This window comes from Opisthocomus hoazin, chromosome 5, assembly GCF_030867145.1.
Source record: "Opisthocomus hoazin isolate bOpiHoa1 chromosome 5, bOpiHoa1.hap1, whole genome shotgun sequence".
NCBI lineage: Eukaryota > Metazoa > Chordata > Aves > Opisthocomiformes > Opisthocomidae > Opisthocomus > Opisthocomus hoazin.
Window position 1 is genome coordinate 68,450,812 of NC_134418.1, and position 288,358 is coordinate 68,739,169.

Genomic DNA, 288,358 nt, shown 5'->3' on the forward strand with positions numbered 1-288,358 from the left:
CTCTTTTAAGAAGGGTATGCTTGGAGGGATACACAGTGTGCTATGCAGACACACCGCAGCACAATGTAAGAGTACCTTAACTATTGAAAAATCTTTGTTTAGGAAAAAAACATTGTAGTATTTTTTCATACCGTCCTAAAAAATCAAAACCCTAGCCTATTTTGGGCTTCTCAAACTACTATGCAAGAAACATAGCAATGTTAAATATACCCTTATCATCACGTGTGAATTTGCATGTATCTGTATATATAAGAAAAATGTGATATATGTCACATCTACATATATAAATATAAACTAAATTGGTTTTGGGAATCAAGCTGTAGGACTTTTTTTTATAACCTTATGCAAATGCAAATTCAGCTGTAACTAGATGTGTAATGCAGGGGTTCAAAATGAGGACCTAGAACAAGTGGAAAGAGGAACAAATTCGGGAGTCTGAAGATCGTTATCTACATCCGCACCCCACACCCTGTTCGAGACTGAGTAACAGGTAGGGCTGCAGGGTTACCAGGGGCCTTTAAGTGCCTGCGAGCACACAAACCCTGTGGGATTCTGGTCTCACAGAGCCTGCAGACCTGCTGCTGTGGGTCTCTTGGCAGATCAGGGAGTTGGCCAGGCGGGATCACTCGATGGCTCGTGTCGTGCTAGACCTCGGTCCCTCAAACAGCTCCTCCTGCATCTCTGTCTACTCTCATCATGTGGGGAAAACCCAGCCCGCAGCTGCTCAGCCCTTAAATGCAGCTGTTGTATTATGTTTAGTAGGATGCTTTAGTCAGGTTATTTTTCAGGCAGCTTCATCCACGTGGGAACTCGACTTTGGGCAAACTGTTACAAACATATTTCTTGAAGCTTCTGTAAGCCTGGGCTGATGTTTTGCTTAGCACGGTTTTTGATTGAACAGCTGTGTTCTCTCTTGTTCCTTGCTTAGCCCATGATTACGCTCAGCCCTAACGATAATTCAGAATGCAACTGCAAAGCAGAGCACAGCTTTCTTCTGCCTCCTGCAACTCAGGTGTTTTCATATACGAAGTCTTCCTCACCTTAATCTGCGCTCCGCTCTGGAGGTGTTCTGCGGTGAAGTGGCTGAGCTCCCACACGCCCCAGCTGATCTCGCCCGGGTGGTGAGGTCTGCGAGGCGGCACGTGCGAAGGACGGGGGGCCGGGCGCCACGAGCAGTTAGCATCGCTGGTACCCTCTGTTGCTGGAGACGCCGCTCCGATGCAGAGGGTATGTTCAGGCTTCCTTGTTCTATAATCACGTATAGCATCCGGGCCTTATGGGCAGAAAAGAGAGAGAAACTCGTTGTTTAAATTATTTTTCCTACTAGCCTATTTCAGTACGCTTTACTTTCTTTTATCTTACAATGCAGCAATTTCAGACAGATGTTCCACTTTGCAAGAACATGGTACTTGTTATACCTTTTCTTAGATTGTCTCTCCTGGAGTTGGGGTCACGTATGGGTTTTTTCACCGAAACGTTCCTTTTTCCTGCTCTGAAAATCTGGCTATTGAAAAAGGGGCATGACATGAAACAAAATTAGCCTACTTCTGGTGAAAAGCAACATTTTGTTATTTTTAATTGGGTGCCTACTTGTTAAAATGGTGCTTTCAGTTTTATTTATAAAAACATGATCAGGAAATGAATACATATTAGCCAAAGACATGAATTTGAAGTGGTTTTCATTTACTAAATTAAGTCAATATAGGTATTCTAATCCAGAATTAAAGTGGCTTTAATTCATTTTAATTGATTTCAGTGTCACATTGAAATACCATTAAATGCAAAGTCACTTTAAATAACAAAGCCCAGTGATTTTAAGAGAATTCCTTCAGGTCATTCAGAGATGTGCCTGCAAGGAATTTACAAAAGGGTCTGAATTCATGGCATGAGATGATGTTCCAGCTGATCAGGTGCACAACCAGAAGGCACAGCACAAGAACAGTGAAGCGAAGCCACGCTCCCCGCTGCCGCCCCACTGAGCCTCCAGGTGGGACATCTGCTTGGGAAGCATCACAGCTCCCACCCACCCTGAGCACCCGAGCTTTCCTTTGTTGAAACTCAAGGCACAGGAGGGTGGAGACTAAGGCACAGAGGTGACCTCAGAGTTTCACTCGCGCTGAGGTTCACCGGTAGCCTCCACATTGCACTTTCGCAGTCCGTAAAACAGAGGCAACGGTGTTCTTTGCAAGGAGCGCTGTGAACTTCATAAGCTGCTGTTACAATCTGTATGGACTAAATATAACTAAGTAAATCTACTATTTAGAAAACCGCTTTAGCAACACGTAGCTAGAAACTTAACCTGAGGGCTCGTGATTGCAAACTGTGTCTCTCACCTGTGCAGACCGGGCAAGAGTGTTACGGGAACTCATAAACCACTAACGCCTCTGCAGCGTCAATATGCAGCCTGAGATTAGTGTTGATACTTGTTCTGCCAAAACTGAGGGTTGGTAGAGTTTGACAGCATATGAAGGCAGATTCTGCCTTAACAGTTATTACAAAGCACTTGGGTAATAGCTTCAAAAAAAGATACCCCAAATTTAGTATGACTAAGTTGTTAAGATCGGGATTGCCTGAGAGGCACAGTCTTGTTACTGTTTCCATCACCACCTCGATAACTGGGACTTTAGAAGGATTCAGCCATCGAACATCATTCAGCCAGACAAACCCTACACAGGTTTTCAGCTGAGAGGCAAATATCTGTCATACATGTTTGTCAAAAAAAAGGTAAACCTCTAGAAATGTTTCATTATTAAAGTGGAAGACACGCCTTTGAGCGCCAACCACGTCCTTTTGCGCCAGGCTTAGCCCTAAGACTCTGTCACACAGGGAGATGATAAAGCGTAGTGTGGGTTCAGGCCTCTGGAAAAGCCACAAGCCATGTTTTTAGTTAAAAGGACAAACCATTAGAAGCGCACTGACAAAGTCTCCTACTGGAGGAGCAGCTGATGATGCGGGACGACTTCATTGCTGGTATAGATTTAAATCAATTCCCTGCTGGTCTACTGATATTTATGCTATTGCTTTATCTAGTAGACCTGTATTGATCCAGGCTGAGGATGGAAGAAAAATCATCCTCCAAACTACCATAGTTATTAGAAAATAAAAACAAAGGTGCAGAACAGGAGGGTGAATTTTCGCACAAAGCAGCTGTTGAAAATGGATGAACCAGAACAGGAACAGAAAGCAGCTCTTTTTGTGAAACACTTGGAGAGTTATTCCAGAATAGTTTCTGCAATTATATGTTAGTCCAACTGAACTTTCAAGTGTAGGTAATACTTGACTCCTGTTCCTAGGCAAGGGATTCATTTCCAAGCCATATGTCTGCTCAGGATCCGTAATAACTGAAAACAGATCGCTGTGTGTAGAGACAGTTGAAACAAAGATCACTCCAGTGGAGTTCAAAGTCAGGTTAGCCTTTCAGTAAAGGCTGATGTTCTTTGCTTTGACTGTATTGCATTAACAGGGATGGGCACCTTTGAAAACCAGATCCAGCATGGGGCTAAATTTTCAGCATGGGCAGTCCGTGCAATGCTTCCTTTAACACCGTATCCTGTAACCAGCAGCTGAGCTCTGAGGAGCAGGTACTGAGCCTGCTTCGCAGAGTTAATCACTGATGCACAGTGTGGTTCCAAGGCCTCTGCGTGATGGGGTCCTGCTAATTGATAGCATTTTTCACTGTTAATTAAAGGTGATGTGGAAATTTTCCCAAGATTGTTTCACTAATGCAGTTTAGAGCACAGCCCCCAAACAGACACATCAGCACAAGTACAGAGGCAGTGGACTGTGTCATAGGTGCAAAAATAAAAAGCAGGAACCTCTTAAATTAGCTTTGCTGCCAGAGAAAATACAGCTTGGAACTATGTCCTGATTTTTCCATCAGGTTTATTATTTTTCAACTCCATAGTCTGGACTCTCATGTAACTGTACATTCCCCTTTCTGGAGAAGAATCTTCATTAATTATGTGTGTTATTGTTCTGTCTGGGCTTCAGAACAAACAATGGGTTTGAATAATCGGTAGAAATTGAAGTGTTATCTAATAGAAAACCGAGCAGTCTCCCAGTGCTTCCCACTGTGTGATTAATACTCTGTAAGGAAGGACTTCTTGTTTGTCATACAGAAAGCAAAGTTTAGGCTTTCATTCCTCCTTGTAGAATAGGGGAAAGGGTAAACAAAGAAAATCAATTATAAAAGTTCCATTAATAAGGGTGAAGATGGAATATATCTGTCACTGGGAAAAACCCTGGCTTGATTCCCGAGGGATTGCTTCTCAACAGTTTTGGCTTAGCAAAGGCGTTTGAGCAGGCTATTCTTGGTCAGATAAAGAGATGCGCTGCTGGCAGCACACGCTCTGTGGAGACTTGAAATCTCTGCAGTATGCTCCCGAGCTTGGTCCAGATGCACTGATTCTCTAGGCACAGTGAAAGACATATTTATTTGATCAAGGTTTGGAGGAAAGATGTGGTATATTCCCAGAAAGGTGACTGGGAAAGAGATGTTGGTAGGAATGACAATTATTTAAATAACACTGAGACTAGTTTTCCTTTTTTTTCACTGTTACTGCTGGAATATTAATTATAAGTTAGCACATTAAGTTTTATTTATACTAATGTAAATAAATGATCATATAAATCGTACCAGTCTTATTCCCTAGCAAGCACATATGCTAGTATGGGATGTTTAAATCACAGAGAACCAAATCATTGCTAAATATGGAACCATTGCTCAAATTTACAACACCCTTTAGGGAATTACTGTCCTCCCACTCCCTGAACAACAACCGCAACAGTTCATCGGGCCAGCCAAACAGTAACTTCCAGATGACAATAGTTTGACCAGCTGAGGCTGGTGGTTGGGATTACTACTCGTGATGGATACGGTGAAGTGTATTTTGTGTAAGGTTTCAGGGAATCAAGGCCAAAATTGGACTTGTCACCCTGCGATGAACATCTTTAACCTGATCGAAACCATATAAACATATAGCAAGTACCATGAGCTGTGCTTGGTATTGCTCTGATTAACTCTTTTCAAATTAATTCCATGTGTGAACTTTCTTTTTCTGGAGTTCCTGGTTCCAGTTTAACTGGAACATCCCAATTACTTTCCAGTGTAAAATGTCCCCAGCTGGTGTTATCTAGGAACAGCTATTTCATGAAGGCTTAATGAAAAGCATAAGCAGGCCCAAGATGTGCATTTCCAACAGAACCTATGAATTTCCAGAGGAGCTGAGGGTACTCCGTGATTTGCAGGAGGATTAAGCTGCTCAGAAACCAGAGCCCCAGGGCCAGTGACTCTAAATCAGTGATAAGAAGGTTTTCTATTCTGTTTTAAAACTGATAAGTCAAGCCAGACCGAGTGCTAAATAGTAATTTGTGAATGAGAAATGAAGAAAGCATTAAAAGCTTAAGCTCTGTTACAGATTATATTTTCAAAAATTACTCCAAATGCAAATATCTCTCTCCAGCTTATTTTGCTTCCATTTTTTTCTTCAAAAGATGGATGCAGAGTTTCAGCATCACAAGGTGCTTTCCACGTTTCATCCATTAAATTATATCTCCTCTTGGAAAGTGTCAAATGGCAGTCAGTAAACAGAGGTAACCACTCGTCAGGGACAGCATAGGCATCTACAGTTCCTGCATCTCACTGCTCGTTTTTTGCCTATCCTAGAGGAAAAAAGCTCTCCGATATCTCAGCCTCATGGGTATACCCATGCAAATGGCAATCACGACATTCACCTGCTCCCTGTAGGAATCCACCCTCTGAGAACTACCCTGAGATCACCACCTAACGCGAGCCACCGGTGCTGGGTGGGATGCCACATGCCATTTCATTGCAGTGTCAGCAGCTCCAGCCCCTCTGCCTGCCCACCTGGCGCTGCCCATGGCACTGGAACAACTGCTTCTCAACCACAGGGTAAAATGCTTGGGTTTTTTTCCTGGTTATTTTTAACACAGATCAGTTCACTGATCTTGTTTTCCATGTAGCCTCAGGGGACGGCTTGGGGAGAAACATTTGTTCCAAAACGAGTGTGAGGTGGCAAGAAGTGGCTGAAAGTCAGAACAACTGAGCCGGCATTGTCCCGAGGAGGACGGCGCCCGGAGGGAGCGGTGCTCCCACCCCAGCACACGCACAGGTGTAAATGCCTTTGGTCCTTGGGGGGACTGTGGGCAAACCAGTGACTGCAGCAACCAGCACCTGAAGGCTGATGCAGAAGGAAGGTTTAAGTCTTTCAGTCTAACCCTCCTGGTACATATGGAAGTACAGACTCTTGTGTAGTCATGGTTCTTCTTTGGCACTTTCTTTCTTCACATGTGTGTTATGAAGACAGAGATAATGAGGCCCTTAGACATGAGAAGTGTCATTTAATACCCCATTTAGGTATTTTCAAAAGGTATCATGTAATGCATGCACTATACTTCCAGTGCTATTTAACTGCTTTTATTTGCTTAGCTTTTTCTCCTAAATTTGACAAATAGCCTGAGGCTGGAAGAGACCAGAAGAAATAAAAGCAAGCTCTGCCCTCCTGTCACCTGCTAAGAGTCATTCAAGCAGTCAGTCAGGATCCTCTATGAGAACAACTGAAATGATAAAATGAAGAAGTTCTGCTTGGTCAGGTTTATCATTCATTTTATCATCTTTACTTCCTTGAGAAGACGGTTTATGAGGCTATATGAGGAGGTCAAACCCCTTTTGACCTGAGGGTTGCCAGTTGGATCAGGAGATCGGTAGAAATTCTAGGACACAGCTGTGGAGGTGAGTGCACTATTTTTTTTAAAATTGGATGACAATTGCACAAAATAAGAGTCATATATCTTGTTGAAACTGGAACCAAGAAGCTTACAGATATGATTACATAAATAAATCTCATTGTATTTTTAAGGAATTATTTAAAGGATTTTTAAAAAAATTAATCTTCTAATCTTTAAACCACTCGAAATGGAACAGTAATCGTAGGCCTATCTGGAATATTAGGAACTTGAAACATAAATGCTTGGCTCTTAATCTGAAGAGTCCTAGAAAGCATATGAATAATATGCTAATTGGGAACCAATCTGCTAACTTGTAAATCTGCAATAACATACTTGCTCCATTACGTGCAACAGAACTCTATAAATAATCAGGTGAAATTTACTTTTCCCTTCACAAGCTATCAGTGTCACTAATAGCAAGCTGTGCATTCTCGATTAGTGATTATGTTGCTGCGATTAAGTTACTTCTGGTGCTTTAAAAATAACCTTGACTATCCCTCTTGTCTCAGAACGGGCTGGCAGAAATAATTCGCAGGAGCAGCGCCTGTGTCACGCCATACCGTTGCAACGTTATTGGATTAAGGACAGTCAGCAAGAACAGTCCAAAGCACTTTCCACGATTAGTTCCTCAGGAAAAGTGCTTTCCCCAGAAAACCTATGCTCCTGAGAGAGTGTAATCCACCATCTACTGAGAGTAATAGCAATCTTACCATGATATTGGATGAAAAGCAGGGTCAAAAAGCTCTTTGGTAGAAAAACCTCTTAGGACAGCATGTAGCCCAATAGTTGAACTGAAATAGGTTTATCCAACTTGACAGTTTTCTGAAACTTGCTCTGTTTTTTAATGGTATTAACGACGCTGCAGAAGAGTCGAGTAGGTAAACTGACAGACTGGTTTTTGTGACTGGCTGCTGCTTGTACAACTTGGACCATGCAGTTCTACCGCTGTGTGCTCCTTCTGACAGGGAGTGGGGATGGTACCGTGTTGGCTTATAGCGAACAGGCCACTCAACACCACCGCCAGGTACTATGCCACTGAATACATCGGTGCTGCAGCTATATCCTGAATACTGTGTGCTGTTCTAGTTCCCCATTCTTACCAATGTCATGAAATGATCTGTTAAAATGAGAAAAGGTACTGAAAATGGTTGATATGGGCGTGCTTATCTACCTGTGCCATTCTGTTAATCTTAACATCTGAAATTAGCAGTAGTCTGGAATTAAAGACAGTGCATTTGACTCCCATTTTTTTGGGAGGCTGAAGTAAATGTTATGTTCTCTCTCTCGGAAATGACTGAAGCGGCTGTAGTAGAGAGCTATTAAATAATGACCTTTCTGAAGAAGATGAATAAGGAGAAACTGCAACATTTCATAGCCAAAACCTAGAATTAAATTGCTGGGAATAGATTTAAAACATCAAAGGAAATTCTTTTTCATGCAGTTCATAGCTAAATTGAGTCACCTTTTGTGGCAAAGAAGTTGCAAGGCAAAAACTGTGAGTGAGATTTAAGAGCAGTTCTGGCAAGGATATTAGACTATATGAATTTTTAGTCTGACCCCAAACTGCAATTTTTATGTTCCTGTGGCTTGTACCCCAATAAGCAGGAGCTACTGCTGTGTGTAACTTGAAGAGCACATACTCATATATTCGGTGCTACTGGAATACATATACTGTACTGTAACACAATTTATACCACCCGGATACTCTCTAGTGCCTTGGCATTTAAGGAAGAAAGAGATCATCAAAGCACAAATTGTACAATTATTGTTTAATTATTACCAGATACAAGTGCACCGAAATGTATCGGTCTCTAAATTTGTACTGTTCAAATATCATTAGTAGTGTGAATCTGTATAGAGACCATCGCCATAATTTAAAAGCAGGCTCCAAGACAAGATTCCTTTCAAAAAGTCACATATCTCTTTGTCCATCAGTTTTATTCTTCGGTCTGCTCTTTTAAACTGGTGCATTTGAAATTCAAATGGAGCTCTAGCAGGAAAGCATCTCTGTGACTGCTATTAACTAGAAACACGGAGAAATCCTCGCTGGCACCCAGCAGGAGGCTTTCATTCAGCCCCTCGGACCAGAACCTCGTTCTCCCCTCCAGTATCACCAGGGCTTTTTCTTCAACGTGCCGGTGCAAGGCACAGTTCGTAGGTCATGAATGAGAACTGCTGAGCAGGGCACAAAAGCTTCCAGACCGAAAAAGTATCCGGTTGGTGCTCCTGTCTCTGGGCGTGCATGCATGTGTGCACCTAGCACACCATAAATAATCCCCTGTGGCCGAAAAATACCCAGATATCTACTTGATGTGAAAAATGCAAACAGCAAAAGTAGGGTGTTTTTTTTTCTATTTAGGCATCAAACTGTCCAACGAAACAAAAACTGGGGCACCATTTAATGTGTATTTTGGCCACTACTTAATCTTTATCTATGCTGCTTCTGCTGTAATTGCCAATCTATCGTCGTGAACAAACGCAGGGCAAACACCAGCACTGCATGTGCGTCGCCCTTCCCTCTCCCCATGGGACCCACAATCCTGCTCCCGGCTGAAGCAGCATCCCTGCCAGCGAGGGGACCTGAGACGCCGGCGCCATCATCTACCTAAGAATACTCCCATCACCTTTGCGAGCCCCTTCCCCGCCGCGGCTCTGCCAGGGGAGGAGGGCATGACGCAGGCTCTCCTTGCCTGGGAAGGGTCTGGACACTGCTGCGCTGGGGCTCCTCTGCCCACCACCATGGTGGCTGCGGGTGATGGGGCTGGCGCATTGTGACACAGCGTCCCCTTGGCTCCCTGAGCGTCCCAGGCACTGGCCTGGCCATTCCCCCCCCCCGCCCTCCGCAGAGCGGCAGCCCCGGGGAAGCGGCTCCCGCGGGTGTCCTTGGAGGGCCAAAGGCAAGGAAGGCCCATGTCTGGTTCCAAGACTGCAATAGGTCTGCTGGAGACTGCCCACTGAGAAGTAAAATGATTTGTCTTTAGGAAATCAGAGTCATAGAAATGCTGACTTTTGGGGTTTCAGCTTAATTTGGTGTCTTTATCCAAAAAGGTGTCTCCTGGGCAACGCTTGTGGCTCTTCAGGACCCTCCATTCCATGAAAGTGATCTAACTGAGAGCATGCAGGGCTTCTTCTAGAGTTATTTCTCTCTCTGGTTCACCCAGTAATTTTGTTCATAATTTTTTTGTTCATATTTTTTTTGTTCTAGCTAAAGACATGGAATAAGAGAGCCTCAGACAGAAGTCTGGCTGGTGTGCCTGTCAGAGCTGCCTTGATTTCTACCGATCCTGCAGCTGCTGGTTCCATCTGTTGTCTCACATTTCTTCTTTCACTTGTAAACACCTTAGGGCACAAGCCATTTCTACCTGTGCAACTCCAAAGGGACCGGCATGGTGCAGTGCAAATCCTCCGTGCTTCAGCAATACACACAATATTGAAAATGCTCAGCAAGAAATTTCCAGTATATTTCCAACCACAACTGAAATAAGACTTCTAATTAAAGAATAAGCAAGCATGGTGCAGTGTTTGGTAACACTCTAGTGAAACACAGGTGGCAGCTCTGATTTCTGTACTGAGGCTTTTTTTATTGCTGCTTTAATAGTTTTTCTGTTTCCCAGATGTCCCTAAAGGGCAGTATCTGCGATTTGCTCAGCGATGCTTGTCTGTGCGTGCTTGCTGGCACATCCTGATCTTCTGAGTAAGAGCTGAGCTGGTGGACACTGGCTCTGAATCACTAAGGGTTACTTGTTCAACAACATTTTGCTCCTGGGGCTCCTCCTGTTGACCCTCCAGCTGCTCCTCCCAGTGTGACTTGGTCTCTCCTCCTCTTCCCAGTCTGCTGTCTCTCATTTCTCACTCCTCCTCCCTCTACTTTCCCAACAGCCTCTTCCCCAAGCCTTTCAGCCAGGCGGTTTTGCGCTCTGTCGTGGTTCCAAGGCCTGGGTGCAGCCTCCTGCCAGCAGCAATGGTCGGTTGCAACCAGGAGGCAGGGCGCAGGCAGGCTCAGAGGCTGGCATCGTCCTCGAGCTCTTGTCTTCACGAGAAAGTGTAGCCGTTCAAATACCAGCGTAGCTGAAGCGGTGTTATACTGACGCACGTGATGCTACTCTAGTTAGGTGTGCTTATGTTGGTATTGAATTTCATGCAGGAAGGAAGATAACCTTCAGTTTTCTTGTCTGTCTTTATGCTATGCAAGCTTCTTCCACAATCAATGGTACATGTCTAATTATGAAAGCGAAAGACCACCCTTCTAATTGCCATGGTTATAGTTTGTATAGAAAAATCCTAAAAAGTCACAGCAAGAGAAAAGATGAGAAAACGTGACTGCTGTGATGCTGGACTGCAGATCAAATCATATGGCTTCAAAATTTTCGGCAGCATCAAGAGCAGTGATGTCGCTAAGAGGGTTTGCAGAAGGACATCCAGTTTAGAAGCAGCTGCGTGGTGGACATCAGGGCTTCCGTGGGCCTGACCAACAAGCTTCCTTGCTGGAGGGTTCTGTTTCTGAGGTGGAGGGAGGTATGAGCCAACACTGCAGCTGCGGTACACATTCTGTTTCTTCTACCTGCTTAGACTTGGCAGTTTGTTTTATTTTAGAACACAGCTTCTAAGTGAACAACTGTGATAGCTGGGTGCAACAATCTATGATTACAAGAATATATGAACTTGCTGCCAAGGTTTTTGCTGAAAGTCTGGGGGAGAAAAAGCCCTTATGTTTTGCTTACTGGGATTTATTGGTAGCAGATATTAATGACGCTATTTATTTGGTAGCTATGCCGTTGAAGGTGGTGTGAAGATGGTAAGGCACGCTGAAGACTTTATCCTTAATATGCGATTTTCATGCTTCCCAAGGTTTGACTCTGAGGATTGTGCTTTGTCTGTCACTACATAGAGTGGTTTTGTTTTGGGGTTTTTTACTCTGAGTATGAATATGTTTGTCAGAACTTACGGCAGGTCGGAATTTGATTAAAAAACCCCCTGGAGATCTCAGGCATGTTATTGTTTTATTGGAATATTTATTAACTTTGACTACATTTGAATCACTGCTCTCAAGCTCTAGTTAGGGCGGCTACACTGCAAAATGCATCCGAAATAACATCCACATGAATGCTAATGCTACGTTCACTTTTCCACGCCGCAGGTCTGCAACACCGCTGTTTCCAGTTGCTGGTCTGTGCCGCAGGCTGCCGTCCCTGTGGTGGCTGAGGGGATGCCATATGCCCGTGTTTGCTGCAGTCCACGGTGCGGCATCTCGGCTTCAGCTGCAGAGATTTGGGGTTAAGACGCCAGGGTCTGGACTGGAACAGCTGAGGCGTGCACACGTGCTCTCCTGCCAGCCCTGCTGCAGAGAGGGGGAGGTCAGGAAATCGAATGCTGGGATTAGTAACACGAGATACCGCAGCAGAAAAAGTCACCAGGGCTCATCTGTTGGATCTTCATAACTTCTGAGAGCATATTCAAAGTTTTTTGCTTTGGTGTGGCGTTGGGGGGAGGGGTGGGAAGTAGTGGGGTGGTTAGGGTTTGGGGGCTTTTTTGGGTTTGGGTTGGGTTTGTTTGTTTTTGTTTTTTCATTTCAGTGGACTGAGCTCCTCTATGAATTGTGCCCCAGTGAGCCAGCCATGGTGGAGCTGGCCTGTTCTTCCTGGGCTCATGGGGCAAACTGCAGGAAGACTTTGAGAGGACTAACGGAACTCTGACGTAGATGACCTGCAGCCGCATTAATTTTTGATCATGTTAGCAGTTGATGACTTGTGCTAAACTGATCTGTGGCAAGATAAGGTGAATTAAAAGCCGCTTAAATATTTAATTCCAGGCTCTTTCTATATGGCAGGTATTTGAATGAAAGGCTGCACATGAATCATGACTGGAATCAACTTTGCCGAAAAGAAGGGTTATCAGAATAAAAGATACTATCTAAATGTAAATTATGATTTATTAGAGGAGAAATCTCTTGCATGTAAGCATTTTAGTGGAGGATCGGAAAGATTTCCAGATGAAATTCTCTAAGTATGTGATCATAGATGGAGATTTTCTCATTATTGGTTCAGTTCCTGGGTATTTTACTTTAATTAAACCTTGCTGCATCTGAGATAGTGCATGAGGCACTGTAGGGAGAGAGAGAGGCTGAAAGCCTGTAGGCAGTGAAGGAGAACTATTGGCTGAAACTCCATATATTTGCTGCAGCATTGCAACACTGTACAGCTGGAGCACAGCTTGAGTGGAATGAATCCATAGATGACTGGTGAGAGGAAGTAAGCGGGCTAGTTCTGACACTGGAGTTATATATACATATTTTTATATATATATATATATGTATATGTCAGGCAAAAGAATTTGCTGATGATTCTTCATGGAGGCCTGTAATAGTAGGGGAGGACTCGGAGCCAATGCCCGGCATGTCAGCAGCACCAGTTAAAGTGCCTTTGACAGTGAAATAAATCCAGTTGAATAAAAAGCTCAGCATCACTCCACCTGAAGAAGAGCTGCTCAGACCTCCTCAGCATGCGCTGACGTTACTGCATTGCCCCACAAACTTTTCTGAAGGACTTTGTGGTATCGTTAATACTGTTTTGAAGGTCAGCAAGCCTTCTTGGTTGGCTTAGGTGTCACAGTTCCAAATAAATTCCTCCCTGGCTTCTCACAGCCTCTCCACAGAGAAACATCCTTAACGTAAAGCAGGCCTGGTCCTGAAGCAGGAATGTGTTTTATTTCAGCATTATAGTGCATACAGGCTAGAGTTATCTTCAGTGAGAAGAGGACACTCCTGCCTACTGCAGTCCCTTCCTTCCCTTTCGTCTCACTTCACTCCTCCATGTACTAGAGAGCACTTTGGCAGTTGAGGGTATTTGTCTTGTTTTTTCTCACCCTTCACAAAGACTGTCCTCTGCTTAACATGCACATTTTTTCCTTCGGAGCCATTTTCCTCCGTCGGCTCTCCGAGCTGGCCAGCCGCCAAACAGTAGGGTGAGCTGCATGAAAAAGCCTTGATCATTGACAGGCTGTCTTACAATTTCTTTCTTGTATTCAAGATGCAGATGGATGTTATTAGAAAGGTTTTTACTTCGAGTGTGCGCGGCTTGTCCACATGCCTGGGATTAGTGCTCAGTACTCATCTAATGCTTTTCATCCGCAAAAGGGCTTTAGAAGTGCCAGCCCTCAGAACACCCCTGAGAGGTGGGTACACAGGTTTTGTTATGTGCTTTATAACAAGGAGGGACACGTGTTGGTGACTTGTTCAAAGAGGTATCACACAGCAAGCATTATAAAGGAAGGAAGTCTTCACGTTTCCCTAATGTTCTGCTGTGATGTTTTCGTGTCTAAAAAGGTCAGAAGATTTCACCATGGCAGCGTGTTTTTTCCATACGAAAGAAGGGATTACTGGCATCAAAAATTAAAATGTATCTCAGGTTGTAGTGCTTCTAGATAAATATGCAATGTTTCTAAAATTTATGAGGACAAATTTCCTACTGCACTAAGTTTCAATTAATACAGCAGAACGGGAGCCTAAAGGGATCATCAAAGGGACCCAAGTTTGACAGAAGATTTGAAGCACTTGCCTCAAACCATGCTTCAGAACAGACAGAAATGATTTTTAGGAGGAGTGATGAAAAATGCCTGTCTTCTCAGTTGAAAGGACAGTGCAGGAATTATTTTTTTTCTGCTTTAGCTGCATGATTGTAATTAAAACAGCTACAATAACAGCAATAGTCCCAATATGAACTCCCTTCTCCTGAAAGTTCTTGTAATATTATGTCTCATCTTAGTGAGGGGCTGAAATAAGCTGTAGCTGTAGCTGTGAAAGGCATCCTTATAATTATGTATTCTCCCTGAGCTTTTACTGGCATGACTACGTTGGCACGCTTCACCTTGCACAGACAAGCCAATAAAAGTTTCAAGTGTCGACCAGCATACACAATCTAGGGCCAAGATCACTCTATGAGATGTGGTTTCTAAACTAGGTCGGTAAGCCCTTGAAGGTTGTCTAATAATCAGCCTTAAGGGTCTTTGTAGCCTCAGTGAACCTCAGGGCCTTCACAGGTAGCTGGAGGAAATTGGCTTGGAAAACAGCGGTCACTTTAGCCCTGTAAGGAAGAGTTAATAAGGCTGTGAGATGGTGAAGCACTTGTCGTGAATAAACTAGCAGGGACTGACTGGTAGGAGACTGTAAGCACAAGGATTTGCTTTATAGACGTACACCTTCTTTATGCTTTATGGGTCATTATGTTGAGAATAGTCTGTCTAGCTCAAGTCATGAGAAGGGTAAAGCTAGATAGCCTAAAGCTAGTATTTATTTTAATTCTGCTCCATCTTCCATATTTTGACTAAGCTTTGTTTTCTTTAAGTTTGGGTTTTTTTCACCAAGTAGATAATCACATAGTTGAGTGAAAAAAGGATTCTGCAGCATTTCGGAAAAGATGTTGAGAATTAGTTACTCAACTCCCTGGTGCAGCAGAGAGGACTGTCTTCTCACGCTGCATACAGTAGGGTGAAGGAGCGGAAGAGAATAAACCCATCATACTTTTTTAACCCCCAAAAGGGATCCTTACTTATTTTCCGGAATTTTTCTATGTTCAGATCTTGTCTCCCTCTTGCTGCTCTGGGAAGCGTATCTGGCTCCAGTGACTACTCTGGAGAAAGGGTAAATGTGGGTTCTTTGTGGTTTTCTGACCATTACACGATGTTTCAGATGATTTCAGGGAAACAATAGGCAGATAAATTCACAAAAATGATTTTATGGGAAATTACAGCTGGAACAAGTTATCACATTTTTATGGATTCCACATCCACAGCCTTTAATGCCAGCTACCCTATTTTACTTTATAATCATGGAAGTGAGTACATCTGGGCCAATTAAGCATTTTCAGTTGCCTTCAAAAGAGTTGCAAAAGCCTGCTAGAGGTTGAAGACACCATATGATTTAAACTTAAACATCTGGGACAAAGAGATGCTCCGTGAGGGCTATGATGTACCTGCTTGGTTTTGAGGACAAAACATACGCAATGCTCATTGCAAAACCATGAGATGTTTAAGTTTGTATCTCAAAGCTATGTAATGCTTTGGTATGCTCTGTACTTTTATTTCACTTTAAAATTCACAAAAACAAAGATTTGGAAGCACTGCAGAATGGGTTCAGGCCACTTGTGGACCAGTTTTTTTCATATGCCATCACATCTCCATCCACCTACAAATCCCTTTCTTATTTTCTGCGAGACTGCTCTTGGAAGCGTCAGGTTTGAAGCTCCCACAAAGTGAAGTGCAACTTGACTCCCACACGCACAGATCTTTTAAGATCTAACCACAATAGGAAAACACTTCCCCTAGCTTCAGTTAGTCTCCAAATCAACTGAATATCTGTGCCGTTATTGCTTGTTTCAAAAAAAGAGTAATATTTTTGCTTAAAAGGCCCCCCCTTTGCTCTTTGAAGATGTGCTGATGTGTGTTTTTGTTCCATCGTATTTACATTGCCCAGGAGTATCAACTCGCTATCTGGCTCAGAGATCAACACAAGGTGAGCGGGACCTGTCCTAAAAATGTACTAGGAATAAGCGTGGGTTAAGAATTACAGGTAATTCAAATAAAACTTCAGAAAGTCTATTTGAATATAACAAAATATCCATGCAAATGCTTAACTCCTGGAGCACTGGTATTATCTTTAGAACACAAGGAACCAAGACAAATTAATTTAAAGATGAAATTTTCTCTTGTACTTCAGCTCAGTTTCTTCACGGCAAGAGGAATCTCACTTCATACCCGAACGCAATAGTAATGCAAAGGCTTGAGGGGAAGTTGTTGGCTGTTCACATCAATGGAATGAAGTTATGCAGCTCACTTCCACCTGAGAGAAGAACCACTGCAAAGGTTTGTGCGTTGCTAACAAGACACAGATCTCACCACTGGGCAAACGGGGGCAAGGTTGTTTCGTTGTTTGTCGTGCACCCCTTCCCAGGGGCACGACTGAGCGTACGTTACAGAGTTCTCTCTTTTGGGGGGTGGGGAGTAAAATAGTGCACTGTTTTCTCAGCTAGAGACCAGAAGGGGCATATCCGTCCACTGCCGCAACACTGCAAGAACTGCCTGCAGCCTGGCCAGGGATCTGAGCCAACGAGCAGGTCCTTAGCTGTTTTAAACTAGAGGGATTTCACTGATCTCATTGAAAGGCAAGGATCTGAATCAGATGAGGACCTGGGCTATGATACGAAGATACACCAAAGCAGGAGAAATTATTCATCCTAGCCAGCTCTTCTCCCACTGAAGATCGGCATCCTCACGTGGATGCTAACCGCACACGAGCAAGAGCACGTGGATGCCAATCCCCACCCTCCAGTTTATTTGCAGGAGCATGCTTCTAAAGTATTTCAAGACTTCCTTATCCCAAGGACTAAATACACTGAGCTGTCTCCATTCCAGCTAGCTTGAGCTGAAGGAAGAGAGATAAAAGTTAAGTATGGATAACAGGAGTGCATTTGTCGTGGCAGTGTACAGGGCTCTTGTCGTGCCAGCCAGATGCTAGCTTATGTCAGCAGTCTTTTAAGTTTCTAATAGCACAAAAAAGGGAAAATTCCTAGCAAAGGGCTTTCCCCTGACAAAATCTTTAAGAGTTCACATGTTTCTCAAAAACGTACATCTTCCGAAGAGTCACTTGATTTCCCACAAACCACTAATCTCAGCTACCGCTTTCTGTACAATTGCTTCCCACATTTCAGTTTCTCTTCCTGACTTAGAAAACACATTTACAAGATAGACTTGGTCGGCTGCAGATCTTTATTGGCAACTTCCCCCTGATAGTTGTTCTGCTAAGCACAGCAACAATGAGAGGCCATTTTTAAATTTTTTTTTTTTTTAATTTATTCTGGAAATGAAAAGTGAGCCAGACAGCAGGTTCCATGTTTTTCCAGCAGTGGTGCAACAAGGCAATGGTGGATGTTCTCAGCACAGATCAGCTGTTACAGGAGTAGGAAGATAGTGTTTATCACAGCTAGCTGCTGAATGTTTAAAGTGTATTAGAACTCTCTGCTTCATAAAGGAAACAAATATCAAAATTAACAAAAAAGAATGGAGGGAAAGTGATAATTTATTGGTCTGTCTTAAATACGGATCCAGGTAACACAAAGAACATGTTGTGTAAACTTCTACCCCACAGTTAGTGACTGCCTGCCTGAGCAGTGCTGCTTATTTCTGCTGTTCCTTCGTGTCCTTATTTTTGAATTAGTCAAGGATTTCTTGCTCCAACCTAATTTAATGCTTGAGTTTATCACTGAGTATTTGTACAGAAGCTGAAGGTCCCTGTGGAAATAGGGATCTTTATGTATTAAGTCCTTTACAAAAATGAAGGAACAGAAAGTCTTAATTTTCACTACTGACATTACTGGTGATTGTACAGTCTGTGTGAAACAAACTTGGTCATAATAATGTTTTTAACATAAACTATTTTTTTCTATAATTTGTCTAATAAGAGTATTCTTGGACTATGGGTGCAGCGAGGAGCTCTGCACACTCATGGTTAGGCATATTGTCATTAAATCGTCCAGAAGGAGCAGAACGATTCCACAATAAGCTTGGATCACCTTGGTAGCTTACCTCGGTGTTGACCTATCTGGAATATGCTTTCTCAGGATAAGGTAAAATTAGATTTTAATGCTGTTTTATTCCAGGTACCAGATGATTTCTTCCTGGAAAAATAAATGAAAAATAAACTGGCGGAGTGTGGTATCGCTGATTTGTAAGTAACAAAAATATTAACTTTTCTAGAATTTACTGAACTTAAAGCTGATTCTATCTGTTTAAATTGGTACCTAGTACTTGTCACATTATGATATAGGTGTGAATATGCTTTGCCAGGATATGTATGCACAGCACAGAAACATTCACTTCAGTTCACACCCACACATCCCCATATGCTTTGAACAGATCTAAGCAGTGACTGAAGGAGGAAGAAGGCTGAACCGCATAAACATCATACACAATGACTCTTAATTTGAAAGCAAGGGAATAATTTATAAAGGTTGTTAGGAAGCCATGTAAATGCAAATACTCTTCTAATAAGTGCCAGTAGTATCATGTTGGACCATATTTGTGATGCAGTATAGTGTGTTAAAGCGAGCGGGGAAGAGCGCGGATGATTTCTGTGGAAGATGGTGACAAGAGTAAAGAGGTGAAAGCTGACAGAAATGCGGCGTCTGGGGACTCGGTCCAAGGAGCAGCTCTAGCACGGGCTGACTTAGCAGTGCTTGGTGGCTGAGCGAGGGCAGGCAATATCTGGAATAATTAATCAATAATTCATTATGGAAAAATGCTACCAGCTGTAAACTTAAGTTGTAGAATTATGCCCTGCAGGAATGCCAAAAGGTATAAAAATATTCATATTTTTTGAAACAGCTAGTACGGACTGAAGCAAAACACTTCAATCATATATAACAAAGCTGACTTTTTAAAAGGTTTCTGATGGTAGACAGTGAAAGTGAGGCAATCAGTGTAGAATACTATATACTGAAAACAGTGCATTTGGAGTGAAAGGTCTTAATCACAATGCTAATAACAAAATTTTCCCTTGTAAATATTTCGTATCTTTGTGCAGGATAAAATTCCTACCTCCTATGTGTTTCATTTTTCCTTGCAAGAGCTTTATGTGTTTTATTTATCATTCTGTGTGACCTATTAGATAACTTTATCATCTTCTAGTGTTTTATGAGAAGCAGTATTGTTGGATATTAATGATCATCTGGCTATCTGTCATTAATATATATGAGTTACGTTCTTTTAAAGTCTTGGCCAGCTTTTAATAAATAGTAATCCTATCTTGATTGACTTCTAGACAATTTTCCCTTTTCACAGTTTGGCACGATTACGTGATCATTGGGTCATAGAAACTTCAAAAGATTATTTTAAACAACTCAATTACAGTTATTTTAGAAAGAGTAAGTTTGTATTTTCTTTTAGGAAATATATCCATTTAAAAACAAAATGTAAAGTGGCTTTAATTTTTTCAGTAATTAAAACTTCAAAGGCAGTGCAAAAGAATGAATGTTTTTTTCCTTATTCGGGATCCTATTTACTGAAATATAATATTAGAAATATATGTGGCAGCAAATATGTAATTCACCAAACTGTGTTGTAACATAATTTCAACAGTTGAAATCGCTCCTGTGTATATCCTGCCTGTATTAGATTGTGGATGACCATTTGTGGAAAGGAGTGGACTGCACTTTTTAACCTATATATCATTCAGAAAGGGTCATCTATGTAAAAGGACCCTGATTTTAGTCTGTCTGATACCTTTGCCACTGTGTAGCAGGTGCAATTCAAGAACCACCACCGGGTACATGTCCTTGCTGGCAGCCTGTCCCGGCGCACACCAGCACGGCAGCACCGACCTCCTGCCGTGTGCTTTGCGCCATCCCACCAAAACAGCCTCTTGTGCTACGCATCCTGATAATGACAGAAGATGCTGTTTGACTGTTTCTGTGTCCGTGGTTAATTTTCTGTTTAAAAAATATCAAAATGACGTTGATGTTGTTAGTAACAGCACTTTGCAGTGCTTTCCTTGTGTCTCAGTATACTTTACCTAAGAAGCTGAGCCAACACTTTTGTGCCTCTCTTCACAGAAGGAGAAGCTGGAGCAGATGATGTTGAAGCGAGGTCCTGAGCACCTCTTTCCCAGTGCAGGTACTGGGACAGGAGACTCACAATCATCTCCCATCGTCACTCCCACCCCTGAGAGATAAGGGGCACACCTGTGTCATGGTTACAAGCTTGAATGAAGCTTGTGGAGATGTACCTGAGCTTACTTCAGAAATACACGCTTGACTTTCAAGAGTTCCTGCTAATTTGTTCAGTGTTCATACAGTACGTAGCATGTGGGGGCCCCCATCCATTACTATGCCTCCTAGGTGCTGCTGCAATACAGATTTGAACCTCCTTTCCTTTTGTCTGGGCACCTTTATCAGTGCAGCTGAAGGGAGCGCTGCGTGGGCTGCGAATTCCTCTCACACTACCATGTAAATACTTGGACAGTTAGTTCATGTTGGTCCCTGAGCTGCCACTGCTGGTATTAAACCTACTAGTTAAAGCCAGCTTGAATGCATCTGCAGCTACAGCAGAAGTTGAATGATAAATAGTCCCAAATGCGGCTGTGCAATTAGTGGCCAATTCTGAATAAATGTATGAAATTCATTATAGTAATCACAAATTCTTCTCTTTTTCTTTTAAGAAAAAACAAGACAAATTTTGCTTTATGCCACTGGCCAAACTCTTTTTTATACCCTGTTGAATTTTGTGCTGCCTTACAAGTACAAAAGGACCATAAACCAATGGTAAAGATTCAAGAATTATTTTAGCACGGACAGTGTTTAACTCACTGCTACCTTTCTATCCTGCCCTCGGGTTCAGGGGCGCAGGGGGGTGGTTACCATGCCTGTACACTAGTGATTGCTAGTTGACAAATAGCCATGCAACTAGAGGACATTACATCAAAAAAAATAACACCCCAGCCCCCCAAACAAACTAAAACTCACATGCCCTGCATTGTGTGGCAAAAGATATTTAAAACTGGAGTTGCAGATGGTAATATTCCCAGCCATGTATAAATCCCAAAAGGTGAGAGACAGCGCTCTTAGAAACGTTGCCACCCCAAAAGACAGGGTGTAGAGCCTAACCTTATTCAAAGGAGGTAGTGTCCTCTCAGTAGCGGCCTTACTTGTACCTGAAATCATTCATCTTTGACTTAAAATCCAATAAAATTGGCTTCTGCCCAGCCCAGTGGGGATGGCTACTGTTCCCAAGGTCAGCTCCAGATTGGTTCGCCAGGCCGATGCCTCCATTCCCCTTCACTGTCCACCTCCACAAATGCTTCCAAAAGTAACTTTTTATGGTTGCTAAGACGGTGCCAGGAGAGAGCTGGGAAGGAGATGGGCAGTCCTGAGGGCTGAGGGCTGGAGGTTGGCCACGCAAACCTGCTTCAGCTGCCATGCCATCTCCAGAGGAGAGATAAAAATGAGTGTTTCTCCAAAGAAAGGGGATAAAAGGACGGGTTTATAGCCATCCCGGCCGTATGGGATCACAGAATCAAACAGAATGTTCAGGGTTGGAAGGGACCTCTGTGGGTCATCCAGTCCAACCCCCCTGCCGAAGCAGGGTCGCCTACAGCAGGCTGCACAGGACCTTGTCCAGGCGGGTCTTGAATATCTCCAGAGAAGGAGACTCCACAGCCTCCCTGGGCAGCCTGTTCCAGTGCCCCGTCACCCTCAGAGTGAAGAAGTTCTTCCTCATGTTCAGCTGGAACTTCCTCTGCTTCAGTTTGTGCCCATTGCCCCTTGTCCTGTCGCTGGGCACCACTGAAAAGAGTCTGGCCCCATCCTCCTGACACCCACCCTTGAGATATTTATAAGCATTTAAGAGGTCCCTTCTCAGCCTTCTCTTCCTCAGGCTGAACAAGCCCAGCTCCCTCAGCCTCTCCTCATAGGAGAGATGTTCCATTCCCCTCACCATCCTCGTAGCCCTCCACTGGACTCTCTCCAGTAGCTCCTCATCTTTACTGAAGTGGGGAGCCCACAACTGGACACAGTACTCCAGATGAGGCCTCACTAGGGTGGAGAACTGCTACTAGAGGGATCGACTGAACTCCCCAAAGACGCAATGTTCTTTTTCCCTACCAGAGCAGGCCAGCCTCTCCTGGGCAAACCAAGTGCTGAACCGTGGGTGACCGATAACTGCTGTCACGAATTAAAAGCCGTGTGGCTGAGTCCAGTGCAAGCCTTTCAAACTGTGAGTATGTTCTCAAAAACGAGGGTTAAAAAATTAACAAAGAGCTCACAGAAATGCTGAGTTTGTTTCCTTGGTATTTAGTAACTGTTTGACTTAACCATTTCAACTCATCCCTTAAAAGAAATGGAGGTATTCGGGAAGGCAGAATCTCTGTATTTCTAAGGCAAAATACTTCTTTGAAACACTTCAAAGCAGTACTTAGTTACAACTGTCTAAAAGGATATTATGCTGAGCTGTCATATTTTGAGTTGCAGCCTTTTCATGTTGCTGAAATATCAATACTGTATGTACCGTATGTAAAATGCGCATGGTTAACTCTTGGTTTCCTAGTGCAACACAGGGTGGGAAACCTTTGTAATGTGCGAATGTGACCAGCGCAGACGCTGCTCCCCCCCAGTCCATTGCAAATCAGGCTGGACGATGTAGGCTGAGGAACAACCGAAAGGCAAACGCAACGTGAATGGTAGATTCTGGTGTATTCTAAAATATACTGATCTACTGTTGAAATTGGACAGCAGGAGAGACAGTGAGACTAAGAGAATGTGGGAGCTGCAAAAACGTTCGACAATGTAAATTGTATTTTGTTGAACATTTGCATGAAAAATAGGGGTTTCCAGTGATGTGTTCTCTAATAATTGTCCTTACTCTGTATCTTGATGGTTATTTGCTGTTTTTCTTTTTATTCAGATGTAAGAACTGCTCTAAATTGAGCTAGAAAAAATAACAGCATTAAGGACAGACTTGTGTATCCACCATGGAGAAAACAAACGACCAGAAGCATCTGCGTTATACGAATACGTTGCTTACAGACACTAAAAAACAAAAAGCGCAACATATCCTTAAATATTATTTAGAAGTTGTTGAGTGTATTTTAGTGTACTTCTCCAGCTTTCATTCATTGCCATCTCTGACGATTCATGTGGCGTGTGATGGGCCTTCGACACGCGTCTACAGCCACGGAGATTGGTTACCCTGAGCAGGGTGCAGTCGGAGCCCCCAGAATCCTGTCGGCTGAAGTTAAATACCGCTGGGGATCATAGGTGTGGTGTTACCTGAGAACACAACAAAAATTAATCGGAGCAAAACCCTCCACTTGATGCTGTTACAGCTAACAGGTCTGAGATGAAAGATAATTGCGTATTAAAATAGAGTGGGTAGCTCAGTTGTGATGCAGAGATAGGGAGATGTCAGGCGAGCCCGTCTGCAGCAGGAGGGAATGGGTGCCCTGCAGTGATGGAGGAGCGGAGCCCGGGAGAGCATTCCTCGCATTCCTGCGGCTCGCCCCGCGCTTGTGCCCTGCGAAAACAGGGAATCTCAGCGCTCCGGGTTGGCAAGCCGAGCTGCCTAGGAGCTGGCGCTTTCCTATAGCTGCAGGCTTGATTCGTTTGAAGAACTGCTGCTCTCCGGATGATGAACGAGAGGCATATTTAACACTGTTATTTTCGGTGGCAAAGGACATTACGTTTTCAATGTTAGTTAAAAAAAAAAAATAATAATCCCCCACTGGAACTACTAATAAGCACCGACAAGAAAGAGGTAGCTGGGGTGTGGAGCCCTCCCTAGCCTTTTCCCGTGGTTTGCCCAGAATTATCGCTATTAGCTGCAAAAACATTTTGCTGACACACAGGAGCGGGATTAGCCCGAAGAGTTATCTTTGTTAATGAGCCATACGAAGAAACTCAGTGGGTTTAGTAGATTACCGTCTGAGGACGCGGCCGGTTTGAGAGCCGTGTGTGTCCACAAGCGCAAGATTTTTGTCTCCCGAGAGAGTGTGTGCTGTGTGAGAAAAAAAATAAAATGGTTATCCCGGTGGAATTTTTGCAAATAAAAACTACGAGTGAAAATTGGTCGTGATTAAAACGTGTAAAAACCCTGCTAGGGACTGGAAATCAAAGCCACGTTCCGAGACCTTCACTCTTTAAAAAACTTAACTCCACGTGGGAAGAGCCCGCTGCTAGACAACAGGTGGCCTCCCCAGACCGGATCCAGCAGAATTATGATGATGATGATGATGAATTATTATGAATTATTATTAATGGCCAGCTCGCTCCCCACCCAGACCATTAGGATGGCGTCACCGAAGCCGTGATGACGCGGGTTAACGCCACGGAAGGCTTCTCAGGGAGGTTTTGGGGGAGAAACACCGGGGGGGGGCGATGCGCCTCCCCCCCCCCCCCCCCGCAAACCCCGCCCCGCCGCTCCACCTCCCGCAGCCAGCAACTTCCCCGTCGGCGAGGCGGGCGCGGAGCCCCCTCACCAGCCCGGATGGGAGGAGGAGGAGGAGGAGGAGGAGGAAGACCAGACGGCGCCCGGGGGGATGCGGCGGAGCGGGCCGGCGGGAGGCGTCGGGCCGGTTAGCGAGGGAGCGCTGGGTCGTTGCCGCCGCCGGGGCCGCCGGCGGGGCTGGGCCGGCGCCGGGCGGCGGCGCTGTTGAGCGCGCGGTGCCCCCGCTCCGCGCCGCCTCCCGCCTCGTCGCTCCGGCCGCGCAGCGCCAGGCCGCGGCCGGCCCTCCCTCTCATCCCCCTCGCCGGGCGGCGGGAGGCAGGAGGGCCGCGATGGCGTCCTACGTGGATAACAGCTTCCGCCAGGCCGTGATGAAGAACCCGGCGGAGAGGAGCCCCCAGGTAGGCGGCACTTCCCCCCCCCTCCCCCCTCCCGGACCCCGCGACGCCCTCACACGCCGGGGGTTGGCGGGGGAGTCCGCCCCGCTGCCCTCCGCGGCTGAGGGGGAGCCCCACGGCCCCGCTCCCGGGGGAGCGGAGCGGCCCCGGCGCGGGTTCCACCCCCGGCCGCCCCTCCTCAGCGCTGCGCTCCCGGCGGGCGGCGAGCTGAGGGGACGGGGACGGGGACGGGGAGAGGCGCGTTCGGACGCGCAACTTTCCTCCCGCTCCCGCATGTTGGGGGCGGGTGGGAGCGGGGCCCGCCGGGTTTATCCCGAAGGTTGCTTCCGGTAGAAGGAAAAACGCGCTCGGAGTAGAATTTTGGGGTGGCGGTGGGGTTTTTTGTTTCGTTTCGCGTTGTTGCTACCCGGCGGTGCGCTGTGGCTCCGGGTTCGGATTCAGCCCCTGGTCCTGCATCACGGTTCGGTAGGGCGGGGGCTGAGGTCAGCGGGGGTCTGCCCGGCCGGGCCCTGGCTCCCCGGAGCGGGGTGGAGCAGCCGGGCACCGGGCAGGGAGTTTCGAGATGCCCGCGCCGGGCTCCTGCGGCCCGCTCTGCCGGAGGAGCGCTGGAGCCGAAGCTGTTTGCCAGCCTGGTTGCGCTTGGAGAGGCTGGGAAAGGTTAAAGCGGGGACTGGAGCGCGTACGGAAACATTTTGACTTAACATGACCTGAAAAACAACCAAACTGAATGAGTTCCTTCTGCTCCCGGGCGGCTGCTGCAGTGGCTGTTGCTGCCAACTGCCTGGAGACTAATAAGCTTTGCGCTGATCCCTGTGTCAAGCCGCGGTTCGGTGGCTAATGATACAAGGAGTTACTTTGCTGGGAGTTGTGATGCCATCTGTCCTGTTTCCTAAAGGCTCACCCTGCTCTCCAAGCAGCCCCTGTGTTCTGGTTCTGGGGAAGAGGTGGTATTACTGGTTGTTTTGGCTGGCGGCTGGTTGCCTGGTGGTGTTTTAAAATTGGGGGCAAAGAGGAAACCTTGGCTTTCGGTCGGCACCCATAAGTCATTCCTCCTACTATACATACGTCATTGTGGTAATGTTATTTTTATCCTCATGCTCATGGAATACGTGTGAGAAAATAAAAACTCCCATGGAAAAAAAATATACTGACTGCATAGGCATTGCACTTAGCATGTCTCTTTTGCAAATCTTCCTCTTTTTTCCTCCCCCTTCTCTTTTTTTTAACAAAAAAAGCTGCTTCTGGAATGTGTTTTCCTGGTGCTAAAGTTGCTTCTCTGTCCTTGTTTGACCTTTTCCAAATGTCTGTTTGCCTTCAGTGCTGGACCCAGCCCTTCAGCGTGTTGTGAAAGCTGAAGGAGGCCGGGTGCTCTCTCCTGGGGAGGACACTCTCCGCAGCCTCTCTGGCGAGATCCCTCGCATTTGTTGTTGGTAGAGGTGTACATTCCAGCCAGGGGAGCCTGCCGGTGGTGTCCGGCCTCCGGAGATGGTTATCGAAGGGTGGTTGGGTGTTTCGGGGGAGTGACCACAGCAGATGCTCAGAAACCAGTTGGTCAGGCCGTGGGGCCACCGGGCTGGGCCCAGGGGATGATGCTTCCCCTGTGACATGATCTGTGGAGGTGACCTGTTAAACTTTCTCCTGTCCTTGCTGCTCAGCCCTGCTCCCTAGAAGGGATAACAAAAAAAAAAAAAAAAAACAAACAAAAAAAAAAAAAAAAAAGGGCAGAAAGTAAGCCATGACGCAGTGAAGAATTCAGCCCGAATGCAGGCATAAAGCTGGTGTGAAGGGCACGGAGCAGAGAGCTAAGTCGGGAACACCAGGGCTGCGTTAATGCTGTAAAACCTCCCGAATCAGCAGACTCGAAACCTGCTGTGGCAACTGCCACAGGAAAAGAAACCCACTCTTAAATCCACAAAGCTGACACTGGCCAAAATAATCCACAAATAAGACCAAATTCGTGGGAAGCATGATGTGTTGTTAGCACTGGAAATACTTGAAACCAGTGGTCAGACATGCCATCCTGTTGCTGCTGGGGAGAGCAGGGCTTGCAGCAGAAAAGTTCCCTTGGTGTTTTTGGGAGCAGCTCGTGCTGAATTGAAGGTGTCGAGGAGTTTTCTAATGTTTATTGTCCATTCTGGAAATTCAGTTTTATTTTATGACAGTACTGAAATTTGAAAGGTATACGCTTATGCATATCATCTTTTAGTCATTAAGTAAAATTAAAAAAATAAGTTTCTATAGAAAGACACAAAAGCCTTGTTTTTTTCTTCCTCAGAGTAACTTCTTATTGTCTCTTTACTTGCTTTTTCATTTCCTTGCTACACTATCTCATAAAGATAGTGACTTATTTTTGGCTTTTGAGAAGTCATGAGATGTCTTTAAATTGAGAGAGGCTTGGAAAGAGTATTTGTCATACTAATGCCAGTATAAGAAATAATAGAAGTATGTTAGCAGAATATTTGCTGCCTACTTGCGTTAACAAACTCATTGGGACTCAGCTTCTCCCGAATCGCAAGGGGGTAAATATGTGTTTGACATTACTGTTCACCCTGGATTGTCGTGGTGCAGATTTGGCAACATGACTTCACTGCAGGCTCAGAGGAGAGGAGGGGAGAGGTGTGACAGCAGGATAGCCAGATCCAACTCGCGTTTGTGTGTACAGCTTCAAGAACTGCGAGATCTGATGCACAGTGTCGGAGAAAGCAAACTTAACTTTGCCTGAACTTCTCTAGTGCAAAAGTCTGTCGGTAATTTTGGACTGGATTTTTTTTTTTTGAGGTAAATTGTGTGTTCTACAATTGCTTTGGAAAATTCTTAGATCTGTATCTCTTTGGTGTATCCTCGTTTTCAGAGTTTTTTCTGAATTTTGTGAATTACAACTCAATACTCCATTGACTAAAGAGACACAAAAATAAAAAGAAGTGTGTACGTGGCCTGTACTTGAACATGCCTGTTGTGTAACAGAGCTCTGCTCTTTAATTGCTTTATTAAACTATTCATTTTCTCTTTGAAGATGTGAACTAGGAAGTTAATTTAACTACTTTGGGGAATCTGACTTCTAAATGTTCATAAATTACAAATGGTTTTATGCCCTTAAGCTGTGAGTAATAGCGATCTATTTTTTTTTTCCCCTCCGAATGTCATCTTATATGAGCTGTTATAGCTTTAAGTCTTTTCAGAACAAATTCTTATTGGCGTCACAGGCCATTTTAGAAAGCGTGCAGTTTTATACTGTGTAGCTTAATGTGGAAAGAAAAAAATAGGGCTGCTTTTGTTTTCAAACGAGAAATAGAGCCCTAATCTCTCTCTTTATCCTGACAACTCATTTGCATGGCATAGTATGCGAATAACTAGTTACCTCAGAAACTCTGCATACTAGTTCACTGTTTTCATGCTATGTAGTGATGTCTGCAGGAAGAAATATTTTTAATGTATGCCTTGTATATGTTAGGTGCCTAAGGTTTTCTTCTGGAAACTGCCAGTTTGGTACGTTGAGGCAATTCAGTACAGCAGTAACGAACAACAGAGAGGTAGCAGCGTTGGACCACATCGTAAAGGGAGGGGAGAACTGTACAGTAGACCTTAGTTTAATCCTAGTGCGTCATTTCATGTCAGAAGACGTCTAAACAGGATGCTACTGTTGAGCAGATATTCCCTCCTCGAGCACTTGAGAGGAACAATGGCTTAATTATAGGATGTACCTATGCTTTTTCCAAATAAACTTTCAGCTTATTCCCCAGTGGTGTTGTTTTTATACTTGTGGCCACCGATAACACGATTGTGTGCAATCTTCAGATAAGCCAGAAATGAACACTTCCTTCTTGCTATAGTGATCTCTTAGCAAATAAATACGAGGCAGTCTCGTTCTCATAGATCATAGAAAATAAGCATTTTGTGTGTAAGTCTAGCATGGAGGATTATAGTTAGTCTTTAAATTTGGGCTTATTGTGTGTATGTGTGTTGAATACACCGGAAGACTAAAATAGTCTGTTTTGGAAGAGCGTATCTGGGATTTCTTTCATTTGGAAAACAAAAATATTTTGCAGCTTGGGTTTTACTTTCAGGTTTTCTTCACTGTCAGTGTGCTGCCCTGTTACCATCTTTTTGATGCCAGTACTTAAAGAGGAAGATGACGCCTGTTACTGTGCTGCCAGCAGCGGTATCGTGCTGAGAACTGGTTCTCTTGCTAAATTCTCCTGCTGGTTCTCAGCAGCCCTAAATAAAGCGTAGGACTGTGACAGCTGATGCCTGATATTTGGCTGTATTACATCATGAGAATGGTCTTTCCATCACGCATCTCAGGGCTTTGTAATGTGGTTATTCAGGAGTAGCTTTACTTTGCAAGGTTTAACGTTCTGTTTTTTTGGGGGGAGCCCATTTGGCCAACAAAATGAGCTTCCTGACTGTGCTTCCCATGGTAGCGTTCAGGCTTTCTGCACCAACCAATTCTGAGGTGGGGGCACAAGCCCGTTATGTTTTGCATTAACATTGTGAGCGTCGTTAGTAATGCAGCTTAATGAGGAAAGGCTGTTGCAAGTTCTTGGTCCAGGCACTTTTCTCCTGCTTGACATTTGGTTTGAAGTAAAGTTGCCATCATAAAGTCAGCTGTCAGGGTAGCTGGTCTGAGTGACAAAAAGCCCTCCAGACACTACAGGGTTTTGGAAACTTGTTCAAAGTAGTTAACATCCCTAGTATGTGTCTGATGAACTGTAAGTTAAGTGGTGTCTTGTGGTGTCTCTTGGGCTGTGAGTGGGGGAGACAGATACAGATAAAACAGAAGAAGTTATAATAGACATGTGTATGTATAGATTTGGCCACAGAGGTTTTTCTTGCTGTGTTTTAGCACTTAACTGGGAGGATAAAAAACCAAAGTAACTATTTGGAAAAAGTGAGACTTTTACCTGACAAAGCAAGTAATGTATTTGTTTAATACAGAAATAATATTAGAGAATGTATTTTTGAGGTAAATATACATATTTTTCTCTTAATGTTTTCTTTCGAGCTAGTATTACTGTGCAGCATAATTTCATGCCCAACAAGCTCACTTGTATGAATGCATCTTTTGGTGGCTGATAACTAAACCCGAAAACCCGTGTGTAGCCCAAGTTTTCTTGTGACCCCTCTAATCTCAGTCTGCTGAAACAGCCCTGGAATGTCTGATTCTGAACTTCCACTGTATATTTTCATCTGCTTCCTAAAACTAAGGGCATGTACTGCAACAGGCTGCTCAGTATCCTGTTTGTTTTGAAAGAAAATATGTTTGTTTCCCAGTCTTTCTGATGGAGGGTGCATTTTCCCATAGCTGTTCGTATGTTTGTTACTAAGAGCTTTGAGAGCGGTGAGAACATTGAATTTTTGATTTCTTTTGCAGTAGTTCTTCCCTGTCGTAGGACTGGTACTTTCTGCATTTTTGTGTCCTGTGGTAACATGAGTTTCACCAACGCTTGCAAGGACCTTGGTGTGATCAGGGAGCCTTTACCTGTCAGTGGAAATAGCTGATTTGAAGCCGTGTCCAAAACACTCGTCCACTTTCTCATTACATCAGATGATTGCAGCTCGGTTAGCTGTACATATCCCAGCCAATTTGAAACTAGGTAGCTTGGAAAGTGAGGGTTGAACTGCAGCACCGATAAGCTCTGTGTAATTTCCTGCTTGATTAATTACCTGTTTGGTAGAGTTTGCTTTTGATTTCTGCCCTGCTGTGGCCGCGGAGATATTTGCACTGGGTTCGGGCCGGCTATGTTCCTGCGAGCGGTGAGCGTGCGTGGCAGCCCTGTGGACATACTCTCCTGCACTTAAAAACTGGGAGCAGAATGCTGCTGCCTTGCCTTGCCCTGGCCATCTTGCCTGGGAAGGTTACCGAAGTGAGCTGTGCTGGGTCTGAAGCCCAGGGGTCTTCTCCTCAGCCCGAGCCTTTTTTTTTTTTTTCACCTGCTTGCCCCCTGACGTGCTGTTCAGAGGTGGGAGCTGTGGTGCTGAGGGGACAACCCCATCCCGCCCGTCCTTGCTCGCCCCTCGGGGAGCCGGGTGGCTGGCCCTGCTGCCAGGGAGGCCGCGATGGAGGACAGCGTCGTGAAGCCAGGCCGGCTGCCGCGCCGGGCTTCTGAGTGCTTCCTCTCGGCCTCGTCGTAAGCAGAATAGTTTGTTGAGCTTCTGAGACAAAAAGGACTGAGAGTTCGTTCCTGTCTTGGGTGTACAAGTGTCCATCAGCAAAAGCAAATGACACACAAACGCTTTCCCAGAATCGTGTTTTTCCGTAGTAGGAGTGTACAGTGTTCCGTGGGTTATCAGGTTGTTCACGGAAAACGCTTTGTACCTGGAAAAGAGGAAGGTTTAAGCGTAATCTCTGAAGATGCTTCATTTATTTTGTGCTAATCGCAATAGGGGTTATCTAAGGTTTTGTGAAAACAGTTATTGTTGCTTGAATTGCATTATTTTTAACAACCTGTATGCTTAAAAGTCTTTAAAAGTCTGTATGCTTATGTGGATTACCAAGTGGTAGCTACCAATTCATTCTGACGAATTACTGATCTGATTTTGATAACTTTTTTTTACCCTCAAATCAGAATGCCGCTACTGAAATCTGTTAGCATGTTCCGAGACTGACCGTATGTACACTGAACAGTCATTGTAAGAACTTTGACTTCCTCATTGAGGGGTTCTTTTTTGTATCCTCATGAGAAAATATATTTTGGCTTGTGTTTTGGGAACTTTCCCACAGTAGGAGATCTAATTTTTGCGAGGTATTGTTTGGGAATTCAAAAGGAGCGCTGGCAGCAAGATAGCTCTACAAAGATGCTTTGTGAAGGGCAGCTGAGCCTGCGCCCCTGGTTTGCTGCAGCCAGCGTTGCAGATTTAATTTGCTGGATATATTTTGCATGAAGGGAGATGTTTGAATAAGTCTCGAAATGGAAGTGGTGCTCCACTTCCCTTTTTCTGAAGTTGGTGAAGTTGACCACGTTTCTTGAAAAGGGGGAGAGAGGAGCCCCACTGCAGTGCTTTTCTCGCAGCTTTGTTTTGGAGTTAAAATTAGCTGTTTGTTCTCTCTGGGTGTCTCCGTGTTCTGCCCATATATCTGTAGATGTATTTCTTTGTGTGTCTCTGTCTTGTCTGACCTGAATAAAAGTGATTTGATAGTTCATTTTCAGCAGCTCTAAAGAAATGTGGCCAACAATACTGAGCAGCATGTCTGTCATTAACTGATTAAAACACTGAAGGAATAGGATAAGGTTAAAATATTTAAATTTTCTTAGAAAAGAAGAGAATGACTTTATCTTTCAGTGCTGGTAAAAATTGAAGGAATTTGCTTGTGTTAATATTTGTACGCATAGCGAGATTTCCTCATTTTTCTCTTGTTTGTGTGTATTCTGATAAACACAAGCAATGCAAGGAAAATGCACCTGGCATCAGTGTAAATTACCTGGGAAATGGTATTATGTTTCGTGGAAGACATGCTGGTCAAGCGTGCCTATTGTTGACTGTCTTTACCAGGCTGTTTGGTTTTGTTTTTGCTTGCTTTTTGTGTGTCTTAAAGTAAACTAGGCTTAGTAAATGAAAACATTTATTTCATAGTTATTTCAGGTTCCCAAAGGGGAAGATGGATGCTGTTCCTGGTGGGATGACCCTGTTCTTTGTGGGATGACACTTGAAAATTTTTGAGGGTGGGTTTTTTTTTTTTTTTTCCAGTTTGTATTTGCAGCTCTGTATTTTTAAGGATACTCTTGTCTCCCATCTTTATTTTACTTTTTTTGTAGGTGAGGGAAAACATATTGGTACAGTCTTTTCCATTTGGAATTAGTCATTCAGACTTCTTGTCCTGTTAAGCAAAAAATAACCCAAAATTTAGAGGGGTGAGATAGGATGTTATACAAATGTGGTCTGTAAGCAGTTGATGGGAAAACAAGCCTGTACCACCAATACAGTTGGAAGATTCTTCCGTCTGAGACTTGACTTGCTGAAACCAAAGGGGAAATCTTTTGCGGTACATTGTATTTTTCTAGCAGCAAAGCTTGTTTAAGAGCTTTGTTTCCCATGCTGATGTTGGCTGCTGCCTCATTTGTGCTGATCCAACTGTTTGTGCGGCTACAATATAAACAGGATAAGTGATACAATCTTGTTAACTGAACAAAAGTGACTTATTTTCGAGAGGTAGTGTGTGTGGGGGGAGTTTTTCTTACTAAAATCTAAGTGACTCAGTCTGGTTTAGATTATGGCTCCAAATGTCAGTGTTGGTGCAGCTGACGGTGTGAAGACTTGCGCTACAAGATTGAGAATAAATGCTTATGGCTGTGCGTAGGAACCTCTGAAACAGCTTAACCTCCTCCAGAGAGTACACGGTGCTCTGTTTTCAAACACTGTCTCGAAGCATAAAAAAAATTAAACTGGATGGAATATTATGAGATTATTTATTCTTGATGCATTTCCTAAAATGAGGATTTTTTTGTTTTGTTTTTTACTTCCAAGGCATATGTGCAAGAGAGAGAAGTCTTTCGATATTGTTTGCTGTTCCGAAGATTAATCTTAAAGGAAACTTTTGTAATAAGTCTCTAGCTCTGAGGTTTTTCCTGGTTAAAATATAGCGACAGTAAGAAACCTGGGTAGTAATACTGCCTTTGCGTGCGCTGAATTGAGTGGATAAAGATGCTAAGGCCTGGTATGTCCTTATACTGCTGATACTGAATCTTGTGTGTATTTATGTTGTTTTGTTACACGGTGGCTGAAAAATGGATGCTGGTGGGCTCTGTTCCTGGGCGCAAACAAAGCTGTGAAGTGAAACTTCTGTTTGTTCGTATGCAAGTTAAGTGACTTGCATGCTTTTCCATTTGGTATCTGAAATCTACTGGGACATACCTGAAATGGGTACCTCATAATGTTTTTGTTTTCACTTTGAGATGAGTGCTTCATCTTGTCAGGAATCTGTTCCCTCAACCAAACAGAACAGTTTCACAAAGTACGTGGTCTTGCTGAAATCGGCAGCACCTTGTGATTGTGTGAGTGGTGGAACAGTTGAATGGATTTCGACTGCTTTTCAAAAGACGCGGCAGAACACACAACTTAGTGATAAATACGTAGAGACATTTTGAACTGAGAGAGGGACTTAGCCCTGCGGTATCGCAGATGTCTTGGTACCTGCTGTCGGTGTTGCTGTGGGGCGGGTGGCCGCTGCCAAAGCAGACGTGGTGCTCCAGCACTCGCTTTTGCCCCTCTGCTGCAGCTCCTTCCGTTTTTGAAGGTGGCATAGCTATAGTCGTAAAAAAGACGCCATTTAAATAGCTACATCAATATTTTGAATTCATGGCATTTTATTACGTTTACATATGTGGTACTTAGTGTTGAAATAGCTTTGAACTTTATGAGTTAGCAACTGCAAAATTAAAATGTGGTTAAAGTGTGTTAAGTTGTATCATCAAGGAAGAGCAGGCCTCACAGCAGATACAATGATATTGTTAAAGTATCTCTGGATTCTGTGACAGCTGATCAGAAATTGTTGCTATTAAAAAGTGACTCCTGCTGGGGAGCTCTGCCACTGGAATCGTTCCCTGACTCTGGAGGAGCCACAGCCTCCAGAAAGATTCAGAAACTGGAGGAAAAATGCAGGTGCCAGGTGCTGCTGAAGCAGAATGTGTGGCAAAGATGTTTGGTGTGGTTGGGCTTTTTATCTGGTTATGAAAGCCGTAACAAGATGCTGAAGGCTGCAGTGAGGTAGTTGATCTTGGCACACGTTGTGGTGATTTCCCGTTGAGGGTAGTTAACGACTGGCAGCTTCTCCAGTGAAAGCAGTGAATGGCCCATCGATTGAAATTACATTAGTACTGTTCTTTTATAAAATATTAATTCAGCTCGTGGATGAAATACCTGTTGAGAACTTGGAGAAATACAGTCTGGTTGCGTAGGTTCTTTTTTGGCTGTAGTCTCAAAGGACCAAGTAGCAAATGTATCTTAAGAAAACAATATATGTTCATGGAGAATGCTCTATCTGAGTATGAAACAAGAAAAAAGATTTTGCACTGGTTGATGAAGAGTGCAGGTCAGATGGTCTCTCTCTAAACTCTTTTTTCTGAGTGCAGTAGCTAAGTAGCTTGTTGAATATATTCCCTGCTAAGGAGGCAGCGAGCAGATGGTAAACACTCTCAGCGAGGCAGTTTTCACTCTGAATTGTGGAAGGGTGATTGTGTGAGGGTCTCAGGCTGAGCTGCATTTCGTGATCTCCGCCAATCTATGGTATGCATTTCTAAATGGTGCATCAAATTTGTTGGGGGTGTATAATGTGTTTGTTAAAGCAGAAAAACATCAGACCGCTCCGTGAACAGCACGCAGCGATCTGAAGTATTTCACATGTGCCATAGGTAAGGAAACACAAGTGGCTCGCCAGCTACATGCTGACCAGGAACAGGCGCTTGCTGGAATGAGGGTAATTGAGTTTCCGTCCTTGTCACAGCTTCCCTGGTACTGCTGAAAGCTGCTAATTGGTGCCGATGCCTTGCTTTAATTTGTGATGATTTAGTTTGAAAATGCCACCTCCTAGGTTGTAGGCCACTGAACGGCTATCAGGTGGCAGTGCAATTCAATCCTAGCTATTAAGAATGATTTGAGGTAACAACGCCGAGGGAAGGATGGTAATTGTTGTTGTAGATGTTTGACGAGGTGGAAGAGGGGAGTGTATTCCAACTCTGCTGTGTTTTAGGTAGCTGTATGCTTTAGTGCTACTAGCTCTTATTTTACCAGACTGAGTATTGATGGATAGCTGGTCTTCACTACTCCTAAATCCTCCTTAAGAAGCTTGTAAGACTCTCCTATTTAAGAGAACTCTTAGAGGGATATCTCTTTAGTAGTTGAAAAATTTCTGTGCTACTGGATATTGATGGAATATGATTGTGTATGTGACATGGCGGTGTATAAAGGCCTTGCTAGCTTTGTAAAGCAATTCTAAGGACCTGGAGCAAAGAAATTTGAGATTTGTGGTAGATTACTTCTTTTTGATCCATGTGAGAAGATGGTATGTCTCTGAATGCACAGGTGAATTATTACTACTTTTTAAATTTGTCTCTTCTCTTACTTGCTCTTTGTACCTAGGCCTGTACAGTGGTTTAACCTCTGTCTTATGAATTTCATGTCTTATAGTTTCTCACTGTCTAAACTTCTCTTGGTGATGTTTGTTTTTTTTTTTCACTTCAGATACTTTTACTAGGAGAGCAGTTGGAAAGAAACAGCAGGGTGCTTTTGACTAATGCTTTCATTCACTTGTATTAATTTCTGAGTGGGAAGTAAACTCCTCTTTATTTACAAATTGCGATACAGTGTACATTGTAAAAGTTATTGTCCACTTTTAAAACAAAATGTACAAATAACCTCAGTAGGTCCTCATTGGAATTGGTGTACATCAAATTTTTAACTCCAAGTCGATAAACTACCATTTGTGTTTGGGGTCTGATGTTCTCATGTGGATGAATACTCTACGTGAATTTAAAACTAAAGAGAAAATACTGGCACTTTCTAACAGTCTGTCTTAGCTCGGTAGTAAATGAACATTTAGCCATGACGAAAGTAGCGCAGTTTATAGTGACACAACCTGCATAAATCCAGTTGGATTTGCTGTTGACATTGGCCCACGTTCCAGCATACGAGTTACCTTGAGTTTCTTTTGAACAAAGGAGGCTTGTTTCAAACAGGTGCTCTAATGGTTACCCCGGCCTTTGTAAATAGTTTTTAGGTGAAGTATTACTTCTGTTAGCTGTGGGTAACTTCACAAGGCATCTTGGTTTATTGCATGAGGTTTGAATTTAAAAAAAAGTTTTAAAAAATCTGTGCTATAGCTTTGTAATGTTTACTGCCTCATACCTTGCTGTTTATTTTTAGAGTGTGTGTGTCACAATTTGTCAGCCAAATATTGGCCTGTCACCTCTGCTGTTAGATAGCTGCTGAAATACCATTCCCAAGATCACTTTTTTAAGCTACACATAATGAATTAATACCTACACTGGTTGTTCCAGAGCAGTCTTGGTTTCAGTAGGAGGTAAGGCAGCTAGAACTTGCCAACTCTCAAAAATGTGTAAAGCGGTCGGAAAAAACTAGACACTCTTATTAACTATTGCAACCATACTATAATGTGTTCAACTCATTTAACGTGCTAAACTGGTTGTGAGTTTGTGGTAAGTTGCCTGAGGGTGTTGAAAGGCTTGAATGTTGTTTATGGACAGTAGTGAAGAATACTTCCAAATCAGTTGTAAAATGAGCCGGGAGATGAGGAAGAAAGAGCAGGGCCAGTATCTAGGCTGGTAAGACATGGCTACTTACGCACTGTGCATTGCTTTAGGAAAGCTATTTTGGAGTTTCTCTTAAGGAAGAAGGAAAGTTCTGCTTTATACAAATGAAATCTGGTATCTTACTTGATTTCTTTTCCTGTTTCTTTTATTTATCGATGCCTTGAGTTTGGGATTTATCTGAAAGCTAAGGTCAGGAAGTGCCTTCTTCCAAAAATGCTGCTTGTTGTGGTTTTCTGGCATATCCTCTCCTCTCTCCTTCCCAAAGGGAACTGCACAGAAAGTATTTTTCCACAATGAAACACAGAACCTCAGCTCCGCAGATTTCATGCTTTTGACTGTGGCATATACTGCTTCACCTCAACATATGAGACTTTTAAAATCACGTCTTGGTGTCCACATCAGTTGTATGACTGTTTGATTGAAATGAAAAGACAGTAACCACTTTATTTGAATTATTACTGCTTTGAATAGAGCCTACATTTGAGTTGGGATGTGGAGGCAGAGGAAACATAGACTGTATCCTATTTGGTAGGACTTATTTCCTATGTGGATTTTCAGATGGCGGTAACAACTTTATTTTAGGCAGGAGTATGTATATACATGCTGGGGCCATGGCCATGTGTTCCCTATGCTTCCACCAAACATTCAAGGTTATGGTCTTAGTGCCAACATGCCTTCATCTCTCCCGCTTCAGAGGCGGTGAGAGTAAAAAGCGCAAGGTCATGAAACATATGAAATTTTTTGCAAGTTGTGGTGCATGTAAGAGTTTTTCCCAAACTTGCAAACAAAAGGCAATTACTGAAACCAGTCCTCTGAGAGAATACGGCAATGCTGAGGGCAGCAAAGATGTTGGAGTGCAGTGAATGCTTTTGACTAAATAACTCGTTTTGTCATAGTCAGGGTTCAGTGCAAGGCCTGAAATTCAGGACTGATTTCTCACAAACAGCCCTGTTTAGTCATTATTGTTTATGCAGCAGAGCAACTGAACTTATATGCTTGTGGTATGACCACTTCCAGCAAGCATGTGCCTTAAAGTACGTCTGAGGAATAGCAATCGCTATAAGGAATTTAAAACAAATTTATATTTGAAGACATGGTTGAAATCTTTAACTAAACAAAGGCCCTACCCCCAAGTCTTCTTGTGATGTTCCCCCTTTTTATAAATTTGTTTAAACCTATGTACTTGTTGAAACTGATGACCGGTAACAACTCCTTTTTGGAATACAGGTTTGACGGTATGTTGTACAGTCTATAATGACTATTATGTCATTTGACTTTGTTTTATATTGTTTCATTCTTCCATATGCAATAAACTAAATTGTATTTAGAATTAGGACGGTCAACAGTAGTTTAACATTTTATTTAACTTCAGATTAATGTATCTGGCTGTTGTATAACTTTTTATAATGGACCTGATTTGCGGTTAGTACTCTGCATTTACTTTTGAAGAGACTTTGCAATCTGTTGTCTTGAATACGTTTCAAGAAAACAACATGTGAGTTTAACTGTCACTCTTTAACTATCTCATCCTCAGTTGCAGTGACAGATGACAGAAGCTTATGAAACCAGCTCTGTGTATCTTAAAGCCTTCTTACCTGTTGAAATTCAAAGTACTGACCAGACTCTTTTAAGTTTATTCCAAGAATTTTTGGGATTTGTTACAAAACAATAACGAACAAATTATTTCTCTGTCTTCTTCCTATTCCTAACCTTCTTGGTGCCCTGATGATTGGTACATCAGTTTTTAATTTGGTATTTAACTAAGAGGTCTAAAAAACCCCCAAAAGTGTCATTTTGATGCGAGTTGCTCAGAAGGCTTATGAACTGGAGCTGCTCCTTCTTGCTCAGCCAAAATCCTCCACAGACTCTGCAGCGGGAGAGTAACTTGTGTGTTTTCACAACTTCACTTTCCTTTGGTTTTCAAATAGTCACCAGAACAATTAGGCTACTTTTATGTTTTTCTTGTATTCCTAATTGCTAACCTTGTAAAATAACAGGGACCTGCAATTAAGACAAAAAAATCCTTGCCGTCTAACCTCTGCGTCTTCTCTTCCAGCTGTAAGATGTAGGGGGGTGGTAAACATCTTTTTGGTGCTTTGCTGTCTGTCGAAAGTTGTCCTTGAAACAGCTGGAACCACATTGCATGTCGAAATCAGTAATTTTGTATTCAATTTAATGAGTAGAATTGGCAGCTGTAAACTCAGGTGAGAGGGCATGTGTTGAGTGCTGAAGATGATCCTTTCTGTGTCCAGTGCTCTTAGTTTAGTGTCTGAATGCTCTCTAGAATTTCAAAATGGACATTTATCTTTTGGGATGGACATGTGGGGTTTTTTTTTCAGAAGAAAATGGCTAAGATGTGACTAAGTAGTTGCAGAAGCAAGATCTAGTTGTTCTGTAGATGAGCTATGACTGCATCCAGTGGCAGACCATCACATGTGGTGGTCTGTCGGCAGCGCAAGGGTGCTCAGCAGCGCGTTGTTGTTGTGGAGGCATTTGAGCAAACTCCAGCTCTAAGGATTGTGTGGCCCCTGCGATACCTGCATTGCAGCGGCTCTGGGAGGATAACCTGCTCAGAGTACACTTGGAAAACCTGAAGATGCTGCAATCGTGAGTCTTTTAGAAGATTTTAGTCAGGAGCTTGCTGTTCAGGAACATACATATTTATGTACAGTAGCTTTTCAAATAAATTCCAACTTATTTCACTTACAAATTCTTTACTGTGAGAGTATTAAAAGGAAATTATTCCTAGGGAATTAATTCACCATTTTAGTTAATCTTCTCAGGAGATCTGTGAAGAACTTGGTAAAGGTTTTTCCTGTGATTTTAAAAAAAAAAAAAAAAGGGAGGGGGGGAGTGGAAGTAAATAAATGATGTGTGAGACCACCTGCTAACCAGAAGATTGTATGTTGATCCAAGATACAGAAAATGGTGTGAGAAGCTTCCAGGTAGTGACCTGATAAAAAGCCAGATGCAGAAAAAATGTTGGACTACTTAATACAGCATCACCCACGTAGTGGATCATTTTGCATATTATACTACCATTATCTAATTCTGTTTCTTGGATGAGCAGAAGACTTTTTTCTTTCTCTAATTGAGAATCTCCCAGTTAGTATCAACTGTGATTTTTTTTTTTTTTTTTTTTTTTTTTCCTTTATGTCTTCTCATTCTACTGTTCATGCTCCTTTCTCTTCTCAGTGTCTTCAAAGTTGCAGGCTTTTCTGTGTGGGGATCTTTATTTCTGATTGGTTTGTGCTGCTAGGATTCAACTACTAAAATTCACAAGTTTTTCATTCTGGTAATGAACAATGCATGAAAAAATGCTTTAGGGGTAAATGGGAATTCAGTGTGTCATAAGCACTGAAGGGTACTTGCTGCATGTGGGACAGATTCCTTTCCCAACCACAAAAAATGCTGCACTTATAAATCCCATACAGTGTCAAAATCTGAAGGATGAGATAGTCATTGCACTGACATCTCTGTATGCAGAATTTAAAAAAAAACCCCACTCTAGGATTATTTTTTGGGGGTTGTTACTTATGAAATTTCTATTTAATCAATAGTCTGTGGTTTACATTGCTTTTTATTAAACAATAAAGTTCCCAGTAATAACAACATGATACTGAAATGACACATATTAGAAATGGTTTCTGACTGTGCTTATATTAAAAAAATTCTATTCAAACATCTGTTTACATTTGGATAAAATCAAGAAAATGCCCTTGCTGTCCTGTGGGTTTCTTTGGTTTTGTTTTATTTTGTATTAAGAATAAAGGAGTTACGGCAACTGTAACTAACTTAGCTATACTGAATTGGTACTGATTGATAGCATGAAGTGTTTGAAATAACAGGGGTATGCGCTACGTGTTCAGCTGTGGAGCGTGTTTTGTTAGTTTGTTCTCACGATGTCTTTCTCTGGTTAGTGTGAGTTACAGAGGTAACATTTCATAATTATCCTCAGTTTCAACAAATAAAATGTGTTCTTTAAAAAAGGAAATAAAATTTATCCGCTTTGTGTAGTAGGACTGTAAAATAGCATAAATGAGTGTAAGAACAAGGACGTACTTTCCAACTTGGTATTTTGTATTTCGGGTTATGGGTAGCAGTTTGTCAGGCTTTCCCCTGGTCTGTTAAGGTTGTAATCTGGAAAATCGACCAGCAGTAAATTATTCAAACACTATGCCAGCTTTAAAAATATAGATGGCATCCAGAATTAAGTACTAATTAATAACTTTTAGTGAAACCCTGAAGGTGTTTAGTTAGATTTCGATGTAGTTTTGAGAAGTGAGGTTTATCTCATGCACTTTCTGTTAGCTGCTGCTTGTTTGGCACTTGACGAAGGAGCAGTGGGAAAAACTGTGGATCTGGACACTAAGAAATGCTTTTATAGTCAATGTAAACTTAGGGTGAGATTAGAAGGTATATTTTTGTGTGTCAGCAAATATTTTAATGCCGGACTGTTTTGCACTCATTAGAGCGAGGAGAGCAAGCAGAGGACTTGAGTATTCTTTTTTTCCAGCCAATTTGGCTTCTAGTAAACCCTCTGCTGTGTAGATTTGTGTCCAGCTCCTTTGAGCATCACTGGACGTTGCAGTGCTCCCACTGACAGCAATGTAGAGAAAAAACCTTGGTGGTGTTTCTGCCTAACGAGTGTACTGCCCTTCTGTAATCGCTACCCTGCGGACAGCTGGCAGACGGTGCCTGCTTCACAGGGCTGCTCTTAAGGCTTTGCTGTTGGTGGGGCTGGCGGTAGGCTGCTGTTTGGAGGGACATTAGAGCCATTTAAATTATCTGAGTCATTAAAACGTTAGTTTTAAAATACCAGAATCGATTCATCTGACCCCCATGTGCACTTTTAACGCTCCCAGGAGAAAATGATTTTTGTGCATCTTTGAGTTCTTTAAGGATGACAAAAGGTGTTTCTGACGCCCTGCAGTTTGACTGACTAGGTGAATGTGTAAGGGTCATGCAGTCCTCAGTAGCTAACGCAGTTACACCACATCCGTGCGTGGGTTCTTGGCTCTCCGTGATTAGCCTAGACAAACACTGAGAATTGTGAGGATGAGAGAAAAGCTTTCGCCAGTCAAACTTAGTAGCGACAAAAATGATTATCGGTGAAGCTATCCTGGCAATCTGGAAGACTGAAGTAGGCTGTTGTTAGGGAGCCTGCTACAGTTTCAGATCACTTTGACCCTCTTTCTGAGCTAGGGGAGGGGAGAGCGTTTTATCACTGTTAGGCTGGTTGAGTCAAGGTGTGCATGTGGGCTTGGGCCTTGCTGATGGAAGGGGATGGGTCTTCTCTCTTTCTTCTCTGTGGGGCTTGCCTAGGTGAGATACTCTGCGTCAACCTGAGCACCACCATGCTGCTGTCTGTGTAATGCTTTTATTCAGATAAACATCTGTAATTCTTTTTTATTTCCTTCAGAAGGAAGACAGCATCCTGTAACTCCGTAGAATGCATTTTGTATACAATTAGTATTTTTCCATGTTAATATAAGCTTTTCTTCCTAATGGAATATCCTATGTTGTTTAAACCCAAGAAAGATAATTTAGTATCAATATTTTGTCCTGTTGTGTTTTTGAGGAAAAAAGTGTTCATATGCGAACGAAATTTAATGGCCAGCTTGAAAGTGTATGTTGGATCATCTCGTATGAAGAGGTGCTAATATTTAAGAATAATACAGGCAATAATTACTCTCTTGAACAACTTGGAAATATTAGCTGCAAGCATTTAAAAATGTTAATAACCTTCAGCCCACTAGTCCAGACAGTTTCTGGAGGCTGAGGAAGCTGTTAAATAATGAAGTGCAGTCATGTTCGCCAGAAAGAGTTGAACAGCCAGCGGAGTAGGTACTACTTTGTGCGACGTTTTAACATGTAGTGGATGAATATTAACCACTTTACCAGAATGTTATCTTTCTAAGAGCTTTGTGGTTTTTTGAAGGCAAAGTCCCAGATGGTTAATATAGGAAAGGGAATGAAACAGGAGAGGACAGGAGGTCAGAGTACGTGGTGCGTGTTTCCAGGTAGCTCCGTTCCCCTCCTCCGCTCCCCCGTTATCTGTCCCCTCCAGCCACTTGGCACTTGATTTGTGGCTCTTTATAAAGACATATTGTTTCATTTACCATAGTGGTGGAAGAAACTTTCGGAGGAAGGTTATATAAGGAGAAAGTGACTCAGCCCATTTTTTTTCCTTTAAGACAACTGAGCTAAGTTTTAAGATAACCTCGTTAGTTTTAATTTACAGAAGAAAGTATGTGAATATCTTTTATTGCAAAATAGTGTGAAGGGCTTTTTCAGTATGAGCACCTTTTAAACATATTTCTGAATTGTTTTTTCCACCCACTATTTATAGCTTTCATTCAGATCCAGGTAGAAGTGTGCTTTAACTGGAACTGGATTTTAGCTGCTCCTTGATTTAAATGACATTTTTAATGACTTAGGAGACTATAGTGTCATACATAAATTGCATACAGTACTGTAGCTGTGGGAGTTTCTTATATCTGGACCGGGATGCTCGGAAGGAAGAGAAATGTCAGTGATGCTCTCCTGTACAGTGGTACCAGCCTAACTTATGCTCTTATCAGTTTTACACCAGCAAAAATGCTTTTGATCATGTCATGTCACCAAATACTCATTTTGTTTGGAGTAGTGACATAAACTGTGCTAGCAGAGCAGCTTTTGTAGATGTCTCCGCTCATGTCAGCTAGGTTTGACTGCCTGTGCGGGCTGTTCTTTTTATAGACCTGTCTGGAGAGAGAGGGAGTGTAGGAGTGATAATAACAGCTTTCATTTTCATGAAATTTAGTGAAGTGTTTGCAGTCTCCTTGGTATATTCCCGTACAAGTATTATTTCACCAATGAATTAAACAGCTGTTAAGCAAACTGATCTACAGGTGTTCCTAAATTTTTGGATGTCTGTGACGTTGATAGGTGTGTCCCCTCTCACTATGCTGCTATTAGTAAGAAAAACTGAAACAGCCCCCTAACTATTTCCAATAGTTTACAAAAATGTGGTGCAACTCATTGCACCCATTGGTAAGGAGATAAATATTGCTGTATGAAACCATGAGGCAAGACTGACTTAAAAGTAAGAGTTGGAGTACTGCTTGTATTTCCTAGTTCTGGAAGGTGTGCAGGGCCATGGGCTAGCTGGATCTTTTGTAGCATTATTTCTGATCTTACCAGTCTGGCATGGCTTTTGAAAGGAAAGTGCTGCTGTCGTAAATGGGGTGAGGGAGGCAGCTGTCCACAGATTCATGATTGTGTGGTTTGGAGGGGAGGATAAAACTTTCCTGTGGGGAGACCAGGTATACTTTTAGTCAACTAATTAAATAAACAGCCTTTGTGTACGTTTATGCTTGGCTACAAAACAGTGCTTATAGTGGGAAAGTCGGTATCTGGCTAACCTTTTTGTCCCGTTTTCATTGACAATACAGTATCTGTAAATGCAGGACTGATTTACAGATGCAGGAAGTTTTTGTTGCTTCAAAACTTGGTCGTGACAATTCGAGTAAGAGTCTCTCTTCTTTCCGTACAGAACCATAATCTAAAACCTGAGAAAGGCTCAACCATTTGTTGCCATTAGAAATGAAACGCATTCGTTCCTTGGCATCTAAGACAGCCAAGCATTTCTGTGACTTTAAATGATCTTGAAGTGTTAAGAGTAGGATCCGTATTTGTGTTTGGGATGCTATTGTTCTTGCTAAGACTGTATTATATGCAAGGAGTTGAAGTAAAATTCATAGCATAAAGTTCATAAATACCTTAAATAAAGTTTTCTTTCTTAATTCTTGGTTCCAGACTGTACTGCAGAAAGAGGCTATGTTTTGGTAATCTGAGAACAGATCTGTTTCCATCATAGCTAAACAGTAATTTTGGAGACAATGCTGCTTGTGTAAACTATAGAGGCAAAAAATAGACTTCGAATAGCCTAAGACGTGCTTGTTTTTCATAGCTGCATTGTTGGTCACTGGAAGATTTGCATTTTGTTTAATTAAAACTTGTTCTGTAAACAGTGGAAAAACTTACCCTTTTTTCTACCTGATGGTTCTTTTTATATCCTTTGAAAACTGGCATGCCAAATTTGACAGGAAAACTGACAGGGTGTTTTATATGTTTGCTTGTTTTCCACACCTGAAGTTAAGAAGGAACTTACTTTAGCTATAATCTAGATTTACCAGATCTAAAAGTGAATCATTTTAGCGCTTTTGACAGCATGCATTTGACAGCACGTGTCGTGCGTAGCAAAGAGGGAGCAGCAAGGAGATGGAGTAGTCCATCAGCAGCTGCCAAAACTGCACGCTGGATTTAAGCCATAGCTATTAATCAGTTCTGCTATGAACAAGAAAAAAATGCATCAAAAGCCTTTAGGGCGTTGGGAGGGGAAATTCCTTCACCCTGCTAAACAGAGAAATATACTTTATTTAGTCATACAGCAGCTTCTTAAGTTGTCTGAACTAGTGGAGTTGCCTTTAAACCGTGTTTCACTTCGGTGAATTTAATTTGTTGCAAACATGCTAATAAGTTTTTTTTCCTGAAAACACAACTGAGGCTATCAGGATTAATTTATTATCTTTTAAACTAAGCTGCAAAGATTTTATCTATTAAATATTCTTTCTGTGTTTCCTCAGAACAAAGAAAGAAGGGCATGAATCAGAATTTGTTCTGCTGTTTCTTTCAGGTCTTGCAAGTTCACTTTCCCTATATTCTCATCTGAAATATCCTTTCTGAATCCCAAGATAACGCTGTAGAAATTCTAAGTTACAAATTGTGCAACACTGAAAATTACTGGGAGGTCCTTTACTTGTGTGCTGTCGCTCAGAAAGTGTAAGTTGTGCTGAACTGAAAGTAGAACTCTAGAAACTGGTACGTTGGTGGAACCGGAGGAAAATGTTTTCTTTCAGATTTATGTAAGCTACCCATACTGCCTGACTTGCTCAGATTTAAAGGGATGTATCTGGCAAAACCCCCACAGTGAGTCACAAACATTTTTTTTCCTCAGGAAACTTTGAATTTCCATTTCAGGAAGTGGAATATAAATAACCTTCTATAAGAAGGCTGAAAATTCTTTAGTTAATATAAAATTTTAATAGTAGATATTAGATCGCTGATGTTTTCAAGGCCCAGAATTAATCAAGCAGACACCATAGTAGTTATGCTGCTTTTGAAAAAATTTTTTTTAATGTTTTTATAGATCACTAATGATAAAGTATTTGCAAAGATTAGAGATAGATATAGCTATAGCAAGTCTCTGATTTGCTTTTTTAAAATTTTGAATTATGGGTTTGGAACAGGGGATGGGGCTATTAAAAAATTAATAAATAGCCCATATTTCTCATTTCTGCTTGGATCGGTAGAAGCTGGATTTTTGTTATTACACTATTCTCTATAGACTGAAAATCAAAGCTACTCTTGGCTCGTGGAAGATGTGGCTGCCTGTCAGTAGGCAAAATGTCACTTCTGTTGCATCATGATTTAAAAAAAACACCTCTCATACAGACCACAACTCCAGAAAAATACAAATTTTGCAGTGGTGTATAGCTGTTGAATTGCTTATGTGAACTTGTATATTTGCTTGAGCACTACAAGGGGTGGTATTATTTCACAAGAGACAGACATCTTAAATTTTTTCAAATAGATTTTGCAGATAGAATGCTGATGCTTCTGGTTTTCTACCTAAACTTATTCGAAGATGTGCCCTCAATGTGAAAATAAACCTGGTCACAGCTATTTACGTATTTCTGTTAATTTGGAAGGAGACAAGTCATAGTTTCCCAGTTACTTCTATAGATTTTTTAAAAGATGTCTGCAAATAGGAAATTTCTGGTTTATGTTTGCTAAGATAACTAGGGGTGTTTGACAAGTTAAAGGTGGTTTTTGTTCATTCTGTGTTGTCACAGCCTCCACATTTCTTCTACTGCTGCATATAATTTTCATGCAGCGTAAGAGAAAAATGACTTGGCAGTACTGAAATGATGCCATTCCTCCTATGAGATGTAATTGCATTAGGCATCTACAGAGGAAAACTTGGGAGGGGGGCGAGGACCAGGTAAGAAATTAGAAAATGGGATCTTTATTGCTAGTGGAAAAAACAGACCTGCTCCTGAAAAGAGGCCACTATTAGTGAATGATGCTACTGCTTGCTTTTGAAATGAATAAGAGTGGTACAAAACTAACTTATTTGACAATACTGGCTTGCAAGGCCTGCTCAACTTTCTTCTACAGATTTCTTGTTTTGCTGCAACAGTGACTGGAGGGGAATCTTAACAAAGGAGATCCTAAATTAGTACCGAAGAGTGCGAAGAGGAATGTTGCCGGTATCTCTTTTAGTCCTGACCCCCCTCATGTTTTTCGTGTTCTGTTCAGCAATTATGCTGTCAGGGAAGCTAACTGATTGACAGTTATGCTTTGCATATTGGACAAGTGAATGATGGAAAAAAACGGTCTTTGTGGCTTTGAAAGAGACCTGATTTGCGTTGGGTGGAATATATGCAATTTTATGTCATTATTTAAAATGCAGGATTTAATTGAAAGAAGTAATGCCAGCTCACTTGTGTAGCGAATAGGAAGGAAGCAAACATTGTAAAATAAATATGCAGATATATTCTTGTTTTCTAGGCTTATTAACTTGCTATAATGTCTTTACAGTACTGCCTAGTAATAGCAAAGTTAACAATCCTAGCGATCTCTTTGAGAAAGATTTTTTTTTTTTTTTGTGATTCTTGCATTGTCTCAACTCATAAAGAAGCTAGAGAGCAATGATATTGTGGGAGAAAAATTAGTAAAAGCTTCATTTTATACTCTAATTAAATATCAAGTTAATACATGTCTCAATGGAAGACAAAGTACTATTTGCCTGCCAAGTTCAAATACTCAGTGCTGCCCTTGCTGATAACCGACATGATGGTTGAAGGCCTTTCTTATGACAGCTGCTATATATTGGATAGTTTCAGGAGGCTTAGCTGAAATTTGTGTAATATTGAAATGTTTTGTTGTATCTGTTTCTTGCTTCCATCATTCTCCCAGGTGCAGGACTTTCTAAGGTTAGCCACCTGGTAAACAGAGCTCTTGAAACAGCCATGTCTGTCTCCACTGGAAAGACTGTGCTACATTCTACGAGTGCAGTTGTGATGTGCACAATCTTGATACTTCTTATGCATATGTTCAGAAATATTTTAAACACATTGAAGTACATAGAGCAGACTCCCTTGCAATTTCTCTGTATACAAGCTTCAGGTTGACTAAAAACCTTTAGTGGCCAAATCATTTGAAAGGATACACAAGGATTTCTTGTAAGTACTGGTAAGAAGAATTCTTGAGCTGTGTGGTGTGATTATGCCAATCTATTAAACACAATGTTGTTAAGGAAAAGGACGTGTGTACAGTTTTTGTGGGGTAGTTAAATGAGTCCTGAAAAGATAGCCCTCGTCAGTCCTGACCCTGTGAATTGATTTAGCTTTCAGTCTCATTATTTTATTTAAGAGACTTTAGTAATGCTTGAACTTGGTGGTATGAACTACATGCCTTGCTCAGATGCTTTCCAACAGTAAAACAGTTGCTCTGAGTATGTAACTTGTGTATGTATTGATAGATGGTAAATGCCAACCACCTTAACTTCTGAGCTCCTCTTTTCCCAAAAACTGTCTTTTAAGAAGTGTGTTTCCCTCTGCTTCCGTAGTCCATAGTGTGTATTGTGGGCCGTGACCTGCAAGGGTTTGGAATCACAGAATCATAGAATAGTTTGAGTTAGGAGGGACCTTTAAAAGTCATCTAGTCCATCCCCCTTACAATGAGCAGGGACACCTTCAACTAGACCAGGCTGCTCAGAGCCCTGTCCAACCTGACCTTGAATGTTTCCAGGGATGGGAAGGTGCCTAAAGCCTGTAGCTTGATGTCATGGCCTTGCTTTATACAAAATGTTGTAAAAAAAGATTTGATTTGTACTAAAAGAGAAATTTTACCCCAAACAAAATATGTAAGTGATTCATGCTGTCCAGGGGATCTTAGAGTTCGTTAAAGGTCATCAGTGAAATGTCTGACTTCTTGGCTTTCTTTGTCATGAAAATATCTTCATGTCACTGTGATGTATCTAAAAATAGTGACCATATTCTCTCATTTTTCTGCAGTTCCAAACAAAAATGCATCCTGTTGACCATGTAAAAAAATACCCCATTAATAACTACTTTTTTTTAAAAAAAAGCTGTTTTGTTTTGTTGAAGATTAAGGGTGCGGTCACTGAACAGGAAGAGAGATGTTTGCAGATGGGAATGCTGAACCTTTTTAGAAACAAAGACCTATCTTTTAAGAAGGATGAATTCTTTTATTCTGTTCTTTAAGTTTATATGAGCCTCAGAATGCCATACAATCCAAACTGAGAATAATACAATGGAAGACATTTTCTCATAGTTCTTTCTATCTGAAAACAAATGGAAATGATGCGTGTTGGTCCTTTCTGGGAGAGAAACCCAACAGTCCAGGAGTCTAACGTCCTTAGACAGAATGCAGCTGATTAAAGGAGTGTTGATATTCTAAAAACTGTAGCTTGTTTTAGTGTAGGTTTATGCTCAATCTTACACTTAGGGCTTCATCTTTGCTCAAATCATGTTATTTTTTCCAAAAACATAAACAAAACTCCAAGTTTATTACAGTAGGTGTATTTGATCTTTTTTTCCATTTTAGAAAGGCCGGATTCTTCTTCTTCATCAACGACCTGGATGAAGAGTTAAAATGTACCCTCAGCAAGTTTGCTGATGACACCAAACTGGGAGGTGTGGTAGACACACCGGAAGGCTGTGCTGCCATTCAGCGTGACCTGGATAGGTTGGAAAGCTGGGCAGAGAGGAACCTGATGAGGTTCAACAAAGGCAAATGCAGGGTCCTGCACCTGGAGAGGAACAACCACATGCATCAGTACAGGCTTGGGGTGGACCTGCTGGAGAGCAGCTCTGCGGAGAGGGACCTGGGTGTCCTGGTGGACGACAGGTTAACCATGAGCCAGCAGTGTGCCCTGGCTGCCAAGAAAGCCAACGGGATCCTGGGGTGCATCAAGAAGAGTGTGGCCAGCAGGATGAGGGAGGTTCTCCTTCCCCTCTACACTGCCCTAGTGAGGCCTCATCTAGAGTACTGTGTCCAATTCTGGGCTCCCCAGTTCAAGAAAGATGAAGAGCTACTGGAGAGAGTCCAGCGGAGGGCTACGAGGATGATGAGGGGACTGGAACATCTCCCCTACGAGGAGAGGCTGAGGGAGCTGGGCTTGTTCAGCCTGAAGAAGAGAAGGCTGCAAGGCGACCTAATAAATGCTTACAAATATCTGAAGGGTGGGTGTCAGGAGGATGGGGCCAAGCTCTTTTCAGTGGTGCCCAGCGACAGGACAAGGGGCAATGGGCACAAACTGAGGCACAGGAAGTTCCATCTGAACATGAGGAAGAACTTCTTCCCTCTGAGGGTGACGGAGCACTGGAACAGGCTGCCCAGGGAGGTTGTGGAGTCTCCTTCTCTGGAGATATTCAAGACCCGCCTGGACAAGGTCCTGTGCAGCCTGCTGTAGGTGACCCTGCTTCGGCGGGAGGGTTGGACTAGATGACCCACAGAGGTCCCTTCCAACCCCTACCATTCTGTGATTCTGTGATTTATTGTATGACTTCATTTTATAAGAATAAAGAGAGTGAACTTGTATTTGCTAATAGTGCGTCCTACAGAACACATGGAAGGGTGGATTGATTTTTCCCGAGGAATGCATAATCCAAATAATGGCATTGTCAAGAAACAACTATCAAATATGCATCGTGATTGAGGGAGACTGGGGTGGCATGAGTGTTGGCAAAAGATGTAAACCTGAAACATCTTGGAAAAGCTAACTAGCTAACTAGCATCTGGACGGGCACAGGCTTGTGGTGAGACATTAGAGTTGCACTGGAATCTCAATGTGCTGGAAGACTGTTGGCATGTGCTGCAGAGTAGTGAGGAAAGCAAAGCAAACATTTCTAACAATACATTTGAGTATATCAAGCTATCTGTTACAGTATTTGAGTTTCTGATGCCCCTGTTGGAACAGCATAGATGAAGAGAAATTAATTTCTATGGAGTAAACCAAAAATGACCACTGATTCTTGTCTCGCTTGAAGAAGTTGCTATCAAAGATTGTTCTGCTGATCTGTAACTCTTCCTGAAGGTAGCCTTCAAGGGTTTGTCTGGCACCTAGCTTCTCTTGTAAATATTTCGCTTCTCACCTTCTCATCATGACGCTTTACCTGCTTTGACTCCATAATTAACATTTACTATCATCTAGCTGATAGTCCTTGTAAGGTGTCCCGCAACTCCTCCTTTGGAGTCTGAAACTAAAGGAGGTAGATATGGCAAGGATTAACTGTTGGATGCTTAGCTGTTACATTTGCTTAACTTAGTGGGGGGGGGGAAAGAAGAGAAAAGATGGTTGTGATGACTTGCAAGTTTTCTGGTTTGGAATTCAGAAAGCCCTGGAGAAGGGGAGTGGTGGAAAGAAAAGGTGTTTATAGAGTTAATGAAAAAGGGGAAGGAAGACAAAATGGTATCAGAATATTCAGAGAACATGTTTCTAATGAGATACTGCACACAGAAAGTTTCCTGCGGGAGGACATCAGAAACCAGACTGACGTGCTTGCTGCTTGGTTGCCCAAGGTGGCCGAGGAGGTGTGCCTGTGCTTGCGGAGGATGTGCCGGCTGGTGCGGTGGCAAGCTTTTTGGCTCTTCGTTTCTCTGATTCAGTTTTACAGCACAGCTGCTGTGTGGGATCAGCTCCTGTGTGCGACTGTTGCAGTATTTATGAAGTGCAAATGAACAGGATTTGTCTTTGTTTGTGGCAAGACAGGTTAGAGATAATAAATGGTAATTGTTCGTTAATGAGAGAGGTGTCACTTCCCAAATAAGCTTAAGCTACACTTTTCTTTTAAGCAATTGTAGTCTTTTGTTTGCTGCAGCAGATGACAACTTTTACATAAGAGAAAAAGATGGTATACAGAAATTATCCTAACAGCGAATAAATCTGTTCGAGTATGATCTCATTCAGTTCCCTAAATGGGTTTTGTCCTTACCTAAAGCAGCAGCTGGGAAGTTGGGAAGTGGGATACCAGAGAATACTGGCCTCCCAGAAAGTGCAATGGTGCAAGCTTCTCCCTGCCTGCACCTCTTGAAGCTCTTGCTTGTAGTAGGAGATGTTATTTTTAAATGAACCGACCAAAAACATGTGGGATTATTCAGATCATAGTGAAACTTGGGGAAAAAATGGGATAATATGTTTCTTTTAGAATTGCTAATTCTGGGTAGTGGGACTCGCCACTCAATAGCTATGCAAAGGATAAACATTATGCTCTTAATACTTTAAAAGCTGGATTCATTGTGCACACTGCTTAATGCTGAAAAATGAGTTTAATACAGGAAATCCTGTTTTAGTGGCACTGGGAGGATGACAAAGGAACGCATTTCAGAAATAAACTTGTTTGGCAGAACCTACAGCTGTTTTTGAGCCCCGTTGGCAGACATTGATAGCTCTGACTGTCTGGGGTTTTTTTCTTGTTAATGTTGTGGCTGCTGTTTTCCTGTTACCTTTCTCTTATTAGCTTTCTTCTGTTTGCATACGGCTTTTAACTGATACTCCACAGCACAATTATGGAATTGCCCTTTTACATTCCAGATCATAGACTCTTATGAAATCAGAATAATGTAATGGGTCAGTTTTGAGCTGGGATTTTCCTTTCTGTGCTCATGCATTGATCGGGGCATAGGAACTAAGCAATGGAGAAGGCTAAAGTTCTATTGAAATGATGCTAGAGGATACTGCACACCCAATATATAGGTCTAAAAAGGACTACCCAGAAGACATTCAAGGGAACCACCTGAATTATTTGAACTCTTAGAGATTTGAGTTTTGCTGCTTTTTCTGCAAGCCTTTACTTTTGGGGGCAGACCCCTGATTAGCAGAAGCCTGTGGTCTAGTCGCACTGAGTACAGGGAGACCACAAGTTAAACCAAAGAAATTAATAATCTGATGATAATTAATAATGTGTAGGCACAGAACTATGAATTTGCACCTCCATCTCTCCTTCTTCCTTCTTTCAAAGGAATCTGTTTATAATTCAGCAAAGCAAACAACTTCCCAATGTTGATTTTTTTCAAGCTGTAAGACTGCTATGAAGCATGAGAACTGAAGAGCTGAGCAACTACTTAAAATTGCTATTCTCACTTTCATTGGTTTTGCTCTTCTCAGTCACTTCTTATGAATGGGAGGACTAAACTGAAATCTTCGTTTACAGTAAATATATTCAATAGGAAAAAATTGAAGGATAAATTGGGGAAGTAATTTTTCGTCTTTAAAGTAAATATTGAGGACTTTCCTGCCTTGATTGTGGTGGGTGTACTGAATGCTGGGCTGTGCTGGATTTACTCCTGAGGCAACCCTGCTTCCCGTTACCTCACGTGCTGATCAAAAAGGATGCAACTAAGGATATAAGTTGGGTTTTGTTTTAGTTTTTGTTGAAGAAATTTGCTAAGTAATGTTTAAACTCAAGTTTATAAGCAAATTGAAAAGAAGTATTATTCTTGTGTGTCTGTGCTCAGAAAGCTAATTGTTATGTGGGCAGCTTAATTTTTTTTCTCAGTAGTGGAGGCCTGACCAGATACTTAGTTTTCTCCTGGTCCATTCTTCTACCTTTTATTTTTCCTTAATGTAGCTGAGTGTCTTGAGTGTGCATTAAGCCAGGAAACAGGAGTTTAATACAACTGTGACCAGTTCTAAATTCTCCTGAGTCACCTTGAATAAGCCCAGTGCTGGTGGGAGGAGGAGGGAAAGCAGGAGCAGCAATGGTTTGTACCACCCAAATTGAGCAACAAGTTATCGCTGCACGCAGTTACTGAGAAATCTGAATTGTGTTGGTCTCCAGAAGACGGAGCTTTAATGATACCCTCTGAAATGTTGCTTGCCCCTATTTATGTTTTCAAAACTCTGGTCAAGCTTTTCTGTCCGGCATTGTTCCAGCTTTTGAACTAAAAGAACATGCTCTCCTTTCACAAATGCGAGTGAACTTTTATATTAAATGTCGTGCAGCATTAGTGTCAGTGCAGAGTTGCAGGAAAAGGAGAAGAAAATTCTTGGCACTCAGACAGAGTGAGTCTTGACAGTGGCAGTTGGTGAGTAGTAAAAAAAAAAAGGCATTTAAAGCTTAAAATTAGGCTCATTAGAAGAATTTAATACTCATTGTGAAGTGGAAAAAATTACTTAAAAGCTTTAGGTTCAGTGTTGATAGGTCTACTTCATGCAGTGAAGTTTTTGCTTCTCTTTCAACTGTCCTAATTCGGTGATCAGTGTGGTCTATGCAACTCTCTTTCTGCTGACAGCATCGGGTAGGGACAGTTTATTTAAAATGGGGCATTTTGAAAGCTTTAATGGCGAGAAGAGATCATTCACCTATTTGTAATTTGTGGGTCTCAGTGCATAGGTGAAGGCTGGAGAAGGACTCTGTCTCGGAGGTGTGCAAGAACTACGGTTTGTCTGATTCAGCTTGTGGAGGAGAATAGTCCACGGTTAATCTTGTCACCTGCCTCCTCCTAATTCAGGTGCCAAAAGGTAGGAAGAGTCATAGGGAAGGATGTGTGCCAGAGCTGAGATGAGTATCAAAGATAGATTGAAAGGAACTCAATTTACTGGTTTGGGAGTCCTGGAACCAATTACTGTGCCTGGGCTGATAACTGGGGATACCACTCCTTAGTAATATGAACTTCAGAAGTGTAAAACTGACACCTGAATGTAATCCCAAGTGTCTGTCACTCATTTGTCTGCATGCCCTATTTCTTAAGCTGAAAACGAGTAGATGAGCTTGGAACAGTCGGAGGGCAGGGACTTGTGAAGAGCAAGTGGTCGCGCTCACCAGTAGGCAGTGTTACCCTTGGCGAGTTATACAAACTTCCTAGCTAATCTGTGAAATTATGGTTACTGTTCCAAACAGTAAAGTATGCAGCTATAAACCCTTACCTGTTAAACTTCCTTGTGCAAAGTGGGGCAATAGGCTGCCTACTAATTGTAGGAAATGCATGAATTGATTTTTTTTTTTTTTTTTTTTGTCAGCACAAATTGCAGTTCTAAAGTGGGCTGGGACATTCAGCTTGATAGAAAAAAATCCCTTACTAGTATTTTAGTCGAGGTGGGTTGTTTTTGTTTTGTTTTTTTAAGATTTTAAATAATTCTCCCCATTCAACTACGAATAGTTGAATAACATTTCTTGGTAACCACAGGAGTTGAATTTACTGTGCTTACTACTCTTTGATTTGCTAAAATGCACACATGCTCTATTCCTTTTTATTATGGCAAGAATAGCCATCATCTTAAAAGCTAAACATCCTAATTATTGAGGTAATAAATAGTTGAAGTAGCTGTAGCCCAATGATGCAGTGTCTTTGTACCATCTCCCACAGGTGTTTTCTAATAAAGGGCAGATGGCTGTTACTGACTCCTCCGGGACAGCAAATTAGGAGAAGGCAGGTATAGTTTACTGCTTCTAGAAAACAAATTTAACTCCATGCAATTTCATTGTTTTAAAGGTTTCTCCTTGTTTCTGTCCTTGCTAGAAACTTTAAAATGTTTACGTAGCTTTTACTAAAAGTGAAATTAAGAAAGAACACAGAATTTTGATCTTGCTGTTCGATTTAAGTTACAAGCCTTTAGGAATTGTTTGCATGGGTGAGCATGTGTAAATTTTAATACTTTGTATATATAATTTGTAGTATAAATATTACCAAACATAAGCAATCAAAAAATCACATGATGGGCCTCAACTATGAAACTGGCTTATTAATGAAATGAGAAGAGTATTTGTTTTGGTTTTGTAGCATGATACACTTGAGCCTTGTTTTAGGACTGAAACAGAAGAGCCCCGCAGGTGACTGAATCCATCTTTTGCAGTTGGACTGTTACGCAGCACGGCATTTCCTGAACTGTTTGTATTCCTTCCCAAATTCCTGTTGCAGTGGCGCTTGTGTTACTAGGTCAGATTTGTCTTGTAATTGTCTTCTGTGTATTCTAGTTAACTTTCTTTCTAGAGACCTGCAAATGTCTGTGACCTCTTGCATTGCCTTAACATAGCCAGCTTTTTGGGAATTCACTCTTGCAGAGCAGACTCTTTTCTGCAGCTCTTCTGGTTTTGAATTAATGTGAAGGAAATGACTAGATGGGGTCACAAGAGCAGTATGCAGAAGGGCTTAAATAGTTCTGCTCTTATAGGATTTACTTCTTTCATGGCTATGTTAATGGGCCCTCAAAACAGTCGTGTTATCAAGTAGTATGCAAGTATTTTTTATTAGTTCATGTATGTTTTTGCATCGTGTATGACTGAGCTCTTTTGTGATTAAAATCCATCTATTTATGTGTACTTTGTTTGTCCCCTGACTGTACTCTCCCAATTTGATACCTTTAGCAGATTATTGTTTTTGTCATAGGCATAAATTTTGGAAAAAGTTGAAAAGACTGGCTTTAAAATTAGCCCACAAGGTATTCCAGTAATCCCTTTCTATAATACTTAGCTGTATCCATTTTTAAGTAAATCCTTGCTTTTTGTACTTCTCAGTCAATATTTATGTTCTCCAGCTGTGAAAGTTATCTACATGGCACTGTATTCAATGTGTTGTTTGTTAAAAACATCTAATCTTTCTGGATCCTGTCTAAGAAAGCAAAAAAACCCAAAACCAACAACCAACCAACCAACCAAAAAAAACCAACAACCCCAAAATATAACTACTGTGGATTTGGTTATATTGTTGCCTGTGTGTTGTAATGACTTAAATTTTTTGATCTGTGACCTGTAAATTTGTTCAAAAACCTTCTGTGTTGTCGAGCCCGGCTTCTTACATGCCCTGTTTAAATGAGGCTACTGCAGGTGCTCCGTTGCTCTGTGTGTACGTGCCCATCACTTGGCAGATACACTGGAAATCCTAGCACGGGTGAGCTGTTGTGTTTGAGTATTATGGGATGAAAATCATCCAACCCTCTGATTTAGTGCATTAACCTTTGTGCCTTTCACTTGCATTTTGTGCATGGTAGTTTACACTTACATATCCTTTTTTTTTTTTTCCCCCTTTAATGATTGTTGTTTTGCCTCTTACATCCAGTGTTATGTTTTGTTCTTGGCTATTTGTAAAGGTGCAGTTAATTTTGAAGAAGGCGATACCTGATATGCAATTACATGTTTCGGAACAGCCCTTTCTTCTTTCTTTGCTCTCTGCTAAGGTGCTTGAAGGAGCTTTGGATGTTTAATTTGCCTTGCAAGCTTCAGCTCTGATTTATGATGATTCTGCTTTCTGTCGCTGCATGTCCTGGTGTCAAAGTGTGGCTGCTGTTCTGGAGTGAGTAACACAGTGCTGGGAATACATGCAGGCTGCTGCTTAGCAAAGAAAGAGAGGAGATGAGTGCTTGGGAGGGTGGCGAGATAGGGAAGATGTATAGTTTACAAAAATACCTCTCCAGATTCATTGTCACTGTTTGAAGACAGAAGACATTGCTATGGCAGAATGAGTTTTTAAACTGCATTGGTAGCATCTGAGCAGCAAAACATCTGCAGTTAGATATGAACATGTGCAGCCTGAAAGGAAAGCAATTTTGCCAAAAGGGAGGAGCGAAAGCAATGTTTCTCATTTTGTTCTTGGTATCCAACAAACTCTTTCCTTTCATCTGAGGGATAAATAAATGATCAGACTGCATCTGTATAGGCCTGGGGTGATTGCAGATCAAATCTTTGAACAGGCTTCATTGATTGTATCAGTGATTTTTTTTTTCAAAACTATTGTTATCTAGAACATATAGACAAATTGATGCCAGTGTCACATAACAAATGGTGTAGGCCAAGCATTGGTTGTGCCAGCGAAGGGCGAAAGACTTGTTCACACAAATACTCGATGTTGTGTAAAATAATTTCTGATCTGCCTTTTCTGGTCCATCTGGTAATTGTCCAGCTTCTGGCTAGGTAGGTAAAAAGAGTAACAGTATGAGAGCTGCCTGTTAAAATGATGGTTACCCATCATTAACCTTATTTCAGTTAACAAGGTGAATGTGACGGATTTGTAATTCTTAAGGTTCCAGGCTCACTGCAAAACCTTGGATTAGTTGAGCAGGCAGATTTCCTTTCTGTGGAGCATGTTGATCTCCTTTGTCCAACCACGTCTCCTCAGCATGTGCTCCTGCAAAATAATAGCAAATATTAAATCCTAGCATTCTGTACTTGCAAATCTGTGTTCCAAAAGATGAATGGGAAGAGTAAAATTTGAAGATCTGTGAAAGTCTGTTTAGGACATAGCCTCTTCTGCTCAAAAAGAAAGAAAATGTTCTTTTCATAGACAAGTAATGAAAGAAGCAATTTTTGTTCTCGTTCTGGAATAACAAGTTTTCTTTTTCATTTTAAGAGCCCATAATTATTCAGTGTGCAGCTATTGTTAAATGATAACTACACAAAAAACACAAAAATTGCAAACGCTTATTCATTCACCACAAACCCAGTATGGCTAGTAATCATCTGTGTATTTTGTGCACTGTTTCGACATTCATATCTCAGATGCAAGTACAAAATAAGTTTGACCTTAAATGTCTATGCTTTTTGAAAGAATATGAAGTGGTATGTGGCTTTTTTTTTTTTTTTAAAGCAGAATCAATAAGAATGCTCATTGTACATAAACATTTGTACAGCAGGTGCCTGGGGGGTTGGGAATTGTGCAGAGGAGAGAAGGAAGGAAAGCTGTGGCTGCTTTAATTTGCTGGTATTGTGGTACCTTTGGGAAATCAAAAGTAAGGAGAACAGTATAGGTCGTGATCTTTCCTGTTCATATCTCTGCTGTGGCGGAAATGCTCAGATGGGTTGTTCTGCTATAGCTGTTCTTCCAAAGGGGCAGAAGGGGATATTTCCTTATGCAGGGAGGAAGGTGCTTCCTTTTACCCTCAGGTCTTTGTGTTTATGCTGCAGCTGACTTGTACAAATTCTTCTATTTTGAGTGGCTCTTTTTTTGTTAATATGGGGATGCTTTCTGTGGTCAGTAGCTCATACTTCACAATGCAATGTCGATGCATATGGTTTATAGTTTTATCTATTTTACACACATATGGGTTGGAGTAGGAAAAAAAAAAAAGAAAACTGGAGGAGGAGTAGTTGCTTTGTACTGGGACACGAGAAATACCTACATTAAAATCTGTCCAGAAGTCACCTGGCAGCTTTGGATGTGGACAGCTGGAAATATTTCTTTCTAATGAGAATGTTGTACATGGCCTTGTTATGCGGAACAGTCATATAAAAAGACTTCTAGATATTCAGCTCTGTCGTGTTATTTATGGTACCTAATACAGATAATAAATTGAGTGCTGCTGTAGCTTATCTGGTGTTCAGTTTAAGTAGACCTAGTATGCTATTGCTCTACTTTGAGCATATGCTAAAGAAATAATATTTTTTTTCCTTTGGTCTAATACAACTTCTGTCAGCTTGATCTGAAGCTAGAAAAATACCTCTTCGTTGTTGTATGGTGTATGATGCTTCATAAATTTTGTAGTGTTCTTTTTTTACGATATCTTTTTTTTTAATTGGTGAAATGTGCGCAATGGGCAGTTGAAAAAATACCATTATTAGACTTAAAGAATGCAGTTTTGAAACTTTGTCCAGTTTTTTTCAAAAATAAGAATACATTTTTGTAAGTGGTAAATAACTGTTACGTTAAGATAACTTTGTAATGTTAAGACTCTTGACACATTTCTGTAAAAGTTAATGTGCTTGACTACACAGTTGTCGAGCTTGTATAGCTACTGTATGCTATTTTTTAATATGTCTGGAAGCTATTTCAAGTCACTGAAATCCTTTATTTGATTGATAATCCAATGTTACTTTTTTTAAGAAGAATTGGGAAAATACAGTCCTTTCTGAGCAATGGTTTGAGAACTTAAATAATTCCATATTGCATCTTGTAAGTGTGTGTAGCTTGTCCTCTTACAAGCTAGTAAGTGACTTAGCCTGTTTTCAAATGGGATTTTTTATTATAGTTCCAGATACGATTCGAGACAAAAATGATTTTCCAATGCTTCTGACCATGACTAAAAGGGAACTAGATCATCAGTAGTCTGGGGCCATGTGAACTGATACAGAGTTTATTTGATTTTGAACCTAGGCTTGTTCCTCAGTTTGGACATTTGTCAGAGGGGGAAATGTGTGTGGAGGCAGCACAGTTTGCTGTCAACAGTCTCTGATGTTTTTCTTTAGCTAATCAACTTACATGGTTTTGCTAAAGAATAGTGTTAAGGCACTTGGTGAATACTGGGTTTCAGTTTGGTACTCTTGATGGAAGTCACATTCATCACTAATTGATGCTGGAAGCTTGTGGCAGTACTGAGTGTAGAAATAGGGTTTTCCTGCTTGCAAGCACAAAGGAGAAAGTTTCCTGCAACATAGAACTTTTGAGATTAAAAAGCATGAGAGTCATGTTCTTAGCTGTTGTTCCTTTATTTATAAGCACATTCTAGTTTCTGTTGGGTTGTGCTTTTAGGCTGTCAGGAATGCTAATAGTTTTCATTCTGTCTGCTACTTGTTTCCTTCTTAAGTGCTTCTGACAGTTCTTCTCCCTATCCCCATTTTTAGTTTGTGTTTTTTTGTTTTTTCTTTTTCTGAGGGCATGCTTACCCTTCAAGTCAATGTAGACAACCCAAAACTTAACTCTAAATTTGCCACAGTGGTATTAAGCTCAGTACAGACAAACCACCAGAGATTGTATATAGCTTGTTAGGAATATCTTATCTATCTACCTACCTGCCATCCTTACATACAGATATTAAAATATAGAATATAGATATTCATTTTATACTGTGTGGGACAGGTACAGTCTTGGATAGCTCAGCTGTTTCTGAACTTGGAGCATGCTGGGATGTCTTTGCCAGCCTGGCAGACTGTGTTGTAGATGCACCTTTGAAGATGGAAACACTTTTTTCTGCAGGCTGCAGATCCTTTGTGGGTACCAGTGGTGGGGCTCAAGGCTCACCACCATCCTAGTGCCTGGCTGGCAGCATCTATTGGGAAAAGTGAGCTAGAAGACACCTTGGCACAGGGTCTATGAGTCTTTGGAGGAGGAAAGAGTTGTTCATCTCCCAAAGCCGAACAGCCAAGCAAAGCGTCTCTGCCAGCCGCGGCTCCCAAGCATCCCGCGGAGCAGACAGATCCAGTGGTGGGCTTACTCTATAGCCACTGCAGTACTGTTGTCTTAATATACTTCATCAAGAAACCCCTAAATTATACTTTTATGAACTAAGGATGTTGATGAAATACCTAAGTATTTCTAATGTAATTTAACTGATAATAGTGCCAATTTGGATTAGTGGTTGGTATAACTTAATGTAATTGGTGTAATCAGGAAAGAATAGCACATCAGAGAGGAAATCTTTGACATGGATTGGTGAAGTTTTAGTGTCTGGTGAGGGTAAGTAGCAGCTTTCTCCTTCTGCCCCTCTTTATTTGTGGATCCCCTCCTGCTTGTGGCACTGGGATCCATCCTTGTGTCCTTGAGATGTGGTTTCACAAACCGGTGCTGAAGGCATTTGGATTTCCTCATCCTCCTCTCCTCGTGTCTCCCTCGTTCTTTTGGTCACTCGGGGGTGAGCTCAAAGGGCTGGGAGCCTGCAGGCTGTTTTGGAGTGTGATGTATGTTAAACACTTCCTAAACTCATGCACCTAGTAAAATGTACTCCTGTCTTTGTTGGCTGGTGATACAGGCTTTTATACAATATTCTTCGATGTCCTTCTTGAAAATTTGAGGTATGATTAAAAAACAAGTAAATACGTACTGACAAACCTTCCAGCTACAAAAATCTTAATGAAAGCTCAGATTTGCTCTTTCCCACAGGTCTTTTAAAGTATTGCTGGGTGTACAGAATATGACAGCTTCATAATCTGATAAATGAGTGTTAAAATACAAAATCGGTTTCACTGTTTAGTGGTTTCCGTCATTACTGTTCAGGTTTGTCTCATGTCAAGAAGCTAGAGTGGATGGGAGGTGACTTGCATAAACTGTTGTATTTCTCTTCTGTTCACGTTTTTGGTCCTGTATTTTTTTCTTCTAGAATAGTGGTCCTCTCAATTCAAAGAAAGGAGAAAAAAAAAATACACCTTGACCCTTGCTTCTAATCTTCTCATGTAACTGATGTACTGCTGAAACAATAGCAGTCACATCTGATACAACATCATCTTATTTATAGATGGAAGCAGCTGCATCCTCTGTCTTTGCATGCAAGAAGCCGTATTGTTTTTCCAGTCACCGGGTTAATGAGACTGTGGGAAAATGAAGGCTTACTATAAAAGCATTATTAAAGGTAATTATTTAACACAAGAAGGAAGGGAGGATGCGGCTGGTACAACTTGCACCTAAGACTGGGTTAGGTATAGTGTAGATGTAGAAGTTACCAGCACTGACAATTTAAGCTGTAGTATAGCCCTGAGTTTACTTGTGGATTCTTATGTCACACTTACATGTGGCTACATCAGAGATGTCTAGTTCCACAGTGCTGCAGTTTCTGATGACTGAGGGCTGAGCACTAAACAAGTTCAGTACGCAGGGAAAAGTCCCGTTATGCTCCTTTTCCACCTTCTACTCGTGTGCCCCCCTCGGGTGGGTTACCAGCCTGGGCAGCATGGTTTACCGGCAGGTACTCCGGTACCGTCCTCGACGGGTCACTGGGGCAGGGCTTTGCGGGGGATGCAGCGGGGAGCGGGCCGCACTGTCTGCTGGTGTGGCTTTCTGCAGAGAGGAGATGCTCCTCCGGGGTCTGTGACCATCTGGCTGGCCTCGCAAACCAGAGCATGGAACTGGGGAGCTGTAAGGTGTTCTTAATCCCTCTGCTGTCATCGTCGTTTTTCCCCTCTGTTGGATGCCCTAGATGGAAGGAAGGATTTCTGTCTTCATGCAAGTGCTCTCCCAGGCTTATGGAGAGCATCTTGAGCTTGGGGGCTGGGAGAGTCTGTGGATGAGCAGCTGGCACCTCAATCCACATCCCGTTTCGGTCAGGCGTCAGTTTAAAGATTGCAGCCTGTGAAGTGGGGGATACGGCTTAGCCCAGCGTGTGCTCCCCTTGTGTTGCACCTGCTCTTGGGAGCTGTAAGGTGTTTCCCATTTAGTTCATGCTGATGCGAATGAAAAAAAAAATAATTAAAAATTGCTAAATGGAAAATATTGGTTGATAGGAGCATTGAGAGTGAACTTTTTTTCAGTGCAAACTCAAGTGACAACACGGCTAAGTTGGTTTAAAGTTTTTCATGTGAAATACTGTTTTTATGAAGAACATACCTTTAAAATTCATGTAGGTGGAACTCTCTGGAGTAAATAATCAAGAATGTGTTAAGATCAATGTAAATTTCTCTACTACATATGGGAACTCCTCTGGCATCTGCTGTAGCATACCTGTAATTTGTAATGAACGCATCGTTTGAAAGCTGTCTGGTTCTGGTGTAAAGTGATAGGATTTGCTGAACCCTTTGATGAGTGGACTGAACGCTCTTTTTTCACAGCCTACAAGAAAAATAACAAAGATTCCAATAGCCCCTGAAATTTCTGGTTTGTATGGTCATGTTCCAGGATCTGGGCTATTGAATGTCACTCTGCCATCTTCTGTTGAACTGGGATTTGGAAGTCTGACCCGTGATGCTTGCTTGCAGGTGGTCATCAAGTCTGGGTACCTCAGAGCCTTCTTTCGGTTCAGCGAGGATGAGCTGATCAGCTGTTTGGTTTTTTTTTTTTGTTGAACTTAGTAAAAAGTTTGTGTTCTAGATCTGGCTTTGGCTGTTTTTGCTTCCCTTTAAAGTGGTTATTATAGTTTCTGGGAGAGAATCCCATATCTGAATTGTGGAATGTACCGAATAGATAATGTTTTTACAATTACAGTTTTAGACTTTTCTCTAATTTCAGTTAAAATTTGGCTTTAGTTTGCTGATTTGAAACATTATGCTTTTCCAAGATACAGGATTTTTCAGGGGGGATGGGAGTTGGGTAAGGCGTGCTTTTTTTTTTTTTATTTTGGCATCCGTTCTTGATCTTTAAATGTAATTAAAAACAAAGGACTTATTTTACTGGCCAGCTTATTACTTGGCTTATGTTGTAGTGTGTTTATAGTAATTTTGTCTCTTGATTTAACCTGTCTAGAGAGTTTGTTTTTTTTAAATGAGACATTTTTATGAAAGGTCAGCAAGGTAATATCTTTTTCCTCTGGAACGTATTTTTATTTTTAGAAGAAGTCATTATTAGGGAGATGTTTTGCACTGTTTAGGTCTCTTGACCCTTCTTATCTTGTTGCAAATCTAGCTTCAGTAATCTTTTAGTATTAGACTGCTTTGTTGAACGGATTCTTTGGTAAATAGATTAATCTCTGGGTCTTGTGACTGTATTAATCTTGCTCTGCTGCTTAGGTTTGTTGAGGGATTTCTAATAATTAGGACGTCTTTGTGCTTGGTCTTAAAACAGTTACTGTGTTTTCCCGAGATTCTAATGATGAAGCAGGGACCAGTGGAGACAACCAGATGTATTAGCAGCGTGAGGTTATAGGGTTACTTTTGCTTTCCATGTTGTGTAAAAAGCTTATAAATATTTAAGTCATTTTTGTAAGATACTGACCTGAAACAGAACCATCTAAAACATATTGACTGTGGGATCCAGTGTTGCTATGTTCATGTAAGAGATGTTAAAAAGGAAAAAACAAACTACTTCAAAAAAGTGCAGGCATTTTATTGCGTCTTCTGATACTTCAGCATGGGTGCTTGTAGTAATATCAAAATGTGTTTCTGCAGTAATACAGTTTTTTAACGACGTCCAGGACTTCAGACAATCACATGGTATCACTTCTTGCTGAAAAATTTGTACTTACCAAAAGAGCTTGTTTGACTTACCTCCTCATACCTTTCAGTAATACAACATTCTTAATAAAAATGTTGATGCCGGAGCCAGGTACCAAGAGGCAGTGGAATATTTTGTGTGAAGAAATGAGCACTCTTAATTGTTATGTTTGTTGCAAGTCTGTTTCAGTATATTTCTTCCAATTACTTATTTTTCAAAATTTTACTGTTGCTTCAAACTATTTTAGGATACTTTTTAGTGTCCAGTGAATAGTGAATACAAGAAGCCTTTGTTTGTTTTACACAGTGCTGCTTGGTCAGAATTTTTTTGTTCTTTGGATAAATTGTCAACCCCTAAACCTTTTTCTGTATGTGATGTATGTTGTGTTTAATAAAGCATGCGCTCCCCAACAAAACACGCTCCAGGAGTTGATCTGGACACGTGTGAGCCAGCTCAGTGTTGTGAGTGCATTCCAGGCCCCTGAGACTTTCCTCGGCTGGCTTGAGGTCAGAAATAAAACTTATTCTTGGTAATAGTCATGTTAAGCACTCAAACAGCAGGCTGTTCAAGTGAATGAAATGCCACTAACAGAAGGGCCGTGAGAGCATTTTTTGGTTTGTTTTAATTTGCTTAAGAGAATGAGATTAGAGCCAGAAAATTGTCTTGTCAGACAGCCAGATATTGACTTCTTGGTCTTCCATTGCCAAAGGCTCAAGCTTCTCCAGCTCCCCCTGCGCCGAGCCCTCTGCCAGCTTGCCATGAGAGCCAAGACTGAAGGCTTGTGCGAGTCCTTTCCTTGTTTATTGGGCAAAGTGATCTAAGCATCATTTTTTACAAGATCTGAGAATCTGAGTAAGGCGTGTTTACTTAAAGACTAACAAAGCTGTGTTATTCTTGAAGTCACCTTTTATTTGGAGACAATCTAAAAGTATATTTGTAACTTGAAAGTAGGTAGGGTGAGGGTACTCTGGTTTACTAACTTATAACTCACTTTTAGTAACTGTACTAAGGGGAATTTAATATTAAATATTAACTTTAATTTAGAAAGCCTGGAAAAGCTGAACTTCTGTTTCAGGTCACTTGCATTGGTATGAAGTACTTGACAGGTTTTTTAATATTTAAAAAGAAGTTATTCTGTGACCATAAAGAATGTGTGTAAATACTTGTGTTTTCAAGTGCGTGGTGTTCCCAACTTGTGCTTTCTGTGTGCTTCCCAGCCCTGTAGCTTGTTGCTTCCTGTTTCTTTGCATTTCTTGATTTATTCCCTTCCTGTTGTAGATCTTCTGTACTGACAAACAGGCTTAAAACTAGCTAGCGGGCTTGTGAGTGATGAAAATTGAGACATACAGAGGTTGTGTAAAAAAACCCCTTCTTTCTTCAATCAAAAGAATAAACATCTTGAAAGAAAAGATGGAGCCCTTGATTCACTTATTTGATATGTACCTTTGAAAAACTAGACCTTTGTGTCAACTTTTTCTGTTACTCTTTTCTCTGAATTATCTTTCAACTTATTTTGATCAGGTTTGCAAATTTAATCATTCCTGTAAAACTGTTAGCATAGTACTGAGGTTTTTTTCTGCCAGGGCAAAAATTAAGCTTAAACCCGTGTTTTCTTTGCTAATAAACCTTTAGAATTCCACTCAAATTACTTCTGTAATTTTTTTTTTCAAGACTTCCTAGGTTTAATGGAATGAAAAAGAGAGTCATAAGTAAGTTTTGAAAAGTCTCTGTGATATCAGGCCTGCTGCAACTCAGTTTATTACTGGGACTTGTGTTTTCTTCTTTGTGTATATCTCTGGATCAGTGTTGAATACAGTATTTGCTCCCCTTCTCCCATCCCTCAGGAATTCTAAGTCACTTGAAGCAAAAATATGACCGGTTCGCCTTACATAAACTCCCATAGTTATCAAGTGAGATCCATACCAATGCCACAAGATGCTCAGCTGTTGCTAAAGCCTAAAAAGGAGAAATACCTAAGGATCTATTATACAACATTGTTGCTCAAGAAAATCCCTTATTCAACTGTTTAAAATATAAAAATGGTGTAATGAATTACCAAAGCACTTAATATTTTTGAAGTGACTCCAGAAAGCTCTATTATATAGCACGGTACGAAGCTGACCTGAAGACTTTCTTAGAGTAGCCTGTGCATAGTGTTGTCCTGTCATCTCCCGGCACCCTCGCTGTGCTGACCATTCCCCCGAACGCCAAAGGAGCCCCTTGCCCAGCACCTCCGCCAGCCCAGCATAATATTAAGGATACGTTGTTGACCCTAAGCTACCTGGAGTTATGGGCTGGTTCCATGAAGGGTAGATAGTCTTTGTGTGTACTTCCGTGGCCAACTGCTCCCTACGCGCACTGTGTGTGACTGTAATCTTAACCTAGTAAACAGTAAATAGCTAACCTCTAATAGCCAGCCTCTTACTTCTTACTCAGCTTGTATGTTCTGTAAGTTCACAGGGCAAGTTAATAATTTCAGAGACTAGGTGTTCTTGCATTTAGTCTTGAGTTAGACTTTTTTGATGTTGGAAAGAAAATCAAGATATCCTTGGAAGGAAACTGCTTTGTAATTTCTGAAATCCATGATTTTTTTGATATACTAAAATGAAAATGTATTATTTCAGTGCTTTAAAAAACCAAACAAAACCACTAAAAACATGAAACAAGGAATTTGCTGTTCTTGACTTTTAAATTAATTCAGAAGTTTTCCAAAAAAAAAAAAAAAAAAAACCAAAGGGAAGAAAAGGACAAAGGAGTGCAAGTCAATGGCAAAAAAAAAAAAAAAAAGAGCAGAGCTGACGTCTCGGTGAGACAACTGTTACAGAGCCAGCTAAATCATGACTGTAACATTGGAGAATCTACCCTGGGAAAACCTGCTGTGGAAACTTGAGGAGCGATCGTCCCTGTCTGTCAGCGTGGTCTTTCATCCGTGCAGTACCCACACCAGCAGAGCTGGCAGAAGAGAGCACACAGAACATGCGCTCTGCCCGTACATAGCTTGTGATCCTAAAGCAATCTCTGCAAAAAGGCCTTCCTGATTCTCCGGGGCAGAATTTCAGCTGAGCAGAGGGAGCCAGGACACTAGGGAGTGCAAGTTTCCCCAAACTCTCTGCTTTTTCAAGGCAGGTTTTGGACCACGGTACATACTAAATAGAAATGAGCAATGAGGATTTGGCCGAAGTGAGCGAAGGTGTGACGTGAACTGCAGGTAGCTGAAATATGTCGCTTGTGACAGCGATCCGCAGCCAAATGTTGCTTTGTTTCTAGTCAGTTCAGTTGTGGAAGAATAAATATCAGGGACAAGCAGTATCGTCTTGGTGTCCTGCACTCAAAGGAAGGAAGCGAATGAAGCCGTGGGATCCCCTATTTGAGAACAGCCATGGAATCTATACAAAATTTTCAAGAAAACTATTGCATTGCTGGTTGTTTTCATAGACATATCCAGCTGATGTACTTGAGCTCCTGGCTGCTTCCCATACCTTCACAAGTGCCAAAAAGCTTTAGTTAAAAGTACAGCTGGAACCTACGTAGAACTTTTACTGTGTTTTGCAGGATTTGGCTGGCCATAAAATGTGTGGCGCCTTGGGGCCACTGCTGCATTCATTCAGTCTTTTTCTAGTATCTGAGACTGCTGAAAGAGATGACAATTTCTTTCCTCCTGTGGTAATTTTTTTAGGGCTGTTTGCCCTGTAGCAGCTGCTTTGAGCTCTCCAATTCAGTTTTATGCTGGTCATCAACCATATGTCTGCCTGTTGTGGCTAAATGCTAGTATCAGTGAAAATATAGAAGGGAATGTAGCAGAAATGAAATGAACTAATTTATTTGAATTAAGGATGAGGAAAAAACAAATGGGTAGACATGTTTGCAAGTCTACAGCAATTGCTAGGTTCATGAAGGAGCAAAAAACCTCAGATCTTTATGCAGAAGCGGAGCTGGTGAAATGGGTTAAAAAGGCTGGTGAGGGCAGCAAGGCAGAGCAACTAATGTGACTAGTCAGGAACTTCACTTGGCAGAAGCGCATGGGTCCTGTACGTAGAGGCAATGGCTTTGTAACCCGAAACCACTGTAGTTGTGTCACCCACTGCAGATGACAGTTTGAAGTCTGACTACTGTTTCTTGAACTAGACGGTTTGCCTCAGGCTACTAACCATTTGCAGATTAAATAGATAAAATCCGACAGACGAGCCACCCTTTGATATGTTGGACACTAGAAATAATAATCATGATCTGTGTGAAATGTAACTGAGGATGTTGTTTTAAAATGAGAAAGTCTCAGCCCTCGCAGGCTTCCCTGTCGGTAGTTATCTGGATTACACGTGCTGCGGTGATCCTTCCCAGCAAGGTCAGGTCCCGCCGGACGCTCTAGTTGAGACGCAGCACTGCGTGGAGGCAGCAGGCATGCTCTGACAAAAGCTTGTGACGATGCAGGGCTGGCGTGAGTAACTCCTGAGCGATGTTTCTAGGCCTGGGGGCAGTGAGCCGGATGCAGAGACACCTTGGGTTTCCACAGAGCTAGTTTCGATCCAGCTCTGTTGCTCCTGAGTTGATTCCCTGTGGATCTACCTTCTGCACATCACTCTCCAGGGTTTCTGTGGCTTATTTCACCAGCAGAGAAGTGCTGTCTAAATGTGTGGAGACTGTTGTGGGTAATGCCAGGCTCCTGACTTAATGAGCCCTTCCCAGTGGGGCTGGAGAGCAGAGAGCAGAAGCAGTAATTAGCTCTCCTGGTACCAGCAGAGGCCGAAGGTAATAACAAGGCTGCCTACATCTCGGTTTCTTGAGCCGGACGCCACAGGCGTGGTGTCCTCGTGCCTCGCCCTCCCGGCCCTCTGCAACCTGAGAGCCGATTTGCCTCTGTCACCGTGCCCAGCTTTTGTAGGAGTCCTCTGCTTTTAGTCACACTGTCACTAATCATCCCTCTTCCTCTGTGCCCAAAGCTCAGGAGCACTGGTGAGCACTAGGCAACCACGAGTCCCACCAGATGCTCCTAGAATAAGCCTCCGGGCTTCCACCTGGCTCCTGGAGGAGCTGGCAGTGCCTCTGCACGGGTCTCCTGTTTTGTGTCGTCCAGCACTGTCTTAGGCCACGGTATCGTCAGGAAATGTTCGCTGCTGTTTGAAGTCACGTTTGTCAGTCCTATGTTCTTGTGTCAGACTCAGGAAAAGGAATGGAAAAGTGTTTGTCTCTTTTTCATGTTTTAGGACATCTTAGGTCTGTGCAAGCAGGTAATTAATGTTGGTCATATTTCTTAGTATGCTCTTAGGAATGCTTAGATACTGACGTGGTGCTCAAACCTGTTTAGAGTTTGGTTTCTAATAGCATTGCCAGGGCTTCTGCGGGGCACCCATGGGAGAGATCACACCTATTGTCTGTTGGAGTGCTTTGGGGAGGGCCCTGCTGTAGCTGAGCTCTGCTTGGAGCTGCTCCTAGTGTTAAAAGAAAAAAGTGAGTCGTCAGACTCCATGGTGATTTACTAACTTGGGAGATAAGCAGTAATCTCTAACAAGGAATGTGCATACTTTTAATGTCCGATTTTGGAGTTCAAACACAGGATTTTAAGCTGCTGTGAAGATATGCTTTCAGTGTTTAAGAGTAAATGTCACTTGCTCATCAGTTGATAAGTAGTACCTTGTTAAGATTTGGTAAACTGATGGCTGTCATATGCTCAGTCTAAATTAGTCTGCAAAACAACTGGTAAGCTTTTCCATATCGAGGCTTGGTTTAAATGTTTGTAAATAGCGATGGTTGAGATCTGGGCCAAAATACTCTGTTATGAAACCAAGGGTAGGTGTTTTATTATACATGAGGAATTCAGTGTTGTAACTCTAATTCTTTTTTAACTTAGACCAAGCAAAGCATGTGACATATGGTGCTGCTGAGGAGAGACTATGGAGGCTGAAAAACCTGTTTCCCTTTAATGTGGGTTGGATTAAGATTCTGAGAGGCTGCCTGCTGCTGTCCTGTGGACAGGGGTTTTGTGTGTTGATGTGTTTGGTTTCTCCATCCCACAACACCTGCTGTTGGTCCTTGGGCAGCTGCATCACCTTGTAAATGACTTGGAAATGTCTGTGTGTGTTGGGCCAGTGGGGGGGAAGCAACTAGTGTAACAAATGGAGAGACATTCTTGAACTTAAATTTAAAAAATAGGTTGTGCCTGACAGCTAGATATCTCATTAGCAGTTATTAGAAATGAAGCTCTAGTTGAGTAGGCAGTTTGTAGATCAGCTGTAAGCAGTCACTGCTGTTGAGTTGCCGTGTGGTGCTAACCACGAATCCCCTAGCCACAAAGAAATAGCTGGTAGTATTTCTGTCTCTTTACAGTTGTTGGTAAAGTCACTGAATGAAGAAGCATACAGAGCCAGCCAGGTCAGGTAGTGGAGTAAGCAGTGGATCAGTTTTATTTCCAGCTCCTAGCCTTTTCAGGATCTCGTGTGTGTGTGTAATAGTGGGTGAAAATCCTGTCCGTATGAACATTTTGGTAACCTGGGGTACAAATGCAGTGTTCTAAGGCATAGAATTGGAGATTCAACAAAGAATATAGGTGTTAGGTCTCATTTTTGAGCTTGTCTGACACCGTGAAGCGGATTTAGATCTGATGGATGCCTTCAGCAGGTGTGATGAGATGAGAGGGACTGCAAAGTGCTGAGAAAGAGCCATACAGAGCTGCTAATGGGGGATGTTAGAGAGAAGGATGTTTCCAGATTCTCTCAGTGTAGTTGGGCTTGGACCGTGAGAGGGTGAGAGCACCAGCCCAGGTTAGAGAGGAGGTGGCTTTGGCAAGGGATTTGGCTCATGGAGGCATCAGATGGTCTTCCAGTGCCCAGGAGAAAGTCCAGCCTGTTTGGCAAGGGAACGCTGTCAGTTTGGTTTTTCTGTCTTGTTTTGTGGTGGTACTCAATGCTGCATTTGGGTGGCAGGGTGGTGACCTGAGAGGGGCCCTGCTGCACCACCACTGTAACCCTGCAGATGCTTGACCTTTATAGGTGTTTCCCCATTTGACTTCAAAATTTCTTAAGTGATTGGTGTTCTGCTCCTAAGAGTGCAAAAATCTGCTGAAGTCAGATCAGAGCAGTGTCTCCAGTAAGCTCATCTGAGATACGGTAATTGATTCATCCCCAAGCAGCATTTAAAAAAAAAAAAAAAAAAAAAATCTTCAGGTCCCTTTCAGAATCCTACCATTGCTTATAGGAAGGGAAAAAAAAACCCCAAACAAAACAGAAGATAAAAATTTGGCATTATTAAATGCACCCTCTGTTTCAGGAAATACCTGAGCTAACAAATAACTTTAGGCTTGGAGATTATTTTGAGAAAAGTACTGCAGCATTTTTCTGGTGTTCGCCTCATTTGCACAGTACTATCAGCTCTGGGAGGACGTGACCACTAGAAGCTTTTGAGCTGAATTTTTGGGTGAGGGTTGATTTGACATGCAAATACGTACTTCAGTATGATCATTTGCCTGATAGTCTGGCAATAATTTTCATGTGACCTACCATTGCTGCTTCGAGTAAGATTCATTGCAGTTGGAAGAAATGTCCTGAAATATGTTGCTGTAAATTCAGCTGCTCAGAAGAAATAAATGACCGTGATTCTTTGCTATCTCCTTTTAAAATATGAAATCGAATTACAAAGCTTTTGTTTAAAGTATAAGCTGAACTATGTATGTTTGAATGTTTGAATGTGGGGAAAAATTGTATCTAAGTGAATCTTAATGCTTTGTTTAAACAAATGAATATAAAAGATGTATTTTGGGGTGTAAAGCTTTGAAATCAGTTGTGGTATAACATCCCCCCCTTTTATTTTACCTGCTTTTTTTGATTCATAAGTGTAAAGCAGCTGAGTAACGTGATTTTTCTTCAATGAAGACAAAAGAAAAAAGGAGTGGTGCAGTTTTTCTTCAGTTAATACCCGCTGTTGCCTCCATGGCTGGACATATGAACTTTATTTTGTTTTGTTTGTTTTGTGTTTTTGCTTTGGTTGGTTGTAAGCCAACAAAATAAAATGGTTGTAGGCCGGCTGTAGAAAATAACTCACTGTATTTTCTGTTGATTATAGTACTACTGAGGTATTTCTGCTGCAGGCTCTGGCAGAGCGCGGTTTCCAGCGCGTGCTGGTTTCTTTTGTTTCTGGATGTGAGTTGTCATGGTAATAAGCCAGCGAGCTTCGGCGCAGAGCTCCTTGCCGTGGATCTCCTTGCCGTAGATCTCCTCGCCAGCTGAACCCCGGGTCGGTGGTGGCCGTTTGCAACAAGTTGCCTCTGGAGAGGGTGATCGGGGTCTCCCCTGGCATCGGGGGCCACTAGAAGATCCCAGTTTACAAAGCGGAGAAGGCCCTGATGCTCTGGGTGATTCTGGAAATAACCGTGTTGCTGGCTGGGTTGGGACTGAATTGTTCTTGGGAACCAGTTTTTCTCAACCGGACCGTGCTGTTTGTGTTTCTGGGTTGGTTTTGGGGTTTTTTGCTTGGCAGTGAGAAATGCACCAAACAGAGGGTTGAGTGCGATGGCATCCGGCTCTCAGGACAGTGCTGAAAGCCCCTCCAGTGATTGATTGCCCGGCTTCTTGGCACAAGGAGGCTAATTCCAAGGTCTGGTTTTAGCAAGGTAAAATGCCAGCAGTGCCAAGAAGTTAGATGAAATGTGAGCAGCTGGAACTGTTACAGCTTCAGATGCGGGCAGATGACCAGCGGTGACTGTACAGAGGTGGCTTACTGGATTGTCCCTTCATCAGCCAAACTACATTGCCACCTTAGCCTGTAACTAAATTCGCAAAGCTTGTTAGCAGTGGAAAGCTTTAAAATGTTCACATGAGCAGTTATTGCAGATCAGTTGACAAAAGACAGCCCGTTAATGTCACTGAGACTTATTTTCTTGTGGTTTGGAATACCAGCCCCGTTTAACAAATCTGGTACGTGTTGCGGTTCAACCCGCAGCCAGCAACTAAGGACTAGAAACTAGGCCAAGACCAGGACAGCACTCTACAAAGAACAGTATACTACAAAGTGTATGTCGTTGGGATTTTTGTAGTGATCACAGTCGTTTAAATGATGATTTGAAGAATGAATACTGCGTAGCTGTGGTTACCACTTGGCTGTGATGTTGGAGTACAATCGCCTAGGCTTTACAGAAGTGAAGTTTTCCCAGAAAATAGATTGCACTTGCCCACTATGAGGAAAATTTGTATGAAGATTTAATCTAAGCCAAGTGTGGAGTGATGTGCTTCCTTTAAAGCAATTTGTTTGACTGGTTTAGTTATGCCTAGATTATCTGGACTACAGACCTCGTGCTTGAACTGGTATCACGATTATTAACCCTTGCTGCTTTGAAACCTGTAGACTAATCAAGAACTATAAAAAAAAAAAAACAAAAACAACAAAAAAAAAAAACAACCCACCACCAGCAAAAGTACCTGAGAATTGTCAGATGTTAATCTTGCTCTGACAGCTCTTGGGGAATCCTCTAAGCCCAGCTAACTGCTAACCCTATTTTTAGTAGGCAACTCTACCTGATGTACTGTGGTCTCCTTTTCCTGGCCACCCTGGTTGCTCTACCTGATGTTGTTCTCTAGGCTGAGGTCCTTGAAAATGCTTCTGTCATCACAACTTGGTGCCAACTGGGAGTTACTTTGTGGCTGTTTACTCCAGGACGTTTGTTTATCACTTCATTTTCCCCGTTTGGTTCTTTGTTCCTGATTTCTTTTTTAAAACAAATTTTGTTGTTTAAAAGCTGCCAATCATCTACAAGTAGTTGTTTAAAAATAAGTCCACTGTATTTAGTAGCTGATACATTTGTTAGTGCAAGATTGATTTTAATTTAGTAGGATATCGAGTCTTATTCCATATAGCTAATGGGAAACCTGGGACAAATAACAGACTGTCTCAGAACAACTGGAGACTCTTCTTAGCATTACCAAAAAAAAAGGAAAGAACCCCCCCTAGGAATTGGGGAACTCTGCAACAAAAGATGTGAATGTTTGTGCAATGAGTGTGAAAATAGATAGAACAGATTTAACACAAGCTTCCAACTGTTGGCTATAAATATTGAAAAGGTGCGAAAAGGCAATTATATATATTTTTAATGGTGAATAACTTTAGTGCCTTTCGTAATTATGGACTGTGCAGTCACTAGGAGAGGTCTTTTGTAGTGAAACCATTTTGTTTGCATTTGGACATGCAACCAATGTGTGGATTTTTGACTACAGAACTTAGGCTTTTGTGTTAAGCATTTAATTGTCTGACTTCTGAGAGTCTGGAAAGCAGAAAAGAAATGCATGGCACTACCCTGTAATTTCCTATGCTCATTACTTTGTTCACTGACTTCTACGAGATGGCAGGCTTTAATTTCCCATCTACACTTTCCACGTTTATCCCCATTTTATGGGATGATTATAATCATGAATGTCTTAATTTCTTTACTTTATTCTGCTAAAAGCTTTATGACCAGCAGGGTATGTTGAATCAATTGTACTAAACTTGAACCAGTGTTAGAAGTCTGTTAGTGTGGGTGGGTCACTGAACCTTCCAACTCATTTTTATACATTTGAGCAGGTTCTGCTGGCAAGATTGAAAACCAAAACCTGTTTATGTTATTATATGTAAATCTGTGAAGCATTACATGGAAGCAGGGGTTTTTAACCCACGTCCCATTGGGAAAAAAAATGTAAAATGCAAAGATAAATGTGTGATGAAATTGTCTTTTGAAAGAAGCTCATTTAAAAAGAAAATAATTCACAAAATAAAATGTATTAGAAAGACAGGAAGGCTGATTGAAGTATCCCATTGAAACATCTTGCTTATCTACGACTATTTTACTGTGATCCTATGGTGTTTCTGCAGCCTGTGACTTTTAGAGGCTTTGGAGAAGCGTATTTTTGTTCTCTACTGGGACAACTCCCAGTTAAGACATACCAGGAAAATGGGATTTCTCCTTTTTCTTTATGAGGTTTTGGAGTTGTTCTTGATTAGCTTCATGTGCGGGTACTTCAGCTCCAGATTAAAATTGCCTGTTCCTCCTGTTTCTAATCCAGTTTAAAAATTTCCAGCCGTAACCCAGAACAAATGTCCCCACCCTCCCCACAGTGGAGCTAAAAATACCAATTTTTTGTGTGTCAACAAGTCTTAACAAGATCAATACAATTTCTGTATTCCTTTCCCACTGCTGAGCTGAAGCAGAGGAAGTGAAGACTTGGGCTGGCTCGATGGCCTGTAAACTGCCGGTCTGATAAGGCCCATGCCCAAGCTTAGTCATGCCTGGTTGCTGTGGAGTAATGTTCTGTCATAAATTTCCTGAGACAAATTCATGTGGGTTTCAGATGGCAACATTTTTCAGATCTTTAGTGGCTACCAACACATTTGGCTGAAGTTCAGATAACTAATTTGACATTTGATGGCTCTAACAGACCTTTAAGTTCAAAAGTTGCCTTTTAATCCCAGTCACCTCTGGAGTATGGGTAAAAAGGTATTTGTTTTCAGAAACTCCTCAGTTTCAAATTCTCGTCGTCATTTTGGAGAGCTGTGGTTTGGAGGTAAGCCAAGCTATTGCCTGGAACAGGCAGGTTTTGAAAAGGTAGACGAGGCTGCTGGGTGACAAACTGGGCACAGGAAAGCTACTCTTCTATTGTCAGTTTTCTTCCTGCCCCGTCTACCTGGCTTTGCTCCCCAACCATCTCCAGCACCACTCGTTCTAGTTTTCCACCCTTCCACATTTTACATTTTTCCTGTGCCCAGCAAAAGAAAAGGAAGAAATGATAATGGCAGTGTGGTGTGACAGATGGTGCTTATCGGAGCAGCTCTGCTGAGTTGAGTTCCCTTGAATATCTGTGTCATGAGTTTTGAGTTTCCAGGCTTGCAGCTTCTCTGGGAGCTGATTGTGCTGCTCTTTGGGACGGGGAGGGCTGTGTTGGGCTGGATGGTGACTGGGTAGGTCTAACTTGCTCTTGGTGGAAACACAGGAGTCCCACAGGAGTAGAGAATAGCAAGTGGGATCTGAAACTGTGCTGAATGTGGCTGATGAACAGGATAGGAACTTCTTCAGCCCTGCTGGGAGATCATTGAAAAGGGTAGTGTCACCTGGTTCTGTAGGTTTTCTGTTTGAAGAATCAGACTTCAGTATTAAAAATGTCAAGTTTGGCTAAAGAAAATGCTAATTGATCATTATGCAAAACTGAGAGACCAAGCTTTGCACCCTAGGCTATGCTTAGAAACTGAATGTATTAAGAATTAGCCATATTATTCTGTGTTCAGGAATGAACTTACAGTAGTCTTTGATACCTTACAATTTTTTATATACTTCAGAATAGGTTGTTATAAAGGAAATAGTTGTTTCAGGTAATTTTACAAAAGTAAATTACATAATCTATATTCATCCTTAAAATATGCCCCGTGGCATTTCATTCACAGAAGTACCAATTTGGGCCATTTGACATATGTAATTTCACTTAAATATTTCATTTATATCTGTGCAGCTGCCAATTCGGCATCGAGTCAATAAATTGTTTTCATACAACTTTGGCTTTATTTTTTTTAAGCCATGGATCTCTGTGTACACTAGTAAGAAAGGCTTGCAGAAAAATGCTGTGGTAGCTTACAATGAAGTTAAAAAGAATAATTTCTCTTCAATTGTAGTGTAATAGATTGGATTATGGCAGGCTTTCCATGTGGCGGCCTCCCCCACCTGAATATGATGGTCCTGATGTAAGAAAAAGAATGTCAAAAATTTGTAGTACATGACAAATACTTAATTTTAATCTCTTCAACAAATTAGTCTTGGTATGGCTCACCCAGAAGTCTGTGCATACCTGGGCATGCTCTGCACAGTAGCTGTGAGTGTGCTGAGGTTTTTTCTGCTGCTGGGGAGCTGGAGGTGAAGATGAATACTTCATGTGTGCGTGGCAGGGGTTTTGGTATCATCAGTAATACCGGACTTTTTTGTCACGGTGTAAATTGGTTTCTGTGGTTTTACGCCTGTCTTCTGGCAGCATAATATTTGCAAGACGTGAGCTCACCCGTAGGTTAAGGCCTTGCCTTTGGGGATAGGTTTGGCTGGGATAACTGAGGTGGCTTCCCCCGCCGCCTGCCCTGCCTGGCCTTTGCTTCCGAGGGTGCTGTCTCTGCGGTAACTTGTGTTGTCTCCGGAGCCGCTGTCGGTGAGAGCCTGGCACATTAGTGTGAACCCGATGTGAGCGAGCGTACGCGGGAGCAGACACTTATCTTCTGTGGACATGGAAATTTCTGTTCAAGCCAGATGGGATTCATGTTGCTGTAGTCCAGTCTGATTCTTTTGCCGATGCTGGCACTGCTTTGGGCTCGGTGAGCCAGTACAGGCAGGTGCTAAATCAATGCTAGAGGAAAAAAGAAAATATAAATGCTTGGTTATAGCTACCTGAGTGGCTGAGGATCAGATTATTTCAGGTGCTGCATGCAAGAAAAAGAGGGTAAAAGGCAGTATCCTGCAGCTACAAGACTTAAGCAACCTGAGATTGAACTGGGGCTTCATTGCTTGACTAGAAAGAAAAATTTGGTATTGCTGTTCTTGTTAGTATAGCACGATTTGGGGAAAAGAGCATTAAAATGCTTGCAGAGAAAAAGGAGTTTCCACTTTGAGCTAAAATAACTGTTTAGTCAGCCGTACAGAAACGACAAGTGCCTCCCTTCCTGCCAGCAGTTTTGTGGTCTGTTTAGACCCATGGAAGGCTTTGAGGTCCCACCTTCTCCCTGCCCCACCAGCCGCTGCCTCTGTCACCCCAGCGCTGGACCTCGTGCTCGGGTGCTGCTGGCAGCGAGGCCTGAAGCTCCATCCCTGTGAGCAGGTGCTCCTCCGGGCCCGGGTGGTGGCAGGAGCAGGAGAGGGAACCCGGTTGGACCTCCCATGTTCACAGCAGCAAAACCTGGGCTTGGGCTGGGGGCTGGAGCTGCCAAGTGTTCCTCCCCCACCCCGTGTGCTACTTTGAGAAGATGCTTTTTTTTTTTTTTTTTTTTTTGCTTTGTCCAAGATGGTGAATTAAGGAATTAACAAAATTTCTTCATTTAGCTGGTATGAATTTGGGGCCAACATTCTGGTTTGGGTTTGTCTGGTTTGTGTAACTGGCATTGCCAAATATGTTTGAAACCCAAATGAAATGGATGGAAATGTCTGGGCATACACAGACGCAGGTTTGTGTGAGAATGGAGAGCAGGGATAAGGCTGCAGAGCGATGTGTTTCTGCAGATCTAATTGAAGTTGAGCTGTGTTAAAACTTGAGTCTCTCCATTTTGTTTCAAAGTACAGTCAAAACTTTAAACTGAGACATCTGACGCTGTGGAAACAAACAAATTAAGAAGTAACACTGAATTAAACAAATTTTGGGCTGTTCCACCCACAGCAACCCAAGCATACGACTTTGGCTGCAGTACAAATTTAAGCGTAGCTTAGATTTCAGTCTTTTAGCCTTCATTTAAAAAAAAGACCGTGCTTTAAAAACTGTGCTGATTTGTGCTTTGCATTTAATTTTTGGTTTTGGAGTTTCTGTTGAGATGTTTTGTCAAGCTGTTGCCACAAGCTTTGTGTAGAACTTGATTCTTGTAGCAAGATCAGCTGCGCCTTTGCATTGCTTTTTCAGCCATCTTTATTCAATTCTGCCGGGTGGGTAAAACTAGAAAGCAGACAGTTGGTGGTTCCTCCGTGCTTCTGTGCAAGTAGTCCTTGCTGTAGCAGACTGTTTAACCAGTTGTGTCGGTGATGATTATCTTTGCTCCTCCTGATTTTGATTAACTGTTGTAAAGTTATATTTTTTGAAAATAATAATAATAGTTATATTTTATTTAAAAATATTATTATTCATGATAATAAAATATTTTCAATAATTTTGAATAATAATACACATTCTTTGTGTAAAGAATTACTTTCTCTGAAGTTTTGGTGGCTCGGTGTGCCACCTTGTGGTAATTTGAGTGTGGGGGTTATGAAAGCAGCTACTGATGCAGCATCAGCCTGTGCTGTCACCTGCGTGCTCTTATAGATTCTGTGGGTTAGTTGCAGGCAGCTGTCAGGGACCCTGCAAGCTAGCAGAAATGTTTGTGTAAGTCACAGTGCAGTTGAACTTAGAACCATAGAAGAGAATCACAGAATCGGTCAGGTTGGAGGAGACCTTGAAGATCATCGAGTCCAACCATTAACCTAGCACTGTCAGTTCCACCAGTGAGCTGTGTCCCTAAGCTCCGCAGTTACATGGCTTTTAAACCCCTCCAGGGATGGTGCCTCAGCCGCTTCCCTGGGCAGCCTGTTCCAATGCTTGACAGCCCTTTCAGTGTAGAAATTTTTACAAATATCCAATCTAAACCTGCCCTGGCACAACTTGAGGCCATTTTCCCTTGTCCTGTTAGCTGCTGCTTTAAGGTTTTGCTTAACTAGCTGGCGTAAATCACATAGGCAGGCTATGTCCTTCTCAAAACACAAGTTCCTTTCCTGAGAATTTTAAAATTGTAGATTTTTGGCAAGTATCTAGAATGTCAAAATAAAAAACTTTCATAGCTTATGCGCCTCAGCCTATGTACGTGCATTGTTTTTTTGGAGTGGTTTTGATTAAACCGTCATTTCAAGCATTCAGAATCTGTTACAGGATTCTACAACACTTGGCACAAGTATTTCTGAAGGACTCTTGCATTCCATTAATTCACTTTTAATTAAGACATTGAAACAGTTATTTACGTTTGATAATGAATACGTTTTTCAGGTAAGCAAAGCATAGTTTTTTCCTGAGATAAATGGAAAAGTGAGGTGACCTAATGACAATAACTTGATACTCTGATTATTTTTTTCAAATTGCCCTTGTACTCTGTAATGCTGCAGACTGACTGGAAGTGTGCAGTGCCTACTGACAGTATATGAAAATATATTCAGCTCTTTGGACTCTCCTGTAATTTTCTGTACCTTCTGCTGTTATGAAGAATTTAACTGGAAGGAACGATGCTGGCTATGTGTTAGTTAAATGTCACTGCCCAACTTTTGGTGCTAGAGGGAGCTCGTTCCTGCCAGCCACCCTCTGGAGAGGCACAGCTGGCAGGGAGGGCTGCAGCACGCTTTTTGGGCACAGTTGTATGATTTAATGCAGTGCAGATCAGCCGCAGTGTTCTGATGGCTGCTGGCTTTGATCGGAGCCGCTGCCTGGAGCACCGGTCTGTTTTCTTGCTGCTTTTTTTGCAAATCCAAAGAAACAGTTCTCTCTGTGATGAGATGTCTTCAACTTTTATCTTCCCTCTGTTGCTGCAGCTAGCAGCCATGATGGAAGCACAAGTAAAGATTTGTTTAGGGTGGTTTTTTTATTCTTTCCCACTCCCCTTTTTCTAGATCTCCAGGTGCAGATTTGACAGGCAAGGAGCTCCGCCAGCTGCAATCCCTGGTGTGGGGATGTCTGGGATGTTGTATTTGCAAATATTTGACAAGTATGTATATTTTTGAAGAAGGATTATTTATTTTTTAAAAAGGGTTCACTAAACTTATCTTGTCTGTTGCTAGTGCAACTGGTCAGAATGACACCCTTCAGTGGTTGAATGCATTCCCCCTGCCTCTGAGCCGCTGCAGCTGCATGTCTCCAGGAGCGCAGCCTGTCTTCTTTACTGCTTTGTACATCTGCAGGGCTTGTCGCTAAGTCTGTGTCATCCAGCAGTTTTGGAAACCAAATGTCCATGGATCCCTTTTACCGTGCACTTCCACTTTTAGATCTGTGGATCCCTGTAAACCGGAATCTGTAATGTTCTTTATTCATCTGTGAATCCCTTACTGCACGTAAGACCTGTGCCACTCGAGAGGAACCTCAGTGCAAGCTGGCAGCGGAGGGTTATTCTCCTTCTGTTCTGTGCCTGTCTGTTGTTAGACGGGCTTGCTGGAAAGAAATTACATTACCACCTTCTGGCCGGGCTCTTTTCCACGTAATCCGCTGCTACAGGCACCTCAACCCCAGCGCTCCGCTCCCAGCTCCCCAGGGCAGCTGGCAGCTGGTGCGGCAGAGTCCGGCGCATCGGGATGAGCGGCAGCGGTGCCAACGGCACTGTCGGGCTTCTGTCTTGCCCTGCCACCGGCACAGGGGTCCCGGGAGCCTCGGCTCCCCCCCAGCCTGGCTGCAAGCAAGCAGGTCACTGGCTGCGGCAGACGTGTGATTTCACACAGTTTTATTGGTATTAAAAAAAAGGCAAAAAAGCAAGTGCCCACTGTATTTTCTCTCCAAAGCCTTCTGTGTGGAAGGTCCCTCCATCCCAAACCATGCATAATTACTGTTGTCCTTCATGTGTCCTCTGTTCCTCGCAGGAGGACCAAAGCCTCTAGAGGGCAAAGGGAGCACAAGGACCGGAACAGAAGCGAAATCACAGCATTTTGGCTTGTGCATTTCTTTCACTTTTCCAGACTGAATATTTGCTTTTTTCATTGTGAGAAAAAGATGTTCTTGTCAATACTAAATGAAAGACATCTACTTAGTCTTAACCACCGAGTGTAACTGCTGGTATCTTTTCTAATCTGCAGCATGGTTTAAAAAGTGCAGTAACATTTCTACTTTTAATATATTTAACTAGATTTTATTTTTCTTAAATTCAGGTTCTCTGTGTGATTGCAGTTCTAAAGTCTTTGCCCAGATACCACGTCTAGCATTCTTTCATTGAGTCTGAAAACAACTGTTTCTGTACTTCACAGTCAATTTTAAATAAACGAAGTTTTCCCAGTGACCAAATCTTTCATTAATTTATAGTTTTAATATATTTCATTACTTGAAAACATGTCCTTACATCAAGTTATGAGAGTGTTTGGTATTGGTGTCAAGTTATTCTCAACTTTGTCAGCCTCAGCTAGTGGTTGTGAGCCACTGCTCGTATTTTCCAATGAATTACGGATAATAGGTTGTCTTTTAACTAGCGCATTTAAAAAAAGGGATGATGAAACCTCAAATCCATCAGCCAAAGTTAAATCACCCTAGAAGTTATGGGCTGCATGGAAGTTTTCTCATAAGTGCTGTAGTGATTGTAACTGTAACGTTAGCAAAGCCTCTAGGTTGGCGTTAGCGTTCCCATGCTTGCATCTTAGGAAGTTTTAGTCTTGGATGTTGTTTTCATATCTTTATTAATGTGGTTTTGTGAGCTGGTTATTGGAGGTCTGTAATGGTTGAATGTAAAACTGCCATGTAACTAGGATTGTATTTATGAGGATTTTTTTTAATTATCTCATGCCAATAATCTTCTGTTCGTGCAGTGCTTGTGGCTTAGCTTCCATCTGAAGAGGCTACAATTTTAGAAAAACTTATGTACAGTAGGGAATTTTGTTAGATTGTTTAGGACTTTTTCTTTCCCCTGAACATGAGGCTAATTTCCATGAGCTTGCGTTGCAGAATAAGTGAAGGTTTTTGGGTACGTTGGCATTGGGAAGCAGGACAGTGGTAGTTGCAAAGTAGCTCCCTGGAATTCTGGACCAGGCTTGTTTCCTGGACATGAGTGATGACAGCAAAAGCAGAAAGGTTTCTGTGTTTGTATTTTCCAATGTGGACGTAACATCATTCTTCCCGCTGTCAAGTTCCAACATGTAATCAGAGGTATTCCTGCAACGTGCTTTTAGCCTCTTGTAAATGTGTTATTTCAGATATCCCTGCTGCCGCTATTAGGACAGCTCTGAATGCTTTGTAAAAACAGTGTTGTAACAGCTTGTACCGAATTGAGAATCCTAATGTGTTTTCCTTATGTTTGTAGGATTTGGAGATTGTCTATTCCTATTTACATGGAATGGAAGCCTTGTCTAATCTGAGAGAGCATCAGCTAAGGTATGATACTTTATCATTAAAAACTTATACATTAATGCACTAACAAAGCAAAGGAACCCTAGGTTTGGTAACTACGTGCTCCTCTTGTGTACCCGACCTCTAACTGTGAAGCTGGCTGTCACTGCATCCGTTTCTTCCTTTCTTTATTGTCCTAACACATTCTCCTTGTATGTGTGCATGTGTATAGCCATGTTTGTTCTTCCTAATTTCTATTACAGATGTGTTTGTTTTCAGACTTTCAGACTAGAAGTAAATGGTTTACATACAGAGTACAAGTTCCATTCCTGAATGAAAGTCCATACATAATCCCAATCATTTATGTAGTGTGATAGTCATGATAGCACAGTCTGTTATTCAGCTTCTGTTTCAGTTTGTGCTGGCTTTCATGCAGAAGTTTTTGGACAAATTATGTACTACACATGCAAATAATACTTAGTAAAAAGTTACCAATAAATGTCATCCACAGATTTTTTCATTAAAATGCTTCATGAGTCAAATCCAGTAAAAGCTTCCAGATGAACTTTCTATTTTTTGTAGACGTGCGTTTATTTGATTTTAAGTCATTGTTTTGATTGTCCTTACTTAAACTTCTTACAGTTGAGGTTTCTAAGGGTATTTAGACATCAGTGTGAGGCTGGCAGATACAGGAGGAGGCCAGCACATCTCCTGTATACGGGGAGGGAAGGTGAATTACTATTATTTTGCATCCTGGGGTTTGTCAACATTTGCCACATCTGAAGATTCTGAAGCAACTTTGACTTGATTAATACTGGTTTAGGTTCCAGTTTCTGGCCTTTTGCTTCGTCACTCGGTCAGAGTCCACATTCTGAAGCGAATATTCTGTAATTTGGAAAAATAAAGGGCGGGGTTTTCTTTCTTCCAGAGTGCTCAAGACACATTTTGCAGTGTGAATGCTGACTTCAAAGTAGTCTGTGTAATTACTCCTGCTTAGGAAGGAGGCCATGATCACATTCAGTTAAAGTATTTCGTCTTATGTTATTGTATGCCAGACTTTTAACGCATTACATTTTGCATAGCTGGAGTGGAACTGATGTTAACTTGTTTATAAAGATCAAAGTGTGCACATATGGCTGCGTGGTATGTTGATGTGCGCTGCTTGGCTTCCTGTGCAGAATGAGGTTCTTGCTGAGGAATGTGTGGAACTCGGGCTCGCTCTCCCGGCACAGTGAATTCCTAGAAGAGAGCTTCTGTTTACAGTACCATACATGGAAAAGACTGGGCTCCCGGCAGATGCAGGACAGAAAGCTTTTATGGTATCCTTTAGGATACAACATTGCTTGTGGTGGTGGGATGCCACAAAAACCTCTGAGATGCATTAAAAACTGGTACATTAAATATAGCCTCTAGTAGTGAATAACTTACTTTATGGCTTGCTGATGATCTCATTTTGAATTTATTACATTTGTTTAGGAAGCAGACAAAGATCACAGTCGAACAAAAATTAGACACCAATACTGACCAGAACTAATTCATTTATTTAAATATTTGAGGAAGGAATCTAGTTTGTACTACTTGGTCACTGTAATTTCTAACTGTTCCTCTTTAACACAAGAATTAAAACACTTGGCTGCCTTCTGTAAGAGGCATTTGCTCCCTATTACTGTCCTAATGATGGGCCCAAAACACTGTAAAACTCGGACACTGCCAGTGGTGAACTTGCGTGACTTTATCAAGAATGTCCTTCCTTCACTCCCAATTCAGAGGGGAACAAAACTGGCTTGTTAAAGTGATTCTGTTTGCTATAACTCCTGCTCTTAGATGGCCCATTGCCCAGCATCGTTTCAGGCCAGAAGGGCACAGACTGTCCTCGAGCAGTATTTTAGTTTTTAAATCTGACTGCTAACAATTACTTTTCTTCTGGTATCTTCTTACCAGTAACCTCATGTCCACTCTCCCCTTCCCTCTCAAAACAGAAGGCCAGAGCAAGAAGGTGAGGACCCCGGAGGTAGAAGCAGACAGTAGCATTTCGGTGCCTGTAAAGGATTTTAGTGGGGAGCAGTTTCTGAAAAAGAGAAAGTTCTGTTGTTCAAAACTTTTTTTTTGCTGTGCCAGGGTGCAACAAGATTTTTCATTAGCTGAACTTGATATTCAATACATAATACTTAATTATATACAATACAGAAATTGTCTATGAGAAAAGTTCTCAAAACCAGTCCAAAGACTAGATCTGAAATACTGGTGTGGTAGAAAGGCTGTGGTAGTAAAACTTGACTTTTTTTTTTTTTTTCTTTAGCAAACAGAATGAAGTTCTCAATTTTCTATTAACAATTTATGAATTATCAAGATACTACTGTAAGCCTGCCACATCTGGACAGAAAAAGCATTATTTCTTAGTGGGCTGAATTAATAAGTCCTGAGAGAGATGAGTGCTGCGGTAGCCGTTTGTAGCAGCCTGTTGGCTATTAAAATGAACTATTTAGGAAACAATGGGAAATGGCGATAAGAAGCCTTTTAAATGTCACATCAAACCTAGATCAACTCTTCCAGACCTCAGATCAACTTTTTTGAGACTTATTGCCTGAGCAGGAATTCTTCAGTGCTTCTGTCCGCTTAGGATACCATTGCGGGCAGCTGGTCCTTGCTGCACCAAGGTTCTGATGTTTCATCCTGTGAGGAATGAGCATTTCTTTCCCAAATTTGAATGTAGTTCCCAATTCGAATGTTCACATGAGCCTCTTAGGCAAATCTCTGCCTGACCGTCAAATAGCCTTGGTGTTTGCTGTCTGCTTCTGAGCCGTGGAAAGTCCAAGGGAGGCAGTGGGGTTTGTTTCCTTCCCCCCCTCCCAGTAATTCACAGGGTCCATTTTCTTAAGACAATAGACAGAAATGGCATGTTCATTTTTTACAGCAAGTTAACATTGCATTTCCTAATACGTGCTAAGTTCTATTATAGTTGCTCTCTATTATGTCACGTTTGTCAGGCAGACAGTGAATACGAAAGTGCCTTAATCCTCCCTTCTAGACACAGGATTTTCCTGCGGGAAATTCTCTCCACTTTGAGCCCTCTGGGATTTCAGCATTAAAATCTCATGATATTTTTTAAGTTGCTGAATTTTAGCAAAATAAGAAACATTGCTTTACCATGCAACATAATTTCTTGTTTTATCTACTGGGCCTGACTTGAAAAAGGGAGCAGTTTTTATATTGTGGTATCTCTGACCAGTATTACATATCATAAATTTCCATCCATTTCCGAAATTCAGAATTGTTTCCTTCTAAAGCAACTTACTTTTAGCAGATCACTTTATAAAATGATCAGAATAATTTTACCCATTTTATAGGATTTTTTTTTTTATGGGAGCAATTACATCTAGTGCCCTAAATCAAATCTGATCTTGGATGAACTAATAACTTTAACGCTTAGATTTAAGAATTTGTTCTCTTAAATTAAAAATCAGCTTAGCTTTAAATTGATGGTTAGTTTCTGCAAGTGCTGGTAATGCTGACTAACTTTAGATGTGAAGTCTTTGTGACACTGATAAGGATTGTAATTAAAAATGACTTCTTTCCTTCTCTCTTAGACTGATGTGCGAAACCGTTAGATATGAAAGGCATGAAGCAAATGAAGTTCTATACTAGTAAGTATTTCTGCTTCCTTTCTTATGATTTTCAGAGTTAATTCATTTTAAAGTGTGTTAGGGACACTGTTTAATGCCAACTCCCTCACCCAGTGCACAGTCTGTAAACATAAATGAGCCACTTCATTTTCGTCATCAAGCAGTGGAGAAATTTGCTAGTGCCAGGGAGAGAGCTGACAGTGACTCTTGCCTGGTGATGTGTGTTGTGTTAATTTTGGTAACCAGTGAGATTATATAGAATTAGGGGATGTGGGATGTCTTTGCATTAGAAGAAGTTGTCATTTAATCTCACATCAATTTTGTCAAAGTAGTAGCAACTAGCTTTTCGTGCCAGAGGTGCCAAATTGACGTATCTAACATGGCTTATAATTAGCAGGGTTGTGATCTAATGTCAGCTCGGATTTGCAGTAGAAATCTGAGGATTGCAATTGCTTCATTTATGCAAATAATTTATTGAAACAAAAGGTTTATCAGACTTTCACTCACTGCCCCGAAACGAGACGTTAAATGCAGATTTTTCTGGATTGTCTGATATTATTTGAACATTTAAGCATGCAAAGAATGCATTTTTATACATGTGTATTTTTTCCTATATTGACCATCAGGAGGAAGATGGGATTGAACAAACTTTAAGGCTAAGCTTTGACCATTCAGCAAAGTTAAATTAACATCTAGTGAAGCCCAGTAATCAGTGACGTATGGGAAATGCGCAAGGTCAAGATCTATAGGTGGATAGATAATTTTAATTAGACCAGTATAATCTTTATTAATTTTATGGACTAATTTGCTAGTGACCATTGTGCTGGTGATTTGTCCTTTTCTAGGCAGTTGGTTTGTGTGTCCATTATGTGTACTAGAGCTTTTGTTTAGACCCAGTATCTTGGCTCATTCTAACTGTTGGTTTAAATTTGAATTATATGCTGAATGGATCAAGGCTACTAGCTATGCATATACACAGGGCAGCCAAAAGTTACCAGGATATATGTACCTGAGAAAATACAATGCACAAACAGAAAATTGTGAAATCTGGGTTAACTTGAAGTGTTTTTTGCAATTCTTTTGCACTGATTTCCTTTGTCACTCCTTTCATGTGACTTCATCTTCATTTTGCTTGTTCGCCTGTCAGTCCTGTTTACTCGCTTCTTGACGTTTTTTTTCCCCCATGATTTATTCAGTAGATTTAATGGGCAGTTTGGCAGTTTCTGGATATAGATGCTATGCAATATGTGTTTGCTCTAGCATTTCACATCTCTGATTTACTGTTTAATTGGCTAAACCTGAAATTTAAAACTTAAAAAAAAATAATTTAGTATTAAAAATTCAATATTTTGAAGCCAGAAATATGTGTTCTGTTACTGTGTTGTAATGTAATGTTTTATTTTAATGAAGAATTTGAGATTTACTTGGTAAAAAAATCCCATGGAGCCTGCAGTATTCTGTTTTTAGGATAATGAACTTGGAGGAGTCCTTTTTTTATTTCACAAATTCAGCATATGTATTGAAGATGTATTCTTCTAAAAAATAGAATTCCAATTTTACAATGTACACGATTGGAAAAATTCTTTTAGTACTACAGCAATGTGATAGCCAGGTTCGAATCAATCCACTCAGTTATGAGTTGTAGGAAACGAGCTTGAAGCATGCAATCTGGTCATTTTTTATTGAATGTGCCAGAATTTATCACTTGGAGCTCTTATTTTGGTCATGAGGGCTAAGGTTTTAAAAAAGCATTAAATTTGAACTGTAAGTTACTTTTTTCCCCAGTGATGGTATGACTTGCATTGAAATCTGAAATTGGGTGCTAATCTTCTGTGTTCATTAGAAAAATCTATTAAAATAGCTGCAATGGTTGGAGCTGTTAATTGACCTGTGTGTGTGACCTCCCTGAGGCACAACTTCATGTCTCAATGCAGATAAGCTAAATTTTTATCCCTAAATGTTAACATGAAAATTAATACAGTCGCTCTGTTTATTTGAAAAACTTTTTCGTTGTGAAAATTTTATTTATATCTGCATTGTCAGTTGTACTGACAAAAAAGTAAATTTCTATTGCATATATGCAATGTTGAAAATTATACGCGTTCAGTACAAACAGTAATTTTTTTTATCTTCCATGTTTTAAAAAAGTTGTTAATTTTCATAGTATCTCGATAGATATTTCTTTTTTACGGCCAAAGGGATAAAATGGAGCATGTTGTTTCAAATTGGCTCGTCTCATCTGCATTTGCTTTACTATCAGCGGGTGTACATGGTAGTGACAAATTCTCAAACCCTACGGCCATCTCCCTGTTAAAGTGGAAACTGGGTTATTAAAAGTGGCAGTTCAGCTCGAGTTATTCTTCATTTGCCAGTCATCCTACTACTTTCATTTGATGGGAAGTTAATGATAAAAGACCTTAAAACCTGCAAGGCAAAATTTCAGAATTGCGGTTTACTTGACGCACATACCTGACTTTTTTTTTTTTTCTTAACCTGCAACCTTTATTCAAATCTACTTAAAGATGCCATTTAAAAAAAATACTTAGTTTGGTCACTTGCTATACATATATATTTATCAGTGGTTCAAAGAAAAAAAATAGTTCTTTTTTCACGTCTGCATGATAGTTATTCTTGACAGTTCCAACAATAAGTTTCTAATTAGCATTTTCTTTGGAAACCAAAGTTTTAGCACATTTGCAGAGGATGTGTATACCTCTTGACAGTTGAACAAAATTTTTCAGATCAAAATTTCAATGTTTACTGTGATGGCAGAGAGGAATCTTTGGCAGTAAATGTTTAGCTTGTAAACGAATGACTACATCTCTAATAAAAGCAGCCCCTCGTTTGTCCCCTCATTAGTTGTATTAGGAGGTATGTGGTTTTCAGCCATGCTGTTTGATATTTCTGTATGCTTCAGTAGAGTTTGGCTTACTCGTTCTGTAAGGAAGTCTTGTAGGTCTTTAAGCTTCCCTTGTTTTCTTCTCTAAAGATACTGGATTGCAGAAATTATTTTAAGTTTTGGTGACCTGCTGTCCAAAGTCACTTGATAATAAAACCTTGTGTGTTTCTGAATTGCCATGCTGTAGCACAACATGTTTTTTTTTTTTTTTATCACATTCTCCTTAGTTTCTGTGCAGTTGAACCTGGACCTAACTTAGCTGTGCTTATAATGTTTTTAAAAAAAGGAAAAAGAAAAACCCAACCCATGTTATTGTAAAGCATGTTTTTCAGAGAACTTTCCACCCAAAGCCTGGTAGGATCTATGCTCCTACCTCCCACATGTGCCTGCTGAGAAGACTGCAAGCCATATATTTTGGATTTAAGCTCTAATCAGTAACAAATTTGTCAGTCTGTAGCAACTGAGTAGTAGGCTAGTGGTTTTGGTGTCGTTGATTCTTAGGAAAGGACAAGTGTTTAAAGAAGAGTAGTTATCTCTCGGACATCTTGAGCTGAATTTTAGTGTTCATGTCTATGGTTGGAAAAAGCTCTTTTCTAATGTCAACGTGTTTCTGTGCTTTCGTGTCATTCAGTTGTGCAGCCTTCTGTGCTGTAATGAGATTCAGTGTTTTCAGAGGACTGTATTGTGCAAGAGTAGGAGGCATACATAAACTAGAGATGGGAGAGAAAAAATGTTATGTGTAAAATTGAGTTATTACTACAGATATGTCCACAGCTGAAATGAGAAATAGCAATCTCTTCGTTTCTAAATTACTGACTGTGGTAGGCAGGGCATGTGGTAAGTAGCTGTACTTGTACAATTATGTTTTGTCTTGCTTTTTTCCTAATTCTCCACTTGTCAAACAATCTGAGATGGAAAACATCCACTTGTGTTAAGACTTAAGCACTTGCACTGGGGGCGAGGGCAGGGGAAGGGAAAAGGGGATGAGAAGCGGATAAGGCTATGGAAAGGGTAAAGATACTTAATTTCAGCTGGTCTTTTTGGGTATTTCCATATTTGGAACCAAATTCTCAGATCCAGTAGCTGTAACATCACCGTCCAGTCTTAGCCAAGTGTTCTGAGATACATCACTGTGGCACAGCACGAGACCCAAAATCCTTGTTTCGGGCCAGCCACTCAGCCTTCTCCAGGGCAGGCTCAGCCCTGCCCTCGGAGCCTGAAACGAATGAAATCTGGGGAGGGGATAAAGAAGCACAACCTTTCGATTGCTACTCAAATACGTGTGGTTTTCTCACATGAAAATGTTAGTGCCTTTCATGAGGTAGAGCAGAATGTTTGGAATGTGCTGGAGGGCTGTGGCTTTGGGTGGCTTTGGGACCGGCTGTGTTAGAGGGTGGCCTGAAGGCACCGGGGAGACAGGCTCGGTCACCGGGGAGACGGGCTCGGTCACCGGCTGGCGGGGAGCTTGCCGATGCTCTTCCCTGGGAGGAGACGGGCTGTCACCTGGCCGGGTGTCGGGCGTTACACGAAGCCCCAGGCCAGGATTTTGGATGTCGCTGTGAAGCCCCTGGGTGTGTCTCAGCTGGATGGCTAAGCTGCAGTTTTATTTGCAGCTCTAGGTCTGTGCGGTTAATACACTGCAGTTCTGCGCAGGGGCGGGTGCCAGGTCTAGGAGTGGTTTTTAAGAGTGGGAATCTGAGTCAAACTTCAAGTCCTACAATAAAAGTGACATTTAGCAAATTCATGGGTCTTTTGCAGTAGTGCGTTGCCCTGAAGACCCTCAGGAGGATAGAAGCAGTGTGTACTGAACACCCAAAAATGGTGCCAAAGTTGCCATACGTTTCTGCATAGCCTGACTTCATTGTGCGATGAAGTGTGGCAAAAAGGAGCTGAAGCTTCTTTAGCTATTGGTGCATGATTTTTGAACAGAACAGCTCTGCAGAGACCACCTCACAGACATCTGTCTGCTGATGCATACATATCTGTTATGAAGGAGTGGTTTTATGTTCTGTATGTGTTCAAGAAGTTTTATGATGATGGTATCGTAAAAACAATTTATTCTGTATAGGTAGATGTGATCTGTAGATATATATGTTTATATCTTGTAGATATGAACCCTAAAACACTACAGAAAGGAATTGCTAGAGAAGTGTGTGAGGATCAAGCTGATGTTCCCACTAGTGATATTCTGAGTTATCAGTAAAGTTATTCTCTTGTATTCTTTAATACTTTTAATCAGAATTTCTGGGTTTTGGACAGGATATACCTGGAGGCTGGGTCACATTTCTGCATTTACTGTCCTTGTTTACTGAATGTTCTTCACTTCAGAGACTCCGTATAAAAGATTTCTTCCTTGGTCTTATAGAACTATGAGACACTTTGAAAATTATTTAAAATGCCATGAATACACAGTAAACTCAGAATATGTCTGTTTGAAGTGTCTCTCTGCGTCAGTACCTGAATTTTCAGGTAGACCTCTGCGGGCAGTGTATACTCATTCTGCTTGTGCATCCACATGGAAGTCGTGCAGCTGTATATTTAATAATGCAAAGAACTGCTGCAGCAGGGCTGGTCTCTGCCTTTACCCCCCACCTTCTCCTTAGGGTATTCCTCAAGGTGTACGCACCTTCTGATAGTCGGGCAGGTGCCAAAGTAGCTTTGGGATACTGCCAGCTCTGCACTGCAGTAAATCAGGAACCTGCGTTTACACATTGTCTTGTGGGTATGTTTTCTGTGGGGAATTTCTTACGCGATGTGTATCCTGAAAGCGAACGTGTTCAAGGACTTGGCAGTCAGCTCTGTGTAAGCAAACACTGACTCAAGGCTTCTTAATAGTGTCAGTGATCAATGTTACAGTCTGTTGGCTTCGTGCAGCCAGTTCCGAATTTCTGTGTTATTGTTTGACCTGATTTTGAGACTTCTTTGAACGAAGACTAAAGTAAGGTTTTTAAAAGGCATTTTAGTTTGCACCCTCTTTACTGTAAATGTTTCACTAAAATCTATCATGTTTTAGTTGTAATTTTGAGAAGAAAAGCTTTGATTTTGGAGAAATATTAGAAGGGTATAAGATTTAATAGCAGAATTGTCTGTCTTGATTGACCTCAGAGTATTTTGCATGCAAGATTATTTTATTTTACTACTTCTGTCATTGTTTTCCTGATGATTTAGGAGACTAATTTTTTTCATTTTGAATTTCTCTTCTGATATCAAGGGCTAATTCACTGTACAAGTTTTATACCAAGACTTCAATGACAATAGGTTAATTAGCTTGCATGTGTATATTTGCATAATGTATTTATTGATTGCCTGTTTAGTCAGCTGTCTTAGACTGACACTCATTACTGACACTCTGATAATCTCTGTTTTGACTGAATTTTCTGGTTTATTTTACTGATTTTTATTTCGGAAGTGGAAAAGACTACAAATAAATTAAATACTCTAAAGAAATACATACTTATGATTATTTGTTTTCATGAATACTGAGAAATTGTTTCCTGAGGTTCGTTCATTCTATATTTCCCACTCTTGCTACCACGAGACAAGACATCAGCTTTTGTCTCGTGTCCATTAATAAAAGATAATCATGGATATCTGTTGAAGTCTACACTTTAAGATGCCTGTTTAGTGAAAATTAGAAGTTTTAAATTCTGAGCTATTAGTTTTATTACTGGGTATATGTTAACTTTTTCTTATATATAGAGTGAAGATTAGGAGTAAGAATAAATGTAACCTTAATGTGTTCATTAAAAACAAACAAAAAAAGGTATTTGAAGATTGTGTGTGGCTGTTGCATTAAGTACCCAATCTATTTTACTGCTATGTTTGGGATATACCTCTGAATGTCATCAAGAGCATCTGAAATGCTCTGGCAGATGTCAGGTAGCTGCTTAACTAGCTTGTTACGGAGGGTTCTAGACAGTGCTGATGATGTGAGTAAACGTTTTTCTGATTATTCTGAGTGTTACAACAGTACAATGCTAGTGGGCAGGATCTTCAGGCAGTGAGATGTCTACCTGAGAGAATCGTTGAAGACGTGTTTGACATCCCAAGGCACTTCAGGGCTAATGTCTAATTGTGGCAACGGTTATTCAATTAAACGATAAACTACCTGCAGCTTTCAGCACAGAGAGAATAACTAAAATGAGCAAAGAGAAGCAGACAGATTAATCTGCTGAAACAATATCCTATGGCGCATGAGGTTGCAGAGCAATGTTCTTTCTAATTTCGTCTTGTGTAGTACTTAAATGCCCGAAAGAGGTCCCAGTTCTGACATGTTGGATTTTCATTGTTTCTGTTCCTCTCAAGTAGAGATCTGGGAGCATAAACGATGTTTATGTTCTGAAATTTATTCAACTTTCAACAACGCCGAGTATACATTTTCATGAAAATATAATCTGCTAGGTGCATCTTGGTTTGCAATATAAGTTCTTTTATCAAAATAGTTATAAATGTTGTAGCTTGTAGGAATGGTCCTATGACTAATTTAAATGTAAATATTCAATGAATCCTTTAGTGGCTGGAATTTTACCGATTTATGGAGAGAATAATTTTAACTAGCTCTGTCACAACCCAGAAATTGTTCTACTGAAGAAGTACTTTAGAAAATACCTCTGCATTGGAAAGCAATTCTGCATGCTGATGTTTGATGTATGTTAGGTGTGCTTCCAGTCTGGTGTTGCTGGATCATTCAGTCCAGTGTTGGAGGGAGAATGGCACCTCTGTTGTTTAGGTCTCCGGATAGACACATCTCCTATAAAAGGAATACTAAGCAGTAATTATATGGAAGTCCTTTCCATGCTTGTTTCCATTGAGACCTGTATGCTGCTTAACTTTTTTCAAGTGCTGTCTTAAAGGAGTTACCTGAGAAATCCATGGCCAAGAAGCTGGTCAGAGCGGCAAAGCCTTCTATTTAGCATATGCTTTCAAGTCCAGGTACTGAATTTTGCGCTGAAGTGATGTCTTATCTGACAGGGTTAAAGCATGTTTGACAGCAGCCAGCACGAAGACCTGCAAGTGCTTGCCGCTGTACATACTTATAATGTTCATTATCCTAATTGAACCAAATGCACACAAGTAAGCATGTGCTAAGCATGGTTCATTATTCCAGAGGTTTTAGTAGTGCTACATCTCATGTTGATGAGAGTAAGAAGTAAATGGATTGCTGTGGGTAAAATATAGCTATTTCTGAAGAAGTTTTAAAAGAAAGTGACGCATCTGGACTTGTTAGAACAAGGGAAGACTTACTGGAGATGCTGTGGATATTTGAGATTTATTGGGTCTTTCAGCAGGTTGACTTAAAGATTTATTGTAGCTGAATATTTTGGAAGGTTTTTCAGTATCTTGTGTGATCAGGAAATCTGAAAGCTAAAATTTGAATACCTGTGCTACTGTAGGCAGATGCCCTTCCGAATCAGTACATTTGGGGAACGTGTACTGTAACAAGTTATTTTCTGTGCACAATTTCTTTGCTGTGTTGTTAATACTGATTCAGATTTATACTTACAAACCTGGTGTACAAGTGCTACAGATTGCTTTAAATTAAAATAAAATAATTATAATTAGGAAATAAAACTTCAGTTTTAAGTAGTGTATATGTAGCTAGTTGGGGATCTGGGAATAAGGAGCTGCCGCTTTGCAGTGGAGCAAATAGTTCACAGCCTGAAGAGTTCGGTACAAATGCTGGAGGCTCTGAGAGTGCCTGCAAATATTGTGGAACTCGGCAATCTGGAGCTTTATAAACACTTCCTGGTTTTTGAACTTTTGAGTACCTCTGAAGTCTCGAAGAATGGTCAGATGCTAGAAGGCATGAGGATGAAGCCTGAAAATACTAACCTTGTCAACGGTGACAGCCTGCTGATGTCATCATAGGCTATGGCCTAATTATAGAGCTGAAGTTTCCAAACAGAACAGGTGGAGTGACGGCTATGAAGTTACTTTGCAAAAAGTTCTGTCTCCTGTTTTTGTGTCATTTTCAAAGCTGAGAAGGGTGCTGTCTGGCTGCAGTCTGTAGTTGCGTAAAAGGACTGCGTCAAGGAAGCTGGGGAGGGAAGCACGATGGGAAGGTATTGCGGTTCAGACCCTGGATTTCCGTTCCTAGCTCCTGAATTCCCATAAAGCATGAAGTCTTGCGTTTTGGGAAATTAAATATAGATTCCCCAGGAAATCCCCTGCTCTCAAAAGTGCTATAATATTAGAGTCAAGGTTTAAAGTAGCTTTATTTAGATTTCGTACAACTAACTGAAGCAAGTGCAGGTTATGCATAAAGTCTGCTTGTTGGTGACTGTTGTGGTATTGGCTTTAAGTTCTGCACCACTTTAAGGTTGCTGCTGGACACTGAGTATTCTGAAAACTTTATCAATAGGTAGTTTTACCATAGTAGTTAGAAGATAATAACATTAAATCTTGGTACCTGAGTCGTTCTGTGGTTATCTTTACATAATACAAATTCTAATTTCTGGTAATGATCTCTTGTTTTTCTGCTTCTTGCTCTTCAGATTTAGACTCTTTCCTCTGCCCAAGTTACAGGTGCAGTGCAGCCAGTGTCTTCAATCTGGCCAGTGGTCCTGTTGGTTCTGTAAAGGGTGGATGGAAGTTGTGTCACCAAGGTTTCACTGGGGCTTTTGTTGGCTTTAATATAGCTGGGGCAGAATGACTACACGTATTGATTTTGTTCTTCTGACTGCCCCTTAATGTGTGACTGCTGAGTTGACTTAGTTTGATTCTCTGCAGGATAAATAGCCTGTGTCATCTTACTTTCTTAGTAATAAATCTTGTTTTCTGTAACTTGGGGACATGAATAGCTATGCTGCATTTAGTAGGCAATATAACTTGTAACAGTTCTGAGTTTCATCCAGGTGAATACCCAGAACAGTAGATGAGCTGGAAAAAGAAACAAACAAAAACTAAACAACCCCAAGAAAACCCCCATCAGTCTTACATATTTCAAGCAATGTAGTCCATCACTTAAGGCCAACAGGTAAAGTAATTTCTTGCCTGCAAAGAAGATCTGTGAATGCCTGCTTGGAACACATGTCAATAACTTCTGATGTCAAGTATTTCCACACCTGCTGTGCATGCAGTTTCACAAGACTCGGGAGAGGGTGGGGAAAGGAACTCAAAGGTAGAAGGGCTGTTAGCGTGGTTGGGTGGGTTTTGCTTTCAGCCTGGTGTGGATCGGTCACTGCACTTCCCACTCTCCCAGTGTGACAGCTGCTTCTTTAATCGTGGTCATTGGGATAAACAGCGCTGGCACCCTTACAAAACTGGTTATTGAAAAGACTTACCGAAGCAAATGTCTTTCCTTTCTACATCAGCTTGACTGACAGGTGCTACTGACTCTCCCCTTAACCATCCCCAGACTGAAACAACCAGATATCCCCCTAAGGACGCCTGTGTTTGGAAGTCATGGGCATCTATTCTGCTTCAGCTCATTCTGGACAAAGTGCTTACATGCACTTAATGCCCTCCTGCAAACCCAGTCAGGAATGTGTCCTGTCCACAAAAGAACCCTTATTAGCACAACTTGTTGTCATCCCTTTGGCAGAAGAAATATCCTTAGGAAGACAAACACGGTTTGTAGACACTGCTGTGGCTGCCAGTGGTAGGCAGTATTCTAGTAGTGAAAGAAAACTCCGTAATTGGGATAAGATTTATTCTCTAGCATTCAATTTTCATGTTTAAAAACAAAGTGTAAAATGTGATTGCAAAGAAAACCTATCAAACATGAATATTCTACATTGGGTAAGATGGTGTTTGCATGAGTCCTCACGCGGCTTGAAAAAGTGCTTTTGTAGTTCATTGTAGGCTGCTTCTACAGCTCCTCTGTCGTTCGTTACAGGCACAGAAGTCCCAAAGAATGCAAATGCATTGTTGATGAACAAATGTCAAGCGTAGTACAGAAAACATGGAAGCTTGATTGAAAGCCACCTGATGTTTGAATAGGATTGTGGAAAGCCCAGGATCCTTAAAATGAAAGAATTGCACATGGTTTCTGTAACAGCACTGTCTAGCAAAAGCTGGCTGCCAAATGGCTTTGTTGAGGCTTTATTCTAAACCACTGAAAGTGTAGCAAGTGTTGAGAAGTAGCACAGTTAAATATATTTTCATATGAAAGGAATAGATCACTTTCATTTGTCTGTGGTTTTTTGGGAGGGAAGCATGTGTCTTCTGGGGGAAGGAATGTATTTGCTATACATGCGAGGTTTTTTAAGATGTTTTGTTCGAGACTATATTAAGACACTAGTATCTATAAGGATAAAGTAAATGAAAATCCATCAGTATTCTTTGCTCTTGAAGACTGTCTTTGAAATATTTATGATGTTTTGGCTGGCAATGAAAGTTTAGAAGAATGCACAACGTATTTTGGGGAAGATACCTTGAATACAGACATGTTCTGTAGTAACCTTTCACTGCTGTGACACAGCAATATTGAAGATTTTTTTATTATTATTATTATTGTTATTTAGATAAATAAGGAGTTGAGTACAGTAGAATGGGTTTTTGCACTACATGATGCAAATACCTTCGAGCTTAGAAAGTCTCAAACATGATTGTAAAAATAAAAACAATTATTTAAGTGCACATGAAGCTAAAAGGAAAATAAACCCAAGTTTGATTTAATTTTTGTATCAACACTTTCAGCTGTGAAATGAACAGATACTTTTTTTGATTATATATAGAAAGTGGATAAAGTATGATGTTCGTGACAGATAAGTGAGAAGGAGCAACAACTGCTTAAGAGCTAAGTTGCTGGGGAGGTGGATAAAGCCACGAACAGGCAATAAAACCATAAAACTGGGTTGGATGATTAACGGAGTGAAAAGTCATGCTGTGTGTGGACCACACTTGAACCACTGCAGTTAAAGGTATAATCATTATAGTTGTTGGTTAAAAAGATTCAAAGGGGGATTCAAAAGTAGCATTAAGTTGAACTTGAAATTGAACATATTGACTGATGCTTGTGAAAGCTAGTGGCTGCCTTTCCTTTTGGAGATAAAGATCCCCAATGAGAAAAGACAGCTAAAGCGCCTTACAAGTAGGTGGTTTGACGGAAGTATTTAAAATAGTTTATCAGCTCTTAAAGGAAAAAAAAAAAAGTTTGTGTATTAGTAAATTTACAACAGTTAAATCATTTTACTGTTGGTTTAAATATGTTTTTTTTTATTCTTGTTTCTATTAATTTGTCTTTAGAAATGGCTTTCTGTAAAGACATAAACAGATCTTCTAGATTACTTTTTGCTTTAGAGTCATAAAGCTTGTGACCCCAGGTGAGGTTCTCTTCTGTCAGACTACGCTTTTATACATAGTCAAACTGTCAATTTTTAGGAAAAGGGAAAAAAAAACCCCACAAAAATTCTTATGTGGTAATGTAATGCACTGTAATACACATGGAAAAATTATCATTGACGTCCTAATAGAATTACTTCCCAGCAACTTGGGAAATCACTCAGTCTAACAGCCATTGCTGAAAATTACTATTTTAGAAACGTTCAGCCATTGCAATTAGTGCAGATTATTTGTATTTAGAATGGCATCTATTAAAACCCAGAAACAATAAGAAGCCCAGCAGACTTGCAGCTCAGCAGCAGTGCTGGCTATTTGCCTGTCTGCTTAGGTCTCATCTGGGGGGGAAGAGTGTTTGAAGAGGTGTGACTTAGCTCAGGTGCATGTTTATGCTCTTTAGAACATTTTCGTTTACAGTGCTGGTTTTCTTGAGTTTGACTGCTTCAACCTGGTTCTCTGTACTGAAGTACGATGTTGATTTTTCTAGACTAACAAGTTTGAAGACAATACAGGTCAATGTGAGAATCAAGCATGTGAAGCACACTTTAGAAAAGGCAGCTTGGTGCACTTCAGCTATGTAAATTAAATTGGTTTGTTGTTTTAGCTGTGACACCATGTTATTCCTTCATTTTCTATTGTCTGTCAGTATAAAGAAGTCTTTCCTGAATTCTTCATTCTGAAGATGTTAGGTCTTCACTGATCAGTGCGGCTTCAGTGGTCAGGTCATAGGCTGGCAGAAAAGAAATACAGGCTGCAGCATCTTAGATCTTGTGTTCTTGGTCATAGATCGTGTCCTCCGTTTCCTCTGTTAATTTTCCATGTTTGTGATGTTTGTCCTTTCTCTCATGGCTATACTAGAAAGTGCAAAATGGAAATAAAGTATGTTTCTAGATTTGACGGTTTGCTGTTTTGCCCTCAGCTGGTTTAGGTTAACTCCCTCACTCTCTTTCCAACTTCAGCTTTCCTTTTAGAAAGCCTAATACAGTCAGTGCTGAGGACATGGCACTCTTGTTTTGAGAACCCTGCTGTGTAGGAACTTCTTAAATTGAAGTTCTTAAAGTGAAAAACATGCTGCTAACATGCACATAGCTTACTTAGATTTAAGTTTGTGTTTTAATACTATGCTGTCATCGTCATTAAAAGATGTGGGCTGTTCTAGCTTGAAGTTAAAACTAATCATTGCTAAAGACTTGAGACATGTAATTTTAAAAAATGAAGGTACTACAGATTAATTAAGTAATCTGCATTTCTTAGTGTCACTAGGGACATGGTTTTCAGATAAGAATGCTCGTGTAGTTTGTAACGGCGTCCTTGAATCCAATTAGTGAGTTTCTTTGGAAGAAGTAGTAGGGGTGGTAAAACTGAAGTAAAGTACAGATGTTCTCAGTGTTGACAGTCGAAACGGCACAAGATTTTTACTGCAGCTATTTCTGGTAACTTTAAACTCTTTTATTTCCCTGTCTAAACATTATTTGAACTTACCCAAGAAGAGTCTAAGCCCGTGAAAAGGATTTTGTATTACTCAAGGAGCAAGATCTGAATCTGCAGTAGAACGAACTGGCCCTGGATGACAAAGCCCTCCATCCAGTTCCTCTGTAGGATGAACAGAGGGGAAAAGAAACTCTTTGTCCCTTTTCTTGAGAGTTTGTTCTTGTGCCAGGAAGAGGCATGAAAATGGGGCAGTGCGTAGTAGCAGCAGATAAAGTTGACTAACAAATCTGATGTAGTTTTACGTCTGCAAATATATCCAATGTTCCCTTACCTTGGGGGAAGGCAAACTGAGGAGGCAAATTTCACTCTTGAAGAAAGGGAGAAGGAGGAGATGTCTAGAATTGGGAAAGGAACCCTTGTTTATAGGGGGGAAAATGCTGCAGTTCTCTTCAGCAAGAGGAATGTAGTGGATTTGACAATACAATACACTATGTTTACTGTAGCTTGACTGACTTTTAACAATTTTCAATTACATTTCATTGGATTTGTGCTGTTACCAAATGGATAGATATATGCTTTTTAAAAAGTGAAGTAAATGAAACGAGGCATTCTAATAATGTATTTATTTGCAGGTGGAAATTAGAATAGTTTGATGGAATTGTTTTGTTAATGGTTGAACTGTGGATTTCTACCATAATTTTGAGCGTTTTTGCCTCTTTGATGTCCTTCATACTGCAAATTTTGGTACTGCTATGAGTAACTTAAATCAGGTGTCTTAAAATGTCTTTTTTTTTATTCCAGCCCTGATGATATTGGTACCTGTTGGTATATCCTGCTGTCGGGTTCAGTCTTCATTAAAGAATCTATGTTTCTTCCAAGGAGCAGGTATGTCAGCACTGCATTCTGTATTTTAAAAACAAATCATGAGACATAGAGAATTTTTAGAATTAAAAGGCAGTGTCTTATGCTTAACAAAACACAGAAGTACCCAGATAAACACCCTTTTCCTGCCTTTAGTAACTGTGATAATTGTTTTATCCCCATAGCTGGAACTAAAAGCCTATCATTGTGGACAGTGTACAAATATCCAGAGTGTCATGCAAATAGAATCATAGAATAGTTTGGGTTGGAATGTTGTCAATTTAAAAATAAACCTACCAAAAACCTAACAAATACAGTGAAGTACTGAATAGTCTGTTCCTGTGAGTAATCAAACTTTTAAGTCATAAGATGCACTAAAGCTTACGATGCTTTCTTGAGGCTGTACTTACTGTGCACAAGTCTTCGGTGCCTGCTTTACTATATGTTTAGATCATGCAACTGCCAGTTTTGCTAATTCTGTTTAAGGTTGGGCTTCGTGTAAATGAATTTCCAATGAGGAGTGGTGTTTTACATGAAAAAAGATAAGTTTGAGTGTGAGACGTTCAAAATTTATATCGCTACAGTAAAAAATTTAATTATTTCAAGCTATAGAAAAAATGCAAATGACTGCAAGGTTTTTATACCAAGGTGACTGAGCTTGATCATTTTAGTGGAAGCAGAGCAGAATTACTTTGAAATGCTGGTTATATGCATATTCATTCAGGCTGCTATAAAAGGCTCCTTTGAAGTAAGTAGCATGTAATAAAATCTGTGAAAGGTGGAATAAAAGAATGACCCATCACTGTATGGTATGATGAGAATGAAAGCACTAGAAACTTCCTTACAGTTTTAAACAGTGGGAAATCAGTGGAAAGCTAGTGTTGGTTGGCAAGTGAACAATTAGATGGTCAAATCTCTCTTTCACTGGGAGACCAATGCTGGTCTTGGGACTTCCATTTAACGATGGTGGCATGTTCTTGGTGTCTTATGTATGTAAGAGGACAGGCACTGGTGACAAGATGATATGTTTGATGTGCCATCAAACAGTACCATCTGTGATAAAGGTGCAGAACTGGTTATTGTAAAAAGTAGCACAACAACAGATTATAGGATCCCTGCTGCTGGCAGATGGAAGAAAATTGTCCCATATGTCAAACATAAACAGGCAATGCCAGGAAAAAAGCTGGCAGAAAGGGCTACCTTTAAATGCCAGGAGAAGCGATATATGATATCTGAATTGATGTAGGTTGGTTGTATATAGTCTGTGGCAAGAATCTTCTGTTCCTTTGAATTCCATCAATACTTGTACTTCAGATATTTTTTGACACTTGATGAAAGGTGAGATTTAATAAGATCATAGAATGCTTTGGGTTGGAAGGGACCTTTAGAGGTCATCTATCCCAGCCCCCCTGATAAACAGTGAGCTTGTGATTCTTCCTGGAAGAATGAACAGAAAATTGCAGGTCCTGTGACTCTAAGCAGAGCATTGAAGCACTGTTCACCTGGAGAAATTCAGGAATGACATCTGGGACAGTGTCTGAGCTCTCGGTGAATTTTAGCTGCGGAATTTGGCATTAGAAAAAGTTTCATAGTTGTAGGTGGAGTCAAGTAGCTGCTAAAGCTGGTGTCTTGGGAAGCAAATGCAAGAGATACCATTTGTCAGTTAACAAAGATAACATAAGTCCATGAAAGCAAAATTAAGAAACTTTAATTTAGTGGTATAAGATAGAAAGTATTTCTTGAGGGCAAAACCAGAGTAGAGTTGTTCTAGTGAGAGGCTTTGTTCTCAGAAGCTATAGGTATTAAAGGGTAGGTGAGGGCCTTATTTAAATTTAGGGCAAGGCTAATCAGGAGCCCTGGGCCTGGGGTTCATCCATGAATAAGAAACTTGGGAAAAGTGACAGGGCATCCAGGTTGAATTTCTGCTTTGGAATTCTGATTTGGGTAATAAGGAATATTTTTTTTTTTTTTTTTTTTTTTTTTTTTTTTTTTTTTTTTTCAAAGAGCAAACACTTGAGGTGAAAACTAAGTAACTAAGTTGTTCAGCTGTACTTACACTGCCAGTGAGTTGCTCACAAGGAAACAGTAAACTGCTCAGATATACAGACTGGGTAGAAGAGACTAATCAGCAGCAAAACTAAAGTAAAATTTTACAGTGTTCTAGGAAAAAGAGCGAGACCTCCTGAAAAGGCTGCTGTCCAGAAAGAACTAATAGGATGATATTTTAAAGTCTAAAGAGTAGTGTCAAAAGTCGCCAAAAGGCAGTTATTGGATAACTGTGTGCTTAAACTATTTATGCACACAGAGTGTATTAATTTCGAGAGCTTTTTTGAGCATTGCATAATTTGGGAGTCTTGATGTCTTACTGCTGTTAAGATGAATTTGCTATGCTTTAGCAAATGGAGCATGTCCTGATGCGTTGTTTGCGTCAGTTAGTAGGAAGAGACCTAAATGTTGCCAGGTAGAGATCATCTAATTTTGATCTTGTTTGGCCAAAACATTGTTATTTGAATAAACTTATTGTAAATTCATATTATGGCTATTTTTGTGATGTTTTCATCTTTCCATTGCATCCATTTTATTTTTGTCTATCTAGAAAGCCACTAGGAAATAATTTTGCAACATGTGAAGCTCGTGAGTAAGAGCAGGATGGAGCTGAGAAGTCTGTGTAGGAGGAGGAAGCAAGAAGTATGTTGTTCTCCCCAATTCTGAATGATGTGGAAAATTCTCATTTTCCTAACTTTATTTTCCTAGAGCTCAGAGTGATCAGTACATACTATCCCCCAGTCCCCAAAGCCTCATTTTTTCCTACCTGAAAATTATTCTCTCTGCTTTGACAGCTTAACCCAGCCTACCACATGCACGTGCAGTAAATCCCCTTGCACAGGTTCCCTGGCCCGCATCCAGCCCTCCCAGCGGGACTTTGGGAGCTGCTGGTGCTGCTCTGGCTGTGGGCTTCCCCTTGCCCCTCCTGCTGGCTTTGTCCAGCTTGGCTTCCCCTAATGATGGCTGGACAGTCGCTGGCCAAATTTGAAATAAAATATACGGTCCGTCCCCTCCCCCCAGTTTCAAGAGCATTTGCTATTCTTTGTTGGATTTCTAGGGTTGGCAGACAGATAATATACAGTTGGGAAGAAGAATGTCTTCAAAAATAATTTGAAAAGAAAAAATCAAGCTGTCTAAATGCATAAGAAATGACCAACCCTCTGCTTTCCCACTCAAACCACAAATAAATAATAGTATAGCAGTCCAAAAATAAGCATCTTTCTATCATCAAATAGCTGCTAGTTGAAATTGTTTGAAATGAGTGGCACAGCTGCCAATTTTGCCAAAGTTATGTAATTTACTGGATGAGTTGAAAACTACTTGTAACTAGCTACTTGACAAGTCTTTCATTAGAAATAATTTTAAAAAATGCTCAAGATGGAATATTGGAACAGAGCAACATATTTTAGAATGCTAAACCATGTCTGTTTTGTGAAAATCGTAGAATAGTTTGGGTTGGAAGGGATGTTTAGAGGTCATTCAACCCAACCCCCCTGCAATGAGCAGGGACGTACTCAACTACACCAGGTTGCTCAGAGCCCTGTCCAACCTGACCTTGAATGTTTCCAGGGATGGGGCATCTACCACCCCTGTGGGCAGCCTGTTCCACTGATTCACCACCCTCATCATAAAAAAAAAATCTTATGTCCAGTCTAAATCTCCCCTCTTTTAGTTTAAAACCATTACCCCTTGTCCTATCACAACAGGCCCCGCTAAGAAGCCAGTCCCCATCTTTCCTATAGGCCCTCTTTAAGTACTGGAAGGCTGCAGTAAGGTCTCCCCGCAGCCTTCTCTTCCCCAGGCTGAACAGCCCCAAATCCCTCAGCCTTTCCTCACAGGAGAGGTGCTCCAGCCCTCAGATCATCTTTGTGGCCCTCCTCTGGACCCGTGCCAACAGGTCCGTGGTACTATAATAGTACGAGTATCGCTTTATTTGCCTAGTGTAATATAGTTTAGTTTGTATTTCTTTAAATGCCAAGTCATCAACTAGCAAATAGCATTTATAAGCTGGGTTTTAGCCAGTTAATTTATCATTTTGCGAAAACTTACAATTAAGAGTTTTAAAGCATTTTGACCTGAACAATTAAAGCTGCCATATTTTTGGTAAAATAAAGTTTAATCTTGTTCTCCTATTTACTTTCTGTAAACTGCAACAGTGAACACTGAACAGTGAAGCTGCAACCTGCTCTAGGCGATGCTGCTTTGGCAGGGGAGGGGCTAGATGATCCACAGAGGTCCCTTCCAGCCCCTACCATTCTGTGATGCTGTGAAATTTATTCTGACTACTTAATGTGAGGAAGATTTTTTTTTACCCCATGTTCTACTAATAATAATTGTCATACTTACTCCTTTTCTTTAACATCAGGCACATATTACAGTCAACCTAAACATTCCTTACTTGCCCCCCTCCCACCGTGACCACCAAACTAGCACAAATTAAAACTTCTTCCTGTCACCATTTTCCCTGAGCATCCCTACCCTGAAGCAATTGACGTGGTAGAATGAGGTTTATGTATGAAGTCCAGAAAATAAATGAGCAGAAAATACAATTCCCTGAAGGTTGTCCTGGCTCTCCTGTGTTTTCACATGATCACTGACAGCAGTAATGTGACAATCCCTCAAAATATCTTTTGGAATGGCCTCCAGCATCCCTAGGTCTGCTCCATGCTCCATTGCATTTGCTCAGCTGCTTGGACTTCCCGTGTGTTTTTTGTTCCTGGACTTTGCTTCTAGTGTAAATTTTAGAACAGTCTTTCATCGTATTTGACTTGGAGCTGTGCTACAAAACATCTCCTAGATCTCCTACAGCTAACCTTGTGCTTGCCCGTGGCCTCCATGACTGGAGGATGCAACTAACTCTTAACTACCCTAAAATATGGAATTGCTGGGCAGTTTTTCTCAGACCAGTAGTCTCTGGTGCTGAGGTTTTTCTGCCTTTGTCCTTGAGTTCTTTCGAGACTGTCTGGGTGGTGTGTGCTGCGCTGCTCAGGCATGCTGCGTTGCTGTCTTGCCACGTGCAAACTTGGGTTTGCTCTTGTCTTAAACAGCTCGCTTGTCTACGCTCTTTCCTTCCTGTAGCTGCTTCTTTTCCTTCCTTACTGGCACACGCAGCTAGTTGTTACCTCACCACCTCATATGGCAGTGGAGAGCTGCACTCCTTTTGGCAAGTTTGAAAATTTACATATGAGAGCAATTATTGAAGCTTTTTCTTCTAATTAAAAGATGAAGTTTTGAAGTTGAGAGAACATCTGTTTTTTCTCTCTTCAAAATGAAAAGGGATATATTTATTTAAATATTGATGATTTAGCCCTCTGGTCTATCCTGTACTAAAACACCTTGTAAAAATGGAGTAGAATATCAAATTTTACTGGAGAGCCACTGAAGAAATTATGGACTTGTTTTGAAAGAGTTTAAAGCAATAGCAAAACTAAATTTGTGCAGAAATGATTTGTCCTCGTCCAGATGTGTCCTGATCTGAAAATAACCTCTCTCAGAAGAAAATTTGTTAGGGATTTTGGCAGATTTTTTTTATTTTGACAGGTAATGCCTGTGAGTATAATAGTGCTGAAGCAGAGCTCTTGGCTATGTACATGCATTTATACAGCCTTATGGATCCTGAAGCATGCTTCCTAAATTTTGTGCTGCCTGGAATATGCCATTTGGTGTGGTTTGTATGTATCTAACTGATGATACATTTATATTTTGAATATGGAAGTGTCTTTGATCGATCTTTTCAGTGAATAAAATTATATTGGTAGCTTTAATCCTTCTCTTGGTGTATGACCCTAATATGTTTGCAACTTAGTGTTTATTGGTGATGGCTATTGCTGGCTGAAACTTATGAGATAACGAAACTGGTGTTTTAACTAGAAGAGAGTGACCAATATACATAAATATTTAAAGCAAGATAAATTTTGAATTTGAATAAAAAGGTGGGTTTTTTGCCCTGACCAGGAAATAGAGAGGTTTAGAACAACAGATTTGAGGGAGGCTCAGAGTTGTACTTTTGGGAGCTGCTGGTTTAGTTACTTAAGCTGCAGCGGGAGTTGGTGAAGAGCTGTGCTGAGCTTATTGAGCTTTTCCCTGTTTCTGAGTTTTGCTTATGGCTAAGGATTTACGGCATCAGGAGGGAAGCACGAAGACCATACATTGGATCTTTTAAAGAAAAGTAACTCCCCAGGCTATGGTTTCAAGTCTGTTTAAGAAATGACTTGAAAATGTGTGCTTTGGATTTAGTGTGCCCTCAGAATTCTCGATCTTTAGTATAAAACTTTTTTTTTTTTGCTGCTAGTTACTGCTGCTAGATTTTCCCATGATCTATTTGCTGCTTCATTATTTCTGTATCCAGCTAGTGCTGTTCTGAAGCCATGCTCATGGCTGTACCTCAAGGCTGGTGGGAAGGCATAGAGCGTGGTATGGTTGTGGGCTGACCCCCAGTGCCGTCTTGTCTTCTGTCGGGTTTGAATGACGAGGTTCAGCATTGCAGAAACTGAGGCATGGAGGAGAATGACCTTACAGTTTAATCTAGGAAAGATAAACTGTAAGCTGAAGAAAGAAGTTGGAAGCAGAGTGGAGATGTCTGTGCATTTATGACTGAGTGTATGTCTGCCATGAATTATTCACGGTGGATTTTAAATGGACGTCGAGAAAGTAATGCTAATTGCTTTGTACTGTCTGCATCTACCTAAAAGACTGTGTATGTCCTTTTGGATGGAGATGTTTACTGTTTCCTGCATGCACAAAATCAGACTATCACAGTGCACGTGACTGTAATTGCTTTCTGAGGTTCAAACTGCTGGAGAAAACAAAAGCTCGCTTACAAGAGAGGAGGTTTCATTGGGAGTGCCTGGTCTGGCCACTTACCTTGGATCTGTTCATCTCCTGCTGGTATCGTGGCCAGTGTTACCAGTGAAGCCCGGAGCTCGCTGATGTGTGGCATTACCTTCTTTTCTGTGAGGTGCTGGGGAAGCTAGAGCTGCCATGGATTTGCCCCCGAGCCCAGCTGAATGAGGGGCTGGCTGGCAGGGAGGGCTTCAGGCTCTCTGGATCTGGCTTCCTCACTTAGACACAGTCACAGTCAACTCTGGCTATAGCTGAATTTGCTGAGCCATAAATTACCTGGGCCTTGTCGTGTCACCTGCTGTTACAGCTGAGTTGGTGATGCAGAGCACATGCTGCTTATTTCAGTAATGTCATCTGAAAGTGTCCTGGCTGTTTACAGAAATCGGTGTACATTTTTTTAAATATGAATATTTAAAATGTGTTTTACAGCTACAGGAGTTTGGTGTTATGTACCTTTTGCTTTATACCACCCGTCTCCTGTTCTGCTGAATAATTGAAGAGTTCATTGAGGGTTGAAATTGGTCATCTTCCAAGTATGCTGACAGTATCTGAGGTGCTGGGAAACAGAAGAGCTCACGGTTCCTAAATTATGGTATTGGATGGTGTCTGACATTGTTCCTGTCAAAACAATTATTTAAATGCTACTGGAATTTTGCTCTTGCAGAGCTGATAAAATGTTAAGAGACTTAATCTACTACGCTGGCATCTTTTGAAAATAAAAATAGGAATCTAGCATAGTGGGGCTACTGCTACCAGGCTTTCTTCCAAGTTTGTGAGGAGGCAATGAGAAGGTAACAATGAAGCAGGAAGCATCAAATGACCTGAATAACTTTTAAGTGAGCCTGAGTATTTCTGATTCCTCTTAAGGTGGGGAGGTTTTCAGGGATCGAAATGTTCATGGTAGGGGAAAAGCCAACTTCAGAAGCTGTCACAAGCTGACGAATGCAAGCCGTGTACTAGTTTCCAGGTGTGTATGTGGGAGCTACAGTCTTCTGTCTCTTTCTGTATGAAAGACCCCATGATGGACTTGAGATGGTCTGGATCACCTGCTGATGCTCAGGTGCATTGGTGGAATGTGGAGAACAATTTCATCCATTTTCTGTGGGAGGGACACCATTAATTGATGGTGTAGAACTTGTAGGTTCAGTAGTCCTTGTTCTCATCCAGTTTTTCATTGTTTGACACATGGTAATTATAAGCGAAGTCAAGATGGCATTGCCTGCCACTTGCTACATCCAAAAAAAAAAAAAAGTAAGTAGGGTTTTCTTATGTTGTGCTTTATTCAAGTTAATGACGTTTATCTCCCCCACTGAAACAGCACTTGTGTAAAAATACTAAAAAGTTACATGTATCTGTTTTAATGACGAAATTATGCTCAGGAATTTGTGATATGGAGCATAGAAACAAAGTATGTAAAGCATATATCTAAACCACTGCTTTTATAGCGAGTCCTGCTTGTCAACCAATTTAAGTAATTTTTGCATTTGCTGTGTGGAATAAGCAATCAAAATTTTCAGTGTGTTACAAGTGTGGGATATAGCCAATGCTAATAAAACCCAAAATCTGAGGTGATATGGACAGCAGAATTTTTCAGTGTAAGTGTGAATGTATATTAATAGCTCGAAGTAACTGAAAAGAACCTTAATGAAAAATTAAAATGAAGCAGAGAGGTTTAATGGCCTAGATTTGTGGGGGACAATCTTTTAGGAAAAAGCAAGCAGGGGAAGGGAGAGAATCCTTGAAGGTAGCTGACAGAGGAAATATAATCTTTGACGTGTATGAATAATACCATCTCTCACATCCCATTTTTTTAGTTGTTAGAAACTTGGGGTTAGAATTATGGCTGTTCAGTGTTTGAAAAATGTGATGAACTTGTGGGCTGCTCCCCCCCACCCTGGGAATGTTTTAGGATACTCTCTAGGATGGATGGGAAAAACATTCATTCCACCAAAAACTTGTTTTTCCTGGAGATGTTGACGTATTCTCATTGTTGAAAAATTTTGGTGCTTCTTAGTTGATACTTGATTTCTGAAATGTGCTGCAATGAAAACTGGCCATGAAGTGGTATGTTTTTTATTGCTGACTCTTCTATTTAGCTTATTTTGTGTCTCATTGGTTAGAGAGACCTTTCTAATCCCAGCATTAGGGTTCCTAATGGAGCATGTCGTGATTTGAAGTAATTGAGAACAACACCTAATCAGTCTTGGAAACATTGTTTATCTTTGCTTTTGCTTTTATTGTCCTTCCGTACATTATAATTATGTGTTTTTAATTTAATTTCAACAGTTCTCACTTATACTAATATCTTCTTTGTAAAATTTCAGGCTTGATTTTAATGTTAAAAAGCCATTATCTGCAATGATAATAAATTACTTGCGTACCAATGGGGATGTGGAAAAAAATTAAGAGCCCTTTCTGAGAAGTTAAGGAGGAGAAAATTCTCTGTGTATAAAGTATGTGGTTATTTGAAAGTTAAATGTGAGACGTGTTATATCTGGGTATTGGCTACTGCTTACATTACTAATTAAAGATATCTGTCAGAAGAAAACTGTTGCTTTTTCACAATTGATATTGCAGCTGGTGAAACTACCTGTTCTGCAAGCTGTTCCTTCTGATTTAAGGTTCCTTCTGATTCAGTACTCTAGTATTTAAGCTTTTGAGTTTGAGTACAAACCTGCAAAGCATCAAAAAAACCTCAGTTATTTGAGAAAACTGCGTTATGAGATTCCTGCTGAGGGCAAAAGGAAGACTGTGTTTGTTTTACATGCTCTCCGAGTCTCTGGGCGAGTTTTATAAGTGTAATGAACTGAGAAGTTATCTGGTCATTGCTTACCCCAGAATAACAACAAAATGAACTATGTGCAAAAATAGCATGAATAATACCAAAGAGGGAGAAGTATGCCTGTGTGGAGAGAGGGGATGGAGTGCACTGCAGAGCAAGAAGATGACGATGCTGGTCTAGGTAGGATATGCTGGGGAAAAGACCATTTTCAGCAGGGCGGTGAAGTTTTCACAGCCTAGGGAGCAATGTTAACTAGACATAGAGGTCAATTTTCAATCCTGAAATAGGAGATGGCTTATTACTGCTGAACAATTCTATTTAAAAGAAGAATACACAGAGTGGAAGGTCATACTCACCAAAATTTGGGTACTCTGCAGAAAAGCCAGGAGGTACCTTAGAGTCCATCCTGTGCTTACACTTGCAAGACTTACAAGTCTTTTTTGATAAGTGTGTGTGTATATATATATGTATATTTTTACAAAATGTCCAAGAAAACTCTTGAGGGAAGTCCATTATAAATATGTTATGGGATGGTTGTCCCTGCATTTAGGTTTAGGGTGTATGTGAGGAAGAGCCTTCTCTTTGCCTCCTGTGGAGCTGAGTTAGGTGATCTAATGTTCAATACTTATCTTTGGTGAAAGACAATCTTAATAAGCTGAAGTAATGACTTTTACTTACCTGCTTATGCATTTGCAGGACTGTAGAAAGGTGGAAGGAATCAAAAATATTGTGTTACTTATTAGCATGATTCTGCTACTATAATTCTGCAAATAGTGTTTCTAACAAAATGTTATTTCATACTGTAGAAGACTTTGAAATATCTGAGAGTTTACTTTCAGGTGACGCTAAAATTTTCAAATGTTTCTGAAAAATAAATCCAGGGCCACTAGCCGTAGTATAACTTTCTAAGTGAGGGATAATTTATTTTCAAATTATAATCTAAATGGCTAAAACAAAATTGTCACTATTACTTCACTGTTTTGGTTTGTTTATTCACTTACAGTTATAGGGCACTTATTACAAAGATATCTTGAATGCATCTGCTGTGTACCAGTATAGAAACTTGTTACTGAGGTCATGTGTTTAGCCCTTTGTGAATGAATTGGTTGTATTGAATGAGTTAGGCATGTAAGTAAGGATGGAAAATGTCAGTATGTATGGTCTTATTTTACTACTAAAAGCCTAGATGACACCTCAAATTATTAATTTTTTTTTAGTGTTTTAAAAAGATGACAGTTTCTAATACCTTAATTATAGAAGTCTATAAGGGGATTTTAAAAACCTTATTATATATTTTTCAAGGTAAAAACCCCTTCATTTAGGATGGAAGATCTAAAGGCTTTCTATGAGATTGGAAAACACTCCTCTGTTTTAAAGAATTTCATGAATGTTAATAAGCCAAACTGTGTTCAGACAGGGTCTTGCCTCTTAAGTAACGTTTCCCTGCTACTTCTTGTTCTTTGAGACCATTATGTAGATCTTGTGATGTCACAGTAATCTCCATGGCAATACAGACGTCATTAAGATGAAGCATTAGCAAAGCTGTCTTTATTCCAACCATGTATTAAAATGCAGAGTTGTTTTTTTTTTTTTAAAAAAAAGGAATAAAAATAAGTAGGAAAAAAGCTTTCATCTTTGAATGTTTTCCAAGATGAAATGAGAACTTCTAATTTAAAAGTAAAATAAGGATGCTTTTTTCCAAATAAAGACCTTTTCTGACAGCCCTTCTGATGAGGTACCTCCCTTCTAGCATTCCGTACTAGAGATACAACAAAGTTGAACTGCTGCAACAAGCTAAATTTTGTTGCCACCACTACTGTGGTTCCGTTTAGTTTATCTACGTATTTTTGTATATAGCTTGTAAATACAGATCTTGAATTTCACAGGAAATTTTCATAAATACATTTCTCTTGTTTAGTATGTGTGAAAGGGTCATAAAGAACCCTAAGTGGCATTCTAGTCTGAAAAGTATTCAGGATCACCTGCTGCTATAAAGGCCCTGAGCACCTACCCTCATTTGTAGTAAATTTGCAAAACAATCTGTTATTCTTTACAACACTTTTTCAGATTGGGTTTATAACTGTTGTTTCAGCTGAACTTTAGTTGTAAGGTAACATTATAAAAAGCTAAAGTGAAAAGCAACGAAGTTGAAACTTTACTATTTTTTTTTCTTTTTTATATAAACTAGTCAAGCTTGCTGCCATACTCAGTCTTCTAACTAGGTAAAATTTTAAAATCAACCACACTTTTCAAAACAGTAGTCTGTACTAAGAGGAAAAACTACACGAAGATCATAAGGCATATGTTTCCATGTTTGACTGAAGGGACTTTCTTTGGAAGCAAACCTCTGGAATCTAGCTAATTTCAAATTATTTGCTGTGGGTTTTCAGGAACCTTCTTTTGAAGTGCTTTCAGTAGTCGGCTATAAATTACCAGATTAATGCAGCCTCTGATCTGGGTTATACTTGCATAAGAAATAAAGAAATCCCTGTATGTATTAGGTAGGTAAAGTGCCACAGTCTTGTCAACTGTAAGGATGCTAAACTAAATGTGTTCAAAATACTGAGGAAGTTTACTAAAGCTTTCGGCTGGAGTTCAAATTAGCTTTCACCCATTTCTGGCAGGAATTATTTAAAGCATTAATATACTATAAACACCCTTATTCTGTAATTTTAGCGTCCTTCACTTGACCTGGTTAGTCATTGGGCATTCTGTGGCTGGCTGGGTTCTTCCCCGCTGTACACCCTGCTGCTGCAGCCCCGGGGTTATTGCCCTTGGCACTGTGACTTCTTCCCCCACTGGCAGTGGGTACTTTGGGCCTGCATCAAGCAAAGCAGCTCCAGTGATGCTGGTGACTTTTTTCTCTCTTGTGAACTAGCCCCCCCCCCCAAGTATTATTAAGTGGCGTATACTTAGCTGGGATGTTGCAAGTCAAGTGAGTCCCTTTCCTGACACGTGAGCTGTTGTATCGGAGCCTGTAAACATCTAAGCTATCCTATGACACTGGGTAAGTCTAATCATCCTTATCCATGGTATGTAGTGAGCTCGTGTCTCCAGGGTTCGCAAGCAGTGACAGGTCTGCAAATGCCTCTTCAACTCATATTCCAGTTGCTAGCATCTCAGCTTTCCTTTCAACTGAAAAGCGTTTCTATAAAGGAGCTATTTCTCTTGCTTGAAAACGTCCCATAAATATAATAACACCATGAGAATTAAAGAAGTTGAAAAAAAAAAGGTAAATCTATTGATTATTTTGATATGTAGATGACTGCCAAGTTTTAATTAAAAATAACAGAGGTCAAAAAGCAGCTTGGGGATTCACTCGCATACTTGCTTACTTTTTCCTAAAAGATAGGTACTAACTCGAATGAGAATCAGAAAAGTCAGCCTATATTAATACAGAAGATCAAATTCTATGATGACGATCCTCTGTCTTTTAGTTGACAAACCCTTGCTTTCAGTTTCCAGCGTGCGGCTGTAAGCGTGGGGAAACCCACTGCTGCTCTCCCTCCTTGCATCATCCCCAGTGGAGGGCAGTTCGCCTCAGAGCTGCTCTGCATGCATGAGGGGCTCTGTCTCTTTTTCCGAGGGGTCAGAAAATGGCCATGCCAAATTTAGTTTTCATCAGCACTCTTAAGCGTTCCCTTAGAGATGGCTTGTGCGTGTATGTACTCTTCTGAGTTGCAGCTTTCTTCGTTTTCATCTCTGACAAGGGCGAGCTGTGTGCAGGAACAGTCTGGGTTTCCCAGCATATTCATGTGAAACCCAGCTAAACCTAGCTTGGTTACAATAAGCCATTAAGAGGGACTGATGTTTTCAGTTATAATCTGGACGTACCAAAATGAAGCGTGGTGGTTTTTAATAAAAAAGATGCAGGAGGAAGAACTTGACTGGATCCCTTCCTGTCTCCCTGAGCGACAGATAGAAAATAGTACCCTTTTATTTTTTCCTCCTTCCATCTGGACATCTACTAAATACTGCTCTAGAATATTTCATTCAGGAATTCAGTGTGACTGGTTTGCTTTAGAACCAATGCGTTTTGGCATTGTTGTGGGTTAAATGTTGATTATTACATCAAGATTTGACTTTGGGATTTGTCAGAGACCGGACATTCTGCTCATGTGTCCTTCTCTATCATCGGAGAATAACTGACGCGGTGATGGAAAGCAGCTGCTGGTCACGGCTGAGGTCACGGCGCTGGTGTGAGGACGCAGAGCTGTGTTGCACACAGTCCGTCCAGAGAGCGGTGGGTCCTCCGTGCTCCCAGTTTGAGAAGCAGAGGGTAGAGGGATGATAGGAAATGCAGTGGAGAGCGTTTGAATGTCAGTAGCGATGGTAGTAAGAGCATTTGTAGGGTGGGTGCTACCCAAAAGCAAATGCAGACTCTTTGCATCACAAAACTTCAAATTCTAAATAGGCTTAAGGCAATACCTCTGTACTCGGTTTTGGTAGTTTTCTGGGATTCTCCTAAATGTAGATGTCAACCGAAGCAATATAGTTTTCACAAAAAGAGTTTAGAGGTGTTGGTTTTATGTAACTTAAGATCTGTTTTTATCGTACGTTAAAAATACTTGAAAATGTTAATATGTTAAATATGTTAAAAACTTGGGAAACTGAACTCCACTATGCATACCCTTGTGCTTACAGACTTATTCTGGTACAGTCTAGGGGAGAAAAGGTTTAATTTCAGGGACAGTGGGTGAGGGAAAACATTTACTTTAATCTCCGTGTATATTTAGATGTCCTGTATTAGCAAATACTGCACAGCAGTGACCTTAAGCCATAGGCTTTTTTGTACATCCCAGCTGAAAACTTCAGAAGCAAAAAAGGTTTTGAATGTCTGATTGCTGGAGTTTTGGCATTAGATCATTGCAATAGTCATGTATTACATCTCTAGTTTTAGTATCTTTTAGAACCACTTTTTAAAGAAACAAAACTTAGTATGACATTTATTTGCTTGCATAAATGTACCATGGAAAACTCTAAGAATTTGAGAAACAAGAAAATGTGTTACTTGTATTTTTCCCTGCGTTAGAACATGTCTAAATGGGGTGTGCTTTTTGATTTAGAGGACATGCTAATTAAATAGACTTTATTCTAAATCAGCAGCTTCATTCCAAAGGCTGCATTTGCAAATACATAAAATTATAACAATATTTTGCACTTTAGAATATGCTGAAGAATGTGCACGATATAGATGACCATGCTTTGCGGAGCTTTCTTTGTGAGACTTAAAAGTAGTTTCACTAAGACTTGTGATTCATATGTGAATTAATTATTACTTTACAATCATGCAAGGTGGTGAATATCAAAAGAAATAAAGGTGAAGATTACATGATAGGAGGAAAAAATAAAGTTTTGTATGTCCTTTTTGAAAAACAGTTGTCGCAAGTGAAATTGGGTTTTCTGCGAGCGATCTTTGATCTTGAGAGGAAGGATGAAAAGGGCTTCTCGCTGAAAAACCTTTTTTGGGTGTTTGTTGTCAGTGGAGTTTTCTTCGGATTCTGCATCACTTTTGATCAATGCATTCACGTTCCAGTGCTGAGAAATAACTTTCCCTTTGGGAGCTGGGCTGACGTGCAACCAGGAATGTGGAGGCCCTGGGTGAGGGGACAGGGCTGAATGCCGGTAGGGAAAGGGTCTCGCCTCTGGTAGCTGTCGCCTCTCCCGCCAGCTTGGCAAGGAGCGTCTGTGGGCATGTGCCCTGGTATGTCTGGGCACCTGGGGAGATGGGTGGGTCACGTCTGGAGAAAACTGCTCTGTCCTCCAGAGCCATGATGGCAACAGAAAGGAAAGAACGAGTCACCCATAGCACCTGGAAGTTTTTGGCTGTCTCGGTGCGTAAGTCCTTGTAAAAATTAGTCTGTTGCTTCTAGCTTTGGGTGTTTCATTTAATTGAGCTACTTTGGTGTTTTGTTTTATTACTAAATCTAGTAATTTTGAAGAGGACTAAGTACAGACAGTGGTCTTAAATTATTCTCATTTTGCTGTTTGTTAGCCACTGATGTATTTGCACTAATTGTAGTTTTATAATGATTAAGTTTTTTTAATGAAAACTGAAGGTGTAAACTTGGGAAACATGGAAACGCTTAGCTTACCCTTAAAACCTTCCTTCTATTAACTAGTGTATTGTAAACTCAGATACATCTGTTCTTCAGCCAACAATGTATATTTTTACAGGTTACAAGATGAAATATGTGTGTAGTAAGGTGCACTTACAGAGACGGGAACTGTCATCTACAGTCAGTGTAAACTCAATTTTAGAATGCATTAGAATGGAAATGAAGTTGTAAATTCCTTGTATGGATTTGAATACCTGCTTTTAATACACATAGTGAGCGAAAGTGTTTTTTAGTACTAATGAGTTTATTTGGAAATAATGCTTTTGAATAGTCAAGCGCGAAATCAGACTTTCGTCAATTGCTTCAGGGAACAGTATAATTAGGGAGCAGTTGCTTGGGGAGAGTATCTAACCTTCTAAGAGTTAATTTTTTTTTTTGTCATTGTTACTGTAAAGTGGATTCCTGCAAATAAAATTGTTTTGTATGTCTTTAACTTTTTTTTTTTCAGAGTAGATTTATATTCATATCATGCATTCAGTAGGTTTGTGGGGAATAAAAGTAACTGTGATAGAAAAGGACTCCAGAAGTGAAATTTCCTCTAGGATAGGTACTGAGGAGAGCATCTGTGAAGTTTAATATTCAGGGAACCTTAAGTCAGAGCTTATGTGGTAGCAAGAAAAAAAGTGTTGGAAAAACTGCTGCAAAATGAGGTTGTTTGGGGAATTCAGGTGAGGCAGCAATATCCTAACCAGGCAGCCTTCAGGCTATGTGAATTATTGGTAGAACGTCTGCATCGCATATTGACAGCCACTGTCGCAAAGATAACTTTAAACTGCCTGGGCTTCCTTTGGTGCAATTCTCTCATGCACATCACCAATTTAGAGAAAATAGTTGCAAAGCTGGGATTCTCTCAGGTGCATCATTGACTTAATAGTTGCTGTTTTTAGGAGTTAAAATTAATAAGGCTTAGGTAGGACAGAGGATTTTATCTTTATGCAGTAAGACAACTTTGAAATTATTACGGAATAATATGATACAACCAAATGTGAAGTGTATATTATGTAATATTCTCTACTGCATTTTAAACACAAAAATGTGGTTTAACCTTAAGCTTCCTGGTGAACTCATATATCCACAGGCTTGTTTCACACTACAGTAAGGGAAGAAATAAATGTGTCGAATCCCTTGTCCATTGAAATTGGCTAATAAAGGCTTTCTACATTTTACTTCAGCTAGCCAGTGCTCATGTAGGCTGTGTAGTTTATGATAAATCTGGGTAGTCAAACTCACTTTCTATGGCAAGTCTGATCTAGCATCAAAATTTGGAAAGAACGGTGTCTAGCAGAAGTCACTGAAATAGAGCTGGTATTATGAGGATAATCTGTCAACTCTTCCACTGAAACTCAGTTGCTTTTACTGTTTCTTCTCAATACCTAGGATCCCTCAAACCAGCTTGCATGCCAGCTGGTGGTTCCTTGTATGAAGCTCTTCTGGTATTTTGTAAAAGGCTTTGCAGCTTGGGCTTTTTGATCAGCTCAGTAAACAGACTGTATTATGTGTTGGGTATTTACTTCTTTTTGCTGCTTATTAATATTTTAAGTAACTTATATGAAATTAAATCAAGCTTGTTTAGTGGCTTCCTCTGCCTAGTGGCTGGTTACTGCAGCTAGGGATTTTGGGTGGAAAAGAGTGTCCCTGAAGTCCTTTTTTGTAGGTCTTTGCTTTTTGCTCTTGTGTGAAGTTCTGAGAAACTAATTCTGGTAAGACTTTGATATCTGTCTTCTGACTTGTAACAGTGGGACTGGCGATGCCCTGAGTTCCCAGTTATTTCTCAAAGTTGCATGTCAACAGGTATTTGTGTGACCACGTGTAGGTATCAAAGTGTGGTTCTGCAACAGGTAGTATGCAATACTGTGATGGATGTTCTGTCAGAGTTGGATGCTTCTGAATTGTCTAGATGTAATGGACAGTGACAAGAAAGTTTCCTAATTTTCACTGATTTTGTGAATTCCTCACTGATGATGATTTTTCAGCAGTAGATTGGAAGTCAGGAGGTTTAGCTGGCATGGCATATCTGAGCGGAGAACTGCTACGCTTGAAAGGTCATTTAACTTTCTACTGCCTTGGTTTACTTGTCTTCTTACCTACAATACTTCACGAAGATTACAGACTTTGTTTGCAGTCTGAAGTGCCTTGTGATCTTTGGTCAAAGATAATGTAGACGTGTGATGCGCTGTCTGCTCTGATAAATTCCATGCTGTCACAGGAATCGGAGCAGTGAGCAATGACATGGTTATTTGCTGTGGGAACCAGTGTGTTACTGGGAACAGAAATCAAGAATTTTCTCTATAGTCATTGGATGCATACCTTCTGTCTTAATGTGTTGACTACCTATTCCCGTGTTCTGAAGGATAAAAGCCAAAGAAGTTATTCAAGAATAGAAGAGCGCATACAAAACACAGCTTTTTCTGTTTACTGTGTTGGCTAAAGCTTGAAACTTTTGGATGTCAGCAGTGATTAGCGATGGGCAGAACTTTAAAGTTGATACTTACAGACAGCAATAGAAGAAGAAGAAATGGTGGGGTGGAAAAGTGTATATGCATTTTCTGTTGAAATCAGCGTTTGCTGTGAGTCTAGAAAATGGACTGGCAAAAAATGCAGCAATGTTGTACTAGACCAAAACCAATGGTTACAAAGAGGGGACAAGGATCTGCCAGAGTAAAGGGAATATTTCTGTATTTGTTTTCAGTTAGAATATCAGATAAGTTGACTTCTTAATCACCATTTTTGCGTTGTTGTTTTTCAATCACGGAGTTGATTTACTTTCTTCTTTCTCTTTCCCCCTCCTTTCCTTTTTTTAAGGAAAAACTGTGTGTATGGGTCAGGTTAATGACCAAGAAAAGACGTTTGTCCTTTTTGCAACGGTCTAGTGATTCAAGATAATGGCTTCATTTTCTGTTACCTTTGAGAGTAGTTGAAATGGTGTAAAATTCAAGATGGCACTGTAGAGCAAAGCACCCTGTGTTTTGTTGCTGGACTATAGGAGGAAGCATGTGTTTGCCTCTAGGAAAATATGCATTTTGTCGAGAGACTCTTTGTTGAATGTTTTTTTTCAGGAGGCTTAGTATTCTGGAAAATTTTTTCTATTGTAGGAGTCTCATGTACCATTAAATGCGATTATTATTTTGATGAATAAGCACAGCTGGCATTTCTTTTCAATATCTGCCTGCCTTCTTTTTGAGCTATAAACATGCTGTTGTCAAGAGATTAGCCTTCGGGGTAGCAAGGTAAACTGTTCATTTTTGCTAATCGCCAGACGGGGCAGGAGAAGAGAGATAAACTGGCTAGATACACTGTGCTGAATGGTGTTTGAACTTCAGTTTGCTTGTTGTGAAATAAAGCTTTAAAAAGTTACTCTTCACAGACGTCATAATTTAAGCACGTCACGGTGGCTGTGCGTTACAGGATTGGTTAAAATTCGGATTTTACAATTATATTGAATCTAGTTTGTTTTTCATCAAGTTATTTAATAGCTGTTGTCCTGTGAGCTTCGGCTAGGAAGGTTTCCCATGCCTGTTGCACAGTGCCGGGTTGAAGAAAGGGAAAGGCTAAATATTTCCATTGGCTCTTGGCAAATTTTAGGGCAGGTTTGTTACAACAGGCTGCAAGAGGGGTCCTGAAGTTCCAGCTATTTTCTCATCTGTCCTGCTGCCTGCTCTGCAACGGGAAAGGTCTGGCATTGACCTGGCAAGCTTAAATATGAACTGCGCGGAGGCAAAAGCACACACCCCAGAAACAAACTTTAGCTGGTTGTCTTTTCTTCCACTCTGATGGCGTGTGATTAAGGATCTAGCCGTCAAGGTCTTGTTTCACTGAATTATGTACCAGTTCTCTGCACTCCCCCTTTACTGCCACATTTCTTTGCAGTTAAGCCTGCAGACACGCACATTCATTTAATATAGGCAGAGCACTTCAGAAACTGAAACTGAAACAGCTTTCTGTTTTATCCTACAGGAAGTAAAATATCATCCTAAATTATTGCACAAAGAGGGGTATGCGGCATGAAAGGCAGAACAACGTTTTGTCTTCATCTATGCAATTTGGGAATACTCTCATCTATTTTATTAATTTATTTTAAGTGAAAAAGAGCTAATTGAAGTTGAGCAGCCTTTTAATTCTTTCCTTGGTGTGCATAGTTAGCTTTATAGATATGCAGATAGCTTAGGTAACTTAATACTGTAATGTCAGAAGATATGAGATCAAACTCTAGTGTAGTTCAGAATCAACCATGCATCTTCAGTAGGCAGCACTTGATTGATGCTTGTTTTAGTCCTAATAGAATTATTTAGCAAATACTTTTAGTAAACTATGTGAATACAAAATGCACAGCTCTTGGGGTCCTTGGATAGCAGTTACATATCAAAGGATGTATGCATGAAACCTTTGTTGTGCAGAGGTATGTACATTTTTTTCTATGCTTTAGAATATCTGGGGAAGATGTAAATATGCTTATGGGTTGTGTTATAGCTCTGATTTTTGTTCTGATTCAAGTATTTTTGTTCTACAGTTTTGGCAAGCGTTCTGCAGGAAGCTTCAGACGTGGCTGTGAATGCATTGTTTTAGAGCCATCTGAAATGATTGTGGTAAGAATTTTTTCGTTCAGTTGCTTTAAAATTTGACAGATCAGCTTTTGTAACAGTTCAACTTCCAATAAAACTCGAAGAGTTTTCTGTTTTCGGCATGACCTTTTTATGAATCTCGGATGTCATACATAACTTTCTTACCATTCTTTGCATGCATACTTGTGTTGTTTGAGTGATAAAGACATCTTTTATGTTGTTGTTACACTTACTTTTGCAGATTTCTTGCAAAACTGAAGTTTTCTTGTGTTAGCAGAATAGCGGAACAGTTTGTGGTTGTTTTTTTTTAAAGCTGCTTTGTTATTATAGGTAATTATAGATACTTTAAAGAATTAATCTCAAGTTAGCTTACATTATTAATGTTTGATTGAAATAAATTTATTCTCAGCTGTTTGAGGTTTTAAGAAGCTGTTTGAACATTTTAAAACTCTACCGACTTCTCTGGGCGAAGGCTATTTCGATAGCAGTATCTGCTGTAGTCCAGTGGCGGAACAGCATCGTGTCTGAGGGTTCACAGGCTCAGAAGTTTTTAGTTGTCACCTCAGGTTGCATCATCTGAACAAATGCACAATCAGCAGGCTAATTTTTTTTTTTCCCCTCTGTCACTTGAGACGGTGATCAGTTCATAATACAGTCATGACAATTGTCTAAACCAGATATAGATGATAGTTCAGTTATAGGCTGTGACATGAAACATTTTTTTTCCTAGAAATTGACAGTTTCTGTAAAACTTGCAGAAGCTCAGGAAGTTGTGTTATAGCTTTAGGCTTGTAGAAGAGATTAGGTTACTTTTTTAAAGCAAAAAAATTAGCTTTTTAACTTACCTTCATGCAAATGCAGGCATGTTTTTCTGGGTTTTAAGCTCTGTGATTTCATTGTAAACAGATAAAGATGATTGTGTAATGGTTGCTCTTTCTGTCGGGTGTTTGATATCTCTCCCTCTTCCAATTCTAATTAAGAAAATAATCTTACAAAGCTAATACAATATAGTAAGAGACACAGAAGGCATATATGAGAAATGGCAATTGCTTTTTCACTGTCCCTGACTAAAGCTCTCTGTAACTTTACCTTGTAAAGGAGCAGCTCCTTGACAGCAGCCTGTTTTGCCTCCCCGTTTGGCCCTGATTTGGGCCCCTGATTTATCTGACCAGCTTGTGTAACTCATACCTGACCATGAGTTCGAGAAACAGCTTATTGTCCCATATTTGTTCTCTAGGAGCATACAATTTAGTTGGTCGTAGCTGTGTGGTTGTCTGTCTGTCTGTCTCGTGCATTCCTTGATAAGTTACAAGGAAGAGTGATATAAAGATAGGCATAGGGAAAGGAGATGACTAAACAACAGGAGTCCAGAAGAAATCTTCTGGACTGATGGATAATGCTGGGTCAGGGGCAGGTACTCCCACGTTCGTCCTCTTAATCTGCAAAAAGCATCCTCTAGAATTTTGGGAAAGCTGAAATTTTGAACACTTCAATCCAGCCTTTCAAAGGAGTAATTGTACCTTGGGTGGGAAGAATCCCATCCACAGAGTTTTCTGGGCACAGTAACTTTTAGTCTTGGGGCTGGATGGGGTCACTCTGCGGGGACAGAGGCGGGGGAGGCGTAGAGCGTGAGTGCAGCTGGGTCAGATGTGGAGTAGCTACTCAGCGGCGAGGGGGTCAGCATCACCAGCTCTTCCGGGTGAACCAGGAGCTTCACTCAGCCCACTGTATTCATCTGCTGAAAGTTGTATTGAGTGACCTGAGCTGACTAGTGGGTGACACTTTGGACACAGATAAGCTGCAAATTCTTAGGAGTATTTTATCTTTTCCTTCTTGAAAAACATGGAGGAACCCTGCAAGGTGCCTCATAAGCTCTTTTCCACATCTTCAGAACTACTGTTTATCCCTGGGGGGTGGAATTGAATAGAAGGAGGAGTTAACTGAATCCCCATGTATAGCCAGTGCTGAAAAGGTTTGGGTTTTTTCTCGTTTCCCTATTAGTTTCAAGTAAGGTTTCTGTTGGTAGGGTGAATGCAGAAGAGATGTTGATTTTCAGACAAATTACTGCAAAAAGATGGTTCTCTTTCAGGACAAACAGGATTCCTAGTTCAAATATTTTCATTGCAGTATACTGTTGTATAGTAACTTAGGACTATTACTTTGAAGACTTGGAAACTGAAAAGAATAATTTTATATTAGAATATACCTAAAAGGTATTATTTATTCTCCCTGTTGTTGGTTTGAAGTGATTTGTCTTTATGTAAATACAGTCTATTAGAAATCCTTCTTTTATGCCCTCAAAATATTTGAAGGAATAATAAAACCAGCGCTGCCTATTGAAGAGCGAAGCCTTTGCCATAGGTTGGTTAGGGAAGATCCCAAGTGACAAACAGAGGTCAGTAGGAAAACTAGCAAGTGCTCTGTCGTACCAGTTTTCTTTTTGTGATACACTGAGTAGCGAAATGTTTGTAGTTCTGCAAGAGTGAGAAGGAGGGGAGGAAGAGAGAACTTTTCTTCTTTCATTTTTGACAAGTGGTCATATTCAGTGATGCTGTTCATACCAGTGTGATTTTTTTTCTTTTTTTTTAGTAGTGGCTTCGCTCTTAGTGCTGAAAATGCAGGAAATTCGAAGTTAACTGCTGTTTTTTGAAAATAGAATTTGTTGTGATTCTAACAAGAAACACTTTTATTTCTTGTGGGAAGTGACACTCTTGCATCTATTGTAGGTTGATTACATGGATGAAAATGAGGAGTATTTTCAGCGTCAAGCTTCTCATAGGCAATCTCGAAGAAGATTTAGGAAAATCAACCAAAAAGGAGAGCGACAAACAATTATTGATACCGTTGACCCTTATCCTGTGGGGAAGCCACCTCTACCTAGAGGCTACCATACGGTAAGCTGTCTGTGTTTATAGTTCACAAAACCAGAAACAGGAAAATTACTGAAAATAAAACAATCAAAATGGTTAAACTTGCTGGTATCTTGAAAGAAGTGTGCTTCTGTAGGGAGGTTCCCCCTTAAAATACTGTGAAATTGGCTCCATCAGTTCGTGAACACGTGTGCATCTTGAATCATAGTTCAGAGTTGAAGGCACGTTTCCTATGACTGTGAATGTCATGTAGTATTTCTTAATGTTCCAGTCATTACGTGGAATTGTGAAAGAAACCACGTTCTCATTTCCTTTTGATATTGAGTTACGGTGCAAATAGTTTGGTGTGCAACGTTACAAGGTCAGTTAGTGAAGTGCTCATTCACGTGTATGGTAATGGTTGCTGCCTGAGAAGGGCTGTGCTGCATTGCAGTAGGCCGAAGTCTTGGATTCGATCTGTCACCTCGTTTTGGTATCCAGAACTTAAATGTCAAATTAACCTTTACTGGTGTCTACCTTGAGAGCCCTTTATACTTGGCTTTTGGTGAACTATATAGTCTGCCCATCATCAGGGAGAACATTTGGTCATTTTACTTGATTTCCATTTTTTGGGGTAATCTTGCGTGTTGAAAGTTTCCAGGCTTCCTCTTGAGATGAAAAGAATCTAATAATTAAAACTTATTCTACAAAATGTTTTATATGGCTTTTAAATTGAGAAAAGCCCTATTAGATTAATATGTTATAATAAGTTATGTTCGGTATTGATTTCAGCTGTAAGCAAGACACTGGAAAAGCTGTTTGGCTCTCATTTATTTGTTTAAGCCCCCAAATCTGCTAGAACCATAAAGGCATGGGCATAAACCACTTTGTGTATATTTAATCTCATTGAGTTCATTGGGCTGAATTTTGCAGTGTGAGCCACATGCATAAAAATTGGCAGGATTAGAGCTTTAGTGTTTTTAAAATACTGTCTTTGATCCAATGCAGTTGTAGGGTTTTTCAGTTTTTCCTTCTCTATCCTTATTCCTTGACTTGTTTGCCAGTTCCCTGTATATTCAATGTGTGTCTAAGTGTGTAGATGTTTGATTACATCTGTTAATTATACAGGCTTTTCCTCATGAGTTGAATAATTACATTTTATGCCAACAATTTGTTTTTGTTTATACAACAGCTTTTAATGGTTTAATTTTCAGTGTAGTTTTAATTGCCTCTAAATTTAATATGGATTGAGCCAGTTCACTTGGTTTGAAGATGAAACATTTTACTGGTCTGTTTTCGAAAAAATAAGTATGTGGTGTTGTACTTTGTGGGAGTTACAGGAAGAATTACTTTTGTTCATACTATTTAGATGTGTATGTTGTGCTTAGCAAACAGTTCTCGTGTGATTTTTATCCAGCTCTAGAAGGGCAATATTTAGATTACGCACAGTGCTATTTGCATTTCTTGGTCCTTGTCTGTTGTATAAATTTCACTTTAGGTATGCCTAATGAGTTTTTGTAAGCTGAACTGGTACCAAGAGCAAAAGCCCATTGTGTGCCGTTCTGTTGTGCGAGTTCATGATGATTTTGTGTATGTGTTGGGAAATTCATTGCAAGTGAGATTTCGTATCGAGTTGGAAGAGATTGCCAAATAAACTGTAAAATTTGCAACAATTACAGTCAAATGTTGCTTTAAAAAGTGTAATACGATGCATATGACTGACTTTATTTTTATTTTTTTTTTCAAAGCACGTAGAGTCAAATAAGCTCAAATGAGTTTTACAGTATAGTCAAGACTTTCCATGCTGGCCCATTCCCTCCCATTTTTACAGTATTTGGTGATCTTGTATACATTGTTCTCTCATTCACTTCTACAACCAGTATTATTTCTGTCGCTTTAATCATACATGTTAAAGGCTGCATTGTCTTTTCTCCTCTCCTACTTTATGTCCCTTGACCTCATTTTTTTAGTCTCAATTTGTTGAGAAATTGACTGAAGAAAGCAGGGTTTTTGTGAAACACGTACGAATTCAAACCGTATTATAGCACATATCTTGTGGGCTTGTTGCCTATCCATTCTTTGGTCGGCATCTGTCAGGGTCTTATCTTTGGCTCTGCTTCTTAGTTTTGGATAAATAAAGAAAGAAGCATTAAAAAATGCAGATGTTCAGATATTGCAGTAGATGTGTTAAAGTTAAATTGAAAAATGGTTAATATGATGCGTTTGTTTTCAAGTTTGCTCTTCCTTGTGGAGGTGTTCTGGTTTAGGTGTTATGTACATGAGATTCAAAGTAATAAAGCTGATTTAATACCATCCTCAAAATCTTTACAGAATGTGTAATTTTCTTGTATTTTGTTTCACCCCGAATCCGTAGTTGCCACATAGAATGATCTTTGTTGTTGTTTAACAATTATTAGTGCTTTGTTTGCAGTAGTCTCTGAATGCTTTTCTTTGGAAAGTTCAACAGTATTTCTGAAGAAAGTTTTCTAAATCTTTGTGAAAATGTAGAGCAAAACATAGAGCTTAAATGTAGATGCATGGCTGTGCTTTTCAAGAATTGAAAATAAAATGCAGTGCTCTCAGTTGTGGCATGGCTTTCTGCAATAGAGTCAACTTGTAGGGGACGGTGGACCCTCATTAACATAATTTTAACATTATCTTCATAGTGGTGGAATATACTATGGCATGTCTGATAATGTTCATCTTTTCCTTTCCTCCTATATGGCATTCATTTCATTTTGGCTCACAGGAATGCACTAAACCTCAGGTATTGTAACTTACTGTGTGTGGTCCACTAACAGTTTACTTGTGGGTTTGCAGTGTGATGTCATAATTCTGATGCAATGCTATGACTAAAATTGCCTCCTAGCCTTTGCTTTGATACTTGAGCAATCTCACTGTGACACAAAAATATCAATGTAAATGTGGAATTCGGTGACAGCACAATGTTTCTTGCCCAGCTTGATTGACCTTTCTTCCTTGCTTTGATGTCCTGTGATTTAGAGAAAATGGAGAACAATAAGTAAAGGGTATATATAAAATATTTAGTGTTGGACAGACACTTTACTCAAGTATCTCTTCCATGAGATGGAGGACTTAATCTTTGATTTTGATTTGAAAAATAGGCCCCCTGTCGCTGTTTAGTACTTGTATGTCAGTAGAACGGGGCAATGGAGTGTGACAAGATGGGCGCCAAAGAAGAGACAGAAAGGTTTTGTTAGCTGAAAACTTGCAACAGTGCTTCTTGCTTGGCTTGGTTTTGGAGACTCCTATCAACGTGTAAATGGCCATTATTTGCAGATAAAGGAAAAATAACTTTGTCCAAAGAAAGATGCTGTTCTTTAGTGGCATAGAGGTTATGAGTAGTAATTTATACCTCCCTGGTTTGTGATAGCCTGTCTCTCTTGTGCCTTGGACTCGAGAAGTAAACTGAGCTGTGGGCTTTCACTGGTATATACTATAGTCTTTACTTTGCTAAAGGTAAAACACTAAAGCTCACTGGGGAATCTTTAACAAGATGCAGGTAGGCCTGTAAATAAAATGCTGAAGCACCTGTGAATAGCCCTGAACAGAAACTATAGTGTGTGGTGTTTTACTCTCTATGAGAATCTGTCCTGATTTGTGTTAGTTAACAGGCTTATGAAAATTGCTACTAGTGCGTCCTCAAGCTGGGCTTTTTAAATCCAGCTGCTGATGTCACCAAACTGGGAGGAGTGGTAGATACACCAGAAGGCTATGCTGACATTCAGTGTGACCTGGACAGGCTGGAGAGTTGGGCAGAGAGGAACCTGAGGAGGTTCAACAAAGGCAAATGCAGGGACCTGCACCTGGGGAGGAACAATCCCATGCATCAGTACAGGCTTGGGGCGGACCTACTGGAGAGCAGCTCTGCGGAGAGGGACCTGGGTGTCCTGGTGGACGACAGGTTGACCATGAGCCAGCAGTGTGCCCTGGCTGCCAAGAAAGCCAATGGGATCCTGGGGTGCATCAAGAGGAGTGTGACCAGCAGGACGAGGGAGGTTCTCCTTCCCCTCTACACTGCCCTGATGAGGCCTCATCTGGAGTACTCTGTCCAGTTCTGGGCTCCCCAGTTCAAGAAAGATGAGGAGCTACTGGAGACTGTCCAGTGGAGGGCTATGAGGATGGTGAGGGGGACTGGAGCATCTCTCCTACGAGGAGAGGCTGAGGGAGCTGGGCTTGTTCAGCCTGAAGAAGAGAAGGCTGTGAGGGGACCTAATAAATGTTTATAAATGTCTCAAGGGTGGGTGTCAGGAGGATGGGACCAAACTCTTTTCAGTGGTGCCCAGTGACAGGACAAGGGGCAATGGGCACAAACTGAGGCACAGGAAGTCCCGTCTGAACATGAGGAAGAACTTCTTCCCTCTGAGGGTGATGGAGCTCTGGAACAGGCTGCCTATGGAGGTTGTGGAGTCTCCTTCTCTGGAGATATTCAAGACCCGCCTGGACGTGGTCCTGTGCAGCCTGCTGTAGGTGACCCTGCTTCGGCAGGGGGGTTGGACTAGGTGACCCACAGAGGTCCCTTCCAACCCCTACCATTCTGTGATTCTGTGAAAGCCTCGCAAAAGGTCTCTCTTCCTTTAGTAGCCTTTCTTATCCCATTCAGCTTGAGATTCATTGAGGTGACAATCCGTTTATCTGGTGTTGGATGGAAAAGAGCAGTGGGCATGGAGCCATCAATAACCCCGGCTTCTTCCCCAAGTTAGAGGCATGTAACAATTTTATCCTCGCACTCTGTGCTGTGGAGCCAGTCATTGTGCCAATGCATGAAGGGCAGGCAAGTGTTGTCCCTCTGGATTTTAATTGAAGGAGGTGACCGATAATTTGAATGAGAAAAGGGCTAGAAATGAAACCATGTCTAATATCGCTGAGTCAAGTCTCATCTGCAACCATGACTCGCTGAAAAAATAATGGTTTTTTTCTAGTTTTTATGTTATTTTTGTAGAAGTGTTAGAACCTACTCAGTCAGTAGCAAATTGTAGAAACCTTACTTGCTGCCCGTATCTTCTCTAATAACTAATAGCTAGTTGCAAAGCATTGACAATGTAGCCTTTTTTTCCTGATACCATTTGCAGTCATGTTGTCTGCTGAGAGTCTGTAATTCATGGGCTGAAAATTTATGTTCAGATTGTTTTATTTTATGAAACAAATTTGCCTTTTCCTTTGTCTGCAAAATTACATTTCAAAAATCAAAAAAGCTGTTGTGTGTCATATTTCTACATTTAGGAAGGATTTTGAAATATACGAATCTTAAATTTTTCTGCCTGAATTTGATGCAGAAGCCTAGATGTTTTTCTTTATTCAGTGCGTGTGGCTACTGAAGCGATGTGGAAGTTTACAAGATAACAAGCAGTGTTTTCTTGTGGTTAGTGTAGTAGATGAGAATTCAAAAAAGCTGATCCTACTTTATAACTTTGTTACAGGTGTCCAGCATAGTTTGGGATGAGACTTAATGTTAAAAACCAGCATAATACAGTTGCTTCTCTGCATGTCTACCTATGTTTATGTTGTAAAATACATATTTCTGGATGTCTTTCCATGGGCTGCCACTAATGATCGTGAAATACCTCACACGTGCTTGCTTCTCAGCAAGGTGGACTTCACAGTATTGTGATATACCTTGCTATAATGTATTCTTGTTAGTGCGTTGTATTCTATGTAGTAAATTGATACCAGTATAGTAGTGTACTTAGTCGTCTTTATTACATGTAGAATTTCAGTCATTTTAGTTTGAATCAGTAGGAACAGTTGTCAGATACCCAATCCACAAGAAATCAGTTTAAAGAATACTATCGATCTTTCAAGCCTGTAAATAGCTGCAGCATTTAATGTTCCTGATGATCTTTGGGATTATCAGGCACTCTCATTCTAATACAAGTTCATTTAATAAAAAGCAAGCCACAGAATGAATTGTGAGTATTCACATTAAAAAAAAAAACAACAGACCAACAACAACAAAACTTGCTTTTAGGAAGAGAACACTACATCTGAGCTAATTTACCAAGTGTCGGAAAATTATATGATAGGGCAGCAAACAAGGAGGTATGGAGACACCAAAAGTTTGACTTGATACAAAGATACAAAGTACATGGAGAGGTGGTTGGGAAAAAGTTTTTTAAACGTCATTGACCTTGGAAGTGTGAAGTAAGTCAGGCACGCTTGGTCGTCAGAAATGTTGGAGGAAGCAGGATGTTTGAGCGCTTTGGCTTGAGAGACTCCTACGGGTTATGGCAGCTGAACCTATTTAAATAGATATAATTTTTGAACTTGATACTGACTTAGTTTTCCCCATGATAGAGGAAAAATGTGAAGAGCAAGGAGAAAGGAAGCTGAGTAGGTTCTGTTATGTGGCATACGCAAAATGAAAGCACTTCACTTAAAAAAAGAACTTGACTCATTCTGTTCTTGGTTGTGAAACAAATTAATTTAAGTAATGTAAGCAGAGAAATGGTAATTCAAAACATAGCTGTACATACCCCTACATTTACAGTGTATAGCCAATGGGAAGTAGCAAGGTATGCAAGGGAGTTTTAATCATGTTTGCACAAATAATGCGTGTTCGTTTGCTCAAACGAGGTTGTTTCTAGTTATAACAAATTTAGTATAAAATAATTTGTTTCATATTTCTGGTGTTTGTTTGAAATAAAACATACTGTATTGATCGTTTCATTAACTAAAAAAAGGAGCTAGTTCTTAACATTGTCAAGTGCGTGTGTGCTTTTACCAGGAAGGATATTTGTTTAGTTGCTTTTGTTCATTTACAAAATTCAGTGTGCAATTTCAAAAGCAACTGTTTTTATTATTCCGTGATGGTGATAATCTACTTGTGCATACATCATGCTAGAAAGCAATACGAAATACATCTGTATATGTAATATTTGAATGCATGCATGCTAATTCCTGAAGTGTGTGACTGTTAAATATACAGATGTATTTTGAAGTTAGGCGTAATTTTATTTAAAATATGAAATTCCTGATATCATTTGGGCAGTTCCCATTAACCGTTTTTTTGTACAGAAGTGTGATGTTTCTTTATGGGAACATCCACTGGTAATGTTATAATAACAATATGGAATTCTTATCCCTATGCTCTGTGTTTTCTGGTAAAACACAACTTTTTAGCCACGTGGCTGCCTTCCTTCATCCGTCTTGTAAGGGACTATTACTGTTTAAAGTTATGTATTAGGTTATGTATTATTGTTAATGTATGAGCAATGCTATCACTTTATTCTGTGTAGCACCCGAAGCAAAACAAAATTGTTAGTTCATCATCCTTTTAGTAATGTCTACTGGCAAGCTAATGCAAAATTAATGACATGCAATGTGTTATTTACTCAACTTGCAGCTTCTGTCAGAGGATGCCTATTTTTATATATTACATCATCCCTGCTACAGAACTCATATATCCATTGGGATTTACTGTTCTTCCATTGCCTTTTGAAGGGCTCACATTGGTGTTGTAACTGGATTTGTAATTGTGATTAGATTTGGAAATTCAAAGAGAAACGTCGAAGCTATGCAGAATTTTCTTCAACTGAAGTGTCAGTAATATTATGTTCTTTTTTTTAGGTAGATTACTGACACTAGGTCCTGTTTATAACTTGTAGAGTTGCCAGTACTTTATGACCATGCATATGTGAAACTTTGGTTACTAATGGCATAGGTTTTCTAGAGGAGCGTGAGTTTTTTGCTTTTACTGACTTATGATGTGCTCTTTTATATTAGATAAAAGATTGCTTTTCCGAGATATAGGGTATAAAATCAAATGTGAGGTTTGTCATCAAAGCAGAAAGTTGTTTGTGCAGTAGAAAAAGGAATTTTTCATAACTTTTCTAAACTGATCTTTGCATAATGTAACTAAATACAAATATTGATTTTCTACAACTTAAACTTGATTAGAGCTGAGGAAGATTAAAAAACCAAACGCATACACAAGTTCTTCAATATTTTTAAATGGGATATCCTCATTAGCATAAGGTTGTTCATTTAGAAACAATGTTTGCATATAAAGTACATATGGTGAAATGGGATCTGCCTATGCATTGTATTTGTAGAATGCCAATACAGATCCTTTCAACACTGGCATCTCTACACAGATGAGCATCATGAGTGATAGTCCTAATGTGAACATCTGCCCACTAAAGCATGGAAAGAAGCTGTCACTTCATTTTTTCCCAAGCATCTGAGCCGCTGTTATGTGAGCTGTGCTTGACATAGTGACTTAAACATAAAATGATTAGTATTTAGTGTCAATCTTTCCACAAAAGGTTCTGTTTCTGAGTACTTTTAATAGTGCTTTTGTATTTGATTTGAATCATTTAAAACGATCATTTTGCTCAGTGAATTTCAAAGCTCTAAAAAATTAATAGAAGTAGTAGTTTAAATATCCTGAGCAACTAAGGAACTATGCATAGATTTGAAACATGGGTAAGACTGAATGTTCCAAGAAGCCCAGCGGCATCCTGGCTTGCAGCAGGAATAGTGTGGCCAGCAGGAGTAGGGAAGTGATCGTCCCCCTGTACTCCGCACTGGTGGGGGTGCACCTCGAGGATGGTGTTCGGTTTTGGGCCCCTCACTACAAGAAGGACATTGAGGTGCTGGAGCCTGTCCAGAGAAGGGCAATGAGGCTGGTGAGGGGTCTGGAGAACAAGTCTTATGAGGAGCGGCTGAGGGAACTGGGCTGGTTCAAGTCTGGAGAAGAGGAGGCAGAGGGGAGACCATATTGCTCTGTCCAGCTACCTGAAAGAAGGTTGGAGCGAGGTGGCCACTGGTCTCTTCTGCCTAGTAGCAAGTGATAGGATGAGAGGAAATGGCCTCAAGTTGTGTTGGGGGAGGTTTAGATTGGATATTAGAAAAAATTTCTTCATCAAAAGGATTGTTAAGCACTGGAACAGGCTACCCAGGGAAGTGATGGAGTCACCATCCCTGGAGGTATTTGAAAGACGTGTAGACATGGTGCCTGGGGACATGGTTTACTAATGGACTTGGCAGTGTTGGATTTATGGTTGGATTCGATGATTTTAAGGGTCTTTTCCAACCTATATGATTTTAGGTTTCCAAGTCTAGAAGGCAAGTTACTCTTTCACTTTCTATTTTGGATTTGCAAATACTTCTTTTTTTCTTGGACAACTGGTATATGTTAGCTCTTCACTGGTCTTGTAGTTATCAGTTGTGAGGGGGAAGGAAAGAAAAAAGCAAGATTGTGTCTCCGTTTTTTGAAATACTGATATTACAGCCCAAAGGTTCCATGAAAGACTGGAACCTATTCCAACACATTTAAACATGACCCTTCCATGACAACTTTTGGTGCACGAGTATCAAGCGAGTTTGAGACAAAGGAGGAGGAAATTAGAGACAATACAAGAATTCAGTAATAAATCTGAAATGGTAATTTGTGAAAGTAACTTTGAGTTATAATAGTAAATTAGAAGTAAATTATGTATATTTAGATTAAAATAGCTTGGATTTTTGTGTGTTTGAAGCTTTGTGCTGCATTTACTTTTGCTATTTGGAAATAATTCTGTAATTCCTAATTGTGAATTATTTCAAGGGGTTTTTTTTTGGGAAAAAAAATATCAAAAATCCTTAAAACTAAACATTTCAGAGTGATAGATTGAAAACACGCTTACGGGGTGAAGGAGTTGACCAAGGATCTTTGAGGTTGTGTCTGTTATGGTAGTTCATTGGTGGCGGGTTTCTTGGGGTGAAAGAGAAGGAGGTGCTTTAAAACCTCTTTGTTTAAAGTGAAGGAAATACAGTTGTTACAATGGTAACTACACATTCAGCATAATTCTGTTTCTCAGCTTTTAGTTTAGATTCAGTAGCCCAAGCTGCAGATACCAGGCTTCTCTCAAAGTGCTGTCATGGCTGCTAATGAAGATGCAGCAATGTCCGTCATACTTTCCAGGTAGTCTTACTCTTAAAATTTAAGCAAAGATTTGTCTTGGCCAAAGGTGCTGGTTAGAACAAGAGGTGGAATAATTTGCTTTGTTTAAACACTAGGAAGTCTGAAATAAAGTCTTCTAATGTGTGAATCTTTTTAATTTGTTGGGTAGATGTGTATATTACAGTGCCCTGGCTAGTCCTGCAAGTGTAAATGCCGTTGTCCGTGCTTGGGTCTTCCAGAAGGTGACAGTTCAGTTCAGGGAAGCTAACAAATCCTTAGTAAAGCAAGGTAGTTGCCTTGAATTTACCACAAGGTTACTGTGTAAATTCTTTCCCTCTCCTTCACCGCCCTGTTAACATGCTTATGTAGCCATACTCAGGTCACTGTGAAATGGAATTGTTCTTAGATGTGGGGCTGAGTATCCTTTAGCACTTTTTTGAATTCCTGGTGTTTACACATCTCTGATGGAAAGACTTTAAACTCTTTTTGTGTATAATGAAAAAAACTTTTGTGGTTTTATACAAGCTCTAGTCAAAGTGTCAGTATCCTGTTGTACGAGTAACGGGTACAGGGAGCTGGGCTTTAGTTTTGAGCAGTTAATTATCTTTGAATTTTCAGATAGTAAAGTTTTGACATGCACCTGGAGCAGCTGACAGGTGTTATGTGTACTGTTGGTGTGGCTGGCATAAAAACTACACAGATTGTGCTGTTACCCTGTTTTGCATTATTTGTGTGTGTGTGTATGCATGTGCTAAAACGTAAATATTTTACCTTTTCCTCCTTTCACTTCACTAACTTATATTCTGTGTATTACTCTTGAGTGTTGCAATTTGGTGAGTATAAAGGCCTGCAGCTGACTAGTTTTAAAGTCTGCAAATAATCCATGGTGCACAAAAGATCATCTTAAAAGTAAGCATGCTGACAGCTTTTCCGATAGTAATCTTGGAATACAAAACAGTGTAGAATCAAAATATTAGGGAGACTCGATCTGGTAGGTGCATTTCTACCTACTTTTATTTAGCACTTCTATATCTAGGTTACTGATCTTGTAATTGCAAAGGGAAAATGTAGCGTTGAATTTGTAAAATGGGACATCCATCAGTGGATGGTAGTTGGCTCCCTGATTTATTTGACTGGAGAGGAGGAGCAGGAAAGGGCATTTCTTAGAATTTTATATGAAGGTCTCTTTATTTGACGGATGTAATGTTGTGTGTTGACTTTTTTCCTATCTAAAACAATTTGGCTCATTTTACTTGATAATTATTTTTAGAAGTGAAGGACAGCTGAAGTTGCATGGGGTTTGTTACTGATAAAAGTGCAAGGTCTGGATGAATGATTCCTGTAGAGTTGCAGAGCCAGGGCACAAGGCTCTCAAGCTGTGTTAGTGCCCAGCGCATCACACAAGGGAGGATATGCGGGGGCATGAGGAGAGAGTTCTCCAAAAAGAATATGATCTTATGCTCGTAAAAGGTTTTTAGTGTTGATTTTAATTGGGAGCCCCTGGAGTGGGCTCCTTGGAGAGTCTCCCGGGATAAGACTGTGGCTAGAAACAAAAACATAAGTTATTTCCTTTCAGCAGACAATTGAAGTGAATAAAAATCCTCTGTAACAGCAACCGGTCCTTTCAAAGCTAAACTTCCTCAAAATACCAGAGATAAGTAGTTAGTTACCCCAGGAGATGCCCAAATAAACATTCAAGATGATGGACGGAAAGCACTCCACATGACATACAGTAGTAAAAATGACAGACAATTTCCACCGTTATTTGGGGGATCTGGAAACTTAATGGCAGACTGGAGTGGAGGCTTTCTGCCAGTCTCATCTACGTCTGCACCTTGAACATTGTGATGAGAGTTTCAGATTCGCTCTTAAGGCTTCTGTGTAAGTTCAAGGAAAACTGTCAGAAAGCCTATTGTATTTGCTTAAAACAAAAATACTCCCCCTTGATTACCGCCAGGATCTCCCAATGAATAAACAAATGACAAGAACCAACAGAAAACCAGCTAGCATTTAGAGAAGATTGGAAAAACCTGGGTTTTGTTTGGGTTTAATCCATTAATATTTTATACTGAAACATTAAATAATTGTTCCCCTGCCCTGGGTGGTCTCAGATACTTTCAGTTCTGTGCCAAAACAATCATGTTCAAACATGTTGTTGTGTTTCAGATAACAGGGTTCCACGGGGGTGGTAAAGAAGATAACGGTGTAGTATTTGGGCAGTTGATTGACCTAAAAAAAAAAAAAATCCCAGAGTTTTGTTCTTACCTTTTAGCAGTGCAGTAGCAGCATGCACAGGAAAGAGGTATGCAGTTATCTGGCTTCCACGAAGTTTTCCTGCATTATTATACAGTGAAGAACATGAAATTTTGGGGGTGCCTTACATAAGTGAGGAACTGGAACTGTCTCTGGATTCCCCCTGTGAAATTGCTATGGGCAAAGTGATATGTGGGGGTTTTGTGGGTGGGTTTTTTTTCTTTATTTTTCTTCCAAAATAGTAAGGTGATTTGTATCTCAGTAGTGAACCTTGTCCGCAGCAGGTAAGCATGTCAAGGTGGTGTTTAGGTCAGGTAAAGAGGCCTTGCTAGCCCTATATGCCCGATATCATAACTCTTGACCTAAAAAGAGTGTTTGCTTTTTTGCTTTCATGCTTTTTTTTTTCACAGTTTAAAAGCAGAAAGCACATTCTCATGTTCTCTGATTTAATTAACACATTACCTTAAACTCTTGTCCTCACACCAAAGTGAGAAAATTTTGTGAAATTTGGGAAAACCTTCATCTATACTGACAGACTGCATTTTTTTTCCACTCCTCAAGTACTGAAACAGTTAAGGAAATTAAACTAATCTGTGACCATTCTGCCAATTGAAATCATTAATGTGTCAAATTGTAATGTCTAATTTTTAACATTTAATAAGTGTAATGTACACTATATAAGCCATGTTGTAGGAATTAAACTTTGGGCTTGTGTAAGTGATAACCCTTTGCTTTATGTAAAAACCACAGGTAAATCAGTTAAAATGTCACATAAAGTGACTTCACAAACATATATACTAAATACCATTTTGATCTTGCAAGTAAAATTTAATAAGTAAGACCTAAAAGTGTTGCAGAAACACAAAAGATATGTTGATCTTTAAGGGGGGGGGGGAATGTATGTGTTTTGTTTTTTGTTGAAAGTGGTGTTAGATTTAACAAATAAATAAACATGGAGTCTAGAGAAGAGTCTGTGTGCTCTGTTATTGTAGTGAGCCTTTGCTCAAGCTGATTTTGTGAGCTAAATTCGATACTCTGAAAATGGGACATCTTGTGGCATGTGGGATGAGCATCCGTCAGTTACAGGTTTTCTTCATGTCTGTTCTAACACAATTGTCACATGTAAGAGAATTCGACAGCAAGAATTTTAAATGAATACTTGAACTTGCTCCCGTTTTAAGATGGATGGCATGCAAGCAGAACGTTTGCTGTACTGAAAGCAGAGCTGTGCACAGAAGGTGACAAACGAGTCTGCTGTCAAAGGGAAGATTGGCAGTCTGCGGCACATCCACCCAGCTGAGGCACCAGCCCGACTGCTCTGGGCTTGTTGTTAGTTTAAAGATCCGGATTATAGATGTGGCAGCAGCTCACCAGAAGGGCATTTGTTCAAATGGTCTGTAACATTAGTAAATGTGTTAGCAAAACAGCACACATGGCTCCGTTGTAACTGGTGCTTTGGTGTTGCCGGTGGTGTGGTTCTAGTGATGTTCGTGCCACAGCTGTATGAATGAAAAAAGTTATTTTGACAAATACTATTACTTTATCAGTGTGTTTTGGCCAAAGTGGTATTTTAGTCATAGAAACTCACATTTGAGAACAGATTTTCCTTTATTTGACAGAGTTTTATTTCAAGTTCTGAAAGTTCTGGAGGAAATGCAAATAGGACAGGTGTGCCTGGACCACCCCAGGTCTGCGTTACGCTGATAAACAGGAACTCGCTTGTGTGAAATTGGGTCATATGGCCAGAGATTTAAATTTCTGGCAGTAAATTTGCCTAAATACATTAGAATAAGACTTTCATATTGTATGGGACACTTCGATGTATCATAGCATTTGGAGTGAATTATTGTTCCGGGGTTTTAGTGGTTGCAGTTGGTGTTTTTAAATCTGATGGGAGCATCAGATTGTTATTTAGCAGTCTCTCTCATGAGGCTAGTGGGAGCGAGAGAGCATCAGCAGCATAAAATTTAGAAGCACGCTCCTGGGAACTAAAGAATTTTGTGTCCATAGTCCTGAGCTTAAAATTAAGTTTTAAACCTCCATTTTTTTCCAAGTGAGCGGGGTGGGGGGAAGCAAAGACACCTTTACCTTATTTTCCTTGAAATTATGTTCTCCATTTTTGCACTCTTCAATTTAGCTGTCTGTGTTCCACCTACACAGCTGTGTAATATCTGTGTAATAATCCCTTCACTGTGAATGTTTTTGGGACACACATAATGATTGTGGATTTTTTCCTTATTCCTTGGTAATTATGTTAAATTTGACCCCTTCTCCCCTGCCCCCCCATTTTTCTAGCTACTGGAGTCATGAAGTGGCAGTAAACTTGGTGACCTTACAGTGTTCTGCTGTCTTTTGCCCAAGATTTTGAACATGAAGGAAACAATACTTTGCATTGTGTTCAATGGGACGGGGGAAATGGGCTAACTTCTGGTTTTGAGGAGGATGGTTTCTATGTACGTAATCTGTATAAAATTTTAAGTACTCCTATAAATAGTTGCAAGTTAAGGTGACTGCTTGAAATTGAAGATTTGAGGTAATCTGTTGTTGCAGCATTTCTCATTAACCTAAAAAGGTTTAATACTCCAAGCATTGTTGATGCTGTTTAGGAGAATAATATCGATATGAGATTACGTTCTAGAACATAAAATAGCGAAGAGGCATTACAGTCAGATGCTGCTGAGCTCTGTATCAGTTTCTACCTTAAATTCAGAACAACTGTTTCTGAATCCTGAATCCTGTGGGTAGTCCAAGGATGTCCTAACGTTTGTGGTTACTTCTGAAAGGATTTTTTTTACCATTCTTTTCTGCGTCTCATAAAGAGATGCCAGCTTTCTTATAAATGTAATATATTGAAAGCAGCTGGGGGTAGCCCATCATGTCCAATTACTGCACATCAGGTTTATTAACATCTCATTTTAATTGCCTGAAAGCATTAGCAAAAATGTTTTGCTGTTTTCAAACTTTAAGTCTAACCAAGGAGTTCTTATATGGGTTTTGAAATACACATGAACACAAAGTTGCGGTTAGGTTTTATATAAGCTGTTCATACTTGCTTATGATAGAAACTTTCCAGGATATAATGTTCTGATGTCTGACACCGATATATATTCCATTCATTCTTTACTGAAACATATGATGATTCACTAAACTTCTGCATGAATCATTTTTTTATAAAATACAATTTATATGTTATTATTTTCTGATCTGATAATGGGCAGTACATACGATTACACTGCACCACTGTACCTGGAAAGTGGTGGACGTGGTGGCAGTTCAGGCAGGAGTAGGGAATGGAATCAACCGTTTATTTCTTGAAATTGTTTTGACTCACAAATTGCCTGTGAGTGGTGTTTTCTTTACTTAATTTCATAAATATTACTTTTCATATTTTGAACATAAAGAGGATTTTTTCTGTTTTGGAAACCACCAAGTTTTCATCAGTCTGATGCACGTGAACATCAGTCAGACTTAGGTTCCTTGAAATTCTGCATTTGTATATGAAGTGCTGACTTAATTTTCCAACAGGCGAGTAGAGGTGCATAGTAGTAACCAGAATAAGTAGTAAGGAGGCGTTTTATGGCACCATCATCTGGAAGTTTTGGCTTTCACTACTGCTTTAATGTTTTTGTTCATGTTTTCGTGTTACTCTTCAAGGCTTATGCCACAGAAACTTGGGCTAGATTTTAATTGGAAATACCAACGGATGCAGAGTAAGATGTGTGTAAGGGAATTCAGAAAGTGGTGTGCTCTCTTGCTGCGCCGGGAGACGTCTCTGTCTTGGCAGAGCTTCATTTTTTCCTGACATGAGCGTAAAACCCCACAGTCCAGTTCTGCTCATGGTGTTAACCGCAAGGCCACCAAATCGGACTCAGGAGGGTTTTAACAGCTTTGTCAACAAGTAATGTTTTTAAATTTTATGCAAGAGAGGGTTTGTCTAAGCTTCCTAGAATGAATAACTTCCGCTATTTCTGGTCAGCACTTCATCAGGAAATTGATTGCGCTCAGCATTAGACTGTTTTACAGGGCTTAAGCATAATTTAACATTTTAAAATCACCGGTTAGTTGCACTGGCACGTTACAAAGACTTTTAAAAATTCTAAACTAATTTTTGTAATTCAGTTGTTTAAAGAATAACTTATCTTTTAGCATATACTAGAAGACCAAGGGTGCAAGTGTCATTAAACTCTCATAAATGTAAATATATTCAATTTAAAATGCGCTGTGTGTGAAATAGTGTCCATAGAATAATTGTGGAAAAAATGGACCAGATATTTCAGGATCTTTTCTTGCTTTACTAGAAGTAATTTCCGCTATTTTTTATAGCCTCATTTACTAGCAGTCATTGTCAGTACCGAAAGAAATCACTGTGCAACAAACTAAACTAATTATCCATGGAGATGTTGTTCTGGGGGAAGGCAGGTGCCGATTGTATGACATAGTGTTCATTTTTGCCCGTGTGTTTAAGTCTTTTTTTCTATTGTTCTTGTTAAAAAAAAGAAGACTTTGAAGTTACTTTAAGCACAGATGGTCTCTGATTTTAAAGAATGTGTTGTAAATGTGTTCTAGGGGACTGTGTTGAAGTTGCAGCCTGATGGCAGAGTGGCACATTGCTGTTTGTCCTGGCTTGGTCTCCCCTCAGTCCGCTGGAGTGAATTCGTGGCGCTGAAGATGTGCGGTGTGTAGGGCTGGCGGTTAGGTTATTGCTTGAGCACGCTCCCCGCTGCGTTTCAGCTCCGCTGCAGTGTGATGCTGCTAGTGAAACACGAGAAGTGGTACGGTGTAAATGGGAGCGACGGGGGAGATTTCTGAGTTTGAGATATAATTACAGTCAGAGGGGAGAATTATAAAAGCCAGATGTATGTCATTCTCTTCCAGCTCTTGCATCCCCTTTTGTTTTTAGCGGAATCTGTGTTTTCGGTGTGCAAGGAAGAGCCAGAGCTATATTCAGAAAGGCTTTAAATGACGTGTTAAAGGCTTCCGGACGTTAACCTGCCACAGCCCCTGGATATCTGTGGCCTGCGTAGCCGCTGAAAATCCGAGCGCTATGGGCATTCTGTTAAAATCAAGTGCCCTGTTTATAAATACTTGATGTTTACAGCTCTGCAGCAGCGCTCTTTTGGGTGGGGGAAAAAGGGAGGTGATGTCAACCCCCCGGCTTTATCCCCATCTTCGTGAAAAGTCGTGTTCAGTTCAGGATTTGGCGAGGTAAACGTGGGTCCCTATTCCCACCCTGACTTCAGTGACACTCTTGGGAGCCGGCAGCGAGCGGATCCCTCCCCTCTGGGGCTGCCTTGATCTTCAGAGGCTGATACCAGCTACAGGCAAGAGCTTGCTGTTTTATCTGCATTGTCCATCACTGCCGTAATGAGTGAAATGGTTAAGTATCCGAGGGGGCGAGCCTCAAGGAATGTGTCTTCCATTTGACTTGAATATTTCGGTGGATAAAGGGAGAGGGAGGGAGAGGAGAGAGAGAGGGAGAAATCCACTTACATCACCCGAACTGCATTGAGCGTGTGCCTGTGTGCAGGTTAAGAGACAGACTACAGTGTCTTTGCTTTCTGCAGGAAGCAGCAATGCCGTTTGTATCCTAAGAGGAATTTTTTATTTAGAAAAGGAAGCATTCTTTCTACCCAGGAAATGGCTTTCCTTGTGCGTTGCTATGCCAACTGCCTGCAGCCATGGTCTTCCAAAGTAAGCACAATAACGTAATTATATTGGCGTATTGCATTCAGACTCATGATTCTCTGGGTTTTCGTGTGTGTGTGTAACTGTGTTGTATTTTTGTTGCTGACTCTTTGGGCGGTAGACGTGCTTGTCTTGATTGCGAGGGACAGGCATCGTAAAATTAAATGTCCATCAATGTCATGCTGCTAAGATTAATCGTGCAAACTTGGTTAGCTGAGTGGAACCGAGATCACTGGTCACTACTCTGTCAGCATCATTAGCAGCCAGGGGAGGAGGTCCCTCTTCCCGTGCTCTGCCCTGATTTTGGGGGAGTGGAGGGTAGTGGTGGAGAGAGGGGAGGCTGCGTGTGTCAGTGTGTGTGATTGCAAATGAAACAGGAGTATTAACAATGCTTGGCTGAATGCTGGAGGCTGGTTCCTGCACCCTGACTAATATAACACTGTATTAAGCCTTTTTGAGGGAGTCTCTGTGCAGTCAGCCATTTTAGCTTTTTTTTTCCTCCTTTTTCTTTTCTTCCCGTTCCTCAGGCTCAGGGAATGGTTTTGTTCCCTTGGATGAATGCTGGATATGTAGGGTTTCGTCAGGCTCTGTGTGTCCTGACATGCTTAGACTTTCAGTGTTACAAAAATGGAGACGAACGCTGTCATTTGGATTGCTGCTCTGCACTACAAGTGCGAGGGGGGTTTTGAGCTTGCCAGTAGTGACACTTTTCGCTCCAGCTTGGTTTCCCCCCCTCCTCCTCTTTTTACTTCAATGCTGTAGAGGGTGACTTGCCATCCATAAGAAATTGGTACATGATGTGTAAATTCAGTTCAGCTTATGTTTCTTCATTATGAAACCACTTGCAATCCCAGCTAACCATGGAGTTATGGGACAGCAGGAGAAGCACTCAGTAAGTATTGCAAATTCTGTTTGTTCTATCAATAACCTGTCGCGAGCAAAGTGCATGGAGATTGAAACCGCTTGTCGTCCTGCTCACGGGCTTTCCTGCTTGTGGATTTAATAGTGGGTTTTGAGGGAAGGCTGCACCTGAGGTGGCATTAGAGTCTGTGGCTGTATTTAAGATTGTTTTTAGCTTAGAAAAGACAACTCTGTGGGTTCTTTTTGAATGTTAAAAACGTACTGAAAAAAATGCTGACATACTTTGATTGGGCAAGAAGCTATGGGCATTCTGTTAAAATCATTATGCATTTGTTAAAACTTTAAAGAAATACTCAAGCTGTATAACAAGTGATAGAATTGTAGGTGGTGATAAGAATAGATTTAGTCTGTCTAGCGTGTGGTGCTAGTGTGCTGTTGCCTTGTAGCATGGCGTTTAACATCTGTGCTACACTTCTGCTGAAAACGCAGAAACTGTTAGTAAAACATGGAATGAACAAAAGGCACAAGTACTGATGCTTTCTAATTGATCCCATGAGTCAGCTACACCTTTGTCATGCTTTAATCCCATAGGCTGCCTGTGTTTATTGTTTGGGAAAAATGCATTCATAAGCAGAAGAGCAAACATTATTTAACAAGGCCTCAGGTGTCAGGAATTAGACATGTAGGTTTTACATGACAAAAAGATTCTAGAAATGTAGATTCTTATCGCTCAGCTAACACTTTTACATCTTCATGCTAGATTTTACATGATTCAATATAATTTTCAATCTTACAATTTGTTTCTTAAAAAGTTATTTTTATATATATGTTCTGTGCACAGTGTGTGTTAGAATTTGCATGGGAATGTGTACAGTAGGTTCAGCATATACTGCTAAGAATCGTAAATATTGGGAAGATGCGATAGCAGGAACTTTTTAAAGTAGGAACATTTTCTTCAGGAATTCAGTTTTGATTGTGTAGAAATATGGAAACTAATCTAGAAATGTTTCAGAATGTGACTAGTAGATTTTTCTTATGCATGTGGTAGACATACCACAGTTTCTTGTTGTAGACTGTTTGGTTCCATTCCCCCCTTCTTAATTCCATTCTAAGTGTAAAGGGGTTCATGTTACCAAATCCTTCGGTGTTCTTGAAATATTCAGAACTTAGTCTAAAAAAAATTCTCTTTTCCTCCTGAAACTCAGGTACTGAAGAAGCTGAAATAGAATAGGATACCTTGAATTTGCAAATAGGAACAAAATGAGACAGCTGCATTTGTATTGGTTTTTCTTGCTCTTTTTACTCTCTAAACAATGTTGATGAAAAGTTCAAGATTGATTCTGGTAACACAGCAAGTCTAACTAATAAAAAATAATTGCTTATAGATAAAGGAAAAAAATAACCTGGCATTTTAAAGACTCTACGTTACAAGCTCTGTCATATTTAAGTTATATTACTTTGATTGAATTAAATCACAGAGATAAATTTCACTCTCTGGACCAAAATGTAGGAATAATAAAAGGGAAAAGGTCAAGGTATTGCTTTACATCAAAATTAGTTTAACTTAAGAAATGTCCACATATATGTTAGAGAAAGAAATTATACTTTGACATGGGGCTGGCACACAACTGCAGATTTTGTGTGGACAAAAGCCACAGTTTAAAGTTTACACAGAAGTTTAAAATGAAACTGTTCGGACACAATGTAGCTCGGTAAAACCCACCTCTTTGGCAATGAAACTTTCACATGCTTTTTGTGCAGGTAGAGGTTATTTCCATGCTTGCTCTCTGGGTAGAGGTTATTTTGCTTGGCAAATGGGACTGAAAGATGTGCTTGCATGGTAGAGAGGGAAGGCAAGCTTGGAGTTTCAAGGTATGCAGACTTTGTCTGGCTTTGCCTAGAAGGAAAAGTTAATCATTTTTGTTGATGAGTTATTTTCATGTTAGTGTGTTCTCAGAATCCTAAATCTCTTATTGATATCTGACTTGAGCTTATTTCAAGGAGAACGCCTTAATTACTTCTGTGACATCCCTGCCTGGAGTCTCACAGCTTGATTTGCTGGGACAAGCTGGAATTGAATGCAAAAATCTCCTGTGCAAAGTTTCACAGAAGTCTGTGAATTAATTTTGGTTAATGCTGTTAAATCTTAATTTCACACTAGTTTAGTTAGGGAATGAGGGATATGGGTTAAATCTGCTGTTTCGTGAAAATGGCATGCAAACTGACCGTTAAGTTCATCGTGGTGAGAATGGAGGGAGGAAGAGTGAAAAATTACGTTGCGTTTCCTAGATTACTTAATATAAGAAATAAATTCAGCAGCATCAGTCAAGTGTACTGGTCCTACATGCCTCATTTCATAAATTGGAAGAGTTAGGAGCAGTGCTACGAATACCTGTCTAAAGGTCTTGGTTCTTGAGACACAATTTAAGGTAGTGTTCCTTGATACACAACTGTTGTCATCTGCTGAACAGGGAGTAAAACTATGCTCAGGTGAAAGATGACAGAGAAATGGAAGCTGGATTGTTGAAAAAGAGGTTCTGCTTATTTCAAATAACCCCTAACCCTTAGTGTATTTAAAGTACTTAACCAGATTCCATGTAGTTCGGTAGGTTCATCCTATTTATTTGGTTTTATCCTTGCTGGTTTTAAGAGTCCTCTCAACTACCTTTGTGGTGCTTTCATTATAATTTTCCTAATCTGAAATGTTAGGAAGATGACTGAGGTTTCCAGAAATGGTCATTGTGTGGATGTTGAAACAACTCTCTCTTGAAAAGTTTTGCACATTGCATTGCTTTATTATGTGGAAAAATCACCTGAAAGTCTAGCGTATGAACGTTTCCACAATAGACTCAGGCTTGCAAAATGTTGTCTTTATATCTCATTTCTCCTTTTCCCTTGTATGTGTTGTTTGTAGGAACTTTACTCAAGGTTATTAAAAAAAAAAAAAAAAAAGAAAAAATGGACAGGTGTAATGGTTTTTAAAAATGTGACTTGACTTGCATAGTTCTTTCATGACTGTGTAATGATTAACAACTCGTGAATTGTAGGGTATATTGGAGTGACTTATTCTCGACCTTTAAGTAAAGAGAAGTTACATTTTTACTCTAGGTGTTATTGAAAAAAAGTCTGCTAATAAAAGATACGTTTCACTGCCAGCCCAGTGACTGTCCGTTAGTGACCATGTGGCTACTGCAGTCTTTTGATGTGTTTGACCTGTCTTGAAGTACTGAAAAATATTGCAATCAATAGGTCTTTGTCTTGTTCTTACCGTATTTTAGTTCAGAAAGATGTGTGGCCCTGTGTGAGGGGCCCCCTCGCTCACAGGAACAAGAAGGAACTGAGTGGTGTTTTGAGGAAGAGTCTTGAGTGGTAATTGTTCAGATATGGTTATTGTAGTTTGATGTATAGTAGGGGTGTTGGTTGGTGTGCTTTTGTAAGAAATCTAGAACTATACAGAAGAAACATAATTTTCTGGAAGAGATAATCAGTATTTTTTTATAACTGAAACAATAAATGTAACTTGGGATAGTTGTTTGTCCTTTGAGTGAGCATCACACAACACTAATAAGACATAAGAAAGAGGTGTGATGATGTGATCAGGGGGCTACGCTTGGTAAGATGAACAGTATGAAGTGGCATCATACCTGGATTTTTTTTTAATATATATATATAAAAATAAATTTAAAAACCCTCCAACTAGGTAGTAACCTGTTAGCTACTGTAGCTGCTGATGGTTGTGATTTTGTTCATCTTAATGAATCACATTGCACTGGGACTTGATACAGATTTTTTTGTGTTGTTACTAGGCACCTTTATTTTTATTGCTTATTGAAACCACTTCTGATTATTCCTTTCCTTTTAATTTGTATATTCTGAAAAAAAAGTCCTCTCTGAAGACCGATAAAGGAGTTGTGGATTTTTCATGCGATTTGGAACGGTATTTCACCTCTTTATAAATGTATTATGATACAGTCTTTAATTACATGACCATATCTCTTCCACAAGATCCGTCTCAAGATGGATAGCTCTTGTTTAATGAGCAGCTGTTTGATATTTTCCACTAGCTTCATTGCTCAGATGGCCAGGTTGGGTTTATGCCTTACTGTTCAAGTCCTGCTCAGAAAATGAAAGCATTAGGTTTTTTCTTCTGTGGCTTTTTTTAGGTGTTTGTAACTCCAGTGTTCGTGTGATTCATTTAAGTAGTGTGTGGGGGGCATTATCTTCATTTTTCAGGTAGCTCTGCTGCAGCAAATCTTTGGCAAGAAATAAGGACAGAATTTTGAGAACTTAAGATGGTTATTTCTTAGCATAGCTAGGCCTAAGTAAGTGTTCAAAGTATGGATTTTGTTATTTGAATTTTGTGTGTGTTGGCCCAGTTCAGGCACCCATAGTCTAATGATGATCTGAAAGGCTGATTTTAAGTGATTTGCCTGGCACACTACCAGAAATCTGTAGTAGAATCTGGCTAAATTCCTGTTCTCCAGGACAACATTTAACTGCAGATTTTATCAAAAGCTTATAAATAGCGCAATTTGGGTCATTTCACAGGAATGACAGTGAATGCATTAGTGACCTGTAGAGATGGCAATGAAAGCATCCTTGGCACATAGGAGATGTCCTGCCATCTTTCTGTTTTGATTTTGAGGCCTGGCAATTGCACAATATATTGAAAAGGAAAAAAAAGCAAAAAAGAAACCCACACCAAAAAAGCCACCATCTCGACATATATTGTGCATGTGCGCACAAAACTGATTACCTTCTGAAGAAGTAGCTGAAATTTTTTTCAGATCAGCATGGATAGTTGGCATAGAAAATGTCACAGTAGGGCATTTGTTTAGCAAGTTTACAGGCTAGGAAAAGTTCAGGCCTCATGATGAGTGCTGGGAAACACTGTTAGCAGTTCTGGTTTGTGATCCAAAGTGGCCAAATCTAATGGTGGTGTTGGAATGCTTGCAAAGTGGTATTTATGATGGTGCATGCTGAAGTGTCTTCTTTATAGCCAGCATAGAGACGTGAACCGGAAAAGGAAAGTCAGCTTCTTCTGAAACACTATTTTGAGACCAAGAGGTTAATACTGTCTATCATTACTGAGTTGTAGGCATTGCTGCCTGGTCTTCAGGCATCCTGAAAATCCAGCTGAAATTGAGAGCTGCTGACACCCAACAACTGAAAAAAAAAAACCCCAAACCACACAACCAAAAAGCCAAATGTCAAAAGAAACAAAAAATCCTAAAGCCCTTAAGGTACTGTTAATTTGCTCCTGATTCTGCTGGTTAATGAAGACACAGAATAGCAGCTCTAAAAAGCAAGAAGGTAATGTAATGTGTTGTGCTAGGTCGGATAGGTGAAAAATCTCAGGGAATTAGCAATATGCATTCTGGGTAGCATGAAGTCCATCGTAACTAGAAGGAAGCACAGTCAGCTAGAGGAAATCCTGTGCCTCAGTACCTCAAGTCAATTCTTCCACGTGCAAAATATTTGCATTTCCTTGCAGAATATTGTCTGGAGGGTTCTAAACGGTGGTACTTGTGCTTGTACTTAAGCAATTTCCAAGTGCATAAACTTGACAGTTTAGCAAATAGACCTGTAAAAATATTCGCACAAGATGAAATAAATTAGATTTTTGGAAATTACATTTTTAGTTATGTAAGACAGGGAATCTCTGACAGCGATATGGAAAGAAACGAACGTAGCTTATAAAAGGATTAGAAACTGCTGTCAGTTGTATTGCTTGTTTTTGTGGTTGTGATTGCTGCTGCTGCTGGTCCTCCTCCAGTATGCAAAAGCGAGGGGAGGTGTCTCGTGTTCTGTGTCTGCTGCTGAGATGACCTGAAGCTCATCTGCAAAATACTTCTGTAGGAGATAGTTTTACAGGTTCTCTGCAGAATCAATGAGATGTCAAAAGATAACTGCACCTGATTTAACAATATGAGCATTAGGAACCGTGATTTCTAATTTGCAAACTAGAATTGGATAAACGTTTAAACTCTGTTCAGACCATCAGGTTTATGGGATAATGAATCATGTTGATGCTGGGAACTTTTAAGAATGGGGTTTTTTTTAAGCATATTTAGAGTTTGCTTTTTTTCAGCTATCTTAGATATTTTTTATTCCTTGGTGTATTCTAGGCTTTAAATTGCTGCAAGTTTGTCCTTAAGAGCATCCTTGGTGTTTGAAAAGTTGAACTAACTTTTCTAACCCTTTCATGAATACACAGTCTGACTGAAATAAATACAAGGTTTTCAGAATCTCAGGGTTATTTTATTGAATTCTGATTTTAATTTTTTATATCCTAAATATATCCTATTTTATATCCTAGTTGCAACAGTAAATGTAATGATTATTCTTTTCACTTACTATTATGGAGGCATTCTTGTTAGCATTCTCAAAATTTGAAAATTAATAGAAATATAAGAAAATCTTGATAGTAGGGTATATCAGGAGTTCATGCAGGTAAGGGTAATACTGAAGCCGTGTTTCCAGTGTTCTTTATTGCCAATGGATGAGAAGTACTACTGACTGTTGAGACCCGAAGTGATGAGTACAGTTGATGTTAAGGATTTGATAAAAATGAGATAATAATGTCTCAAGATTTGCCCTTGACCAAAGAACCTTGTACGTGCCACACTTCATTTTCAATATTATATTTAAAAGTCTGGTAGCTGTAGTGCAAGAGAAGCATGGGGTGACCCATGCAAGTCTGCAGGCTCTTCAGGATTCTAAGTGCTTAACCTGTCAATCTGTTAATGAAGTGTAACTGGCACTCATACGGTATCCCACTCCCGGATGGTTGGTGGTTCTTCCAATTTTGTCAGCTTGCCAGTGGTCTTTTTTGATGTTTGTTTTGAGATGGTGATGATTCAGCTGAGAACCACAGGAAGAATAAACTCTACTGAAGGGGTCTCTCAGCGCTGCTCAGTGGGCTGCCTGTGAAAGCTGATCCTGTACACAGGAGCTGGGATTTGTGGGAGTGTTTGTCATTCCTTCCCAAACCCGCGTTTGTATGGGGGTACTGGAAGGGCATCTGGAGGACAGCATGTTGCAGGGCTTTGATGTGGGTGATGTGGAAGGTAAATTAGCCTGATGTTAACATAGCACCGGACCCAAATAGTGATGTTACCTAGTCCCTATCACATCTGAGGCATACAGGGGTGGAGATGAGATATGGCCTAATTATTTTTTTTACTATTTTTTATTTTTGCTTGGAAAAGATGAAGGATCACAACCAGTTGCATTTGGTGAAGTAACTGGAAGACAGGATGAAATTTTGTGTAGGTGTTGTTTGTAATTTGCATTTGTGATGCTGGACTTGGTTGTTAGACTAGTGCAGCATGGTAGTATGGGAATGTGGGGCCAGCCTCTGGCCAAAAGGCTTCATCTGTCTGTTTGGTTTGCTCTCACTGCAAATGTGAAGCTTTCTGCAGTGAACCAACTTGACGGTATTTAGCTAACCTGGCATTCTCTACACGGCCTAAACCTTAAGCAGGTCAAAAAGCTAAAATCAGGGCATCAGTCTTTTTGTGATCCATGGTCTCCATTGCAAATGTTGGAGCAGAAAATCCCAGCATGTTTAGTTCCTTTTTCATGAAAAATGAAAGAGAGTTTTCCGAAGTGGGGAGTAGCCTGCTGAATCCCGCAACTTGGACAGGCTAGTTTGCTAGCCTTTCCCGAGTCCTCTGTGATTGGCAGTCAAGCTGATGTCTCCTGTAATATCCCGTTCCTACCAAAGCCTGTCTGGAACGCCTTAAAAAGGCATCAAATAATTTGATCTGCTACAAATTTCAGTAGTACCTGTGCTTTGTGGTCCCTGTGCTGGGTAGTGGATGGGGGTGTGAGTGCCACTCCTTTAATTCAGAGGGGCTTTCCAATTTTTCCTTACACCTCTTCTGAGTTCCAGTTCAGTGACTACAGTAGACGACAACAGAAAACTCTGAACCATTTGACAAAATGTGAAGGTTTTGCCTTGAATCTGAAGATGGGTATGGCTCTGTACACTCAAATATATGCATACCTCCATGGCATTTGCAGCTTGTAATGGAGATGATGCTTCTCCTTTGGACTGGAGTATGCAAACTGATTTAACACCAGCCTTCTCTTTCACTGCCAGCTTCTTGACTGGAATCAAGAGCCAGCTGCTTTTCAAAATAAAGGAAAGACAGGCTTGTGAGTCAGGATGCAAAGAAGTGCGAAGTATTATATTATATCTGCATTTAGTCTCTGCTAATAAACTGTGAAATGCTACAGCAATCAATCATAAAATGTAGCTCCCTGTAGGAATTGTAACTTTCTACCTGCAGATAACTTAATTTCAGCTGTCCCAGGGCTGGCTGGTGACCAAATGCCGATGTTTGGCATCCTCTTGGTAGGTGCAGTTACCTGACCTTCAGAGGTATATGGACAGCCAGGAGCCACACTCTAAACCCAGACAATAACCCAGTGGTCAGAATTCCTCAATCTGTGATTCCTTTCACTCGCTCTGTGAATATTGCCTCATTTTATCTGAGTGCAGCCTGTCAGCTTGCTTGCTGACATGCATAGGCGCTGTGCGCTGGGTCATTTGGACACACTGCCTGGGTAGGATTTATTAGTTTATAGCTTGGCTCCAAACTGTGACTTTGCAAGTAAGAAAAATGAATTAAAGCTCTTTTTTCCTCCTCTGAAGAATGATTTCATAAAAATGGCGTCGTGCTATTTTTTTAGGTCTGCTCCCTTTGTGTATTTAGTCATTTTGGCTTGCTTTATACTTAAAAATAGGCTTTTACTGTTCTGTGCTGCTGTTATTCCTGCAGAGCCAGGAGAATAGGAGCTGGGTTGTGCTCTTAGGACTCCATCCATAGCATTGTTTCCTAAATGCCGATCTGCTGCTGCGCGCCTGCCAACCTCCCGAATGCTGGAGGGGTTACAGGAGCATCAGGGAGGTCTAACGTGGGATGCTTTGAAAGGGTACAGTAATGCCTGAAAAAGAGAATATGGCTGCAGAATTGGACCATAAGTTTAATATTGGTAGTGGGATTGACGACTTGAAAACAGGGTGATGAAGGACATTGTACCTGAAAACTGGATGCATTTGGTTGTGGTTGAAAAAAGTAATAATTCTATATTTTGGGAAAGCTAAACTGAATTATGGGAATTACTTCTTTGTTAGCTATATCCTAGGGTTGCTGAAGCATCAGCCCTGTTCTCATTTTAACCCAACTACATTTTTTGTGCTCTTGATTTGCTGTTGGGTTTTTTTGTTTGTTTTTTTTTTTTAATACGTAAGCAGCTAAAGGTTCTTCAAAAGTCGCATTGTACACTCTGCCTCTGCTGCTTCACTGATCAGGGTACAGCTTGACCTCTGCATCTTAATGTATTCCTGATAACGATCTGGGGGAAAAAAAAGCCTTCCCAATGCTCGGCAGGCAGTAGCTCTTTACTCCTCTAGACTGCTCAGGAAAGAGCCAGCTGTCAGACTTGGATGTGTCTCTCTGGTGCGCTTGCCTTTTCAGTTTTGACCCACATCACCTGTGGATTTTTAGCTAGGTTTTTTGGCCTTTGAAAAAGAAGCTGACTAGAGGGGGCTTTTGTTTGAAATATCCATAAATAATGTAGGAGGATCTTTTTTCCGTTGCCCTCATTTTTAAGGAACCACAAGGAAAAGGCAGATGCATGAATATATGGATTTTGGAGCCCTTGTAAAGTGTCCTACTTCAATAACTCCTCATCTGTAAATGGTGGTCTACTGAATTTTTTAAGGCAACAGAGAAGACCCGTACTAATTCTTTTGAAAGTGAGGCTGTTCACAGCTGTAGGAGCAGAATAAAAAGCAAACTAGGATGAACACAGTTGCTGTTAGTAACTGTGGAGGCCGGTGTGCTGGGTGTCCCTCTCCTCACCTCTCGGCACGTGGTTGCTGCACAGGTTTCCTGCTGGCTGACTCCAGGAGCTCCTGTCCTGTTCAGTCTGGCAGATTCTTCTAACTGGTAATGGTGTGGGGTGGTTTGTTTTTTTTTTAAGTTTTGTGCAAAGATGAGAGATTTCTTGTGCTTCAGAGTAAAGGGTTTCAGATATTTCCATTTAGCGGAGGGTTTCCGAGGTCCCCAAATACAGCTGCTGTTCCTAAATAAATGGATACTAAAGCACAGTTTCACAAACAGTGGCATGCATGTCAGCGCTAGTATACAGAAAATCTAGTTATCTACTTCTTTCCTGTTGAAGGAAGAGGTTGTTTAGACAGCTAAATGTCACTCCTACACCTGCCACTTCCATTAGTATTGTACATTACTATTCTTTCTGTGATGATGGTACCCAGGGAAAACTAAATTTAGGAATTCCTGAGTTAGAGTAATATGATTTTTATTTTTTTTTAAGTGGAGGTTCAGTGTTCCAGCTGGAATTTTATTCAGTTAGGCACGCAGAGATAACAAGTTTAATGTAGTACATGGCTAAAACGTCTGTCACTTCCATGAAAGAAAGTAACCTTCTTAATATCTTGCACCATGAGGTGTTACAGCAAAGTCCATTCTAGCGCTGCCATAAATCAGCAGTCAAGATTTGACTCTTAATTTTTCTGTTTGTAGCAAAGTGACCTAATGCAGTAGGTGAAGTGGATGGGCACATCCAGCATCTCCACAGCTTATCTTCTGGTAGGTGGGAGAAAAAAAGAGGAGCTTCACTAATTCTTTTTGCAGAATGGGCTTCAGTTATTGGTCCTAGTCTTTCCAGCTGATTTCTGTGCAGATTATTCTTCTGCAGCTTGGCAACCTCTGATTCAAAATCTTTTCCGAAATAAATACCATTGAAATATTTCATGGTGTCAGTAGAATAGATCAGTTGCTACGTGGATTGTGTTTTTTAGTGTGCTGTTGACCTAAGGCAGCAGCGTAAGGGATGATTTAAACTCTGTGTGCACACCTGCACAGACACAGATAAATTTCTGGAAGTCACATCTGAATGCCAGCATTTTAAGCAGAATAACACAGTGCTTCAATTCAATTGATGATGTCTGCTTGGTCTAAAGCAGCCTTGGTTTTAGCGGGCTCCAGATGCAGCCTTCTTCTTTTGCTTATTTTGTGAATATGTTCTTGTGAACATTTGTAAAGGTTAGGCGATATGAAGGGGGGGGGCAATAGTTGAACTTAGCATTTGATGTTACAGTTTTGAAAAACTGCCACTTAGACTGCAAAGAAAAGCTCTACAGATTGTTTCAAAATTCAGTGGAGATATTATTAATATGAAAGATCCCTCTGTCTTGATTTGTATAAATAATTTGAAATGGCTTTGCACAGTTGTTGCTGCACCATGCTCCGAAATTTAGGGACAATCTTTGCATTTCCTAAAGCCTCTTTGGTGGAAAGAAGAGAAACTGTCCTTTCCCTTCCTATGATCATAGTGAGCACACACAAACAGGTCTTCTGTCCAAGCTAGTAAATAGTCGTAATAGTTCAAAGAAGTCAGAATCTTGTTCTACGCAACAAAATAGAAATCCCGGGGGTATTAGGAATGCGTGATACCACGTACAGTTTCAAAAGTTTTGTCGGTGTGAAAAATGTTCATTAATTCCCTTTGGCTACCATATGAGGGAAAAATGTAAATAAAATAATGTGCAAGCAAAGCTGGGGATGTTATAGCAACGTTCACTGCTGTTATATTGCTATGGCATGAGTACAGTTGCACTTTCAAAACTCATAAAATAAGTTGTAAAGCTCTTTAACTCGTAGGCATGTTAACATAGCTTTAAAAAATCATAGATTAGGAAAAATCATCCTATTTTAAGATTTTGCAACATAAGTCATGTATAAAGAGAAATGCTTTGTCACTTAAAAATATTTTGAGTTGCCTTGTTGCCTTGCTATTTTTGTTACCCAGAAAAACAGCAAGACATTACGTATATTACTTTATAATGCAAATATGAAACCTTTATGCTCTCTGTACATCAGTCTCAGAAGTATTATCTATAACCTTTCTTTCACAAATCACCATGTTTTAAAAATATCATCCCCATTTTTAAGCAAAGTTAGTTGCCTTTTCTTTTTACCAGCTTTTTTTAAAAAATTTGTATCATTATTTCAAAATGCTCACTGTTATGCAGTTAAGATTTTAAAAACTTTGATTATAGTAATACACATTTTTGTTTTATATCAAAGAATGCTAAAATCAGAGTATTGTTAAAAAAAAGGTTTGAGCAAATGCTTTGATAACCTGTTGTGTGTTGAGAATCTACATCCTGCAGTATTGCGTTTTCTTCAGTTTTTTTTTTGCTTGAGGTGAGCAAAAGTGTGCATCTTGTGTTGTCAGACAAGGAAAATAGAGGAAAATTCCATTGCAGAGCAAGCACATGGAAAATAAGCAGTTGCAGTGCATGATTTCTTATTTGAATCCAGTCATTAGCAGAAGGAATTATCCATGTTCCTCTTCTATTGCTTAAGTTACTGAAAAGCAAAGTTGTCATATTAGGAAAAATACCCCACCACTTTTCTCATGAGCTTTTCCTTGGTACTATAAAGCAAAGATAATCCTTCAGTTAAAACTCCAAGGGTGGCATTGACATGGCTGCAGCCATTAAGCTTCAAAAAAATTTTACGTTTGATTGCTTGTGAATTGTCATGTGTCTATTTAAATTTTCATCAAACTTCTTTCAATTAACTTGGTATTTTACAGAGGTAAGATTCAGTGTACAAGTGGAAATCTCCAGTTCTTGCATCTGTGCACAGCAACTCCCTACTTATCTATCTTTAAAAAATATTTTCCTTGGAAGCATACAGAATACTTGAGTCTTTACTAAGAAGCTACCAGTAAGAAAATCTAAAATGTTACGATGTTGATCATGTTGATTTTTGTCTTTTTTTTTTCTTCCTTTGGTTAGTCTGCTTCTGAATGATAAGCATGATAAAAACTCAGACTGGCTTCAGATTTTTGTGCTTGGAGGAGTGTCATGGATCTGGAAGGGGTTTTCTGGGTCACTGCCGTTGCACACAGTGGCACAGCATGTTCATAACTTTGTCTAGCTTCGGTTTGAAAGCCTTCTCTACCACAGCTCCTGTTGAGTCTGGTTTTGAGAATCTCTGTGGTTCATTAGGTACCGACCTTCTTTCAGCTTCCTGCTCCTTAGGCTTTGCACCTGCATTGCCTTTTACTAGAAATACTTCTTTTTCCTCCTTCCCGTTTCCAGATGGTGATTATTCCCTCTCCTCAGCTTGGGCTGAATAAGCCATGCTCCTCTTGCATTTTCTGAAATACTAGTTTTTCTGCTTCTGTGGCTCTATGTATGTGTATGGCTTCAAGTCCATCTTTATTGAAAACGTATAGCTGGGAACGTGTGCAGCATTTCCAAAAAAGGCCTCTGCTGGGGCCATGGAGAAGAGCCCAGAACTTCTGTATTTCTGGATGAGGCATGCTGTGATCTCGTTGGGTTCTGCTTCTGCATCACCTGAACAGTTCAGTCACCTTCTGGTTAGCTGATACACTGAAACTCTTTCTAAAGTAATTTCTGATAGATAAGCTCCTGGATTCTTGGGTTTTGTCTTAAAGTGCATGATCTTTCATCTTCTTATACTGCATTTTATTTCTTTTACTCCAAGGAGGAGTCCTCCCTTGTACCAAGAGTGTCTGCACCAGCAGGTTTTGCCAGCAGATTTGTTTTTTCCCCCCCCGCTTGGAAAGAGGGGAATTCTAAGATCTTTCCTACAGCTATAATTTTTCATATTACATCTTTAAAAAATAAAAATTACTTGGGTAGCCTTTAAATTTTCTCTATTCTAGAATCAATTCACTTTGATTTCTTTCAGTGTTGTTAGTGCAGTGCAGTAAAATTCAGTGCTGTAGTAAAGTGTAGTAGTTCAGATTATGCAGCTGTGGTTCAAAACGGAGATGTCGCCTCGTGAGTGTTTGAAAAACTTAACCAAGCTTAGTGAAATTGGCTAGACTGCTGTAATGGTGAAATGAAATACTCTGTGATCAGGTGTAAAACAAAAAAAGCAGCACGTGGTGTAAGAATGGAGTCTTCAAGGCTTGAAACTGCGTGCATGCTCTTTGCGTTAACCATTTAAAATGTGCCCAGGATAGATGTTCTCACCTTTGGGCTAGCCTCGTTGCTTGCCTGTAGTGGTTTTTGGTCCTGTGTGGTGCTTTAAAGCTGAAAATAGACTCTGGCTGCAGGTGCCGACAGTTTTGCCTCTGCTGGTGTAGTTGCTCTGCGGCATCCCCACATCCGCTGGTTCGATTGCTGTACGAGAAGTCCAAAGTGAGTCTGTGTACGAGGTACACCTGAGCATGCCCTCAGTGCAGATGTTTTGCAGGATTTAAAATGTCTTGCTCGAAAATGTCTGAATTAACATTTCCTGTAAACACATGTGCCCACATGAAGTGTTCTTTAACTTTTTTTTTTTGCTTTTACATCCTTAGGCATAAATCTTTTGTTTGATTTCCTGTGGAAACGAAGTTTGTGACCAGATTCTCTGTTCCTTCCTCTCCCACAGTTACTTGTAACAGGCCAAAGAGTTCAGATTTTAACCTTACAGATCTCCAAAAGTCCTGAAAGTAGGCCATGTAGTTTCCACCCCAGCAGTGGTTCTCAGAGTATTAAACACCACAAGAGGAAGTATTTAGAAATACCTAACTGTGGGAAAAACGTCAACTGGAACATGCGTTATGTTAGTAGGAAAATCAGTTATTCCCGAGAGAGAGATCTCTGCAAAGCCAGGCTTTATTAATTTTTCTGTCCTTCGTGTCTACTGCTATTATATAACAGGGAGCTTTTGCTGAAGTTCAGTGATTGAGCTCAGTCTTCTACGCTTCCACCCTAGAGGTGTTTCAGAAGTCAATTGAAATGCCTTCAGCCTAAGCTGCAGTTGTCGTTGAGCACCTGTCCCTGGTTGGCAGTTTTCGTTATGTGCATTTCCGCAATGTGAATTCCCTTCCCAATTTTATTCGGTGTCTGTTGGAAGCTGTTGGTCTGTGTGCAGGCGTGCGCCGTGCAGGCTCTGTCCCGTCTCTGAACACGAGCGCGTGGTGAGGTGGTGGGTGCATGGTGTCTCCCTGTGGGTGTGCAGATGTAATGTACTGGGGCAGAGACTCTGCTTCTTACACTTCGAACTGCTCTTCAGGGGTGGGATCTGATCCGAATTGTAGACATTTCTAAACCAAACCAAACAGATCAATATAAAGTACCAGATGCTGTTAGTGAAAAAAGAGGGGGAAGACCTGAAAAGCCTTCATACTCCATTCTGCAAGGTTTCTGCTCCACTGCGTTGTTTGGGAAAAATTTCAGCAGATAGAACAAAAATCTTTCAGCAGTTAAGTGAGAGATATAGAGAGACACGGATCTCCTTTTCTGTGAAGGAGATGGAAAAAAATGTACGCTGTCTCTGAGAAATGGTGTTCTCTGTAAAATCATAGAATCATTAAGGTTGGAAAAGACCTCTTAAGATCCTCAAGTCCAACCGTCAACCCATCACCACCAAGCCTGCTAAATCAGCCTCTCCCGTGCAAGTAGCACCGCTTTGTTGTTAACGCTGGGTGAGGTGAAAGGCCCTGAATGATGGGAGAGGAGAGATCGTGTTTCTCCATGCGGTTGAGGTTGTCAGAGAGTTATCGGTACTTAAATATGTATCCACAGTCAAAACAGCTGTAGAACAGTCTCTTTCGTTTGATCCCCGGAGCAGAACTGCTCTAATTGTAAAACCACCGCAGATACTGTATTTTAAAGTACCAAATTCTCCTTTGGTGCCAAATGAAGAAGTTACACTTTTAGCGAGTATTTTCTGACTGAGACAGACTTCTGAATAAGCATCTAAATAAACATCTTCTGATCTTGCACACTTGTTGCTGTTCATTTTAAATACGTTATAATGGTTTGAGTTCAGAATTTCAAAATCCTGAGAAAAGCTTTGGAAAATTTAGTGTGCTTTAGTTCAGTATGGTTTAGTTCAGTTTAGCATGATTTAGTTCAAAGCTGTTCTGCATGTTTTTCTTTTTTATTCTTGGTTCACAGTCACTGTAATACCTGTATGATACAGTTTTTCTGTCTTTTTTTTGTTCGTTTTATTTTACATAATTTGAGCTGTTGCCAATAAACTGACATTCATGTTTGTGGAAGGAATATTGTTTATGCCAGATTTCCTGAAGAAGGCACTTTTGAATATAAAGCACTGCACTGAATCTGTGACACAAATACTGTCAAAAGGAAAAGCAAATTCTAACAGATCTGGCCCTACAACAGAGAAGGTAGTCACGTTAAATAAGAATAAGTGTGTGTCAGTGAAGCATTTCGTACTTTCCCTTTGAGAAGAGTTGTCCCTGAAAGCTTCTCTCCGTTCCCCAGATACCCATTTACACTTCACCACCTCTGTCCCTCTGCGGAAGTCAATAATCCTTCCAGCAAAGGATAATTACGTTCAATGCATTAAATGCTCATTGGATGAGCTGCTGAGAGCTGCGAGGTGTACAGTAAGTAGCAGGCACTGTGTGTTTTGTCAGGGAAACAAAATGAAGTTCCCGTGCGCTCCCCCTGTCTCGTGCTCTCTCCGAGACCAGCGAGGCACATTGCTTTAGCTCCGACCTCGGAATCGCTTTGTGGGGAGCTACCTCTGGCAAAGTATTAGTGCAGGAAGATATGAAGGCTTGCCAGAAAAGATCCTTATAAGACTTATTTTTTTGGTCAGATGCATTCTGCTGTGGTCTTTGTATATAAACTGCTGCTTAACAGCAACAGTACCCAAATGCGATGTTTTCAGAACACGGGTTGTGTTTTGTGTTCTACTGAAGATGAAGAACAATTTTAAGAGTAGATGTTCACGAAGCTTGAGCCACAGTTTCACATAAAGATGTGTCTCTGAGGAAAATGTGAAGATTCAAAATACATGAGATACTACTATATAAATATATATAAATTATGTATTTCATATAAATATGAAAATATATAAAAGTATATATGAATAAATATATAAAATATATATTTATATATAATATATATACACTATATAAATATATATGCACATATATATACACAGAAGACATAACGCAAGTCAAAAGGCTTTTATTTAACTCTTGCTGAAATTTTCAGAGAAAATACATAGAAGCTTCTTGATGTTTTCCATCCCACCTCCAAGTAGAAGGAAGTCCTGCTTCCATGAGAGTTGCATCGTAATTTGAACTGTATCTAGTTTAAACTTTTATCTTAAATGTAACTCTGCACTGGGCATGTCAGCCTGCATCATGTCTGTAGACAGAATCGATAGAAATTACTTTATTATTCTGTAATTACTTACATTGACTGCTGTGTTTTAAATCAGTGAACCATAAAAATGTTTTTCTTGACATCTCTCTTGGTTAGTGAAAGAATTATGTTGAAATAGCATGTTGATGAATACCCACCATTATTAGTATTTCTTCCTTCAGTCATTAAATATCATAAATCTGGGTGTATCCTTAAAACATATCAACAGACTTAGAAACATTTAATATAAAAATTAACATTTACATAAAGTAGTGAAATAAAATGTTACTGAATTGATAGGATACTGAAGACTACTGGATTGCTGATCTACACTTTTATAGTGCAATAAAAATATTAAAATTTTGATCTTGGTGGGAAAAAAAATGGAAAAGACTAAGGCATAGTATTTAGTTTATTTGGCTGCGGTTGCTCTTCCTTTACAAAAAGATACAGAATACCAAAATAACTTTGTTGTAATTTACTTATTTAGTTTTTTGGGACTAAGTGCATCATCTATAAAAGAAATAAGCAACTTTTCTTTATACATGAAGGCTTTTATTATATTAGTTTTTTCGTGAAGAGGTACTAGAGAATAATCACTCAGATGGAAGTGTTTAGAGGCTGAAGAATCGGTGTTTGCTTGTGTTTCTTAAATTTCAGAAAGTGGAAATAGAGGCTATAAAGGTGATATTTTGTGTTGTCTTAAATGCACCATACTTGCTTGGCCTGTCTGAGTGGCACTCAATTTCCTATAGGATCATTCATTGGCAGTCGCATAGCAGAATGTTACAGCTTTGCTCTCTTATATTCCAGCTTTCTGCAGATGTACTTCAGTCACTTTGCAGGCTTTATAAATCTTTCATAAGTGCTGACTGGCCTTCAGTAGAAGACCTTGTTTATAAAATGCTTACTGATATGTTTGCTCTAAAATGGGTGGCATATTGGAGCTCTCCAACCAGAATTCCTCTTGTATTTTAAAATTACATTCTTGTGTCTGCCTTTCCCATTGTTGCATTTATACTTGTTTCCACATATAACTGCATTTAAAAAAACAAACAAACAAACAAGAAACCAAAAAAACTCTTGCAACAAAAAACTGTAGAGGAATATTATTTAGATGAATAAAAGTTTTTGGTATCATTTCACTCACGTTTTTCTGTTTTCATACCTTTTTATGCTATATCCAAAGATTTTTAATTTCTTGTCTTGTAAATATTCTGAAAAAATATTTTTTTTTTTTTAAATATTGCATTAGTAGGATGAGCCAAATGATTTCATGAGTAGAAGTTGAGGTAGAAGTTGCCTTTTGTTATACAGAAAGGCACGCTGTAGGGTAGGAGAAAATCATGATGTGCTTAAAATAGGAGGAACATGTTCAGAGCAAAGTAATTGTTAGCTTTGCATGCATAAAGTGGTGACTCACGTTGAGGGGTGGAGGTAATAAAATGCTGCTTCTGAGAGAGGAAGATGTGATAAAGTTTGAGGTATTGTGCAGTTCAAAATGGAGATACTTCTTTGTCCTTAAGATAGTTTCACATAATTGTTTAAGTTTTCGTTTGTTTTAGGGTTTTCAAGAAGTAAAAGCTTGGAGCTCCCAGATGTAGTGTTTTTCCTGTGGTGTAAACAATTTAAATGTGTGTGTGTATGCACGCATGCTCACTTATTAAGAGCTACACATATATTTATGAAATTAAGATTAGGGCTTTGATGTTAGCTATTTTATTGGTTCATGTTTTGTATCAAAAACTTTTGTCCCCCTGTTATACTTCATGAGATCTATGCATATGCAACCTTAATGTTTCTCACTTCTGAAGTCTGTCCTGAAAATAGGTTATCAGGACAGTTATCTGACCCCTGTAATGACTATTGACTATTTAATGTGGTGTACATATATTTTGAAACAATATTTACTTAGGAAAAATCGCGCTTTAATTTTTTTTAAATTACTCTGCTATGTTTTTACTCTCTCAGCTGGTTCCTTCTGATGCTGTGACTCCAAGTATTCAGTGATAAAGTTAAGATATATTGTAGTTACTGGCTTCAGCAATGCTGTAGTTTAGTGTTGCCACAGAAAAGTGCTTGTTATATATAATCTACAAGTTGCTTTTGATCCTTATTACTTTGAATGACTCCGTAAAAGTAGCCGTCATTTAATGAAAATGGAAAAGAAGATAAAAATGGCTCTTCAGTTCTGATGTCGTTTGTGGTGTCTTCAGTCTGTGACAGGTGACATTACTGAGGCAGAGGGATGTCCTTAGACTTTCTCATACCGCTGTGTGCCTGGAGGATAAAGCATGTGCTAGATCTAGCCTGTACGCGCTTAAAACATTACAAGAGAGCCTTTGTTTTTACTGTGGTACTAACTACTGAAGTCAGTACTAAACTGTTGGGTGGAATGGTAGCTGAATATGAGCACAGAGTGCTTAAAACTTTGATCATAAAGTGATAATCAGTAGCACAGCAAATATACCCGTTGTAGTGAAGTCAACTGTCTTAGGTTTCTCAAAAGCAGAGGCTGATGTTCCTAGCCATTTTTTCACTGGGTATGATAGCACGGTTTCATGACGTTATTTTCTAATCGTGTTCCACTGCAAGTAAGAAATGAGGTATAAATAGCCTGCTTTGGGCCAGACAGCTTTGTGCTGGTTGCTGCCACTACTGAGGTTGTTGAACATGGCGTTTTATTCTTGCTCTGCTTACCAACAACCATTTACCCAACACTGTGCTCCAGGACTGAGAGGTGTAGCCTCTTACATAGAAGACTTAAGCACATGTGGGTTTCTGTTGTCAGCAGTGCTTTACTTTTTTCCTCATTGTGTGCAACTCTGCACATGAAGTATTTTAAACAGCGGTATGTCACCGAGATAGAAACCCCTGTATTTCTCACACGCACTTTTCGTTGAGCTCACAATGTAAATGTTTCAGTTTCCTTAATTTGTGTAATTTTTTTTCCTCGCACAACTTCTCACCTTAACTTCTGTGGGGGTAGGGCAGTCGAAATGGATGCCGCTTCTGGGCATGTAGCACAGAGATGTCATATTCTGCAAAGATGTGAGCATGTGCTTTCTGCTTGTGAATAGTCCTGTTTGATTAGGATCAAAGTGACTCGTTAGGTTGCCCTGAGTAAAATGCCTGCTTCTGATCTGCTGCTGTCACCGCTTGGCAAGTCCAGCTCATGCGGCATGGCTTTGTCTTATTCTGAAACCAGTAATCACCAAACGTTCAGCTGATTGTCTACAGCCAAAAGAAATCAGAAGGCTTGCTTCTATTTGCAATGCATTTCATCAGTTACTGTGGAATCACCTGCCTCTTCCTCTTGGCTGTGTAGTAACGAAAAAGAAATCCTTGCTGTTGATTTAAAACACGAAGTGCAGTCCTTATATTAAACGTAGCTTGATTTCATTTTTGAACATACTAACTGGATTTGCTTTGATGTAAGATTCTTAAGATTTTTTTTTATTGCACTGATAAAAAATGAATGCAATTGTTAATGACGTGGAGATATTTGAAGGGTGCTATGAAAAATTAAACATGTTTGGCTGGGCACAAGACTGTGTTGACATGCACCTCCCTATGGAGTTAAGATTTATTTGTAATTGAAATAGTTATTCCTCTATAAAATGTAAAGCTCTCAAAATATTATATCTTTGCAAGTTATCTTTAAATGTGCAAGTCTTAGAGGATTTGTTCATGTATCTTAAAATAATACATAGGATTTCTGCTTGGAAATAAATCTGGACTACTTTAATTCTAAGGGGTGGTATTTTTAGGAGTAGGCATCGATACATTGCAAGAGCTGTGCTGGTTTGTTTTCTGTGCATTCTGCCTACGGAATGTGCACTTCTTTGTAGAATGGCTCGAAGCATGATCAAAGACGGGTACAATGGCCTGAATATCAGTAAATAGTGTTCAGTTTTGTGCTAATTCAAATTTACAGATTGAAAAGGGAAGTAACAGAGACAAATGATACTATAACTAATGTACTACTTAATACTGTATTTTCTGCTTCTGGGATATCATCAACAGTGGTGAGCATAATTAGATTTTTCTGGAGGCAGCATCCATGGCTGTATGTATTAGAGTATTGCCTTTGTTAATTGCCCTTTCTTTGTTGATCGGTATGTGAAGATCAACTCTAGCTCTGGGCTTACTGAAGCTTTTTATGATTCTTAATGTCTAGTTCCTGGTTTTAGTCTCTCTCTCAGGTGAAATATAAGAATTCTTTAAAATGTAGCCATTTTTGCTATCACTGATGCAGTCATGCTGTGGTAAGGAGGAAATCCTTTTCAGGTGTATTAGAACAGGAAATGCCAGTCAGTCTAAATAAGACTAAAATTTCCAGTTGTCTGTGCTTTCAGCACAAATCCTAAATCAAGATTCTCTCAGGGCATGTTCCATAGACAGACTTAACCCAGGCAAACGGCAGTGAAACCATTCAGTATTTTTAACTGTATAGAGCTATCATTTTTCTCAGTCGCACTCTCTTGTGACTTGCAGGTGACTTTTTTCATAACCTTTTATACTGATCAACCTATTATATCTTAACACTGAATGAGCTCTTATTTTCCTTTCCATCCAGGCAGAATGGTAATAGCACCAAGGTAGCATTCATAGCTGGCGTGGATGGAGACACTGTCTATGACATTCTTGATACATACACACCTCCATAGAGAGCATCTACCTTGTCTGAATTGAAACAAAAAAACGTAAATTAATGAGCAAAGTTTGGTGTTTTGGTTTGTTTTAATTATTAAAGCATTTTTTGGCATACAAAAATTGGTACATTAGCATGCTTTTATTAACTAGTGGTGGGGTGTAAGCTTCTTTGGGAGAGGAGTAATTTGCCCCTGAAATAGCATTTAATTATTTCTTCAGACAGCAAATATTTTCCTTTACCAAAGTTCACTTTCTGCAGTCTGGCAGTGTTTACAGTTCTTACAGATTTTCATGGGAGCTGTGTGCATATAGCAATACTAAAAATACACGTCACAAATCTTGATGGGTGGTTGTTAAAAGATCAAGTATACTGTCTTGATTCGTTCTTCAGCAATGCGTGTGAGCAAACTCATGTCAGGATTGCAGCTCTTGGCAGTTGTGTCAGTCTTCCCACATGTCTTATTTGCCATCATATTATTTGGCTCGGAGAAGGGTAGTTCAGTGCCTTGGATTTCACCTCTCTCTAATGTACTTTGTCAACTTCAGAAGCAAAAGAGTTAGCCAAATCCAGAGCAAGACTCAGGTTTTTTTAGGTATGGGACTTTATTCGCTGTTAATCCCATTCTGCAGGAAACCATTGATACTGAAACTGGCACATTATTCATATGTGCTTTATTTCTATCCAAACCCCATAGGGAGGTACTGGAGAGTTTTGGCACAAGGTCGATTGCATCACTGGTGTTTGTCCTCAGATACATTCTTTTTTTTTTTTTTTTTTTTTTAAATCTCTTATATTTGCAGCAGTTGGTGATATTTTGCTGACCTCTGCATGAATGTAAAAAGCTGTAAAACCTAAAGTTTCACTCTGCATTCTCAAGCCCCAATTGTTTTCTTAATATCCTTGGTACTTGGCAGGGAGTAAACTGTGACATAAGTGATTTAAATTAATTTTGTTGTGTGTCTACCTCAAATTGTAATGCTGCTTTTTCTGCTCCACCTATAGCTCCCTGCAGATTTCACAAAGCTGCACCTTACTGACAGTCTCCACCCACAGGTGACCCACGTTTCGTCCAGTCACTCGGGATGTAGCATCACGAGTGACTCGGGGAGCAGCAGCCTTTCTGATATCTACCAGGTAAGACTGGAACGGACGCTGAGGGGAGGTGCAGTCGCCAGCAGTTGGGACGTTAATAGCTGAACGCCCGTGCTGTTGCCTGTTGTTGGGTTTGCCTGAAGAAGCACTCGACAGATTTCAAAAAAATTAATTTTCATTTGAATCGTGATAATGTCAGGCTTTTAGCTGCCACGTCCTAGATCTGATGTTTGTGAGAAGTCAGCAAGGCACCCGCAGAGCAGTGGCACGAGGTGTGTTGCTGGAGTTTGTCAGGACCCGAGTCAGCAATGTGGAAGTGAAGCTGGCGTTTGGCAGAGCTCCAGGGTTGCGCTTCATTAATTTTCTTTGCAATTTGTGATTTTGGGGGCGGAAATGTTCCTGAACTGCAGCGTGGAGCGCCAACGCGGCCTCCCAAGCAGAGGTCCCTGGTGGGACCTTGGAGGTAGAGGGGTTCTGTTCCTGACTCCAGCACTTCACCTCGTCCGCCTGTCTGTCTGTCTGTCTGGTTTGCCGCACGTAAAGCAGCAGCTGTGGCCTTCAGTGCTAGGAGACCAGACTTCGAGTTCGATTGACGAAAAGCGCATGCGACCTGGGGTTAGGATTAAAAGCTGACTCAGGACTTCAGAACTATAGATTTAGGACCTTGTAGTGCGAGGGATTTTTTTTTTTTTTTTCTTTGCGATACTGTATTTTACAGCTCTTAGGTATGTTGGCTTCAAAATCTAAAACATATTCAGTGGTAGGGAGAAAGAAATCTGCAGTGAGCAACCTGTGCTGGGCTGACTTGAGGGGCCTGTTCCAGCTTCCCCACCCTGTCAAGCTGGTGCCAGCTCCTCCGTAGCACTTTCTCTACTGGCTGTCCTGGGAAGGATGGGGAGGTTGAACTGGTGAGGCTTTTGAAGTTGTTAGACTTCTCAGGGGGCTTCTTGTCGCAAAGATCTGCGCTCTTGTTTTGGAGGAGCTTGAGTTTGGAGAGGCTTAACTGTGAAACTGGTCCAGAGGGTCTCTAGGGCACTTGGGGATATGCGTGCTTCCTCTAAATGTAAGTCGGGAAAAAAGCTGAAATAAAATAAAATGAGGAAGTCGACATCCTTCACTTGGTGTTTACAGTTCTTGCAGGGCCAGAGGAGGTTTTGTCCTTGTGAGAGGAAAGCACAGCAATTTGTTATTCTGAAAAAAGAAAAGAATCAAATCTAATTAAAATGTTGTTCTATCAAAATAATCATAAAAAATTAACTAGCCCAGTTCTACATGAAGTACTGTTTACTAGCAGAGGAAGAATATTTATTTGGGATGCTTTTAAAAATGCAAATGTAGCCATTTAAACAACAGGACAAGCGTTATCTGTACAAATACAGACAAGTTCCGTTGTGAGCATAGTTGTAGCATGTAGTCTGCTTCAGGTGAATGAGCTTCTAGGCTCTTCTGTGGGAGAAGACGGGCTAGATAAAGGTCCCAGTTCAATTCAGATAGCAACTGCCATAATGCAAACGTTTATTTTTGTGAAAAATGTCAAAGTACCTGAGCAGTTTAAGCATAGAATATGCCAGTCAAGTACGTTTGTTAGAATTTCTTCTGAGAGGATTACTTCAAGACAGGATTTAGGTTTATTCTGTGAGGGTGAAGAAGGTGTAAAATCAGCTTTGTTCTTCTAGAGATTTTCATACCTCTCCTTCCAAAGATTTTACATTTTAACGTAAAAATAACAAGTACCTCTAGAGACACAGTTGTAGGTGGCATTCAGTTATAGTCGTACAGTTATTCTCTAGATAAGTTTGGAGTAAATTTCCGCAGAATTTCAGCAAAATTTTTGTAACTGTGAAGAGCATCACTGAATTTCTTGGAAATTAAAAAAAAGTTAGTACTGTACTGAAGCTTCAGAGAAATACTTCTTCATATAGTCACCAACCTGGTGTATGACTCCCATGACAAATTTTGTTTGCAGTGATAGAATCATTGGGATCGTTTTGTTTGAAGAGAGTCAGTGGTTCTATGAAGTATATATATGGGGAATACCTACTTTTAAAATATTATTTTCAATTTAATTTAAAAAAGTAATTGAGGATACCTTGTAATTCTTGGTGATCTTAAAAAATATTGTCTAGTTTCTTCCGTTACTCTAGAGTTAGTACCTCATTTAAAGATGTCTTGGCACAGATAATATGTATTGAGGACTGAGTAATTGTTAAAGTAACCTATGTCCATATCAACATTAAGAAATGTGTTGTGGAATGTAACCTCATGTTTTTGTGTTAATACACATACTTAAAGAAATGAATTGGTAAGTTCAAGTGTGGAAACTGATAAACTTAAGGCTCTTAAATTATTGAATTTAATTTTGTGGTACCAAGTATTGTTTGATTTAATTATTTCTGATATTGTAATTAATTAATTTCTTACCTCAATTTCAGACTTAAAGAAATGTAGTAGCAATGTTAAGTTAAAGTACTGCCAAAAAAACCCCACAACAAATAAAAAGGCTGTAATTTGAATTCTCTAGGATCAAGTCAAAGATTAAATAAACAAATGCTTTTTTAAACCGAGAGATTGCATCAGTCATCAACTCTCAATTCTTTGCCTTTTAGTTCTCTCCCAAGTGTTTATTCAAAATTAGTAAACCATAAGCAAGTCATCTCCATGCTATTTTTCTGCTTCAAATTTAATAGGTAGGTATTGAGGCAAAGCTCAGTGCTCTTGTTCCTCACATTCTGTATCTAGTGGCGTTTTTCTGTTCAGTAGAGTGGACTTCTGTTCATGATGTCTAAGTAGAAAGGAATGATTTAGAAAGATTGCCATCTTATCTTTCAATTGATAAATAAAATAAAGGTTTTCTTTTTAAAATTGTACTATTAATTAGATCTTTACCATTGAAATCTGAGGTAATATGTCATGTTTTGCATCCTAGTAAGTTTTAGTTCTCTAGCCTGAAGAGCAGCTGTTTGCAGTGAAAATGCATTCATGGCCTTTTAAGATTTTTTTTTTTTAAATAAATCATGAAGCTGAATATTCAGATGCTTTCAGCATTGAGCTGAGAATATTTCATTTTAAATATTAATGTGGTAACTAAATTTGTTTGTCAGATGTTGTACATGAAAGAACTTCTTTTAGGATGAGAAGTACTTACCAAAATAAAATAATCCTTTGTGTTTACCCCACTCAAGTCTCAAAAATACTTCAGGTGCCAATCAGGAAGGTCCTTAAATGTTGTTACTTTTATTTTAGGAAGTAAGTTCATAAAGGGACTAACTGTAACGTGACTGGAGAGGAAGGGGATGCTGAATGTTAGGGTTATGTGCCAGCTTGTGTTTGCCAAGAACAATACTTGTGTTGGTTTGGCAAAGTCAGTCATTCAGTGCTGCTTCTTGCGTCTGGCTGCTCACTCCTGTTTCTCGTGGTTACTTAATGCTTCCTATATGGAAGCCTATACCTGTTCCTGTACACTTCTAAATGCTTCCATACCTCTCATGTATATCACCAGATGGTGATCCCAGTTTGAGAGCGGGGAGAGGTAAGCCTGCTTCCCCTTTGTGTTTGGGGAAGGTGTTGCCGTGCTGGCTCTGCTCTCTCCTTGGCTGACCGGTCCCTGCCGTATCCTGTGCCGAGGCCGGCAGCTGCCTCCCGGCCCCGCGTGCCTGCTGCCGGGAATGTTCTCTGCGAGACCCTCTCAGGGCGTGTGCGTTGCATAGGAGTCTGCACCATGTCAGCTTTGGTCTTCTCATGAGTCTAATATGGTGACTCGGAGAAGTCTTCCAGAAGGTCTTCCTGGGAGAGCCCAAGCCTTCATCTCTGAAACCAGAGAGCCTGTGCAGACTGCCCCCAAGTTGCCGCATGCAAAATAAAGAGGTTTTACCTTCAGAAGGAGTCAGTCTTTCTGACAGTATCGGCCTCTGCAGTGCAGTGCTCTGGGTAATGCAAGCACGTCTGAAACAGCTCAGGGAAACCAGGTCCTGCTGAATTCCCTGCTGTTTTGGCCAAGCACTCCTGGTGCACTCGGGTCCTCTGTGTAGACACAGAGCTTATGACACCGATCTGTCAGAATCAGAAGTCTCCAGCCGCGACAATCCCAGTGGCCAGACTCTTTTCAGTGGTGCCCAGTGACAGGACAAGGGGCAGTGGGCACAAACTGAGGCACAGGAAGCTCTAGCTGAACATGAGGAAGAAATTCTTCACTCTGAGGGTGACGGAGCACTGGAAAAGGCTGCCCAGGGAGGTTGTGGATTCTCCTTCTCTGGAGACATTCAGGACCTGCCTGGACACGGTCCTGTGCAGCCTGCTGTAGGTGACCCTGCTTCGGCAGGGGGGTTGGACTAGATGATCCACAGAGGTTCCTTCCAACCCCCAACATTCTGTGATTCTGTGATCTGTTTTGCAGAGTCCAGCCCAGGAGCAGCTTCCAGGGTCCTTCTGCTGGAAGCCCGCGGTCTGGGCAAGTGCTGCTCTGTTCTGAGAACGGGGCGATGCATCGGCGATAGGGGAGGCCGCCATTGCTGGTGTGCATTGTCTGGATTATTACGCTTTTCCATCTCGAGGGAGGGAAACTGCTTGGGGTGACTCCTGCGACAGATGTGGGCTGCTGTGCTGTAAATTTTGTGGTAGATAATGAAAGAATAAATGTAAAGAGAGAGTGCAGTAAAGATCTTAGACTGAAGGAGTTGTAAGGTATTTCGTGGCCGTTTGTGCTCATGTCAATAGAGTACAAAAAAATAATTCTGCTACCTTATTACTGCCTGTAATAGCCATAATTGATTGTCAAGTATATGATAATTCTTTAAGAAACAAGTACATATAATAATTACGTGGATTGAATTTCATAGCAGTTTGTTTATATTGTAAACTTTTGCCCAGTGAGTTGAAAGCTAATGTGAAACAAAACCCCAGCCGTGATTTCCCTCGGTGGAAAAGCTGGATCCAGTGTGCTGTATAATGGCAGGAGGAAATGTTTGAAGCTAGTGGGACTTTTGCACGTGATTTCACAAGAGGTGTAGTGCCAGTGTTCTTGGTGTTTTGTGTCAGTATCAGCTTATAAATTATGAAGTAAAAAAATGAATGTTTTCGATGATAAATGTTTTTAATTTCTTTTTTTTTGTTTAATTTTTTAGCCCTTAAAATACAATGATTGAGAAATAAGGTGGGGGTGTTGTTTTTTTGAGCCAAGCTTAGCTGCTTTCTTTGTTAGCTTTGTGGACTTGAAGGACTGCGGCAGACAGACATATTTCTGGTTTGCACAATGAGTGTCTTCTATGCCTTTTTCATTTTATATTTTGTCCCAGTGTTTTTCTCTTGCATGTTTGGAGATTTTGGATTATCAGTTTAAGTGGTGACATTAATCACAAAGGGGGTTTCTTACTCAAAATGATGCTTTTTTTTTCTTAATGTTTCCTATAAGTGGTTAAAATAAAAAAAAAGCGTAGGCTAAAATATTCTGTTTAAAACACTAAGAAATCAGTAGATAATGTGGTTAATTTTAAGGGTTTTCTGTTTTTTCCTCTTTATATTGTTAAGATCAGCTGGAAGCTTTTTCCCCCAACCAGTGTAGAAAAGAAACCCACGAAAGCCACCTGAAACAGAGCCAGTCATCTTGCAAGCAGTTCTCCAAGTCTTCCCACTTTCTTTCCCATAGTAAGGGTGGTATTTGTGTGCAGGCATGTGTGATGAAGCAGGTACAGTATGGGAGGGAGAGCTACTTGATTGTAAAGGTGTAGATCTGTTCGCTAAGCCAACATCCCACTTAGCCTCTTCTGATCTTTTTCTCAACAGATACCCAAAAATAGGTTGGAGAAGAAAATGAGGCAGTAAAGGAGGTCATCTTCTTTAGCTGTTCATGTAGTCTACCGCCACTCTCATTATGTCCGTGTTCATGATGTCTCCAAAAAAATGAAAGACCAGTAGAATTGGGCTTAATCAGTTTCCTCTCATACCAGTCTGAAGGGACCAAGAGGGTCTTCTGTATCCCCAGTCTGCCCAGTTTGACCTAAGGGGAATGAACGATGTTACTTTTTTTGAATTTTTTTTTTTTTCCTTCTAGAATCAGTCAAGGAACCAAAGGCTAACTGAGAAGACTTATACAAGGCTCCTTTACTGTCCATCTTTTCCTAGTTGTTTCATGGTATTTCTTTAATTAGCTGTTATTACTTGAATTTAGGAGTGACTTTGGTCTTGGAGATCTTTAGCAGTTGGAACAACCATTTTTGTATTACTGCAATATTAGCTTTTATAGACACTGCTTAAAATTGGGCAGGTGTCGTTAGGTACCAGATGTGAAATAACTCTTCACCTCAGGCTTGTGTTTTCCCGAAAGTGGGATTGTCTGTCATAAGTCTCTTAACCTACTTGTTGGTGATGTGACAAATGAAATATGAGGCTTTCATTATGTGTTTTTCATGCCATCTTTCCAACTGCGAAGAAAATCTTCATTGCAACTGGTGTTCAAACTTTGGAGACACATTGTTTTGTACTTTAAGCTGCAGCTAGCGTGTTTTCTTATATACAGTCTCTTTAGATTTATTTAAGTGAAGGTAATTTCTCTTATTACCCAAGAAACGAAGGACATCATGCACCTATGAAAGCGCTGATTTTCAAGGTGGGCTTCATCCTTGATTAAATGCCCTGGGAAGCTCTAAGCCTCATGATTGACTGTAGTACAAATTCTGTAGGGTATTCATCTTGTGTTCTGGATTTGCTGCTGCTGAGGTTTATGGGGAAGCCGCCATCCTCGAAGGAGCTAATCGAGGTTTTCCCTTTAGTCTTACACAAATGTATGGCTCTGGCTTCATAACTAAGGATTCCTCTGTGGACATGCTTGGTTTTTTCTAACGCATGAGGGAGTACGAAAGTACTCTAAGTAGGTGGGTTATGAAGTTTAATGTGTCAGCAAAAGGACCTTGAATCTTTAATGTCACACTTGATGCTACTAAGCCTAAAGAAGGTATTTTAAATGTTCTTTTTTGATAAATTGGTGCATGCTTCTAGCATGAAGACAGAACCAATTATTCTTAATAATGTAACAAAACTCATGCAAGACTTTTTTGCATGTATGAACTGAGAAGGAGTCCCTGTGGGATGAATTGTTTGATTCTTTACTACTGTGAATGCATATTGCCTGTGTGGAAAGGCTGTGTTTGTCTTCCTTTGCTAATTTTTGCATAATTGTATCTTTTTCAGAAAATTGCTTGGAAAAAAAATTGTGTGGTTTTTTTTTTTTTTGTCAAAAGACAAGGTTTATTTTTAAAGGTTAAAGTTAAATTAATTAATTTTCTTGTTACTCTGTGGATTGTTGCATTCAATTCTGTGCTGCTTTGTTGCAGTGAGTTATATTTTTGGAGAATTTAGTAAGTTAGAAATAGTTGCTTTATCATTCAGATTTCTACCAATGACAAGGTGTCAGAAAGATTTAATTAGCTCTGTAAGAAGTGGTCATCTTCAGGAAATACCGGTAGCCTTCACTTGTAATTTTTAAAGTATTTTCTGAATACATAATTGCATTTAATTTGTGTGAAATTTTTTTTTTTAATAGCATCAACTTCTCTTGACAATAGAGCTCCCACTTCTGTTTGGTTTTGGTTTATTTTTTTAAGACGGTCAAATAATTTCTCTTTTAATAATCAGTTTTGTACAATATGCCTAATTTTCTCAGGTATGTTGTCATCATGTGACTAAATTTAGTTCTACATTCGTCTTGCCAACATGCTTTTGAGAGAGCTTATTCTGGGCAGGCAGGAGAGGCGCTTGTTAGTCATGGGAAGAGCTGCAAAACTGACTCGTGAATTAGTCAGCCCCGCTGTCACTGGGATTGTCGCGGCTGGAGACTTCTGATTCTGACAGATCGGTGTCATAAGCTCTGTGTCTACTGACTCATCATCACTAATTTTTCCACCAGTCGCTTTTGATGAAGGCTATTTTGTAAGAGTAGTTAGATCAACTGTTTCAAATACATCATAGGGAGCATGCATATTAAACACAGTAAGACTTATAATGAAAATATTATCAGTGCTATCATTTTTGTGATTTGTTTGGAGGCCAGTATAAATTCCTTCTTTATCCTGCTTAAGAAACACTCAGCAATTTTCTTTAAAAAAAAAAAAACAACCACAACCCCAAACCACAAAGTGAGAGTAATTGGAATATTGTGTAGGTGCTGTTATGCATTTTATATTAATAAGGCCCTGTTCCAAAGCTTGTGCTGTGCTGTAGGACAGAAGCCTTGGAGAATGACCCTAGCTGCCCTGATCCGTCACCAGCCACGTACTGCCATTCTTCAAGTGGCTGTGGAGAACGGCATTAACGTAACAGACGTCAGCCACAGCCAGAGAGGCAGGGCCAGGGAAGATGATGCTACAAAAACACCAGTGTAGTTTGTCTTACCTGCTCTGTGGTTGGACGGTGACCTAGTTTTTGGTTTGTTTTTTTTTTCCAGTGTGAGAGACAGATAGATAAAACAGGCTGTAGTAGCTGTGTTTGGCCCATGTCGTATTTTCAAAGTAGACGTGAAAGCGTTGTGTGCTTCCAGAGTCTCAGAAACAAACCATCCCTATAAGGCGTGTGAAACTTGATTTCTCAAGCTGTGGCTTCAGACTTGCTCGTTAGAAGCTTGCATTTCCTTAAAAATTGTAGCTGAGCCTTGGCAGCTGCCGCAGTATTAAATCACGTTCTGAGAAAAAGCAGCTTTATCAGCCGTGCCAGACAAATGTTTGTGGGATTTATTAAGTGTTTGGTCTTAAAACTGAATCATTAAAAAGTGTTTGCCTTTAGGTGCTATACTAATGACCTCAGGCTATATATGGGGTATGTTTTCCTTCATTGTGATACAGTTTAATGGAGGTGAAGTTTGGCAAATATTCTGTGTAGTCCATCTGTGGTGTTTAAGCAGTGACTTCACATTTTTTCTGCATCTTTGAAGTCTTACACTGTTTATCAGCAAATGAAAGCCATATTTAACTATGTTCAACTGGAATTGTAAAAAAAAAAAAAAATACAGTCCTAGGTTACTGGGAGATAGCAAAATTCCTGTAGCGTTTTAATGCTATACTTATTTCCCCAAACTGTCCACTTACATTGCATTCCTAAGTGTCTGAAAATGTAAAGTTGGGGCTGGACTGAAACAGATGGTTTTAAATGAACTATTTATTTAAAAAATATGTATTCAGCTAATATTCCAATAAATTGTTCCTTGAAGTGTAACTGCCTTCAATTCCCCCAGGACTTACTGATTAAACAGTGTGTGTTGAATCCTGTTTATGTGTGGCTGATTGAAACAAGTGTTAAAAGCTCTGTTTAAACAATGGTTGTGGGTTGATTAATGGTTAGCTGTTTTAAAAAGATATGTAAAGAAAAAAGCAATATAAAAAATAGACTGAATTTGAGCAATCTGTTAGGTGATAGAAGCCATTTCCGTATATTTAACGAGAAAACTGTAGCAGTGAAGAACACATTTGAATTTCTTTTTTTCTCTTTTTTTTTAATTGTTTATACATGAATTTAGGCTACAGAAAGTGAGGCTGGTGATATGGATCTCAGTGGGTTGCCAGAGACAGCAGTGGATTCTGAGGATGATGATGATGAAGAAGACATTGAAAGGGCATCAGATCCTTTGATGAGTAGGGATATTGTTAGAGACTGCTTGGAGAAAGACCCAATAGACAGGACAGATGATGACATTGGTAAGTATTGCAGTGTAATAAAATACTATCAGACTTGTTCTCCTTCACCATAAAAAATGACTTTTTGAGCTTGAGGTTTTATTTTAATCATTGGTTTTTGTAGTTGGTAAATTTAGTGTTTATTCTGTAAAGATTTATAAATGCCATAAATTCTGCCAGTGAAGAAGAGGTAAACACACATGATATGGGGGAAAACTATTAGTTGCTAGCACTTTAGATCTCAAGCTTCAACTTCTAATTGACATCAGAACTGGTTTGTGAAGTAAACATCAATGCGTACTGGAAAACTGTTAGACGGAGCCTTGGCAAAGTCAACATGAACATCAACACTGGATGCTTATCACATTAAATTTCTTAATTTAATTGTAAGTTGTGATGTTGTTTCTGTTTTCTTATTATGGGTATACATTTGTGTTAAACATTGGAGCCACTAAGACCCTTATCTAAAAGTACACCTAATCGAACTAATTTGCTGTGTTAATGAAAGGGCTAATACATTGAAAGCAAAGCAGAACTAGAATTCATAGTCTTAAAATTTCTAATCTAATCTGTTTCACTGCTGAGATTTGATTTTTTTCTTTTGTCAAATTATGACCAAATGATCATTAAGGTTGATTATCATATGATTAAGGGTCTGAAGCATCTCTTTATACCAGGAAGGTCGAAGAGAACTGGGACTGTTCAGCCTGGCAAAGAGAAGGCGCAGGGGGATCCCGTCAGTGCGTGCAAACACCTGGAGCAAGGGTGTAAAGATGACAGATCCAGGCTCTTTTCAGTGGTGCCCAGTGGCAGGACCAGAGGCCGTGGGCACGAAATGAAATGCAGGAGGCTCTGTCTGATGACCAGGAAACACTTTTTTTGTTTTTTTTTTTTGTTTTTTTTTTTTACTGTGAGAGTGATCGAGCCCTGCACAGTTTGCCCAGAGAGGTGGTAGAGAGGTCTCCTTCCTTGCAGGTATTCAGAAGCCATCTAGACATAGTCCTGGGCAACTGGCTGTAGGTGGTTCTGCTTGAGCAGGCGGGTTTGACCAGATGACCTCCAGAGGTCCCTTCCAACCTCAGCCATTCTGTGATTCTGGGTCCTATTGACTACTTTCAGTAGTTTTTTTTAGATCAAACTGAATGCAAAAACATCTAGCGTTTAGGGCATATAATCCCTCAGCAGTACTACTAAGAAAAATTGACCTCTGTAGTTATGAGCAATGTACAAAGCAAAAATATGGGAGAAGTTCACAGCTGAGTACAAGTGCAACTCCAGTGCATGCAGAAGGCAGAGCAGCAGTAGTCACCTTAAGACAGCGATGCTGTTCTATCTGGAACTTTGTGAATGTGCCGGATGACGCTCGTGAACAATTTACTGTTATGTCTCATCTGGGGAGGGATGGTTTTACCAATGAACTTGCTCAGTTTTGTGAAATTTCCTTTCTTAATGTCTGCCTGTGTTTTATGGTCTATTCTATTCTATGCAGGCCTATCATAGTCTTAATGGAGTTATTGCCCTGGCTGACTGGAGTGTTACAATTTCGTTGGTTGCATTTGGAGCTTTTGGTTGCATTACAATTCTTCCATTATGCTGACTTTTGCTTTGCAGGGTTTCTATTGATGATATGGCCAGCCAGTCTGTGCTTTCGAAATACCCAGTAATTACAACAGGCCACTGTCCGTGATTTATTAGTATACAGAAACGATTGTGCAGCATTTTAGCTTAAGTAGCCTCAGGGATCTTGCTGAAGAACTGTCTTTGCTCTGCTCTGTTGTTTTGACATGCACGACTCAGTGGGCTTTTTCTCCTTCAGAACAACTACTGGAATTCATGCATCAGTTGCCTGCTTTTGCCAACATGACAATGTCAGTGAGGAGAGAGCTCTGTGCTGTGATGGTGTTTGCGGTTGTGGAGAGAGCAGGAACCATTGTGCTAAACGATGGGGAAGAGGTCAGTAGAAGTTACTTTGGACTCTCCTGTTGTACCAGACATCCCAGATTGCACAGGGTTAAGGTCCTCTTTTGCTGCTTAAAAATTAAAAAAAGTAGCATTTGGCAGGTAAATTATGCCCCTTTCTGCTCTGCATTAGTTTTAATGCTTTTGTTTAAGCACTCGCACAACTTTTCTTATGCAATAAAAGCAGAAGAAAATACTCCTCATAATGTACAAAGTGCGTCCTACCTATTGGAGTTGATTTGGGGCGTTTATTTCAATGTTTAAGTGGAGTTTGGTTTTTTGGTTGTGGTTTTTTGTTGTTGTTTTTGGGTTTTTTTACAGTCCTACATAATCTCTTAACATTACAGTTAAAGGTAGGATTGCAGGTTTTTTGAGCTGGAAATAGCTACACATTTGAGGCAAACAAGCTTGTAAATGTTTTTAAGAGGTGCTAAAAATAACCTTTCCTTTGGAAAAATGCTAAGGGTTGTATCTATATAGTGTGATATTACAATGCTAAGTGATTCACTCTTCATGTATCCTGCAACACTTGATTTGTAGCTGGACTCCTGGTCAGTCATTTTGAATGGCTCTGTGGAGGTGACGTACCCTGATGGAAGAACAGAGATACTCTGCATGGGGAACAGTTTTGGTGTTTCCCCTACCATGGAAAAGGAATATATGAAAGGAGTGATGAGAACCAAAGTGGATGACTGCCAGGTAATGTGTCGGACTGTAATACATGCCGAATCACATACGCAGGCATAATGCAACTCAATAGCCAGAAGCAGTTCTGTTTTAAACTGAATATGTGTAAAATCTCCAGTGTGTAACTCTATACAATAGTTGAGAAGTATGGCTTCTGCATACCCTCAGTCTGGGAAATTCAATTCTGTTCATTATTTTGGATTAAGAGGTTTGTCTACATGCTTTCTCCGGAACTTGAGGTCTAGCAGTCCGTTGCATACATCCATTGCTTCAAACTTTCCCTTAGGATCTCAAGGTCCATTAGCCATTACAGGCTTTTTTACTTCTACAGACAATAGCCATTCTTGCTTACTCAACTCAGTTACTGAATATTAAAGTAATACAAGCTCTCTGTCCCATGAGTTTTGTAGAAGTTTTGAGTAGAAAATCTGGTTTCAGCCAGTGTGGCCTTTCAAGGAAAACGCCTTGACGCTTGCTTGTAACACAAGTAGTCAGATTAAAGGAGTGCTTCTCGTGGCATAGAACTACTAGCCTGTTCTGGATATGTGGTTGTTATTTACTTGTTCCCATCCAGAAGATAATGGCCAAACCCTGGGTGAATTAAGCATTTCTCTTGGTCCTGATGGCTAATTAGCTTCTAGTAGATGCCATTTGAAATGGGTGTAAATGTTTGTTGGTGTAGTCCCTTGATTTAGTTTGCCTATCTAACTTCCCAAAAGTGCATAAAGGGTATTTTTGTTAGGGTAATGTTTTGCAACAAATCCAAGCTGTGGGAGTTCTGCTTCAGCTACTACTAGCTGCTGAAAATGGAAGAGGTATGTAAATGAATTATGAAGAATGCAGGAGAAAATACGATCTCTGAATTTCATTAATTTGTCTTAAGTAGGTACATGACCTTTTATCAACTTTTCAATCAGAAGAAACACTTTCATTTCCTTTCAGCTAAATACCTAAGGTCGTATAAGATGACAGTTTAATCTTGAGTATTTTCCTCAAAAAAGACACAAACTTTTAATAAGTTATAGAAGACAATTTGTAGTGCATATGGTATTTTTTTTTCCTAAGTTGTAGTAGGTGGTCGTAGTTATTTTGCACGGTGTAGATGCTAGGAATATTCTTTAGATATTATATTTATTCTTGCACTTATTCTTGGCTGAGCAGATGATGTAGAAAATTCTTTTTCCTGCTGTATGCTTTAATCCACAGGTAATTTGTTTCTGTGTGCTTGCGTTCATGTAATTGAATAAAAGTTAGTGTTCTTAATGATTGACTTTATTAATAACAGCTATGAAAAATGAAAATCATTTACAGTAGCAGAAGGTACAAAAAAACAAAAGCTAGGTTTTCCCTTCAATCTCTTAACCCTTCTAAATACCACATAAAAGCTTGCGTGGGAGAAAAAGCCAAAACAGCTAGGATATTGAACTTCGCCTCCAGCAGAGGGGAGGTCAAAGCAGCTAAAGAAAAATGGCTGATAATGCTAAATCATTTTGCTCTGGTGAATCTTGGTCTTCTCTAACTGCAAGATTGTAGTGGAAGTACTGTGCTTGTATAGTCATCTGCTTACTACAGCTGAGCTGCTGGAAAGACAAATTTGGCTCACTGCAGACTGAGAAACTACTTTATCTTTTCTATTAATAGAGTTGCATTTTAAGTCTAAATGCTTTGCTGAAGATTTTACCTTTTAATACTGGTGCGCGATGATTCTTTCCAGTTTGTTTGTATAGCCCAGCAAGATTATTGCCGCATCCTCAATCAAGTGGAAAAGAACATGCAGAAGGTGGAAGAGGAAGGGGAGATTGTGATGGTGAAGGAGCACAGGGAGCTTGATCGCACTGGAACAAGAAAAGGTCACATTGTCATCAAGGTAAAAGCCAAAGAGGGAGGGTCTTGTGAAAGTCTGTGTTCTATAAACTTCTTAACTTGGCAAGTTAGGTCCAGGTTTAGTTGAGACGTATGTTGTAAAAATATTTATTTGAAAATTGACAGTTATTATTTGTCATTGTTCTCTTTACAATTTTCTCTTTATAATTATGCACATTGATAACTAGGTGGTTTCTATGGGATTAAGTTACAGCAGGGTTTTACATTTCTTGTCACATTGGTTAAGCTGTTATGTTTGCTTAGCTCATCAGTCAGTAGATGCCAATGTTCCTGCTAGTGTAATGCATCTTCAGTGTGTTACAAGAAAACAAATTTGCATCTAAAATTAAAATCTATTTTAATAACAGAGGTTTGTGTTTGTCTTAATAGGGAACAGCTGAAAGGTTAACAATGCATTTGGTGGAGGAGCATTCTGTGGTAGACCCAACATTTATAGAAGACTTCCTGTTGACATATCGAACCTTTCTTTCCAGCCCAATGGAAGTGGGCAAGAAGTTGTTGGAGTGGTTCAATGACCCCAGCCTCAGGGATAAGGTTAGAGTCCCCTGAATTACATACCTGTTAGCATTTGCATTGAAACATAGGCTGTTAAGAATAAAACAAGTTTTAGAGGGAGCGACTAAACTGAAAAAGACACAAATAGCTAGTGATATGCTTTAATGGCAGAATATATGGATAAAAATAAGAAAATCTTTTTTTCCTTATTGTGTTCTATTTTATTGAAGTGGTAATATGTTCAGGCAAGGTAAATTAGCCATGTTTTACCTTGCTGTGTTTTTACAACGTAACTTAGTTGCTTGCAAGTACAGGTGAAGCTTTTTTCCAATAGTTTGTATTTTTACTTAATATAACTCAACAGAATTCTATTGTGTCTTGAAATTTGAACATACAACTATGCTCTGTGTTTTCCATACATAATACTAGTTAACACAGCTTGGCAAACATTTTGCGATAATTTATTTTTCTATAAAGACACTAGAAAATATGGCCATTGTTAAGAATCTGTTGAGCCTTACACAGCATTAAAAAAACCCCACCCAAACACAAGAAAGCTATCAAACATCCTCTTCCCTAAACAAAACTGCCATGATGGAAGAATAAGGCCCTGTATATCCAGCTTTGGCACGCTGATTGCACTGTCTATTGAGGCTGTACTGTGCTTCACACTGTAATGCTGTATTTTCACTTGTCTACGACTTTCTCAAATGTAAAAAAACTAGTACAAGTGTCAAATTTTTTTTTTTCCAGTTTAAACCCAATGGAAGTATATCAATAAGGTTAAAGAGAAAATAAATGGGTTTTCAACTTTTATTTAAATCTGTTTCTTCTAGAAATGCTAGTATATCTGTGCCCTGGAGGAAGGATCTTACATTTGGCAGAGAGGATAGACTTTGCGGCCAATATTGTTTAGCATTGGCTTGTTACAGCTTCAAAGCTATAATATCAGAGTTCATCTTTAAACTTGTTTTTCTTGTCCTCCAGTGAATAATCCCCTCAGCCTCTGTAAAAGCATGAGCCAGCCCAGTTGCTGCTATCGGGTCTGAAAACAGAGCAGCTCTTTGTTCTGCCGTCTCAGTAACCGACCCTTTCTGACACCAAGTAGCGCTGACAAAAAGCCAGGAGACAGAGAACAGCTTGGGACAAGCGGAGATAAGCAAGCGGGGAATGAGGAATTGGGAAGATTTTGGCTGTTCCGTATTACGGGCTGATAGGCAGTGAGGAGAGGGAAAGAGGCGAGCAGAACTGCCCGAACATGGTCAGAACTCGGCAGTAATCACACCGGGACATTGGAGATCCGGCCTTACTGGTGATTTTGCCCAGCAGCAGTGTACCTGACTTTACAGCTTTAATCCTCTTTTAATGCTGTCCCTGGTTGTGGCACAAGTAAGGGCATTCCTCTGGAAGTCACCGCTCAGCCCTTTCCAGCACAGTGTCATTGGAGTGTACAGAAGTAAGCCCCAACTCTGAAAGCAGCATTGGTACTGAAGCTGTCACTGCAGAGATTTAAAATATATCACATGGTATGGCGTGCAACTTCCCAGCCAATTTAAAAAAATGTGCAGTTAGCCCAAATTTCTCCAGGCATTGTCTGGATCTTCCAATGTCATCCACGTTAATGAAAACCACCACAGATGTTTAACAGAAAGGAAGCTCATCTTCGATTTCAGAGGTAGGAAAATCTCAAATATGTTGCCGAGTTTCAGCATCCATGCAGGGACAGGAATGACTCTCACACATTGATACAATGCACAGCCGATTCACTTTATTGCTCCACTTACGTGGTTACATACATTTTTCATATCTGTACACGCGATCATGCTTATTTGGATAGGCTACAGACATAAATCACGCGCTGTTCACGCACCCCACATTCCCTTATGATTGGTAACTATGCACTAACGCCAATAGCAACAGACCGCCTCCACGTCCTTGAACACATCTTGTTTTTGCTAACCCACATCATGTGCACTATCAGAACTTTCTCAATTGCTATTCTTAGCTGCCCTTTCCAGCGGCCTGTTCATTTATGCGAACTGTTTTGCTTAACCGGCCTAGTCATGCTAACTCTGAAGCTATATCGACCCCAACAATATGTCAGAAATGCCCCCCCTAGCCTACATCCCTGTGGCTGGGAGCTGCGGCACGTAACACTGTGCTCTTGCCTCCTGTTAGAAACCTGGAGTTCTGAACTGCTTGGGTAGTTTGGTCATGAATTTCGGCAATTCTTCTGAATTCGCTTGCTTTACTGGGATAAAAGGGAAACTACTTGGAAACTGTGTAAACTCAATAAACCCTCCCGTGATGGTGGCAGGGTTTGGTTTTTGGATGCCTCGGGTCAGGTCTTTAGCATAAGAGGCTGCAGGGCTTTGGATTTTGTGCAGATGCAGAGAACGGACAGCGGTTAGTATTAGCTGATTAAAATTTGTATGAGATTTTCTTCTTAAGCTCTAGTTTTTGAAATGTTCAGGGGCTTTCCCATACTAACTTGTTTTCCCAGCGTAACAGAAGAAATGCAGCTGTATTTTTAAGATAACTTGGAGTGGCACAACTGTTTTGTATTCAGGAGGTTTTAAAAATAGCATGACTCAATATTAATTCAAGACTTTAAAAAATTTTATTTTGTCAGGACAAATGCTGCTGACGTTCCAGGCCAAATAGCATACTAAGATAAAATATTTATAGTGGAGGATATATTTTTAAAAATTGTGGCTATTATTTTGTGACTTTACCTTCAGTAATATTAATTGATAGTATTCCTTTAGGGTTTTTTCCCCTAACAAACTAGAATACCATCCAAGATAGTTCTGAACTTGATAATCATAGTTGCTTGGAGGGAGTAGAAGTGGAGAGAAAAGAGTAGTAAACTAAAAGATTAGTCAGTATCGGAAGCTTTATGATCGTGTGCTCAAAGAATTAAGCGGATTTGGAAATGGACAAGGACAGGAAATTGTGTCAGGCAGAAATGGATCTAACTCATCGCCTTGTACCTGTGCGCTCTGTCCCCTTCTCAGTTGAACTCAGTACAGCCAGTGTTTGTTTTCCAACTCGTAGTATTCTTTATGAGATACAACGTACAATTGCTTATACAAGTAAAAGGCATTTTAATACTTCATTTGTTCTGTCCTCCTGCTAAGTGATTGTTAGGTTTGGGTGTATATATGTCATACTCAGGATTCCAATGGAAATGTACAGGGGCTTCCAGGAGCAGTACTTTCAAAGGACTTAGCACTAGCGCCGTTTTGGGTATCCCTGGAAAATATTTGTATTCTTAATTAATTTTCAGGTTACACGGGTAGTATTGTTGTGGGTGAACAATCACTTCAATGATTTTGAAGGCGATCCTGCTATGACTCGATTTCTGGAAGAATTTGAGAACAATTTGGAGAGGGAGGTAAGAGTGAGGGTGTTTTTTTGACTGTTTGGGATGGCAGGGAGTAGCCAGGCTGTTGTTATATGTAGCTCACTATGCTTTTCTTTTGTAGAAAATGGGTGGTCATTTGAGGCTGTTAAATATTGCTTGTGCTGCTAAAGCTAAACGAAGATTGATAACCTTAACAAAGCCATCTCGAGAAGCCCCTTTGCCTTTTATCTTGCTGGGAGGGTCAGAAAAAGGATTTGGAATCTTTGTTGACAGTGTAGATTTTGGTAGCAAAGCTACAGAAGCAGGCTTGAAGCGTGGAGACCAGGTATGTCATTTTAAATATTTTTTTTTTCCCTTTTTTGTTTCTGTTCTCTTCGCTAAATAAAAATAACACTACCTGTCTGCATTTTTTTAGATACTGGAAGTGAATGGTCAAAACTTTGAAAACATTCAGCTGTCAAAAGCCATGGAAATCCTTAGAAATAACACTCATCTGTCTATCACTGTGAAAACGAATTTATTTGGTAAGTTTGTGTGCACTTTTTGCTCTAATTTCTGTTCTAATTTAAATGAAGTATTTTTAATGGTTTAGAAGAGTTTTGTTTGAAACACTTTTGCACTGGGGAGAATAGAAAAAGGAGGCTTGCAGGCCCTAAAATACCTTAGTCTGTAATTGCAGAGAAAAACTTATGAACAGGGTCTTCTATAAAATGGCTTCAATCTCACAAGTGCGTGTTTCTGGATTAGGAGGAACTATTGCGACCATTTAGCTTGAACTTCTAAGACGTGTTTGTATGTGTGACGTGTAGCCCTTTCTCAGGAAAGAAGCTTCTTTTGGAATTTCAGCAGATCAGTATTCTTAATCTGTCTGCTGAATTTGCTCATAGTTTTTCAGCCCATGCCTACAAGGAGGGCAACAAGGTTAATAAACTTTCTTGCCAGCTAGGTGGAAACAGTCTCGCTACCCTCTGAATCTATCCTCTCCCTTTCTCTTTCTAACAAGTACTGAAGAAGTCACGAAGGAGTCTTTAAGCAGCTCAGGACCTCAGTTTGCATCATAAGTAATTAACAGTTTGTGGGTTTTGTTTTTTACCACTGGACACTTGGATTATTTATATAATTTAGAGGTATGTTCTCCAAGTATCTCTGAGGATCAGGTTCTTCATCGCAAATAAGTAGGGCAGAACATTACCACAGGATGTCACTGCATTAACTGATGATTAAATATGCTTACACTATCTTCAAAAGACATCTGTTAAATCTCTTTCCTGGGGATTTTTTTTGCTTTGCAGCAAAGATTCTAATATTTCAATTATTTCTAGTAATTAAGACATTTCTTAATATATCTCTGTATGTGCTTGTTTAACAGTATGTGCTTGTATCTCTGTGTGTAAGTTCTGTGCGGCCATCCTTCACACACTTGGTTTTTGGATCTCACGTCTTGCTTTAGTGTGTTTAAGATTAAACCCAATTTCTTCAGAAGTTGTGTTTTTCTAAGTTTTTAATCTTCTTGCTCCTCTCCAAATACTGAAATCACATCACAGTAGAGTCTCAGAACAGTTCCTTTCTGTGTATTGCAGGCAGTATTCCTTATCAACAAATCCCAAAAGGAGAGTTTCCTTTTTTTTTAAACGGCATCTTCTTATCTGCGTCTAATTTATCTCTCCAGCTCCTACTCAACACTACAGTTATTGGCTTCGATTACTCTCCTCCACTTTTCTTTGTGTGTCATCTGAAGTCTCCTGGTGACCTGTTGTGTACCTCTGGAGATAAGGATGAATATTAAGGACAAATTAATACATAATAGTAAAACCTACCCCCTAATACTCACCCTTAGCTGCCTGCCCTTGTTCCTGCTTTTTCTACAGCTCCTTGGTTTTAATTATCAGTTTTCATTTATTATTACAAATCAACTAATCAGGTGGGTTTTTTGTTTTTCCATTTATATATGGAGACTTCATCTCGCACTCAGAACATGTGACTTGATCTCCACATCAGTTTTGTTTGATTTATTTAAATATATCAACATTTTTGTGAAGCTAAAAGTTGCAGGAACTAATTCACAAATTCATCAGGTTTCTGCCACAGAGATGACTCTTTGGTAGGGAGCTGGGGGAGTCTGAGAGGGGTTTTTTGTGTATCTGGCAGAAGGACGCAACAGCCCTGTCAAACATTCAAGCTGCCTCCGTAGTCTCGTACTTTCTTGTATCTTCCTTATGACCTTTTTGCAGTTTCCCCTCTGATTTCCTGATCCTGTTGCTAATAATTTCATGTCCATCTGAGAGCTTTTGTTGCTGGCTATCGCTTCAAAACCCTCCTTCTTAGTGGTTAGTTTTCCCATCTCATTTTTGTCAAGGGTTCTCTTCTTATGCGTGCTACTCTTCTGTGGGAGCCTGTGTCCTTAGGTTGAAAAGTCAAAGTCCTTCTGCTGACGCCGTTCGTGCAACCATGTGGTCATCTGGTGTATTGCTGTTCTGAGCTGCGCCAATTTACTGATTTTCTGGTTCATAATACAGAAAACGAATGTCCTTTTTAAAATATGAAATATTTTTAAAGTCTTATTTAAAAATTAATTTAATACTTCAATGGACAGAATATCCTTATCAGGTTTTTGTAATGATTAATATTGAACTGGTCTGGTGCACAGAGCTTTCTTTTACATTTTTGTTCTTTGTCTTTCCTTCATTTTTCTCTCTTGTGCAGTTTTTAAAGAACTCTTAACGCGATTGTCAGAGGAAAAAAGAAATGGTGCTCCTCACCTACCTAAAATTGGTGATATTAAAAAAGCGAGTCGTTATTCCATCCCAGACCTTGCTGTTGACGTGGAGCAGGTAATAGGATTAGAAAAAGTAAATAAGAAAAGTAAAGCAAACACAGTTGGGGGAAGAAATAAATTAAAGAAGATCCTTGACAAGACTCGAATCAGTATTCTGCCTCAGAAACCATACAAGTGAGTTTTTTTATTTCCTCTTCATTATTTGCTTTGTGTTAAATTTTAGTAATTTCTCATGATACTTACAATTTGTCATGATACTCTTTTAATTTATTAATGCAAACCAAGCTTATATCTGAAAAAAAATACTAGAAAAATACTTGTTGGAGTATCTGAATGATCATAGACTACTAACAGTGCAGCCCCTGAGGTCAATATGGATGTATTTTGCTTCTTACCAAGTAAAGATAAGTGATGGCACAAATACTTTTTCATGTTATTTACTGTTTTAAGAGGACTGTTAACTGGAAGCATCCCAGGAGATTAATTTCACAATAACTCTGCAAGCACGTTTTCCTGTAAATGGTTGATAGGAGCAATGATTTCAACTTATCCACGTTCCGGTGTCTGTAAGAATTTCTGTGTACTGCCATAAGGGAGACTGAGGTTAAAAATTTAACTGGGGTTCTTTGATAGAATTGAGTATTTTCTTAATGAAAGATAAATATGGTACCTGTTATCCTTTAAGGATAAGGATTGTTGGAAACAATAGAAGAATGAGTTTTATATGATTTTATGGGAATGTGATTCTGGGCCAAGACAGATGGCATCAAGGGGAAAATGAAATATAGAGGGCAGTTGATGTGTAATCAGTGTTTTCTCTTGCATTTTTCTTTTCTGTGTCCTACTGAGGAAGAAATCTAGTCTGTGTAAATTCATGAAAAAGACATTTGTGCTGAAAAACTAGGATTTTTCTCCTGCTATTACTTAAAAAAAAAAAAGTTTGCTTAACTGATGTTGGGTATTCCCTACTAAATGAATACTGTTCTGAAACGTTATAAATAGAATCTTAGTAATGTAAAGGTTAAATGACTATAAATCATTATATGTAAATACTGGATATTTCTTAAATTGATGCAGATACATTCCAGTAGAGGAGAATCTGTAAATCCTCTTTTTATGTTATTTGTCTTTAGAATGTTTTCTTTCATTTCACTGGTCTTACATGTTTGTTCCTCTGAGCCATGCATACTGTTAGGTGTGATTTTATTTTTTTTTTTTTTTTTGCATTGTTCACCATTGTTCACAGCTTTTCCATAAAATTTTCTTGTTGGTTTTCTTTTTAATTTGATTCCTTTCATTTTTGCACTTTTTCTGTGCAGGGACTTCTTTGGGTAAGACTCAAAAAAACAGTAGACTTGACCTATTTTCTCTTCCTTTTGCTAGCTTTACTTCATGTGTTATATATAGCAATTTGTCTGCAAAGCCTGTTGACATTCAGTTGTTTGTGTCTGCATGGTTTCCGTATAGAGATGCGTAGCTGTAGACTTTTCTGGTTGTGCTTTTTTTCCCCCCCTATTGCACAGAAACTTCTATCTCATTCTTCCTAATAATTAATGGTATAGTATATATTAAGGGACTTCACCTGTTCTCACATGTTTTTAAATACTAAAAATCAAGAGGGATGAAAAAGGTGATTTAATCATTAAAGTAGGTACTGACTGCGTGAGTCAGCTAGCGTATGAGGTGAAACTGTCCACCTTTTTTTGAACATGAATACTGCAGAGGTCTCCAGTGCCTCCAGAACGTGTCCAGATAAAACCAATCTTTAAGCTAGAATGAGGTCACTCTTAGAGGGAGCTTATCTGCTTCGTGAGACATTAAATCAGTATCAAAGATGAATCGGTTTGAGTAGGAGATAATGCCTTCCTTCCGTCTTGCTTTTTAGTCCAATAATGTCAAGTGAGCTCCTGAACTGAGCAAGCAGCACCATCTCCTCCGCATCTACTGGGAAATCTCCTTCTCCCCGCCAGCTCTGAGGCACCTTTTGAAGCGTGCTTCTGGCTACAGCCTCCACTCCAGCTCTTGGCTTTCTTTACTCTTCTAATCCAGAGTGGGTGTGTGATCTGTAGGCTCAGACGCAATCCCCACCTCCACCTCTAGCAAAGTTCTGCCTGGTCCGTAGTGCATCGCCCCAGACGAAGCAGCGGCCCCCCTCTCTCCTTGCTGTTTGCAGCCCTGCAGCGAGATGCACAGCGTTCTGCATTTTGAAGGAAGATGCATTCAGACAGCTCTGCCATTCCGTTATCCCACCTACCCTGTTTGTCATTCAGCAGGAAAGTTATTTCTTAGTTAATGCTGTCTCTCTGCATGGCAAATGCACGCAGAAAGCAATAGAAATCTCCTTTCAGCAGCACAATAAAATATTTTTCCCGAACAACAGGGGCAGTTGATCTTCACGGGACCTGGATTTTTCTAGTGTTGCTATTTGTATCTGAAATTTCTGAGGTTCATTTCGTGTTTGCAAAAGTTAGAAATCACTTGGATTCTGATTTAAGTTTTAAAAATAGAGTAAACTGAGTGTAAGGTAAATACTTTCCAATTTAGTATACGAATACTTAGAATCGAGAAGAATTTTAGGAACATTACTTTTATATTTTTTTAAAAACCTAACATTTGTCAGTTGATCCACTTTGCTGAAGCTGCTTCAGTCGTGACGCACAGGGTAGGTGTAAGGTTGTGTAGCACTGACAAACTGCAAAAGGAATACGTAAAGCAAGTGAAACTGTTAATATAAGGGGCAGGGTCACATTGTCTTCATTTGATATGAATTTAGAGGAAAGTACCAGTGTTGGCACATTTATGAAATATCCCATATAGTTATTTAGAACCACCAGAAAGCATTTTGAAGTTCGGGGGCCTTGGTTTTAGGGTTTTTTTTAACTTGTATTTTTTTAGGGGGGAGCGGTTGCTACTTGAAAGACAAGACGACGATAGCAGAGAATGCTTTTAGCTGTAGTGACAGACTTACTTGCTTGTGGCTTAGCATGAAAGTGCTGTGTGCTGAGTTGATCATCGCTGCTTGTCACAGTATTTTGTGCTTTATGTGCAAGTACAAAAATACAGATGTTCAGACTGGGCTTAACTTCTGTTTGAGAGAGAATCCAAGAACTTTTTTTTCAGTGGACTTGAGTGTTTCTGTCACTCTCATGGCTTGGGCTTTACACTTCATAAAATATTTTGGTAATACAGAGTTACCTTGTTTTTTAAAAACAAAGTGATGAGAAAACCCAAACACATCACACAGAGATACCTCTCCAACCTTTTTCAAGTTCCATTGCCTTCTAAAAAGCAGTTGCTGTGTCCATGTAATTAAAATTGTCTTCAATGCCCAGAGATGCTGTCCCAGCTTCCCAGAGTACAGTTCCACTCGTAGCACTTAAAGAAGTGGTACGAGAGTGTACTGGGTAAAGTAATTCATTGGGAAGCACAAAAGGATGCTTGTGCTGTAACAGCTCAACAGGGATAATTATCAGGCCCTTAATTACTTCTGTTTAGGTTTTCTGAGGGTGGATAGAACACTAGACAAAAGCTTAAGTGCCCCAAATTAGGGTACAAATGGTCATTTGTGTTGCGTCATTTAATTCAGTAGCTTGACTTTTTAGAGTTGCAGCAGTATGCAGTGTTCTGGTTTATGGTTCATTTACATGTGTAGATACAGATTTAGCCTTAAAGTTAGCCTTTTAAAAAGGCTTTGCCTGTAGTGGCTAAATTTTTAATTAATTTCATTTTCTATAATGGCTGCCATTCACCATTTTACACCCTCGGCGTGTTTTATTAAGGATTTGCAGCTATTTATAGAAAAGTTCAATGGCTAGCTCCAACTTCGTCCTGCTTCGCTTGCTGGTTATGAACTCCAAAGCAATAAGCAAATTAGTGCCTGCTATAATATGATGATAGCTCTGTCGCTGATCCATCCAGCCCTACTGACCTCCTTAGATACCCAGCCCTTTCACCATTTAAAAGACAAAATCCTTCACCTTTATCACAGAATACTGTATTTACAGCTGTCAGGCACTTTGGAGGGATGCTTACCTTAGCCTTCGGAGTTGGCTGGCATCCTTCAGTCACATTCAGTGAAGAGAAGCTCCGAGAAGGTGGTACAGGGTAGGAAAATGGATGATCTCAACAATCCTCTCTTACCTGTCTGTTGAAGGATCTTAGTAGGCTGTGTGGCTATAAGAGGTCCTGAAGTGCAGTTGCAAACCATATCTGTGATGGGGTGAAGGATCTGTGAAATTCAGTCTTGGGAAACAGCACTGAGGGGATAGCAGTACTAGTCAAAGTTCAGGTGATTGGGTGATGCAGGAACGATGGAGTATGTACCAGCTTTTGAATAAAGATCTTGGCCACTGTGAGAAATCGTCAAAAAAATGACGAGCCTAGCAGCTCCTCAGAGCTTAGTGGTGAACCCAAGGATCTTCTGGCAGTGAGCCGTAGGTCTCATCACTTCGAGTGGACATGTGGGTGCTGCTGACAAAGCCAGAAGACAACCATTGTCATCTGGAGAATTTTAACTTCTAAATAGTGATTACTCTACTGACAACTGAAAGTGTGAAAATGTGGCGATAGAGACATCCCTGCATCCCTCTAGCATAGCCCAAGCTCTGAATGTCTGTAAGTCCTGGTTTTATTTCTTTCTGGACGCAGCGACATTGGAATTGGCCAGTCTCAGGATGACAGCATTGTGGGACTGAGGCAAACGAAGCACATTCCTCCTGCTTTACCAGTCAGTGGGACCCTGTCATCCAGTAATCCCGATCTACTGCAGTCCCATCACCGCATCTTAGACTTCAATACTACTCCGGGTAAGGATCCTTTACTGTTGCTCTTTTTGACCTTAGAATTTCCTTTCATTGATCTCTTTTTTTTTTTTTTCTTTTTTTCCTTCTGGATTTGTGATGCATGTGAATTTTTATTAGCTGTATGCTGTCACACACAGATTAGCCACATATTAATGCATTAGGATTTATTACATTTGCTCCAATATACTTTACCCGAATTAGATGTGTTTTTCAAGTGTATTGTATACAAAGTGCCTCTTACTGATTGAATACTCTTGGCCAGTGAAAACTGATTTTTCTTGGTACTTTATAATTTGCCCTGATAGGTCAGTCTTTACAAGACTGCAGTATTTTCAAATAGCACAGTAGATCATTAGCTTACAGTCAAGCGAAAGGGCATTGAACAGGGACACAGGACATGCATTTCAGTCTTTTTCTGAACAGACCGATAATCATCTTGTACTACATCTGTAAGGGTCAGAGTTTCAAAGTTCCCTGTTAGTCACCCTGCCTTACAGCTGTAAGCTGAATTCTTTGTACATAAAGTGATTTAAAATCACATTCTGAAATGCATAAAAAATGAACACATTTAGCAGAGACGAACAAAGCATGGGGGCGAGTGAGGGAGAAAAAGGGGAAGACTATGAGAAAATTGAGAGCCTGATCTTATGAGAAGGGTTTAGCTGGAGCTCCTGGCAGGGTTGGTATTTGGGCTCTTATCTGGCTGCAGGAAGGTTCTTAGCAGGAAACCTTCTTTGAGTTAAGTATCCAAATCTTTGCTATTAAAACATAGCTGCTGGAGGAGGATATGGTGACGGTAGCTGTGCAGATGCTTGGTTATTTTAGTCTAATCTTCAGAGTATTTCTGAAAAGTAGAACCAAAAATTCAGTGCCCTTCTAAGCCTGAGGGATTTTAAACCTTACCTAAAGAGACGATGCTTAAACAGCAGCCTACGTACAGGCCAGGTTGGTGCAATAATCACACTTGAAGCTGTGATCCTGAGGATCACTTCATCTCCAGTTTCTTAGGGCTAGAGAAGACTACAAGAAGGTGGTATATCATTTTTGTCCCAGTGTCTAAGATTGCTCCTGAGAGAGTGGGAAGACTGGTATTTTTTGTATTTTATCTAACAACTGGTGTCCAGCACTTTGAAGATATTCTTTATCAGTAAGGGCCTGACTTTTCATCAGCACAACTGTAAACGGGTGAAGATTCCGTTCTCTAGCTTGCCATTTACTTAGACCAGATGGTTCTAGGTAATTAATGTGCCCTTAATGCTGAGCACAGCGACTGGCTAAATTCCAGAGCTATGGGCATCGCTGGCTCACACAGCTCAAGCAAACTCCATTAATGGAGAAGGAAAGCCATTACAGGCCTGAAGATCCTTCAATCACCGATGGAGTTCGAAGAAATTTAATAAATGAATCATGTTCTACTGTTTGCCTTTTGCTTTGAGGAAAGGAGATACATAATGATGTAATACCATGGCTTCAGCATTGTAGCAGCTTTTCCATTAGCTTTACAGAAAATGTATGAAGTAATTAGTGCTTTCTCATTTGAAAAAAACCAAAAAACCCACTCTTTTTATTTCTTTGCTTAAAATTTGCCTAAGTGTCCACACACTGAATATTTTTAAAGTAATTCACAGGTATAATTTTTCCCTGTGTGGGAAGGAGGGGAAGGGGGGACTGAAATAAAAAACATGTATACCTTAAGAGCTTTAGGGATGGTTGCATTGTAGCTAGAAGAGTTGAATTATACCTATACCTACTTTAAGACTTGGAAAAAAGTAAAGCCTGCAATTTTAATTTCTTTTATTACCTTGGACTAAATTAAAGATAGAGATGGAGGCAGCTTGCAAGAAATTGAATGCATTGGAGAAGAAAGAGAAAAGTGGTAGAACAGCCATCCTTTGAGGCTTTGGGGAACATCCCTCAGGATAGAAAATAAAACAACTTGCTCTTTTGGAAGGGTAGTCTTTGAGGAGAAAATGAGAGCAGCTTACAGCCTGGAAGGAGTCATTTTAGTTTCTCCTCTGAATTACTCAGGCTTTTTCAAATATACTTTTTAAGGTTTATTTTTAAATGTTCAAATAGTCAATAGCACTTTGATTTCTCTTCTCTTGTGCTGTCCTTGCTATTCGATTGGAAGTCAAAATAATATAGTAATGATGAGCTGCCAGTCACTGGTAGGTTTTTTTTTCCCCACACAAGCTTTTTTCAGGGACTAGATTCCTATCATAAGGCATTGCATTCCTCAGCCTGCCACTCCAGTTTCCTTTTTTTGAAAAGGAGTGAAGGGGGCTGATTACAGTTCTCTTCATGTGCTGTTTTATTTAAAAATTATTGCGCTGAATTACTTGCTCCCACTGCTATAGCTGTAAACGTTTCAGCTGCTGGCAGACTTCTCTCTATTCTGTGTAGTGCTTTGCTACCAGCTCTGATAGGTCTGCAGCCTGAGAAACTGGATGGTAGAACACAGTGCAGAGAGGATACTTCTCTATTTGCCATTCTCTGCGTTTATTCCTGTTGACTTCAGTGATCCAGCGGAGCAAGTTATTTTCCCCTTGCACACCACACTTGTTTCTTGGGAGCGTTAAGTGAGTTCCCACCTTGGTATTGTTTACAGTGGCTTCCCATCTTCATAGCATTTCTCTGAGTGGCAAGTATTTCTGTAGCAGCAAGAGCCAACAAGGTCTAGAGAGCGGTCTGGTTTTTTAGCAACATCTCTGAAAGGCTGGGTCCTTGGCATCTGCCTTCCTCAAGATGTCAAAAAATGTAGAAATTATTTCAGGCACTGCTCCGTATCCCTCGTCAGCTAATTACTGAAGGAAGATGGGTCAATATAGAGTTGGTGAGAAAAGGCAGAACTGGCTGGCTAGTTGTAAGGTATTTGAACATTTGACTCAAGGGCTTAGAGAGGGCGAAAGCCTGGCCTGTGCTGACACCCGTTGGGTGCCGCTGCCGATGCAGCCACTCAGGGCTAGTGTTTCCGTGTCGGTGCTGCTCAGGCTGCTAAAACACCACTGTCAGCTTAAAAGTTATGGGCTTATTTGCATGAAGTTGGTAAACCAATATATTTAAACCTAAAGAGCCTTTGTGGCGTGTAAATCAACTCATATCAGAGGGATTTATCTTAATGCTTTCCAAATTATTATTTTGGAGACATGCTGCAGCAGCGGGAAAACGTTAGTTTTCGTTCTTCTGCACAAGATTTCTGTGGCTGAATAGTTCTTTCTGCAGTGACTTGAAAACATGTTGTGCACATTCAGGTCTTGTCAAAAAAGATTGTGGTTGTATCAAAGTAAGTGTTTTCATCTGGCAGCTGTTTTTTCAGTATTTTTTTAATAATGATAATTTTTTGGCTGTAGATTCAGAAGGCTTTTTATTATTATGTATTTTCTTTTTTGTATGACCTTTATGATCTAAAAAAAATTAAAGAATTTTTTTTAAAATACATTCATTAAAGAAAAAATAATGACCAGATGTCATGCCACACAAAACTAGAACAGGTAATTTGTAACAGAGGGAAGAAATTAATAGAAAGTACTTGTTAGCTAAAAATACCTTATGTTATAGGTGTACTTTTTTTCGTTTTTTATTACAATGATAACAATCAAACGTCAGTTGATTAATGGTTCCATTTTCAATACATTAATGGAAATATGGAAATATGTATGGATTCGGTATTTCCATATAGCTTATGGAAATACAAAATCCAACATTTGCAGTTAGGCTGATAAATATCCAGATCTCCTAAAAACAGCTGCCTTGTAGGGGATCACTGTAAGTTTTCTGTCATCAGTCACTTGAAACAATAATGTATTTAGAACTCAAATATTTGTGAAATGTTTTTCTAGCTCTGTCTGCTTCAGTTTTTAATTACTAAAACATTGGCACAGAGAAATAAAGAGCAAATTTTCAGTCTGTTACTTATTGTTATGATTTAAATGTATGAAGGATAGGACATTTCTGATAGTGAAGTACTTGGATGCATTAATACTACTGCAGTTTATTTGTGTGTAGGTGCATGCTGTGCATCTTCCTAGCTACTTATATGTACATTTCTTCCCTTTGTATGTGGCACTGTGGTTGAGTGTCAGACTTAGGCAAATGAGTTATTTTTTTTAAAACATCCTTAGGAAGATTGACACTCGTATCACCTAATTTACTTAAACTTCTCATATGTCAGTGTATAGGGTAGTGTTGTTGATTTTTCTCCGATTTAAATGGAATTTACCAGGACTCAACACCTGTAAAAATCAGACTGCTCATTAATTTGTCTGTCCAAACTTTGGAACTGTTAACACAGTTTTGTGGCTTGCCCTATCGGTAGCCTAACTGACTTCTTTTCCTGGTTGTTGACAGAGCTAGTCATTCATTAAAAAAAGGCAGCTGTTTCATGAGAGAGAGAGAGGTGAAACAACGATAACGAAGTAAAAACTGGTAACGCTAGTAATTAGACTCTGTGTAACTGATATTGTTGCTTGCTCTTATACCCTTAATTGTTTTCTGCTTTACTGAATTGCATACCTTGCGTGTAACTTTTTTCCAGACTTACCAGATCAAGTTCTGAGGGTTTTCAAGGCAGATCAGCAAAGTCGCTACATCATGATCAGTAAGGACACAACAGCAAAAGAAGTGGTCATCCAGGCTATCAGGGAATTTGCTCTCACCGCAACCCCCGATGCGTATTCGCTATGCGAAGTCTCTGTCACGCCTGAGGGTGTAATCAAGCAAAGGAGGCTTCCTGATCAGTTATCCAAGCTTGCTGACAGGATACAGCTGAGTGGCAGGTGAGATTGGAGACTGTGAGCCAAACCTGATGATGCCAGTTTAAGTCAAAATCCTGTTAACAGGAGCGTTACTCAACTATCAATGTTCTGTTTCTTTGCAAGCAATTGCTCTTTATGAAACTCCTAATTAATATCTAGGCCTGGTGAAATTCAGTTTTTTCTATGATTCTGACTGGATCATTACTGTAACTTTCAACAGAATTTGCGTATACTGTATCAAGTGTCTTTTTGACTTTTGTTTTTACAGATATTACCTGAAGAACAACATGGAAACAGAAACTCTTTGTTCAGATGAAGATGCTCAAGAGTTACTAAGGGAAAGTCAAATTTCCCTACTACAGCTCAGTACTGTTGAGGTGGCTACCCAGCTCTCCATGAGAAACTTTGAGCTATTCCGTAATATTGAACCCACAGAATACATAGATGACTTGTTTAAACTCAAATCAAAAACAGGTTGCACTAATCTAAAAAAGTTTGAAGAGGTGATAAATCAAGAAACGTTCTGGGTGGCTTCTGAGATTCTGAGAGAAACCAACCAGCTGAAAAGGATGAAGATCATAAAGCATTTCATTAAGATAGCACTACACTGCAGAGAATGCAAGAACTTCAACTCGATGTTTGCCATCATTAGGTATTGCCCCTTAGTAATTTTAATTCTAAGTAAAAAGCAAAGTCTTGCTTATGACAGTCTAAAAAAAATGCATTTAATAGAGTAAACCAATCAATACTGCTAGCATCAACACCTGGCAGTCCAATAAGGAGGGCATTTTCCAGTAATCTGAACTTGACATTGGAACGTTTGCTGAAATATTATTTGGAATGCTTCTGTTATGTACAGATTGCTCAAGACAGCGAGGCAAGAGTCATTGGTGAACATGGCAATAGAGAAACTACTGCACTTATTTAAAAACAAAGACCAAAAGAAATGGCAGTGATATGAAGAAAAATTAGAACATTGTCATAAATGAATGGGTTAATTTTGCAAAGGAACCTCAGAATTTTAGACAGCTCCGAATATCTTGAATTCATCGAGCCGTGAAATGTTACCTTTCATTTTCTTTGTATCAGCAGTTTCTTGGATGGAACTGTGATAATAATCAATAGCAAACTACAATGCCATATAGGAAGCTGTAAATAAAGATCTTTTATTAAGAATTAAAAAGTACTGAAAATCTCAGACAGAAAAGCTTTCTTAGTTTGGGAATGGAAAGGAGGAGAGGAAACTCTAATGTGTGTGTTTATACACATTTTTTTTAAACATTCATACTTCCTGTAGAGGCTCCCAAGTTAAGCAGAAAGAACCTAACAAAAAACATCCCTACAAACTGGCTCTTATGAAAAAGCTTGAGTAAGTTGCATTAAAATGACGATTTTATCACTGTCTCTGGCAAAAGCCCTTCTCACATTCACTCAGCAGACTGAATGTGACACTTTTTCTGGAGATCACTGATTCTGAATACCATTCAATCAAACATGGCAAGTTCCAAAGTCAAGGAGCCGTACTGATAATCAGGCAGCATCTCTGAGATTTAGCTCAGCTCTTTCAGCTGATCTCAATGAGAAACAAAAGCAGCCTGCCTGCTAGCAAAAACTTGAGTGAAGGAAAGATTATAGACACCAGATTTTCCCATAGGTAGAAAAGAATAGCAAGACAGGCAGTGCCATTAAGGGGAAGAAAAAACAAAACCCAACTGGTTTTTGTACCAGCTACAGCTTCAGAATAATCCCAAACATACAGAGTCAGTTACAACACAACAAAATCTGGATTATTGCAGGAAGAAGGTGGGTCACTGTGCTGTCACCACCTAAACCTTATGTAGGTGGAAGATGGGTTTTCCTCTAGTCTGGCAATCTGGAAACAAGTGGTGATCCTGAGGTACTCCGAGATTAGGATACTGTTATCAAATTCGTACAGTGTTCCACAGTAATAAGTACATATTCTCTATAATGTTTAATTCCTTGTCCAAGTGTAACTTTTATCTGTTTATGGTTACATCGTGCAGATATCTCCAGTTTTTATAGCTTTTATAAAAATGATCTTGATAGTTCTATATACATGCTGGCAAAAGGAAGTTTTCACTTTCTGTTACTTTATTGACATTGCTGTGCTGTGCTGTTCTGGCTATGGGGTATTTCTCCCATACAAGATTTAACACAGTCTTTTTTAGGACTTTTGTTTCTTTCTATTGTTCTTGAAGTTTCTTGCACTTTTTTTCTTTGTTTCAAGTGGCCTGAATTTGGCACCAGTAGCAAGGCTCCGAACTACTTGGGAAAAGCTTCCAAGCAAGTATGAGAAACTTTTTCAAGATCTACAGGATTTGTTTGATCCATCTAGGAATATGGCAAAATATCGTAATGTCCTGAACAGCCAGAACCTACAGCCCCCCATTATCCCACTGTTTCCTGTTATCAAAAAAGACCTCACATTCCTTCATGAAGGTAATAGCAGAAGTACGTCATCTTTTACTAGCTAAGGAGAACTAACCTTTCTGCCTAATAACTGATGTTGTTAATCGTTGATCGTAGGAAATGATTCGAAAGTGGAGGGCTTGGTCAATTTTGAGAAGCTGAGAATGATTGCGAAGGAGATACGCCATGTTGGTCGCATGGCCTCTGTGAACATGGATCCTGCGTTAATGTTTCGAACGAGGTAAGTGTGGTGTAGCAGGCAGAGCTCTTCCCAGCTGAGGGAAGGCTAGGTGTCAGCAAGAGGAGCTTTTCAAGTGCCCCTTGTCGTTTTGGAGCAGTATGAGGTTTCCATTTGTTGTTAACAATTTACCAAAATTGTGCGGTGTTCCAAAACTGGAGAAATCATTACATTTTGTGTTCGTCAATATATATTAAAATGTTTTATATTATTCCATAGTTGCCAGTTCATAAAAATGAGATTCCATCAATGGGAGGGAGGGAGGGAGGGAGGGGAAGATACTGTTTTGAACACGTGTATTAGTCTGCTTGAAACGTTGATGTGTGCCAGCCTTAATGTTTTGATTTAGTAGAAGTGGTAATGTCTCTGAAACAACATCAGCTAGTGGTGTTAGAAAACGTGGAGTGAATGCTCTTTGGCTTCATGTTTGACTGGCTTATTGCATATTTTTTCTTAATTTGAGCTAGAAGAATTTGTAATATCTGACTGTATGCCCAAGTCAAGGCTCTTTTTGATGTTTGTGGGCTTCCAGAACTGCTTGTCGTAAGGTCTGGTCTTTTTCTTTCTGAGCTTGTGATCTTTCTCTGTCTCTTCTTAAACCCATGCTTTACTCTTCCTGGCTCTCACTTGCAGGAAGAAGAAATGGAGGAGTTTGGGGTAAGTGGTTGGAGACAACGCACACAGACATTCATTCTTACCTTACCATTTGCATTGTTTCCTACCTGCTGTCTTTAATTTTCTGGTGCTTTGACATTTTTTTCTTTTGTTAACCCTTTTTACTGACAATACATTTTAATCCAGGAGTGTTTTTGCTTTTGAGGTTAAAACACCAAAGTTGTAAATTATTTGTAAATGGTTGTAGATGGGAGTGAGGTGTTCTTCTCCCCCACCTCCAATTTAAATTGCCAAAGGAAGTGACTTTCAGTAAAAGAGAAATTATAGAATGGCAAGGCTGCAACAGCTGAAAATTGCTGTTAACTTCCTTATGCCTAATAAGCAAGTATCACAATCAAATACAAAAGCTAAAACTTACAGCATCTGCTGAACTAACTTACTTTCGTATTGCAATTCAGCCATCATTTTTACTCTTAACAATTCAGGAACAATGCATAGCTTTCATATAGACATACATACATCTGAATGCTCATGACATTTCATCATGAACTGGCTAATCGTTTTGTTTAACAAAAAGCTGTCTTCAACCTAGCAAGTTACAAGGCAGTTCTGTTCTGTAAAACTGAGCTGTACATTTTGTATATGGTCTGATTTTAAAAGTATCTAGAGAGCTTTCAAACTGCCTTCTATATATATATTTAAATTTGAACCTCAGCTATGGTCTTCTGTCAGCATTGCCTTACTGCATGAGCTTTTCCTAATGCTCCAACCTCCTCAGTAGCTGGCTTACGTGAGAGAGCTAGCTTGAATGCTTTTCTAGATGTGTGAAATGATTTTGCCTAGTTGGGCCAGAATAGGTTAAAATATTTATGTAATTAAAACAGTGCCTGTAACTAAGTAAAAAGATTTCCTGACCCTCATCTTTCTATCTCTTGTAGCTGTTTGACTTACTGGAATGAGGCATGTAAGCTTTGACCGTAGACTGACACTCATGCAATCTTTTGCGCGTTTCATGTTTATCAAGTGACACCGTGTTGGGCTAAGTCATACTTTTCCCCTCTTTCCTTCCCCCTCCTGTCCCCGCTTCGCTCCAGGTCTCTCAGCCAGGGCAGTGCCAATGCAGCCGTGCTGGACGTCGCGCAAACGGGGGGTCATAAAAAGCGGGTCCGTCGCAGCTCCTTCCTTAATGCAAAAAAGCTGTATGAAGATGCTCAGATGGCACGGAAAGTCAAGCAGTATCTCTCAAACTTGGATCTGGAAATGGATGAAGAGAGTCTCCAGACGCTGTCTCTGCAGTGCGAGCCAGCCACCAACACACGTGAGCATTGTGATTTGCCATGGATTTCAAGGAAACTGTTAAATTTACCTCAGTTTCTTCTCCAAGGAAGTAATTGGGAGCAGTAACTAGACAATGAGGTGGAAAATGAGGTGTCTGGTCGTTTCCAATTACTGAACATTTGTGAATCTTAAGGAAATCATCTTGCAGATTAACAATATAGAGATATAGCATTTATATAGGAGATAAGGCTTTCAGGTGGTGTCATGCTGAAGTGCACAAGGGTTCTTCAGATTTGTCTGTAGAAAGGGTAGGGAGGAGCCAAAAGTTTCTGCCCAGTTCTGATGTATTCAGGCTAGTGGTGTGAATAAGGTTGGGCATCCTGGATATCTTGGCCTTGAGAGAGGGCAAAACGGATTTCCTTACATCCAGGTGTTTCAGAGACTCTTGGAGGGCTGCATCTGGCTGCAGCAGAGGGGGACTTCATGCTGGATATCAGTTTCATTTTGATTGAGGGAATGCTGTATCTTATGCCCTTCTCTTCCTTCAGGGTAGCAAAAATAGTAATTATATATCCATTCTAAGCCAGCTGTAGTCCTTGCGATAGCCCAGTGTAACTTCTGGTGATGTTTTTGATAACTATAGCAATAGTCATTTATGAGAGTTTTATTTTGGGAAAGTGAGTAAACGTTCTTTGATAATGTACGTATTTTAAATGGAGGTAAATCTCCCCTCTTCAGCTTTTCTCTCTAAAGGTATCCTACTACATTAATTGTACAAGTATTTGAGAGCCTTTTCATTATTAATTGGAGGGCTTCGCACTACTCGGCTTAAAACTCCCACAGTGTTTTTAGCTCATAGTCATTCTGTATTTTCTCCCATTTCTTGCGAAGTGCCAAAGAATACAGGAGACAAGCGATCTGGAAAATCTGAAACGTCACCGGTGGCTCCCCGGGCAGGCATCCAGCAGAAAGTGCAGCAGCAGCAGCAGCAACATAAAGTAAACCAAGCACTGCAAGTCCCTGCCGTATCTCTTTATCCCTCTCGCAAGAAAGTGCCAGTCAAAGACCTCCCACCGTTCGGTGAGTGGAACAGTGAAGCATTTGCTTTAATGCTCTGAAGTTTGTTTGCTTATGTCAGGGAGACATTTGTAAGCAAACAAGATTCAGACATTTATTTCTGGCAGTGTTACATGCAGGTTGTGCCAGTTCGTGCAGGGTCTATGCGTAATTCCCTTCTCTAGAGATGGAAGGAAAGAAATCTAGGGAAGCAACCCATCAGTTTAATCGGTGTCAGTATTTACCTGTTACCAGCAGCTGGACAGAGTGAATGTTTCGGACTGTCTGCCCTGGGATCTTGGCTTAACTTTTCCAAAGGGATTAGTGACTTGGAGTTTTTGAGTGACCCTTCTGAGATCCCTCAGAAGTTTTGGCATTTTTTCAAAAGTTGAATATTTAATGGAAAATTCAGGCCTGCTCAAGCTGGTAGTCCCGTTAGAAATGTAGGCCTGAAGTTTCGTGCTGAGAATTGTTCCTTTGCCTTCTGCTCCCTAGTGCTTTTTTATAGTTGTTATTCAGTCGTTGCTGCCTGCATGTCGCCCAGAAAGATACCGGACTGTAGGAATTTCTTCTAATCTGATTTCCAAATCTGTGTCCCAGCATGTGTACATAACATATATGCATTATTAAAGGACTTCTTACTTAGATCACTTTGAAGTACGGTAATATTCCTGTGTAGCATCACTGGCCTTTCCTGCTGCATGATGGTAATTTCTGCTTAATTCTGATTTCACTTTTCATTAGTTTTACTGATGCACTGCTTAGGCTCCTAGTGAGACATTAGAAGAAGCAAAATGAGCAAGAAACAATTCACTATTCATCTAGTTCTTGGTGATTTTACCATTAAATTTTAATCTTAAAAGGGCTATGAAGTGCCATAGACTGCACTTTTGCTCGTGGTGGGAAATTTTCTGAAAGCTGACAAGGTTATGTTGATGAAGCAGCTGTAGATTATTGATAGCAGCATTGTGATCCAACAGAGCAAAATTCTGCAGAATGCTGGAAAATAACCTCTGCCACAAACACTTGCAAAACCATCAGAGAAGCTTCGTCTTCACTTGTAAGACTGTCCCAGGGCGGATTTTGGAGGGGAGGGGAAGAGAAAGATGGATAAACATTGCCTGAGAAAAACAATTCTTGATGCCCTAGATCTTAACATCATGCATCATCTTCAGGATGTTGTTACTCTTTGGTTGCCGAAAATAAGCCAGTGCAGAGATAGTTCTCAAAAATGAAAGAGAGAAAGGCAGCTGCAGGCTGGCCTTGTTTTGTAAGCCTAATCTTATTTGCCTTCTTTGCAGCTTCCTTTGACCCTCTAGGCTACTCTGAATAGGATAGAAACGGGAGAGCAGTTTCAGTTCTTACTGTATAAACCTTTGCTAACCAGTGAGATTTGTGTGTGCTTGTATTCAACATAATTCTAGTTCAGGTTTTTCGGTAACCGTTGCTATGCATATTCTTCATTTGTATATTGTATAGGCAGTATTCTGCAACACCAAATCTGCATTGTGTTTTCTGTGACAGAGTATTTATTTTAGCTGGCAGAAATGAAAGAACGGCCTCAGTCATCTGCAGAAATAAAGCGCTACATTTTAAACCTGAGTAGGTTTAAACTTTTGGCTTCGTTTAAGCTGATGTCAGAAACCCACAAATATACAGGGAAAAAAATAATTTCCTGTATATTTGTGGGTTTCTGACATCAGCTTAAATGTTGTCTGCTTATGGTGTCTGCTCTATAAATGCATTGTGAAGCAGAAAGATGTATTTACGCTGGACTTTAAATCTGCCTACATTAATTCTTGTTTAAAGGCATTAACTCCCCGCAAGCTTTAAAGAAAATTCTTTCATTATCTGAAGAAGGAAGTTTGGACCGTCACAAGAAACAGTCTGAAGACACAATATCAAGTGCATCTTCACAGCTGTCTTCTCCTCCCACTTCACCACAGAGCTCTCCAAGGAAAGGTATTAGATGTGCAATATTTCCCATCCTGTCTCCTGAAGCTCATAGACTTCAGAAACTTCTGAGAGAGAATTTTGACACTTGGGTTAAATTAGTGGTGCTCCTGTTTTTGTCACACATGGTCAGGAAGAGGGCAGGAAGTGTAGTGCACAGTGGGGATACCTGAAAGGACACCTGGGAACCTGATTTCAGGGATACCTGGAAGCCTTCTGGTCAGCAAAAGCCAGGAAAGCTAGCCTGAACTGGTACAGGATTTGATTCAGGAGGTCACTCTCATTGCAGCTGCTGCTGCCAAAAATATTCCCATCGTCAGCGCTTCCTGCCGGTGGAAGGACGTGCAGATTGCCCGTTACAGTATGTGTCCACCACTGAGCACGCCAGCCTCTGAGAGGAGTTATTTGCTGTGCCACGCAACTGGATGGGCAGTGACCTGTGTGTGACAGGCAGGCTTAAAGTATTTGGGATTCAAATCGCTGATACACAACATTTTACTAGAAGCCTAATTAACTATTCAAGCAATGTTTATGGATATTTGAGGAATGGTATTACAGATTGGCGCTTTCTTGACGGAGTTAAATTTTAAATGATTTTGTAGAGTTGTTTTTTTTAAAGTGAATTTAGGACTTTGAAGGGATTTTAACCTGTCTTTTTTTCATTGTACTTGTTCTGGTTATGAATTGACAAAACAGAATGGGGGCATTTTCCTGTAGTTTAAACAAAAAAAAAAAAGTCCCCTTGGAAGTATGATAGCCCATTTTAATGCAGATAACTTCTAAGTTATTCTCTTTTCAGATTATCATGAAGGTTCAGTTTAACAGTTACATGGCATAACATTTCATAAAATACATGTATGGGGTTGAGTTCCCATAATAGAAATTCAGAATGCTAAAGAGATGAGGGCGTGGGAGACTTCCCAGTAGCAATAACTTTCCCTAAACTGCACAGGGATGGTAAGGATTTGAAACTTGTGTGGGTGTCACTTTTCTACTTTCTTATCAAATGGGTAGCTGAGTCCTTTTCTTAACGTGGTAGGTGGCAGTGCCGATCAGCTGAGGGCTTATGGCTCCAGACTAATGGACCTAACCAGTTCCTCCTCCTCTCGGAAGGCAGAACAGCAAAATGAATAACAATTCACCAAGGGCCTCTGGGATAGGTGGGGCTTATGGAAACGAAAGGGGAAAAAAACACTCCTGTTGAATAATCTGAAAAGAGGAGAGATGAATATAGCAAGAAAGTACAAATGCCGATCTGAGATATCTGTTGAAGTGATCTTTACTAAGGTCAGATGAAGGAGGTTGTTACGTAGGGAAGACTTAGATTATCATCTCAAATCCTTGTAAGATATCAGAATGATTTCTCCCAAATACCGTATTTGCAAAGAGTGAATTTAATATAATATAAATTTGGTCAGGCCTGTGCATTTCTTTAAAAAGGATTTGGGATTCTGTACTTGGCTTATAGTGGGAAAAGTACTTTATTTTTGCAAAAAGCAAATTGTAAACATAATTACAAATGTTAAAAAAATTGTTGGCTTGATGGTGTCATGAAGCTAATGGAATGTTCTTTCAGGCAGATCTGGCAGCACTAAATGTATGTTCTCAGCAAGTGAATTGGATCAGTTGAAGTCATCTTGACACTTATATGTAGACTGAAAGCAAAAAAATGAAAACTGCAGTTACTTGTAAATGTATGTTGTTTAATGATCTTTAACTTAGCTGGCAAGAGCATTCAGCACAACTTTGTTTAATACTAAAAAAAAAAGCTGAATTTGCCTCTGACATTTCCTGGTTTGCAGATTTTATCTCATCCTGGCGGTGTCAATGCTACCTCCAAATTATGTTATAATTCCGGTAATACATGCTATAGAATATTGTCTTTTTGGTATGTAATTAGTTAGCCAAGTACCACAAAGAAAGCCTGAAAATCTTGAATAGGTTTTTTAAACTGTATTGAAAAACAGGCGCCCTCTCTCAGCCAAGATACGTAATAAGCAGTCAGGCCAGACAGCTGTGCTTGATGTTCTGTCTGCTCTTCAACCCTGAAGTGTAGCTTTGCAGAACAGAAATACTTTGGGAGGGAGTCTCTTGAATTGTTTAAAGCAGTAACCTTGTCCAGGGCATCACTTTCATTCCGATCTTGGTGACACTGTCTATGTACAGGCAGTTTTTTGAGAAGTGAGATTTCGTAATGCGAGGATGCAAGTGTGATGATGCATTTGAAAATAGTTTGGGGAGAGGAGGGCAGAGAGGAAGGGAAGCGAGCACTTGGTTCCTAAATGAGTAGTGGATCTTCTCACAATCTTAAACCTCTTACTAAGAGACAGAATACACAGAGTTACACAGTTCTGCTGTGTGTCTTTGCCTTTTGCAGTGCTGCCTCTGTGTAAACGCAACCGTAGTTTTGATTTACTATGGTAGCAGTGTTGCCGACTGCCTGGCAGTAATGGAGCAGGCTGCTTGGAGAGTCAGACTAACGTGGCGTTCCCTTTGCAGGCTACACTTTGGCTCCCAGCGGCACGGTGGATAACTTCTCAGATTCTGGCCACAGCGAAATTTCTTCCAGATCTAGTATTGTCAGCAATTCCTCTTTTGACTCAATGCCAGTCTCCCTGCATGACGAGAGGAGACAGAGGCATTCTGTCAGCATCGTGGAGACAAATCTTGGTGTGGGAAGGATTGATAGAAGAATCATGATTGAACCGGATCAATACAGTTTAGGGTAGGAATTTTATGTGTGCTTACTTACATTATGCTTTCATATAGTGTGTATGTGGCATGTATATTTGTTCATGTAACTTTCCTGGTATCTCTCTCGAGTATTTTTTTCCTCCCCTACTCTTAAAAACTGCTATTTCAATGCTGCGTTGTATGATAATGCTTTGTTTTCTGACAAGAAAGGTTTTGCAGTCCCAAGCGTGTGATGAGGTCTACAGCAGTAAGACTTTACCTCAGTAGACCTTCCCATCTGAGCATTTAGTAGTGCTGTAGATCATCCTTTTTATGGCAGACTAGTATCCTAGCCTGTTTTCTAGGTGGGGAATTAACTGAATTAGATGAGAAATTATTCTTAGAATTATTCAGTGATCAAGCTGAGAACAGAAATAGCTAGTAATTTTCCAGTCTGTTTCATAGAAAAGTGCATATATATCTAACTCAGAAGTATTTTGTCCCAAATATCTCTTCTAGTCAACAATAATTGGAAGCTAAAATTCACATTAGGCTGCTGGTTTTCTAGGTAATTTTCTAGGTAATTAACTTCTGTAATGGTGGGGAAATTAGTGCTGTGAGGAGTTCTCTGAATCTCGAGCAGTGAGGCTTGGTCTGAAAATAATTGGAGCTCTGGCTCCTGTTTAGTCACTGCTTACTTTTCTGAGCAGTTATTTGGATGCTTCAGTCCTCTGAGTGGTTTCAGGGTTTTTAATCCTGCGGAGTCTGTGGATGACAGGCCTGTTCCAAAACTGGAGTACTGCAGCTCTGGGAATCCCAGGCTATGCAAACTCTTTAATCGGATGTCTCCAATATTTGGAAGAGCAGGATTCCAGTCTGCATAGCAGGCTGCCCTGGAAGGACAAATCCCAGGAGCCTGGGTAGCTGCTAAACAAAAGTGACACTTTGTCGGTTTTCTCTGCCGCTGTGTAAGCGATAGCGTCAGGCTTGCTTAGTCGCTGAAGGGCTATGGAGAGCATGCTTGGTCTATGAAGTGACATGTGTTTCCAAAATTAAGGTTAAGATAAATTACCGTTTGCAAGAAATGTTGAAAAGTTGGCTTTCAGAGTTTCCTAAGCAGGAGAAAAATCTGAAAAGCTGAAACCTGAACGTAAATATCAGCCACCTCCCTGCTAAAATTGGGTTTCTAGTTCTGATCCTTTGCTTCGCATGGCTGGAACAGCAGTAGGAACCCTATCTATCAGTCTGTTCCCCTTTACATATGTCAGTGTGGTTTGCCTGTCTTAAAGGGCTGCTGCAAAGTTAACATTTTACCTTTTGAGCTGACTCCACTGAAGAGTTAAGTTTTGTCAGGATATCTGTCCATTAATTGTTTGTTTTGGTTTGGTTTATTGAAGATGAGCTTGAAAGGAAAGGGTTCTATTTTCAAAATTGAATTAGTCATTAATGCAAATAGTACTTAATAGAAATGTATCAAAACCTTCAATCATAGAATCATAGAAAGGTTTGGGTTGGAAGGGACCTTTTAAAGGTCGTCTAGTCCAACCCCCCAATAAGTTTGCTTCTCTCTTGATTGTTGAATTGTTCATGTGTCTTGTAAACGATCCCCAGTTCCAACGCTGGATTTATTTTTGTTTTTTTCCCCTCGTCAATGTGCATCTAGCTCATATGCACCACTGTCAGAGACCAGAGGCCTGTATGCTGGAGCAACTGTGCTTTCTTCTCCTAGTACAGAAGAATTGTCACAGGATCAGGGGGACAGAGCTTCGCTCGACGCAGCTGACAGTGGCCGCGGTAGCTGGACTTCTTGTTCGAGTGGTTCTCATGACAACATACAAACGATACAGCACCAGAGAAGCTGGGAGACGCTGCCTTTCGGACATGCTCATTTCGATAGTTCGGGCGATGGGGCAGGACTGTGGGCCTCGGGCAGTCATATGGACCAGCTGATGTTCCCCGACCATGGCACAAAGTATGGCAGGCAAAGTCAAGGCAGGGAGGGCCTTGACCAAGCACAGTCCAGAGCAAGCTGGGCATCCTCAACAGGATACTGGGGAGAGGACTCGGAAGGTGATACAGGTACCATAAAGCGTAGGGGTGGGAAGGATGTTTCCATTGAAGCTGAAACCAGTAGCATAACATCTGTACCAGCAGAGGAGTCAAAGCCACCTCCCATACCCACTCATATAGCAACACCATCAAGTAGTACAAAGGGGCTTATTGGTAAGTTGAATTTTGTTCACTATTAAGTATTTTAATTTGCTTATGATCTAATATCTTTGTCTTGTTCTAAAACGGCATTTCTTTTGTCTGGTTTGATTTTTTTTTTTTCTTTATTTCTAAAGCAAAACCACACATTTTGCAGTCCCTCTCAGATTTTCCTCTTTAACTGTGCCTGTATTGCAATATCACTTATTGTTGATTCTCAGTTCTGGCAGCGCCTTTATGTTTCAAGAGAGCCTGCCATATATCAGAAAGAACTAGCTCAGCTGCCGGGCAGTGTTTTGAGAGGTTGATGTATTCAGATGTCTGTTCTGAAATGTGAATTTCTCTTCACAGTAAGGCTCCACATTCTATATTTAGAAATCTTAATAAATGCGGCCTGCTTTTTTTAGAAGTGTTTTACTTTACACATCTGTATGACTTGTCTGATAATTGTGAATATTCCTTACTTCTGAAAATGGGATCACTTTCTGCTTAATACTGAGATGTTTCTTTGGACTGCTGAAGCTGAAGAGGTTCCTAAGAAGTTAGGGCTGAAATACGTTTATAATCGTTCAACAAAAGAAAGATCAGATATTATATAAATTAATACCACGAGGTCTTTGGCAGAGCTTAACGTTTTTCTCGCACTGCTCCTTCTACATGTCCCAGGCCTTGGGCCATCCAAGACCTCTGCATTTTTGCCTCTTTCCTTCCTTTCGTTCCACTTCGCTTTGCTTTTCTTCAAGTTAAAATGAAGAACTATCTAAAAGCCATTTTGTGCTGACACAGCCGAAAAAGTCTGCCAGATTGAGGTCACACCGAGACCACCGTGATAAACTGCTTTTCCATTTTCTGCCCAGGTACATTGCTTAGCAATGGCCCATTGCCTCAGAGCTTGGGCACAGGTCTGAGTCCCTGAGCTGGGAAGAGACGGAAGCTGTTCAGTTCAGGACTCCACGTTCAGATTCATGCCGCGCTCTGGTTTTGCTCTTTGATCCCCTTGATTTCCGCCCAAATGTGGAACAAGTGTGCTTCCAAACCTGCCTCTCAAGGCAGTGCTTGCCACTATGTTTTTAGAGGCTTGAGAGAATGTGAGACATACACAAAAATTCAAACCACACGCTTCCACGCGCCTCAGTACAATTAAGTAATTATCCTGCAAATATAACTGCATATCGCAGAAGGCACTGTTTTTACATGGTTCTTTTCCACTGACTGGACATTGATCTCTTGCAGTATTTAATAGAATCATAGAATCATAGAATGGTTTGGGTTGGAAGGGACCTTAAAGATCATCTGGTTCCAACCCCCCTGCCATGAGCAGGGACACTTTCCACGAGACCAGGTTGCTTAGAGCTCCATCCAGCCTGGCCTTGAACACTTCCAGGGAGGGGGCATCCACAGCTTCTCTGGCCAACCTGTTCCAGTGTTTCACCACCCTCAGGGTGAAGAATTTCTTCCTAATATGTAATCTGAATCTGCCCTCTTTTAGTTTAAAGCCGTTCCCCCTTGTCCTATCACTACACACCCTTGTGAGAAGTCCCTCTCCACCCTTTCTGTAGGCCCCTTCAGGTACTAGAAGGCTGCTATAAGGTCTCCCTGCAGTCTTCTCTTCTTCAGGCTGAACAACCCCAGCTCTCTCAGCCTTTCCTCACAGGAGAGGTGCTCCAGCCCTCTGATCATGTTCGTGGCTGGACCCGCTCTGTCACATCCATGTCTTTCCTATGTTGGGGGGCCCAGAGCTGGATGCAGGACTCCAGGTGGGGTCTCACGAGAGTGGAGCAGAGGGGCAGAATCCCCTCCCTCGACCTGCTGGCCACACTTCTCTTGATGCAGCCCAGAATGCGGTTGGCTTTCTGGGCTGCAAGCGCACATTGCCGGCTCATGATGAGCTTCTCATCCACCAATACCCCCAAGTCCTTCTCCTCAGGGCTGCTCTCAGTCCACTCTCTGCCCAGCCTGTACTTGTGTTTGAGATTGCCCCAACCCATGTGCAGGACCTTGCACTTGGCCTTTTTGAACTTCATGTGGTTCACGCAAGCCCACCTCTCCAGCCTGTCAAGGACCCTCTGAATGGCATCCCTTCGCTCTGGAGTGTCAACCACATCACACAGCTCGGTGTTGTTGGCAAACTTGCTGAGCGTGCACTCAGACCCACTATCCATGTCGCCGACAAAGATGTTAAACAGCACTGTTCCCAGTACCAACCGCTGAGGCACACCACTCGTCACTGGTCTCCACCTGGACATCGAGCCATTGACTGCAACTCTTTGAGTGCATCCATCGAGCCAGTTCCTTATCCAACGAGTGGTATTTCAATAGAATTTTCCTACAGAATTTCTTCTGCGTCAGTTACTTTTCAGAAATCTTTGAATAAAATTTCTCAGAAACTTCTTCATGCTGCTTTGCTCCGTTAAAACAAATTGCCCCCAAAAGACACTTAGATTCTATTGGAAACTATTTGGTTTCATTGTAAAACAAAGACTTTATTTTTAGTCGATAAGAACTCACACCCAAGTAGCACCGGTCCATTTTAAGCTCGTACTGCCCTTTCAGTCAATTCCGTGCTGCCTAATGCAGGGTGACGCTGTCACCACCACGTGTGCAGGAGTGTACAGTGTATGACAAGCGGTGGAGTGTAAATTGTCTGCGTCAGTGCTTTTTGCTGCTGTGTTTGCCTTTGTACTCTTAAGTTAAGTGGTCATGTGTTAAAGGGCTAGACCCACAAAAAGTGTTCAGTATCAAAGTCCCAGCTGACTTCTGTAAGTACATAACTCCAAACGAGAGAGTCATGCCTATCTGCTGTGAGTCCCTGCAGATGCTTAAAATTCTTCATCGCTGTTTGCTCCCTTAGAAGTTCTCTGCAAGAGAGAGCTTCCAGGTATGCCCAGAGTTAAGCCTTGTTCAGGTAAGCAGTTACGCCTCGATGAGATCCACAAACTAGGTGGTGGTCTTTCCGTCTTCTGTATAAAATCATGTCCAATCGTTGTTCTTACGGGCATACTTTCAAGTTTTAATTTTGCAGAGAATACAACCATAAGAGCAGTGGGCAGTAATGCACACAGAAAGTATGAAGATGGAGCCCACTTCTCTTCCTTACCTTTTGGAATTGTAGCTTATGTCTCATTAAAGAGTAAGATTTGTAGAAGGAAATAAGGTGTCAGGTACTCCCCGCGCCCCTCCACAAGATGCTAAAATCAAAAGAGGTGAGCTCTTGGGTACAAAGCCCATCTTCAGGACTGAGACAGTCGTGTGTCTGGGGAGATGCCGATATTCCTGATGTTTGCCACTTCTGTGGACTCTTGAATCTTCCACGGTATTTTGATCAGCGTACGTTTTGTCCTAGACAATTGATGGCACAGCCTCAGTTGCTAAGTTTGAAAAAATTCCCCCATAATTTCGTGAATTTTATTAGGCTACCGCTTCACTACTGGAAGATCAGCTGTATCCTCTGTATGTTGTATTTTTATACTTTCTTGCATGGTTTGTTTTTGAAGACCTCGTTGTCTACCGTACGGTAGTTCACTTTTGTCCTTCAGATTTTCTCCTCCTGGGCTGTTGGGTTGGTTGATGCTTATTTAACTTTCACTGTTTATTTTCCTTTGAGCAGTTTTCCTGTTGCGATCTCTCATAACAATCTGTTGTTTTTCCCACAGCACGAAAAGAGGGGCGGTATCGGGAGCCACCTCCAACTCCTCCTGGTTATGTAGGAATACCTATTGCTGAGTTTGCAGAAGGTGGTTCCCATCCAACCAGAAAGCCTCCAGATTACAACATAGCACTTCAGAGGTCCAGAATGGTGGCACGGACGTGTGAGACTCATGGGACATCAACCCCGCAGCAGCAGTCGCATGGCCCTTCAGCTGGCAGGCTTGTGAACAAACCTCAGTGGCATAAACCAAATGAGTCAGATCCACGTCTTGCTCACTATCCGTCTCAAGGGTTTTCCACAGAAGAAGATGGTAAATTTCTAATTGTTAGATTTTGAGTGTGATGCATGCGAAAATGGTCAGTGCTTTCACAGACGCGAAGCAAATTACACAAACGTGTTCTGCCGTAGAAATTCTTGCCTTAATTTAAGCTCTTCTCCATCTTTCAAAACTTGCTTTTTGTTAACTTTTTGGAAGGGGAGGAATTCAGTTCAGCCTAAATTTAATTTAAAATTTGGAATGTAGGTCCACCCGAGTCATGGACAACCAAGCAGTTGGCTTAGGCAACTTCTCTGCAGGTGCCTGTGTTCACCAGGTACAGCCCTGCCTGCCCTGAAAGCCTCCAGCGTACCTGATGTTTGGCACTAACCATGTATTTAATGGTCAAAGAAGTATCCTGGTCTGTAGAACACCTGCCCATCCGCCCCACAGAGCACCATTGGTCAGGTTTATTTGGACAGTCACTCACATCTACCTGAAACTCTTACGCTGCGGACACTGGGTCTTCCACACTAACTGCTTCATGTAACGAGCCCACTACTCTTTTGCTACCTCGCTTGCCCAAGCGTGTCTGCGTCTTTATGCTTTAGCTCAACTATAATGAGAAAAAGACTATATAGACATAGTCTTTCTGGTTTTCTGGGGAGTGCAAGCATAGCTGGATTGCATCTTTAGGGCTAGGTGCTCAGGATTTAGGTAGGGCAGTTGCCAAATCACGCATTTGAATGCTTTGTTTTGCTTAATGATAGGAAGGCTAATGTTCCCCTTCCATCCCTAACTGCTTAGTTACTAAGGTTTTATGTGCAGGATGAACTCTGCAGTTCAAAATGATGGAAAAAAAATGAAGTCTACCCTAATCGAATTGCATCAAACTTTCAGAATTGCCATGACAGAGAGTTTTAATTGTTTCTACCAATGATGACTAAAGCTGCACTCAATTTTTATGCAATCTTAATTTAAATAAATCACAGATATATTCAGGGACAAATTAATCTGTTGGATATCTAGGAGTAGCTGTTGTGTTCCTCAGGCTGAGGAACTGCACCTAGCTCAGTTACAGGAATTGTCTTATTTTCTTCAAGAACAAAATTACAAAGGAATACTTCTCCTGAGGCCTGAAACACACAGATATTTAGATTGTTTTAAAATATATACCTAATACAATGAAATGGAAAACACATGAGCACGGTACCGGTTGTTTCATTCAGTAGCAGTCTTGTTCTGTATGAACTAAATTCTATTTTCCCTTATCCTGTTGTGTTTGCAGAAGATGAACAAGTCTCTGCTGTCTAAGACTTGGGCTTTTCTGGATCCAGAGTGAGCCACCTTAAAGGAGAGCACAAGAAGACGTCCCTAGAATAGGAGCCTTGGAACTATAGTTAAAGGATGGTGGACCTGTTTGCCTCCTTCCCTGCCTTAAAGCAGCATGGGGCTTCTTCCTCCGCCCCTCCCCCTTCTGTCCCCTCTCCCCTTGCATGTGAAATACTGTGAAGAAATCGCCCTGGCACTTTTCAAACTGTGTTGCTTGAAATGCACAGTGCAGCAATCTCCAAGCTACCACTGTCGCTGTCTGCCACATCACACAGTATCATTCCAAATTCCAAGATCATCACATCAGGATAATTAACTCTGGCTGCACTTCCCAATGCCTGGAAGGGTTTTTATAAATCTTCCTCTCAGATTTTAATCGCAATCCTAGCACTTAGTCTCATTGGGATAATGAGATAAGCTAGTTGTCAAATTACATTTGGCCTTTAACCTACAAAGAGAAAAATGCATTGAAATCCTTCAAGGAGGCAGTGCTTATTTGCTTGTTTACAATGCCTCTGTTACGATTTTGTATGTTTGCGTTCCGGAGATCAAATACTGCGTCTGCATAGTGGTTACAGTATTATTTCATACCCGTAAGGAGGGTTGCCAGCCTGAGCTCCTGGAAAGAATATTGCTGTCACGTGGCTGAGCAGGGGGGAGAGGGAAGGCAGAGGTTACAGGATGCAGCCTTTCCTTCACCATCTCGCTTCACTCTTAACGTGCCCCACCCTGGAATCTTCAACAGTTTGTAAACGTTAGCGTCGCTGGCATCCCCAGCCGTTACGGCACCCTCAGCCGCGTCGAGCGTCAATGCGGAGACGCGTGCTTGCAGCTGGCCGGTGGTGGGAGAGGACACTGTGTGTCTCATACCTGTGCTTTGTGGAATACAGGATGGCATACTAAAAAAGAAAGTGTCCTCTTCTAATGAGACAGACGGCAACCCCACCTTTAAGTTATATATTATTTTTATTTTTTTTTTTTTTTTTTTACTATATAGTAGTTATATTAAAAGAAAAATTAACTGGATAATATTGCAGTGGAGGCAAGTTGGGATGTCACAGCTCGTGTCAGCTGTTAACACTGATCTAATAACCTCCATCTATTGACTTTGGCATTAGGGGATAAACGAGCCTTTAAGTAATGAAAAATAACACGTTTAGATTTGCCAGCCTTTGCAATGCAGAAATAGTCACAACTGTTAATGGCTTCATGGAACACTGCATGTGTAGAGAAGGCCAATGTGTAGCAACCACCTGCTCACAGCTGCTATTAACCCTATAATGACTGAAATAACCCTCCCCTCTATTTTTGTGTTGGTTTTGCACAGACTCCGGAGAAGTGAAGGCTGCCAATCCGAGTAGTACTCAAATGTGAGGAACTGCTGGTCTTGGATTTTTTCTTTTTTTTTTTTTTTTTTTTCCATTGAACTCAGCTGATCATATTGATCAGTAGATAAACGTAAATAGCTTCAACTTTTAAAGATCAAATTGCAGTGTTTTTTCACTGTATCAAACAAATGTCAGTGCTTTATTTAATTCTCTCTCCTGTAATCATAGCTTTTGTCTATTTGCTTATATATCACGTTGTCAATTATGCATTTGTAATTTTACATGTAATATGCATTATTTGCCAGTTTTATTCTCAAGGCTGTGGACCTCATGTGCATATAGAAATACAAAACCCCAGCTCTATCACAAGTTGCACAAATGTTATATAAGCATTAAGTAATTGTAGACCATAGGACTGCTAATCTCAGTTCGCTCTGTGATGTCAAGTGCAGAATGTACAATTAACTGGTGATTTCCTCATACTTTTGATACTACTTGTACCTGTATGTCTTTTAGAAAGACATTGGTGGAGTCTGTATCCCTTTTGTATTTTTAATACAATAATTGTACATATTGGTTATATTTTTGTTGAAAATGGTAGAAATGTACTATGTTTATGCTTCTACATCCAGTTTGTATGAAGCTGGAAAATAAATAAATATAACATTAATGAAGTCCATATTGATTCTTATGCATTTTACATGTTCCACATACTTGAACAAATTTATGAAAAAATTCTACTTCTCTGTGTATTAATATTAAAGGGACATTGCCAAGTGATGTGGGCAAACCATTGGTGTGGAGTTTTTCTTAATAGACAGTTGTGCTGCTGATAGTTTTTCAAAAGTTTGGTGTGTGTGTAGTGCTGAAAGAGAATGACTGATCCGTTGTGTGTCCCCAGCAGAAACTTCTGAGATGCCAAAAAAGGGGTATGGATAGAATGTAAACAGTTCTAAAGGGAGAATTATGTTGATTTTTATATTCTGTACAGTGTAAAAGTGAGGCATAAGTGTTGTAACATTTGGGTAGGCAGAAGTACAGAAAGTGACCCATTTGCGTTTTTACCGAAGAAGATATTTCGAGTAAGAAAGATCACCCAGTAGCATCACCAGTAATAAAAGTTGACATTAATTCAATGTCAAATCTGTAGATGTTTTTTTCCCCCCCCCCAGACATTATTTTCACTAGTATGCGGAAGACTGGGTTAAAATGTCTCTGCTAAAGCCATTATCAGCTGTACCCCATTTAGCTTTAAAATGCTTGACAGGTGCTTTTTCCAAATCTAAAATTAGCTCATTTCAAAGAAAAGCAACAAAATGCTTTGTATAGAATTAATTCTTCCTAACAGAAGTCTAAAAATGTTCCACACTTAAAATACAGTCATAAGCAAGCTAAAATCATTGAAAATGTAGGTCTCATAAACATTCTCTTTTTATCCCTGGAATCTCTTTCACTGTCAGGAAGGAAACTACGGAGACTGTTAGACTGGGGGGGGGGGGTGTGGGTGGAATCTGTGGCCAATACTTGTTGGGTACATTTCCACAAGCTAGAGAACTACCGTTGGTTCTGACATTAGTAGAATGGATGTACATTTTTATATATCTTACCTGCAAGTTTGTCCTTTGGTGATGCTAAAGGTACATTGTTAGGGAAATAATTCCTCTCTTCAACCTGTGAGGTGTGTGAACCGTTTGCACGCTTGTAAATTTTTATTCGATATGCTTGATATGGTATTGAATTAGGCAGCATTCCTTATCCTCCTGTTTATGCCTCCCTTCTGTAATTCATTATTTTAGAACACGTTATACAGAGACATCCTCTACACTCATCGTCCAATACGCATAGCTTAATTCGTTGTGGACTGGGAGATAAGGAACGCAGCAGCCGATTTGGCAGAAGCAGAGGCCTTCCTGTGGTGTGACTGGTATGGCTGCTTGAGAAATAGATCGGCTCCTCGTTCCAGTTCCCGTGATACGAATGTTGGGCTTAGTGTGTGGATGCTGCAGGACGGGGACAAGTAACTACCGGTTGCTGGGGTTTAGTGTTACATGAACAAAAACTGCACTGAGCACTGAAATCTAAGGAAAATTTTTTGTCTGCAGAAGTGTTCAATTATCTGTACTCTTTTATGACTTTGTTTTATTTTTACTGAAACTTGTTCAGGCAGAGGCTACTTCTTTATGCAGTACACTACACGTTGGAGTCAGCCATAAAAGTTGAAGATACTCCTTTAATGGATTAACCTTGGTCATCTGGAGAAGAGTGCTTGTTTTACACATCTGGGACTAAAATATTTGGTCCACCTAAAGTGGGGAACAGTATTGTTACTTTAAAACAAAGCAGTTTGCTTCAAAACTAGTAGGAAATGTAATAAAGTTCCAGACTTCCTGTCTCGTATGGGTTGTCCAGCAGCTGAGACAAAATGAAGTCTGGGGAATGCAAGTGATGATTTAGTTGCAAGTATTAATACCTTATGTATTACTTGGCATGTGATGAAACACCAGGAAGACTTCTGTGGGCAAAGCTTATATAGCGGCAACAGCCTGTCTAACATTCATTAAATAACATCTGTTGAGGAAAATATGAATGTTGTTAAAATTACTCTGAAAATTTACCCCCTCAGGAGAAAGCAACCATCCGAGATGTTTCATGCAATTTGGTCACCTGTCGCTAGATCGTCCTTTAAGTAAGCTTTAGAGTCTTGTGTCTATAAATGGCACACTTTGTGAGAAGGCTGGGAGCGAAGGTAGGTTTATTACTGACGTGGGATGGAATGAAGTGCTTTCTGTTTTCCATTAAAAATGAGATCAGTGAAAATTGTAGCTTTTCCTAGAATACAAAGATCATTAAAGCTCTGTCTCGGTTATATGTAGTGACTTTCTTAGGAATGAGTAGATATGCCCCAGGTACCAGAATATTAGCTGTTCTTCAAATGCATAAATTGACATAATTTATCATAGGAACAAAATAAGAAGCTATAAACTCCAAGGTAAGCAACTACTAGCAGCCATCAACTGCATAACCTCAGCTGTTCTTGTTCAGTTTGCCTGGGATCAAGCGTGTGCAGTGACGCTCAGCGCGCACGGCTGCCTTCTCCCTGCGGAGGAACGAGTCTTGGCGCTCTGTGTCAAGGCTCAGTTTGCGTTAGTTAGAAGTGCTGGCTTCCGCACTGTCGGCTTGTCTACCTCAGCCTTTTGTTGGGTGGCACCCTCTCATGCCTTGGCGTGCTTAGTCTGCTCTCTCAGTTTGGAGAACTTGGATATTTATTTGCAGATCCTTAAATGGGTAGTTTGGTCTTGAGCAGTCTAACGTCTGAAAGCAGGACCACTTTCTTTGCAGCACTGTTGCCCTTCCAATGAAACCGTGTACCTTTATATATGTGCACACAGTTTTATATCGAGAGATATATATATATAAACATTGTGTACTAATGCAACATCCACTTTTTTTTTTTAGCTAGGTTCTCTGCACGGGAAAAGAAGCCAGCACGGCATTATTTAAAGGCATTTGAGGGGTGCAGTTTGTAAATCTTTTTTTCTCGCGGAAACTTCCACCAGAGCAGTGATGTTTAAAATACTTTGGCAAGGACTGAGAAGGCATTTTGACATGCAGTTGTTATCTTCTGATACAGTTCCAGAAAAAAATTGCCACTTGCCCCAGGGTCAGTAGCTGTGGCAGAGATAAATTGCCTAGGTGGTGTGTTCAATCTTTTTTGAGGCTTTTCTCATCACTAGAGGAATATGAGGGTTTTTTAAACTAGTTTCTGTTGAGTTTTGCGTAACAAATAAGATCATCTGAACTGTGTCTTTTTCTAACAGAAGGTAGCCTGTGTGGCCTGGGGTGGCTTTGCTTCCTCCGTGTCTGCAGTCAGAGTCCAAGCAAAACACAGGGAATTGCACTGCCAGAAGGCAGCCTCCCAGGCTGAGGCCCCGCTTTCCAGCATCCTTGTGGAGCGGGAAGGGTTGTTCCAATCTGACGGTGCAGGGAACCCTTGTATAACCTTCCTGATAACACGTTTTGCTTGTGTGAGAAGAGATAGCCTTTGTTGCTGCATTTCTTAATTGGCAGGCTGCTCCACAGCCCTGGCAGCCAAATGGTAATGAGCCCGTTTAGGCGCGCACACAGTTCTTGCGTTAAACATTCTTTAAGCTGAGGAGCTCCCTTCCCTTTCCCCTATATCTTACAGTGGCCGTACGTTCTTCCTGCCTCTCTTGTCAGCGTAAGCCAAACCTCAGTAGGACAGGTGGAAACATCTGTAGCCACTCTGCATCTTGTGCAATTTGAAATTTTTTTAGCATAGATGTGCAAAACTACGGCTTAAAGTGAAGCGTGAGCTGCATCTTGATCTGAATTTTGTCCTGTTCCTGTCACTGTGATTGTCATGTCACCACATCCTCCTCATACGATACTCTCATCTATCTGTTCTCCGTGCCTTCCAACACTGTTCTCAGCCAACTGTTTTTGTGCTGTGATGACTATGACTGATTATTAAATTTAGTCCCAACCTGATCATCAAGATCTCCAGGAGCAGTCCCTCTCCAAACTGATCCTTCGTCTTCGTACAGCACAGTTTAAGCACAGTTTGTTCCCAGGCAGGTCGGGGCTTTCTTGTACTCGATATCATCTCTACCTTGCATTTTATTCTTTTTTCATGTTTAGTCCAGGATCTGTAAACAATTTTCTTTTTTTGAGACTTTTTCTCCAGATTTCATTAGGCGAGGCTGGTGGGTTGTTTGTTCCCCCCACTGCTCTCCTATGTTTGTTACTCTTCAGTCACCTGGTTCAGCTCCTCACGTGATGGCTTCATCAAGGCTTGTTACTCAGTCCGATATCCAAAACCAGTTCTTTCAGAACCCTGGGCTGGAGACTATCACCATTTTCGTTAGCTTCTGCGTTTAATGACCTCTTCCATATTGAGGAAGAATATTTCACCTTGTTAGGTAGCTATAGATGGATTATTCCTGAGCTCTGTTCTTTGCTGGCTGTATAGTGGCCCTGATGACTCATTTTGGTTTTCAGATATTTATTCAGCTGAAGAGTCTTTTGCTTTCTGTGTCAATGAAGAAGTCAAATTCAGCTTGACTTCTGTCAATTTTGATTTGCATCTCCATCCTCCAAAATACTACTCTGTTCATCTGTTTATTTTGCTGATTTTGGATTAGGTTAGAGGATGGGGATTAGGTTTTTCCGGTTACTCGAAAAATTTTGGTTTATTTTGGGGTTTCTTTTGTTATTCTGGAGCCTTGCCCTACATGTTTCTTCCCCTTGCTGACGACACACGTTCTGGATAGCTTTTGTATCTTGGGTAACCTACGAAATACATGAATCTTTCACTCCTTGTCACAGTAGCTGAGACCTTGGCTGAAGAATTTTACTCAGGTTTCCATACTGTGCTTTGAGAAAGTCTGTGCCTTCTTGACAGAGTTAGAGGAGAACAACAAAACTTAAAGGTCTGTGAAACGCAGCTTTCGAGGAAAACTGGAGTCCTGTTTCCCGCGAAACCTGAGCTAAAGAGCTTGGCTGTCCCTGGGCTCTGTGTGATGCCTTGAAGTCTGTGTGCTGTGAGTGGAGACAGTAGCACAGTGCAACTCTGAGCTGAACAGACTTGAAAACTGATGGAGGTCCCTCTGTGGTTAAGGCTGAACATAAAAATTTCTAAAGAATTTTGAATTTTGTTTTATGTTCAAATAATAATGTTGCAAAATCACCAGGCTTCCTGAAGTTTTGCATGCTATGTCTCGGTCCACGTGAAGCTCATTTGGCAAGTCGGTCGTTACATTTGTGAAACGCTCATAGCAAAGACCTCACTGAAATTCATGTTCAAAAGGCTTATGTATTTACTGCTCTTGAATACGATTCAACAAACCCTTCATGTTTTCAGTGCTTCGTTGGCTGAGAAAGCGTGTACTTAACTGCTTCTCCTCTTCCCAGCACATACATGCTTCTCCTCCTCCTCGTGCCTCCGCTGTTCTTTAGACGCGGAGTTCTCCCTCCCTGTTCACCCCTTCCTGTGGCTCGTGTTAGCTGCTTTCTCACACGCTGCTCCCCGCTCCTTTGCAGCACACGGTACCACCCATTTCCTTCCTCCCCAAGTGTGTTTTGTGTGCAGGCTTCAGAAACAATGGCAGGAGGCAGAACTTCAGCGCTCAAAAAGCTTGAAAGCAGCGTACCCAGGCAGGGCGAATTCAGGCTTCAGTTCTTTGTCTGCATGTACATAGCCCTTTTCTCAGCTTGTTTCCTGAAAGCTGGTTTGCTCAGGTTTCTGTGTGGTGCCCTGTCTGTCTCCGTAGCACAACGCTTACTTTGTTGTACTTGCAATAGTTCCGATCCGATGAATACAGAGCCATTTTTTTTATTTGCTGAAGTCTTTCACAGAATCACAGAATCACAGAATGGTAGGGGTTGGAGGGGACCCTTGTGGGTCATCTAGTCCAACCCTTTGTCAGATGCAAACCGAGTGTGACTTCAGACTGGCGGAGGGAGTTGGGCAGGAGGGGAAGCAAGGGAGGGGTGGTGGTTCTGGCAAGACTTCTCGTATCCTGACAGCGCTCCTACAATGTGCAGGACTCTCTGTAATTCAAGGGGTCAGGTCTATCTGACTAATTGCATTTCTGCTGCTTTTAATCATGTTTGACCAATGTGCATTCTCTCTAGAAAAACATGCTTTTTTCCAAACTCACGTTGGAAACCTCCCACTGTTAATGACGGGTCTGAACCACCTTCATTTTGTGTGTTACAACGTTTGGTCGGTTGGGGTGTCTCTGTTCGGGTGCCCGCACTTCACATGGCTGGCTTTCCGCACTGGCGAGCATAGGTGCTCTTTTTGGTGTAGCTTTGCGTTTGGATCCTTTCCACTCTCTTCATGGGAACTGGCATGTCACAGGGTTTATTTAACATTTCTGAAGTCTTCCCTTATCTTCTGTAATTCGTGGAAGGTTGTTTCCAGTTCCTTGTTGCTTGTGCTGCAGAGCTGCCCGGGTTGAGGTGCCGACTGGATACATCCAGCTGCTTTTCTTGTGACATGCGAGGGGTGTGTAATGTTGCAGTTTCAGTTGGTATGGAGTGCTTTACAAATTCTGATTATGTCTGAACATCTGAAGTCATGTCTCTAGGCAGTTCGCATCACCCTTCTCCTTTAGCGTATTGGACTAAGGCTTGCAGAGGTCAGCAAGCGTCCTGTGGATACTGCTGCAGCCAATTTTAGTCTCACTCTCCCAGGTATTTCTGGCAGGCATTTGAAGGTTGTGGCTATAGCTTCCTTTGCACTATCTTTGCATTAGGGACATAACAATGTCATCACTCATGGGCAAGGCTCGCTTAAAGGCCTGTTTGCACATCTGGTTGATACACTGAGCACAAATATAATTTTTAAAATCTCTGTCCGCTTGCAGAGAATGTAATTACTCTATTCAGTCAGGTGATATTGTCTGTAATGATCACTAACTTGGGATGAATTAGTTTAGTGTTTGTTTAAATTGCTTCAATCGGATGCAGACATTGTTTTGATGTCTTCACAACTACTGGTCTGGGGTTTAAGTGTCTAATTTCAGTAATTTTGCCTTTGTTTTCCAGGATTTGTTTTCTCTTTGAGTGCAATGAGTTCTTGCTGAGGTAGGTTTTGCACACTCCGCAACTTTTTAAATCTTTGCAGACCTCTAAGCTGCTGGGATGTCACAGTATGTTGTTTGCTCTTAGTACTTTTTTGGTCTGTGTTTTTTTTTACTTGTCTGACTATTGTTTGAATTTTTTGTTTAAGGTGTAGGGTCATTGGGGTTTCTGAATTCGCATGTTTTAACTGAAATCAGGAGTATGTGGTGGTTTTGTAGTACCTGCAGTGTCAGCCTTTATTCCTTTCTTAGTTGTGAACTTGTCCTTGGTTGTAGTGTTGTCCTGATGATTGTGTCCTCCTCATTTTAATAGCTTTGGCTGAAACTTCACTTTCTTCTTCTGCATACTGCTAAAGGAATCATTGCAGCTGAACGCATTTGCTGCCTGCTGATGTGCTGCTGTTCTGTTCCTCTTGGCATCTGGTGCTAGTCCAAGTGTCACAGTTTCTTTTTCTTGTTTTGAAGCGCACTAATGCTATATGCACAAGATACACTTGACACCTAAGATGGGCTTTTCTTGGGCATACTTTCATTTGCAGCAGTTAGTGTCTGTGGCCAACAAGCAGGACATTTTCTCTCGAGGATGCATCTCAGCATGTAGACAGATGGCTATGAAAGAAAATACTGATTTTCCTCTATCCTGAGAAGTCCCGGCTTGTCCTGTTAGAATTCTTGATTCTTCATGCAATTCACAGGTGCCCAAAGAACTTATGGTTTCTCGTGGCAGCCTGTACTGTAATGTCTCGTTTGTTGATTATTTTCTTAAAACAGTCGTCCTTACTGCACAATGATGCTGGCTGTCCTGAGAAGATGCTCCTAAAGGAATCGTTTTGATGGTTGGGAAACCAAGTAGCACAGATTTGTAATTGTTTCTGCTGCAGGTAGCTACTAGGGCTTCCTTAGTCTGTCTGTCTGATCTTTGCCAAATGGCAAAGGGCGTAACTATCTGGGTGTGTAGTTCCCATTCTCAACACTTCATACTGTGAAGAAACGTGCTGATTTGTAATGAGTGGAAAACTCATAATGCAATGGTTTTTAAGAAGATTTCTATAAGCAAAAGTTATACTCCTTCCTGTTAGCCGATCTGCCTTTAATTCCCCCCTCCTGCTCCCTGATATTGCAGCTATATCATCCAGTGTTTCAGTTCTAACACTGTTCCATGAAGACGCAGACCTGTATCATATTTCTTTCTAGTGAGCCATCCCAAGGGCTACATGATTTGCGCGTACTTTTTCCACAGCAGAAAGTCCCAGCTCAGCCGACTCCGGAGCACCCCGTGCTCTGCAGCTGAGGAGGTTCTGCCCTCAGTCCCTGGGGACGTTTGTGAAGGTTGCCGGTTGGCGTGGGTCACCACCAAACTGAACCGTGGTTGAAGCACGAGCTTCTGCAGATTCCTGATCCTCTGGATGTGTGCGTGCATAAAAGGCACACGTAAACAAATGGGGAAAAATGCAAATTGCTGGCCTGTGAAAGCGGTCGTGTCCCATCTTCATGCCAAATGAGCTGCTTGACAGTAGTTCAAGTTGCTGTGGCATGGACGGGCTGAAGGCTCTCTGGTGGGCTGTCCCGCTTATTGCTGTGACTCCCTGCCTGCTTTGTGTCCTTGTGGAGGAGACAAGGGCATAAAGCTCTTAGCCTACCGATCAGTGATGTTCTTTTGATTATTCACCTAGGATTGTCAAATAAATTGCTGTTGCTGCTATTTGGGGTTTGTAGGTTAATGTTTTATACATTATTTTACTGCTTTCCTTCTCCCTTCAGCTGTATATCTTGAAATCTTTGTAAATTTAGCCTGTACCAATATTTGTTTCATATATGAGCTCTCACTGCATTGCAATAGCACAGTCTGCCCTTTGTTCCAGTCCCTTCCCACTGTTTACCTTCTCTTACTACATCAAATATGGATTAATTTAGTCTAGAGGCCCACTGAGAAAGGCAGCGTGCATTTCTAAAATGTCAGTGGATAACTCTTATTTCCCTAACAAAAGTTTTTTTCTTTCTCAAAGCATGCTCTGCATCGCCAAGGTTAAAAAAAAAAAAAAAAAAGTCCATTTCTCTGCTGATTTCTTAAATTATAGATGCACACTTATATAGTTTAAAAAACACTGCTTGTTCAGTGAAGGTCACCTTCTTTCACCTGAAATATTATTTTATAAATGAAATGTGCTGGGATTTTAGAAACGTGGAATTGGCCAGATATACCAAATCAATACCTTTCGCAAATCTGCTAAAAATATGTACTTAATAGAATATTGCATGTTGATGACATAGCATTTATTCTTATTACAATAAATTGGGTTTTTCAAAGATGAGAGTTCAGTTAAATTTATTGACCTCTTCATCCATACTTAAGGAAGAAAAATAGTGACAGAATGACTAAGACTGCTATTGCTATAATGGTCTGGAGAATGTGACCAGATATAACACTTGTTTCAATCCTCACCTTTCAGCTGTTGCAAACAATGACCTTAGCGCTTCCAACTTTTCGCTACAAAACAGCATGTTTGACTCCAAGGAGAAAAATGTAGAAGGAAGGTAAGCAGTCCAAACCACAGAATGGACATTGCGCTGATCTGGCCTTCTCTCAGTAGTCTTTTAGGTATACTCGCTTTCTGGCCAAACCACAAGCATGCAGAGCATGGGTAATACACACAAAAAAGTCTAGAATGCACTTAGCTCTGCAAGACAGAGTGGCAGTAATTCTTTCACTGGCCATTAGTGCTAGAAACATCAGTCAGAGGAGATTAGATCTCTTTAGTTTACCAGTCTCATTTCTTGCCGTAAATGACTGGTAAAAGTAATCCAGACTAATACAAAGAACAATTCAGAGAACAGAGTATAAAAATAATATGAGAAAGCTACTACTTAAAGTACATCATGGGAATTAATACCTGGAGGTAAGTTCTGAAATTTTGTGCTTTAAAATCAAAATACCTGTATTCATAAACATAAATAGTGTTTATAAGTTGACAGGCCGATTCTGCCTGCTGATCACTACTTTGAGCTTTTCTCAGGCCTCTCTTTCATCTAAGACGCAGTAAGCAATAAACCATCTATGCCTACAACACATTTAGAGATCAGTAAAGTGCTGGGGCAAACAAGGCTCAAGGCAAGCACAGTGTGTTTAGCATGTTCGTTGGCTCACACACAGAATGTTTGGGGTTGGAAGGGACCTCTGTGGGTCATCTAGTCCAACCCCCTGCCGAAGCAGGGACACCTACAGCAGGCTGCACAGGACCTTGTCCAGGCGGGTCTTGAATATCTCCAGAGAAGGAGACTCCACAACCTCCCTGGGCAGCCTGTTCCAGTGCTCCGTCACCCTCAGAGGGAAGAAGTTCTTCCTCAGGTTCAGACGGAACTTCCTGTGCTGCCTCTTCCAAGCCCTCTGCCTAAAAAAATCCCGAGATGAGTTCTTAATGCCACTGCCCCCCTCGCCCCCCCCTAAGATGCTGCGGGAAAATTCTTTGATTTTAAAGTGATAGTTTTGTAAAGAAAATTGAATCTCCCTCTAAGATAAGAACAAGACTAGAAAAGCAGCTGGATTTTAGAATATGGTGTGCTGTCCACACATGGTAACCACTTGTATATTGAAAAGGTACCATTTACTGTAGAGTAAATTTCCGAGATGCTGGAATTGCAGGGGATTTTTTTGTTTATTTCTTTGTTCTTATTGGGTTGGTTTCCTTAAAAGTACGTGGTGATCATCAGCCAGCCTTGAGTTCTTGGCAATGGTTAGCATGTCCAAGGAGAATGGAAGAGTTGAGAATGTGATGCTCTAAAATGTGTAATACTGCTTAAGTTGTTGTAAATAATGATTCAACATCTTTTTTATTCCATTTTGAGTAGTCTGCCTTGAAGCCCAAGTTCTGGGAGCACTTGTATCCTGTTTACATCTGGGGATTGTTATTCTGAAGACGAACCCTGTGACCTGAGGTGAGTGAGTGAAACTGCTCTTTGCAAGGGTTTACAGGAACCAGTCTGTGTGTGTCCAAACCTTACTTCATCAAAAGTGGACTCCTACCACAGGAAAACATAGTCACCAACTAATAGGTAATCTCTAGAATGGAGGTCTCTTTTCTAAGTGCAATATTTGGTTTCTCCAAATTTATTTCAGTTACGTTGACTTTCTGTTATAAAGTCATTACCATGCAACGGCAGGCCACATGCAGTTTGAACTTTTTGGTCGTGCTAGGGATCTATGTCAGGTGCTGCTACTGCACCAGTATCAAAAGACAACCTAAAAATGGGACAGCAACTGAAAAGAAGTGGGAAACAAAAGACTTGGTTCTATTTTTTTAAAAAATCCTTGTTTCCTGCATGGATTTGCTGACATTTGAAGCCCAGTAACCTTTCTCCTGCAATTTTCTATACACCAGAAGCACACTAGGTACACATCCCAGGGATGCTGCCACATTCAAAGAGATGGGAGTTGCATGTGAGCACAATATAGCGTAGAAAATTGTCTTTATTCAGGAACGTAGTTTCTTACACACATTGTTAGAGTTATCAAAATTTATGGATTATCTTCAGTAATAACTAAATGCTTGGGGGAGCGGTTGCCTTCTGCAACACATGCTATTAAGGAGCATGTTTCAAGCTGCTTTATTATGATATTAGAATTGGGAAGGAAAAATCTGGGCACTGGAGCTTTTTGGAAAAAACATACACCAAATGCTGTAAGCCTTGTTTCAAAAAACAAAATCAGGCAAGCTGACAGCAGGTGGCTGTTTTCAACTTGATCTGTCAGCAACAAGTGTCTCGCTCAACGTTTCTTGGCGGTCAGCAGCCCATCCTGGATGAGGGCTGACATTTGGCAGAGATTTGGCACAGGCCAGTGTTTCCAGCAGCTTTGTTCCCAGGCTGGTGTTCCACTGGACTACTCGGTCACTGCCTTTAGAAGGAAAAAATGTAATTTGCAAATACTTTTCAGTAGTGGGAGATACACTAGAACAGTGACCTGGTAAGTGTTGACAATAGCAAGACAAAAAATACTTTGCTCTGGAAGGTACCAACAGCTATGGCTAAACAGACAACTTCAAAATCTGTCAAAAAATTAGAACAGCTCTAAAGATCTCAAAATCATGTGTAAATGCTGCTCATCAGAATGGCCTGTGGAAAGCCTAGAGAGGAAACAAATTCAGTCCATGAGGGATTTAAACAAAACCGTTCCTTGTCAAATACTTTAAACCGTTTGCATTTACGCTCATTGCTGAACATAGATCTGCCTCTAAGCTACTTGACATTTGGAATGGTTTTCTGCAGCAATGCTTGCCAACTCCTTGTGCGTGATGTTTAAGTTTGCTTGTGTATGTGTTCTTGCCTGCTTAAAGTACGTAGCACTTGCAAGGCATAGCTTGTCTGAGTTTTCACAGAATCACAGAATGGCTGAAGTTGGAAGGGACCTCTGGAGGTCATCTGGTCAAACCTGCCTGCTCAAGCAGGGCCACCTACAGCCAGTTGCCCAGGACCATGTCTAGATGGCTTCTGAATACCTGCAAGGAGCAAGAGTCTACCACCTCTCTGGGCAACCTCTGTCAAAGCTCAGCCACCCTCACAGTAAAAAAGTATTTCCTCATGTTCAGATGGAGCCTCCTGCGTTTCAGTTTGTGCCCGCTGCCTCTGGTCCTGTCACTGGGCACCAATGAAAAGAGCCTGGATCTGTCTTTTTTACAGCCTCCCTTCAGGTATTTGTACACATTAGATCCACCCTGAGCCTTCTCTTCTCCAGGCTGAACATGGAATCATAAAATTATAGAAGAAACAGCCACAGCTCTCTCAGTCCTTCCTCACCAGAAAGATGCTCCAGTCCCTTAATCATCTTAGTGGCCCTTCACTGAACTTTCTCCAGTATGTTGACATCTCTATTGTACTGGGGAGCCCAGAACTGGACACAGCACTCCAGGTGTGGCCTCACCAGTGTTGAGCAGAAGGGAAGAATCAGCTCCCTCAACCTGCTGGCAACACTCCTCCTAATGCAGCCCAGGAATCCATCATCCCTCCTTACCGCAAGTGCATGTTGCTGGCTCATGGTCAATTTGGTGTCCACCAAGACCCCCGGATTCTTTTCTGCCGAGCCACTTCCCACTTAGATGGCCCCCAGTACATACTGGTGCATGGGGCTGTTCCGCCCCAGATGCAGGATTTTGCACTTAACCTTCATGAGGTCCCGTTCTCCAGCCTGTCCAGGTCCCTTTGACTGGCAGCACAACACGCTGGCACATCAGCCACTCCTCCCAGTTCTGTGTCATCAGCAAACTTGCTGAGGGTACACTCTGTCCCTTCATCCAGACCGTTAATGAAGATGTTGAACAGGACTGGACCCAGTGTTGACCCCTGGGGTACACTGCTAATTACTGCTCTTCAACTAGACTTCCATTGATTTTCATCCTCTGGGCCAGGCTGTTCAGCCAGTTTTCAATCCACCTCCCTGCTTGTCCAGCCCATCCTTCAACAGCTTCTCTATGAGGATCTTATGCAAGACAGTGTCAAAAGTCTTACTGAAGTCCAGATAAGCAATATCCACCGCTCTCCCCTCATCTATCAGACTAGTCATTTCACTGTAGAAGTTTATCAGGTTAGTCAAGCATTACTTCCCTGGGTGAAGCCATGCGGACTACTCCTTTTCACTTTCTTGTCTTTCATATGCCTGGAAATGCTTTCCAGGATTAGCTGCTCCATCACGTTCCCAGGGACTGAGGTGAGGCTGACAGGCCTGGAGTTTCCTGGGTCTTCCTTCTTAAAGACAAGAGGGACATTTGTTTTCCTGCAGTCTTCAGGCACGTCTTCCAATCGCCATGATCAACCAAAGATTATCAAAAGGGGCCTCATGATGGCATCTGCCTGCTCCCTCAGCATATGTGGGTGCATCCCCTCAGGGCCCATGGACTTATGTAAACCTGGTTTGACTAAGTATTCCCTGACCTGATCCTCTCCTACCAAGGGTGCATCTTTCTTGCTCCAGATCTTCCCCTTGGTCTCTGGGTCGTGGGGTTCCTGAAGGTTGGACTTGCTCACAAAGACCGAGGTGAAGGTAGCTTTTGGTACCTCAGCCTTTTCTATGTCCTGTGTCACCAAGGGCCCCGCTTTATTCAGCAGTGGGCCATCATTTTCCCATACGCACATGTGTAATCAAGCTTGTAAAAATGTTCATAGGCAATATTTTCAGAGAATTTACCTTTAAAGTAATTTACTGTATTAATGTAAGGACCTTGCTACAAGCATTGTGTACAAGCAAAACACTCTCTTCTGTTACTGTATTAACATAAGGGCCTTATTACGAGTGAAACCATCTCTTCTGTTTCACAATCTGTTACATTATAATCATGCTCTACATGCTGTTATTGCTGTTGGGGATAGATCCAGCTGGTACTTTTTATCTCAACAGATTCTTTGTATAATAGGAAACTTCATGTACTTGTATCAGTTGACTATAACCTACTTTAAGAGTACAAAAATATAGTCTATTTTAGTGGAATAGCTATCCACTAAAATAAAAGAATAAAAAAATGTTCTGAGAAAACAAGGTGGGTTTTTTTTTTCCTTTTAATCTGGGTTTTTCTCTTCATTGGTTTTCCTAGTATTTATTCAGGAAACTTATTATCATACATTTCCTTTGAATTGTGAACTGATACTTGTTCAGACATATATCCAAGGAATAGATTTGCGAAATAATGTCAGCTATATTTCAAGTGTCTTCAGTACACACTGTATGTCTCTTCATGGGCACAGCTTGTGATGTATACGTGGAAGCCGAGAATGTGTGCAGCTTCAAAACTGTCACATGTAGGTTTAAAAAAGTGCTGTAGTTCTGTTTCAAAGTAATGTGTATTAGCAGATTCATTCACAAGCCTGAGAAATCTTCCACCTTCAAACAATGTCCTTCCTGTAGTCATCTTAATGTTGGATAGTGTAATAGTACATTTTCAGCCCTCAAATATGAGAGTATTAAATAGTTGAAAAGAAAATGGTCATTTTTAAGAAGAAAGGACTTCTCAGATGACAAGTTTCATACATCCAAATTTGGCTTAGAGCAGTGCACCCTTTCTGCAGAGTTATTAGACAATTTAAATGGAAAACATTTGAGTTTCTCATTAGCAAAATTATCTTTCTCTGCTTGTGTCTCTCCATGTCCCCCTTTCCACGCCGCAATGTGCAGCTTCAGAGTGTTACTTCAGCCAATCCAAGCATCCGCCGCCTTTGAAACGGGCAGCCCCGTCTTTGGCAAGCTGTTCCTGCTCTGTGTTAGCACAGACATGTGGTGTGCCAGATACAGAAACCGATGCGGCTGGAAACAACTTCAGGGGAAAAAAAGTAGCTGGAGCAGTTTCCTATGGCGAGTGGTGGCACAGAAGAAGAAAAGGCAACATGTGGCCAGGCAGGGGGGAGGCACAGAGCAGAATTATCCCATTTTGGCAACCACAGCCTCCACTCCTCCTGTAATTCCTTATCATCCCAGCTTCTGTTACCTTCGCGTGCTGCTGGCCGATTCCCTGATGTGTGGAAATGCGCAGCGCTTCGCTGGCCCTGCCACCTCGTGCAGTGCTCTGCCCTGTCCCCAGGCCCTGGCAGTCCGTGCAGCCAGCTTTGCAGGGGAATGTAGGGTTTCTGTCCGTATCATAGCGTCTGCTTGCTTCCAAGTCTTGTAAAACACTGCTCTAGGTGGTGCCACGCAGCTAAGCCACTTATCACAATAGCTTTTTTTATAAATGATGTGACACTGCGAGTGGACCTCCAAAGAAGAGTGAGAGACGGAGAGGGTAATTTGGTGCTGGAGTCTTCAGAAGGTTAAACATGATGTTTACTTTCTCCATGTAGACATTAAATGCAAATTCAGGTGATGTATGCTAACATTAATCTGGTAAACTTTCCTCATGTTTTAGCCATGCTCTTTCCTTGTGTTTTACTTAGGCTCTCTGCGTACGACAACATATTTGTACTCTGTGTGTGTATTTAGCGAGAAAGCCCCAGTGAATTTGTGATTCCATCTACGGTGTTTGGTCTAGGCATAAACTGAAGTTATGTTGTTGATAAAAAGGCAAGTGGCTCGGCTTCCTTTCAGCGGAGAGGAATTCCAGGTACCACTTACACAAGAATCTGAAGGGGGTGTTCAAATGGCTTGTAAAGACGACTCTCAACTCTTTAAAATAAGATACAGTCCTGACACAGACTGTGTGATGAAAATAATGCTAAATCTAATTAAACTTCCCCTCCTCCAAAAAACCCCAAAGCCAACAACCTCAAACTCCAGTGGTTCCTTGGTCTATCACCAAAAAAAACCCCCAACTTTGTCTAAATAACTTTCTAAATAAGTTTGTGATCTGTGTATTACAATGATAAGGTTCATTTTTAACAGAGGCAATGTGTTGTAAAATACTCCTGTTTCCCCCCTTGATTTAGAGATGCTGAAGTGTGCTGATAGGAGAGTTTAAAGATTTCTTTGAACTCCGAACTGTTTACAGCATCACTCAGTTCTCAGTTTCAGGCAGCTGGTTTCATGATGGCTAACTTCACTTTAGCTCTCAGAAGGTAAGAGTTAAACCCTGGTTTCCAACGAGGTGGAAGAACGCAGTCAATCATAACGTTTCACATCATGTCAAAAGCCCAAGTTTTTGTCAGTGCAGTGTTATGAGGAAATGCAAAGAAGTAACATCTAATCTAAGGAAACATGGAAGAGGACACTGGCATTCAAACTTGGACTTCCTAAACTTCTTGATAGTGCAAGAAGTTAACTTGGGTGAAACCACATTTATTGCCAAACTGTGTGTATAAACCTCCTATGTCAGTGCTATTTATCTTTACCAAAGAGTTTACAGAGAGGGTCCACCGCGGCTCTGCAATGCTCGGCACTGTGCAGCAGCCGTGCCACCTGCTTTTGGCCCCTAACCCGGCAGAGCTGCATTCGGGCAGTGTTAGCAGGTAATGCTCTGTAGGCACCTGGCCATGGGGTCCACGGAGTCTTCACAGCGCCTGTCCGAAAGCGAGTATCTCTTGGGATAATTGCAAAGGCAAGTTCATACCTCCTGAGATCATGAGGGTTTTTTTGCTGTTGTGTTACAGGCGGTATTAAAGGCACCTCTGCAAGCAGACTGAACGTAGATGCAACAGTTCTTGGCGCCCATCTACCCCTCCACTGCGGCGACAACAGCCCCGACGTGCCTTCAGGTCCCCGGTGGAGGATCCCTGCCTTCTTCTGCCGGGCCCCAGGCGGTGGGTGCAGCTGGCGGGTGTCGCCGCCGGTGTGCGCGGGAGAGGCGGGCGGCGGCCGGATCCGGCGCCCCGCAGGAGTGCGGCGGTGAGAACAGGCCGCTGCGCTGCTCTGAGGCCTGACAGCGGCCGCCTCGGCGGCGGGGGGTGAGCAACAACCCAGTGCTTTGCAGCTGGGCGTGTGCGCAGCTGGACACTGTTCTGCTTCAGGAGGGCCTTGGAGCTTTCAAAAGGTGAAGTAGCAACGGCTTCTTCATGTCTGCCTGTGCGTGTGCACACACGTGCAGGTCAGACGGACACATTCACCTGTGAGTTCCAGCTTCGATCGTTAACTAACGCGTCTGCCCTGACCTTACCGGGAGTTCCATTCAGCCCTCCGGCGCTCGGGGTTTTACCGTTCTGTAAACACACGCACTTCGGGGCGGGATGAGGCTCTGTCTCACCACAACCCCCGGGCTAACTTTTAAGGCCGGTTAACCCCGCGCTGACAGCTCTTCTCCGAGCATGGCGCTTGCCGATTTTTGTGGTGCGAACACAGGAACCCGAGCCCGAAAATAACGTTATCCGGAAGCAGTTCCGGCCCGCTGTTCTCTGTTGGTTGTGACCGTCCCAAGGGGTGGGGGAGGGCAGGAGGGGGCAGGGCGGCTTTTCCGACACCTCCCGGCGCGTGACGGGGACGGCGCCGCCGCCTCGAGCCGCCGCCCCTCGCGGCCCTCACCAACGCTCCCGCCTCGCGCGGGGTGGGCTCGCGGCGCGGCGTCTCCCCCGCGCGGCGGCCGGCGGTACTGCGGGGGCGCGCGCGCCCGAGAGTAGCCCGCCGCTGGAGCGCGCGCTGCGGGGTACCGCTGGCGGCTCACGCGAGCGAGGCGTCACCTGGTGCCGCGCGCACCCCGGCGTGACCGCGCCGCGTCACCGCAGAACGCCGGGCAGCCGGCTGGGGAGGCGAGGCCGTCCCGGGCGGGCGCCAGTGCTGGCGGAGAAACCGCCTGGGCCTGCTCGGCGCTCGGATGCCGGCGCAAGCCGCAGCTGGCCGTGGCGGAGGCGGGGAGGACCGGCGCGTAAATTCCTGCGCTCAGGGTCTCTGTCTGGCAGGGCTCGCGCCCGCGGAGCGCCCTTGAGCTGTGCGTGCACCAGTGTTCACTGGAGACGCCATAGGGAGCCCCGTCGGCTCTCAGAAGGGGCATAGATAGATCTGTGACAGGTGCCTGGCACTGCAGTGAGTGAGGGGACACAAGGGAAGGGCAAATAAACCGAGTTCTGAAAATATTTCTATCCACAATAGCTACCTCAAATACCAGCTGTTCTGTGATATGAACCTCTTTCTTTTTCCAGTGGTGGAGTCACCATCCCTGGAGGCGTTCAAAAAACGTGTAGACATGGCACTTCAGGACATGGTTTATCAGACATGGCGGTGTTGGGTTGACAGTTGGAGTTGATGATCTTAGAGGTCTTTCCAACCTGAATGATTCCATGATTCTTCCTACCAGCCAAGAAACCTTTCCTGACGGATATTTTGTTATCGCAGAATCACAGAATGTTCGGGGTTGGAAGGCACCTCTGTGGGTCATCTAGTCCAACCCTCCTGCCAAAGCAGAGTCAGCTACAGCAGGCTGCACAGGACCACGTCCAGGCAGGTCTTGAATATCTCCAGAGAAGGAGAATCCACAACCTCCCTGGGCAGCCTGTTCCAGAGCTCCGTCACCCTCAAAGGGAAGAAGTTGTTCCTCACCTCATGTTCAGACGGAACTTCCTGTGCCTCAGTTTGTGCCCATTGCCCCTTGTCCTGTCGCTGGGCACCACTGAAAAGAGTCTGGCCCCATCCTCCTGATACCCACCCTGGAGATATTTACAAGTATTTATAAGGTCCCCTCTCAGCCTTCTCTTCTTCAGGCTAAATAAACCGAGCTCCCTCAGCCTCTCCTCGTAGGAGAGATGTTCCAGTCCCCTCACCATCCTCGTAGCCCTCCGCTGGACTCTCTCCAGCAGCTCCTCATCTTTCTTGAAGTGGGGAGCCCAGAACTGGACGCAGGACTCCAGAGGAGGCCTCACTAGGGCAGTGTAGAGCGGGAGGAGAACCTCCCTCGACCTGCTGGCCACACTCTTCTTAATGCACCCCAGAATATCTGTTCTGGTACTCTAAATCAAGTTTCTATTTTAGAATACTGAAATGCTGAGTGCTACATTAGCTGGAGTTTGTTGCTATGATGTTGCAACACTGCAAGGTCTGTTGTTTCTACAGGTTTTACTGCTTAAAGGTGTCCAAGGTGACCTACAAACCTCTGACAACTGAGCTGACTAACTGATCTGAACAGCCCAGGCCTTGCTGTGCTGGAAGGAATGATTGACTGCAGGGATCTGGTGTTTCTGCAGACAGAGACTGAGTTGGCTGCATACGCAGGCTATTAATATAGGTATATATTTTCCTGAGTTATGCAAGCATAACATTCCACTGGAAAATGAATTTACAATGATAAATGGCATAAGTACCCTCATGCTGTCATGAATCAGCATTGACTGGCAGTGATTTAACCCAGATTTCCCTTTTAAAAAAGGATCTCTAGTGTGAAACTGCCAAATGCTTATTATCTTGTATTTATTGTGTGGCAGCATTCAAAAGATCCAGTTCAGAGCAGACTCCTTTGTAGCTTATATTGTTGTAAAAATATATACATAAAAAGGTAATGCTTGGCTGAAAGGGAATCTAATACCAAGTTCTGGATTTAAACAAAAGTTAGTGGGCAGAAGCATAAGTACATCTCAGTGGGAGGCAGTCCTGTACTCAGGGGCTCAGCTGATGCCAGCGTGTGAGTGCATATCGGGGTGTGCTTTTGAAGTCAATCATCCGCTGACTGTACCCACCTCTGGTGCTCTGGTTTGCAGACTTGGTTTGGTTGGACTTGATGATCTTAGAGGTCTTTTCCAACCTTTATGATTCTGTGATTCTGGAGCAGTCTCAAAGTTAACGAACCAGATTCCTCTTGGATGAAACACTGGCAGCAACGCTCCAGGAGCCACCTAACATTCACCAGATACAGATGGGCATTCTGTGAGTGGGGAAAAGAAGGTGAGAGCTAGCCCAGAGTGAACAAACCAACAAACCCCAACCATGTCTGGTGTGGATATCAGGTCCTCAGGATCACATAGTTTTCATTATAAATCCACTCCTGTTTGTCCGCAGTGCCTCCTGGTAATCTACAACATCATGCTGCCACATGCTGTCACGCTCCATTGGTCGGGTGTGACCCCACAAAACATTGTCGCGGCTGACAGAATTACAGCAGTGCTTGGGAAGACGGGAACTCACCTGAAACTAGTTTTGGGTAAGTAGCCTGAAGCTTGGAGTGGAAGGCAGGGAGGTACAGTGAGTGGGAGAGGGGACTCTTTTCAAATACTCTTTTCTAATTCAGCAATGCCTCCTTGTCCCAAATGAAAGTGGTGGCGTGGGTTCAAAGTAGTGCATACAACTTAGACAGAACCTTTCCCTCAGGAGCTCATGTCACCTAAAAGAAGTTTATAAATAAGTGAAATAATGCCTACAAGAAAAAAAGAACTCTTCCTCCTGAGCAGAGCAATATATTTTCAGGAAACAACTGTCTGCAGTTAATCAGTAGCCTCTGCTACTTCCACAAGCAAATTAGACATTGATTTTTTGGTGGAAAGATCTTGCATATATGTTCAACATTAAATTAGTGGCATTCCAATCCTAAATGTGTTTGTACTGGTTTCAAGCAAATTGATTTGCACATGAATTATGTACTGTGATGCAATTATAATACATTAATAGTATCTTATTAGCAAATAATATATTAATAGTATCTTATTAGCAAGAATGTGATTAGTGTAATAGGAAATTGTAGTTATGACTGAAGGCATACATCTACTACGGGTTTAGTTATCGTATTAAAATGTATATCTGAGAGATGTGTTACACTTATTAAAATTTAATCTTGTATCAAAAATAACAGTAATATTACAGGGGACTTCATGGTCTGGCAGGGTAAATTTTCTGCTCACAAGACAATTATTAAAAGGAAGATGGCTGTTCATTTTTGTTTCTTCTTGGCTAATAGTCGTTAATGACATAAAATAACAACGTTAAGGAAACATGCCTCCACAGTATGGTAAAGTTTTCCGCAGTGTTTCAGTACAGTGTATAATGCTTATTTCCACAGATGCGTAAAATGAAGGACCAGCATGCTGCAATTCTAGAAAAATAAGAATGAAAGTTTAAAAGAGTGGCTGCTGTCAAATTCTGCTGTAACAGTGATGACGAGATCAGATGTTAGATATCTGCACTTGCTGTGAAATCCAGCTCTCAGACCTCAAAGAGACGACAGGGAGCAGCAGTACTCTTGCTATGTGGGTAGGCAAATCAACAATTATTCACTGCACCTAAATGCTGCTGCTGTTCTGCAGTCCCTGGACCCACCTGGAATATGCCCAGAGGCAATCTCAGCCTTTCGGTGCTTGCAAAATCAGTAGAGACCAGCCACGTGTGTTTGGGTTCGCCCACGTAATGTGAAAATACAGTAGTGGTAGGGACTGTTCCCTGTACGTGCCCTGCTGAGGCTGGCAGCATAGACCAGTCTGTGCTTTACAGACGCATCCATGAGGAAATCTTTTTAGCATCCAGTAGCATCAGATCAAGCATCTTTAATCTGTAAATCCTGTTCTACCATTAAATCAACAATCCACCTCCTCCTCAGTACGTACGCTTACTGCTGAAGAGAAGGACATCTTGCCGCTGCCAGCTGTTGACAGCTAAATTAACCAGCCAGTAACACTGTTCTTTCTGCCTTCACTGAGGAGAAAAAGGGTAACTTGGTGGGTGATTTGTGGTGTCTCACTTAAATGCCCTCAATTGCACAAGGAAGGACCTTCTTTCTTTTTGTTATGGGTTTGCGTGGCAAGGTTTTGGTAGCGGGGTGAGCTATAGGGGTGGCTTCTGTGAGAAGCTGCAAGAAGCTTCCCCCATGTCTGATAACACCAGTGCCAGTCGGCTCTAAGACAGACCCGCCGCTGCCCAAGGCCAAGCCAAGGAGGGTGGAGAGAGGAGTGAGATGATGTGAGAGAAACAACTCTGCAGACACCAAGGTCAGTGAAGCAGGAGGGGGGAGGAGGTGCCCGAAATGTTGGAGCAGAGAGCCTTCCCTTGCAACTCGTGAAGACCGTGGTGAGGCAGGTTGTCCCCCTGCAGTCCATGGAGGTCCACGGTGGAGCAGATCTCCACCTGCAGCCCATGGAAGGGACCCCACGCTGGAGCAGGTGGATGCCTGAAGGAAGCTGTGACCCCATGGGGAGCCTGCGCTGGAGCAGGCTCCTGCCAGGACCTGCAGACCTGTGGAGAGAGGAGCCCACGCTGGAGCAGGTTTGCTGGCAGGGCCTGTGACCCCGTGGCAAGGACCCACGCTGGGGCAGTTTGTGAAGAGCTGCAGCCCGTGGGAAGGACTCACGTTGGAGAAGTTTGTGGAGAACTGTCTCTCATGAGAGGGACCTTCATGCTGGAGCAGGGGCAGAGTGTGAGGAGTCCTCCCCCTGAGGGACAAGGAGCGGCAGAGACAACGTGTAATGAACTGACCATAACCTCCATTCCCCATCCCCCTGTGCCGCTCAGGGGGAGGAGGGAGAGAAACGGGAGTGAAGTTGAGCCCGGGAAGAAGGGAGGGGTGGGGGAAGGTGTTTTAAGATCTGGATTTATTTCTTACTATCCTACTCTGATTTGATTGGTGATGAATTAAACTCCCTTTTCTGCCCAAGTTCAATCTGTTTTGCCTGTGACAGTAACTGGCGAGTGATCTCTCCCTGTCCTTGTCTCAACCCTCAGGCCTTTCTTCACATTTCCTCTCCCCTGTCCAGTTGAGGAGGGGAGTGATAGAGTGGTTTTGGTGGGCACCTGGCATTTATCCAGGCCAAACCAAAACACTCTTGACTACAGAAAGACTTTAGATCAGCTAAATTAAGGGCTTAGTTTGGGTAATATGAACTATTTTTTGTGCTGATAATGCTGCATTCAAGTTAATTATCTCAGATACTTACTAATTGATTTCATATTTTCCTATAATCATACTTTTTTTTTTTCTTTTTATTGCCAATAGCTCCCTCCCCTACTTGGAAAGATTGTTTCTCTAAAATCACCAGAGAAGCTGATCTCCACTGACTGAGCACTGAGTGACACAGGAACATGAAGAGAAAAAACAAGGAAAGTCCCAGGATGGGAAAACGGAGCAGCTAGGACTTCTGCTCTTGCTGAGATTCACTAGAATCTGGTGGGGGACAACAGGAGGAAGAGTTGTAAGTAGTTGTAGCTCAAAAAAAAGGAGGATTGTTAGATAGCTTTATTTTAACAACAGCTGGTTTTAAGCCACTTTAGTCTTTCCAACTGTTAACCATCAAATGTAGTCAGAAGAAGCTGTGAATTACAAAGGCTCCAAAGTCCTGTTTGTTATGTAAAAACGAAGAAATAAGAAATGTTTCAAAGAGTGTGTGACCTTTACCTCCTCCAAGGTAGAGAGATTATTTTTTTCCAGTTACAGGGCATGATTGGTAAGGGGAACACAAGCCTTAGAGAAAATACGTGGTTGCAAGGAGTTCACAAAAGGCCACTGAAACAAGAGCTGGATTGGGTGCCTATGAATCTGACAAAAAACCCCCAAAACCCACACAAGGTGGCCTGTGATTGCTGAGGTGGTAGCTGAGGAATTACATGACATAATTAGGGAAACATTAAGATAAGGTGTGTATGTTACAAGTGTGAGTAAAGGAACTGTGCTTTTACTATCAAAAAATGCTGGATGTAGGTGTTCCTGCTTGCACGTTTGGCAGGAGGTAGCCGTGTGCCCGTGCAGACTGCCAGCCCCTGCCAAGGCCAGCGTGGTGAATGCTATGGAAAGGTTATTTGGGGAACTGGAAAATCTAATCGAAAGGCCAGAATTATAGTAGGTTCAAGCTAATTACAGCCTTGCAAAAAAATCTTAAGACTTGCACAGAAGCCAAAAATACAGACTAAACCAAACAATATGCCTCATGTTTGGTGCTACAGGAACAAAAAAAATGCCAGCAATAAGGTAGGCAGAGATTTTTTTTTTTTCCACTAATGGGAAAAAACCCCCACAAATAACTCACTTGCTGTGATACTGTGTTTATTTCCTTGAGATAAACTCAACAGAGAATGTTACAACTAACATGTTGATCATGCCTAGTAATTTTTTTCTCTTGCCATATGTTACCTACCTATTTTTCAGATGCAACAATCTTTGACAACGGGACAGAGTTTGCTGAGATTGAATGTAGTAAATTGGTGGAAAAGTGGAGGTTTAGACGTGAAGTTGCTAGAGCCAATTATCTCCAGTATAACAGGGTATTGAGAAATGGTATCAGAATAATTAAGGTCATGCTAGAAAAGACAAGCGAAGCACTCTGATCCACATTTAACATTGTTAAATTGCAGAGTAATGTTAATGAAGCCTAAGTCGTTATGTGCCAATAATTTGGTTGCTACTTAGAAGGATGTCTGTTGGGACTTGCAGGCGTATGGAGACCCAGATAAGGAAAAAAGTCCCTACCTTGTAAACCTAACAAAGCTCGGCATAATTTAGTGTGCAGGGATTTCTCCCTATTTCGTGAAAGTAATGATGTGAATGAATCTACACCGTGCAATGAAGCACCGTGCAATTGCCAGGACAGTTGTAGAGAGACAGCCTCCCATAATTACGAAAGTTTGCATCCCCAGGCTAGAAATACACAGTGTTTTTACTGACCCTCCCAGAAAGAGGTAAGAATAAAAGGTTATGAGTCTTCTACTTATCTGAGAAAGGAGCAGGCACTGCAGAGGCTATGTCCGCACCCCCTTATCTCTGCAGCCAGACTGGATCTGGAAAGACTTAAACTAGCTCTGGGTGAACTGCTGTCTTCCTGACTAAGCAAAGATGCCCGCCTGATTTCTGGCAGTGCCGCACCCCTGTTATGGTGGCTGTTCCCGTGCTACTGAGCCACCACAACAAAGCTGGTTAGTCTGGGGGCATGCTGCCAGGACACTACTGCATTGCTTCTGATGGTGGGGCCGGTTCGGGGATGCATGTGCTGCTCAGTTCTGCGCAGTGTAGACGTGCCTTGTGTATAACTGCTGGGAGAGAAAGGCCAGGGCTGTCACAAGAAATAACCTTCAAAGTCATGTGACTTTGGCATCCCAAACAGCTGCACGCTTCGGAGAAATACGCAATGCTTATTGAACTTGAGATGGGAGGGAGGGAAGTGAGTCACATGTGAGCATTTTGCCTGAAAGGGCATCACTTTTGTCTGTGCAGTGTTGAGAGGGACAGACTAGAGCCAGTTCAGTTACCGAACCAGAGAACGCCGCAGCCAAGGTCCTGCCATGACAGCCGAGCCTGCTGTGAATCTGTATTTCGAGGTGATATGTAAAAAGCACTTGTCTCTCTTGGATAATTCAAAAACTCATGTGTAAGGACTGATGAATGGTCACATTCAGCAAGCATTAATTTAACCTCAAGCAATGCTATAGCTATGATGTTGTTCTGGACCAGCGAGGTTTGTCTGTCAACACTGGTACCTTTTAGATTTGTAGACGTATTTAACCTCACAGTTATTTATCTTTCTTCCAATGCCATCCTCGGAATAGCTGCATATATCCATCCATTTGTGTTGTCTTCTGTATATGGACATGCAATTATCTCAACCCTGCTAATATATTTTACTCTGGCTTTCTGGGCTAAATATTTAAAGAAGTGTGAAGTGGTACCAAAATGTGAGATAGCATCATAAAGAGAAAACCCCGAAGTATTACCTGCAATGGATTTGTGTGTGGTATGAAATAACTTGTTCTACAGTTGGAAGAGATGACTTGACTGTGCCTACAGTTTTGGGGCAAAACCACAGCTGAATTTGAACATATTTTATTTTTAGCTGAGTGCCACAGTTTCTAAAAAACGCGTCAGGGAAAGGTCAATGAAGCCACTGTGCAATTTCACAGAGAGGTTCTTTTTACAATGCATTTCTGAGGAGGCACTGAAATAAATACTTGCAATCCAGCTTGGTAATTCTAAGCATCACCGTATCGCTCATCAAAACATTCAGTTGTGTGAGGCCTCTGTAAGGGCGTGCGTTATTGCAAGGCAGTTTACCGAGCAAACAATAGCTGGTGTCAACGTACAGTACCGCGCACTAAATCAATGAGAGGAACTTTTGACTTCAGGTTTGCACAGGTTCACAAAAGGATTTGTTCACTTCAGTCTCGGCAGTCGGCCGTGAGATGTGTTAGCCTCCTGGTGAATGGATTCTCATTTCTTTGTTCTAGGACCTGTAGGTGCCTTGCTGACAGAGGATGCTATTGATTAAAATAACTGCATGGTTTTGCTTTTTTTTTTTCTTCTTTTCAAGCATTGTCAGACCAGATTACTGAGCTGGTGTCCCCACTGAAAACCTTCAAATAATTCCAGTGTGCTTGCTGAGGAAATACAGTTGGTTCAACATATTACACCCCGTTCCTTTATCTAATATTTTGCTGTAATGCGGGAGGACACTATTACTGACAAAAATCATTGTTTGGTACTGAAAACTTGTAGCACTTTTAGCAGGAGAAAGTTAAACTCAGGTTACCTTGGGCAATACCAGATTTGGTACTGATCTCCCGAGAAGTCCCCACTTCCTATTAAAAGTGCAAAATGTGAGGAAAAAAGCCCTTGCAAGAAGTAAGATAAAGGTAAGAAGCAAACTTTTTGCCCTGGAAGTGCACGAAGAAAACATTCCTAATACCACCTCAAAGACATCTTTTTTAAATATTGTGTCTCTCTCTTTCCTGAGTGCTCGTGCGCAAAGACGGACGGTTAAATGGGTTAAATAGTAGCTTCGTCTTGACGTACCATTTAAAACAGATCTGTACCCGCCGAGTTCCTGCTCGTTCTGTCGGCTCCCGTTCCCAGCAAGTCCGTGGCTTTGTACCATGCCAGCTGCACCTGCTGCAGGCAGGCGGGATGTGAGCACCCACCTCCCTCCCTCCCTCCCTCCGTGAGATGGGTGTCCCTCTGACGCCGTGCGCCTGGCACCGTCTGCTGCGGGGACTGCCTGGCTGGCCTTCACAGGGGTGGTGATGAGCATTATGCCGTGAGTGGCGCGAGGAAGAAACCGAGAAAGCAATCAGAGGCGTTTTGAATTAGTGAGATTGGTGCGGGAGAGGACTTGCCACCAAATTACCCGGCAGCGGGGCACGCCGACTGGGTTGTGGTGAAAAAGGGAGCCTGATGCCGCCATCTCGCCCATGTCTCTGTTTGTGGAGAAAGAATGACAGTTGTTCACGTTTTTTCACCCATTCTTTTCCTTCCCTGGCAGTCAGTCCCAGACCCTGAGGTGTAAGAACAAATTCCCCGGGGGACACAGCTGTCCCTGAGGTGGGCGCGGCAAGGGCCGGGCAGCCACCCAGCACTGGGCAAGGCGCTGAGGGAGGCCGGGCCGCCTGCCAGGGCCTTCCCCGCCCCAGGGGCACCCCCCCTCGGGCTGCCGGGGGGACCTCGGGCACGCAGGGCTCGCTGTCAGGGCAGGCTCGGGGCTGTGCCCCCGCCCGAAACCCGCCGGGCCGCCCGCGGCCTGCCCAACGCACTCCTCCCGCCTCTGCCCGGCCTGGGCCTGCGCCGGGCCTTCCGCGCTCTGAGGGGCCGCGCACTTGTGTTTGAGTGGATTTTTTTGTTAAAACCTATCTTTCGGAGGCGCTGCTGGCGTGCTGCAGATCGCGCTTCACCGTTGCTAGGTGGCGATGTGCCTCCAGGAAAGCCGGCGCGGGGAACGGCCCGGCGGGGGCTGGCAGGGCCTCCGCAGCGGCCGCCGGCTGACAGCCGCCTTACCGCCGCGGGCGTGGGGCTGGCGGGGCGTCGGGGTCAAACCATAGATGTATATAAAATTTTTTTTTTAACTGTTCAAAACGGTTTTTATTATATCATTGATTGAATTTTCGGGGGGTGGGGAGGAGGGAACAGAGTTAAGGTAATTTAACACACAGGGTGGCTCTGTGGCCGGGTGCGGGAGAGCCACCCCGCTGCTGGCCCGGCCCCAGCCCCTCCGTGCGGGAGGCCCCGCTCGCCGGGGCGGTTGGGGGCTGACGGAAGGGGCTTGCTGGCAAGCTTCGGTGTAAAACTTCATGCGATTTAAAGCGACTGTTGGCAGGGAGAGGCTACTGCTTCCGGGGCTGATGAGTGTTCTTGGGTTTTGTGTGGTGTTTGCTTTAAATCAAAGGACGAACATGCTGCAAGATGTGAATCTAAGGTGTCTTGAAATCTGCCTGCAACCTTTACTTGCTCAAGAGTGCATTACCGTCAGAGTGCCTTTCCTTCTGGCTCTCCTCTTTGTAAGAAGACCTTGTGTTACTTGGCCGAGCATAAATTAAATTACCCTATGCTAATCGATGTACTGGAGGTAGCTTTTACTCAAGAGCAGGACACAGTCCTGGTTCAGAAAGCTTTGCTCTGTGTAAACAAATGCCGTTTGCTATAGATGGTATAATGGGTTCCAACTTTATTTGTTCTGAGCAAGATGTGCCAAGGACACATCCAGTATTTTTTTTTATACTGGTAATTGGAGATGGAAGGGAAAATTCTTTTCATCCAGCTGATCCTGGTTGTTATTTACTCAGAAATGACAATTATTTTAAAGAGAACTAATCATGAGCCAGCCATAGAACTCCAGTGCAGCTGGCTGGCAATGACTGATTCAAAAGTGGTAATTATTGCAGGTTTGGAAATAGAGCTGAAATGACCCAGATGGTTAGCCTGATTAAATGGATCCAAAAGTCACCAGAAGTAGTGCTACTCCTCTGTTTCTACTGGGTACAGCAGTGCATAAAGACCTGTGATAGCAGGGGACAGGTGCTAGGGAATCAGGTTGAGGCAACTGAGAGCTGTACTGTAAAGGCATCCTGCCGTAAGCCAGCTGGATAAACTTCTGAAGCGCAGAGGCCCTGGTGGTGAAAAGCTGAGAGGTTAAAACACTAGCACTGAATGAAATCGACACCCTCTGCCAGTCTCTGGTTGAGTGGTTTTTGGCCCATGCACAGTAAAGGGATAAAACAAACTAAGAAAACAACCTGAGAAGGAGAATGAGGCCAAGAACAGCCCTATTCAGAGTTGAAGCTCTCTGGAAAATAATCAGGACAGAGTTTAAGCAGTGTTTTGTTTTCTGTCTTATCTGTCAGCATTATATTCCAACAAAAAACCAAGATTGTCTGACGGTGGTCTTATATATGACTGGTTTTGGAGCACTTAATGTACTCTGGCAGTAATAGCTGTACAAATGTGTTAGTGGAAGCTGCTTCTCTATGATAAAAAGAAACACGTGACAGAAATGTTTAAAAGAATTGAAGAAAAAAGGCAAAAAAATGTGTTGATGTGAAAATGTATTCATTACATTTAAATCTGCTAATGTTGAGGGATTAGAATTATAGGTGAAAAAGAATCCAGGCAGGACCTTTAAGACTGAGGAAATATGAGAGAAAGGTCATAGGTACTTTCTTCAACTAAAGAAAGACATTAAGGAAGCTTTTAAAGTTTGACAAGTTGTTTCCGGAAAATTGGGTCCCTCATGGGAAAGAGCTGTAGTAGTATCAGAGAGTGCACCAGTCAGGTGGCTGTGGCTATGAGGTTACAGTAGTGTAACTCATACGTACTCATGTGTAATCCATGAGTTCATACGTAATGATTTGGTGGAAAAGGATGTCAGGATACTTGAGTGCCTGCTGGAGGGGTATGTAGGTCCAGCCTGTGATCTCTTCGTAGCTCTGCTAAATTACATCATAGACACAGTGAAGTGTGGTTCATCTTTGACATTTTTTTTAAAATCGGAATTGAAAACAAAAAGTGGTTCCATAATTAAAAAAAAAAAAAGTCTGGGTCTTCAGGGAATTGCAGATGTCTATGGAGGCAACTAAGTCAAATCAAGCCAAACTTTAGTATGCTTTGGGATCCTGGGAACTACCCTTAATGTGCAAAGATGAGGCTAGAAATACCTGCAATAGAAAATAAAGGCTATGAACAGCAGGAATGTCTTGAGAGGTGGCCACTGGATTGGGTGAGGTTGTCATTCCAGACAGTTCCATATTCTACAGTCACAGTTTCTGCAGGTTCCAGCAAGAAAGAAGATAGAGGATCTGAATTAGCTGACCTGACTGAGGGATGGGCAACAGACAGAGCAGCTTTAATTTGTGGAGTGAATCATCTTAGTATCACCTGATAACTATGATGCCTATGTGATGGGGAGATCACAAGAAAGTGAAACAATCCACAAACACACCTTAAGTATTACTGTTAAGCTTAGACATATATTTCTGGCATTTCAAATTGCATATAAGCTGGTGATTCATTGTTGTTGTATTTTCATGGGAGGGTAAGACACAGTGAACTGTCTGCTTAGGAGTTTCTGGAACAAGCTGCTGATTGTTGTGTGACCACATATGTTGAACAATGTCGTGTTAGGAGTCTGACACCAAATGAAGTTGATTTCTCCTTGCCTTGGATTGCTAAATTCCACGGTATGCACGAGACAGACATGTATGCTACTGGTAAAAGTATCATACCAGTCAGTCCTTTTTCAGGAAGACTAAATTCCAGTATGGTAATGGCTCTTTATAAAAGCTTAATGTGATTTAGATGAGGCTGTCCAATGATTTGCAATATACTTACAATGTTTTAAACAATGAATTTGGACAGTCTGTCTTCAAATAAACTAATCTCTTCCTTGTCCTCTATACTCATTGCTGTAGAGCTTAGAAAATTGGCAATTGCATTGTGCTGTTAAGTCCATTTATTGCTGTCTATATTTTACATTATAAATATTAAAAAGGGTAATTACCTGAAAAGTCAAAGTTAACGGATCTTTGTTGACAGGCTGTAATGACTTAAATTAGCATCTTGTCCTCAGTGCTCCCGTTGAAATGAAAGCAGTTATAAAAGCATATTCGTAAGTTTGCCTAGCCACTGTACAAATATTTTAGAAAATAAGGTCTTTACTCCAAGAAATATCAGTTAAACAGATACCTAGCCAGCAAAGACACCAAATCAAATGGAAGAGATAGGGAAGGCTGTTAAGAGAAAGGATTCAGTTTTTCATCTCTGAATGGCGTTTCCATTACTGTGAAACTGCTTCGAATGAAATGGGCAAATAGCTTTGAAGAAAAAATAGCTGCAGTGTGGTGGTATCATTTACTCGGGTTATTATGAGATGACTTTGATTGGGAGAAAGGGTGAAGAAGAGTTGGGAAAGAATTTTAATCAGTGTTAGCAGCAAAAAAGAAAAGACAGAATGTGAGTGATTAATGCAGAGGAGCATACCCTGGGCAACAGGCCCTTACACAGCTGGGCAGACAGTGAGTTAATTTCCTTGAGCGTTGCTGTCTTCGTCCTCTTTCCAGCCAGGTTGTGGATATATCAGTCAGTGTTTGCACAGTGCCACACGCAGCCTTCCAAAACCTCCCTCTCTACCGGTTAAGCGAGACTGGCAGCGCACTGCACTGTTCTTAACTGAGCATGGGGGAGAGAGCAAAGAGTTCACAGAAATGCAAGGGAGGGCAGTCTGAGGCAGGCAACACCATTACAAGGCTCCTGCTTTTGATCAGATTGTGGGACCTGAGCGTGGAGCCTGGATTTGTGGAGGACAGTTCGCAGACTATAATGAGTGTTATGGGTAGTGGGAGAACCAAACACCAGCGAAGGGAACTTGACTGGACTCGTGCTGGGAATAATACAATGGTTGGTGCTATGTTCTTTTGTTTTCCCTGAGCCATTGTAAAGGAAACTGGTTTGTCTTAAATTATCACAGTGAATTTTTCATAAAAATGAAGCAGGCAGTGGTTTTGGAATGACCTGGAACCTTCCCAACCGGAAAAAGCTGCACCCTGCACCTCTGCTGTTGTGAGAAACAACCATACCCTGTGGGCAAAAAGGGAGGGATTACTTGGGAATGCCAGATTGCTTTTCAGAAATCTCAGTGTTCTGCTTGATATTGGGAAAACTGGGAAGGTTTGTTTTTTGTTTTACTTTTTTTTTTTTTTTTTTGTGGTAAGGATTCAGTTAAATGGGGGATGGAGATGTTTGATTTCCTCAGTACTTCTTCTTACCATTTCCTGGCGTTTGAATTGCTCCTTTACCTTTACCCTATTCAAGTGTGCATACCTGTCAAACAGATTGAGATAGAAATCTATCAGTTTCTCACTGGGAAGCAGGTATCCTGGTATCAAACAGGCACAGTAGTTTCAGAATGCCATGGAATGAGCTGTGAGACAGAGATGCAATTTCTGCTTTTCTTCCCCCCCTGACATTAACAGTGTCAGAGGAAACTCAGAAAATTGCTCAGTCTATTTTTTTTCCTCCTCTGTAGTATTTCCAGTTTGGTTGATTGCTCCTCTGTACTATTGCAGAACTCTCCAGTGCTGTGAGGTTCTGTTACATTTAGAGACACTGCTGTCTTGGACCAAAGACATTAATTTTTTTTAAAGAATAGATGTTGTAAATTGAGTCTAACTGTCCAGTAAAGCAGTCAGCAGATCTTGCTGGCTCTGTGAGCCAGGTGGGAGAACCAGGCCACAGCAGGTATGACAGAAATGGAGACGGGTGATAGATAGTTGGTTGTTTGCTGCATGAATTGGAGAGGATGGAGAGGAATGGTGAATTTCAGAGAGAATATTCGGTATTCTCAGCCTAGAAAAAAACAGAAAAAAAGTATCTAGAATGTAGCCCAAATGTGCACACTTGCGTCGCATGACTCTGCTCTGCAATTTGGGGAGAGTGTGTGGTAAGCGCTGTTGGCTTGCTTAGGACTTGGACTCGGGTGGCTCACTATTATGCTTGCTATTATACTATATGTTGTTTAACTACGATAAGTTGTTGAGCTTTGATTTTATTGTTTTTCACTTTTTTTATTTAGCTGCTGCCTCTCCTTTATACTTTTCTTTATCAGCTGAACAGCCTGTTCCACTGAGTGCAAAATAGTTTCGTAACATCTTGTGATTTTGTACATCCCTAATAAACAGAAACAATACTGAGAAGCACACAATAAAATGGTAAAATGAATGCAGTAAGGTACATCCTTATTTGTAAATTCTGTGTGCTACCATGAACCACTGATGTCAAACAGTATAATATTTTATCTATAAGTATAGGTATACCATTGTTCAAGTCATCCAAAACTAGCCAGGCAGGAATACAAACTGACTTTCATTCCCATGGCTGTGCTAGGCTGAGTCCCTTGGAGTCAGTATAATTTCTTGCATATCCGATTCCAAGTAGTCTCTTTGTGCAGCAGATGTACTGCTCTGTAATACTAGCTTTACGAATGCTAATCTAAAATTATAATCCAATCATTCCATCAGGACAGACTCTTATAACCCAGACGTACAAAACTGTGTTTCACTACTGTGTACTTTTGCTTTTTTTTGCTTACCATTTGTTTAGGGTATCATTAAGGTGCTTCAGCTGGGTAACCACGTATATGTTATACCGGTGGACTTAGTTTAGGAAACCTGCTTAAGTAAAGTTATTTCAAAGGCAATGCCCATATCACCATCTGCAGAAGCACCAAACTTCTGTCATCACAGTAGTAAAAGGCAACTTGTCGAGAATGTAAGTATCTGCACTGCAGGCAAAACTCTGACTAGGAGGGGAGAATGTCGAGCCCCAGCTCAGTTGCTCCAGGGCCCTACTGTCTTCTTTCTTTAAATAGAGCTTTTATTCCAGAGCCTGGTAGCTCTCCAGTGGTTCTTCCAAAATGTGCTTGATCAAGTTGGATATCAGTGTTTAGTCTCCAAGCGTCAAAGCACTGTGACCTTCACTTCTGTTGTTGCTAAAAGAATGAATCTTTTCAAGCTTCCCATTAAAAGTATTTACTTTTAGTTCCATCTTGCTGCTCTGCAAGTCCAGTTTAACTTGCTGCTACTAAAGATGCATTAACGTTAACACTGAAAATCAGTCCTTTTCATTCCTATCGGTGTGCTTGCTTGCTTTGGAAGTTCCTTATACACTGCACTGAGACATCTATGTGATGTTTGCTCTCATTTTCAAGCAAATTCAGGCTCCAACATTTGCAGTTTCCAATATACATTACTTATGTATATATGCTGTAAAGCCTTTTCAGCTCCTGTGTTCCTGCTGATCTGTAGTCTGGTTGCTCTGATTTTTTTACTGTGTTGTGACACCGTAACAGAATATTAGATTATAGTGGTGCAATGACATACATAATAACATGAAAACATGTAAAACCTGGAGCTTAACTTAGCCTACATACTCATATCTTTAAACCCAAAATTGATTTCTTTTCAGAAGGCTGGTTCAATGATTAACACATTTTGAAAACTTCCATTAAAAAATGCAAATGACTTTTTAAAAAACAGACTTTTCAAAAGATTCACACCTTTGTGAATCAGATTTTACACTCTGGAGCATTAGATGAATAGATTGGGTTCTTGCTAGAAATTATTTAATAAGTTGGACTGGCAAGCACTGAATCAGACAACATTTTAAAAGTCTTAAAGAAGTCAGTTCCTATGTCAGACCTTGTGTTTGTTTTCTTCTTCTGTTCCAAGTTAAAATCTCCAGAATCACTAAAGCTCAGACATATAGAATAATTCTAGTGAGATAGCTATCTCAAGACTGGGACTAGAGCAGAGCCTGAATGAATCCTGCATTTGTATAACAGTTTCTTGCCTTTCTCAGGCAAATGCATAGGCATAAAAATACATGTGTATGTGAAAAAGCAGACAATGACAATTTTATAGTTAGGGGTTTGTTTGAATGATGTCCTTTTCAGGTTGAGATACCAGGAAAAACCCCTATTACCTACCACAGATTCAAACCAGCTATTCTTAATCTTTGCAAGTTCTCTCAGATAAGATTTACATTGTATGGAGTCTTCTTGCACACCCTGAAAAAATAACCACTATATCTTCTTTCCAGTGTAGGTTTTACCCATTTACAGCCATTCTGTGACAGCTGTTACAGGTTCCCAGAGATTCATTCTTGGTTTTCTTTTTATTTTTGCTTTACTATCACTAACCATTTATACTGCCTGCCTTTGACGTTTTTCCAAGCAGTGAAAAATGTTGATATCTTCATATGGCCAGAAAAACCTGGCAGATCCCTGTAAAGAGTATCCAAACTGACACTCCCTCAAATACGTGTGTATATATGTGTATGTACAAGATAACATGTTTAAGTGCATGCCCAAATTTTAAAGCTAGGCAGTCCTAGCCCAAATGATACATATTTATGATGAGCAAACCTGACAAAAATACTGGGAATAAGGTACTGGGGGAAAAACCAAGCCCAACCATAAAACGTCCTCACAACAAAAGCTGACCTTATTTAACATTGTTGGCTAAGAGAAGAAGTATTGCATAAGCCTATGTGGCGCATCAGCCCTCTGAAAAGAGACAAGGGTTTCAGAAGCTGTGGGCGATGGCAAAACATTCCAGGTGAAAGGCAGGAGTAACGCATGGCACGGCTGGATGTTAGGTGAAAGCAGGTCTCTCAACATTGGAGGTCATTCAGGCTTTTGCATGTGCCTTGTGTAGGAATGGTGTCACTTTCGACATAAATCTTGGGAAATCACAGAATCACAGAATCACAGAATAGTAGGGGTTGGAAGGGACCTCTGTGGGTCATCTAGTCCAACCCCTCTGCCGAAGCAGGGTCACCTACAGCAGGCTGCACAGCACCTTGTCCAGGCGGGTATTGAATATCTCCAGAGAAGGAGACTCCACAACCTCCCTGGGCAGCCTGTTCCAGTGCTCCGTCACCCTCAGAGGGAAGAAGTTCTTCCTCATGTTCAGACGGAACTTCCTGTGCTTCAGTTTGTGCCCATTGCCCCTTGTCCTGTCACTGGGCACCACTGAAAAGAGCTTGGCCCCATCCTCCTGACACCCACCCTTCAGATATTTGTAGGCATTTGTAAGGTCCCCTCGCAGCCTTCTCTTCTTCAGGCTGAACAAGCCCAGTTCCCTCAACCTCTCCTCGTAGGGGAGATGGAATGGTTAAATGGTCCAGAGAATAAAGCTAGCAATTTGGGATTGAGACAGCTGACTTTTTTGGTTCAGTGACTGAAATGAGAAAAAAAGTAGGGCAGCTACTGTCTCGCAACAGCTTAAAACCAAAATTTTTTCCCCTTGGTGAAAAAGGCAAAAAACCCAGAATGATTTACTTTCTTTTAGAAAATGGTTCTGATTGTTTTGATTAAATGTAAGCAACTTTGAAAGGAGAAACTGACCTTTTTTTTTTTTAATCTTAAACCAGATTTTTTTAAATGTTATTAAATATTTCTTGGCTATAAAGCTATTCTAAGCTTGACTTGAATTACAAGGGCAAATAGTTGAAGTTCCTCTCAGTTTTGTTATAGAAATGCAGAATTATCAAGTTTCAGTTGCTGCTTTTCAAGGCAAGAACAACATACCAGATGTCAGTCGAAGAAGCTGGAAGAAATTATAGTGTTTGACAAAGACCATTTAAAGCCTGCCTGTTTGGCTTGCCTGCTGCTGTCATGGGAAATCCTCTGTTGCTTCAGTGAGCGCCACTTGGACGGCTGCGTGCACTCGTGTGAAATACCCATTAAAATGGAGGGGGAGTTTGCAGAGGCTCAGGAGTTTGCAAGTGTAGAATTTACTGCTGCATTACTGACTAAACTACCCCTCTAAGGCAGGTATGGCTAAAAGCAGATCAGTCTCGGAAAGCACCAGCAAAAGGTCTCAATTTACACTTTCACCTTATTAAGTGAGGAAAGTAATCCAGAATGAGAGACAGCAGAAAAAATAGAGTCACGATGGAAAGTTAAAATATTGCATCATGCTTCCTTATTAGTGTGTTAGCTCTTTTTAGAACATCAGGTTTACTCTTAGTTTCTGATGCAACCTTTTTCTGCATTAAACAATGAAGAGATGCCAAATCTTTAGCTGATGAAAATGATTGATGCTGCTTGATGTGAGCAGGATGATTGAGAGGATGAATTTTAATACTATAAAAATAACACCAGAGTGCTTGCTCTTCTGACAGACAAGATGATGTTTTCATTTGGCAGCAAAAAAAGGTAGAGCAAATGGTTAACGTTAATAGGATGGGAAAGCTATGCATCTAAGTAGAGGTCTGTACAAAATGGCTGCCTGCAGCCTTAACTGTTAATTAGCTCCAGTACTGGTTCAGAAATCGCAGCCGTGTTTCGTGTGACCTCACTGGTGTGGCATCTGGGCAATTATCTTTGGGATAATGAGCCCCTTCATCCATAGCAGAACAACAACATCTCACTTGGCTTGCTGAAGATCAGAGCCAATCTGCTGCTCATCAGGGGGCCTGCCATCCCCTTTGTATCACACCTTATTTCATACCTAAACTTTCACATCCTACATTAATTGTTTTTAGATTAAAAATTAATGAATCTATTTTAACAGCATTGGGAGGGGCAGGTAATAAGCACAAAATATCATCCAAGCAGTGATTTGGATCTTAAATATTCCTGTCTGAGTTTTGAAAAGAAAGAGAAACAGCATTCCAGACCACTGCTTACAAGTGATCGTAATCTTTTTCATCTATGAATAACTGTAATTAACAGATAGCATGGTCCTGCTTCCTAAACAGTACAGTTTTAATGAAAATAATTCTTACTAACTATTCACATAATGTACAAAAATTATAGAAATAGCCACCAAAAGACTGTACCTTTTTCCTTATCTTTTGGTCTTCCACACCATAGTGTAGAACAAAGCTCTTAAAACATTTGACCCTTCACAGAGGTTTTTCTCTTACTTCAGTTCATTCTTAAAGGGTAATGTGAAGACTTTCTTGATTCCACCGAAATAATTGAACGTGTTGTGGCTAAATTTCTGTAAGACTACTCTTTCATGTTTATTGATGAGCTGTGAAGCTTTTCCTCTTGCTTTGAAGAGTACTTAGGAAGATGTGTCGCAATTTCACAAGGGGTGGCAATCAGGAACATGGCATGAATTGCTAATGTTTTAAATTGCTTTGTTTCAACTGAGTATAAATAGGAAATACGTACAAAAGCGTGAATTCGGCTTCCGTTCCGTAGATTTTGCAGAGTTTATGTGGTTTCACCATGTTGTACAGTACAGTTAGGCTTCTTCTGCAGACTTTGATTAAACTGAAAGACAGAGAATTATGGTTTAATTTTCCTCATGGTCTGAGGCAAGGGCGCTTCTTCCAGCTAAGAGTAGTTATGAAGTTTCCTTGAAATGGCAGCTAGAAATGTACCCATTGCCTAATATAATGCAGCAACGTCAAAATTTGTTCAGTTGTCCTTCTTTTTTAAATAAGCTAACGCTAATAAATATTCATGTTGGAAGATCTACAGAACGTATCTTTGATGGCTTTGAAAATGCATTCCTTGTTTTTATTCACATGGCTATCTCAAATTTGCTTTTATGTTCGTTCAGCTGTAACTCTCTACTTACGGTTTTCCATGTCTTTGAACTGTTAGTCTCACAATTCTTTGTTTTTCTTTCCTGTGGATCAAACTAATCAAATACAAGTAATTAATTTACATTGTAACCTGCAGACTTTTCATTATCACACTGGGAAGGTGAGAAACTAAAAGATTAACATGTATGGGATATTTGCTTAAGAAAGTCAGGAGGAGATTTTTATGGTTGTATATAGAAAATATATTTATTTATATATTTATAAATATATACAGTTCTAAGTTTCCCTGATCATTCTTCTGCATGGCTTAAAAATTACTCTGAATTTCAGCTGTTCAACCTTCATGAATGCAAGAAGCTGAAAAACCTGTTAAGGAGTTTAAATTACACAGGTAATTTAAAGGCAAGTTATTTACCCTCAAAAGTTACCTCTGTCAGAGTCATTCCACAACTTTCTTTCTGTCTGGTTTGCGTGGTGTCTTGTGAGAGATGACAGTGATGTTTTGGGAAATGCAAATGTCATGCTGGACTCTCCGTGCCCGGTCAGCTAGTGCTGGTGCCATCTGATGGTGCTTTCTCTCGGAACCTGTCACTTTTATTTTGGATATCTAGTGGATGCAGCTTCTGTTGCTGTGCTTAAATACCCATTTCCCCACATTAATTGTCATCTGTGTAGTTCCTCTGTTGATCCATTCTTGTGTTCTGCCTGCCCTTTAAAGTGCTGCCATAGCTTTTGGTTAGGGAAAAATAAAAAAAATCTATTGTTACCTACAAACACTCTTCCTTTTCAGTGGATAGGCGATTTAGTATGTAGACTCTTTTGCGATTAAAATCCTCCTTACGAATCCTTATGAGGCCTTGCAAATGTGCAGAGCGCAAATACAGTGGGACACAGTTCAATCAGCAGAGGTTAATGAAGACAGCCTATTAGTATCCTGCTGGGTTTGTTGCTGAATGCATTGTAGTAACGCCTAGAGGCTTTGCTCTCAAGGGAACCCCAGTACAGTATGGCAGGGCACACACCATGTGTGGACAGAGACACAGACGAGGCTTATAATTTCATAGACAAGGCTGACAAAAGAAGTGTAATTGAGATGACTGACTTAAAGTTTAAAAAGCATACAAGGATCATTCACAAGGGTCCCTATCTCCCGCTTTGCTAAGGCGGCTATGGAAATGGCTAAGTTACTAAGCACATGACTTGAAAAGGGAGGCAGAGGAAATCTGTGTTTTGGTGAAAATGTGTTCCAAAAGAATGTCTCAGACTTTTTAACAATGGTGGGGTGCTTTGCACTGCAACTGTCGCACTCAAACCAGTATTATTCTAACTTTACAGAGGGAGACTGAAGATAGATGAAATTTCTTCTTGTAAAAGTGAATGGGAGTGATTGGCTAAGGCTTATGCTCAAGGTAAGGAGTGACAGAAGATGGATGCCTGGGTTGCAAAATGAATTCCCATCTTGTGCATCATACCTGTGTATCAAAAGTATCATCTATTCTTGCATTCTGTGTTATTTTAAATCCAAGTGCAGTGTCTCATACGAAACAAGAAAATCTTCAGGATAGTTGTTTACCAGTTTTATACTTTTTCTGAATTTTCAAGGCATTAGCCATCTGTAATCAAACCCTTTCTTTTGTAAATTCAAGGTAGCTCTTGTGCGTTCAGGGCTTGAGTCAAATCTGTCAAGGCAATGACTTGGGGTGAGAGCCCTGCCCCCTGTTCCCCAGTTTTCCTTTCAGTTTTGCTTGGAAAATATTTTGTTGCATCGTTTCTGGTGTTGTTTGCTCCTTTTATAACCAGTATATTACTGTGTGGATTTTTTCACATTGAATAGCAATTGCTATATTTTTTCTTCCCTTTATTTGCCAGTTCTTAACCTGTAAAACATCACTTGCTCTTTTTTTTTTAATCTATTTAGATTACATTACATGCATGGGTATAAATTGTAAAAGACGTATGTTAGCCTAGAGCTTCCTGTTTGTATCTGTCTTTAAACGATCTTGTGCTCCTGTGGTACTGCAGAGGAAGAAATGATGGTTAGTGCTAACAGGGAGGCTTGCAGAATGCCACTGCCAGAAATGTGTTCCCAGCTCTGCTGCTAGCTTGTTCTGAGGTCTCTGGGAGGCACTGTCATACCTCACTGAAATTTTCTAGCCTGGGCTCTAAAAATTACTCTCTCTAGTCGCCTATGGATACCATGCCAGTGCTGATTTTCAGAGTTGCTGAATACGCACAGTTTCCCCACACTTTAAATAATTGCAGGCCTGCACTGCCTCCAGAAAATCAGGTTGTTTCCTCTAATGTCCACCTAGGGTGTAGAATCCTCATGATATTCATACGTAAGACTTCATAGGTCATCCACCATAGTTATTTAAACTATCTCGCTCTGATGTATTTTTTGCCTTTTTTCTGCAATTTTTCCCCCCCCAGAGCTTATGATTTTGCCTCAGGTCATTTTGGTTATTATTAATGGTACATCTTACATTGATAGGGGAAAAAAAAGGATATTTTAGATGAGTAAGGCTGAAGTACTCCCCCCCCCCTCCAGTGGTTATCAGAGGAAGGTGCTGCTCTTTGCTGCCAGGCCAAAGTCAAGAGCTTGGGCGTAGGTCAAGTCATCCGATGGTCATTAAGGCCTAGGGTCTGGCTGCTTTATGTACCAGTCTGGTAAGGGACGCTAGAGACCACAGCACAGAGGCCAAAGTTGCTCAGAGTATTCCAGTCACTGCAGATGAGCACATCTGAGGACAAAAACCTGCTTTTTATTCCAGGGGTTGTTTGTGATCTGGAAGAGGAAGGCTGTTTTGGTACTGAAGTTACTTCTGAGTGGTGAGCTAGAGAGTAAGCTGCTTGCTGATGGCAAATGACATCCATATCGTCTGTCAGAGGCTTTCCATATTCTCCCTCCTGGTTTTGAATGCCAGGAGAAGGTCTGGCCTGTTTTGGAGCTGAGTTGCAACCGGTGCTATTTTAAACAAGTCCTCTGAGTGCTGACATATTCAGGGTGAAGTATTAGCATTTTGTAACTTTGTGAAGTGTTGCCAACTCAGGAGCTCCAACCTCACAACTCAAACACCCAAATTATGAAGTGCAACTACTAAGTTTGTTAAATTTGCATTGTTATTGAAACTTGAAGGGTTTTAGTTTCCAGGCGTCTCTGTGTTGTGACAAGAAGGTCTAGAAACATATCGCTGAAAACCCCAAGGGAAAATCAGGTTCTTCAGTGTCTGATCCCCTTCAGCTGGGTTGAGACCAATGCACATACCAAATATAGCATGGCCTAGTGAATCTGAAGATACCATATCTTGCTGCAGGAGAGAGCTGTTTGAAGGAAGTCTTTTTTATTATGGTGCCAATATTCTGGAGTATGAAGATATCCTTCTCGTGTTACAGCCACTTCCTGCAAGCTGTGTAAAATGGATAGTTACTGCCACATGGCTTAGATGTGGGGCATTACCAAATGCTGTTGCAGAGCAATTGATAGGAAAAAAATGCCTCCTCCCTCTTGAGACATTCCTGGAAGCAATAGCAGAGCGAAGAGGAACAGCATAAGAAATGTGTTTAATCTAGCAAAAAGTCCTGTAATTTGCAGTATCTCTTTCTATGACATAGCATGACAACAATTATTTTAAATGCTTGTGGCTGTGCGTGTTTAGCTTGAGGGTAGTGTTACTCTCATGTTACGTATTCTAGTTATATCAGGATGTGCTTAAAAAGCATGTTAAAAACAATATAAGCCATTCATGTAACTATTTCCTGTGAATGACTTTAAGCATAGAAAGTTCTAATATTTGAGAGGTAGCAAATACATTTATAAAGAAACTATTCAAGTCAATCATCTGTGAAGGATGTTAACATAAGTTAATGCCATCTGGAAAGCAATGATTAGATGAAGATGGAGAAAATAAAATTGGTGTGGCATAACTTTATTAGATGTTATTTGTCCATGATGTGAAGTCTAAGCTGTATCCTGAGTTTACTGAAAAGTTACCTTTATTTAAATTTCAAGTAAGTAAATATTTACTGAATATTGTAAAATTCAATAAACTGTTTTCTGCTGAAGTCATCACATGCAAATGCATGAGCTTAGCAGGCTTGAAAGTTGCTCTCTTTTGAGGTAGGTTGCAGTTATGTGGAACAATAAATGTAATGATGGATATAGTTCTTCAGATTCATTCCTTCTGTATTCTCTTCTTCGATCCTCGGTGTCAAAGAAGGTTGAATAGCTTTTCACTGCTCCCTTTCCCTGCAGAAGAGATCTGCAATTCTTTAGTTTTTATGGCATACCAACATGTAGACGTTTAAGAACTCATCTTTCCCTACCTTGACTCCTGAATAACTTCTGTCCAGCTGATGCACTTCAAACCACAGGAGGGAGTTTTTTGTCTGTGTGGAGTGCTCATCCTTGCTGAACATTATACCAGTTAGGTCTGATAGAATTTGCAACTGTAGTCAAACTCCAGCAAAAGACCACCAGGTTTTACGTATAATTTCTGCTTGTTTGCAGAGACCGGACAGGCACAGGCTTGTGGCTGTGTAATGCACTGCTAGATTTCTGGTATGACCTCATGTTCTCTAGTCAAGAATTTCAAATTTATACTTCAACTATAACACATCCATGTGATTCCTATAAATTTAACAGGGTGTAATACAAAGTAATGCATGTGTGCAAGAACATGAATTATGATGCCTATGGGAACCATAACTTTGCATTTCCTGACTTTTGAGTGTTAAAGTGGGTTTTAAATTCCTAGTCATACTAGCATTAATGTAGTTTAGTGCAGCAAATACCTTTCCTGGCCTGCACCCATTTTTCTTCCATACTCCACCACCAGCTTCACTGTTTTTTGGGGGGCAATAAACAAAACTCTTAGTATATGCTTAGGATCACCTGATTCTTGCTCTACCTCAGTTAACAAATCCAGGTCATACTTTAGATAAAATAACCCTCAATATTTTGCTTAGTTTGCACAGCAGGAATAAAGGAGAAGGTGAGAGCTATTCAACTGTGGGTGCTTGTTAAACAGCGGGGAATGAAGAAACTTCTAAATAAACCAAATCATGCTTGCAGGCAGAAAACTTGAAAAAATGAGTTTAGCTAGAGCACTGCTGCTTCTGTTCAGCACAGAGAGGATTTCACAGTGCTGTAATAGCAATTTAAAGGTTAATGCAGACCTGAAAATGAGGGGTTGTTTCGAACTTAACGTGGTTTCCTCTCTGTGAATATATTAGTGGCAATTCTGAGCAGTAATTGTGTCAGCAGTGAGGAAGCTGTGTTATTCTCAAAGCTCTGTCTGAAATATATTTAAGACATCTGATGAGAAGACGGTGGGCCTGGACTAGAATACTGCTTCTATAAGACTTTGGAGTTTTGATCTTCATACTGAGGAACGTGTTTCCTTGTGTACTTCCTTGAGTTAAAATGAAAAAATTTGATGTTTGAAACCATGGTGATGAGGAGCAAGATATTCTGCCTTTGTGAAGCCCTTAGCAGTCTCTAAACCATTAATGCAGGGATATAAAAGGGAGACTTAAAGAATGATCTGTTACTGCCTGATGCGTTTGCTTTCTGAAATACTGGCAGTTGCAGCTGTAGTTTCCCCATTGAAATTCTCATTCTGGCACTGCAGCAATAGAGTGTAAAAATAGTCAGCATTCTTAACAATTCTAAGGGCATTAATATTTCTGGGTTTGGTCATTGTTTCCACACCCCCCCCCCCTGCTTTGGTACATCGTGCTACTCATTTCAAAGTAGAAAGATTACATTTTATTTTGTCCTGTAAATATTTATATTTGGCCTTCTTAGTCATAGTTGGTCACAGTGGTTTGAGGCAGAAAATCTAGCCTGAAGTCAGATATTATGTCCCTAGTTCAGAAAATTTTTTAATGTGCATAGAGAATTGTAGCTACAGAAAGATAATGCAATGCAGAGTACTCTGGGGTAGTATTTTCTGTATTGAGTAATAGGTTCAGTAATTCTGGTAACCATTTGTTCTGTTTAGTCCATTTCATTTTATTGCATCTTTCTAATTTTGCTTCTCCTAGCACTTGTGCTTACTGGACTGGTGCAGAATTGACGGAACGCCTATCATTTGGGCAGCTGATAATCACATTTGTTAGGATACGTGATTGTACAGTGCAGACACACAATTACACAAGAGATAATACCTTCATTCTATGGACTTTTGTTCTATTATGGAGTTACTGTTGCTTCTCCACTAGTTTACATTAAGCTTCATTTTTCATTTTAATTCTATCTATTAGTTTTGTGCAACTAAAGCAGCATATCTTATATAGGTTCACAGCACTTCTTGTTGTGTATAGGTTCAATGTTTTTGGTAGCTTAAGTTCAACTCTTAGCTTTACTTACACTTTACAGATTTGGGAACCTCTGACTAGTCCTGTTTTCTTTGTTGTATAATGCTTCAGAGTTTGGTGTTATTTCCTGCAGTTTCACTGATGAAAAACTGGATGCACACGTCAGCCTTGATTCTTAACAAATGAGGCTTACATGCTGTGCAGCTGTCAAGTTCATCACTAATATTTTTTTGAACTCATTGCCTGTCTTCAGCCATATTGACCGAGGGTAGAGATCTCAAAGGTATGAAAGGTTGACAGGCTCGTGCAAATTGGTGGCTGGATCGAAAAGGGAGATCCAAATCAGTGCCAATTACATGGTGTCAGCGGTGCCAGCCAGCTGGGAGATGCAGCAGCCATCCAGCTCCTGGTCAGTCAGGGCGGGCCGTGCTCTGAGCTGGCCCCGCACCCGGTGCCTGCACAAGGGGCAGAGGACTGACGGAGCGAAGGGGAGGCGGTGAAGGCCTGTGCCTTCCTCGGTAAAGACCCTCATATGGCTGCATGATGGCTTCATGTATTGGTGGAACTACTGCTTTAGCAAAATCAAGTCTGTAATCAGATTCACGTCACCAGATGTCATCACTGAAAGGTTTGAACAAGTGTGTTGCTTGCCATTCCTTTTGGCGAAATTTCGCTATATTCTTCACTTTCTAGAGTTTTCTTTTTGTCTAGGAAAAATGGTGATTTGTCAAAGCCCAGGTTGTTGTGATATTACTACTGTTATGTATTGTAACTATTTACAGTAAGAAAATAGAAGAAATAATGTGGATTGTTGTGGATTCCAAATATGCTTTGCAGGAAGAAACTTCAACTAGTGTAATTTTAAGTTAATGGAGCTGTAAAACTGGGTAGCTGCTAAGATTATCTGTGATTGTTGCTGACAAAGTTTATTATGCTCTGTTTTTGATGGTACAATATGCCATTACATTTTGTCTTCATGCATACGCCTCTGCCTGTATAGGATGCCAAACAATTCATCGCAGGATATTCTACAACCTGAAGAAATTTGGGGATGAAGCTTGGTAGTAGCAGTTTCGAATTGCACTGCATGGAGTTTTCTACAGAATTCCTAAGTGTGCCAAAATGTTGTCACATGCTTAATTTGAAGTCTATTATTTGATTTTGTATTGGGACCAAAGGACTAAAGAGCTTATTGTGTACTAGTGGGTAATTTTGCGCTCCAGCAGAAACATTAAGGATATGGTACATTGTAATGCGGAAGCTGTTCTGAGGGCTAAACAGTGACTGTTCCTTCTATTGGGACAGGCCTGATTAACTCCTGGGATAGCTGCAGTTGTGAAGGGGTTGATACACTGTGTGGTATCAGCCTAGTTTTGTTGGCAGCTGCCTTACGTGCTCTTCTACTTTGACGAGAATGGTGGCGTGCAGTCTTGCAGCATAGGCAGGTTGCCCAATGTCCAGATTGCTCTGCATCTTGCTAATGGGATTTTCACCTTGCTAGACTGGGGAAATAGTTATGGCAAACAGTATCTGGCCTAAAGTTTCTGAAATTAGAAATACCCTGGGGCAAAAAAGAAAAGAAATCCCAGGCTGTTGCTAGTATACTTTTTGCAGTTTGGGAACACTCACCAATATATTTTCCTCTTTTTGTAGGGTGCAGATGGTGCTATGTAGCCATATGGTCCATCCCTGACAAAGGCTTTTAAAGCGGTTTGTGTGCAAATGTGTGCAGGGTCATCATTTGAGCAAATGGTGTTTCCTGTGCACTGTGGTTCATGTGGAAGCAGAAGAGAATGTATAGCAGCATGCGTGCATCCTCAATAAATAGGCGTATGCATATTGCATATTTCATTGCTGAAGGAGTTGAATTGGTCAAGGTAGTTGATTTGCTTAATTGTGTCTTATTCTGGGTCTGTGAGAAGAGCAAAGGTTGGTGGAGAAGTTTTTTGTAACAAATAGGATATGGTCTCCACTGCAAGGATAACTTCAAGATATGAAAAGGGACATTTATGTAGACCTTTGCTGAATGTTTTACAATGGAACAGTGAGTTGAGTCAGCTGCCAAAGGAGGTTTTGATTTGAACTTAGCATTAAAGTCAAATTGCTCAAGGTTCTGAGTATGGTCACATTTGTGAAACAAACACCTTTCTGAACTGAGGAATTCTTACTTTATACTTTGCTATGTGACATCAAATTTACGTCCTTCCTGGGACTTGTGATCTTAAGTGATGTTAAAAATTGAAAAACATCCTTTTTTTTTCTGTAGTCAAAGGTGATTTCAATGTTTTCTCTACAGATTTCCTTGCCCTAGATCCAAATTCTGTTACTCTGTAAGCAAAACCTGTCTACAGATAGCGAGGTTAAGCAGGGAGTCACTAGGAAACAGATAGTACTTCCCTGAGGCATCTAATACCTGCTAATAGTTTGATCATAGAGAAGAAAGCTGAGCTTGATTATAGTCTTAGAGAAATGTAATCTAGTTCTTCAGGAATGTTTACTTCTTATAAGATTTTTAGTTTAATCGACTTTTAAAACTGTTTATGAAAGTCTGTCACAGTTCTAATAATTTTTGGTAGTCACAGAAATTTAAAGAAAAAAAACAAAGACATTTAAGAGCTGTTTTCAGTTGCACTTTAATGTCTTTTTTCACAGAGACTTTAAATTATTCTGTATATTATTATTCTGTCTTAAGTTAGGCTCATTTAAAGGACATTATTGCAATACATATGGTAATGTAGTCTTATGAAAACCAGTCTTTGAACATAGCCAACATCTTCCCCTCCCCACCTCCAATGGTTGCTGGAGACATTTATGCAGAAGTTGTGGTGGGCTGTATGTGTGTATTTTGAGCTGGGTGAGTGACTATAGCAGCAAAACTATTTGAGAGATAAATCCGCATTTAAATAAACTTATTATTGAAATAGGTGGGAAGTAATAAACCAGGATTTCCACTATGAAAATATGTGTAGGATGTTAATACAGATATGAGAAGCTGATAATGTCATAATATTATTGTCCATTTATCTATAACAAAGTTTTGCCTGTATTTCTGGTATTACTTATCATTTTAGACTCAATGTTCTTAGAACAGCTGCAGCACAAGTATTCAATTAAAATTAATTTTGAGACATAGAATACTTAATTCCTTTAAAAAAGAGTTACCTGGCTTTTCATGTACTATGCTTTTTACTTTATAAAGCAATCTCTGAATTCTCCTTTTTTAGAAAAAGTTTGTCTTGTAATGCAGGTGAATACCAGCAGTGAGGTGAGTGTTCTGAGTGAATTTGGATTTGACACACCCATGGGTTCCAGACTAATTGACAAAGAAATGAAGTTGATAGTTGCTCTGAATTTAGTAGTCAGAATCACAGTAAGGGCTCTTTGACAAGTGTGGAGATGCCATGTACCTCAAATCTTATTGCTTGCAGGCATCTTTTATTTACTGAAAAAGGCATCTGCGAAGTAACAGAAATGACTTGCACATTTGGAGGGGATATGGCCAATAGTTCTTTCACGGGAATAAGAAGGAATAGTTTTGGAGAAATCTGCAGTTTTCATTTTAGCATTTTTCAAAGTAAGGGTTCTTCATTTTTCAGCAATGTGCAGCTATTCAGAAAAATGTGGAAAAATTATAATAAAAATGCAGAGTTGTGGAAAAAATATTTTTGCTCAGTCCTTCCCCTTTTAATAAATTATGAGAATATAGCAATCTTCTGAAGTGAAGAAAATTAAATAATTAGTTAAGTTATTCCATTCACATAGCTAAGAAAAAAAATTACACTAAATCCTATACACATCTGTTTCTAGTGTAATCACTGTTATTCCATGTTCTGCTTAAATCTTGAGTTAATATTCACCCTCATGACCAATTTCAGTCATTGTATTAGTAGGTGGTAACATTCTGTGGAAAGAGAGTGAGAGGGAGATGAAAGATGAATACAACTTAGAGTGACAAGAACAACGGATGTCTCAGAGCGTGTTCTCTCTTTTCTGTTCTTGGTTTGTTGGAACAATTGTTTAGTGAAGTGAGCATGTTTTTAAAATGTGAAAGAATGTGCTTGAAAAATTCTGAATGCCTATGAGACTGGACATCTACCCCACAGTGAAATGAATTTGAACATTTGAAAATGGCCACTATCATTTTAGGTATGTGAATTAAAATCCTCTGTTTGAAGTTTCTTAAATTTAGATATGCTGATAATCAGAGTTTTTTCAACTAGATTCTTTTTCTGGTTAAGTCAACTTTTATGATTGCTTGGTAAAAATATATTACACAGGCAAAATTAAAAAAAGAAAAAAAGAAAAAAAGGAAAAAAAGAAAAAATAAAAAAAGTTGAATACTCTTTTTACCCTAAATATGCCTGCTTGCTTTGCAGTTTCTTAATGCTAATATTAAATATACAAAGGAAAAAGCAGAAAAGGCTTTGATCTGCTCTTTATCTGTAGTGACATTTAATGTTACTATAGGTTCAAGGAAAGCAGATTTTAAAGAAAGATCAGTCCTGTGTTTGTGAAGTGATTGTCCTATGCTGTCTAATTAAATAAAAGTTGGAGTTCTGTATGTCCAACAGTTAGAAAAATTTGGAATTCTGATCAAAGCTTCTTCCTGTCTAAATTAGAGTAATTACACCTGTCATCATATTTACACTTGTTTTGTAATGATGCAAAAAAATGGAAATATTTCAAAGTGTATTTGGAAATTTATTTAGCAGACATAGAGGGAGATGAAGGTAAGGAGGAATAGTGGTGTCTCCCCCTGATACATGCTTTAGAAGAGGATTTACTGAATATTTACAACAGATTTATGAAGTTTGAAAAAATGTAAAAGATTGAATGTCATGAACAACTCTCAAAAACATTGCCTTTTGAAGAAATGTCATGTGAAAGTTGCAGGTTCTTCACACGGAGGGAGGAAAAATAATGAAGACTGGTTCGATATGTACTGGAATAGAGAGGAGCAGAGGAACCTGGGGCTCTGGGAATATGTTCGATTTGCTAACACAGGGGAGGAGAATCTGGAGCATTCCAGAAGGGTCTTGAGGGAGAGGCTGACCACTTGATGAAGTCACCAAACTATGTGGAATGGCACTTTTGCTGAAGCCTAAATCATCTCTTTGTCTACACAAAAAGCAACTAATATTTATATGATTAGTGGACCATTAAAGCCAGAGCCTAGTTTGATTCAACATTGGGTTTTGCATGAATATCAGTGGGATGCAGGGAGATGAAGGCAAGGAAGGTAAGTTTTACATGATGACTGAATAGCGTTGCTATTTGATTGCCATATTCAATGACATGAGAAAGCAAAATATACTGTTGAGGCAGTTTCTGAGTGATTTTTTGATTAATTTTGTTCTCTTTACCCGTCTCTCAGCTTTATGTTTCTCTTTGGTTTTTTTTGTCCACATTCATGTGTTTCAAAGCAGCTCCTTCTCCTCATCACGTAGAATCATGAGAACATAGATAATGTCATCATTAGGTTTGGTGTTAACTCAAATAACAAAGGGACAGAAAGGGAGACATAACATTTACCTGGATGATTTTAGACTCCAGGACATTATTTGCAGTGTAAATAATACCAAGTAAAGACTTAACTCTCTCTGATACATGCTCTACTGGCTTATATCTAGCTTATGTTTGTAGTACAGTGCTTGTTCAAGAATGAGTTTCACATTCTTTAAAAAAATACAAAACTAATAATCCCCGATACAGCACAGAATCAGATTATTCCTCATAGGTCTGATAAAGTAATTAGATTTGGTGAATGTTCAATAATGCTTTTCAAATGTTTACCCTCTTTCTGGAATATTTGCAAAAGTGGAAGTAAAAATTGTTGTCTGTGTAAGAGTACTGCAGGTCAAGGACCAGTGAAGAGCTACAGAAAGTGAAGAACTGAAGAAATAGTATAATACAGAGAGAACATCCGCCAAAAAATCCTCTCTCTGGCTGTGAATGAGGTATGTTACCATTTAAATTTGACTTCAGGTGACTTATTTCAGACCAAAGTCTGGCACTATAAAAAGTACAAAACCAGAGGCATCGCAGATGAAAGTAATGAGCTACATAAGAACTAATATATCAGAGACAGGAAAGTGTATATTGCCTCAAAGACAATATTATTCAGTGTTAGAAAGAAGTGTAAATCTAATGTGGCTTATGCATACATCAATCATTAGTTTATTACCAGTGGAATAACACAAGTGTAACATTAGGAGTCAGAAAGGACAGTCCGGGTAACTACTTGCTCTTTGGGACGTGTTAGAAATTGGCTGTCTTTTCAAGTTACCCTGAACATTGATGAGCAACTAAATGGGTACATTTTTGTTTACTGTGAACCAAAAGAATGCCAAGCTGCAAATACACTAGGCTCCGGAGACTTCTAACAGGGCTATAAAGAGAACTTTTCACATTTACAGTCAGAAAGAAGACACGGGCTCCTCAAAAATATTAAGTTGTTTAAGAATTAGATGTCTCCTCAGTGTTTTCATAATTTCAAAACAGAAAGATAGTCTACTGTTCAGTAATCACAGGTGAAAACTGGGCGCTGTGGGAGTTGATATGAATTCTGCCATCAGCATCAAGGGAGCCAGGATCTGCATATTAATTTCTGAACATGTATGCATTACATTCATGATTAGCTAGAGTGAAACAGTATGCTTATGTCCGTAAATCTGCATTTCATGATTCTACATACAAAATAGGTATAAAATTGTATGCTCTGGGGCCTATAGCCTTGGATATGAAAAAGTTGGGTCCTAAATATTTCTATTTACAAATATAAAGATTCCCTGAGAAAAGCCTTAGATGCAGAAATTTACTGCTGGCTATATACAAAATAGGAGAATATCAGTTACAATGACACAATAAAGAATGTTATAGATTTTCGGAGGAGTAGTGTGATAGCAAGTTTAAAAGATGCTTGAGGAATATGAACTACCAATGAAAACTGTAGAGATGAAAAAGTAAACTATATCTCTGCATTAGAAGAATGGTGTTAACAGCATTAAACTTGATGACAGAGGTTTAAACTAGCTGCATTAATGTATACATTTTGCAACGTGTGTAATACAGCACCATTTTTAGGAACAATGAATAGCCCACTGAAAATTTCTCAAGTTTTCCTGTAAGGGCAAGAATTCACAGAGAATATGGATCACTAAATTTTTTTGATAAGCAGCAGAGGTGGATGTCCACTCATATTTTTAAATTGTATATTTTTTCTGTGTGTTTCCTTTTTGTTCACTTTCCATGTACATTTGTGTGATTGAGTTTTGTTGGCATGGCAGTTTGCAAAAAGTGAGTTTCAAAGTCATATGCATGATGATGAAAGGAAAATGGATTTTAAATTTACATACATAAAGCAGTCTCATAAGCAGTGTTTGCACATTCATCTACTCACGAAAGAGGTCTAACAGCGATGTTCGTTTGTGTCTACTGACAATGAATGAAGTGGACAATAACTTGTGAGCTCTTTAAAATTACCCTGAGAACTAAGGCATTTCTCAGAAGATTTTAACAGTTGTATTCCTGTTTTAAGTTGAGTGATTGCAAAGATCTTGTCATTTTGTACAAAGTCATTAGAAGACTCCAGTAATTGGATGAGCTGGAGAACCTTTTGCTGTAACTTTAATGTAGATTTTATTTTCACTGACCTTTAAAAATTCTTTTACTGCCTTCTCCCAGCTTCCCCCTACAACCCATCTCAAATTCACTCAGTTCTATCTAAAAGAATGCAATTTCTGCCTAAGGGGATAAAAATTAAAAATCATTCAAAGTTTCTCAGAATAGTCGATATTTTATACAAGTTATTTTCAAAGAGTAAAATTGCACTGCAGTTCTACTAAGCCTTTGGAACCTGTGAATAGTGATGTTGATTTGCAGTATTCATATACCTTCCATGTGAATCTGAAGAACAGAATTTAATTCTGACATCTGTTTAAAGGTCTTGATCAGTTCGGGTTGAGTTGTTTTATTGGATCAGGACCAGACAGAAGGAAATTCTCATTTTTGGATAATCTTGTCTATTTCCTTTTGAATGGAACTTCATTTCCTCTTTTGTTGTGCTCTCTGGAGCTTTGTTCAGGCTGGTTTTGAAAGATTGAGTGATGGGTCTTCTGGTGGGAACCTACAAGATCTTTTACAAAACATCTCTACCACTACTAATGTATGAGGGAATGGGATATGAGTTAGTGTACGTCTTTAATCAAAAGTTTTGGGATTTAGTCTAAATTCTAATGGCTGGATCATATTACTTCGCAATGAAAGCCAAAACAATTTTATTATCTAGATATTGAACCATTGAAAAATGGAAGCTAACTGGGTACAGAAGGTGTTTCTTCCATTAGTTGGTTACAATTCCTTCTGTGACCCTGAAATCCAAGTTAAACAACATCTGATGAAATATTAAAATGTTCTCTCTTCCACATGCCAGACGGTAATGAGCAGCCTGCAGTCACACAAGTTATGTTTCCCTTATTTAATTGCCCCCAAAATTAGATAAAAAAGTTTTTTTCTAGTTTTCTCTGTTATTCAGTGAAAAATATAAAAAATATAGCCGTTCCACTGGGCCAATACACAAAGAGATTTCATTTTCAGTCTTTAGTACCACATTTATATTCTCTTTCTAGATTGCACTATTACTTCTTCCATTTTATCTGTATAGAAATTAAATGCTGTAGCACAAATTCATGTTGCAGAGAAAAGTCTTTACTATTGAAGATGGATTGTTTCCGTCCTGTTTGCAAGAGTTTTGTTTTATTTCCCTCGTGAAAGAGTTGGTTGTTGAATTACAGAGTTAAACTAGAGCATGTAATTTCAGACTTTGTCCTTTATAGTCTATTAACCTACCTTCTGTTTCTCCACATTTTTCATTTTCATGTATGGATCCATTATATTGTGCCTAACTGAAAATACAGTTTTAGAGTCAAAACATTTCATGTTTCTTTGGCTTGCAAATTAGCTTTTTTAATATATTTTTTTTCAAAGTCTCTCTCAGACTAGGTGTCAACATTTTGGAAGACTTGTAGCCTAAAGGAGCCTAGTAACGTGTAGCTGTGTTCAGCTTGAGCATGGTTGACAGCACAACTACGCAGTGCCAATGTCAGTTTAGAAGATAGCGATTCCCAGGCGAAATCCCTTTGCCCGTTGATGGGGTGAGCCTGCTGATGAAAGGTTTACACACACCTAAAATGTAATTGAACTTTACACATACTCTGGCAGAAAAGACAGTGTGCGCACCCCACTTGCTATTAATTCTGCTATCATGCTGTATTTTGTCTTCTGCTGATACAAGTACTTCTGAGTTCATGTTTCAAGCCGAGTTATGGAAGTAGTAGAGATCTCAGACTCCTTCAGGGTGCTTCCCCCTAATTGAAGATATTTTAGAACATAAAGCTCCAATACTTCACCTAATTTTTGGTGTATCAACAAGAGCCCTGTCTTATATTTTGGACAGAAAGATCTGTAGTAGACAGACCTCAAGTTACAAGATCTGGAGAAACTGTATGAAGACTTCCTTGGCCAGAGGCGTGCTAAATACATATTGACATTTTTGCATCAGTTTGTAATTAAAAGCAGTAAAATAGTGTTTTCTTTAATTATTATAGTTTTCTTATATATGCCTTCAGAAAGCTATAACCCATGTGGTAATACTTATCCTCCATCTGATGGTGGAAGAGGTAAAGAGAGAATCTTATTTATGTAGAATTTAGGTTCCTACAGTGACTTGCAAACCAGCTTGCAGGACGCATGCAATGCCAAGATTATGCATTCAGATCCATAGCCTGGGTCCTCATAATGTTACTTCGGAATTGATAAAACTCCCTTTTTATAGTACAGTATAGCCAAACATCAGTATTAAGCACTTCCATTCAGTTTGATGAATAGAACTAATTTAGCTTTAATTAAGTCCAAAGTGACTTAACTAAAAACATTGCTGGCAGATGAAAAGTGTGTAAGCAAACTCGTATCTTTGCTTCCTTCATTCAGACAGTTTTTGTTCTCCTTCAGTAGTTTGTTCTGTGATGTATTGAAAAGAAACATTTCTGGTACCAAAATAACATGGTATTTCACTAGACTCATGTTTCCCGCACAGAAGAAAGTGAGAACCACAAGAAAACTACAATGCAGTGAGTTGTTTAAAGGGAAAGCAGGCAAAATGCCTTTTCTTATTGGGTATTGTATATTTTTTCCCCAAGTGTATGTTTCTTCTGACCTTGTATGTGTCATTCAATTTATCATAAGCTCCATTTTACTCTTTAGTAGCTCTTTTAAAAATGTCAATTCAAACCATTTGTGTATACAGGTGAAATTTCACTGTATTCTGTTTTAGGGGTATCAATATTTACCAACACTATTTACACAGAATTTTTTTTCATTACTGGAGAATTACAGGTAGGGTGGGACATAAAAAAAAATCCATAGGTAGCTATAAAAAAAAAAAATCTAAGATAAGAAGGACTTTGTATTACAAGACTTCTACACTGGTAACCAGACTTATCATAACTTTTTGGGGTTTCTGTAAATATTTTATTGATTGGCTGATTCAGTCTTCCTCATTAGACAAGAGGATGAACTGAGAGACACCCTCTAATGCAAGTGGAAGGTGACCACCTTCAGTGGCTCTCACCACAAGCAGCATATATTCCTTTCAAAACTGAAGAAGTCAAAACCAGCTCAGGTAAATTGCATTGTTTAGTTTGGACTAAAGGAGGCCAAATAAACTGCAGAACTGGTACATATGTAAAAACTTTTTTGTTTTTCACATTTTTGTAATTATTTAGTAAGCTGATATCAAACCATGTGTTTGCAATAAGTCATATAATAAGCATCACAGGTATCAGCTTGCTATTACTTTTTCAGTGATGTCTTCCTTCAAATCACACAATGTATTTATTGAATTTGGAGAAGAGTAGGCAAAGGATGTGACCTAATTTCTTTCTTCAAGTGTCTAATGCAGGGTTACAGTGAAGAGAAAATCAGACTCTTCTCTATGTGAGCAGTGAAAGGTTGAGAACCAAGGGACAAAAGTTTCAGCACAGAAAGTTCTTATTAGATGTCAGGAAATAAAGGTAGTCAAACACTGAAACAGGTTGTCCTGAGAGGTGGTGAGTTCTCCATCCTTGGTGATATTCCACGTTCACCTGGACAAGGTCCTGAGCGACCTAATTCGACTTAGGTGTTGTCCCTACTTTGATAGTGTGTGTGTGTGCTTGCAGGTTGGATTACAAGACCTCCAAAGATCCTTCCCAGCTTAAATTATTCTATAATTATACAATACAGCTGAGGTGGGAAATTTGTATCAAAGTGGTAATGCCAGATGATTTTAAATTTAGATTGCAGTAATCGTAGAATCATAGAATGGTTTGGATTGGAAGGGACCTTAAAGATCATCGAATTCCAACCTCCCTGCTGTGGACAGGGACACCTTCCACTAGACCGGGTTGCTCAAATCCCCATCCAGCCTGACCTTGAACACTTCCAGGGAGGGGGCATCCACAGCTTCTCTGGGCAACCTGTTACAGTGCCTCACCACCCTCAGTAAAGAATTTCTTTCTTATATCTAATCTAAATCTACCCTCTTTTAGTTTAAAGCCATTGCCACTTGTCCTGTCACTACATGCCCTAGTAAAAACTCCATGTCCAGCCTTTCTGTAGGCCCCCTTCAAGTACTGGAAGGCTGCTATAAGGTCTCCCTGGAGCCTTCTCTTCTGCAAGCCGAACAACCCCAACTCTCCCAGCCTTTCCTCATAGGAGAGGTGTTCCTGCCCTCTGATCGTTTTTGTGGCCCTCCTCTGGACCTGCTCTGGCAGCTCCATGTCTGCTGTGCTGAGGGCTCCAGAGCTGGATGCAGTACTCCAGGTGGGGTCTCACGAGAGAATCCCCTCCCTCGCCCTGCTGGCCATGCTTCTTTTGGTGTGGTCCAGGATACGGTTGGCCTTCTGGGCTACGAGTGTGCATTGTCGGGTCATGTAGAGCATCTTGTCAACCGGCATCCCCAAGTCCTTCTTCCTCAGGGCTGTTCTCAATCCGTTCTCCACCCAGCCTGTATTTGTGCTTGAGATTGCACCGACCCATGTGCAGGACCTTGCACTTGGCCTTGTTGAATTTCATCAGGTTCATCCAGGCCCACCTCTCAAACCTGTCAAGGTACCTCTGGTTGGCATCACTTCCCTCCAGCAAGTCGATCGCAACACACAGCTTGGCGTCATCAGCACACTTGCTGAGGGTGCACTCAATCCCACTGTCCGTTCCACTGACAAAGATGTTAAACAGCGCTGGTCCCCGTACCACCGCTGAGGAATGCCATTCATCACTCATCTGCACTTGGACATCGAGCTGTTAACCACAACTCTGAGAGTGACCATTCAGCCAGTTCCTTATCCACCGAGTGGTCCATCTATCGAATCTATGCTTCTCCAATTTAGAGACAAGGATGTCACATGGGGCAGTGTCGAATGCTTTGCTCAAGTCCAGGTAGATGACATCAGTTGCTCTTCCCTTATCCACCAACGCACTAATCACTTTGCAGAAGGCCACCAGATTTGTCTGTCACAGTTTGCCCTTAGTGAAGCCATGTTGGCTGTCACTAATCACCTTCTTATTTTCTGTGTGCCTTAGCATAGTTTCCAGGAGGATCTGCTGCATGATCTTGCCGGGCACAGAGGTGAGACAAACTGGGTTCCCCAGGTCTTCCTTTTTACCCTTTTTAAAAATGGGGGTTATGTTTCCCGTTTTCCAGTCAGTGGGAACTTCACTGGACTGCCACTACTTCTCAGATATGATGGATAGTGGCTTAGCAACTTAATCCGCCAGTTCCCTCAGGATCTGCATATGTATCTCATCAGGTGCCATGGACCTGTGCACATTCAGGTTCCTTAGATGGTCTCAAACCTGGTCTTCACCTACAGTGGGCAGTTCTTCATTGTCGCAGTCCCTGCCTGTGCCATCTGTGACTTGGGCGGTGTGGCTGGAGCCCTTGCTGGTGAAGACTGAGGCAAAATGTCATTAAGTACCTCAGCCTTCTCCATATCTGAGGTAACCAGGTCATATCCTGGGTAACAAGGTCAATAATGAATATCCATACGGAGTCACCTGAATGCCACATGTCCTATAGGGTTCCAGTGGGATAGTTTGCAAAGCAACAGTCATCACATTTTGAATAAGCATTGCAGAAAGAATGGATGTTTACTTTGGAATCTTTCCAGCGGGAGAAAAAAAAATAAAATCTGATTCCAGAAATTGAGAGACTAGTATAAAGCTTCATTTTAGTGTAACCATGTGCCTGTAACCTGAGTGAGCTTGGCCAAACAAAAATAGCATTTTCAAGCTGATGCATATTTACAAGGTCTGAATGTAAATAAATCCATTCCAAAATGATGTGAAGTTGTTTGAGTGCTCTTCTGATAAGCAATCCAGTTTGACAAACACCAGTTATCTCTGCTGCGAATGATCCGTACAAGAAGAAAAATCTTGGATGTAAAAATGTGTCTGAAGGCTACTTAAAAAACTTTGATTTTTCTCAGAGCTGAAACTGAGGATACACCTCTGCTAGCTCAATGGAATATGTAGGAGATTAATAGAAATCTTTAAATGATTGTATAAAATGTCTTACCAGACAGAAGAATAGCAATACCTTTTTCTGTCCACTGTACATCTTTCCTTTGTACCGTTTCCTCCTTTCAACCACAAAATACTTCCTTACCTAACCCATCAGGCTTTTTCTATCAGCCAGATATGAATTTCAGCTCTTACTGTGGACTTGTGATCCCTTTTCTTAGTGACAGCAACCATAGTTTTCACCAGAAAGAGGAGTTATTTGTCTCTTTTGGTGTCCCTTTTCATCTCACTCAGTGTTACGACACTGTGACGGGCTTTTTTTTAGCCGGAACATTTTAGCAAGCTTTTATTTTGGTGTTCAGCAAGTTTCCTTCAAGGATTTTGCAAAAGTTACTGCCATATTCTGTTTTGTGGAAGTATTTGAGAATTTTACATTAATTTTCATGGGAGTAACAAGCTCAATGCCTAAGGAAACTAAAGTGTTATCCTACATCGGCTTTCGAAACATAATATCTCATTGTGTGTTTGGTTACATATCAAATCAAGAAGGCAGAAGAAAATTTGTATACATGTATGTTCAGCAGAGTGATGGAAATAGTGAAGCTAAGCAAAAGCCAGATCCTTTAGCTGGTCAGTGCTTATTTGCAGCCTCATGGTGAAAGCAGAAGGAAAGGCATAACAAGCAATTTTGGAATAAGAATGATTATAGTGTTCAGTTTAACTGAAGGACAGGAGGGCAAGTGGATTAGTCCTCCAAGCACTATATCAGGGAATCCGTAAAGAAATCCCAGTTTTCAGACAATGCCAATGTCTTCGAGTTGTTCTTAGTTGTAGCCTTAATATATTTGGTACAGACAAGAACTGTAAATTTGACAGAGTTTGTTATTTATGTGAATGAATGTGCTATTAGAATGAGGTAAGCAAACAGACTGTATATTAAAAAAAAAGGGAAATAAATTCATGTTCATTTATTTACTTACAAATTAGATATGAAATACAGTCTGAGAATAAATTGATATTTCATTTTGCTTAATAAAGCTGAATCAAAATAAGTGATACTGCAGCTGACTTCTGCATGGTATGTTGATTTTTCCAATTCCAGAAGAAATTAGTGATCCAAGTTTGCTCTGAAAAAAATGCTGTCTAAACCGTGAAGCTGTCTTAGTCTCTTGTTCAACTCAACACTGAAATAAGGAGTCATTCTTTGAAAGAGCCCATTAGAGAGCTGAAGTGCAAATAACAATTTATTCCAGTTCTCTGGAGAAAAATGCGTCTAGTTTAGGCATTCGTTCAGCCCTGAAAATTATTTGACTGTAGGTATAAAAGACATTCTGACAACAAAAAAAAAAAAAGGAAAAGGGGAAAGAAGGAAGGAATTAATTTGACAGGGACTTACCAGTGTCAATATAGTGAGAAACAAGTCAGAGGAGTTAACAAACTATAACTTGTCCTGAGGGAAAAGAGGCTTTGACATGAACCGTCTTTTGCTAATGTTAACTTCCTAAAGAAGAGCCTGCAAGAAGCATGCGGGATGGAGAAGCATGTCAACAGATACGCAAACATCGCCAAGCTACCCGTCATCTACTGTGCTGCACAGAAATTGTGCTGGTCATAATGCCTGCTAACTGCCGTAGAAGGGGGAAAGCAAAGGCAGTTTCATCAGTATTTAGGATTTTGATTTCTTCTATGGGAATGGATATTGCCTGGAATTTCACGTATTAAAAATATGTTTTCTATAAAAAGCAGTGGACAGAGAACTAGTGACTTCTACTGAACCATCATGGAATGCTTGGTTAGTGAAAACACAGGAGGACTGATCACCAGTTAAGTTCAGCACACGAATGTTTAAACCTTTTGATGAGTGAAGCTCTATATGGAAGCATCAAATTCCTTTACCTGAAGCCGCAGCAGCAGTAAACACCACTCCGCAACCCTTAACAGAGATTTCCATGCAGTTGGTCCCTGATCACCTATCCCAATGCCTCTAGGAGGCCAGTGATCATGTCAGGCTGTGGTTGTGGTCTCACATACAACTGACACAATCACAGCTTTAAAAAGGAGCTGCCCTGGGCTTGGATGCTGTGTGGCACAGTCCCTTCTCAGCCAGCGGAAGGACTTCATGTATTTAAACACATTATTCAACAGATGAGAATTTATTCAGTAACATTTGTATTGTATTTGTTTGGTTTTCCAGCTGATCTCACGATGTTTGAATACAGTATTCTGTAAAACTAGCTGGAAGGCTGGATTCTACCTCTCACTGAGCATTTACAGCCTCCCTCTCTGTAAAAAGACCCTCACAAAAATGTAAAGATACCAACAATGGGTAAGAATGGCAGAATGGAGACTAAGTAGCTGGATTCCTTTCTCAGTGCTGCTCCAGAAGTGCTGAATTACTGACCTTGGGAAGTGACTGGTCATAATGCAAGAAGTCATATTGCTGCAGAGGAAATAATAGATAACAATCACATTTTTATTAGAAGTGTGTGTATCTCTATCAGCTCAGTTTTGTATTGTGATCTACTGGAGGAGTTAATTTGTTTTCTGGGACAAATGAGCAAACATGTCAGCTATGCCAGGAGAAGGAATTACTTTGATGAACGTGCCTGTCTGTCAGAGATTATTCTGTGCTGCAGGATGAACAGTTAGTATGAGTACTTGTGTACCTGTTTTAACTAAAAATAGCTGGGTTCATGTACACTTTTTAAGTAGTAGATCTTTGATAACTTGGCTCAGGTTGTGACTGTGGCCTTAAGGGTAGCGATGGTAGTGGGGACGTGTTTGGTTTAGAATGCCGAGGGCTGTCAGTATCATCTGATTGCAGATACACTAGAATGACGGCAGCAGGGCGTACCTTATAGCACTAGCAGCTAAAGACTCATGCAGAAGGGAGATCAGCACATGGTGAAAAAGGCATGGAGAGAACTGGAGGCAAAGAGAGCCACCATAATGTGGCAAAAGACCTACCCTCCTGAACACAATAGAAGAGAAGAAATGCTTGATACCTTGGGCTAGAGAGGCAGGCAGGTTTGCCAGTGCACATTGATGGTGCAGCATCCTTTGCCTTTCTAATTCAAGAAACCTAAACAGAGTTTTCTACTTGGTTGTTAAAGGTCACTCAACATGGCTCCCAGGAAAGATAAATCTCCAGAATTTGTTTAGAGTTGGATGGAGGGTGATTGAAGTGATAAGAAACAGAAATACTGAAGCTGGTAGGACAGATTTTGGCGTTGTGGAGTTCTGTGGCCTAACTTTGTGTTTGTAATGTGCATTGTATCTACAGCAGATTAAATTCTTATCCACATTCTGTTTAAACTGTTAAAATTTCAAACCTGGAATCATGCTGACTACATTTTGAACACGCTGATGCTACAGGTCAAGGGCACATCAATATTAAAACAGAAGCTTTTGCCAATGTACTTAAAAGTCAGCTTGTTTTAGTTTGTTCCGGGTGTGGTCCTGGGTCATGTCAGGTTTTTTCTGTGAATTTTGTTTCCGTGCTGCAGTGCTTTACCCTTGCACAGTGCCTATTTCTGAAACAGATCTCTGGCATTTTACAGTTTTGCACATGGCAAAGCACTGATACTCGGATATTAAAAATCCTAAATAATCCTCTTGTCTAATGACTTGTGTGCATGACAACTGTCCTTTTTCTTTCAAACATATCAGCCTGGCTATGAAAAAGGGAGCAAGGATAATGCTTTATGATGATTAACAAAGGATGTCTAAAAAACTTCCCTTCTTCACTCCAGCTTCTCACCTCAGTCACTGCTGACTGCAAAATCGTTGACCTTTTGTACTCAGTCAGCAGTCCCTAACACAGGAGTTAGCACAAAAAGCAAGGAGGCAGAGCTCAGTTTTTAAAATGAAAAATGAGGTTCGCTAATCTTAAATGCTGTAACTAATGGTAGGATTCTATTGGATTGTTATCCATGTTACTTCAGTGAATACTTACAACAGCTGGAAATCTCAGTTAGGTTATAGCGTATTTACCAGATGGATTTTATGAAAAAGCCAACCAAGGATGGGGTCTAGGAAATCTTAATTTGTTGAAATGCTGCCAGTGATACTCTGGAGATCAGCCGTAATTCAGGCAAGTGTATTGTCTGCCACCCTTGGGATTTGTGGTTGCTAGGTGCAGCTATCATTGCCAAATGTCTGGACGTCTCGAAAACAGGCCTGCTTTAAAAAAATACATTTGCAGCTACATAGAGATCAACAGAGAATTTATAATAATAAAAAGGTAGGGATGTCAGGAAAGATTTGCAATATAACAGTAGCAATTACTCTTGTAATGATGGGAAACTATTCTTAAAGCATGCAAGCAGATCATCAGGGGTGGAGAGTTTTCATTCTCAGATTTCTGCATGTTGTTTTGTGTCTTATTCCTTTGCCTGCCTTCAGTCACAGAGGTGTCTATTTTGTAGAGGATACTAACCAGCTGTCGGATAATCATACTCCTAGCTGAGTAAACAAGGGGGAAACAGAACAGTTAAAGGAGCAGTTACTGAGGTATGTTCTTAATACAGTGTGAGCGGTTGATAGTGTTATTAATCATTCCCTTTTTCATTTTCATGAAATATTGAGCAGAATCAGTCAGACAGCAAATAAACACTTAAGAACTTGGGACTTTTATTCCACTTAATCTATCCTAATATATTGTCTGCACAACTTTGTCAGTAAAAATGGTGCAGAAGCCTTATAGAGACCTGTCCTTCTAGTGACTTTCTAAAAGGACTTAAATAGAACAGAGATTAAAAAGAAAAAAATTATACAGGAAAGAAAGATGCAAATCCTTTTAGAACTTTTTTAATATCTGAGCAGAGAAGTGGTCATGGGCCATGGTGATTTAATTTATTGAGTTCCTGCTTTTGTCCTAGTTTGGATTTATTCATATCTGGGTGTGAACAGAGGCTGATTCTCTCACTTTAACTCTTTCACTCAAAATGTAAAAAGGAGTAACTGCAATATGTACTCAGTTAATTTATATTGATGTAAAACTTCTATTAAAAGAAGATTGGGCTGTTGGGAAGATCTCACACTGAGAAAGTCAGTGGTAAAATTTATCCCTGAATTTGCATGAGCTGTGACATTCTCATATATATATACTGCTCTTATGATTGAGAAAGTACAAGATAATGGAAGAATTATATAGCGGATAAAGAACAGCATTCTACCATTTTCTGATCATGCCATACCTATGTATAAAATTGACCACACTGCCCAAACTGGATGAATAGGACAGTTAATTAAGGACAATGAAAGAACAAAATAAAACAAGCTTCTATTAAGACACTTCTGTTGTTCTGTTGTTAGGTCTCCATGGGCTCTGATAAAACCTAGACTAGCAAAACTGCTGAGGTATTAACTATATTTGAGTAACAGCACGGACAGCAGAGACTGTTGAAAAGCGCCAGTGACTCATGTTTTTTCTGTCACTGAATGCAGCTAAAAGCCTACCTCATAATGAAGTGAGTGAGCAGCAGAAAAATTTGTATGATTTATTCTAAGCATTCAGTGTGCATGTGCACATCACTGTTCATTCCTATGGAACAGTAGGTCAAGTCAAAGTTCCAGATTAAATAATTCATACTTCAGATGGGGAAAATACATGAGCAAGACACATGCAGAGACTTTGTACACTTTGACCTTTCAGCTGCCCATAGTGTTCGAATGTCAGTTACAACGAGAAATACATCGGTCCTGGTTCCCTTTGTACTTTCCACTTGTACAGATTGCAGAATCAAAAGTGTTTGCCCACCCAGGCTGTTTCGGTAGAGTTTCCTTTATTGCATCAGTATCACGCATTTTAATTAATTGGTTGCAGCATAAATTTTGTCATCAGCCTTCTTCACTTCTGTTATGGAACACTTATTAAAACTTAAGACTCCTTGGCATTTTTGCCTTTCAGTATATGAAATTCATTATACTGACATTTAATCACTTCAAGATTTCCACCCCGATTTTTCTAATGCTAGTAGACTGCCATCAGAGCAAAGGTACACTCTGCAATTTGGCTTACAAATGAAGTACTGGGGAATCTGACAAATCAGAGTCCTTAAGCACATAGTTGATATGAGCTGATGCCCTCTTGACTTCAGAAGGAGTATACCCTTTTCTTAAATGTTTGATCAAGTCAATAAAGAACATAAAATGCTGGCCTTTTCTGCATCGGTTTCTGATTAGAGCTTTGGAAGACAGATGACTGGTATGTGATTACCGAGTAACCTTCATGTCATTTTAAAAGGAACTCCACTACTCCCACTTATGCTTGGAACTGGAAATCTTTCAAGATCACATAAACTATTAGAGACAGAGGGTGAACATACTAGAGGAACCAAAGGGACAAAATCGGAATCTGATCTGTGTGAGGTGTGGGAAAATAATCTTTTGCTGATAGGGACCTTGATGGGACGCTGAGAGAGGGAGAGATTAAAAACGAAGGACAGATTTAAGTGTCTGCAGAGAGCAGCTGGAAAGGAAAGGCAGAGAGATTTAGAAAATGAGATTTCCAGATATAGTATTTCAGCTTTCCAGCGTAGTGGAGAAGTTGCTGTGAGGATAATTATTGAAGAACAGTACTGCATCTTACTTTATTTATTTAATGCTTATTGCTTACAAATCTGGAGAAACTGGATGCCTACAAGATCCCCAGAACAAAAATAAAAAGTGGTCTAGTACATTTCAGAAATTTGTCTGGATCTGTTTGACAAGAATGAAAGCTGGTGGAAATACCTGAACTGGATTAATATTTAAGAGCGTATTAGGTAAAACACTTAGAAGTCTACGGTAAGGGAAGTTCGTGCTCTCTAGGATGTCTTTTCCCACTCCATTGTCAGTTATTCTGCAGTCTAGACAACAGCTAATGTAGTTATCTCTCAGTAAATACGTTGCTACTTAATTTCTAGCACTTAGATTTCCTCCTCACCCAGTATCATATTCTTACCTGCAAAAGGAAAAAAATCCCCATAATTAATTGTTAAGGGGTTTTCATGCTTTCCACACACAGAAATGTTATGGCAATTTTGCCATATGCTTTGTTTTCATTTATCCAGAATTGATTTGTTTGAGTTTCTTATGGAATACCAAGATCGCTGATGATGTCCACTAAGCTTTTGGAATAAAGCATGTTGCTTCTTTTCACAACAGTGTGTTAAATCCTTAGAATGAAGAAGCAGTTTCAGTATTTGCAGGATTTTTTTCACTGGACTGCTAACATTTTTTTAATTTAATTTCTGGTGGGGACTTGGAGTACTTGTGCTCCTTTTTTTGCAAGGCTGACATCTACCAACCTCCTTTTTCTGTCATCTTATTTGAAAGATAGCTGAAGAAATTACTTGCATCCAGTACAATATAAACATGCTTGCTAGACTTTTACTGAAATAATGTATTTTTAGAGACAATTTGAAATTATAACTGAGAGATTTGAAAGGTCTTATCACTCATCATCTTCCATGGCGCTCTCCTCTAGTGTATAGGTAGAGATCTGGACAATTTTTTAATCAGAGGTACGCAGGAGGGCAAGCATCACCTTCAACAGATGAATTAGCTACTCAGTTCCTCTAAGAAAACCTTACTTTCTGTTTCTTTGTTACTCCCATCACAAGTTATCCTGTTTTCTTGTAGTAATTGTTGCTGAATATTGAGCAGTATTCTGACAAAGGTCCACAATAATGTTTTATTAACATCTGGCAAATGTAGACAGTGCTTGTTAAAACTAGTCAATAACCGAGCATTTAAGCATGCAGTTCAGAAGTGCTTGGACTTTTTATTTGACATGTACTTTCTTTAGCATACTAGAGTTTAACCTCTGTATTTAGATCAGACTGCACCCTGCACAGCTGAGTTTAAAATATATGTCAATGCAGGAACTGTGTTACAAAATTAAACAATTTTTTACTATGAAATTATGTAGACATAATATTAGCATTCCTTTGCAGCAAAGCATCCTCCCTGGTGACCAGGAGCTCTACTAGAAAGAAAATCTAAATGATTAGCTGGGCGATTAAGAGAAGTTACACAGAAAGCAAAAAAAGGAAGCCTTTTCTGGCAGAAGAGGAAGACGATCATGCATTCTTACTGTCCCAAATTTTTCTCCATGTAAAGCATGAAGTTAGAGGACCCCAGTAAGTTCAACCAAAGTGATAGGTGAGCATCTGGAAAACATCCACTGTTATATGTTGTGTGGAATGAACTGACCTATTTTTCTTTTTTTTGAAGAGAAAAGAGAAGTAAAGTATGCTGGAGTGCTGGAGTTATAAATGACAGGGCAAGTGTATACTATAGGTGAGATTAAGCCAGTTAAAACCGGTGGGTGTAGCAGCAGTTCTTTATTGTGAAAAACAGAATAAAAGCAAATATTTTATTTGAAGATGTAGTCTCCAAATCTTAGCAATGGTGTATTCAGGGCAACCTAGTCCTTAAAACATTTGAGTTGAAGGTTTGGTTTGAGTACAATTGTGTGTGTGAGACAGGGGTGGAAAATAGGAGAAGGGGAAAGAAGTAGCACTCCTGGAGCTAGAGCAGAAAAAGTGACAGGCAGAACCTTTAGAAAAAGTCTGGGGGTTAAGTGGTGTGATGAAGAAGTTTCCAACTACATATTTTTCATGAAGTTCAAAGAAGTACTCTTGAGCCAGTTGAAAGAAGCAAAGAAAATGATGTGTTGTGCAAGGGGGTCTATGTTAACGGGATGTTCCCCAAGTGGTGAAGTGTGGGATCTGAAGGAGACTGGGAGGGAAGCAGCGCTGTCTCATCGACATTACTTCACCTTCTCTTTACCAAGAGGCAGCACTTTGTATCTCGGGACGGGGGGCCTTGCTGCAGTCTAGCCTCTGGTCTGGAGGCTGGAATGGTGCCTTGTTGGTAGAAGGGCACCATGGCATTACTGCAATGGAGAGAGGCGGCACTTTGCAGCCCCAGGCCGGAGTGGGCAATTGTCTCAGACATCTTGAGAAACTGATAAAGATGCTTGAATTAAGCAAGCTCCTAAATCAGGCATTGTGCTTTAGCAAATTCCTCATCTTGATAAGGGAGTGTTGAAGACTGAGTGAAAGGCAGGGTGTTGGCTTGTGAAACCCAACTATGTCATGTAGGCAAGGAAGCTGAGCACTTGTCTTCAGCGGGGGAATGTGAGACCACCAAGACCCTGCCCTGCCCCCACATGCCCACTGACTCGTTTTTGAGAACTTTCAGGAAGCTATGAGACAGGCACCCGAAGGGGGCGCGGGCCCACCACCAGAAGACCCTGACCACTGGCAGAGACTGCCACTGGATTCAAGGGTGGTGATATCTTTTCTCTTATTTCTTTCCTTGCTTTTCTCTCTTTCTCTCTCTCTGACTTTTTCAGCCCATAAGGGTAATGTTGGTATAAGTTTGTCAACCTGCTTTATTTTGTGGTTTTGTGAAATCAGACGTTGTGTTGTTGAAACCTTCTGCCAAGTCAATATCCATTTCCAGCCTCACTGCGCTAAAAGTAATGTTATGAAGTTACAAAGTTGTCATCTTTTGTAATTCCACTGCCATTCCGAGTAAAGCTCTGGTTTTAGTCGAGCCTCTTGGTCGTTGCTATGACTCTCAGTACCGCACAGAGAATTGAAAAGATCAGCTTCCCCTATTCCTGCTGAGTGGGACGGGACAGGCAGCAGCACAGTGGGATTCTGCAGGGAAGGAAGGTAACAATACCGAATGGATTGTGTCCTGTGCTGGCATCCCCTGGCTTTGCCATGCAGTGAGGTCAGTGATTGCCAAGGCAACACTGAGGGGCTGGGAAGCACAAGATGGAGGGTATATGACTACTGTTGATCTGAAGAGTGGAACATGAAAAGAGTTAGAGAGGGCTGTGAGATGGCAGGATATCATGGAGAATATTGACTATGAAATCTGCCTAAATGAGGGCAAAATCACCTTTGACAGGATGACCTTTATTTGAGTTTCTCTGCCTCTGCACATTGAGCTAGGGTGTAAACAGACTGTGGCATAAAGAATATTTCCAGAGCTTCTTCCCGTAACTGAATTAAAGGTGTAAGGGATGGAGAAAATCACTGTAGAAGGCTTCATATTTGTCACTGCTCACATAAATGACAAACTGTAACACAGGTTCAAGTTTCCCCACCTCTCAGGCTAGAGAAACTCTTAAACATCTTAATTTAATTTTCTAAAAATGTGTCTAGACTGCTGTCTTTTTTCTGACAACAATGACTGTATTTTGTGCTGTTAGAGAACAGTGATCTTCAGCATTGATAACTATGGAATACACTTTTTAATGCTTTTAATAACTTTGTCATCATCCTTGGTGTTCTTATTTTGCTTCATTTTTTATTTTAGTGGGCAACTGGCAATGAACTTTGTATAGGATAAGGAAAGGTTTATGTAACATCAGTGCTGTATTTCATCAGTCATCTGTCATGCTGTGAGTAGTGATATGGCTTGCGCTGATACTATTGAAGTGGGAGTTGAGAAGCTGATGGTGACATACAGAACTTTTCACAAATAAGACTGAGTTATTAATCTGCTGAAATGCTTGAATTATTTATTCCAGGGTGCTTTCACATGTATAATAATAAACCAACGCATTTCAACAGATAACTCCGAAGAGGAGTCTAATAGCAAAGCAGAAGGGCATTCAGTGCTTAGAACCTAAAAAAGGAAAGTCAGAACGCAGATTTTTTCAAAGACTGTCAGAAACAAGTGATTCCCTCTTCTCCTGTCAAAGTTATCTAGGCTAACTCATGAAGTCTATAGGCAGGAATCTGAAAGCTTAAGGTGAGCGCAGGTTCCCTACTGCCTTATGAACAGAACTCTAGAGCCCTTGACTTAAGATCAATATGATAATCTTCCTATTGTGGATCAGAGGTACTGTCACTCTCATGAGCACTTCTGCTGTGAGGGGAATAACAGAACTGTTCGAATGGCTTTACATCTGCTGCATGAAGAGCAACATTTGGTGACTACTGATGTAATTCAAGGTGTGAAAAACTGGGACAATGTCTTGTTGGTTTTCATAAACATTTTCATGTAACTCATTTTTCTCTATTTAGATTTGTATTTGTGCTTGTCTAAAAACTGAAAGTCAAGTGACAGTTACCTATGATGTTTCAGACTAAGCCAGGAAAATGGTGATGTTACAAGGGCAGATGGCACTTGGAAGCAGCATGAATCTAAGGTAAAGACAGACTGCCTGCAGGGAGCAATATGCATTCCAGGAGGGAGGCTTTGGCAATATCCTCAGAAAAGGAAGACTTGAAACGATGGAAGGCTATGGCCAAGAATTACTCTTACGGCAAGGCAATCGCACTGGAAGTTGTAGAGGGTATTTCATGTGATTCTAAGAAATGTTCAGCTCGTTCCATGTTATGAATAAAGACAACCAAATAAAGAAAGTTAAGATATATGTAAAGTATTCTTGTATTTGGCCTTTGACTTTTCAGGTGTGAGTTACTTTAACTGGTTGCTGCTTTAGACCCAAGGACACAATCTTCTGCCTTCTCCAGAGTCAAGTGGGTCTGTAAGTACTATCGAGAGTATCTGGGAGCAACAAGCTGGAGACTGATTGAACCAGAGCAAGTTGCAGAATTTAAAAAATCGCAATACCAGGAGGTATAAAAAAGCCTGAGGATAGAGACACGCCATAGCACCTGAATATTTGGGCAGAACCAAGCTGGTTCCACCCGTGTTGACCCCATGTTTAGATGATTATTTCTCATAACTAAACAAATCCTGATCACCCTGAATCTTCCAACAAGGTCAGTGGGTGTTCACACAGTGGTGGGTGTTGTGTGTGGCAATAAATACTTCTTAGGTTTTATTCTCATTTTATGAGAGATACATTCGTGGTGCTAGTGAATTCCAGATTATACAAAAGCAAGGCAAGAGAAACACTTATGGGGATTTGGGTGCTACTAGGAAAAAAAGCAGGAGCTGTAGCTGTATGGAACAGGAGCTAAACATCCCCCAAATGCAGTTCTAAAATTAATATTCTCAACTGACATTTAAGAGCAAGATGTTTGCTTGCATACCAGGCAAACAAATGAAAGGAGAACTGTTTCCCTGGGTACTATGCTTTTTTAAATACAGTGAGAAATGTGAGGGAAGGGCATCAGAAATAACAAGAAACTGTGTAAACCCCACAAATGGCAACCTAAAATGACAAAAAATCTATTTAATATCATTCACTACCTGCTTTCCTCTTTTTTTTTTTCCTAAAGGCAATAATAGAAATTAAGGCAGCCTTTAACCTGTTCATTGATAGAGAATTTTCAGTTAATTCAAATATCAAAAGTGTGCTCATTTTCTCCTCAAATTCCAGATAGTGTTGTCCTCTGCCAGTTCCCCTCTTTTGCCCTAATTTGATGTGGAATATATATGCGTATATATATGAATCGCTTCAGCTTGTATCCAGATTTGACATCAGATGTGATCTGGACACTTGTTGCTTTTGAGCGTGATGTTGGTGAGTTGGATGTTGGTGTCTCTCACACTCCACCATTACGTGGAAAGGCAACATTTAGTGTTAAGTCCGATCTGAAAAAGCTGCGTGCAAGCATGCAGACAGCCAGTTCAGTGAGATCTGAAAATATCTGCTAACATGCTATTGTATGCCACTTGCAATGAAATGTTTACTGTTACTGTATAACATTAAGGTTTGTAGTACAAGGCTGAAGTCACAAATGCAACGCATCTCAGAAAGAATGCGAATGCTCACCAGTATCCCATCCCCTGTATTAACATTGTATTAGTTAAATGAAACTCAAATCTGAGTTTAGTCTATGCGGCATGCTATGGTGGTGAACATGAAAAAATAGCCAAAAAAACTCAAACAGTGAATGCTGCAGACCCACCATAGGGAAAGAATTCTGTTCTGACTCTGTCTGGTGATGATTACCAGTCCTCTTAGATACGTGTTCTGGAGAAGTCCCACATGTGTATATAGCTTCTTAGATATATGTAGCCATCTAGGAAAGCTTCT

The 288,358-nt window shown here is 40.7% G+C and overlaps 1 protein-coding gene across 8 annotated transcripts; it reads left to right on the top strand.

Moving 5' to 3' along the window:
• The first annotated feature begins 24,955 nt into the window (after positions 1 to 24,955).
• RAPGEF2 (Rap guanine nucleotide exchange factor 2) lies at positions 24,956 to 216,401 on the top strand. 8 transcript variants are annotated; one of them, XM_075421642.1, is made up of 30 exons: positions 24,956 to 25,127; positions 83,942 to 84,012; positions 87,555 to 87,611; positions 102,004 to 102,087; positions 122,360 to 122,435; positions 125,138 to 125,305; positions 128,010 to 128,027; positions 166,817 to 166,948; positions 176,406 to 176,583; positions 178,379 to 178,515; positions 179,062 to 179,220; positions 180,923 to 181,075; positions 181,462 to 181,626; positions 184,877 to 184,984; positions 185,076 to 185,279; positions 185,370 to 185,478; positions 187,658 to 187,904; positions 192,378 to 192,535; positions 197,067 to 197,307; positions 197,555 to 197,938; positions 199,535 to 199,746; positions 199,834 to 199,957; positions 200,588 to 200,611; positions 201,664 to 201,887; positions 202,739 to 202,927; positions 204,713 to 204,865; positions 207,356 to 207,581; positions 209,193 to 209,752; positions 213,391 to 213,696; positions 214,931 to 216,401. In XM_075421642.1, exons 1-30 carry the CDS (start codon positions 25,059 to 25,061, stop codon positions 214,954 to 214,956), a joined length of 4,962 nt encoding a protein of 1,653 aa, XP_075277757.1. In that variant the 5' UTR covers positions 24,956 to 25,058; the 3' UTR covers positions 214,957 to 216,401. The 8 variants fall into 8 exon arrangements, with proteins under 8 accessions (XP_075277757.1, XP_075277760.1, XP_075277759.1 ...); XM_075421645.1 differs by having other exon boundaries at positions 209,259 to 209,752; XM_075421644.1 differs by lacking the exon at positions 200,588 to 200,611.
• The last annotated feature ends 71,957 nt before the right edge of the window (positions 216,402 to 288,358 follow it).

Bases quoted from the DNA above. Each gene is read 5' to 3' on its own strand.
- RAPGEF2 (XM_075421642.1), top strand. From the start codon at position 25,059: ATGGCGTCCTACGTGGATAACAGCTTCCGCCAGGCCGTGATGAAGAAC. The intron at 192,536-197,066 runs GTAAGGATCCTT...ACTTTTTTCCAG, and splicing joins AGACTTCAATACTACTCCGG to ACTTACCAGATCAAGTTCTG. The intron at 209,753-213,390 runs GTAAGTTGAATT...TTTTTCCCACAG, and splicing joins TAGTACAAAGGGGCTTATTG to CACGAAAAGAGGGGCGGTAT.